The sequence below is a fragment of the Equus caballus genome, chromosome 15 (assembly GCF_041296265.1).
Source record: "Equus caballus isolate H_3958 breed thoroughbred chromosome 15, TB-T2T, whole genome shotgun sequence".
NCBI lineage: Eukaryota > Metazoa > Chordata > Mammalia > Perissodactyla > Equidae > Equus > Equus caballus.
Window position 1 is genome coordinate 34,637,366 of NC_091698.1, and position 288,358 is coordinate 34,925,723.

At 44.2% G+C, this 288,358-nt stretch overlaps 2 protein-coding genes across 3 annotated transcripts; both read right to left on the reverse strand.

The window, feature by feature from the left end:
• Positions 1–5,092: 5,092 nt before the first annotated feature.
• TCF7L1 (transcription factor 7 like 1) lies at positions 5,093–149,380 on the reverse strand. Its single transcript, XM_023618813.2, has 12 exons — positions 148,849–149,380; positions 148,702–148,765; positions 148,336–148,463; positions 23,347–23,430; positions 12,359–12,491; positions 11,206–11,308; positions 10,831–10,914; positions 10,034–10,177; positions 9,160–9,319; positions 8,965–9,072; positions 8,127–8,202; positions 5,093–6,501 (listed from the first exon to the last, which is right to left on the reverse strand). Exons 1-12 carry the CDS (start codon positions 149,092–149,094, stop codon positions 6,068–6,070), a joined length of 1,764 nt encoding a protein of 587 aa, XP_023474581.1. The 5' UTR covers positions 149,095–149,380; the 3' UTR covers positions 5,093–6,067.
• A 65,077-nt stretch (positions 149,381–214,457) lies between these two features.
• Positions 214,458–281,537, reverse strand: KCMF1 (potassium channel modulatory factor 1). 2 transcript variants are annotated; one of them, XM_023618814.2, is made up of 7 exons: positions 281,088–281,537; positions 240,371–240,538; positions 236,547–236,686; positions 225,925–226,026; positions 222,856–223,030; positions 220,693–220,975; positions 214,458–216,566 (listed from the first exon to the last, which is right to left on the reverse strand). In XM_023618814.2, the coding sequence occupies exons 1-7, from the start codon at positions 281,101–281,103 to the stop codon at positions 216,305–216,307; spliced, it is 1,146 nt and encodes a 381-aa protein (XP_023474582.1). In that variant the 5' UTR covers positions 281,104–281,537; the 3' UTR covers positions 214,458–216,304. The 2 variants fall into 2 exon arrangements, with proteins under 2 accessions (XP_023474582.1, XP_070092319.1); XM_070236218.1 differs by lacking the exon at positions 281,088–281,537 and adding an exon at positions 278,417–279,462.
• Between the last annotated feature and the right edge of the window lie 6,821 nt (positions 281,538–288,358).

The window sequence follows — 288,358 nt, forward strand, 5'->3', positions numbered from 1 at the left end:
ATGAGCAGTGCTAGGTCTGCGCCCGGGATCCGAACTGGTGAAACCCCAGGCTGCTAAAGTGGAGTGTGTGAACTTTACCACTTGGCCACAGGGCCAGCCTCCATATCCAGGGTTTTATGTTTTATCTCAACAGTAATGAGAAGCTGTTAAAGAGGTTTAAGTAGAGGAAAGATATAATCAGAGTTGGGAATTTTGAAAGATGGGTCTAGTTGTAGGGTGAAGAATCTACTCATGTCGTGGGGAGAGAAGAGTGGATTTAGGAGTTAATCAGGAGACTGTTGGAATAGTTCAAGTAGGACTAGTATAGGGACAGTGAGGGAAGTGGATGGACTCAAGATAAATTTGGGAGGTCAAACCAACAGGCTTTGGAAATAGATTGGATATGCTCTGTTTTGATCTCCTGCATCCCCACCTAAATATCCACCCAGCCTCTATCATTCTAACTGCCTTTCCACAGGAGAAGGGTGATGGAGAGGAAGGTGTGGACAAGGAGATTTGATGGTGGTGGGGCATAGAGAATGAATTGCTTCTGGTCATGTGTTCAAGATGCCTGAGAGACAGCTAAGTGGAGATGTCAGGGAGGTAGTTGGAAATATGAGCATGGAGTTCCTAAATATAGGAACCATTTTCCTAACTAATTTAAATATTGTTCAAAAATCATAATTTTTAATGGTTTCATAAAAAGTAATTTATGAGCTTATCATAATTTTGTGACAGTTCCCTTATTATTGGAAATCTGGATTATTTTCAGTTTTCTACTGTTAGTAACTATTATTTATTATCAGGTACTGGTTAAGTGCATTTTAAGATGAGACAGATCCTCAAAAAGATTAAGCAACTTGCTTGAGGCCATGCTATTATCTTATCCAACCATTGCTAGCAGTGAGTATACTTAGTCTGCTAATTTGATAAGAGAAAAATAGTTTCTGTTATTCTTTAATATTTATTGCACAAGTAATTCACATGACTTTTAGTAATTTATAAGTATCAATTTCTTCATTATGAAATGGAAATGTGTTGAGAATTAGATAATTCATATAGTGTATTTAACACAGTGTCTAGGAGATAATTAAGGCTCCTCAAAGTTATTGGAAGTCATATGTTCATTATGGAAAAATCAAAAAATAAAGATAAGCCAAAGTAACAACATAAAAATATCCTGTAATCCAGAGCTATTATTATGAATATTTTGTTGGTTCTCCCTTTTTGAGAGGCATCTATGTACATATGATAGATTATTAACTGAAAATAAAGCAAGTTATAAAACCATACATACAATTCTTATCTTGCAGGCCTTTTTATAGCTTTAGCCCCACAACTAGCCATGTCGCTTGTCTTCTGGAACACTATCATCTTCGTGTTTTTCACTGTTTTTTTATTCAGCATCCTTGAGGGATACCAATTGTCATAGAACTGAGTGTTTCTAGAAGGAAAGTGAAATCAACAGTATCAAATAAAGAGCACAGTTGAAGTAAGATAAAAGACTTAGCTATTTCACTAGAGTGGTGAGAGCAAAACCTGGTTGCAGTAGGATAAGTAGTGAATGAAAAGTAAGTAGAAACTACCTTTTTCTGGAAGTTGGGATGTGAAACAGAGGGTTTCTCATATGGCAGAGGATTGAGCTTTTTCATAGACTGAGAGGAAGAACTCATTAGACAGAGTGATCAAGAGTACAAGACAGATACAATAACTGAGGGAGCCAGGTATCAAGAGATGAAGGGCTGTAGTCTAGGGGGGAGTAGAGCGGTTGACCTTGGGTTGAACCAGGGGTTGACCTTGAGACCTGTGGAAAGGCAGTTAGAATGGTAGAGGCTGGGTGGATATTTAGGTAGGCACGTGGGAGATCAAAACAGAGCATTTCAGCTGGCCTCGATTTTCTTGATATTCTAAGAGGCAAGGCAGTCTGAGAGAGAGAAGGTGGGGATTAGAATGGGGACTTGAGAATGGTTGAGAAGAGAATAGTTGTTCAGGGGATTAGGAGATGGAGCCGACAAAGGACAAGTGTAAAGACTGATGAGTGGTAAGGCCTGGCTGATGTTAGGCACCACAAATCTTCTGCGGCACCCATTTCAGTTGCGTGTTTTTTCTCCAGGCAGTGGTTCTACTTGGGATAGGAGTAGAGAAGGCAGATTTTAGCACTAACTAACTAAAAGTGCTAGATTTTAGCACTAACAAGATTGACTCACATCAATTTTGACTTAAGGGAGTGGTGGAAGGTAACTTTAATAAATCTTAAAATTTCCTTGTACCCCTTCGTGATACAACAAACTAGGAAATGAAGAGAACTTCCCCAACCTGAAAGAGGGCATGTACAAAAACTTCACAACTAACGTTATACTTAATGGTAAAAGACTGGATGCTTTCTCCCTAACATAAGAATCGATGATGTCTGCTCTCACCACTTCTATTCAGCTTTGTGCTGGAAGTAGCCAGGATGATTAGACAATAAAAAGAAACAAAAGACCTCCGAATTGGAAAGGAAGAAGTAAAACTCTATTTGCCAATGATATGATCTTGTATATACAAAGTCCTGAGGATTTTCTAAAATTTTATTAGAATGAGTTCAGCAAGGTTGTTAGATGAGATCAAAATACAAAAATGAATTGTATTTCTGTAAATTTGCAATGGAAAATCTCAAAATAGAATCAAGAAACAATTCCATTTACAGTAGTATCAAAAAGAATAAATCCTTAGGGAACAAATTGAACAAAAGAAGTGCAAAACTTGTATTCTGAAAACTATAAAACATTATTGAAAGAAACTGAAGATCTAAATAAATGGAAAGACATCTCATATTCATGGATTGGAAGACAATTTTGTTAAGATGGCTGTGTTCCCTAAATTGATCTACCAACACAATCCTTATTAAAATCCCAGCTGGCTTCTTTGCAGAAATTGACAAGCTGATCCTAAAATTCATATGGAAATGGAAGAGACCCAGAATAGCCAAAACAGGCTTGAAAAAGAACGAAGTTGGAGAACTCACACTTCCCAATTTTAAAATTTACTACAAAGCTACAGTAATTAAGACAGTGTGGTACTGGCATAGATGAGTGGAATAGAATTCAAAGTCCAGAAGTAAGCCTCTGCATCTATGGTCAGTTGATTTTCAACAAATGTGCTAAGACAATTCAATAGGGGAAAAGAATAGTCTTTTCAACAAATGGTACTGGGACAACTTGCTAATAAGCATATGAAATGATGCTTAACATTATTAGTATCTTAGGTAAATGCAAATCAAAATCATGAGATATCACTTCACACCTACTAGGATGGCTCTAATATGAAACCCAGAAATACTGTTGGTGAGGATATGGAGAAGTTGGAACACTCACACACCGCTGCTTGCAATGTAAAATGTTGCAGCTGCTATGGAAAACAGTTTGGCAACTCCCCAAAGTTAAACAGAGAATTACCATATGGCCCAGCAATTGCACTTCTGGGTATATACCCAAAAGAACTGGGACTCAAACATTATACTTATATGCGAATGTTCGTAGCAGTATTATTCACAATAGCCAAAATGTGGAAATAACCCATGTATTCATCAACAGATGAATGGATAAACCAAATGTGGTTTATACACACAATGGAATATTATTCAGCTATAAAAAGGAATGAAATTCTGATACATACTACCATATGGATGAACCTTGAAAACATTAGGATAACTGAAATAAGCCAGAAACAAAAGGACAAATTTATGATTCTACTTATATGAAGTACCCAGAATAGGCTAATTCATAAAGAAAGCAGATTAAGAGTTTCCTAGGGTCTGGGTGGGGACAGGGGGGAGGAAGGGGGAATTAATGTTTAATGAGTACAGAGTTTTGTTTGGGATGACGAAATAGTTCTGGAAATCGACAGTGGTTATGTTGCATGATGTTGTGAATGTACTTAATGCCACTAAATCGGCCACTTAAAAATAGTTAAAATAGTGAATTTTACATTATATATATTTTACCACAATAAAAAAAGTTATATGTATAAGTAGGGTAAAAAACCTGGCAAGTATTCATAAAAAAGGTAAAGGAAGACTAGATTAAAGTATTATATCAAAGCTTTAAAAAAAAAGGAAATGAAATTCTGATACATGCTACAACATGGATGAACTTGGAAAACATGCTAAGTGAAATACGCCAGGCACAAAAGGACAGATGTTTTATGATTCCATTTACATGAAATATTTAGAATAGGCAAATTCGTAGAAATAGAAAGTAGGTTAGAGGTTACCAGCAGCTGGGGGAAAGGGGAAATGAGTTATTGCTTAATAGTTATAGAGATTTCATTTGGGGTGATGAAATGTTTTGGAAATAGACAGTGGTGATGGTTGCACAACATTGTGAATGTAATTAATGCCACTGAATTGTACACTTAAAAGTGGTTAAAATTGCAAATTTTATGTTAAGTATATTTTACCATCATAAAAAACAGGTACTAAGTACTAATACATGCTACAGGTGGATGAACTTTGAAAATATTATGTTGCAAGAAGTCAATGAGAAAGGACCACATAGTGTATGACTCCATTGAAATGAAATGTCCAGAACAGGGAAATCCAGAGACAGAAAGTGGATGACTGGGTTGCCTAGGGCGGGGGGGGGGGGGGGGGGGGAGGAGGAAATGGAGGGTGACTTCTAAAGGGTGTGGGATTTCTTTTTGAGATGAAAACTTTCTCAAATTGTGATGAAGGAAACACAACTCTGAACATACTAAAAACCATTGAATTATACATTTTAAATGTGTGAATTATATGTCATGTGAATTATATCTCAATAAAGCTGCTACTAAAAAAATTAATTGCAGTGCTACATACCATCCAAAGCAAACAAAAGCTGCCCTCACATCTTGGCAATTCTAAGAGGACAAATGAAAATAAAAAGATTCCTCCCTTCCATCTCAGTTGTCAATATTGACAGGTCTGTGTACAGTTGAGGCTGGAAGCTGGGTTGGATTTTTCTAACTGCGTCAAGCATGTTTTATATCCTCCTCCAATAAGTGGTAATCCACGTGTGCATGTCTGCAAAAATCTAGCACAGAGCTGGGTATAGAGCAGGGGGCTTGATTCAACAAAAGGACTAACACACTCAGAAAAGGTCTTGCAACTGCAATTTTATTTCCTTTTGTGAAAATAAACAACTGGGAGTTTAAATTGCTCCCAAAACCTCCCATAAAAACAAAAAGAAATACACACAGAAGAAGCATGTGAGGTGATGGGGTCTTGGGGGAGGGTCTTTAGAACTTTGGCAGATTGTGCTAGCACTGACCCAGGTGACAGGAGCTAGAACCCTGGAGCCAGGTCCTATCTGCCACTCTGGGACTATGAGGGGGAAATCTTGACGGGTAATGGGGTGGAACACAGACTTCTTCACTGAGGAAGTGGCAGGCACCTTGAGTCCCTTTAAATGTGGGGAAGAACCATTTCAGAGGACCTCTTTCCCCTCTGAAAGCTGGAGTCTGGTGGGTTAGGGCCCCCTGAGGGAAAGGGGATGCTGGTGGAGATGAAGCCACCAGGCAAAGGTGGCCTCTCACATGGTGACAGCCTTACACTGGGCAGAGGATGAAAAAGATGAAGGAAAGAAACCACGGAGCTGAGCAAAGGGGAAAACTTGGGTGAAGGAAAAGGGAATGTCCGGGAATGGGATCTAGATGAAGAGGCAACAGGCTAGAAATTGCAGCCATGGCCAACATGCAGACTGGGTCCGGGGGGATGGGGCACGTAGGGGCAATGAGAAGAGGGAGGAGGGCAGAAAGTCAAAGAGGTAGAGAGGAAGGTGCCTTCTGCCCAGGTCCATCCACCACAGCACATTGGGGAGAGTAACACACTACTTTTCAGTTCTCTTTCTTTTAAAGATTTTTTTTTGTTTGTTTTGTTTTGTTTTTTAAAAAAGCCTTAAGATCAGCTACTGGTTACATCTACAAAACGTAAAGTGCTGTTGTTACCAGTCACTTTACAGAACAGTCCAGAGTGGTCAAATATTGACCAATAAAGTTTCTTTTTTTTTTCTCTTCTGAATCATTACTACTCAATGAGTCACTTGACAGCCTGCATAGGTCAGGGGGCAGCTTAGTGGGCAGACTTGGTGACCAAGGAAAGAGGCTGAGCCTGGAGTACTGGGAGGGCCTGGTGGGCATGGAGCGTGGCTGGGAAGGAAGGGGGAGAAGTCAGCAGAGCGGCGGGCACGGACCCGAGGGGGAGGGGCCGGGAGAGGAGCGGGGGCTGGCTGCCCATCTGGCCAGAGGAGGTGGCTGCAGCCTTAGCTGACAAGAAGGCCGCCGAGTGGAGAGCCAGCTGGGCCCGGGTCTCTGGCTTGGTGGTGAGGGAGAGGGGCTGGGCTTGCTCCGAGTGGGTTGCAGCAGGGGCAGCTGGTGAGGCCAAGGCCGCGGAGGGGGTGGCGGGGGAGTCCAGCATGCTGCCGTGGGAAGAGGCAGGGCTGTCACAGGGCTTCTCAGGGGGCAGGTACTGAACACATGGCTTCTTGCTTTTGGAGGCCAGAGCACCTGGGGGGAAAAGACAAGAAAGAGTGAGCAGCCGGCAGCTCTAGGGGAGGCAGAGGCTGCAGAAGAGCCCCGGCTGCACACATCCACTCTGGAAACACAAGGATGCTCACGAGGAGGGAAGGGAGGACCTGAAATGACAAAGACCTATGCAGTATCTGACTGGCGGGAACACAGCTTTGTCTATCACATCATCATCTTCCTTGCCTAAATCTCATCATTTTGGGGATGGACCTCCACTCAATTTGCTTGAAAAATCTTTGGTTTGTGGTACTATCAGAGAGAGTGTAGCACCTGCTAAGCAGCGTGGTATACAGTGGATGTCGCATCATATACTTCTTTTAGTTATATGTACTCAGATGTAGATGAATATACAAATTATACAGATACTCCAAAGAAGGAAGGGAAGGGGAGGAAAGGGGAGGGGAGGGATCAAAGCACTTTCAATGGTACCAGCAGCTCTACACTTGTCCTGGAGTGAGCATGAGACGGCAGTGTGACCGAAATGCTCGTCACAGTGTGAGCATCTCTGTGCCAGGTGTGCTTCTGGTGTAAAAGACACAGTACATATTTTTGGCACAAAGTGGCCCTCAAACCTGAGCAAACTATTTGTTCTGGTGTTCGGCCAAACAAACACTGGAGGAAAACCCAATTCTACTGGACTCACCGATAGGTGGGCTGTCAGTTTCTAATGTGCCACCTTCCTAAGGGAATTTCAAAGAGAATTTTAACTACATTCCATTTTTACCTTAGGCATTGATTTTAATCAGTGAGTAGGACACAACTCAACCGAACTGAAAAGCACCCAGGCTTCCACGTGAGGAAGTGCTGGGATCAAATCCTACCTCCGCCATTTAACAGGCAGAGGGGGGCCGGCCCGGGGGTACAGCAGTTAAGTTCGCACGTTCCGCTTCTGGGTGGCCCAGGGTTCGCCAGTTCGGATCCTGGGTGCGGACATGGCACCGCTTGGCAAAAGCCATGCTGTGGTAGGTGCCCCACGTATAAAGTAGAGGAAGATGGGCATGGATGTTAGCTCAGGGCCAGGCTTCCTCAGCAAAAAGAGGAGGATTGGCAGTAGTTAGCTCAGGGCTAATCTTCCTCAAAAAACAGGCAGAGTGCTGGGGAAAATCCCTTTACTTCTCTGAGCCTCTTTTTTTTTTTAATTAAAGATTGGCACCTGAGCTAACAACTGTTGCCAATCTTCTTTTTTTTTCCCTGCTTTTTCTCCCCAAAGTCCCCCAGTACATAGTTGTATATTCTAGTCATGAGTGCCTCTGGTTGTGCTATGTGGGATGCTGTCTCAGAATGGCCTGATGGGCTGTGCCATGTCCATGCCCAGGATTAGAACCAGCGAGACCTCGGGCCACTAAAGCGGAGCACGCTAATTTAACTACACGGCCACAGGGCCTGCTCCTCTGAGCTTCTTAACTGGTCATCTCTAAAAAGGGGACAATAATAACACCCACCTGAGTATACATGAGGCTCCCATAAGGGAAAAGCCCTGAACACCACAGCTATTATACTATAGCATTGTCACTGTGTCCACCAGAGACCCAGGTACAACACACAGGCAGGGGGAGCTGTGACCCCGGGAAGAAATAAAGGGCGGTGCCCTCCTTAAGACTCACCCTCTGCCTCCTGGACTTGTTGCTGGGACTGTGTCTGCGACAATTGCTTTTCTCTCTTCCTCTTCTTTTTCTTACCCTGAAAAACACAGCCAAAGGAGGAGGTAAGCGGGGACAAAATAACTGGCTTTTTCCAGATTTAACAGGGGGGACACGATACTGCCCGTCTGCTCTTGACCTGGGTGAGGGGGCTGGAGAAGGGGGTGCACTCAGATCACAGCCCCCCAGGAGCCTCGTGAGGAGGCAGCGCGAGCCTTCGGAATGCCGCCCCCTTCCTCATTCAGTTCCTCCCCTCTGACTCGGGGGTCCTGGCCTTCTTGGAAGGCTTCACCCTTTCACTGCCGTTCAGGCTTGTTTCCCCATTTCTCTCCACAGAACAGTGGTCCTTGATATTTTTTGAGGGGTCTTGGGTCCCACTGAAAGTCTAATACAGCTAGGACCCCTCTTACTAGAAAAAAAGCAAATAAGGACATACACACAAAAATCTGCCTCGTTTCAGAGAGTTAGGAGACATGCCGGCTGAGGCTCACGCACTGGCCTGAGCTCCAGGTTAGGAACCCTTGGTGGAGACACTCTTACCACCAGGGCGAGCACACGGCTCACACCGCCCCCTGAATTATGGAATCAAAGGCTGAGTCCCATTCATATGAGACAGCCACAAATTTAAGTCTGTCTCATGACATCAAAACCATGTCCTTGTGGGCCTCCTGAGGACTGAAATGCCTTCCTTATTTCTAGAGAAATATAGACTTCTCCTTGGCCTTAAGAGTCCTCTATAAGTGCAGTCAACTTCCTCCTCCCTCTGGCAGATGCTGCTCTTGGGGTCTGGGCGGGCACTTACATAGTTGTCCCGGGCCGACCAGGTCGGGTAGAGCTGGGAGTGAAGCTGCCGCTCTTTCCGGGCCAGTTCGTAGTACTTGGCCTGTTCTTCTCGGGACAGGTTGTGCCACTGTGGGAGAGAGGGTCAGAGGCGACAAGGGGCTGTGAAGGTGGGCGATGCCAAGCCATGAGCCTGCAGCCTAAGGGCAGATCTTACCTTTCTTCCCAGGATTTGGTTAATGGCTGCGCTTTCCTTCAGGGTGCACTCAGCCACCACCTTGGCCCTCATCTCCTTCATATACAACATGAAGGCGTTAAGAGGCTTCTTCACATGGGGTTTCTTTTCTTCCTCCTTTTTCACCGTGACTGGTGATTTCCTGGAAGTCACAAGGCTGTGGGTTAGCACGTGTCAACTCCCATCCAACTCACCGTCTCTGCCTCTCATGGACGCTGAGGACCACTGCCTCTGAGGAAGGGAGATGAGCTGTGTGGATGCTAATTCCAGCACCTGAGCATCTGCCACAAGTAGTTCCTAACCTCTGAATTCCCTCAGGCTACTTTCTATGAGGGAATAATTTCCTGCAAAGGAGCAGAGGGAGAGAGGCAGGATGTACTGGCCACAGGTGATAAAGAAGAGGGGGGGCAGGGAGCTCTGGGCAGAAACAAGAAGGGGAGTCTCTGGGCCACAGCCACTGACTTTGGCCTTCTTGCCCTTTACGGCATGGTGGACAAAGCACAGGCCTTGGTGCTAGCCTCAGCTCTGCCACCAGTCAGCCACGTGACCTCGAGAAAATTCTCCTTTCTGGGTCTCACATTTTCACATGTATGGGGGTGGGTGGGGGGTGAACAGGGAAGCTAAAAGCCTTCAGCCTCTAAATCCTGATTGTAAAACTTTCCTTAATATGGGAAAAGATAGGCAGTGTTCCCGAGAGGACAGGAACACAGAGACTCAAAGGGAACAGTTCCCAAGGGAGAGGACATGGCTGAGGGAAGCTGCTGGGCTGCCTGCTACATGCCACCAGGAGAGAAAAATAAATGACATCTGCTGCTCAGGGACTGGCCATCCCCTCTCCAGGCTGCCTGTTACTCACGCGCTCACGGCCGGGCTCAGGCTGGGGGGCGCTGGTTCCTGCTTGACGATGGGGGAGACGATGGCGGGGTGGGGAATCCCTGAGGTGGGCAGACCAGGATGGGCCGGAGCCACCATGTGAGGGGAGAACCGACTGGAGACCAGGCTATGGACCAGGTGGAGACAAATAAGAGAGGGTTTCAAATTGAATACTTGTCACCCCACAGAGGACGTGGGTGGCTCCCTGCCTCTAGGGCAGAGGCATGTAAATATCTCTACTGTGGCAGAGTTTGAGGAACGGAAGGCCATTCACTGACCTCACGAGAAGCAGGTTTGGGAAACACCCAACAAACCTCCCCTTCCCTGACAAATATATGGGGTTCCTATGCCTGAGGCTGGAAGCAGGTAGGATGAAAACCACACAAGAAAGTGTAGCAGGGCAGAGGTCGGGGTACACAATGGGAACATAACTGCCTTTGCTGTGGGTTGCGGTTCCTCTGTCATTGGAGGTACCATTGTTAGGAAGAGTTGGCCCCCAACACAGAAATCCCCTCTTACTGTCCCCTCTCCAGACATCATTTCAGGAAAAATTAATCTCCCAGTGTCTGGCTTTGGTGTGATGTACTCAGAATGCTTCAGTGCCACAAAGCCCAAAGTCTTCTCTTAGAGAACCGGGGAGGCAAGGGAGGAAAGGTGGGTGGGTGCCTCCTTGTTTACCGCCGAGAGGAAGCTCTTCAGTGGCGGAAACGCAAGGACTCTAGCAGACCACCATTCCCGGCAATGCCACTTCACGCTCACAGCCCCCGGCCCAGGACTCACCTGGACATTGAGGCATTCATGGCAAGGGCAGGGTAGGGGTGCCGGAAGCCACCAGGAGGAAGGGAGTACATGGGCTGTCCTTGCCTGTAAGGGCCACGAGCAAGGAAATGTGGTCAGTATATTGGCCAAAATGAGAATGCTCAGGAGAGGGGGTTGGGAAGAAAAGAGGAGAACTAAAGAGCAGGAAGTAGGAAGTCGGAGTTGGGAGGAAGCCGCCCAGGGGACAGCAGGGAGGTCTGAGTCCTGGGCTTGGTGAGAGGGCCCGCTGTGGGGAGTGGGCGCCTGTATACAGACCCCCAGGGCGGGCTGGAGGTACAGAAGGCAGCGCTCAGCGTAAGGAAGGAAGGAGGGTAGGAAAGGCTGCAAGTTCCTTACTGTGGGACGAGCCAGCCGAGGGGGTGGGGGATCTGTCCGACAGCTCCGGGAGAGAGTGGGTAATATGGAGACAGCTCCGACGGGTGAGGGGGCCGAGGGATTCCTGCTTCCAAAGAGAGAGGCATCAGAAGTTCCCTGGCCCTACCGTAACACCTTCAAATAGGATCAAACGGGAGGTTCCTCGCCAGTGTCCCTGGTGTTGGGAGGCCCTTTCTTTCATTATCCTTGCTCTCGGGCACCTCCCCAGCTCCGCTGGCCAGTGGGTCAAGGGACACATTCAGCGAAGGCAGGACAGATGCAGCTTCTCTCTGGCTACATGGATCCCATCTCTGTCGGCAGGAGTAACTTCCAGCTGCTTCTACAGGAGTCAGTTTCATTCAAGAGAGGGACAAGCAGTCCTGACTGATGGACCCAAGACGTCCCCCAGTGTCATCAGCTACCTCCCTCTCTAGAACACCTGCCTCATTCATGGAGAAATCAACTGGTTTGCTATTCCACATTTGTCCTCCTTCCTATGTGTAACCTGTGATTTCCCTAAAGAGGGGCTCCAAAAATACATTGATTCATGGCAGCTCTGGGGATCTTATGGACTAAGGCTCCCTGGGATAGACCGTTCTAGTGGGCAAGTGAAAAAAAAAAGCCAAGTCAGCCCTACTGCTTTACAGCTCTGCTCATAAGCCGGGCTAGCCCGATTACTCTATTTGAAAATGTTCAGTTTAGGGCAAAGGTCTCGGTTTAGGGAGGCATGCCTGCAGTCTAGCCGGGCTAGACTTCAAAGTCAATGAAAAAAGAGATTTTTTTCCTTGCAGCTCCTTCTACTCCCAAAGTGTTAAAAGATTCTAAAGTCAAAGAAACAGTGACAGAGCCACACTAAACGCTCACTGTGGAGCCGGGCCCTGGGCACAATCTCATTTAATTTGCTTTCATCCTCACAGTGACCCTATGACGCAGAAGGGACAGACAAGGCACAGAGGAAAAACTGAAAAGGCTAACATGATTGGGCAAGGCTATGGGCTCTGGAGAGCCGGAGACATGATTTGAACCCAGGTCTGCCTGATTGCAGGGCTGTTATGTCCCCAGGCAGAAAAGCCTGCCTCCACCCACCTCTCCCCAGCCCTGCGGCACAGTCCAGGCTGAGCAGCAGCCGACTCACCTGTCTTTGGATCGATCTCTGGGGAGAGGTGGGCTGGAGGAGAGCCAGGGGAGAAGTGGTCGTTGCTGTAGGTGATGAGGGGTGTCAGCGGGTGCATGTGGTGCGGGTGCTGAACAACAGGAACTTTATTTGACTGAAAGACAGAGAGGAAAAGACTAGGGACGGTTGCCAAGAAGATGAAGAGTAAAACCAGCTGTTATTCACTGAGTCAAATATGTGCCAAGTATTTTCCGTGCAACATCCCACTCAGTCCTGAGACGGCGCTTGAGAGAAAGTGGCATCCTACACAGCAGAGAAAGAACCAACAGAATTAGAGCAGGGTTACACCCACCCTCCGACAATCCCTCTTCCAAACAACCCACCACTATTCACCTCATGTATATTTGGCACTAAATGCTCCCGGCTGCTGAATTATAAACCATGCTCTGTGTAATCTCAGGGAGATAAAAGAGCTTCAACATGCACACTTTCCAAATAAACTTCAGAGAGATAGTAGCTCTCAAGTTCAGTCTGAGACTGGGAACAGAGCAGTGGGGAACTGCCATTAGACCTCATATAGCCAGTTGTCACGTTCAGGCTTTACCAACACAATCCAGGAACACTGAAAACACTGTGCTGACATAATCACCACATTTCATTTAAAACACCAGTGAATGTAAGGAGGACCATTATTTTATTTATTTTATTAATTAATTTATTTCTTGAGGAAGATTAGCCCTGAGCCAACATCCGCCACCAATCCTCCTCTTTTTGCTGAGGAAGACTGGCCCTGAGCTAACATCAGTGCCCATCTTCCTCTATTTTATATGTGGGACGCCTGCCACAGCATGGTTTGATAAGCAGTGCATAGGTCCACCCCTGGGATCCGAACCAGTGAACCCTGGGCCACCAAAGCGGAGCGCAGGAACTTAATCGCTATGCAACCAGGCTGTCCCCATTATTTTATATAACTATTATGAAAGAAAAAACATTGGCACGTCATTGGCAAATCCTGACTTCAGAGACGTTAAAATGGGGAAAATTGTGCATCCTATAATTGGTAAACTGAATTGATTTTTAAATTGTTTTAACCTAATCTGACTCAACAGTAAGGATATTTATTATAAAAATAGCTACAATTCAGTGAGTACCTCCACTACCAGCACAGAGCTGGGCATAGTGTCTGGTCCTTATTAGAACCTAGCAAAGAAGCTATGATTATCCTCACTTGAGGGAGGAAGAAACTGAGCTCAGAAAGATTAAGCGACTTACCCAAGGACACAGAGCTAGTAAACGGCAGAATTGGATTCATATCAGCCCTTCTCAGCTCTAACAAACCAGACTGTTTTCTCTTATACCACCTGCCTCACCAAGAGACTAATCAAACATAATCTGTCAGAGAGAAAGGACTGACATAAATTTTTTTGGATAATAAAGTAAATGAGCTACAAGTGGAGAAGAAATTCATTTAAGAAAGAGATTTGTAAAAAGGATGATGATTTGGAGGCAGCCCAAGGACTAGAATTCCAAACTGCTGTCTTCCTGTTTGAATTTTTCATTTCATAGATTCCACGAGCCTGTTTTTCCTTTCATCTGGTACCCACTTGGTGCTCCTAATGCACACTCCGATCTATGTATTTCTTAGGTATCCGTGTGCTGACAGTAGTCGTGCTCCATTTTCAGTAGGCTAAGCAGAGAAGAGAGGCAGAGTATTGGAGCAAGACCCCAAACTCAGGGGTCTTGCTCCCAGACCCACAGACGTGAGGCAGGGAATTCAGACTGTTCCTAGCGACAGCCACTAGGTGGCGCCGGCACACGGCTTGGCCCCGCGGGCTGAAAGGTACAGCACCTCCAACAAGTTTCTATTACTTTCCCCGTGGGTTCATTTGATATTGCATAAACAATTCTAAAATCCTTTTCTTTTTATTGTTTTCATCTGTTCCCTTACTGGCTTTTAGAAATGTCTCCATGTACATGAACATATAGCACAAATAAAATTATAAAAATGTATTTTGAGGTCAGATTTCTAGGAACTTGGTGCATCTAAATGATGCATGGGGTTTCCTAGAAACAACTTTGTCTAAAGGGTGATTTCTAGTATTATAAAAGCAAGAGAATTGTTACTAAAATGATACTAAATGATAAAACAATTACACAAAATGATTAAAATAAAAAAAATACATAAACTCCATGATTTAAAAAAAAAGACTAATAGAAACACACCAAAATGTAAACAGTAGGTATGTTTGAGTGGTGGAACTCTGGGTGATTTTGTTTTTATTATTTCCCTTTCTGTATTTTCCAACTCTAATTATTATCTACTTAGAAAACAGACTTATGACGAACGCAAATTTTCTAAGAAAGAAATACAAGATACATTATTAAGCATTTAGAAAACACAGTCACACCAGCCTAACCCAGGCACTATTATCATTTTGGTGTATCTCCAGTCGTTTAGACTTCTCGTGCATCTGTTTTTTATTTACATTTATATATATATATATTTATATACATTTACATTTATAGCCTTTTTTAATTAAAAAATTAAGAAATTTTTTTTTCAGGTATAAAAATTTTATTGAGGTATAAGTGACAAATAAAATTGTAAGATATTTAAAGTGTGATGATTTGATATATGTATATAGAGCCATCTTAAAATACTGAATAGTATTATGAAATCCTGACTGCCCTCGCGCTGTTGAATTTGGCGTCACCAGAAGCTGGCAAACAGCACTGAACGGTGGCAGAGTTAAGGACAAAGCAAGGAATGCGAGTTACATTTGAAAATGTAGGTATCCTCACTTAAATGCTCTGTGAGTTATTATTGGTTCCCGTTAGGTAGCATCACTGTCCGGAAAATGGACTTGGGAGGTGGTGGGGTCACAGAAAGAGAAAGGAAGGTAACCTTTCCTTGGTCAGTCTGGGAAGACGTGGCCTCTGGGACTGATGAGTGAGAACTGCTGTCTTTGTGGCTGACGCAGGGATCTCCCTGGAGGCTTCAGTCCCAATAAAAGCTCCTGGCTCTTTTCTCTCCTCAGCTGCCCTCAGAAGCAGGATGTCTGCAGCATAAACTCAGCCCAGGGTAGGAATGCTGGGAACCACTCTACCCCTCCCAGCGAATAACCCCAACACAAACAGCATGCACGAGCCGAGGCACAGGGGTTCCCTCAGCAAGGCAGCTGAGCTCGAATTTCCCCAAAGAGCTTCAGTCCTTCTGTCCAATCACACACAGCCATCCTTTCCAAGCTCAAGTGATTCTCGTCTCCTTCAGTCTGTTTCTAGAATTGGTCCAAGCCAAAGTTCTGTAGACTCCTGGCCCCCAACGAAGCAACACATCCTCTCTCCCACTGTTCAGGACTCACTTTCAAGCTCAAAGTGAAGCCAGCGCCACACAGCTCCACCACAGACGGAGCAGCCACCTCCCCACAAGTCATCCCTCCACGGGCCCTGATGCTCTCCTCCAGCTGCTGCTCTCAGCAACTTGTTTGGGGCCCTCAGGAAGCCTTGTGGCTCCTCCTGATCACTCACTATTCTCTTTTCTTCCTGATCCTGATTTCAGAGATCAAAAGCATAAGGGTTTGGAGGTCAAGAAAGATGAGCCTTAACTTTGTGGTATCACTCACAAGGCAGTCGTGGACCAGACAAGGGATTGCCCAGGAAAGACACTCGGAGTTTTCTTGGATCACTAACTGTACCTGATTTTATATACTTAAGAAATCAGTTCTATCCACATTCAGTTGTCTATTTACTGATAGAGGCAACCTTCTCTTTGGGGGCCACAAGTGTTTTCAAGAGACTATGCTTGGGGCTGGCCCCGTGGCCGAGTGGTTAAGTTCACGCGCTCCGCTGCAGGCGGCCCAGTGTTTCGTTGGTTCGAATCCTGGGCGCGGACATGGCACTGCTCATCAAACCACGCTGAGGCAACGTCCCACATGCCACAACTAGAAGGACCCACAACGAAGAATATACAACTATGTACTGGGGGGCTTTGGGGAGAAAAAGGAAAAAAATAAATTCTTAAAAAAAAAAAAAAAGAGACTATGCTTAAACACAGGGCTTGGGGAAAAAGAAACTGGAACTGTTCCTAAAACATCAGCCCACTCACAGCATTGTAATGCCTGGAGAACAGGGATGGGATCTGAAGTGGTCACAGAGGCCAGAAGGGGGCCTGTTCCCCACAAGGCTGGGGTATCTGCTGAGAATGCCCCACTGCAAAACAAAGAGGATTTCCAAGGACTTTCGGGCTCTAGCTGTAACATTCGCTGTTACTCTGATCCTAATGTCAGGGACAGATGATCAGCTGGGGGAAGAGCATTTTGGCAGAAGGAACACCGGTGCAGTGGCCTCGAGGTGGACAGCCCGCTCAGCACATTGGAGGAAGCACAGGAGGCCAGTGGACTGGAGCAGAGAAGAAAACACGGAGATGAGGGGCTATGTTGACGTATTAACAAATACCTTCTCAGCTCCTATCTGGTAAGCAGTGTGCTGCAGGCTATGAAAGCTGTCAAGATCAATCAAGAGCCTGCAGGCCCACAGGAGAGGAGGACTGGAACGTGCTTGAGTTCCTCGTAGCAGTGGTACATTTTTGAGGTCTTCAAATTGGACTTGGCCTAAAATTCCTGGGGTCAAACTTTCCTTATCAAAACTCTCCCTTTTCCACTGTTTGCTGGCACTAAAGATGGCAAAAGAGAACCCTGAGGTTACCTTTATCTTTGTTCCTTTGGTACTGGCCTTTTTTTTCCTTCCTGCATAGATGATTGTAGGAAAAAAAAATTTAACCCTTGCAATTCAAATTATTGCCAGGATGTGTCCAGGTGAAAGGTCAATTTTCATTTATTTTGTAAAATTCAGGTGAGCTCTTTCAATCTATAAATTCAAATTTTTGTTTTTAAAGCCCAGTTTAACTTTCGTCTCTTATTGCCTTTTGTTGTTTTTGTCTCTTCTTCAGGAATACTATTTACAGGTTGTTTTTTAAGTTTCTCTCCTCTATATATCATCTTTTTCATCAGTGTTAGCAATGCAGAGAGCTGACTTGTCACAAGGTCCACTCTGCTCCATACTAAGATTAATGGGCTGGGGGATATGAGTAAGAATTCCAAAACCCCAAACCTCAAGAGCAGAAACTAATAAAAGAAATGATGGAGGCAGATAATCGTCAATGCCTGCCAAAACTAGCGGGTGAGTTTTATGAGAAACAGGACATTTACGAAGCTTCAAAGCCTCTCCCCACAGAGCACTAATTAATTACAAAGGAAAAAGGAGTAACTTCACAGTGGAAACACATGGCAGACATCACCTTAACCAAACGATCAAAGATAACATCGCTAACACTGGGACAAACGGACACGGCAGGCCCGCCGAGGAGGACACGGCGTCAGTGCAGTGGTGTCTTGCCAAACACACACAACCTGGGTCTAACCACGAGGAAACAGCAGACAGATCCAAACTGAGGGACATTCTACAAAATAGCTGGTCTGTACTCAAAAATGTCAAGGTCAGGAAAGACAAAAGCTGAGGAACTCTGCCAGATCAAGGCAGACTAAAGAGATATGACAATTAAATGCAATGTGTGATCCTGGATTGAACTCCGCACCAGGAAAAAACACACAGCTATAATGGACATGATTGGGACGTTTGCCAAAATTTGAATATATATTGTGGGTTACAGAATAATATGAAATGTTAATTACTTGATTCTGATAACTGTATTGCCGTCATTGTAAGATAGTATTTGGTTCCTAGGAAATACATCTAAAGTATTTAAGGGTAAAAGGGCACAATGTCTCCAACTTACCATCAAATTGTTAAACAAAAAAGCTCAACGTGTGTGTGTGTGTGTGTGTGTGTGTGTATGTATGTATGTATACACATAATTATGGGGCGGGGCAACATTTCTGAATCTAAAAGATAAAGAGTATATGGGAGCTCCTTGTATTACTGTTACAATTTTTCTGGAAGCTTAAAATTATATCCCAATAAAAAGTTAAAACTGTGTAATAAGAACTGAAATCAGTATTGAAGGTAGAACAGGGCAGAAACAGACATCATGGAGTTTTTTGGGTCTACACAGGTATATTGGTGAGGAGATGGAGAAACTGTACAACTGTGTATACAGAAACCTCAGGGAATGCTTTTATTTATTTACTTTTTTTTGGTGAGGAAGATTGTCCCTGAGCTAACATGCGTACCAACTTTCCTCTACTTTGTATATGGGACGCCGCCACTGCATGGCCTGGCCTGATGAGTTGTGTGCAGGTCCGTGCACGGGATCCGAACCCGTGAACCCCAGGCCACTGAAGTGGAGTGCTCAGACTTAACCACTATGCCGCTGGACAGCCCCAGTGAATGCTTTTAATTGGGAACTGTCACGCTAAGCAAAGCCAGGCTTCTCTGCTCAGAGGAGGAGCAGTGAGACAGCCACTCCTCAGCAGGAGAGCTTCCAGGCACTGGCTTGACGGTCAGTCATTGGACACGAAGCTCTGCAACTCGCTTCTGAGAGTGGCCCAATGCTTAATGCTAAAACAAGGTGTGCGCTAACATTTAATGAGGCATTTTGGTCATCATCTAGAAAGCCAGTTACAGGTGCATGCACAGACACAGAAAGAGACTGAAATGCTACAGAACAAAATGTTTATGGGTTGTGGGATTACAGGTCTTTTTCTGTGCACTCAGGCATTTTCCCAAGTGATCCACCACACAGCACACGCATTACTTTTATGGTTTCAAAAAAAGATTTAATTAAAAAAAATCCTGCAGCCAGCCCCGTGGCCGAGTGGTTAAGTTCGTGTGCTCTGCTTCGGCGGCCCAAGGTTTTGCGCGCTTGGATTCTGGGCGCAGACATGGTACCGCTCGTCAGGCCATGCTGAGGTGGCACCCCACATAGCACAACCAGAGGCACTCACAACGAGAATATACAACTATATATTGGAGGGCTTTGGGGAGGAAAAAAAAAAAGATTGGCAACAGTTGTTAGCTCAGGTGCCAATCTTAAAAAGAAAGAACGTCCTGAATGAGGATTCCCAGAAGAGGGATTGGATGCAGGGGGAGAGAGGGGTTTAGAAAGGGTATCATCCTTTCCCCAGACCATTTATTCTTCCATTCATTCAACAAATACCCCTGAGTACCTACTCTGTGCCAGGCATGATGACAGGTGCTGAGTAAATAAAAATGAATAAAACAGATGGCAATTCCTATCTTTGCACTGGTTATATTCTGGAAGTGCATGCATTTGTCTTGTGTGGGTGGGCATAGGGCTCCAGGGAGAGAGTGGAGGGAAAGACAGAGGCCAGGTACAGGGGGCCACGGTGAGGGGTCTGGATACAAGTCTACATGCGAGGAGACTGCAGTGATCAGACATTAGGAATAGTTACATGTAAAATACCACTGTTACTGAGATTTTAGAGCTTGTTTTGAAGGCACAAAATCCAAGCAGTAATAACTCGTAACTCCATCCCCACCCGGGCTCCGTTGCGGCTTGTTTATACACATTTCCTTGATGGGCAGCTTCGACGTGACTCACTAAATCTCTGCAAGTATGCAGGCTGTTTCCTTCATTTGCTCTTCTGCCAGGGAAAACCTCATCTTAAAATATTTTGCTCGTAATTATAAAAGAAATTTCATAATCAAGTGTTTTCATTTTTTTAATAAAAAAGCCTACGTGCAAACCTTCGTGACTCCTCCTGGTCACCTACAAGCCCTGCTTACACCTCTAACGTGGAGAAACCAGCAGCCAGCAAACTGGGATGTCTCCAGCAACTCCTTCCCTTTTGCCTCTGATTTGCATTTAGGGCAATGATTCTCAATTCTGGCTGCCCCCTAGAATCTCCTAGGGAGCTTAAAAAACTTAACATACCAGCCCCACCCGAGACCAATTAAATCACATCCTTGGGAAATGAGAGCTAAATTCTATAGGCTCATTATCTCTGTTACCTTTGCAATCTGTCCATTTGATCTGGCCTAATTCAGGCCCTCATCAACTCTTAGTCTGCTAATTAAAACCGTATTTTAATTGTTCTTTCCTTCTCTTAATAATAGTAGTAAGCTAACAGTTATTGAAGGCTTACTTTGTGCTAGGCACAATTCTAAACTCATTACAATGCACTGGGCTCATTTTCTCACAACTCTGAGGTCAAGTCCTCTTCTAAGTCCCTTTTTACTGATGAGGAAATCGAGGTAAAGAGAGATGAGGTGATATGCCTAAAGCTGTACAAATGGCAAGAGGCGGAGCTGGGATTCAAACCCACGGCATTATGCAGCCTCCAGCACACCTATCACATCCATCGTCCTCCCCGGGCCTCGTAGGTTTGACGCCTACACACGCGTCTCAGAAGCTGGAAGGAATGAGATGCTCTGACTAGAAAAGTGGGTGGTCTTCTCCCAATCTGTAGAACTTCAAGTTAATGTTAAGGTTTTCTCCCATAAATATTCCTTAAGCTTTTTGAGGCCTGTTTCTGCTTTTCTATATTAGAATACAGAGAATGATAATAGACAATTTACTAGACAACTATCCATTTTGCCATCTACAATGCAATATATCAACTATTCATGCTTGTCCACTCTCAGACGATGATGGGCCAGTACCCGCAGAGCACACACTGGCGATGGTTGGATGTTTGTTTGGCAGTTGGAGCTATGAGTCTAGAACTTTGCTGAGAGTTTGGAAATTCTGTATACTTTTATGTCGCTTACACTGAGATATTAAGTGAGGATGAGTAGCTCATTTATTTGAGGAAAAGATTCTAGAAAGAAAAAGGAAGCTTAGAGAGGGCAAATAACTGATACTGTGTATTAATACAGTCTCCCCAAGCTGATGAAAGGAGGATTACAGGAAGCAAAAGGTTGCAATACTGTCAGCTATCACCTGTGTCGAGAAAAGGTAGGGGAAGTGACTAGATTTAGGTATGAGATGGCAATTGGAGAGCTGAGCCAGGTGGCAATGGATTGGCAGAATAAACGATTCAGGGACGGAGGTGGAACGGCTAGCTCTTGTGTGAGAAGTTGTGCAGTAAACAGAAGGAAAATAGGATAACGTTCATGGGAGGAGGAGGGCTGGGTACAGGCTTTTTATTTTATTGTTCAGAGATGGATTACTCTGTGCAACAGGAAGGATGGGAAACTCAGACACCTGTGTTAGTTTTAAAGGGCACTCACTGCCTCTAAAAGTAGATGGAGAGTTGAGATAATATGCAGAGAGACAATATGTGGGGGGCAGAGAGGAGAAAGGACCCTGCCATCTTGGGGTCTGCTGGAGTGGGCTGGGGGATGCCATAGGTTGGGTGAGGGGGTGAGCAAAAATTTGAAAAAGTTAAGGAGAGACAGCTGTGCCAGGAGGGGACAAGCCAGGTTTGTGGCAGGGTGGACATGGGATGCCATGTCCTCCACCGTGACTCACTCACACCACTAGAGGGCGCCTGTACCTCGCGCTCGGCCACCCCAGATGGGAATCTGGAGGGCCAGAGGCACTACCCCAACCTATTCCTGGGGTGTTTGTTCACTGGGCTGCTCATATCTTGGTGACGAGCCACAGAACCTCTCAGGGGCAGCCTGCGCTGGATGGCTGGCCCTGCCGCTCACTGCTCCCCACACAGTCACTGGTCCTTCCTAGAGACTGTGAAACAGCAATCCCTGCCTGTCTCCCCAGGGGACAGCTGTGACGATCATCTGAGAACTACACATGACATTGCTCTGTCTACCAATGGGCTCTGCCCCTGAGGCTGGTCTCATGATTACTGGAAATCATGTGGCTCATCGTGCCATTATTTACCTTTCTATGTATCCCTTCTTTCTCCTCAACTAGACTCTAAGCTTTTGAAGAAAAAGGACTATCTGGGTATCTTAAAATGTCCTGAATGAGATGAAATATGTCTGGGATTTGCTTTAAAACCAGCCAGTATGGTGAGTGGGAGGAGTGTGGGTGAAGGGAACAGTTGAAATTTTCTGTAATCAAGTTTTTAAAAGTATCCTGTATGCCCAGGCCTCCTTGTCTGTAAAATGGATAGGTCGTGCAGGCTGGGGTTGCTTCTAGCTGCTTCTTCTATGATTCTGAGTCACCATACAGTGGGTATCACCAGTTAGCTGCAGAGTGCATGGGGCTTAAGGCAAGGGTTGCCCCAAGCTCTTAAGAAAAATCCATGAGGGGCCGGCTCCGCGGCTGAGTGGTTAAGTTCGCGCGCTCCGCTGTGGCGGCCCAGGGTTCGGATCCCGGGCGCGGACATGGCACCACTCGTCAGGCCACGTTGAGGCGGCGTCCCATATGCCACAACTAGAAGGACCTGCAACTAAGATATACAACTATGTACCAGGGGGGATGTGGGGAGATAAAGCAGAAAAAAAAAAAAAAAAGATTGGCCACAGTTGTTAGCTCAGGTGCCAATCTTTCTTTAAGAAAAGAAAAAAAAAAAAAGAAAAATCCACGAAAGGGGAATGCAAGGTCCCAGGTCTCTTAGCTGCTTTTGATTTCAGTCTGTTGCAAGCCCTAAGGCAGTGAGACCTGCTTGGACCGCATTGCTCCTGTCCCCCAGGACCATCCAGACCTTCCTCTGCAGCCCGTATTACCGCAGGGCTGAGCAAGAGAGCCTTGGCTGCCCCGAGGGGTTTTCGTTTGCACGTGTTTTAATAAATTCTCTCCTATAACATCCTGTACAGAAGAACCTCTTCAACTGTCACCTTGCAGCTACAAGGCAGGAGCAGAAGCAATACTGAACGAGCTCCAACAGGAGGGAAAGGAAAACACCGCTGCCCAAGTGGAGGGGGCAGAGGGATTCTGACAGCAGCGGGACCAGGGTTACCGGCTCGGGTCGGGGCGTCCCTTCCAATCACAGCATCCCAGGTGTACATGTGTTGAGGTAGAAGGGGTAGGGAACCCCTGACCCTCAGCTCTTCCTCGATTGTGCTCACACATCTGAGGTAACACCTCTAGACCCCACAGCTTCAGGAGGTGGAGGGGAGACAGTAACATGCAATGAGGGGACTGAGCGTCCCTTTGGCACTTTAAGGAGAAACAGACTTACCAAGTGTGCTGGGGATGGTGACCTGGTGTCCTTGACTGTGGCGCTGGAGGGGACATCAAGGAGGGGCCATTTCATCTGCAGGTACTGCACAGGGGACAGAAAGCACAAAGCAGCTGGTCAGATGAGGCCTCGTGCGCCCCGAGTGAGCAGAGGAGGAGCTGTGCAGCTGGGCTACTGGCGGTTCAGGGAGGCGATTCATTTTAACGGTGCACACTCCTGCCCGGGTCAATGTCCAAATGACGATCACAGGACAGTATACATTGATAACCACCACCAGTGCCACCAGCCCCCTCCATCATTCTCAGGGGATGCAGACGACAGCACAACTGACCAAAGTAGTCAAAGAACCTATCGCTGAGGGTCAAGTCCTCCCCGCTCGAGTCACGGGACAAGCAGGCTCATCAAGGGAGCAAAGGCTCGCAGATGGTGACCCCGCCCCATTCATGTCCATCTCTTACAGCATCACACACAAAGCTCCCTAAGAAACAGCCTCTCCAGAAGGATCTGGTGAATGAATGAATAAAAACCATCTGCCTGACACTTGTAGGGTCATGGGTAAGATCTGTTCATACTCAAGATGCTGAACTTCACTTCATTACAGCGTTTCTCAACCTTGAAATGATTATCTGGTACCTTACCCTCTCTCGTGTATTACTGCAGAAAATCCAAACCAAACAGTCAATCACACACAGAGACACACACACGACACATATTTTCCTTAAACGAAAAGCCTCTCCTCAAGCCCGGCATGGCACAGACTTTGGCAAGAGCCTGGAATGGAGTGAGTGGAGAGGCAGTAAGGGGCACTGGGTGAGCCCGCCTGCGCTCTGGAGTTGAGTGTTCATGCGTTTAGGTTCTCAGTCTGTCAGTGTAGGCTGTGTGAACCTAGACAAGTGTCTTAACAACTCTGAGTCTCAGTTTCTTCATCTGTAAGGCAAGGCTATTATCACCAACTTTACAGGTTGTTAAAAGAATCAGGGACAATGTCAAGGTCTGAACACAGTCCCTCCCACTTGGGAGACATTTGATAAATGGCAGCTCTTATTTTCATAAGCAAACCATTAGTCTTTTGCCAGGCACAAAAACACATGTGTTGTCTTAGGGTCAACACTGATATGGTGCTTCTGGGCTGCAGACCAGCTATGCAGCCTCTTTGCATAACTCTTGAGGCTACTTGGAAAACTAAAGCTCTAATAGGAAGTGGTGGTTCCAGGAGGAGTTTCACAGAGAGACAGAAATAAGTCTTTGAATCGTCCCTTGCCTTCATCATCAATTTCGGGGGGGGAAAAAATAATGATTTGGCCTTGAGCTATGTGCATGGGATCAGGGAGGTATGGTGGGCAGTGCCCCAGAAGGGCCCCTTGCCTTCAACCACAAAAACTGACTGAGACGGCAGGCGCTGGGCTTTCCAAAAGGTGTCTAGAAGCAGAAATAACCACACAGGGACACATCTACCAAGGACCAGTGAGTGGCACAGACAGCAGGTGGGCTGGGCCAAGCAGGCCTGGCTGCAGGGGGGCTTGTGGGATGTGGGTATGAAAGGGGGCGCTGGGGGCCCTGTGAATAAAGATAGTCTTTCCACTCTGGCCCCTCTGGTACCCTCCCCCACCCCTTATACTGAGTCTCACTTCTGATACTATCTTCTTCTTCCCTTCCCACCCCCACCCATCTCCTTCACTCCTCAGAGCCTACACTTCCTGGATGAACTAACAGGATCGAAATGCCTTTGGCAAGTTAAAAGCATTGGACAAATATCGACATCATTAGTTAAAAGTCATTTCCTCAGTGAATAACAATATTTGGGCCACACTGGCAGTTTTCAAAGCATTTTCACACACATAACCCAGTTTAATCTTCACAACGAACCCGGTGATGACAAGTAGGGGTGACTGTCCCAAATTATCAGATGAGCTAATGGAAGTCAACACAGGGTAAATGACTTGCCCAACTTTACATTGGGAGCTGGAGCTGAGGTCTCGACTTCCAATCTCACACTTTTTACTACAAGATGAGTCATAAAGCTTTTCACAGCACCACCTTTGTGAACACCCCACCGCGCTCTGCTTTGCTCTGATGGGTTTCTCTCTCCTCTGTCTCACACAGGGCTGGCCACCCAGAAGCCGAATGAATACATGCATGTCAATATTCTCCTGTAGGGACACCTGAGGTGGCCACAGCTCACACATCAGTGCTAAACACCACGCTCGTTTCTCCAGAAGCAACAACATCAACATCTGTTTTTTTTTTTTTTTTTTTTTAAAGTTGAACCACAATCACAAGTATCAAGAGAAGTGTCCCAAAGAAGTATCCACTCCCCCAACATTAAACACAGTAGAAGGGTTCCTAAAATCCATCAGCTCTACCAGCATCTGGCTCCCTATTTAGAATCACAAAGACACACACTGAACACTCTTGATTCCTGTTGGCTTACCAGAGGTGTTCTCAAATCATATGTGGTGGCCCAAAGGAATCTATCTGAACCCTAGTTTGGGACAACGCTGGAGTTTGGGTCTCAGAGAATACTGTCAGCTGAACTTACGGGTTGGTAGGCACAGCAGGCGTGAAGGATCTAGAGCAGTCAGATCAACGCTGGTACTACTGACGTTCTGGGCCAGATAATCCTTTGTTGTGAGGTCTGTCCTGTGCATTGCAGGATATTTAGCAGCATCCCTGGCCTCTACCTACTAAGCGCCAGTAGCCCCCACCCTCCTGCCCAGTTGTGATAACCAAAAATGTCTCCAAACTTTGTCACATGTCTCCTCGAGGGGCAAATTGCCCTCTTGATGAGAACCACTGCTCTAGTGGTTGAGGAGCTGGTACCCAATATACTATGAGTTGCCTGAGGGTCTGTCTGCCTTGGTACTGGGCCTATTAAGGTACAAATATACGTAGAAACACACACACACTCACAGTAAGGGCTTTTAGAAATAACTACTATTTGGGGCTGTCTATCACGTGCTTGGCATTTTATCTACCTACCAAGATGTCTGAACTTCTGGTGGGAGGAGACCACACTGGCCTCTTCTCCCCTTAGGGTTCACTCTCACCGACTGTAACTGAGACCTGGAAGCTTGAAAGGTGGGTGAAAATCTTTAGCCCTGCCCACCACTGAAGGTGGGCACCTTACAGATATGTCAGGCAGGTGGGGAGAGGTGGTTCTGGGAACAGTGTCCATTTCACCCAGGACCCTTCCTGCTCCAGCCACTCCTGGGTGTGTGTGTGTGTGTGTGAGAGAGAGAGAGAGAGAGAGAGAAAGAAAGAGAGAGAGGGAGAGAGGGAGAGAGAGAGATTCATTCTGGGAGGTAGGGAAATGGAGGAGTGTCACCTCCCCCTTTCTACTTTTCTGCTTTTGTAAGATTTTGAAACAAGTGATGAGGGTAGGGGTGGGAGAAGACCTATAAAATGTTCGAGCCTCCTGCAGCTTCGCTAGGGAGTATCTCTGGATTGCAATTCTGAGGAAAGGAGCATTCTAAAGGGACAGCTGAGCTTCCCAGAACAAAGAACTGGGCAGAAGGAGCCAGCAACGCCCTTGTAATCCTCTCCCACCTCAGCAGCAGAAATTTGGAGGTGGCTGGGCAGTTCTGAATTCCTACGTCAGGCCTAGCTCAACGTTCAGTGGAAATAAAGCTCTTCTGGGCTGCACTTCTCATGTGAGGCCAGCCCCACGATCACCCCAGGGCTAATCATTCATTGGTGGGAGCATGTCCTCTGGGATTAAGCATGTATGGCTGAGCCGAGACTCTTTGCACAATAATGGTATGCGGGTAAATTAAAACTGCTGGTTTCTCCAAGCCCAGTCTAGGCTCCATCCAATTGGCCACAACTGGCTCCCGACTAGTGTATCATGGTCAGGCTGAAGTGCATAATGAAGATGGTCCAGCTACCTCCCTCCTGGAGGATGCTCTTTGGAATGGAAAACATCAGACCTGTGTGGCATCAATGCAACTGATGGCCAAGCAACAGCAATGGCTACCACTTATAGGATGCCATCTGTGGGATAAGTACTTCTGATACTCAAAAAACAGAAACAGACCCAAATGGCAAGTGCTACCACCCTCGATTTACATATGCTGCTTAATATGCTCCTGTGTGTTGTGACTCTGAGACAGGACACCAATTCTTCCCAAATCCGGGAAACTCTTTTTGGGGGACTGGAATTCCATGGATCACACCTGGGGAAATTCTGCTCTTGTGGTTCACAGTTAAGTAGAATGAGGCTGTGGTTTAGAATCTGTCTTTACCTTGTTAAAAAACGATGATTCTGTTCCTATTTTTAAATCGTTTTCACTGGAACAGTTGCTGAATTCTCTCAGCATCTACTAAAACGGTCAGGTGGCTTCTCTTATCTGCCTCAGTCATGAGCTGCATACACAGTGATGGATTTTTGGACACTAAAGCACCCTTGCATCCCCAGGTGAACCCTACTGGGTCATGGCCTGTTTGTTCTTATACTATACTGCGGAACGCTAACCATGAGTGTTTTAAGATTTTTACTCCTGCGTTCCTAAGTAAGAGTGGACAAAAGTTTTCTTTTTCTGTGACATCTTTATCAAGTGTTGCTCTCTGTGTTATTTTGGCTTTATTATTTATAAGTAGTGCTGCTCCTCTTCTCCTTAATGTTCTGGGCCCCTTTCGGCACCTTGGGCGCCCCCCCCCCCCAGTGCCCTCCTTGGGGTGATCGCTTGGCCAGGTGGGCTGTTTCCGCTGGACTCGCGTCTGGAAGGGTTTCTCTGAGGGGTGCTCTCACCAGAGAGCTGGAGCCCCCCTTCCTGCAGGGAGGCGGAGCACTGGGCCCACAGAATCCCCGCTCAGCTCGAAGACTGTGCAGCAGATTAATTGCAGCTGTGCCCTGGAATTTCCCCAACATACAAATCTTCATGATGTAAAACAGCTGGGAGGAAATCCCAGCATGCCCCGTACAGAGGCAGAACTGCCAATGAGCTATGGAGATTAACCCTCCACCTTCCAGAAGGTAAGGAAGAGCCCCTCCCCCAGCCATGCCTGCCTATTCCAAGCTTGCTTTGGTGTGGACAGGACTCTACAGGCCTCTTGGGAACGCCCACATTCTCCCCATTCACACGTTCTCACAGAAAACTCAGGCAAGAGGCAAAGTTTCATGTGACAGAATCCACAGCGGTGCTCCCAGAAGGGGCGCACTATGGCTGGAAGCAAGGATCTCCCAGCGCTTCCCAGGTGAGAACACCCCACACCACAGAATCCCCTCTGCTTCTTCTTCTTGCGGGGAGGGGCAGGCCTGGTGCAGAAAGAAAGGGCCCTTTTCTCTAGATTTCCTGTCTCGTGGATTTGTGTTTAGCCAGACGAAACTTACCAGTTTAGGTGACCAGTCTTTTCTGCCTCTGTGGTCCCCCGTGGTAAACAGACTCTGGGACCCCAGAGCCAGGGCCCCTTCAACAGAGAAGATGGCTCTCCCAGACTTAACTCTCAGGAGACCTTATGGTGCATGCAGCCACCCAGGAAAACAGGCTAGAAACCCAAACCCCGCCCTCAGATAGCCGTCCACCACACAGCGAAAAGGACATTGAACAAAATGCTCTCCACTTCCTTTTAAAGATTTTTTTTTTCCTTTGTTGAGGAAGATTAGCCCTGATCTAACATCTGTGCCCATCTTCCTCCACTTTATATGGGGGTAGCCACCACACATGGCTGACGAGTAGCGTAGGTCCGTACCGGGAATCTGAACCCACGAACCCGGCCTGCTGAAACAGAGCACACCGACCTTAACCACTATGCCATGGGGGCCGGCCCCAAAGATGACTTAAAATGTAGAATTGTATTACAAATGAAAAATGTGAAAAAAAGATCAGTTTCTCCTTACTTTCCATTCTGTCACAACTGGGGGTGTAATCGTTTCTCATCAGGACTACCGCAATGGCCTCCAAACTCTACAAGAGTTTAGCCTTCTAAAAACTAACCTATCAGATCTCTTTCCAGCTTAAAATCCTTCCTTGGTTGGCTGCTGAGGGTCGAGAGATAAAGCCCCTAAACTCAGCAGCAATCCAAGGCCAATCTATTTTGGCTTCAACCCTCATGGCTTCCCCTTACACCCCCACACTAGCTGCACTAAAGTAATTACCATGCTCACAAGGTGCCATACTGCTCAGCTAGTCCCTGGCCTGGTGTATCCTTTACTCTTGGGAAACTGTAAGCCCCTCTTTAAGACCTAGCCCCAAGGTCACCTTCCTGGACGAGCCTTCTGCAGCTTCCCACAACAGTCAGTCACTCTCACCTCTGTGCCCCAGCTGTGCTTGGTGTTCCCATGGCACTCAGCATGCTGTGTTGTCCATTTGCAAATTGTGCCTGTCCTTTGGACTGTAAGCTCCTCAAGGGTCACGTCCACACCCCAAATTCCTTGCCCAGAAGCCAGGGCTCATGATGCATCCAGACCCTGTCCCACCTTGCGCTTAAGCACTTTATAAGCCCCAGTTTCCACATGTGGAGCACTGGGTTGTCTAGCCTCTTCCTAAATCCTTTAGAGACATGGAACGTACGTGACGGGGCCTCTTTCACTCCTGAGCAATTGGTTCTCACATTAATTGGCTTAGTATTGCCGAGAATGTGTACCTGCAGCTTGGAGGCTGTGATACCCAACCTGCTGGCTACTGGAGGCCTGTTTAAGACCCTCTATCTTCAATCAGAAATGGACATAAGTGGGTCTAAATTTGAAAGTTTATCGATATTAAGCAAGGAACTCATTAGGAAACAGAAAAGCTTTCCCAAGTGGGAATAAATGTTTAGTTTCCAGAAGTCACTGAAGAAGAAGAAATGAAAGTAGTAAGAGATGGATTCCAAACATGATGGATTAAACAAAGTTCCAGAAGTATAAAAAATAAGGTTCACACACCCCTTATTTTCTTTTCTAAAGATGGGTACTTTCTGCATCTGCTTAGTTTTATGGATGGCACTCAATCCCAAACATAGTTACCCTCTGTGATTGACACAAGTATAGACGGTTGGGTTTCTTCTTGAGGTTTTGTCGATAGGTGAGTTGTTACAAATAAATCCAAAATGTCCTAAAGTAAGCTACTTTTCAACGTAATATGACATATAAATTTCCTTGCAAAAGTAATTTAGAAACTTTTTTTTTTTTGTAGTGTTTTAAACCAGTGAAATGGCTTTTTTCTCTTAGGCACCTGTCACAGCATTTAGTCGACAAATATTTTTGGAGCCCCTCCTACGCATGGGGGGCAGAGGGGCTCCAAAAATATTTCATGACTGAATAGTAAACTCAAAAATAGAGTGGATTGGTGAGGTTTCAGTTTTCCCATGAACACCTATTCCCTGCCCCTTTCCCCAAATAATTCCCTTTCTTTCCTGGATGGCCTGACACAATTCTCTTCCTCTCCCAACTCAAAGAATCTGGCAATCTGCCTACCAGACTTGACCAAGGTTGGTTTTTAAAAACTGGCTCCCCCTAGAGGTCAGGTTCTGGTGGTGGAAGGACAGCATGCGAGGTGGGAGACCAGGCCTCCAGGCTCTAACCTCTCTGGGCTCAATCATCTCACCTTTACAATGGGGATGTTTTACTTTATTGGCTTGAAGGCAGGGACCTGGACCAGATGGCCTCCTATGCAAAAAGTTGAATGCAGCTGTTTTTCTAAACCACAGTGGGTTGCTGGGAGTGGAGACTGTGTTGGGGCGCTCAATAAATACAGAATCAAGAGTCCTAGCTGATCCCCACTTACAAGCGGTGTAGCCGAGGAAGTTACCTCATCTTTCAGAACTTCTGCTTTCCTACCTGTAACATGGGAATAACAGCACCTACTACCTGGCAGAGTTTTTAAATTTCGCGTGGCAGTCACTTGGGCAAGGACCAGGCAGGGTGCTGGGTGAGCTCTTAGGAAATAAGCGTTTCGACACTAAAATGCAAAGCTACTTTTGTTCAATGAACCTATCACCTGCACTTTACTCAGGGACAGGGAAGAGCTAACTAACACAGAGTTTGGCCACTCCCTCATCTCTGGGTGCTTCGTGGGGAGACAGGTCCCGTTCAGAAGTGTGCTGGTAAATGTTTAATAATTGGCTCTCTGAGCAAAAACAAAAACACAGACCCCGATTTGTAGCATTTGCTGGGACCCACAGTGTAAATGTTCCCACCATGGCTGATTTCAAGCTCCCATGCTGAGTCCCTGACAGCAGGGCTGGGAAGAGATGCTAACGATCGGCTGGGTAGCAGCTGGCTCCGGCACGCCACTGTGGGCGGGCAGGAGCTCAGGGGGTCTCAGGTCTGCCCTGACTTGCTGGGACTGTTGGCTCCATTCACAGACGGCCGGACGGCTGACACATCTGGTCCTTGGCTGAAGAGGGTCCAAGGTCTTCATGCAGAGCCGGACACTTGGCCAGCCAGGTCTTCCTGGCAGCTGGGTGCTCTTTTCAGAAAGCAGAGAAACTCTGCCGCCAGGGCACTGAGCATGGCCACTCAGTGGTAAGGGGACCTCCGGGGCAGAGACCTGGACTTTCAAGAAAAGTCAAAGTTAAACTGCTTTTGGGTCCTCATTTCCGAAGCCTAGAACTCCAGGCCTCCTGAGTGAGTCCTCTGTCACCCCTGCAATGGCTGTGGTCTTGGGTTTGCTGGGCCCAGGAAGCTTCTGTGCTCACACCATAGAGAAACTTCTTCACAGGAGCTGCCCAGCGACGCCTCACCCTCATTTCCCTGAGCTGAACCCTACCTGACGCCTCCTCCTCTCTCTTGTCCTGGCCATGCCTAGTGTATACTGACAGCACTCCCCTCCCCTCAGATACGATCCTGGCCCCATGGTGGTCTCTGCCCTGTTCTGGGGCCTATACATATGCCCCCCATGCCATTCTGCTCGCCATCTTGTTCATCTGGCAACATGTTAGCGCTGATTCCACATCAGTACAGAGAGAGCTGCCTCATTCTGTGTAACGCCCCATATGCACGGAGGCGCCATAATCTACTCAATGGTCCCATGTTCACAGACACGTAGGCGCTTCCCAGTCTTTTGCTGCCACAAATATCCCTGAACACTCATCATTTTGCTCATGTGTGAATACAGCTGTCGGATACATTTCCAGCTGGGAGGGGAATTGCTAGGTCAAAAGTATGCACACTTATGTTTTGAAAAGTATTACCAAATACCTCAGTCTATATCGCTACCAGCAACATATGAGAGAGCTGATTTCCCCACACCCCTGCCCACACAGTGTTATCAAACTCATTGATCTTTGCCAAACGGTCAGGTGAAAATCAATAGCTCACTGTAGTTTCAATGCGCATTTCTCTTGTTGTCAGTGAGGCTGAGAATTGTCATAGGTACAAGTAGTGATTTCAAGGATAGTGAAAAGATGTGTGTGGCCAAGAGGAAGTGGGTTTATAATCTGCCGGGGGGCAGCAGCGGGGAGGGAATGAGCCCCAAGTCGGCAGGTGTCAAGGCAGGCCTGGGGAGACAGACAGGGAGGGCTCTCTGGGGACCCTCACAGTTCACGAAGGACTGTGCAAGCTCTGCTGCATCTGATCTTCCTTAGATGGAAGCAGGGCAGATCTGACGGGGGCTGAAGGCAGAGTCTGTGAGGAGGAGGCGGAGGGTCAGGAAGCCGCTGCTGGTGGCTGGGTGAACAGGGAAGCCGGTGCACAGCCACTCTTTCTTGTCCTCCCTCCTTCCCTTCCCAGTTCTGTACACAGGCTGCTTTCACTTCCTCACCACCTTCCCATGTGGTCCTCAGCACTCAATAGTCTTCCTTCTGTTCCAGCCACTCTACTGTCTCTGTTACTGGAAGGCCACTGATGACTTTAGAAAGAAAATAAAAGAGATTGGCCTTTTATCTGCCAAATCCTATGGGCATCTCTCAGGCCTCATCTCATTTGGCATCTCAGGGAAAACACATTTCCTACCTGGATGCCCTCTCCTCCTTGTCCCCTGTGGTTTCAGGTTCGGTGTTCCCTCTGGTCGATCTACATTTATTGACCTGAAGAACTGTCTGGGACAAACTATTCAGTGAAGAAAGCCAGTTACAGAACCTGGAAGGACAGCCACCAAAATGTTACCACTGGGTTTGAGCATTTCAGGCAATTTTCTTACTTTCTTCTTTGTGCTTTTCTTATTCCTTTGAAATTTTTTACAATAACTATGTATTGTATTGTCACAATAGTAAGCAGAGCCATCACAATTAACCCAATCTGTGCCTTCAGTTTCCCCAACTAGAAACCTCAAAACCCACCTTAATGTCTTTAGTGGCTTCCCCTACCCGCGGTTGGCCACCAAGTTCTGTGAATTCTAGGCATCTTTCTAGAGCCTAGGGATTCAGGCCCTCCCTATTTCATGGCTGGGCCACTGCAGCAGCCTTCTGTCTGCATCTGGTCTCTTGGCTCGGCTTCAGTGTCTGCTCCAGACTCTGCCCAGGAGGCACTTGAGGGTAGCAACCCAGTTTGAAAGGGGTGGGTGTGGGCTGCAGGTCAGTTTGCCCCAGACTGAAAAAACGTCTGCCGTCCTTATCAAAGAACAGGGTGGTAGAGAGAGATTCAGCGGTCCCAAATCCTCTTCCATAGTGTCACCACTGCTTCTGTCTCCCTCCCCATGTCTTCCAGGCCACCCTTCGCTTGCCCCTAGAAATATCTTTCTAAAACATAAAACTATGCTATTTAAAGCTAGCAGGTGGCTTCCCATTCTTACAGAATTGCCTACTTACAGAATGGACCAAGACGCAGCAAAAGCTCTGTACAGAGCAGTTCACAAACGTGCAGGGGGCACCTCCTATAAAAGGTGGCTGTTCATGTGCATGACATGCCACGAGGCAGGTGGTTGAAGTGCATAAATAACTAGAATATAAGTCAGCAAATGACAGGTTCAGAGAAAACAGGGATCACAGTAGGCAGGATTCTCAGGGAAAAACTGGAAGACTTCATGCAGGAGGTGGCATCTGAGCTGGGTGATGCAGGCAAGATACACTTCTGCAGTTGTTTACTTTTGAAAGCATTTTACATTAATTATCTCATCCGATCTTACTGATCCCTAGATATAGATAAAACAGATATTATCACCCTCATTTTGAAAATGGGAAAACTGAGCTTACTGGAAGCTTCTGGATTTACCCAAGGTCATGAACTAGTGATGTTCCAGTTGGCACAAGAATACAGGGCTTTGGACTTTTATGGTATGACTCAAAGGGTACAAGGGCATGCTTTTTTGTCTTATAGAAGCTTCAGTCTCATCTTGGAATTTTGGGATAGCAAATACAGGGCACAAGTGCTGCCCCTACCCCCACCCCAGGTGCCCATGGCAGACATTGCTAACAGATCATGGCATTCTTCCCTATTAATGCTGAGTAAGACCTCAGAATCCTCAATCCGGTATACTACGCAGCCCCTAACAGTTGGTTAAGATTGATTCGTGAAGTGCAGTCTATTTATTCTCTGATTTAAGCCTGAAGGTAGATACGGATGTTCTTGCTGAGAAGGGGGGTAGGGGGTGAGGCCAGGCCTCACGAGCATTTCTCTCCTGGCTGGCACAATGAGGAACTAAATCCCTGGACAGAGGTGAAGGAGCCACAAAGAATGTGACTAGACAGCAAAAACAGTAATGATTTGCAGAAAGCCCATTGACCAAAAGCAGGCCTGGGAATTCTGAAGTTTATGGATTTTCCCCTGTGGGAGGAGAAGCTGGAAAGCATCCCAGGTATTGAGGAGAAAGGAAGCAGGATCTGTGTATAATCAATGGGGAACAGGAAGTGCTTATCTTGCGCCAGTAAAATACACAACACAAAAGAACACCAGGCGGCCTGGAGCTGCCTCCCAGCACGCGGAGCTCCAAGAACCCTTCTCCATCGCTCCCGCAGGCCCCGCGGCTGGCCAAAGTCAACAACTCCTGGGCACCAGGAAATGGGAAACGTCTGAGGAGGTCCCTCAATAAGTGGGCAGTTTGGGGAGAGATCTCTGACCCCTCAGGCAAGAGAGGATGCTGAGAATAAGGCCACACCAGCTACCTCTGCGCAGGGTCACCGTGCCTGATAAAGGAGCCTGAAGTATAGGTTCTTGCACCCTACCTATCTTCATGTGCGTGCAAATGTGTACACGGGTGGGTCAGTCACTTAAAGGGAACAACAAAAATGATTCTGCACTCATACTGAAGGAGGGCCCAGGAAATTAGGATAGGATGGTGGAAAGGCTAAGAAATTAACATTTATTGTGAGTATACTGTATGTAGCTACTTCATACACATTATCACACAGCAAACCCATCACGCCGCCTCCTCCCCACTTCATGAAAGGGGCTTGCACCTCATTCCCAATTCCCATCTCAAGTCTATTAAATAACATCTCCTATTTTTTAGTATTTAAACTATTCATTTTAATAAGCATTAAAATACATACGTGTTAGATATATAAAAGGAAGACTTTGATTTCTTGGACAGTTGCTTACAATAAAGCTCTGTTTTTAAAAAGTGCGGAAAAGTGAGTCAATGCAAAGAAAAATGTTAATGGTATATGTGCTCTGTGGCAAAGATTATCCAAATAAGTGACATTTGAGAAACATTGCTGTAGAATCACATGTTTATGGCCATCCAGAGGTTACAGCAAATTATAAGGGTGTCCTAGGAACTGGAGGAAGAGATTCTGCACGCAAACCCCAACGTCAACATGTCCCAAGACACATCACTGTTTTCTTCCCAAATGCTTCTCACCCAGACCCATCATCCTCTCACATACCCCCAAGGGAAAACCTCAGAACTCTTTCCCTCCACCCTCTCCCTCACTGTTGGCTGGCCAGCCAGTCACTAAGTCCTGTCCATTGGCTGCCACAGTATTTTTCCCATCGCTACTACCCCCGACCTTGCGATGGCTTCCTAACCTCTCCTTGCTTCAGCTCAGCCCAGCCCCTCCTCCAGGTCATTCACACACTTTGCTGCCCCACTGATGTCCCTGCTCATAGCCAGGCTCATAGATCCTCCCTCATCTCCCCTTAAGCTTCTTGGGCACAGGAACCAAAACTTATTTGTCCCTTGGGTACCGAGAGCCCGTGACACAGCACCATTTGAGAGAGGTGCTTGATGACTGGTGCAGGGTGTTTCAGAGTCAACTGAATTAGAGACACAAGTGCTTCTCCCTCTAAGTGTTGCTTCCCAGGCAGCTCTAGGTGGAAATGCACCCAAAGGCCAAAGGCAATGAGGGGCCATGCTCCTGGGGTTGTCCTAGAGTGAGAGCAGTGAGAGCCACAGCCTTTGGGGAAGGTAATGGATAGCACAACTGGGTCTGTCTAGTGCCAACAGGCAGTCAACCAGCCGATGAAGACTCCATTTACTTAACACAATTAAGACTGATCAAATCAAACAAACATTCACTGATATCATATCTGCTTCCAACTATTTTTATATTTTCCCCTATAGTTTGCATATTGATTATAAAAAATAACCTGATATATACTAGCTCTTCTATAGCAGGGGGCCATGACACTGGGACTGTGCTGCTCAATCCTGTTTGGGATATAGCATTTCTGAAATTCATGTTCTATCTGATGTTAGTATCATTTCAGCTAAGCAGATAAATAGGTACAAAAGCCAAGGACAACAAGCTGTCTGCATAGAAGAGTAAACAGATTTTTTTTTCTTGAGGAAGATTCACCCTGAGCTAATATCCACTGCCAATCTTCCTCTTTTCATATGTGAGCTGCCACCACAGCATGGCCACTGACAGAGGAGTGGTGTAGGTCCGCACCCAGGAACTGAACCCAGGCTGCCAAAGCAGGGCATGCCGAACTTAACCACTAGGCCACAGGGCTGGCCCTAAACAGATTCTTTTAAAGATAACATTTACTGATTAGTTATCTTGTGCCAGGCACTGTACCAAGCTATTTCCATCTGTTATTTCATTGAACCCTCACAGCCTTATATGTTGATGCTATTATAATCCCCATTTAACAGAAGAAGAGATGAAGGTCCAGAGAGGTTAAGTAACATGTCCAAGTCCTACCTCATCCCAAATGCCACTCTCGTAATCCTTCCATTATGCTAGTGCTAGAAGAGAAACTTCCAGACTACTCCTCCAGCCCATCTGGCATTTCTCAGATACAGGCATCAGGCCACTGGCAGAGCTGGGATGAGAACAATGCAGGCGCCCTGGTCCCCAGTTACAGAAGAGCTAGGATGGATCAGGTTATTTTTGTAACCAACATATAAACTATAGGGGAAAAGATAGAAATAATTGGAAGGGAATGAAATATTACCCTAAGCAAATCAATATTGTGAATGCCAATCAGCAGAAGTCATATAATACACAAAAAAGGAATAATTGTATCATTCAAGATTTCATTATGGAGAAACCGGAAGACCTTCTAAGTGTGATCAATGGCTCCACAATGCCCCCTGGTGTTCCCAGGCACACACCGGAAGTAGGCTAGGACGGCTAGTGGGAACAAAAGCCCTGGATAAGGATATATGCCATATTGAAAACCACACCAGGGAAAGGCCCAAATCCCAGAGGCAGTGACCCAGCGGGTCAGACAACAGAGATCCCTTAGGACTGGGCACTTACCCAACCAAAGGAAACCAAAGGAAAATCTCTGGGCTCCACTTCCATTTGTTTGCAGAATTTGAGATAAAGAAGTTATGAACTCAGTAAAGAGTTAATACTTTTAGTCTGTCAAATTGGCAAAGGTTTTCCTCCTCTTTAATTACCATGGGCACTTTTTCATACCCTGTTGGTGGGAGAGTAAATTAGCAAACCTTTCTTGTGCAATCTGGAGGCATGTATCAGGTCTTCCAAAGGCTTAGCACCCTAGGAATGTATCCTAAGGAAATAATTAAGGATGTGAGCAAAATATAGCTGCAGGATTGCTCACTGAAGAGCTGTTTATAATAGCCAAAAGATATTAAGTACATTATGCTACAATTATGATATCTGAATTAATGAAGTAGGCGAACATTTACAGACATGGAAAGGCATTTACTGTATACTGCTAAGTGAAAAAGCAGGATACAAAATATGTGTAAAGTCCCACTTTTGTGAGACATCTATCTTTATCTATGTGTTGAAGAGAGATCGAGAAGGATATACACCAAGAAGTGAGCTGAACTTAATCTCTGGATGACAAGATTATGGGTGTTTTTTATTTCTCCTTTTGGCTAAATATATATTGCTTGTAAATGTAAAAAAAATATATGCAACGGGGGGGTGGTGGCCCCATGGGGTAGTGGTTAAGTCTGGTGCACTTTGCTTCCACAGCCTGGGTTCATGGGTTCGGATCCTGGGTGCAGACCTACAGCACTTGCCAAGCCATGTTGTGGTAGTGACCCACATGTAAAATAGAGGAAGCTTGGCAACAGATGTTAGCTCAGAGCGAATCTTCCTCACCAATAATAATAATAACAACAATAATAATAAAAAAAGTATATATGCAATGGGAAATACTTTTCTTTCCCCCAAGATTGGCACCTGAGCCAACATCTGTTGCCCATCTTCCTCTCTTTTTTTTCTTCTCCCCAAAGCACCCCCAGTACACAGTTGTATATTCTGGTTGTGAGTGCCTCTGGTTGCGCTATGTGGGATGCTGCCCCAGTGTGGCCTGACAAGCGGGGCCACGTCCGCGCACACAGGATCCGAATGCACAAAACTCTGATCTGCTGAAGTGGAGAGAGCAAACCCAACCATTTGGCCACGGGGCCAGCCCCAAGGGAAACACTTTCTAATTAGAAATTTTAAAGACAGATTAAAAAAAATCATTAGTAAAGTCTATACTAAATCTCCAGTCTCTCATTTCTAGACTTCTGTGTGCTGGTATCCTGCCCCTGACCACGCTCCCCAACCATCCCCATTAGGGCCTGGAAAAGGGTGATCTCAGCCACTTGGGAGTCACTGCTGGTCCCTGAGCAAGACACACTGGGCCAGCAGTGCTGCAGTCGCCAGCTGCACACGCCCTTCCTCAGCTGAGGAAGGGGCCACTCCACAGTCCCTGCCCTTTGACATTCTCCTCCAGCTCCTCCCTGCCCAACTGAACACAGATGGGTGCTCCCAAGGGGGAAAGTTTGGGTGCCATTTTGACCAGAGGGGAAGGCCCTAGAGATAACCCATTTGGATGGAGCTCAGACCTCACTGGGCATCACAGCTGCTTGGAAGAGCTTTGAAAACACTGATTCCTGTCCTCCATCCCCATTATGATCCAACTGTTCTAGGGTAGGGCTTACACATCCACTTTTTTTAAAGCTCCCCAAGTGATGCTAATGTGAGCTCAGAGTTGTCCCCAGATGCTAATAAGCCCTTCCCCCCAATAACTTTCTGCAGTTTCTACCCACTGTTTGGGCTTCTTGTTCAAAGATGATCTCCTTGGATATATGGCCCTGTCCCTTTTACATTTTTATCTCCCAGAGCAAGCACCTACCCACCTACCCATTAAACATTTTTCAGTGCTACTATACGGCAGGTACCATGGTCTTGCCCCTGCCTAAATCCTTGACAAGAATACTGTCTTTATTTTAGAGAAATGATTACATGGATAAGGCTCAAAGTGGAAGTTTCTGGTAAATATGGAGAATCCACAACCCAAGAGGAGCCTTTGCGGGTCTCATAAATTAACCACTGGGAGGGTGGACAGGAAACGCCTGCACCATGATCCCTGCTGGTGTTACTGGACAAATTCACCATCACAACCAGTATTCCTTTAACATTCCTAATGGCATTAGCACATTACATGCCTTACTTCTGGGTTGGGAGAGGGGCTGCAATGCTTTCCCTACCCTCTCCAACCAAATGAGGGCTTGGTCTTTATGGAATTTCAAGCATCTGGGCTAGGCTAGTTGGGGTGGGGTGGGGGTACATTTCAGAGCACAGAAACCCTAAAAACATTTCTCGAATCTCATGTCAAGTGACCTGGTAGCACACCAACTCTAGGCGCAGTCTGTGCAAGAGCCTGGTTTCAGAACTTAACTTTCACAAGCAGCTGTTTGGGGAGTGGGACTGCGTAGTGATCAAGCCTTGTTCAGAGCCTGCATCTGATGACCCCAAGATCCGCCATCTCTGCCACTTCCTTCCTGAAGCCCTTGTTCCTATCTACCGACTCCGAAAGGCGATCACTGATTCCAGTGACAACTCCATCTCTGTGTCCCAGGATCTATGATGCATACAGAATCAGACGGGCTCATCTGAACGCTTTTTTGTAAGTTCACTGGCCAAGTTCTGTATTTGATCATCTTGATTCTCTAGGTTGCAGTCTTAAATGCCCTACACTACTAATCAACTCCTTGAGGTCAGAGGTACTCACTCAGAGTCACTCAAACACGTGCTGAATTAAACTCAAGAGTCATGCTGGGAAGGGGTCATGAATTTCTTCCTCCTCCATTTCCACCCTCCCCCCACCTCCCACAAGGAAGGAAAATCAGTACAATTGGCCAGAGTCCCACAGCTGGGTGGACCCCTGTGCTGCTGCCATGTTTCCCTCATAGTCTTTTTACGAAAACCAAAAACACCCACCGTTGTCCCTTCCATTCCTTCTGATGCCTCGGCCCACTGCAATCTGGCTTCTACAAGATTGTTCTTGCTGAGGTTACTGCTGACCTCCTAACGACTAAATTCAATGTCATTTTTCAGGTCTCTTCCCTAAGAAGCCCCTCAGCTTCTGGGACACCCCTCTCACCTGGGTTTCCACTTACCCTCTCCTACCACTCCGTGGTGTCTTGGTCTACCCCTGGAATGCTGGTGTTCTCAAATCTCCCTATGTCGTCTCGTCCAGACCCAGGCTGGTCAGTACCCACTCGGTGATCACTCTCATCTCTGGGGCTGGCCCCAACCTCTCTCCTGAACCCCTCACCCTTCATTTCCAACTGCCTCCTCTACCCCTTGCCACAGGCAGCTCAATTCCACACATACTCATCCAAACCCAGCACTGATCCAGTTTCCTAATGTCCTACAAACCAGGACTCTCTGGAAAGTAATGGGGAATGTTTCTAACAATTACACCAGACGTGATGGTTAATTTTATGTGTCAACTTGATTGGACCCTGGGGTGCCCAGATATTTGGTCCACATTATTCTGGGTTTCTGTGAGGGTATTTGCGGATGAGATTAACATCTGGATCGGTACACTAAGCAAAGCAGAGTGCCCTCTGTAACGCAGGTGGGACTCATCCAATCAGTTGAAGACCAGAATAGAATAAAAAGGCTGACCCCTTCCTGAGTAAGAGACAATTCTTCCTGCCTGATGACCTTTGAACTGGGACGATGGCTTTTTTTCTGCCTTTGGACTCAAATTGAAACATCAGCTCTTCCTAAATCTGGAGCCTATCAGCCTTCGGATAGAAACCACAACATTGCCTCTCCTGGTTCTTGGGTCTTTGGCCTCAGACTGGAATTAAACCATCAGCTCTCCTGGGTCGCCAGGTTGTTGACTCACCCTGCAGATCCTGGGACTTACCAGCCTCCATAATTGCATGTACACACACATACGCATACAACCCCTACTGGTTCTGTTTCTCTGGAGAACCCTAACACAACTGATGTAAACCAGGACATATGGTCACCCTGACTATTGGACTAATTGTACTACTGTATTGATAACTTTGTCTTCCTCCTCTGGGATATCTCTCCAATCATTCTCCCTCCTTGATTCTCCTCATCATTGCCCTGGACCTCTGCAAAGACTCCTCATTTACATCCTGCCAGCAGCCCTTCCCCAGGCCAGCCCATCCTGCATGCTACTGACTGTGCCACGGGCTTGCTGAGAGCCCTGGTGGCTCCCCGATGCCTGTGGAATAAAACCTGCCTGCTTGTGGGCATTAAGGCCCCGGCCTACGCTTCCCATCTCCAGCCACCCGCCCCCAGCCTCCAACAACACTCTCCAACCCTGTTCTAGCCACCCACATTACTCCGTTCTCTTGAGTGTTTCACTGTTCATGCCCCCAAGCTTTTTGGCAAAAGGCTGCCATACTTTTGTCAGGAGCTGGACACTATCCTGGGCACCTTTGGTCAGGGGCCCAAGTGCCAGCGAGGGGCTCCTGAGGGCCTCAGCTCTCCCCAGTGGCATTTGGAGGAAGCGTAGCCAGCACAATGTAGATGTGAGAGTGAGAGAGACAGGGGCCCTTCTTCTACAGCAGACAAACCTCGCAGTGGCCTGTTTTTTCTGGAGTTCAAGTTTAGGGTGAGGGTAGGCTATCTGAAGCCCAGCAGTAGCAAATACCTAGTGTTTTTCTCCAGCTCCCTGCCCTCAGGTGAAATGCACCCTCGGTCACTGGGTAGTAATCCAAAGGGAGTCTGCTAGAGGACTTACTTGAGGATGGCAATGGCACCAACTGCATGGACCACAACCCTGCTCTTGCTCCCTAATTGCTTTCAAGGTTCCCAAGGGACCCTATAGTTGCCAGGTACCCCATGGACATAATGGCACATTCTTCTGCAGTTTGTTCTCTTCCCTTTTTGCAGTATCTTTGGGGAAAAAAATCCTTCTGGGAGACTTTGAACTAGTCCCCGATGATAGTGCCTGGAACCACCTACATCTTTACTCTGGATTTGAGGCATTCAACTTCTTCCAAGCCGCAGTCTCTGAACCCTGCAGACTCCTTTCTCCCTTACTCCACTTGGCTCGTCAGAGAACCAAGAGATTTCTTCAGGAGAGGAAGCCCTGAGCCGACATCATATTCTTTTTAGCTTCAACAACATCTGCTTCTACTCGCTCTGATTGCTTAGGCTGGCTTTTGGTTGCAGCTAATGCACATCTTCCTGTCCTTACAACCTCTGTCAAGACACGTGGGTGCCAATGGAATCATATATGGCCCCCACTTCACAATGTCCTCTCCCACACCATCAGGGACACCCTTCCCAGGGACATAGGGCAGACCTTTCAGCAGGCTGGCTCCGTGGGTCTGGTGCTCAGGTGCCTCATAATCAGAAACCCACTGAAAATACCCTTTCCTTTAATGCCTGTATAGAGAGTGGCCACAGGAGTGAGGAATCCAGCTTTGGCCTGCATGGCTCATCTCAATAGAAACCGAATGCCCACACGTATAGGCCTGTGGGCCTTCTGGTACCATAGTTAACTTTTATGGTGGATTTTAGGGCCTTAAATAATTCTACTAATATGATTAAAAGTAAATTTTATAGCTTTGGCTTTGTAATACACACACACACCCCTCAACAATAATTCCCTAAGTAGTTGAAAACTACGACGATGCTCGAGTATACACTTAACTATTGCACAGTAACTGCAAACCACAAAGACACTAATCAGAGACGGCAGAAAGGATCTCAGAAGACGTGTACAAGACCCGTCACAAATAAATACGACGGAGGGTGAGCAAATGCTTAGTGATTATAATAAAACTCCCAAATCCCAGCAGAACTATTTCTCCCTCCTAGAGTTGAGGACCACTGTTTTGGAATTTTGCCACTTGGAAGTGCCCGTTCTATCTAGAAAGGGCAGAGGTGATACTGAGCATCCTAAAGGCAGGAGGGATTATTATTATTTTTTTTTACTTTTGTATCTGTGGTATAGATCACAGTACAATATTCAACACACGTCTGTTAATTGACCACTGAAACATCTTTCAAACAGGGGTTAACAAATGGGCGGGCCCTAATCTGAACTCCACAAGCAAGATTTCTTTAAATGATCGATCAGAAACGTCAATGTCTCTTCTTCAGTTTAAATTCCAGCCTTCCTACATATCAAATGGGGGTGCAACACTGCCTTTTGCACACGGCTGTGCTGCGGATTCAATGAGGAAGTGCACAAGAGGTGCTGGTTCCTTGTAAGCATTTGATAGCCATTATCATCATTTCTTCTGGTTGATTTTATCATAACACTGTGGACACAGCAGTGTTTGCCTTAATGAATGAGGGTGAGTTACAAGGTCTGCCCTCCAGGGATGTCTTAGTTCCAGGAAGTGGAGAAGTGGGATAATCCTGCAGTTTGGTGCAAGCTCCCCAAGAGGTCTCCTGGGGGTGCACTGCCCCTCTCTGAGGCGCCCCCTCACACGTACACAATGTCTGGTGTCCCCGCCAGTGCTCAGGAACGTTCTTGGCCAATCCAGCCCTCCCTTTCTTTTCCTCATTCAACATCGCGGTATTTCACAGCTCTCCACCAGCATTTATTGTCCATTGTTCAGAAAAAATGAATCAAGACATGACTTGAGGCTTGAATTCAACTTAAAAAATTGTGTGGCTCTAAGGGTCTCCATCCAAGTTTTTCCCAAAAGATTATTCTCCAAGGAAAAAAGAAAACAAAATGGCTAAGTCTCAAAAATTTTCAGTCTCCATTATCCCACGGCTCTCTTTACCCCTTGAGACACAATTTTCAATAGTAAACTGGGCTGAAGTTGGAGGGCAAGGCCTAGAGAAGCTGTTTAATTCCTACCACCAAAGACAAACTCGGATTCTTTCACAATTTCCCCTCGGGCTGGCCCTCTGCTTTACAGGGCCAAACCACTGAAAGAATAAATGAATGCAAAAAATTTGCCTCACAGCAGCGAACACAAAGATTTTCTACAGATACAAATTCCCAAGCAAACTCACCCCAAAGATAATAAAAACGAGGGTTAGGTTTATTGGGCTTGTTAAAGGCCGACTGCCTGATTTTCTTTAGGGTCTGAATATGTTTACATGGCGGGGGGGGCGCCCTGACACAACAGTTTGAGAAAATCAACATAGGCCCACAGAAGGCTAATTAGTCTGAAGGGAGCTCACCCTCTCATTCCACAAATACTCACTGTGCATCTACCGTGCTCCATCACTCTGGAGGTGATGTGGGGGACAGAAAGATAGTGTGGCTTGGGAGGTGGCCTCAGCCCAGAAGGGAAGACAGGATTTGTGTCCCAAGTGATAAATGCCACAGAGTGTGTGAGTGAGTAGTAAAGGCTAGTAGGACCTGACCTAGACTTTGCAGAATGGAGAATCCAGGTTGCCACCTGGACAATTTACACAGAGCAGGGCTCTATTCTAGAACAAACGTACTAAATAAGGAAAGGTTCTGAACGAAAAGGATCTAGGACAATGTTTTCCTAAAAACAACAATGGAGAGGGTCTCAGAGGTCAGTGGGTGTAACTGGGGGAAGGAGGGGCACATAGGCAGGCCCACCCCTAAGATCTGTGGGGCCCAGGACAGGCGTATAGATGAAAGCCCATATATGACACATTTAAAAGTTATAACTCCAACCAGCAAACTATTAAATATAGTCTATTCTCCTACCTTGACAAACATACCTTCCCAATGATACGAAAAGGCGAGGTTCAAATTTCGAGTTCCTAGACTTCTGAGTTTTGGATTAGAATGCGGTGGTGGTGGGAAAGCCTGACTCGGCATCCCCTCCTTTCTCTTCCATCCCAGTTCCATCCTGCACTACGAGGTCTCAGGACCACACATGAGAAAACCCCAGACACCTCAGCCCCAGGTAAGAAAACAGCTCCTTGACTCCCCTCAACCTAGGGGTGTGCATACCAGGGGCTCAGTCCACACCCAGGAGAATGGACCTGAGGAAGAGACCAGCAGTGGCCCTGGAGTCTCAGAATCCTATTCCTTGGCTCCTGGGCCATGGATGCCCTACTCTGTGGGAAAGGCAGGGGCTGAGGGTGGCAGAGCAGACCCTCTAAAGTGGGGGCCCAATGCAGGGGCCTCTTCTGCTCGGGTCTAAGGGTGACATTTCACATAGAGAAGGGTTTGCGATGCCAGACTGTGAGACACAGTGTCGTGTGGTTTTGGTTATGATGATGCTGAAGGCGAACCTTTATCCCAGATAATGAATACAACAACATTAGTTTCCACTTAATCCTCTCATCAAGCCTATGAGTTCAGTATTGCTGTTATTTCCATTTCACATATGAGGAAACTAAGATTAGAGAGATTTTAATTTACTCAAGGCCACACAGCTAGGGGTGGTGGAGCCAGGATTTGAATGTTATACTGAGTCTCGTGGCCTAAAAACACTCAGAGGAAATCATTTCCTGATCCTGAATGATGGAATCAGAGCCAGAAGGAACCATGAAATTCATTATGTCTGACCCTCCCGCGTGGATTTGCTGGTGGGCAGCACAGAGGAGGAATCCAGAGTCCCGCCTGCTGGGCCATCCCCGCTGTGCGGTGGGCACAGGCTCCCCCGGGGGATCAAGGAAGCCACTGGGGTGGGCAAGCAGCCCGGGCTGCCCAGCAGGCGTGTGTGGCCCGCAGCCGGCCCCATGACCCTCCGTGGGCTGGGAAGGTGACCTCACTCCAAGCGGGGCCCTGGAGTTCTTCCCTAAAACTGCTGCCTTTGATGTTTTCTCTGAATCCCGAGAGCAAAGTGGCAGCGGGGAAGCCCCAGAATCTGGCCACTGTGCCGCTTCATTCCGTTTCCAAACATCGGCGTGGGCGCTCAGAGATGCCCAGGGCCGGGCCAAGAAGGAGGATTTTTTCTTTCTGTTTTTAAAATTGATTTTTAAAAGCTTTGTAAACTAAGGTTTAAAATTTATATAGCTAAGTGCACAAACCCTGTGTACAGCTCGATGAATTTTTAACATGTACATATTATGCAATCACCACTGAGGCCAACATAGAAAACGTTTAAAAAATTGATGGCAAATTGCAGAAGGAATACACGAACATATTCTCCTTGTAAAGCACTAACACACGACATGTAAGCGGACCCCCCTTTGACCCCCCTCCCAGCATCCCCCATACACACACAAGGCCCCACTGTTATAATTCAGTGTGTCCGGAAGCGGGGGCTTCCCCCCTCAGCATCCCCAGGCCTTCAGGCAGCAAAGCAGCCTGACCAAACAGGTTTGGGGTCTTTCTCCTTGAACACTCTCTTCTGCTCACCTACCCCCATCCAATTCCTGCAACAGATAAGACAGCCTGTGGATTCGCCCCCAGGACTGCCCGGCCACCTCACTGAACTGCCCCCTGCAGTGTGGGGTTCCTTGAGGGCCACGGGGAGCTCTCCCCATCCCCTCACTTAAATAAGACTAACTTGGACCCTCTAAAGTTTAGCTGCCACAAACAAAGAGCGGCCTCTGGGCTGCCTGGGCTGCTGGGCCTACGGGAGGTAGAGGGGACTGGGGGCAGGCCTGAGCCAGAAACTGCCCGAACTGGTTGCATTCCAGCAAGATTAGCACAAGGCCCAGGCCTGCTCCTGAGCCCACCCCTCCCTCCTCTCCTGGACCATGAATAGGATTTTTAACTATTTCCCTCCTACTTGCTGTCCAGCTTCACACGCTGACAACGCTCCCTGCTGTTTGCACATTAACCTCCCATTTGCCAGGCAGCTTCTGAGGGGCTGCGGATTAACACCCACCAACCCAGACAATGGTCTCTGGGGAGGGATGCAAAGGGCTCAGACAAAGGCTCCAGAGGCCAGGCCCAGTCAATCACTGTGCAGTAACTACTCCCCACACAGGCAGGGGCTCCCAGGCCCTGTCCCACGTGGAACTAGTGAGGGCAGGGTGTGCTCTCATTACCAGGGCCTAAGGAACTGGGAAATTACCCCTGCCTGGTCCAGTCGGGATGTTCTGGCCTTGCGATGACTGAGTTCAGGCCAGAAAGGAACCCCCCACTCCTCGGAGAGGCCTGCAGGGACCAGAGACGAAAAGCACTGGGATGAGGAGCCCTCAGGCAAGCCTGGCAGACCCAGCCCACCGTGTATAGCTTTTCTCCTTACTCCTGGAAAACCTGAGTTCCCAGCGGATACAGCAGGAAGCAGGTGCCTGGACCCCTGCGCTGAGGCTCCCAGGGAAAGCTGCCTGTTCTCTCGGCAGGCCCCAACTGTGGCAACTGTAGACATCACTCCACGTCAATGCCCTTTCTTACTCTCCTGAGTGCAGGTGTGCCCACATATGCACGAACTTGGCAGCAAGTCAGAGTGAGGGAAAGGAAAGAGAACCAGAATGCTAAGTGGGGGAATGGTTCTTAAATGTCCAGAGACTAGTGGCTTCTCAGCCCCAGCAGCATGATAAAGGCCTGGCATTAGTATTTAAAAAAATCTCCTCCAGGTGATTCCAATGCAACCTGGTCCTACCTTTGCCTCTCAAAGCAAATGTTCATATGAATCAGTCTGGGATCTTATGAAAATGCAGATTCTGGGTCAAGAGGTCTGGGGTGGGGCAGGCGATGCTGCGTCTCTAACAAGCTCCCATGTGATGCTGGCTGGGGACCACCCTTTGTGTACGAGGCGCTAAGACTGAGCACGTTCCTCAGGAGACTGAGCCCTCTGTATACTCCAAGCAGTAGTCTGGCTTCAGTTTCAACCCTTCTCTCAAGGAGCCAGTCCTAGCTGTGCACAGCTCTGTTGGAGTCCTTCCTTACCTTGAGACAACCCCCGCGCCCCCAATGACAATCTAAAGACCCTCTTCTCTTAACCTGGAAGTTCCAGGCCCTCCTGAGAAAAGCTTGTGGCTTCAGCTCCTGTTTTCCTGCATGCATGTGCTTCCTTGTTCTGTTCATAGTACTAATACGGGGCAGAGGGTGGCTGGGGGCGGGGCGCCGAGTAGAAGGCTATTGGGGGTAGGGGTGGGAATAGAGCCCCCAACGGAAACAGAAACCAGAGTTCCAGCCCTGGGGCAGTTAACATACAAGAAACTTAAGGACAATTAAAAAGCAACAACCACAATTTATACGGTTTACACAGGCAAAACTCATTAGTGTGGGTCGGGGTGCTGGCGTTTATCTTTACTGGGCAAACCCCTTCTTTACAGATAGTACAAATTAATTGCAAACAAGACTGCAATGGGGATATTTAAAAGGCTGTGAAACAATCTTTGAGCCCCCAGCCCCCATGCAGGCAACAGCACCACTGACCTGCAATGGACACACACAGGCCCTCGCTCAGGGAGCCCTCGGCCAGCCTGGCTCCCATTCCCGGTGAAGTTCAGATGCAGTAAACCTGTACTCCTCTGGAGAGGTTTTACAATTCAGAAGCCTCCCTAATTCACACTGACATCCGCCCCACATCTGAATTAACTGTGTTTCCAGGCAGTGCCACCGGGGCGCCCCTGTATCCCGCCAGCAGAATCACTTCGTGCTGACTGCTGCAGAGCAAATTTGAGGGGGGCTTATGGTTTGCAGTGGCAGCCAGGCTACAAATGATTATCCCAAATGAAACGATGTAAGAGCAACCTCAAATAAAGCACTCATCCCGCTGCCCCGCGCTCGCGCTCAGCACTCTCGGCCCTTCCACCCGCTCCAGGCCATGCGCCCTTCACTGGGCTCCTTGCAGCGACAGGGGCCTGGAGCTTCTAAAGGCTAAACTGTCCCCAAACCCAAGGGCTCCTGCTGTCACTCCCGGCGCCCCTGCAAGGTCACAGACCATAGTGGGGTCTGGCCAAGGTGGGACTGATTCCTGGCCGCGCTCCTTATCATTGTGCTACCTTGGTCTAAAGTTATCTTTTCTGAGCCTCAGTTCCCACTTATTCAAAAGGTATTCGTAAAACTCAGTTCATAACATTGTGTTGAGGTTTAACTGAGTTAATGTTTAGCAAGGATGGGGCCTGAACTAGGTAAGCTCTTATAATGGTCATAAAAAAAGGAACTGTTTTTTAAGGTAGGGGAGATGGTCTAAGGCCCCTCCTTCTCTGAGGCTCCAAAGCACATCATTCTTCTCTTGAGACACTGAGCTTTCTCCGCCTTGAGGTCAGTTCAGCTACTAGTCTTGTTGCCCCTAGAGAGACGCAGATAGAAAGTACAAGGTCACGTGCATAAGGTCACGGTCTCACTCATCTTTGAACCTCCTGTGATGCTCAACCCAATGCTTGCAATCAGTAGGAACCTGGTATTTGTTGCACCGATTTTCCAGCATGAACCAGCCAAAGGACAAAGCACGGATGCCATAACCAGGTAGCTCCAGTGGCCGCACAGACCAGACCTCCCTCCCACCACAAGCAGGTTCTGTTTCTGTCCTGAGGAACAACAGTAAAACAGGAATTGCACTTCTGGTGCCAAACTCTTCACGGAAATGACCACCAACACCCTACTTTTTAAAATCAAACAGCAAACGATAGTCTGCCAGGCAAGGAGTAATCACAAACCTCTGGTTTCAGAGGCCTTCCGATGCTTCTTCGGAAACAAGGAGCCCCAACGTAGACTCAACGGGACACAGGCTCGGAGTGCATTGTTCAACAGTCTTATTGCTCTGTCCATACATCCTACCTTGTTTTTACGGAAACGGGTCACAAGGTCAGGGGCCACCTTCTTCCAGGTCATGACATGCTTTGGTTGGATAGTAACGATCTCTTTTGGGGGTGGTGTGGGTCTAATTTTAGGCCTTCTGAGAAATGGCTGTGTTGTTTTCCCCAGGCTTAGTTTCCCATAGTAGGCAACAAAGATCAAGTTTTTAGGTTTTCTGAGGTTTTAAAATCAGAAAGCGCTTGTCTCCTTGAGCTATCATCTATTCAGCTCTAGAAATTGCAGCCGGTCCTTTTGGACCCAAGAAGGGTGAGACTAGCTCTGAGGAAAGCTTCCTCGTGGCGCTGGATACTAGAGGCCGAGGAGGGGCTGGGGTGGGTTTGGGCAGAGGCCCAGGGGCTTGGGCAAGCTTGTGGTGCAGGTTGCTCAGGAACCACATGCTCATCGTGTGCAGACATTTCTGGAACTCTTCTTCAGAAATAGGCTGTAAGGAGCAGTCACTCACTCTATTATACACACATTCTTTCTTCCTCCTCTTGGCTCTGTTTTGCTGCTCCCTTCCGGGAGCCAGGGACTCCCCAAACTCTCCCAGGGCAGAGCAGTGCTGGGCAGGGACCTCTTTTGGAGGGGTCGTGCCGAGGGGTCACACTGAGGCTTGGATCGGCGTATAACAGGAAGCAGACTGGTAGCACACAATCATTTTGTGTTGTCTGCCTGGAGAGCTGGTTGCATACTATAATGAGGATGTAACAGCCTGCCACAGTGTGTGTGAATTATCTAGAAGTCCTGCAGCTGCCAATTCAGGCCCACAGCTATGGCTTCAATAGAAAGACCAAGTGTTTCTTAGTTGAGAACCACTGGGAACCAGAGGCACAGGTAACCTATGGGGGTGGGGGCAAAGGACCAGCCTGGGCTTCCTGCTTCCCTGGGTGATCACTCATTCCTTCAGTTCTTTCTGCTATACCACCTCCTTCCAGCCCTCATCTCTCCCCTCCCCTCTCTCCTCAGTACACACATAGCACATGACATCTCCAGCGGGGAAACTTCTAAAATTTCTCCTAACCACGATCTCAACTAGAATGAGAAACTGTCAGCTAGTTTAAGGGGCAAGTAGAATGTGGCTTCTTATCGTGACATTTTCTGGATCAGATGGCAGTCACAGGGAACAATCAAGAAGCAGAGGGTTGCACGAGTGATCCTAGAGATGAAGGGCGAGTATCTAATATAAGGCTGTTGTCTGATCCTCTCCCTGGTAGCGCCTACGTCCAGCTAGTCCTGCATGAGGTGCTGAGAGAAGTAAAGAGCATCAGGCTGGGGCCAGGGACTTGGGTTCCATCAACTCTGCCCAGATTAGCAGTGTGACCTTAGGCAGGTCCCTCCCCTCGTAGAGCACAGCTGCTAGAAAAAGCCTTTATTGAAACAAACGTATTAAGCACCCACTGTTTACACTATATACTGGGCACAATAAAAGGCACAGGCTTTTTATTTTTTCCCCACAAGCCTTCTCTTTGTGTGTGATGAGAACAGTGCTGGTTATCACTCTAGACAATAAAATTGCCGGAAATGGGTCATTAAGTGGGGCAATGACCTACCCACTTGTTACAGTAACCTATTCTTGGTCATTCCAAAACATTATTCAGACAGCACAATAAATTGCTTGATTTTTCTTTCCACTCCTAAATTGTTAAATTAGACCCAAACCTCAAAACATACAAACCACATAAACCTCCCAAATACAAAGTAAGAGCCTGATACTAACATCTGTTTCACTCCTGCACAGGGGCTGGTGGGGCTCTCGCCCCCTACTGGTGGCCTCCGGCCGTGTTCTCCTAGCATTTGGCCCTAACTCTTAGCTGCTATTTAGAATAATGCTGTTAATTACTTCTTTACCACCTTCTTGCAGCTCACACTCAACATTAAGCATCCTCCAGAGATTCTAGTTTTTGCTTTCCTCTTCTTAAGCGGCTCCGAAAGGTCTCTCAAAGGTAATTTATCTGTCCCCAAGATGTGTCTAATTCTCTGCATTCACAGCTTCCCTTGGAGGGGACAGCACAGCTTGGGGGCTTTTAATATACACAAAGAACAAAATACGGTAATACAAAGTCATACAGGCTTATTAAAAATCCAACTTTTGAACTAGGCTATGTTTAAGATCTTATCAATGAGTGCTTTTTAAAAAGGCCAAATTACTAATTCACATGTGCGGTGGCGGGGGAAGACCAGGGGTGGTGGTAGCCTTATGGCTTCTGTCTATCACAGATGCCTCCCAGGAGTGTACTGGAGCCAGCTGGCACTGGTTTATTCACATCTCTTCCTAATTCCGTGTTCAGTGCTGCCATGTTGGTAGCTTGAAATCAGTCATGGTGGGAGTATCTACTCCACGGAAAATGACAAAACCTACAAATGAGCCCACGCCCCCAAGAGCTGGTTGTTAAACCTCTACCAGCACATCACTGCCTGTAACCCATTCTCCACAGCCCCACTCCTTTACTTTCTATCATTAATTTAGAAGCAGCATCTACTGAGCATACAGTATCGCATTAGGCACTGGAACCCACAGACAAGTTGAATAAGCTCATACTACAGTCATGTGTTGCACAATGATGTTTCAGTCAACAATGGACTGAATATATAACGGTGGTCCCATAACATTAGTACCATGCAGCCTAGGCGTGTAGTAGGCTATATACCATGTAAGTTTGCAGAAGTACACTCTAGGATGTTCAGACAACGACAAAATCACCTAATGACTCATTTCTGAGAAGTACACTCTAGGATGTTCACACAACGACGAAATCACCTAAAGACGCATTTCTGAGAACATATTTCTATCGTTCGGCGACACATGACTGTATAGAAAAAATAATGCTGATGGACCCACAAAAACAACAGTTAACTTGCTCTGTGTCCAGCACGGCCATAAATCTCTGCATGTGCAAACTCACTCAATCCTCACCACACTGTGGGTATAGAACCATTATCACCTCATTCCCCCAGAGCCCATGGGTTTTCTACTGCCGGAGGAGAAGGCCTGGGTGGAGGCCCATGTGCAGAAAACCCACCAGAGCTGGGAGTCAAGAGCAAATGACTTATGGAGGCTTTGGGCCAGGAAGGGTTCTTGGAGGTGACAAAAATTATCTAAGCTCTGAAAAAGGCTCCAGAGACCCCAGGAAAGACAGCTGAGCAGCAGTTCTGATCAGCTTGAGAAGAGGGGTTTTTGCATACAACAGGCCCCTTGTAACAAACCCCTCTTCTCCTGGCACACTTGGTCAAGCCAGGGAAACCCCTTCCACTTCTGGAGGAGAGAAAAGGAAGGAGGCACAGTGTGCGATTATGAGAGAACAAATACATCCTTAGATTCTCACAGCTGAACACCCAGGGAAAAACCCAACCCTGAAACTATCAAGAACCCGGGTATCACCAGAGCAAATATCCCACAGTTCTCTGCCCACCCTCACAAGGGTAACTGCACAAGAAACAGGGCCCACGCCATCATGGGACAGTGAGGAGCCACCTTTTCCAAGCAGTTGTGGTGGCGGCAGCAGCTGGTTCTCCTGCTGGGTTCCCAGCTGGAAATTCCAGGGGGAACCACTTTCTGCCTGCAGCATCCAAAGAAACTGCAATTAGTGGATAACAAAAATTAAATTTCTTAGTGCATCTTCACAGGATGAAAATAGCCATATCCTGCGAAACAATTGGACATTAGGCTGGGCCTTTCCTTATGACATTTAGGAGAGACAGAAAACCAAGTCCACTCCCCTTTTCCCTACTTCTTACTAGTTTTTTTTTTTTTTCACCCAGGGAATGAGTCAAGTCAGTCAACAAGTATTTATGGAGCGCCCACAGGATTGCAGAGTCTGGGAGGAGACGCCAGTTGCTGGAAGAAGCCCAGGACAGCTCTCACTTGAGACAGTAAAAGGAAATGTCAATCCTCAGGCCAGGTCTAAACAGGGCAGTAAAGAAGCAACTGCCACCCTGGCTGGATTTATTCTGGACCGATCACTCGCTTCTGGTGATCGTGAGGCCAAAGTGGGCGGATCTGCCACGATCGTGCACATTTTTGGAAAAATACAAGCACAATGCTAACAATCGCGATGGTTTTAGGGGTGGGGACTGGGGGTTGGCTGAGATGCTCTTCTGCCCCCAACTCCCAAATGGCCCCACAACAATCAAACTTAGTTAAACAAATGTTGTCAGATGTTCACCATTTTCCCCTCTGCAAATGTAAATGTGTGTGAGCTGGAGGGGAGAGGCTAGGAAAATCTAGGGCCAATGGAAACAGCCTTCTGGGGGCCTGACCCTCTAGTTTGGAAATTGGGTCGTATGCACTTGGCTACAGAGCCCTGCTACTCCAAAGGTGCTCTGTGGACCAGCAGCATCAGCACCACCTGGGATTATGTCAGAAATGCAGAGTCTCAGGTCCACCCAGCCCTACTGAAGCAGACTCTGCAGTTCAGCAAGCTCCTCAGCTGATTCCCACGTACAGGCAAGTGTGAAAAGCACCAGTCCAGATAACCAGGCAACTGTTGGTTATTAAACCCCACAGATCCCCCAAAGTCACATTTGGGGAACACTTGTCCTCCATACTGCAGGGGGTCAGTTAGCAGGCTCCCCGGAGTTTTTGTTTACAAAAAGCAAATATTAGTAAAGCCTGAAAGAGCTGTAACTATATAAGGACCCCTGACTTAAAAATAAGTCACCTGGAAGGAGGTTGGTCAATTGCACGTTTGTTTAATCAACATAGGAAGATGCATTCTTGGAGCCACAAGGCATCCTTTCACTGCTACGTTACACTCAACTAACAGTGCATGCTGGCCTAGATTCTCTTCTGTTTTAAATATCCAAGTATGTTTTAATAACCTGTATGGTTACAATTAGGGTCAGCGCATCTGGGGAAGTCACCGCAAACTCCCACACATAAATATGGTGATTTTAATAACAAATAACACGTTTGGAGACTAGTATATAAGTATGCAGGCGGAGGGAGCCACTGAAGATGTCAATTTGCATGTTCACAAAGGGATAGGCTCCAGCTGCAACATTAATGCTTAATTCTACAGAGCCATAGGACACATGAACAACCTCACCGTGGGCATGTTCTAAATTTAAAGCTGATTTCCAAACCCTCACAATGTTGGCTAGAACTTAAATTTAGCTGCTTGAGAAGGAGACTGGGTTATATTTTATTTTTCTGTGATTCCTGAATTAGTGCAAAGAGGAAAGGTCCATTTGTTTAAGTTTTGCAAGTTAAATACAAGTATCTGAATATTTTGATACAAAGTTTCTCAAAATATTCACTTTGGCACGGAAAAAAATGGTCTAACTGGAAGAGATTTCTTCTTAGGTACTGGAATTTCAGGACGAGGTTCTAGCTTAGCTGTTGCTTTCTGGCCTCCTAGACTTGTTTTCAGTGTTAAGTAAAATGTGAAAACTGTATCAACCTTTAAGAAGATAAATCTTCTGAAATAGGATGTATAGGAGTGAACGTATGTGTGTGTAGGTGTGGGAGAGGCTATTAACAATAGTGGTCATATTACTATACTATAGCAATATACTATAATATACTCCTTATACTGCAATATATGCAACATGTAATATATTATAACAACAGGTAGGCTGTGAATTTGGACGTCTTTGGGGAAACAAGGTCCTGGGAAGCTTTGCCACTTTATCAGTTTCTCCAGGAATATGGAATCCATTGGACTGCTCACAGCACGTACACTTGCTCAAACATCTACAGAAAGACAGAGGGGCCTCCTGGAGGGATGCAAACCCAGTACGGCAGACAAGCAAAACTCAGTAATAGCATAAGCAATTGTTTCCGTTATAAAGGAAATAGCTATCAAATCCTCCCCCTCAAATGGCATATACCTCATTGAAAGTTGCTGGCATTCACACACTTTACAGAGAATGGGTGGGTAGCCAGGAGCCATGGTGACAGCAGCTATAGGGTAACATTCTGGTCTTACAAGTGACCAAGAAGGACGCAAGGTTGTTAGTCATGCCCATTTACCAAACAGATGTGGGTCAAACCCTTTCTGGGGGTGCATGTATCCAATAATTACTAAAGGGCATGATTTCACGGGAAAAGAGAAAAATGTCTTGAGAATCAAATACTTGGGAGTCCTTAGGCTTGCAATTCTGCTGAATCCTTGGTCCATCTGTTATTAATAAATGCCGGTGGCAATATCCGTGAATACACTTGTCAAAGGGGCTACTTCCTCCCCCCCCCCCCCCCCCCCCCCCGCCAGCAACGGCCAGATGTGGAAATCAGGAGACCTGAGTTGAGAGTCTGGCTCTGCCAGGGGCAAATCCGCCACCTCAATAAGCCTCAGCGCATAGTCTATTAAATAGGAATGATTATACCAGTTTCACTTAAGTCTTAGAAGTATTTTGAGGAACAAATGAGATCAAGGATATGAGTCCTTAGGGGGAACAGTCAGTCAATAACCCAAGCATATGTGATACATCTGGGACATCCGGGGGCAAGGCTGGGTGTGCTGGGGGGTGAGCTTCCTTCTTCACCGTCAGAAAAGGCACATGACACTCCTCATAGTACTTCCCCCTCCCAGGCCCCTAGACAAGCTTTTACATTTTAACACATTTAGAATTCATTAAGCAATTAAATCCATTTTGTTCTAATTGAGTTTCCTTTGAGGGCAGCTTAAGGTTCCTCTAAGCCTGTGAAGCTTAGGAGTAACTGGAAGCTGAAACTCCACCCCCAGCCACTTGTGTTGGGATGTCTATCATCAATTTTCTTCCAATGCACCATTTGAGCTTTCTGATGGCTTTGTTACATCTGGAGGCCAGAACCAAGCCAGCCTCCACCAGCAGCAGCAGCAGCAATAAATAACACCATTGCATCGAGCCAGCAGTGTAGATGGTCTTGCCCTAAGCCACTAGCCAGAAGGAACACCTGACTGCCACTCAGACGGAGACCTTCTCGTACACTCGATAACCAAAGACAGCGCCGCCCTGCCAGGAGGGGCATGGCCGCCCTCCAACAGCTTCTACCTGACAAACTCCCTTCACTGTATGGACAACTGGTTCACTTAAAGAGGCCCTGGAGCTCGAAGATTCGCCACTGTGGTTCCTCATTGCCCACATGGGGCTCTTTGCTTGCCCTGTGGCCAGCCAGAAGTCTTTTCAGTCACACACCTCATCTAAGGTGGTAGAGGGTAATGGCGACTGAGGCCTGACTTCCGCCCTCCACTCTGAGGAGGGATCCCTTAAGTCCCATGCTCGTCAGTCAGTCTGGGGCCATAGTCAACCTCAGCCCTGTTCACGGCGGGAACCTGACACAGATCCACTGATTACGCCAATCTCCCTGGATCAGGGAGTCCAGCAATGCCTCAGATTTTAAGGAGGAGCCTTCTTTTCCAGGATCTGCCTTGATTTCCCATTCTGGAATCTGTCCTGCTACCTGGCAGAGTGCCAAGTCCATCTTGGGAATTCCACAGCAATAGCTCTCGAGGACAGTGATGACCTCTACTTGCAAACCCTCTCCTTACTTGGCCCTTCAGTGGCACCTGACTCAGGTGATGCCTCCCTCTTCCTTCATACTCTCTCTTCCTGGCTTCAGGGACTCCGTACCCTCCAGGTTCTCCTCCCACCTCTCTGGCAGCTCCTTCACCAGTTCTTGCTCTTCTCTCCAATGTGTGAAAGCTGCAGTGCCCTTGACCTCTTTTTTCTCAGCCCTCATCCCCCAGGGATCTCCTCCAGTCTCATGGCTTTAGGTACCTTCGATGTGCCGATGACTCTAAAGTCTCTTCAGACTTCTTCCCTGAAATCTAGACTCAGTTACCTCACGGTCCATCACTACCCCTGCTGGATATCAAAAAGCAGCTCAAATGCACTGTGTCCTACATGATGGGTTATTTCCTTGCCAAATCTGTTTATCCCAGTCTTCCCCATTTCAGTTAATGGTGCTTCCATCCTTCCCGTCGCTCAGGAGATGTTCTTGACTCTTTTCTTCATCTTGCACCCCATCAGCAAATCCTGCCAATTCTCCTTGAAAACAGATCCAGAATTGGACAACTTTTCCTGCCCCCATTCCACCTGCTGCCATCCAAACGACACTGACCCCCTAACTTCTTTCAATTTTCTACCTTTGCCCCGCTTCAGTCTATTTTTATCACAGCAGCCTTAGAGCTGGTTAAAACGTAGATCAGGTCATGTCACCTCTGTGCTCAAACCCTCCAATACGCCCCATCTTACTCACAGTAGAAACACCCAAGTCCTCACTATGCTCTACAAGGCCCCCTGACTGGCTCCTGTTCTCTGTCGGACTGCACCTCCTTCAATGCCTGCCCCCTTGCCCTGCTACTCTGCTCCAGCCACACTGGTTCCTTTGCTTCCTCCCACAAGCCAGGATGATTGTGTCCGAGGACCTTTGCACTTGCTGTTCCCTCTGCCTGGAAGGCTTTTCCCCCATGTATCTAGACAGTCAGCTCCCTTTGGTCTTTACTGCAAAGTCACCTCCCAGTGAGGCCTTCCAGGGGCTCCAGGGAGTGCTGTTCACATTGTGCTCCATGATTGGCAGGGGTCTGTCTCTGAAGGCCAATCCCGCTAGCCTGTGTGCTCCATGAGAACAGGGAGCCGTGTGTCTTGTGTATGAGGATGTGTACATTTGGCTCCTCATACGGTACAGAGCACACAGACTGGGTGCTCGGTGTGACTCTCCTGAATGAGTAAGTGGACCCAACACTGCCTCGCCTTTCACACTAGCAAGAATCCTGCCCTCAGAGCCTGAGACCTGTGCCTTGGGCCTGCCGCTTTGGCCAGATAGCTCTCCTCTCCCGTCCTCACACCCCAGCCATCTCCCCTGCTCTCCCTCCTTCCCTTTCCTTGCTGAGCTTCCAGCATCTCCTATGCTATTCAGACACAGACCATGGTTTCACTGGAGAAATGGGTTCTCTCTCCATTCAGTTTCAAAAAACCAAATCCCCTGTGAATAATCCATAAACACAGCTTCCCCATGTAGAGTCACTGGGCACGTTCCCAATCCCTTTCTCCTCAAAACCAGGACAGGTGGGCCCTAAGTCACATAATGCCTCCTGAGGAGTAAGGCACCACGTGGCCCTTTAGGAACTAAGACAAAGTGTGGGAGCCCCATCTGAGTCGTTGAAAAGCCTCCATTCAGCTTCCCCATTCCGGGCAGGAAGCATGCCCACTGATTATAGATAAACTGCGAAAATAAGCTGCGGGTGGAAAAACTGGAGCTGCGTGCATCCCTATTCTGCACATGTCATCCAAGATACATGAGGTTCAACCAGAAGCCAATTCAAGCTCCTTATTGTTGAAGAACGACTGTGTGCTGATACTCGCTGTGTTGAGCTCTACGGGATAGTAGGAGGCTCCACCTCCAGAGGTGTATCATCTAAATGGGGAAAGGGAAGAAAAACACGCCCTTTCATTCAAGAGTTTTTAAAAAAGGGCAGCAGCATACCAGGAAATTCTGAAGCAAACTAGCAGCTCTAGCAAGAGAGAGGCAGAGAAACAGAGAGAGAAGTGTCAGGGGAGACACTTCTTGAAGGAGACAGAAAACTAGAGATATGCAAAGAGAAGAAATGGAAGGAAGCACCACACCCCACACGGAAGGGGAGAGGCCTGCGCAGAAGGGGGGCTGCAAGCTGGAGGCTCAAGGGAAAATGTCTTCAAGTGCGACAAGGGGGACTAGAGCTGGCCTTCATGCTTCCCATCGACACGCTGCTCATGACACATGGCAACGCCGAGCCCCATTCTTGGAGAGGGAGGAAGGCTGTGGACAAACCTGAGCGATGCTCCCTGGAGTAAAAGTGGACACGGAGCGCGGTGCAGCTTCCGAGGTCCAGAGAGATGGTGTCGGGCTATTGTTAGAATGGCCGTGGTCAGGTTTGGATGAGAAAGTTAAGCTGACAGAAACTCAAGGCAACATAGGACCATTCCTTCTGTTACTTGAGGCATCCCACAAGAAAAGAAGGAAAAGAAATCCTCAAGTGCCATGTGTTCAGAAATGCACAAGTGTGGCTTTGGCCGGATACTGGCACTTTCCTGGGCTGGGGCTTTATCTGACACGGGTTCTACGTTGGCAGTTGGCAGCCCAGGGCCAGCAGGAAGGCCCCGGGGACGCCAGCAGCCATAAGGTCTCCAGCCTCATGGCACCCGTGGAAGAATTATGGGATCATAAATGTCAGAGATGGAAGAGACCCGCTGGGTGGCATCTAAGTCCCCCTCCCCCTGGGTCCCGTAGGCAAATGTTTGGTTTGAGTTGAAGTGAGCCAGACAGTGGAAGGAGTTCTCATCAGCTTCTTAAAGCTAGATGTGTTCAGACTCCGGGTAATTCAAAAACTTCCCTCGCCGTAAAAAAGTAAGCAAGCAAAAAGAAACCTGAAAGGAATATTTACGGAAAAACAGAAACAAGCTATTCCTAGACCCATGTCGTTGTCCAAGTCCTAAAGCACAAATAGAGTCCTAACAGAAAGGTTAGTTAAAATACTAAAAATAAACAGTGGCTGTATTTAATTTCTTTTTTAAAGTTTCTAAGGGAGCCAATAAAATAAAAATATACCTGGGGCCTGAATTATCTCACATGAACAAGGACTGCTTAAAAACGCATCCAGTCCTCTGGTCCAAAGAATGGGAAGAGCACCCTCCCTACTGTTCCTCCTCCTCGAGACACGATCAGTGAGTCAATCAACAAACTTCTGTTGAGTGCTATCATGTAGAAAGCACCGGGGACAGGGCACTCAGAGAGTCAGGTGAGAAAACCCTAGTGCTCCAACTTCTGTTCCCACACTGAAAAAGAAAGACTAAAAAATGCTGAGCTCCGAAAGACATGCTGTTTAAACATGTTGAAAAGGAAGACAAACCCTTTAAAAGGGTGACCTTGGGCGTGCCCTTCCCAATCGAGTTAAATGTCACTGCTCTGAGAACTTGTACTTTCAGATTTCCTGATTTTGCAGAATCCAAAGCTAGCATAACGAATTTAAACACTCCAGCTTCCTTCCTTTCTCCATTTCCTTAAAAACAAAAACAAAAGGCACAGATTTAATATTTCCATTAAAATACAACTTTTAACAAAAAGCATCCCACTTTTACTGTTACCATGGTTTGGGGAAAAAATACATTCCTCGTTCTCTCTTTTTTTTCTTCTCTAAGATTACTTTTTCAAATTTCAGTGAGACATTAAATTCTGCCCCCGCATAACTGAGTCCATAGGATCTGCACTATTTTTGGCAATTTATGGTTTTAATTGCCGATGTGTGCGCCTCAGTTATCTCTCTTGCTTGTAACTCGGCAACTGTTAGCATCAGGAGGGAAATTCCCACAGGAGCCCTTCCACTCCGCTGGTTTCCCCATCCACACCTTCTGGGATGACAGCCTAAGGTTTATAATCTGCTGAATCTCCATCACATCCTCCCACTTCCTTTCTTTGTCTTCACAACAGCCTGGTGAGGGAGGTGCACGGACATTATCGTCCCCATTGTGTCAACGAGGAAACGAAGGTTCCCAGAGCCACCCCATGCAGCACAGGGGCTACTGGCCACATGCGGCTTCTGAGCTCTTGAAACGGCGTGGTGTACGTGTAAAACACGCATCAAAAACATGGTACGACAGAAAGAAGCGCCTCAGGAATAAATTTTTTCTATTGATTACAGGTTGAAATGGCGATATCGTTGATAAATTGGGTTAAACAAAATATATTATTAAAACTAATTTACTTGTTTCCTTTTTATTCTTTTTTAAGGTGGCTACTGGAACATTTTAAATTACCTCCATGGCTCACGTTGTATTTTTACGGGACAGTGTTGCCCTAGAGGGATTGATGTCAAGTCATCGAGCGAGCGGGCCAGGGGCAGAGCGAGGCTAAATCTGCTGCTCCTACTGCGTTTGGGGGACACAGAGTTCGCTTGAGGAACTTGGGGGAGCTTCGCACACATATGAGAAATGGTCTGCAGTGTGCCCAGGAAGGAGGGGAAGGATGCCGCCTGTCCGTCCGTGTCCATGGCAGGGCTCCAACCCTCACAGCAGCAGGAGGAAGATGGTACAGGGACCCCAGGGAGGGTCGGGCCCCCACTGTCTGCCTGGGGAGGAGCCTGCACAGGGATGACAGGGAGACCTCAGCCTGGTAGGCAGATACAGCAAAGGACTTGGGGTGCACCTACCTCCAAAACAGGTATCCCCATGGACCCAGCTCCTGTCCTTTCCTTCCATCCCTTTTCTACACATTAGTTGGAGAATCATTTTTAAAATCATATCAGATGAAGTCCCCCCCAACCCCAGCTTAAAACCCTCCAACCAATTCCACTGCACTCAGAATAAAACCCAAACTCTACAGTTTGATCTGGCCTCCACCCTTCTCTGTAATTCCATTTCCTACTCCCGCCCCCACCCCATGGCCTTTTAAACTCTTCCCTCTTCCCCGGGACACCCTCCTCCTGGACCTCCTCAGCACTGGTTCCTTGTCACTTCCATCTCAACTTTCCTATCTCCTCCTCAACATCCTCCCGGGCAGCCCAGTCTAAAGCAGCTCCTCAAACACTGCCACCGCATCCCGTTTCCGTGGTCTGCACAGCACCTCATTACCGTCTGGTTGTGGTTTATTTGTTCGCTGTCTGTCTACCCCCAGTAGAATGTGGCGTCCCGGAGGGTGGAGACCTGGCCTGTCTCAGATCCTAAAACAGTGGCTGGCTCACAGAAGGAATCCATAAATTAGTAGTGAATGAAGAATGAGTGAAGGAACCACCTGTAGTGGCCCCCGGGGGTGCATGATGACCAGGTCCCTTCGCCATGTGGTATGTACTCGGTAAGATGCTGCATTTAATCCCCCGCTCTAAGGGCTGCCATCATTATCCGCATTTCAGAGCCTAGTGAGGGCTGAGGTTCAGTCTGGAACCCAGCTCCGAAGTAGTGCTCCTCCCTCCATGGTCACAGTTTCTGGTCCTCTGGCTCCGGCCCTCCCCTGGTCCCTGGGAGACACGCCCCAACCAGAGCTCCTTGGCCGTCTCCTGCGGCAAGCCTCCCGCCATGCTTACCTCGCCACTCTGCCCCTTCCTCCCACACCCCTCACAGGACACACAGGGCAGAGGACTGGAGCCATGTTTGTGCTGGCCTTTCTTCCCCTCTGCCTTATGGACTCTGTGAATAGGGCCCATGTCCTATTACTGAATCTCCACCCACCTTGCCTGCTGCCACAACTGAGTCATGAAGGAGAGGCTTTCCTCATGTTGACCCTGAGGGTGCAGAGCCTCTCCTGGGTAGAAGACTCTCTCATCCGGAATGCCACCACCTTCGCTGGCATGCCCGCATCCCCGCATCCCCTTCCTCTCACATCACTTTCCTCTCACTCCATTTTCCTTCAGCCAAGTAGGCCTAGGCCGTTCACACTTTTCACCACTCGCCATCACTCCTCCTTTAGTGAAAGTGTGTCCTCCGTATGTGGAAAACCTGGGAGCCTGTGCACAGCCGCTTGATGCCTCCCACTCCTGCCTGCCCCGCCCCCACCCTGCTCAGTGTCCTCCCAGGGCCCCCAAGGAGGCCCCTTGATTGGGCAGCCCCTGCACAGCATCCCCCCTCCCCCATTATCCTTAGCTTCGGGCTGTCTCCCCCTGGACTGTTTACACAGCTGCAGAATGAAGGGACGCTCATTTCTCCCCTCCCCAAGCCCAGGGTTAATAGATGTGTATTTCCGGCTCCCCACAACTTGGGGCAATGGGAATGCTGCCCCAACCCAATCTCCTGTAAATAGTCCAGCGCTGATAATGGCACTTTCTGGGGATTGGAAAAGCATGTTGAACCACTTACAGTAAATGAGCTCGTGAACGCCTACGCAGGCTGCACATAGCCCTTCTGCAGCCCAAGACAGGAGCAGCTGTTGCACGCCGCATAAACCCCATTAAGTAGGCAACTAAAGGGTGGCCACATTGCAGACCTCCAGGTGACCAGGGTTCCAACCTGGGACAATTATGATGGGCATCCTTGGTTTGAGTTACTGTAGAATCCAAGGCTTGACCAAGAATTATGGTAGTTGCAGGAAACTGAAAAAACAAAGAGCCCTACTAGACAAATTGTCCAGTTCTGACAAATATCTTTGAATCACAACTAAAGACCCACCCTGAAAGTATTTGGGGCCTCTCCAGTCCTAAGAGGTGCCCCAAATGGTCTCCTCGACCATAGTCCAGGCCAGATGGGAAATCGAATAGGACACATCCAGAACGCACCAGTCATGGGCCTCTAATAGTGATGGCGATCTCCCAGCTACTGTGGATCACACCAGATCAGAGGACTAATAAAAGGACTCAAGACAGTGACTTGAGGTCTGAAGAATACAATACAGGATGAAACCAATGCTCTGACCCCCATGGTGGTCGACAGGGTTGGGCAACAAGCTACTAAGAATACGTCCCCTGCAGTCCCTCCTCATCCCCCTCGCTCTGCAATTCCTGGAAAGTCATGGAACTTCTGAGGCTTTTGTCTCTAAAGGAGGAATCATTACTTTGCATTCTGACTTTCTCCAGGAACTCAGACTGGGGCTCTTGTTACCTCTCCCTCCAGGATGACACACTGTCAGAGGAATAAAATACATACGACACCCGCCCCGGTCTTCGTACTATAGGAAACAAGAGTTACTTCCCTTTTCATTCACAGAATGGAAAATTTTCCTTTTCAAGGGATTATCTCACTTGTCTTACGGGGTGGCCCCAGCTAGAAACCTGACAGGCCCAGCACCTGCCTCTCCAGCTTTCCCCTGGAACACTCACTCCTACACTCTCGTCCCCAGGGACACGCCACCACATGCACACGATCCCATGATCACAGAAAGTGCCACAGGGACTAAAATATTTGCCGACACAGACAGGGCCTGGGGTTGCTAAAGCCATCTTGGCTGACGGGCAAGGTCGTGTGTGGCCAAGTTTTTGATTTTATCACCAAAAAGGTACAGTTTACCCTTGCCCTTGAGATTGTGGAGAGCCTTCAGCCACATCTTCTCACGGAGCTGCACACGGGTTCTGGGTTGCAGGTCGAGCATTAGCTACATTGTACAGATGAGGAATTGTGCCACGGTCACACCACAGTGACTCCCAGTACAGGGGCCTGCCCCTTAGGGACTACACTCCCCACCATCTCCAGAGTATGACGACAAACCAGTCCTGCCACACATGGCTGAGTTCTGCATCGAAGGAGAAGGAAAAGGCTTGGGGGAGAATAGAGGAGGACAGGCAGAATCTATAATTCAATTAAACTCATAATATCCAAGTGCTTTGGACTAATATTGGTGTGTTATTTCTACTTAGTGTGGACCCAGGCCTAAACTAAGGGAAAAACGAAAACAACTTTGACAGCCATTTCCTTGCCTTCTTTCTCCACCCAAGAGGCACCAGTGGTTAACAGTATGGTGGCAACAAGTGGGTCAAAGGTCAGCCCTCAGCCAGCATTGGTTTCCATGGAGACGGGGCCTATTCATCCAGCACACAGAGCCTCTTCACAGCCACTTACACACAATTGAGCTATTACTGAGAGCCCAGGAGAGCTGTGTCTGGAGCACAGTGCACTAGACGGGGCAGGGTTTAATAGAGCTGATTAAATGGTAGTTGGGGAATTATCCCAGAGCAGGATTTGGGAATGCCCGTCAGCAACAAGATAAATCCCCAAGCCCCATCCCTTTCCCAACACTCCTCCCTTGTGCTAGGATAATGCCAGTGTCTACACACTCGTGCTCACCTCACCTTTCTTCCCACGTGTCCAAAGTTGAGAGGACAAAACCTGCTTTGAGATTTCTAGACTTTTGGCATCTTCGCTATTTCTCAGCATTGCTGTATTTTTGTGATTTAGAAAGATAGCAACCCAAAGACAAAGAATGAAAATTTAAGTAGGTAATCTGCTTCAGGCATAAAGTAAATTCCAGTGGATGGGGAATGTGGTTCAAAACCAGTACTTCTTAGAGGTGAGAAATTCTTTGGCATTTCTTTGGAAATTCTTGAGATCTTTTTTTTGAAAGAATGGGGACATTCCCTCAAAAGATGCATTGCCCTCTGTAATTTACCAGGTGGAGATTCTACCAAAATTCTCACAGCCTTTTAATCAGAGTAGAACAATGGAGGTGAAAAGTAAAACTACTGAAAAAGCAAAAGCCTTGTGAAAAGATTATTTTCTCATACAAAATCTTTAGGTGAATGTTTTGTACATAACCACCCCAAACTGGAAACAATCCAAATGCCCTTCCACAGGGCAATGGCTAAGCAAGCACCAGCTCATCCACACAATGGAATACTACTCAGCAATGAAAAGGAACTACTGATACATGCAGCAACATGGATAAACCTCACATGCACTTTACTAAGTGAATGAAGCCAGACTCAAAAGGCTACACACTGTATGACTCCACTTACACGTCATTCCGGAAAAGGCCAGAGTTTGGGACTGACTACAGGGAAGGGTTGACTACAAGAGGCCACCCAGAGGTATCTGGGGGGAATGGACTTGCTCTGTGTCATGACTGTGGTGGTACAATTTGTCAAAACCCACAGCACTGTGTTCCACAAAGAGTGAATTTTATCATATATATATATTTAAAAAATTCTCTGAATTTAGTCCTTTACAGAACAAGTAAGGAAACAGTGTGCTGACTCTTCAATCCAGGATAAAACAATAAAGAATCCACTTTGTCCCCAAACTATACCTGCCAAGCTCCAGGTGCAGCCCATTCCTTTTAATCCCTATTGCTGTTCTCTCTGACCAGGTTGGGGTAAACATGAATATATACTCAAGAACTGAAGCACTGGATGGATAATGATAACCACTCTCATCACAACCAGGTTTGGTGGAGAACATCAATAGTTGCATTTTTTGAGGCCGTGCTCTTTCTGAGAATGCTATGGGAAGAAAAAACAATAGTAGAGGAAATATTCCTAAAGGAGTAGGAAGAAAAAAAAGTGGAAAGAAGGGAGAAAGAATGATCCCAACTGGGTTCGTGCCTATACGCTGAACAGGGTGAGCAAAGTCAAGGTGTTCATGCAAAGGGTCAACACAATCTCATAGGTCATCCAAGTCATCCAGACTCAGAGGATGAGATAGACTGACAACTACCCATATCCCTGGAATGTCAGCTTCACCAGGACACTCATATCACTACTGTGGCCCCAGTGTCCAGAACAACATGGGCCTGAAGCAAGTGCACAATCAGTATTTGTTAAATAACGAGTAAGTCTGAGGGGACGCTCAGAGGAGAAACTCTGTTTAAAGAGAAATGGAGAAGAAATACATGGAGGATTTATACAGATCATTTGGTCAGGCTGAGGATTATCGAGTGTTCTACATGTTGGGAAGCAAAGTTCACGGGAGCCTTGACTCTCCAGCTCTGAGCTGCTCAGCCTAGACCTGGCTGCCATGCTGGATGACCTAGGAGGCTCCCTGGTTAGACCTGGGGGGAACACAATGAAGATCTCAAAGAATCTCAACAGAGTGACAATGATAGATGACAGCTAACATTTCAGTTGTCTTACAATGTCCAGGCACTGTTCTAAGTACTTTACTAACATTAACTCAATCCTCACAATGACCATCTGAGGTGGGGGCTGTTAAGAGTCTCATTTTACAGATGAGAAAACCGAGGCACAGGGAAGCTATCTGACTAGCCCAGGGTGGTATCTGAACCTGCCTTGACCAGAGAGTCTGCACGCCTAACCCCTACACTATTTTGGAAAAATGGATAAACCCAGGAAGACAAAGATTATGAATTCCTACATCCATTGACATCACGACCAAGGGTGGGAAAGGGCCTGGAAGGGGGATATGGCTGAACTGACAGCTACACATGTGACTATGACTTTGGGGAAGTCAGTTCTGCACCGTGGGTACCTGAAAAAGGAAGCTGTTTCAATGGCTGATGTCCTCCACGGTACCAAGGGAATGGCGTTCTGGTCTTGGATATACCCTCCAGGTGGTCCAGAGCGGAGCAGGAGGACAAGGACTTTGAACAACGATGTTGTCTGGGGCCGGTCAGTGTGAAGAGAAGACAACACAAGGAGGCTGTCTTCTGAAAAGTGCAAGGCTATCACGTGGACAAGCAGGAATTCAATTTGCTCTGGGTTGCCCCCATCACCGCAGGTGTCCATGCAGAGGCCAGGCAACAAATTGTTGGACCAGATAGCCCTGTGATCTCAGCCAATGATTAATTATTCTCAGATGCGAAGTGATTCTCAGGTCTCCAAGAGCAATTTGGGAATGGAAAAGCCCAGTTCCAACTCAAAGAAGAAGTACAAACAAAGCTGCTGGGAGGAAGCATCAGACAGCCGAGGAGAGATGCTCACGTGTGGCTGAGTCAGGACTGCAAGCCTGCAGCCCAGGGCATCCTAAAGGACTATCAGAGTTGGCGGCAGGAGCCGTTCCTTCTGGCTGGTTTAGCAACCTCAACCATCAGCAAGATTCCAGCAGATGATTCAAAGGATTTTGAACGTGCCCTATAATGTTTCTGGGAACACTTATATGTTCTTCCCCTAAACAGAGCATCAATCCTGAGGGAACCAAGATTTCAAAAGTCAAGGGATTTATCCAAACAGACTAAGATTTGAAACGCTTAAGACATTTGTTCCTTTATGAAAACTAACAGCAAATTAAGAGGCATATCCACCCATCCTCTCAGGCTTTTCCTCTGGCAACACAATCAAGTGAACTACAGACTGTGTAGGACCTGGGAAAACAGCAACAACTTGAAGTTATTACTTTTTTTCTTTTTTTAAAGGACTTGTAATCCTACTGGTTCTGCCCCACAGAATGCCATGTAGGGGTGCAGGAGAAACAGGTATTCTCTACGGTAGCCCCAGTATAGGCTGGTTCAGCCCACTGCAAGGAAATTTGGCAATATGAACAGCTGGAAAATGTCCCTAGCATTTCTCTCAATGAGCCATGTCTGGGAATCTACTCTAGAGTAATACTCCTGAATTCAGAAAAAGCTTTATACATAAAAGACACGCACTGCACTATGCTTTAGGAGAGTAAAATACCAGAAAAACCCTAGTTTCTAAAAATAGGAGAATCATTAAGTGTGTCAACTGGAAACACCACCATGGCAAAAAGTGATGTGAAAAATGCAAGACACCAAAGTCTACCTTAGCATGAAGACACCGATGTTTGAAGAGAGAGACAAGTACGTAACTTACAGACCAGAAAAAAAGTCTGGCAGAAATTGGCCCAATGCATTTAAATGGTGATATTTGGGTGCCAGGATTACCAAGTGATGTTAAAAAAAAAAATCTTCCCCCAATCTCCAAGTTTTGTTTAATAAACGTGCTTCTTTCGCCCTTTCTCTCTCTTCCAGTAGCTCAGTTAACACAAGGAAATATTCCCTCTCTACATGAGTTCCCCTCTGTGTGAATCATCCCATCTCCTTTTAAGAATGTATGGCCACATGTAAACATGCATGCACATGTTAATATCTGTCTCTTTCTTCTTCTTTTTTTATTAACAAAATTGGGATTCTAATCATACTTTTCCCAATAGCTCCTCAGTTTCCTTCAAAGTAAGATCCTAATTTCTAAGAACTCTGTTACCTCGGCAGCCCATATTTCAACATCTCTTTCCTTGCTTCCCCTGACTAAATCCAAACCATTCTGAACTCTTTGGGGACCTCAAATCAAGTCACATACCTTGAAGGGGCGCCCAATCCCCTCCTCCCCTCCCCTCCTTCAAGGCTCCACCAGGAGCCAGGCTGCATTCCACCCTAGCCAGGCTGCCCTTCCCCAGCACTAGGTCCTTACCTGCAAGTGAACACTAACTCATCTCCCCCGACTTGAAATGTCGTCCTTCCGGGATGGGACCCTATCTTTTTTTAATATCTCAGTCCCTAAGACATTGCCAGATTGCTAGGAACTGCTCAATGATTATTAGTTGAATGAAAAACAAATGCCCAAACATCAACAGTTTATGACTGACTTTAAAACCAATCACATATCAAATACTTACCAAGAAACTTCTCAATAAAGACAAATTCCAAGAACCCAAAGAGCTTAAAATGACATGTATGCATTCAAAGACGTGGCAAACACTGGTGGTTCCTGTCAAAATGGTGGAAATAAGGACTAAAAGGAAAGTTTTTCCTAAAGCTAGAGTTCTACAATTTAAAGGACTGCCCTTTCCTCTGGGATGAGTTTATTCTCTTTTTTTTTTAAATGAAATTCTGGAGATAGTAGAGGGTAATTGTTTCTATTAATATCCTTACTTGGTAAAAATACAAGCTGTCATTGTTCTGCCAACATCTCCCTACCCAAGTTTCCTGAAACCTGAATGGTCCAGGAAACCCAGAAATGGGGTCCAGGTGGCAAGTGCTCTAGTAGTTTCTGGGAAGAGCAGATCCCCACTGCCTGAGGGGGGCGTTCTTTTACTGAGTCTGGAGGGTGGGTTTGATTTTGTAAGCAGAGAGGAGACCAAATCAGTGACAAGAGCTAACAGTGCAAAGTGATGGGGCAACAGGAGAAGTCCAAGGATGTTTAGTAGGCGAGTTTTTGGAGAGAGTTCTTATAAGGTAGATGCTGGAGAATCAGCAAAACAGCTTGGAAGTGAAAATTAAGCACTAACTTACTCTGGAGACCTAGTGCTTATCTTGTCCCAGGCACCTTCTGTATGTTTTTTCCACATCTGACTATCTCAAAGCCCCCATTTTGCAGAGAGGGGTAAAAAAGCAGCAAGGGTGCTGTTGGAACCCAGGCTCACGGTCCACCTCCCCAACCTTTCTACTCAATGCCCTAGAAGTGAGACCTGCTTTCATTCTATGGTCAGTGAGGATGCTTAGGAGGTTTGTGAGCAGGACAGTGATGTGAAGAGAGTGGTGCATTAGGAGGTGTACAAACAATGGAGGTAACAGAAAAAGGAAAGCTGGAGTCGGGGCACCACTGCAGTGAGCCAGGCTTGATGTGTCCTCTGGGGGTGGCTCTGCGACTGGAGGACAGTTTCAGAGAATCAGAGGACCTGGAGTTTGAAGGGTGATTATGGAGCATGAGGGAAAGAGGAGCTGAAGACAGCAAACTTGGGTGGTCAGGAGAATGAGAACTATGGTAGGATAGAGAAGTTGGGAGGGGACACTTTGATAGTCATAGATTCCGCCAAAATATGGAAGTGGTGCTGACATAAAGAAGGGCAGCGGAGCACAGTGGTTAAGAACCTGGATTCTAGGTTTTCCCCTGTTCAAATCCTGGCCTTGCCACTTACTAATGGGTTTAACTTTAGACAAGCAATTTACCTGTGCCTGGGTTTCATCAAGTGTAAAGTACGGATAAAGAACAGCACATGCCCCATAGGGGGTGGTTTAAGGACAAAAGGACTCCTTAGTCGTAAAGGCTTAGAAAGTGTGTGCCCCACAGTGTTAAATTGCAGTCTCCCACACTTTGCTGTCAACGGTCGCTGGTGTACTTTGCCCTGGGCTCTGCCTCCTTCGCCCTCCTTACACTCTTGGCACACCCAACTCCAGGTTACCTGGGGGAGCCCACAGCCACACATCGGCTTCTGGGAGACCCTTCTCCTGCAGCTCTCCTGACCGGGCCTTCGCCTGCTGGGTTACTGCTCCTGCTGGGTCCTGCTCAAACACTCAACTATCTGGCAAACACTTCCACTCCTCTCTTGGATTCTTCCAGGTGAATAAAAGATGAAATATTTAAAACTTTTTATTTTGGAAATTTTCAAACAAGAGTAGAGAGAAGAATATAATGAACCTGGTTAAGATCAGTTCACAGCCAATCTCGGTTCATTTACTCCCATCCACTCCATGCCCTCTCCGCCCTGAGCCCCAAAGTGCTGTGACGCAGATCCCAAATGTCATAGTATTTCGTTGGTAAGTATTTCACTGTGTATCCCTAGAAGACAGGAATTTTTAAAATTCCTGTAAAATGGTTATGAAGTTTTAAAAATTTAACAATAATTCTCTAATATTATGAACTATTTAGTTAATGCTTTTATATTTTCCTGATTGTCTTATAAATGATTTTTCCCTCTACAGTTTATTTCAAACAGGATCCAAAGGTGATGCATACATTGGTATAGGTCAATATATGCCTCTTTTTTTAGCTTTTAATCTTTTTGAGCCTTTGAATCTTGAGGAGGGCTCTCATCTCACTTTCCCTCTTTCTTCCTCTCCCTCTCTCTCTCTCTGTATTATTCGTAGAAGAAACCAAGTTATTGGTCCTGCAGAGTTTTCAACAGTCTGGATTTTGCTAACCACATCCTCCTGGTGTCATCTAACATGTTCCTTTAAACCAATAATTAGATCTAGAGGCTTGATCAAATTCAGGTTTAGTTTTATTTTATTTGGGGGAAAGGGAACAAGACTACTTCTTCATTTATTAGCTGGGATACTCCTGTACAGAAAAACTTTCCCGATTACTATTTGGTGGGCCAGACACAGATAGCATATAGCACAGGCAGGACAAACAGCTGATCCTTTCCCTTTATCAGGTTTAAAATAATGCCTTAGCTCCCTGTTGTTCTCCAAAGAAGTCCAGAGTTGTTGCTTGTTTGAGTTTGTTTTTCAGAGTCATCATGAACTGAAGGATTTAAATCAATATGATGACATTGATGCTCAAATGATTTCAACTTTTCCCTCTTATTCAGGTTGGCTCCTGGGTCCTTTTAACTTAGGGGTCCTAGTACCTGAGTCCCTAACAGTAGACCCGTGGACCCGAGTCTCTAATGGTCTTGGACAGCTCTCACACTTTCTTATATAACAATTACTCCGGGCTCGCCTTGTACAACAAATCACCTGTTTCCCCTAGAAGCTTTACTTTAAGTGGGAAATGGTATTAAGAGAACACAACTTGAGCACTAGAGCTGGTCATTGCTACTGAGATGATTGTTTGTAGGCCTTTACAGTGGAGAGAGTTAGAAAAGATATATTCTCTTTATATATGAAAATATGTTACGAGTTTATATTGGTCCTTCCAATTTGCATTCAGGACTACAAGATTTTTTTCTCAGCCTCACTGATCTTCCAACTGTACCACCTCCTTCCTCCCACATTGAAAATCCTTGTTCTCAGTGTCATCAACATAATTACTCATTCACTCCCTTCACAATACATACACAACAGACTTAGAATAATACCACCACCACCGACAAAACGACAACATGGTTAATGAAAATAGTTTAGCATTTTTGGGGGGAGCACTTCTTTTGGTCCTTATGTTATATCCCACTAGGGATATACAAATAATTGTGTTTGTACAACTGGGTTCTGCCTAGGTCTCCTGACTTCCAGTCTGGTTCTGTCCTTGGGACTTATGCTTGTCCAGTCTTTAGCTAGAGGTGTGACATCCTGCCTACTCTTGGCCAGTTCCAACCCAGAGCTGGACCTGGTACAAACCAGAGAAGAGGCCCAAACCACAACAGACACTTGACCTCAGACTTTGCTCCTCTAGGAACCCCGCATTCTCAGACAGGCTTGCATCTGGCTTGGGATAAAGCCTGTGTGCCTTGCCTTTATGACAGTGATTTGGGTGGATGGCTGGTCCCTGTGAGGCCCAGGCCTATGGCTGACTGGTTTCCCTGCTATCCTGTTTACTCCCATCTTGCTCCGGGAACCTCTGACATCCCAGCATGCTATGAGGCGACGCCTAGGTAGGCAACTGACAGGTGTCTATCGGAGAGATGGAGGTGTTCCACAATCCTTTCAGCACCAAAATACTTTCTAATAATAACTTTTAATTTAAAATGGAACGAAATCATTTACCTACTTCTCTGTACTTTAAAAAATTTTTATTTTTTTAGTTATGGAACTATCTATAAATAAAACTATATAAACATATTAAAAAAGTAGAGAAAATAACCAGAAACATTAATATACCCATTACCCATATTGAATAATTTAACATTATCCTATAGTGATCTCAGAGCTCTCCCCCTGCCTTTTTTTTTAAAGATTTTATTTTTCCCTTTTTCTCCCAAAGCCCCCTAGTACATAGTTGTGTATTTTTAGTTGCGGCTCCTTCTAGTTGTGGCATGTGGGATGCCGTCTCAGCATGGCTTGACGGGCAGTGCCATGTCCACACCCAGGATTCAAACTGGCGAAACCCTGGGCCGCTGAAGCAGAGCGCAAACTTAACCGCTCAGCCACGGCCCCATCCCCTGCCTTTTTAAAAAAAGAAATAAAGTGGGCTGGCCCTGTGGCTAAGTCGTTGGGTTCGCGCACTCTGCTTTGGCGGCCTGGGGTTCACCAGTTCAGATCCTGGGTGTGGACCTACACACTGCTCATCAAGCCGTGGTGTGGAGGCATCCCACATAGAGGAACTAGAATGACTTACAACTAGGATATACAACAATGCACTGGGGCTTTGGGGAGAAGGAAAAAAAAAAAGAGGAAGACTGGCAACAGATGTTAGCTTAGGGCCAATCTTCCTCAAAAAAGAAAGAAAGAAAGAAAGTGTTACTGATGCGGCTAAAGTACCCAACCTCAGCCATCCACTTCCTCAACTTTTCCCAAAGTCACTATTGCCCAAGCCTCTGCATGTTTCTACATTTTCATTATGTATGTATTATCCACAATTCACAGATTCAATCTGGGTTTTCCTCCAACGTTTTATTTTGAAAAACTCCAAATTTACAGGAAAGTTGTAGGTGATGTGCGATGAAAACCCACCTGTCCTTCAACCACATTCACCACCATTAACATGTCCCCAAGTTTCCTTTACGTTTACCTCCCTCCCTACATTTGTGTATACATGCACACACACTTTTATTTTGCTGAACCATCTGAAAGTAATTTGTAGACATGACACCTCACCCTCCAAATACTTCAGCATGAGTCTCCTAAGCACCAGGACATTCTCCTACATGACCACAATACAATTAGCACTCTCTAGGGTGTTTTAAACATTCATATAAATGGCGCCACGTTTTAGGTATTCTTTAGCAACTGCCTTTTTCCGATCAACATTTTGGAATTTATTCATGTTAATATACATAGATCTAGTTAATTCACTGTATTCTACTATGACTGTATTGATTGACTTATCTATTTATTTTATATATTGATGGCTTCATACACTGTCTCAGTTTTTGCTACTGCATACAATGCAGCAATGGTTATTCTTGTTCACGTCCCTTGTGTCGCATGTAAGAGATTTGCTGGGTCCTAAGATGTGCACATCTTCAATTTTACTAGATAGTGCCAAATCATTCCTGAAAGTAAGCATACTGATTTAAGCTATATTTATTAACATTTATTAATAAATATAGTTGAAGGACATTTAGTAACCTATATCCTTGCCAATACCTGTATTCTCAGACTTTAATATTTGCCGTTTCATTGTTGTTTTAATTAGCATTTCCCTGATTCTGCTTCTTTCTTTAAACAGAAGGCAAAGGACAATTTCATTTTCTCTGAAAATTCTCTATCACCATCATGACCCTCCATTACAAAGTAGCCTTCTGTATTATTACTTCACATCTTTCCCTTTGCCTAGATAGTCAGCTGTCACCAAATCTGAGATGACCAGGCATCTGATAGCCACATAGTGTTCCTAAAACAAGTCAGTAATCCTGGGGAAAGGTCCAAGGACCCCTCCCATAGAAGAAAGAGCAAGAACTATAGTAAAGGACAATGTGACCAGTTTTTCAGTGGAACAAGGGCCTATTTTAACTAAACATTTCCTAGTTCTTGATTTTAATATAGATAATTGAAACCATTAGAAGTATAATAAACTCCCAACTCTGGGAACTAGCAAAAATGGCCAAGACAGAAGTCAGAGAGCTCATTGCCTCCCCTCAAGAGACAGGTGTGCTGAGCCCCGAGGTGGTCACCTGCCAGGGAGAGGAAGTCAGGAGGGGACGGGGCGGAAAGAAGAGATGGGCAGAGGGCGTGTGGTGATGGGAAAGACACCCAGCTGGAAGTCAGTCCTGGCTGCTGGTTCCAGCTCATTATCCTGGTCTGTAAAAGGAGATAAACTAGATGGCTTAAAATTTTTGTTCTTTCAACTCAAACATTTAACGGTTCTATAATCTCATAAAAGTCTATGAAAAATTCATTTTACTTCAGGTCTACACAAAACTGGGCTTCATAAAGCTGATCCTGAGTCATCGAAAACAAAATGAAATGAAACAAAACGATTCTATCTTCATTATTTTAAAAGTTAGAAAAGACTAGGATGCATTTAGAATATTTCCACCAAAATCGGCTAAAGTTAATTTTAGTGTTTTCAAAAGAGAGCATTTATCTGGAAAACCAAATTTCTTAACGGATAAAAGACATATACACGAAATTTTTACCCCATAAATACACAGTGAACACCTCTTGGGTACTCTTCTAGGCATGGGGAGAGAAGAACACCATTTCTGATCCCAAGGAATTCATGATCTAATGGAGGAGACAAACAAGAAAACAATTGTTTTAATATAAAGTGATTGGTGCTAATTTAATGCTAGTACAGGGTACTGGGGACAGGGGTATAGAAGCTAATCATGATCAAGAATAGAAAGTTCACTGGCTTGTTTGGTCAAGTCATTTATGAACATTTACCACTGAGTAAAAATGCGTATAATACAATATGCTTGTCCTAAGTTGAAGACGTCAGTGTCGGGATGCGGTTAGGGCTGGAGGTGTCTACACCATGCATCATGCTCGACACCCGTACAATTCACCTTCTGAATGGAAGACAATTAGGCTTTGAAGAAGTCTGGCAAATCACGGCATTCTAGGGACAATGGGGTCGTTAAGAAGAAAGCAACTCTCTCCCCTCCCCACGGGGCTTCCAGTCACTGGCATGGACGGAAGGCTAGTGGGACCCCGGCCACTTCTAGGACTGCTGCTTGGTGTTCTCCTGCAAGGCTCCCCTCAAACACCTCCTTGCAAGGGCTTCCCCTCACTCACTGGGGCTTGAGCTGCTCCTTTCTCAAGTCTTCTAGGTGACGTTTTACTCTGCTTATCAGCCATTTGTCACACATATTGTAGGGACTGGTTTTCCTGTTTGTTTCCTTACATGTTAAGCTCCTGAGGGCTGGGACCCTAACAAATTGGTAACCACAGAAGGTGTTTGGTAATTGTTCAATGGATGGACGGATGCATGCACACCAGGCATTCTTCCAAGGCAGGCAGGCAGGCAGGCAGGCAGGCAGGGAAGGGGTTGATAATGTTGGTCTGATTACTTTCACAACATGTACACATTCGAGAAGCAAAAGAAAGCATGGAAAATGTTTGTGGGCTGGTTATGTTTGTTTTCTTTTGTTTTATTTTCTGAGGCAAAACGAAGAGGGTAGGATGAACTGAGTTAACATCACTAACCACTCACTGAAAGTTGTTTGGAATCCATCGTTTCCGAAAACTCCAAGCACAGCAGGGCGTGAGGTTCCCAGATGGCAAGTGGGCTGTCGGGTCTTCACGGGCAACGGAAATGGGCAAATTGCATTTTGCACAGTCACATACCTTCTCAACAGTTCCCAACTATTATTTCCCTGCACCAGTCAAGTAACTCAGGGGTGGGAGTGGGGGTAGATAAAAGATGCCTAGAGCCAGGGTGAGGGGAAGGCTGGGCAGAGAGGGCCCAAACTTGCCGCAACTTTGTTAACTTTCTTTCATCCCTTTTGAATAAAATCGGCATTCCTTTTCTCGGAGAAGGACAGCCCTGCTCCCCACCTAACACAGCCCTGAATGTGGTGGACAAGCTGTCCCCCAAGCCAAGCTCTGCAAGGAAGCTGAACCCAGGCCAGTGTTAGCAAAAGGAGAGAAAGGAAGATTGTCCCCCTTGCCCAGCTCAAACATCTCATTCTCTTCCTAGGCCTCAAAACCCTAATTCGACCACAAAAACCTGGCCTCTGGTGTTTCTGTTATGAGTATCGGATTCCTTCGGCTGAACTTGGCTGTTCACTGCCTGAACAAATTACATTAACAATACAGAGAAATGTATACAGGGCCCTAAAAACACTGCTGAGCAGGGACCAAAACAAAGACGGTGGTGTCCTAGCAACAAACCTCACCCCCCCCAACCCAGCAGCCTCGGGCCCTGCCAGGGATTGTAAGCCATTGAGCTCCTCTCTTCTCTGCAAACAATTAGGGACAGAGAAGTCACAATTACAGATGGGATTTACAGCCAGAGGAGCAATCTATAAATCATGGAGCTCCCACCCCCAGCCATTCCCAGCCAGATAATCAGAGCCAGATGTTCGCCACAGCTGCTTCAACGTGGGTACACTGTTGTCCAACTCAGCCACGCTCCTACTCTGAGAACCAGCAGAGGCTCCAGCCAAAGCATGCTGCCAAGCTAGAGGGGGCCTCTGCACCCTGGAGCCGGCCCAACTGTATGAAAAGTTGGGTGGAGTGGGGACTGTTTGTTTGAGCAACTGCAGAGGTGCAAGGCACTATCACTGGTGAGCACCCTGGCTCCTGGAGTTCCACCGAACCCTGCACAATTTAGTGATGGTGGTGACAACGACAATCAGCAGTGGCAGCAGCATCATTAACATTCACTGATCACTTGTGAAATCCTAAGCACAGAGCTGAGCAGCTTATAGGCACTCCCTCGATGAAGCACACTCCTAAGAGATCATTCAATTCACGGAAGAAGAAGCTGAGCCTTAGATGGGGCAACAGTTTCTAAAAGGTCCCAGTGCTAGTAAGTGGCAGAGCGACAATCCAAAGCTGGGTCAGCTTGACCTTGATGCCCGAATAATCTCGTTGAATTGTGGAGTGATGGGGAGACTGATTCAGGATGGGGAGCTGGCAGTTTGCAAATCACTCTCCTGACCGTCAAACTTGGAAGAGACAGTTTGTTACTTTATTTCTCCATAGGTGGCGGGCATTTTAAATTTCTGGACTGAAGCAAGTCAGATTTTTAGGACCCAGGATCATGAAACAGCAAACTTCAAGCATGGTAAAAGCTAGGATATTCAGATGTTGCCAAGGTGTTTTTCTTCACAGACCTCCTTTTTATGCACATTTTAATTTTTTTACTTATTTATTGATATATAACATACATACAGTAATATGCACATATCTTAAATGTACAGCTCAATTTTTACATATGTATAAACCCACACGTAACCACCACCAGATCAACTATGGAACATTCTAGAACCCATTCTAGAAGGTTCTCGAATATCCCCTCCCAGTCAATATTTTCTCCTGCCCCCAAGGTAGCCACTATTCTAACCTTTATCACCATAGATAGTTTTGCTTGTTTTTGAGCAAATGGAATCACACAGTGTGTCTTTGGTGTAAAGATGTGTCCTTGGTGTAAATGTATGTCTTTTTTGCAGTTTTGGTTCTTCTCACGGTCAAACCAAGGCTCCCAATTCAAAACTACCAACAATGAAAACCTGAGATAACACACTTAAGTCCCGTCTGCTACCCCAGTTTTGCAAGACTGTTCCATGACCCTTTCTTCCCAGGACCCTGTTCATCATGCCTAAGACGCCCTGTCCTCAAGGGGTGGACAAGCCCCTGGCCATTTGTCTCCGAGCGCTGCCTGGTAACTGAATCTGGTAGTAACAAGCTGTGTTTACCCCACTTGTCACCCTTCATCCTTGACCTGCTGACAGCCACCATGTTTCACTCCTCAGGAAGGGCAGCAGGGCAGGGAGGATGTGGCTGACTCTCTTCAGAGGAGGAGGAAGATTAAAGGGGCTGGAATGTCTGGGCTCCAACTGCTCTCCAGGTTCGGGCTGCTGAGGCAAATCGCTCCCGCGTCGTCCCTCACCCCTCTTACCACCCTGGGAGGTCCTCGGTGAGAGCACCCCATCCAGGCTGGAGAAGGCCACCCACTCGCCATCCACGCACAGTGGGACCCCCTGTTGAGTGGGGTCTTTCACTCAGCAATCTGAGCAGAAAAGCTGTATAAGGTGGGGGGTGTGCTGGGCTTGCAAGAAATGTCAGTTGAGATGATACAAAAAGGCCAGCACAGCAGAAAGAGATTCTGAGAAGAGTGCCACTCCTGGGTGCTGGGAGGTGCAGGACTCTCTTTTCTTGGCTTTCTCCCCACAGTCCGGACCTCCCGCTAAAGCACAGCGCTGCTCACCTTAACTCCTTGGCACAGCCCCAAACTCACTTCCCTGGGTGGTTATTTTTAGCTGCACTGAGCACCTGTTTGTTTCCATGACTGTTTTAAAATTCTAAACCTGTTGGCATATTATGACACAGGACACTTCCAAAGGATCTAATGCTACCAGCCGGAAGTGGCAGGTCCTTAGGAATTCATACTCTCATCAAGTATTTATGGCTAACATATAAATACAGTGACCCTATCTTCCAAATAAAACATCGGGGCATGGGATTCCACACAGGCTATTTTTGGGTCTTACTTCTAGATGTGAGAGACAATTGAAGAGGTGCCAGTGGATGTGGAAATAGTAGAATTATAGCATATTCTTGATTTGCAGGGATAATGTGATTTTTATCTGTGATGGGGACTACTGGAAAATTTCAGAACTTGAAATTGACATAGACACAGGCCACTCCCAAGTACAGCATTTCGAAGCCCAATGCAGTCTTCCATCATTGCTTCCCAGGTCCAAAAACAAGCTGGGATCCTTTCATACACCCAGCCCGAAAAGCCCTCCCCTGCCCCTGGCACATGGGGAAACGAGAGGCTTCTCCTTCCTTCTCTTTGTTCTCCCATTCAAGGCATTTTCTGGGCTTCCCTTGGGTCACCGCCTCTCCACAGTCTGAGCCTATGCACCTCCCTTTTGCTCCACCACCTACCCACCCCCAACTTCCAGGACTCCTCCATTCAAACAGATTCTCTTCTGCTGGGGGATAAGTTTTGTCCTGTTGTAGTCCGGAGGGGTTTCTAAAGGTCAGTCTATTTCCTAATCCTGTAAGTGACACCAGAGGGTCTTTTGACTCTTCTCATCACTCTGTTTGCACCCCACAGTGACCCCAACCACACCCTGCTCAGCGGGTTAGCGGGTTAACGCTGCTGTCCCGAGGAAGGGGGTGCATGCCCAGCCTGGGAGCAGGCACATCCTTGCTCAGGGGCTGAAGATACTGAGGTGCACCTAGGCCCAAACTTATCTGCAACGCCCGTGGAAACAGGCGAGAAAACTCTCAGCAGTGATGAAAAGACAACTGTGTGTGCTGTGTGCACTTTCCTACCTCCAAGCTTTACTCTTGCTGCTCCGTCTGCCTGCTGTTCTCTCCTCCCTCTCCCAGTTCAGGCTCAAATCAAAAGACAACTCCTTGAAAAACACCTTCAAGACCCTAGACTGCGATGAGCCTTCCTTCCTTCCTTGGAACCACAGGTCAAACACGTGAATGCTTCCCAGGGCCAGGCAGAGAGTAGTCAGGACAATAATAGCAGCCACAATAATAACTACCAGGTGCTTCCTATGAGGCGGGCCCTGTGCCCAAGCCTTTTACATGGACTAACCCATTAAGTCTCCACAACAAGCCTATGATGTAGGCACTGTCACTGCCCAGATGTACAGAGAGGTCACGTAACCTGCTCAAGGTCATGCCCGCTGATAAGTGGTGTGGCCAGAGTTTGAATCCAGCTCCACTCTCAGCCCCAACACGCCCGGCTCTGCAGGAGGGGTGGGCACAGTCCATTGGAGGGCAGCCGCTGACTGTTATGCAAGAATTTGAGCTCAGCCTTGTTATCCCTCTGATTTTTCAAGAGAAGCTGGAAGTCTAGATTATTAAATGACCTTTGTTACCTTTGTTAACTTTGTAAAATCACTGTTCCAGCCCCGAACCACATCTGAAAGGAGACTGGGCCAGTGGACACAGGTCATGCCTGCTCTGAACAATACACCCTGCACCTGTCCAGGCACTGCTGTGTGGGGTCTCCCCTTCCGGGACCTGAAATTATGATTTAATGTTTGTGGTTTCAGAAAGCCTTTCTTCCCTAAATTACAAGCTAAGTGAGGACAGGAAGCAGCTCTTACAATTCATCATGTGCTTTGAAATCCTTCACAGCCTCTTGCCCTCCCGAGAAGAACCGGGGACAGACCTACCTTCACAGAGACTCTACTATGCGCCAGTGCTATTGTTCCAGACCCTTCCATGGATCAGCTCATTGAATCCTCACAATGACCTACTGAAGTCGGTAACACTGACTGGCTTTTTCTCTTTAAATGAATGAAGATCGTGAAGTTCAGAGGGGTTAAGTCTCTCACCTAAAGGCACGGACTTGCATGGCAGCATCGTGTGCGCTCCTTTCAGCCCATGGAACAGTCGTAAATAATTGTTGATGTGCTCTATCTCGGTGGTTCCAGGCACGGAAATCAATTCCTAAATTAATCAATGAGGGGACTGTTTGTGTTTGAAAGGCTCTCAGTAAAGGCCCTTGGATCCCTGAATCCCTAAATTCTCAGAGCTCTCAGGGCCATGTCGTCTGCCATGAAGGCTGAACACTGCTCCAGAGATAAAGGCTTATTCAGCAAGGTTTACTAAACCCCTACTTTGGGGAGGCCATCCTCAACACGAAAAGCAAAGCTGTTGCGGGGAATAGACTCATTATGCTGTGTGCAAGACGCGGAACAGTTGGGTGGAACCCTGTGTGGACTCCTGGGCTCGACTACTCCTGAATTATGTGACCCTTGGCCAGTGTCCTTGCTTCTCCACACTTGAGTTTCTCTACCTATAAAATGGGGATGATGAGGATGGTACTAATAGTGGTCACTACCTCACAAGGCTGTCATGAGGATTAAATTAATTAAAATACATGTTTAGAACTACATCTGGCCCACGGCAAGCACTCCAGAAGTCGTGTTATCATTTAGAACCCCAAGTCAATGCATCTTTTGTCATCCTCCATGGAAGGAGAGGTCCTAACAGACAAGGACAAGAGTCAGGCACAACCTGGATGAACCCAGCCCTCCCCACGGTCATCTGACGCTTCCTCCGATGAATCTCGGCTAGGCGTCACTGTTTGCAGTGGTTTTTCACTTGATCCTTTCCGGTTTTCCAGGTAGACAATCTGCAAACAGGGAACGTTTTTCCTCTTCTTTTCCAATCTTTATTGTCTTGGCTATTGCGCCAATGCCAACCCCTTTTTCCCTTCCTAGCCCTTTGCACTTGCCGTTTGCTGAAAGGAAAAGGCCCATCCATCTTGTCTTCCTGGCAATGACCCTGAGGCATGGCTAGAGATGCCTGCCACGGGGCGAAACTGTAGGGTTCCAGCGAGAGGCCGCAGCTATGCTGGGCCCAAGGCCTCCCCAGCAGGGCAGGCAGCTCCCAGGAGAAGGTGGAATGGAGCTGGCGGTGCTCAGTGTGTGCTGGGAAGGGGGTGGGCAGAGGGGAGCCTCTAGGAGGCAAGGGGAGAGGCAGAGCTGAGGTCACTACAAGGAGCCGGGGATGGTCATATTGCCGGGAAGGTCCTCCAAGAAGCCTGGGACTCAGGAAGCACTGTTGAAATCAACCCTGACCTGTGAAGAATGTGTCCTGTCGTCATGGGCACGACCTAGGACAGGCCCTTCGAGATCCTCCCCTTCTCCAGGGTTTAGGGATACGGAGATCCAAATGCCGTATTCTTACTAAGAGACACTCATGTCTCAAACGGCGCTCCCTTCAAAGAAGGGAAACAGTTTCCGGATTCATTAACATTCTGATTTCCCTGTCTGCAAACACCCTAGGTGTGCTAAATTAGACTCCCTGGGACTGAGCATATTGGACACACTTTTGGGGAAAAATCGTCTCACTATTTGGAAATGCAACAGTTGCAGCAGCAGGTGTGCAGAGACGCTGCTTCTCATTACCTAACCTCCATGTCAGCCCCGGGAGACGGCACTTCGGTCTCAAGGCTGCCCCTTCTGCTCCCTGGGATGACCCAGGAACGTGCACTTCAAACAAGCACCGGAAATGATTCTGAAGCAGAGGTCTGTGGACCACACTTTGAGAGTCACTGCCATGAGGGTTCTGCAGGTTTGATGCCGCTGAGCATCCTCCCTGTCGTTCCCCACTCCTTCCTCTCACCCAAGGGGCCTCTCTGGACATTCAGAGTTCGAGCAGCTCCCTTTAGGAGCACAGGCTATGGGCAGACCACAGCAAAGGAAGCAGGCCTGCCAGCCGCCTCTGGCACTGCACCCCCCCCCCCAACTATAGAGGATGGAAGGGGTTGCAGAACATCCAACTAAGCTCCCTCCTCTCAGTCGTGTACCCAAATAGGACGAGCACCACTGACCTCACGTGTACCTGTGGTCACAGCCTTGAGCAAAGGAAGGTAGAGATGTCACTTGGGTTTCCACACCTTTGTGGGCCCCACATTGGAGGCCCCAATCACCCTCCTCCTTTGGGCTGCTGCCTAGGGATTTACCTCCTTATTCACGCACTAGGCCATTCCCGGGTGGCTTGCCTGCTATCTGAACTTGATGCATACACTCATCTGTTCCACTTGGAGAAAGCTCTCATAACTAGACCACCCTGTTCTAATGTGGCACCTTTCAGATTAAGAGAAATATCTCATCCTGTTATTCAATAACTCCTGTAAAATTCTATAAAAGATGTGGAGGAAAAGCAAACCAATGACGTACAAATGGGGCTGAACCTAACAAGCCCAGAATATTTTGAAAAATAATCTTATTCTTATTAATTTCACATTGACTTCCAAGGGAAAGAAGAAAAAAATTCAATGTTTTATGATCTGTCACTTCCTCAAGATAATAAAAAGTGAAGTGAGGATACACAAAGGGCCAGTCTTGCCAGCCTAGTGGCTACGTTCAGCACGCTTCACTTTGGCAGCCCGGGTTTGGTTCCCAGGTGTGGACCTACACCACTTGTCTGTCAGTGGCCATGCTGTTGCAGTGGCTCACATACAAGAAGAGGAAGATCGGCAACAGATGTTAGCTCAGGGCGAATCTTCCTCAGCGAAAAAAAGGATTCAAAAAATGTAGCCCATAAACATCTTTTTTTTTTTTTCTTCCTGGAATTGTTCCTTCCACAAAAAGGCAGCTCCTCTCATTCCAGAGGCTCTCCCTCCACTGGACTTTGAGTAGTCAGCTCCAGATGTGTGGCAAAAACTAAAACGGCCTGTGTGACAAGATCAACACATACCTAGAAATCACATTGAAAATATGGAATGGTAAGAATTTAGCTTTTCTGCCATGAATTAGATATGGCTCGCTCCCTCCCTTCCTTCAGGTCTCTGCTCAAACACCACCTCTGCAAGGCCTTTCTTGACACCCACACACAACAGCATCCTGACTTTTACTTTCTATACGCCTTGCTCTGCTTTATTTTCTTCATCACCACCTGATACACTGTATATTTGCTCATTGACTCTCCTCCCAACCAGAAAGTAAGCAACTTGAGAGCTGACATTTTATTCATTCCTATATGTCCAGTACCCTGAAAGTGTCTGCCATGCCAATGTACTCAACTATTTCTTCAGTGAAGGAACCCATCCATCTGCCCATCAGTCCAGCAATCCACCCAAATATCTATCCACCATTTAGTAAATGCCAACCATAATCTAGACAGCGTGGTGAATGTTCTGTAATGGGTGAAGAGAACAGACAAGGATGGTTTCTGCTCTTGGAAGGATAGATACCAGGCAGATGTGTATACACAAAATACAAAGCTATGTTTGAGATTATTGCCTAAAAAAATTGGGCAGGATGCTATGAGAAAGAAAGAGGCAGGATCTATTTAAGATTAGGGGGTCAATGAAGTTCTCTTGAAGAAGTGACATTTAAGCTGAGGCCTGGAGGCTGAGAGAGGGTTACCCAGACAGCAGGCAGTAACCCGGAACTGAATCAGTGACAATCAAGCATCAACTCTGTTTACAAGATTTATAGAAGCACGGAACAGACAGCTTGAAATGTTTGTTCCCACACCAACTATAGAAGGGTACTAAAATTAATTATTAAAATATGGGATGAAAACCCTATTTGTTTCTGCATTAATGAAGATGCTTCTTAAATGTCTGAGAAAAGCTTGGCATGAGAAATAAATGTAGCTAAAACGTTTTTTGGTGATAGAACCCCAGCCTTCACATCGTCGTGCAGAATGGTGTTTCCAGCTAGACCATGGGGTCAACATTCACAGTCAGGGGACTGAATTTAACATACATTGCCTTAAAGACAAATCCTCAGAAGCCTGGATTCTCTTTTTCACAAGAACATTATATCTCATATAAGTTTCCTTGGTTTATTTTCTCCTCCTAAAATTACAATACATGCAACAACTTTACGTTGCATAAAATAAATGAGGATCTCCTTATGGAACTCTAAGCTCTTTGAAGCATTATCACCCTAACTGTCTTCTATCAGAATATTAACTTGGCATAAAACTGCTAACCCCTTGACACATTCTGTGGTCACACAGCCCCACAGGGCCAAGGAGGACTGCAGAACCTGTCTGGTCAAAAACCAATGCAAAAGGTCTCAGGAATAAAAGGGCCACCAACAAGGCAAGGTCAGTGTTGTGTGGGTGGAAGAACGGCCACCAACTTCCCCACAAGTTGGATGCAATCCCAATGAACAGTCACAAGGACTGCCCTCAGGCCATGCGTCCTCACTGTCCACCACGGGCACTGCCCCAAGCCCCTTCAGGCAGGATACAGGAGCCCAAGAAGAGGGAGTTAATGCCCCCAGGGGGCTGTACCTTTACTGAGAACTGTCTTTGTTAATAATAAAAGGTTAGCTGTGAATTACAGATGGACATCATACCAGGAAAAGAGCTGCCTGTCAGTCGTTGGTAATTGGGCTCTGAAGAAAGCATCCAAGTAGATGACAGTCCTTATTAGTGACTTATCAACCCTCAGGATCCTACTCAAGTGGCAACATGTAATTTTTACATCGTGTCCACTGTTTTGAAAATGCATAGGAATGGAGAGAACCACTTGGAAATTATTATACGAACAAAGTAGAATAGAGGATATGAGCTGACAAGCACCCCTGCCTGCTGCCCCCAGTCTCCTATTAATCTATCAAAGGCCCCAGAGGGCAAATGCACGCAACAATCTACCCGCACGTGAACCATCACTTGAAGACTCGAAATACACAACCTTCAGTTGACAGAGGTCTGACAGAGGCGCAGGAAAACGGGGCTTTTATTCCCAGCCTCACCTGCCTCCCTCAGCTCCAGGCCAGCTCTGTGCTGAGAGGGAAATAGTGATAGTAACTACCTGTCAGGGTTTTAAAAGAAATTTCTTTTAAAAAATATTTTTTGGGCCGGCCCAGTGGCGCAGTGCTTAAGTTCTCACATTCCACTTCAGCGGCCTGGGGTTCGCTGGTTTGGATCCCAGGTGTGGACATGGCACCGCTTGACAAGCCATGCTGTGGTAGGCGTCCCACATACAAATTAGAGGAAGATAGGCACGGATGTTAGCTCAGGGCCAGTCTTCCTCAGCAAAAAGAGGAGGATTGGCGGCAGATGTTAGCTCAGGGCTAATCTCCCCCCCTAAAAAAATTTTTATTGTTTTTCAATTTACAAAAGCAATATATATTCATTATTTTAAAACACCCAAAACATTACTCAAATTTAGAAAATGAAAAGTTCTCCTAATCCCATTCCACGTCCAGTTAAGTTTTCTATGCACAGTTTAAAGAAAAAAACCTAAGTAACACTTTTTACAAAGATTTTTTTCTGCTTATAAAGAAAACCAAAAAATGAAGTATAATCGCTACCCACTGAATTAGTTTAAATAAAAAACAAAGTCCGTCAGGGTATGGAAAGAATACTGTCAATGGAAGCGTAGTTTCCATTCACACTTCCACTTACAGAAAGGCTTTTTTTGGATGGCATTTTGGCAGAATTAATTAAAATTTAAAATGCACACATACCATCAGACCCAGTAAATCTGCTATTTGGAATCTATGCTAGAGAAAGACTAACTTGTAGACCCACAGAGACATCTACAAGGATTTTTTACATTAAAAAAAATAATTTTTTTGAGGAAGATTAGTCCTGAGCTAACATCTGCTGCCAATCCTCCTCTTTTTTGCTGAGGAAGACTGGCTCTGAGCTAACATCCGTGCCCATCTTTCTCTACTTTATACGTAGGATGCCTACCACAGCATGGCTTGACAAGCAGTGCGTAGGTCCGCACCTGGGATCTGAACCGGTGAACCCTGGACCCCCAAAGCAGAACATGCGAACTTAACCACTGAACCACTGCGCTGGCCACTCAAGGATTTCTTTTCTTAATGTCTATCAATATGGGAATGGTTACAAGGTAATTTCTACTATGGAATGTAACACTAAGCTAAGAGGAATGAGGTGGACCTGCGTGTACGGATCTGGAAAGGTCTCTGAGATACACTCTTAAGTAGAAAAACAAAACAAAACAAAAAAAGTTACTCAATATGAATAGTATGATCCTCTTTGAGTTAAAAAATACACAAAATAAAATATAGTAGTTGTATATGTACATGTTCAAACTAGCCTGGAAGGACATATACCACACAGTTACGAGAGTGGAGTGGCTAGGCAGAGAGCGGAAGGGGAGGGTCAAGATAGAATTTCATTTTATTTGTATTATTTGAATGTTTTACTACAATTATCTTGCATTCCTCTAGTAAGTGTAAAATGAATGTAAAAGAACATCTTGAATTCAACTGATGTATTTGAATACACTATGAGGTCAGGATCTCCCCCATCCCCGCTCTAAACCATCCCTTCCTCTATGTATGCGTGAACCTGAGTTCTCCTATGTTCCTTTGGTCTATTACTGCATCCTTACCACTTGCTGTGATTTTATAAGATGCTTTAGCATCTTTTTCAAAACTTTTAAAAGCGCCTCTTAATTATTTTTATCTCCTAAAATTTTAATGCATTTGGAATTTATTTCTTCATGATATAAGTCTCCTTTAGTTCAAGTCTGATGTATCTGTAATGTAAACTTGCATTTCAACTACTCTTGGCTATGTATCTACTCAAGAATTAATATCTTTAAAAAGAGGATACTGAGTTAGCATTTCATCTGTGGTAAGGACATGCAGTGTTCTGGTCATTTTAGTTTAATCTGGTCTTACGATACACATAATACCTCAGAGATAAGTTCTAGCTTTCCTATTAGAAATGCTATTAAAATTCACTGAACATGGAGAATACATCTAAGGTTTCACAGGAGTCAGGAAGTATCTGAGGTTTCTATAGGACCCTAGGGCTAGTATTTGCCCCTCAACTGAAACCAAGCAGTACATCAAGGTCCTCATCATTACAATAAGGAGGCTGGGGCCCTGAACTCCCATGGCGGGCTCTTCTATCCTAAGATTACCAAATTATCTTGCACAGAATGAAGCTGGACCCCTAACTTTTTGGATGATGAAACCCACTTCATACTATATACAAAAATTAACTCAAAATTGACCAAAGACTTCGAATGGAAGAGCTAAAGCTTCTATAAAACTCTTAGAAGAAAGCATAGGCATAAATTTTCATAACCTAGGATTAGGCAATGGTTTCTTAGATACATATAAAGCATAAGAGACAAAAGAAAAAATAGATAAATTGGAGTTCATCAATGTTTAAAACTTCTGTATCTCAAAGGATGCTACCAAGAAAGTAAAAAGACAACCCACAGAATGGGGGAAAATATTTGCAAATCATATTATCTCATAAGGATCTAGTATCCAGAATACATGATAACTCTTACAACTTAACAATAAAAAGACAACCCAATATAAAAAGGTCAAGTTTGAACAGACATTTCTCTAAAGAAGACATACCAGTGGCCAACAAGCACATAAAAAGATGCTGAACAGCATTAACCATCAGGAAAATGCAAATCAAAACCACAATGAGATACCACTTCACACCCACTAAGACATCTATAATCAAAAGGACAGACAATAACAAGTGTTGGTGAGGATGTAGAGAAGTTGGAATCCTCATACACTGCTAGTGATGTGTAAAAAATGGTAGACCCACTTTGGAAAACACACTGGCAGTTCCTGAAATGTTTAAACATAGAGTTACCATATGACCTAGCAATTCCACTCCCAAGTATACATTCAAGATAATTGAAAACGTCCTCACATTGTGGACATGAATGTTCATAACTGCACTATTTACGATAGCCAAAGACAGGAAATAAACCAAATGTCCATCAACTGATGAGTGGATAAACCAAATGTGATATATTCATACAACGGAACATTAGCCATGAAAAGGATTGTGTACTGATTCACAGTGCAATATGAATAAACCTTATTAGCCGTATGCTAAGTGAAAGCAGCCAATCAAAAAGGCCACATGTTGTGTGATTCCGTTTACACGAAAAGTCCAGACTACACAACTCCATGGAGATAGAAAGTAGGTAAGTGGTTGCCAGAAGTCACAGGGAGGAGATAAGGCAGAATAACTACTAATGGGTTAGGGTTTCTTTTTGGAGTGATGAAATTGCTCTGGAATTAGATAACAGTGATGGTTGTACAATTCTGTGAATATACGGAAACCATTGAATTGTTCACTTTAATAAAAGGGTGAATTTTATTATATGTAAATTATATCTCGATAAAATAAATAGGATATATTTTTAAGCTATTAAAGAAATGAAAGAAAAAAATTCTCTCACACAATATTTCTGGAAACAAGCCTGAATCTTTCCATCTAACGGGCATATACCCCCAAATCATTCCCAATCCTGCCTGCCCATTAGAGTCACTTGGGGAACTTTTAAAAACACACAGATGCTGGGACCTCCTTCCCAGGGACTATGATTTAATTGGTCTGGGGTGGGGCTTGGGGACGAGTGTTTTTCAAAAGCTCCCAGTTGGTTCTAATGTGCAGCCAGAAATGAGAACCGCTGCCCTAGAATTTGAGCTTTTAAGAGTCTCTGGTGTTGGTTTAGATATCTGCTATTTTATCCTTTGTCATAAACATGAGACAAACAAAATTTTAAACGGCTCAAAGTTTCTGGCCGTTAGAACTGGAATTTTATTTTACAGTCTCTTCCACATTTTTTTTTAAAAAAGATCAGCAGGTTGCCATTTTATAGACAGAGAATCTGAAGTACAAAATGGCTAAGACACACACTGAGGTCACCGTGGTGAGTTGGGGTGGGGATCAAATTACGATTTAGTCCTTAGGAACCTAACTTACTTCTTTCTCTTGTTACTCCAATTGAACCATTGGGACCATCCTCTCAGCAGGAGAGGTGAGGACAGGCAGTGCCCTGTCAGGGGCAGAAAGGCTGGATGGAGTCTCAGTCTGGGAAAACTGCCAACTCTGAAGTCCACTATCTTCATCTTCTGACTTGGTAAAATGGGACCCCCCAACATGGTCTCCCCCAGCAACAAACCTGTTTTCCTTACAGGGCTGGGAAGAGGAGTTTATTTCACCTTCTCATCTCAGGAAAGCTACCCCAAAGTGCTCATTTATCTGGAACACTGCTTGTCTGATTTTCGTTTTCCCATAAACTGGTGAAATCCACGTCGGGTCTGCATTAGGCTCCACGTTCATTTTGGAGCCCCAGAGCTGTTTCCAATTGGCAAAATCATGGCCAGTGCATGTTGTTCATTAGTATATTTGTGAGAGGCTGTCTGGGCCCCAACCCAGCCCCTGCCTGTGGGAAATTCTTCCCAGATCAGAGGACCTACCAGGTCCCTAGGACCAGAAACGAGGGAGCTACCTACACCTCTCCCTCGGCTCCTGCTCAGCACTCCTTCTCTGTACTCGAAAGGAACAGACGCAGACGGCGGTTTTTCGGTTCTGGTTTTGTTGAGTAATCTCTCAATGTTTTTTATGCAGTTCCCTGGCTCCTCCATCCCACTTTCTCTCTCACTCAGCTGTTTTATAAGCTGAATTCTAATCTGGGTTTCTTCACAATGTCGCCTTTGACTAAAAGCTAATAAAACCCCTAACGGGAAATTCAGGAGTAACGGAGATGCCACGTGACTGTAACCTAAGTTTGTTGGTCAACTTGATTTGGTTTCCAAGCTGGTACACCATCTGGGGGCTTCAGCCCACACCCCCGCCGCCCCCCTTCGTAGCAATAAAGACGGTCTTTGTCTTTTCTCGCACTGAACGTGGGGCCTGAACCTTTCTGAGGAGTCCTGCAGACAGACCTAGAAAGCTCCAGGACCACTGCACTCCCCTCTCTATGTCTGCTACCTTGCCCAGTGCTCTGGGCAGAGGCACCCAGCTCAGCTCATCGAAGCAGCCGCCTCTACAAGAGCCAGGCAGGCTCCTAGGCAAGCAGAGCTCTGCCCGCCACCTGCCACCGAACCAGGCAGGAGTCACCATGTTGGCCACTGTGCACCACTGGGAAGCTGCTCGAACTCTCAGGGAGGAAACCTTGTTGTTAACGAGCATGCAAATCCTCAACACAAAAGTCAGATAAACCAATGAGAAGAACAAAGGCGTTTTACTGCATCCTGAAATCCGTGGCTATGGTTGAGAACCGTCTTCTATCAGCCACATCATCTAGTAATTTACTGCTGAAGTTTGTTTTTAATTGCAGAGAACTGAGAACAATCTTGATTTCCACAGATAAGTGGTAGCGAATGCTAACAGGCTTTTAGGAGACTGCCTTTTGATGTTAGGATGGTCTTTAGTTAAATCAGTGTTTCTCGGCCTTTCTTTCATTACTGTCCCCTGTCAGGAGCTTTAGTAGACATTTCTGCCTAATTATGCTTTCCTTGCTCCATGAAATCTTGATACCACAGATAGAGTGTGTATCTGTTTATGACTGAGTGACCCTTTGAAGGGCCATGTGCCATTGTCATAGCTTGATTTTTTTTACCCCCATGGGCACAATACCAATTCAGTTGAGAATGCATGAGTTCAAGTGATCCAAATCTTGAAATAGTGGTAGAAAATTTTTGTTTCAAAGTAGAACCATTCAAATAATATTTGAAACAACAATGGAAAATTCTTACACGGTAATTATCATTTGTCAGACACTGTTCTAATCACTTTACCTATATTTTTATTTGTTTAAGCCTTTAAGATAATACTATTATTATTATCCTCATTTAAAAGATGAAGAAAATGAGGCACAGAGAGGTCAGATGACTTGCCCAAGACCACACAGGTGGCACATGGCAGAGCTGGGCATCAAACCCAGGCTCCACACCCTGAACCACTAGGCAAGACTCGCTTCCCTCACTACTGAACAACTGCTCGCTTCCTTATCATGAATATAAAAATCAAGCAAGATGCACCCAAAATGTGCACTGAGCCTGAAACCACCCACCATGAGACAGATCGACAAGGCGACACATCACACATTAGGGAACTCGCTACCGAGCTATGAAAACACCCAGGCCAAACCCGCCAAGGGCATGTACGAGCATCTGGATAACGGCATGAGAGGAGACTACGCATGCCTGAATATCTAACAAAACTGGTGCTCGGCTACAAGCCTCCTAACCAATACCACATTTACAAGAAATTCCAATACAGACAAAATGGCAGGGGACTTACTGGCCCCAGTGTGAGCCACCCTGGCAGCTCCAGTTAGCACACCAGTGGTCTCCAGTATGTTGAAATGTGGGCTATTTAGATCAGGCATGTGTTATTTTGGTTGCACATTTTTACTTGGCATAAACAAAATAATTAAAAAAAAAAGATCAAGTCCAACATTTGAGAAACTCCTAAAGCACTGGACTGATAGTAGAGAATTTGAAAGTACCCAGTGACTCTCCAGGGCTCACTGGTCTGAGAGTGCTGCCCGCACAAGCTGGGACAGCCCCAATCCAGCCTCCTGCGAGGTCCCAGCACCCAGTCCTGTGGCAGCACGCGCCCCCCTCCGCCCCTTCTGACCTTCCAGTCCATGTCCCTCAGCCTCACCCTCGCCTCCCACCAAGGACCCATGTGTGGCCCCCATTCAATCTGAGTCTGGGGGCCAGGACCCAGGCAGCACTGGCTCTCAAGCTCCCCGGGTGATTCCAATGTGCGGCGGGCTTGAGAGCTACAGTTCTAGTCCTACTTGTCTGCATTTTCAGAAGGCAACCCCGACTCTGAGCAAGATTGTGTCCAAGCCCCTCACTTGCACCTGAAACATATGCCACTTTTATGTCTGTTCTTATTCCTCGCCACTCTCAGAGAAGGGAGTTCTCTTGACTTTCCACCTGTACTTGTGCTCCTGTTCACTGCTGCTTTCTTCCCATTCATTCATCTCTATCTAGTGAATGCCTACTATGCACTAGCAACTGGAGAATCAAAACTGGTAAATACATAATCACATGCTGTTGTAGCATTACGAAGGAAAAAACACAAGGGGCCCAATCTAGTGTGGGGATGGGTGAGTGGAAATTATCTAAGTGAGGAGTGAGGGTAACAACATTCTAAGCAGAGCAAACCCCCCAAGCAGGAGACCTAGAGATGGCAGAGTTGGACAACCTGAAAGCAGGCCCATGAGGCCAGGGGGCACGAGGAGGCTGAGGAGGAGGCGGGGGCTGAGGAAGACGCAGGGGCCCCCTCCGCGGAGAAGCTTGCTTCCCCTCTCCATCCAGGCAGGCGGCAGTGAATCACTGTGGTTAGGGGATGGGCTGGGACTTGGTTTCCTGTCTGTAAATTAGGAATAATCATAACCCCTACCCCCGACGGGGTGCTGATGACATGCAGCCATCCTCTAGAAGCAGTGGTTCTTGACCCTGTCTACACATTGGAATCACCTGGAGCCTTACAAAGTCCTGATGCCTGGGTCCCACCACCATGCCTGGGCTGGCCATCCTGACTGTCAAAGCTCCCACGTGATTCTAATGTGTAGCCAAGGCGAGAACCACTGCCACAGAGCAGGGGCAGAAGGCGGGCACAAGGGACATGCTCAAAAAAATGAGCTGTTAGCATTAGTGGCGTCCCTGGGCCTCCCTCCCGCCTGCCTTTAAAAATGCTCAAGCTCCCAATCGAAATCATCTCTTAGCCTTTCAACCACCATTCCCGTGCAGATGACTTTTGTGATAAAACTACAAAAACTGCTTAACAGTCAAATTCATAGAGACACAAAGTAGAAAGGGAGTCGCCACAGGGAGGGAAGAATGGGGAGTTTTCATTTAATAGGGACAGAATTTCAGTTTGGGAAGAAAAAAATGTCCTGCAGATGGATGGCGGTGATGGTCGCACAACAATGTGAATGTACTTAACTGAATCATACACTTGAGAATGGTTAAGACGGTAAATTTCATGTTATGTGTATTTTACCAAAATTTTTAAAAAACTGCTAAAATACTGTTTATTTATATTCGAAATGTCTTTCAATGTCCACAGAATATGAGAAGGAATGTTAACTTGAAAAATGACCAAAAGAATATATTTACACTTTTCCATTTCTAAGAATCTATCCAACAGAAATGCATTTGTGTAAAGGTATATGTACACACATGTTCAGTGGGTCATGCTGCAATAGAGCAAAAGCATAAAGAACCTAAGAGTTCATTACCAGGAGACTGGTTAAATAAGTCAAGGACCATCTTGAGAATACTGTGCAACCATGAAAAAGAATGAGATGGTCAGTCTCTGCGGGCTCAAGAGACACTGGTCCCCTGGCTTCTGAACTCCTCTCCCGTATACAGGAATCCCTGCCCCCTTTATGAGTCCTGGTGGGAGGCAGGTCCACCTCCCACTCTGGATGCAGTAAATGCCAGCAACAGCAATGGCAGCAGTGTCCTCACCATTCTGGTTTTGTGGCACAATTATGGCTGTGGTCTGGGCTGCTGCCTTATTTCCACAGTTTGAGTCCACAGCCTTCCCTGATGTCCTTTAAAGAAACTCCGTTTCTGCTGCTATCAGTCAGCTGATATCAATTGTCGGCAACTAAGAACTCAATTGATAAAAATATTCAGAGTAGGACTCCTTTTATGGTTTTTAAAAAATAACATCAGTCCTTATATGTTAATAGATAATGAGAGCTAATATTTCTTGAGGGCCTACTATGTGTCAGGCACTGTTCTAAGCTCCTTTCTTGTACCAACTCATTTAGTCTTTGCAACAACCCTATTAGGTCTGTACTATTAATCTCATTTTACAGATGAGAAAATGGAGGCAGTGAATTTCACTGGCAATGCCCTTAAAGTCTGCCCACATCATTTCCCCAGAGTAGACTCTCCCTTTTGGTGGAAAGGTTCCACCATGTTCAGGGGCCACTTCTGTCTCACTTTACTCACCTTCTTCTCCTGTCTTTGCTCTGATGGTCTTCATCCCTCCCCTCACCGGGGCCACGGTCCTGGGCTCCCCACCTCCATCCTTTCACACTAAACCCCCCCCCCCCCCCCCCCCCCCCCCCCCCGGGCTACCACACAGAAGGACACGTCCTTCCAGAAACAATGCCTTGATCACAAGTCTATTGCTGAATTACTCTGACACCCAAGTGCTGTTATTCTGCACGAGCCCTAACCACACAAGGGTGTTTTCTTTTTAACTTTTTATTTTGAAATAATTTCAGACCTACAGAAGAGTTACAAGAACGGTAAAAATGAACTTCCTCCACCTTAATATACCTCAAATGTTAACATTTAATTTAACTTATCCTTCTCTCTCTGCATATAGTCTTCTCTGAAGCATTTGAGACTAAGCTGCCCACAAGATCTTTACCTCTAAATACCTCAGTGTGTATTTCCTAAAAAAGACATTCTCTTATATTACCAGTTTAATTACCTCATCAGGAAATTAACGTTGATTCAATACTATCATCCAATCTACAGACTTTATTCAAATGTTGCCAACTGTCCCAAAAATGTCCTTTAGAGCAAGAAAAAAACCCAGAACAAACTCATGGTCCAGGATCCAATCCAGGCTGATTAGATTGAACTTGCCAGCTTCTAGACGTGCCTGACACTTTCGATGCCCCTCTATGGAAAGGGCCCTGGGTGGAGAATTGCCACCATCCGTCCAGACTGGACAAGTCACTTTCCTCTCTGGGCTCCAGCCTCCATCACTCGTGAGGATAAAAGGACAGAGAACCGACGGCCATTTAGCCCCACTGCTCCATACATTGAAGGTGACCCACCAGTGGGATCAGAATGACCGCAGCCACCTTCAGCTTCCCCTAGGCTTAGACACGATTCACTCAACTGAAAAGATAGAAGCTAATTTTACTGAGTGGTTGCTAGGTGTCAGAGCTCTACACATTGTCCACCTCTCAGCTCATCTAAGCCCCACAGCCTCCACTGTTATCCCATTTTGCAGATGAAGAAACAGCTTGAGTAATCTGCTCAAGGTCTTTCCAATGCTTAAATTCAGGATTAGAAATGAGGAGGGAAGAAAACACACCTTGTCACTCGCAGTCCGACCAATCTCATCCAGGCTGAACTAGGTCCCTACATCAGAGGGAAGCAGATGTTCCAAACAGAGACCACCGAGGCGGCAGCGGCCCACACAGCTGCACGGCGCTGGAAAACACTGGTCACATGCAGCACAAAGTCCCCAGGAACAGGAGAAAGAGATGCTTGGACCACAGCGAAAACAAAACTACACCAAGCTCCATGCTGCACAACGCTTTATCTTGGTGCCCTGGAGCTGAATTTTTGTCTCCTCCCTACGAAGACCTTTTTCTCTATGGAGCTGAATATGAAGTCTCGCCTGTTTGTAGAAGGTGGCCACAATCAATGAAGAAATCAACTTCTAAATGCACTAAACAGAAGAGTACTGAGCACACACTATGCATTGAGTGCTGACAGACCTTATGAGGGGCAGCTAGCGCATTTCACAGCCAGGTGCCATGACCTGCCCCGGGCTGAGCTGGCACTGGACCCAGGTCTTGCAATCTCGTGCACTGCCTAACCCTTACAGGAGAAGCCACTGGGGCCAGCTGTTTTGAAGCCAGCATCATGTTAAGCAGATCCACATCCCTCCATTAGCCATGGAGCAAATCAACACCTTCCTCGGGAGGAAAGTCCATGCACTTGTCCCAAAGGGTTCGTGACCACCTCCCCAGGTTATGTGACACGCAGGAAAGCTCTTCCCTTCCTGTCCTCAGCACAGATGCCGCCGCCACTCTGGCTGCTGGCAGTTTGAAAAGTGTTTCTATGTCTGCGTGTTACGTTTCCCCAACTAAGTTGTGAGGTTCTTAAAGACGTAAGATGACTACTTTCTGAATGCCGTGGCCCTAATAAAGGTGTGTCTTTTCTTCCTTTTTTCTTAACACTTAAACATGAGGTAGAAATTATGACGATTACTGGGCTCAGTGTAGCAGCCCTCACCTTAGCCCCTTGGAGCCTGAGGCCTCGTTTCCACTAGGACTCTGCCACTCATCTTGGGAAGTCACTTAATATTTCTGAGCCTCAGTTATTCCATCTGTAAATGGAAATAATCTTTCCTACCTTCAAGTGCCTAAAGCACTTATAATGTGTGCATGTATATATTTGACAAATGTGTGTGTATGTGTATATAATAGCTGAATGGCTTACGTCAAATAAAGTATTCCATACAAACCACTTAGCCCAGGAAAACTACTAAGTGGAAAATTCTACTATTTCTTCTGCTTCCACTGTGACTGCTGCTGATGTGATCATCAAACACAATTTTGTAAAGCTGGGGAACACAAAGGCTGCTTGGCATTTTGGCCTGTGCCTTTCATTCCCCCGGTGTTTTCAGCACAGCATGGTCCTAGGGTGCCTGAGCCACAGCGAAGACACAAGCCAGAGGTTTTGTGGGTATTGGCTGCCAAGTGGCACGAGCCACGGGGAGTCAATCAAGTCCGTGCTCCCAAATCCACATCTACCACCAACTGGTTCCAAGTCAGCCCAAGGTACTGTTCCTTCCTGCAAAGCGGCCTGAGGCTGACCTCCACAGAGGCCCTGGGGCGCTCCTTACATAGCTTTCAAATTCCAGATGCAGGTCCAAGGCGGCCAAAAGGCCCTTCTTCATGGCTACTTCCCACCTTGAAACGTCTTTTGTCCCTCCAGGGTCTCAAACTGTGTGGTCCTCTCAAACATGAGGCGATGCCAGTTCTTTCAGCAGGTTGCCCACATGCCCAGGGCAGAGCACACTGTAGCCTCTTCAAAGAACAGCAGAGAACTTCCACATCAGTGCACCCTGGGCCTGCGCGGAAGGAGCACCAACCTAGTCCACTCGTTCAATAAGCATTTCTTTTTGCTGAGGAAGACTGGCCCTGAGCTAACATCCATGCCCATCCTCCCTCTACTTTATATGTAGGACGCCTACCACAGCATGGTGTGCCAAGCAGTGCCATGTCTGCACCCGGGATCCGAACCAGTGAACCCCAGGCCACCAAAGCCGAACATGTGCACTTAACCACTGTGCCACCAGGCCGGCCCCACAACAAGCATTTCTTGAGTGCCACAGGTATGTAGACTTATGAAGATAAAAAGGACAAGGTCTCCATTCGTAAACAGGGGATCAGATGGGTGGTACCCAAGGATAAAAGCTGAAGGTCAGAGCCAAAGATAAGCTCAAGCAGGCCCGAGCTTGCACATTCCTCCTTCACTGCAAGGTATTCCCACCCCGCCCTGCCAGAGCCCCAAGTGCAGAGAATGAATGAGCCCCCAGTGGCCGTCCAGCATAACCCTCTGGGCTCACTCCTGGGCTCACTCTGCCGAACAATCGGGGGCTTCTGGAGGCAGGCGGGGCAGGCGCATTCTCCGGTGCGGGCCCGCAGCGCCCTTCTAAGCTGATTGTGTCCAGGCGGCCGGGGTCTCCGAGGCGCATGAATGCCCTTGAATGGGCCCATTCAGGCTGATGGACAGGAGCTGAAAGCTGCACACACACAAAAGCCACTGGGCAGCCGGGAGGGCTCCAGCCCCAGGGTTTGCCCAAGGGAAGGGAGGCCACTACACCACAAAGAGCAGTGTGAAGACTTCTCTTGAGGTTTTCAATGGCATCCTCTGGGCGCCAGCCCTCCCCTACCTCAGAGGGGTAACAGCAGCAGAGGATGGCACGACGTGGAAAAGGCTCAGAGGGGCAGAGGCAGAAATGAAAATCCAACAAACAGCAAATAAACAGAATACCCTTTTCTGTCACAGCAAGATGGGGCTCCGGGCCAGGAGCCGAAGGGCTCCGCCCTGTGCCTATCTCTACATTGGTTAGCCCTGCATTCCTGACACCCACAGCGACCTTTAAGGACTCCAGCTGACCTGAGATTGTTTAACATGTCACCAAGAAAAATGATCTCAAAAGGACACAGCCAATATTTAAATGAGGACTAGAGAGAGACATGGTCCCATTCTTGTGTCACTCACTTGGTGTTTTCCAGGAAAAAGAAATAATCTCTGAAACGACATTCATATTTTTAAATAGGACCAGGAAGTGGAGAACCACCCACCTGGAATTCTTTTAATTGCTCCAAGGGGAGGGCAGGCGCGGCTGGCGGAGCAGAGCCATTGTTTACACTGTTGCACACACATATTTTAAGCTCACAGTCAGGTGGCTACTCTGGAAAGCATGATTCTCAGCGCCCGAGATCACATTACTTCAGAAACAACCCCCCAAAAATATAATTAAAGATAGTTCCTCCTCATATGCAATACTGTAATGAGCAATTAAAATTAAATTAGCTTGTCATAATAAAAAAGATGGATTACGTTCTCAGGATTCTCGACCCAGATTAGTAATTCACGGGGAGAAGGGAGAAGTCTGTGACTGCGCAGCAGTTTTACTAAGGAAATATTAAATGTTCAGACCAATTCTGTGAAGAGATCAGGGTAACAGCAAGATAGATATGCACCCTGGCACAATTATTAGTTATGTTTACATTTGTTTTATTTTCTAAATAATGGAATAATTCAAACATATAAAAAAAGGACAGAGAAAAACAAACACCAATAAATGCGTCATCCCAAATTCACAGATGTTAACATTTTGTCACATTTCCTACAAGACCTGGTTTTTTGTGTTTGTTTTTGTTTTTTCGGTGAGGAAGACTGGCCCTGAGCTAACTTCTGTTGCCACTCTTCCTCTTTTTGCTTCAGGAAGATTGTCACTAAGCTAACAGCTGTGCCAATCTTCCTCTATTTTCTATGTGGACGCCACCACAGCATGGCTTGCTGAGTTGTGTTCAGGTCCGTGCCCAGGATCCAAACTTGCAAACCCTGGGCTGCCAAAGCGGACCGTGTGAACTTAACCACTATGCCACCGGGCCCGGCCCCAGGTCTTGTTTTTTTTAAAGAAATAAAATGTCATGGCACCAAAAGAAGCCACTTGCCTTCTTTTTACAGGCTTGCCATTATTGATGCAACATGAAGGGTCTATAATAATGTTCTGTGTTTTTTTTTAACTTTTTGTTTTGAAATAATTATAGATTCACAGGAAATCGAAAAGAAATGAATAGCAAGGTCCCAATGCACTCTTCACCCAGCCTCCCCCAAGGTGAACGTCTTGCATAGAATAACTATAGTACAATATCAAAACCAGGACAGTGACACTGGCACAATCCAGAGCTTATTCAGATTTTACTAGTTTATAAGCATGTGTGCGTGTGGGTGTGTGTAGGTGTCTATGTATTTTTATCACATGTGTAGCTTTGTGCAAACACCACAATCAAGATACTAAACTGTATACCATCCGCACAAGACTCTCTTGTCATGCTACCCCTTTATAAAGACACCAATCACCTACTCCATCCCTAACCCCTGACAATCACTAATCTGCTCCCCATCTCTATGATATTATTAGTTCAAGAATGTTATATAAACAGAATAGTGCAGCATCTAGCCTTTGGAGATTGGCTTTTTTTACTCAGTATATATTTCCTTGAAGCTCATCCATGTTGTTGTGTTTATTGATAATTTGTTCCTTTTTACTGCTGAGTAGTATTCTGTGATACTCAGATGTACCACAGTTTGCTCAACCATTCACCATCCAAGGACATCTGGGTAGTTTCCAGTTTGTGGCTATTTTGTATAACGGTGCTGTGAACATTCACGTATAAGTTTTTTTGTGAACATAAGAGAAAGGCCCTAAAAGAGCTCAAATAATTTTGAAAAAGAATAAAGGAATCTCTCTTCCCAAAGTTAAGGTTTATTATATAGCTAGAGTATATGGGATAGCAAGGTACTGTTAGAGGGATAGACACATAGATCAACGGAACAGAATAGAGAACCCACAAATAGCTCCACGCAAATATGCCCAGGTGATTTTCAATAACAGTGCAGTGAATTCAACAGTGAAGGTGTAGCCCTTTCACCAAAGGGTGCTGGAGCGATTGGACCTCCACAAGAAAAAAAAAAAAATCAACATCAACTTCAATGTCACACCTTATACAAAAAGTAACTCAAAATGGATCACAAATAGAATATAAAACTTTTAGGAAAAGCATGGAGATACGTGAGTTCTGTAATTCACAGAACACCAAGAAGAGCCTCTTAACACATCTTCTCCTCTGATCTGTCCCAGATGACTGAAATTCCACTATTAGACAGTCATACCTTTGGCTTAAAGGTTCATCCAGAAAATTCCTTTGGGAGAGATAAGATATGAGCTTTAAATCTTGGGGTGAATCAGATCAAGAACTCTCCAGCTGACAGCTGAGAGGAGGCTCTAGAAGGAAGTAAGATGAAAAGGATACTAGGCACTTGGAAGAAAAAGGAGGGTGAAAAGGAGTCAGAGGAAAAAGACGATGTTCTGACAAGTTCTACTACTTGACAATGCCAAGGTCAATTCTTCCAAAATCTCTTTCTGGTTCAGCACCATTGGTGGGGGTGATGCCGATGCATTTTCACCAAACTACACCAACCCAACATGAGCAGACATTCATATAAGGTATCCAACCAACTTATATGCAAAGAAAAGGAGAGTGTAGATAGGTATAAGAGGATGGGGGAGCATTGGTGTTTCCTCATTAGTATAGTCCAAATCTAGCTCAAAACGAAAAATTTGTATTCCAAACAGGGTAACAGTATGGAAGGTGTTTTTATTACCTATCTAGTATTTTCCTTCCTGAGTTTATCATTTCTTTCACGTGGGTGTTTCACAGAACTACTCAGGCAAATGCCTTTTTGCAGATTCGTTCTTGGAGTAATCTAGTCATAGATACATTGGGCATATTACCAACTTCCAAAGAATCAAAAACAATCAAGTGCTTTTAACCCTAAAACTCTGTAGAAACAAAATTTTCATCTATGCTAATTCAGAAGGCATGATGGAAGCCATATGATTGTGTAATCCTATTTACCAAACCATAAATGTGTGTCATATAATGAGGACCAAGCATCATGGAAACAACAGGAATGAAAAATTTAAATCCAGTAAGCGTGGTCCCATGAGATCTACGGCTGCCATGGCTGCTTTTCCCATCCACACGGGAAGAGTGTTCAGAGAGGAGGCATCAAGTCTCCACGGCACCCCCTGAGGGCAGGGAGGAGTCACAGCAACTTAGAGTAAGCCCTCAGCTTTCCCATGTCACTTGGAAGGCGCGCTGAAAACATTTCCCCTGTATTCTCTGCTGACTGGGAGCTAAACCCTTACCTCCTGGCTAGGCTGCTCAGAGGATATGACCCTCGAATTAAAAGGAGACCGGCAAAGCATACAAATAGACCAGGAGGCAGGGCCTCAACCACACATACAACGAGGGCCCTCCCAGTTCTGACAATCTACCTTTCTACCTGCTGGTCGTAAAAACCCATCACAGGCCATGAGCTGCCACAACCTTAGCCACTAAAGGTGGCTCCTCAGGCAGAGACACAATCATTCTCACCCAAGGCAGCCTCCTGAGAAAACTCACAAGCACAGATGGGACAACCCTCTCCAGAACTGAGGCCAGTCTGAGCCAAGCAAGCTTCTGTGAGGTGCCCTGGCTGCCGTGAGGTGACGTGTGGGGGCTCTAACGTGTGACTCCTGCTCCAGACTGGGCAACGAACTTGGCCTTTCTGTGCCTCACTGGCCTCATCTGTAAGACGCTGTGATGTGGATTCACGAGTCAGTACACAGGCCTGGCAGAGGGGGCCCTCAGAATGGGCTGGTTATTAGGATTTCGCTTATCATTCTTTGTGCTGTTTTCCCAGGCATCTCTCAGTCCCTGCCCAGGCAGTCGCATTCTTAAGGAATGTGAAATTCTTCATCCAGGGCTGTGAACGCTCCTGAACACCAGAACAAGCTCCAGATGTGGAGTCAGAAAACTGAGACACAGGCAGAACCTGACACTCAACTTCACTGTGACACCCTGGGGCAGGCCCTTGACCTCTCTGAGATGGTCAGAGTCTTTGCCTTGCAGAGGTGCTGTGAGGGTCAGAAGGGAGCACTCACATGAGCGCCCTCACACCTAGCCATAACCGGAGCTCCTGGGCTGAATCAAAGAGCAAAGGCCTGACTTCCCAACAAGGGCCGGCCCAGGTAGAACAGCACAGGCCTGGGCACTCAAACAGAGGGAGGCACAGTCACTGAGAGCCTGCCTTGCCCGTCCCACCTCCTTACTCAAGAGCAGGGAACAACAGTGGGGCCACCCTCTCAGTCCAAGCATAGTGACATCCATTGGGAGAGGGTTCAAGTGCTGCGGCCTTGTCCTCACACTCGGCAAAGATGGGCCAAGAGAGGGGTGGGCTGACGAAGACCATCCTCCACTGGGCTCTCCAGGTAAGGAAGCTGGCTTCCAACCTTCACACTCTGACTGCTGGAGTTGTGGGGAAGCCTCTTCACAAGCACCATCAGGAAGACGTCAGAACTATCAAGGACTGCAGACCTTTTTCCTCCAAGCTAGCTCATAAATTTGCCCCTTGTCCCTCTCACTCCCTTCCAACACCCAATCTGGGCACTCGCCACCAAACTTCTGAACCTATCTCCAGGTCACCTTCACCCTGGAAGATCCCGCAATCCTCAGCCAGACTCCACTTCCCAGAACATTGCCTCTGCCGGGCCTGGTCCAGCCCCTCAACCTGGCTGTCCAGACCTGCTCAGGCCATTCCTCAGGCCCTCTCCTTCGTGCCCCACCCTCAGTGCCCATCTGCTGACTGGAATGCCTCACCCTCCTTTTCTCCCCTAGCTTCATTGAGATGTAATTGACATGCAATGTTGTGTAAGTTTAAGGTTTACAATGTGATCATTTGATGCATGCACATATTGTGAAACCCTCCCCTCCTTCTATCCAGCCAGATCCGTCTGGCCTTCATAGCTTGGAAAAAGTTGTTCCAGATTTCTAGCCCACACATACACTTCATTTTTTTCTAGTACAATTCTCTCCCAAAGACATCGCCTTAGCATGGAATCTGGCAATCTTCACGTGAACAGTCTCGGCACCATGCAAGGCAGTAGTACACTGTGCTTTCAGACTGCCACAGTGGTTCAAAAGTTCTCCTCTTGCACCCCAAGTCTACGACCCCCCTCATCCCCCTCCATGCCATCTAACTCCCACTTAGCTCCAGTTCTCCCCCTGGAACGACATGTTACATCAACTCTCTTCCCACAACCACAGCCTGACTTTACCAAGGTCATGATGGCCGACATGCACAATCACCTTCCATCTCCTCCTGGCCAAGGCCTCCCACAGACCCCTCACTATTATCTGTTTGTCTGCATCCTGCTGAAACTGAGGCTCCCAGAACTAAGCTTATAGCTCCAGCAGTGGGCTGAGCAGTAGAGTTGTGGGGGCCATTCTCTACCTTGAGCTGGGCTCTCTAATTCAACCACTGGCCAAGACACTTGCCATCCTCACTGAGCCCTCACTTAGTTGTTTGAGTCGCTTTGGCCTCTACAACTAGATAAGTTCATTGAGAATGGCCTGGAGTCCTGTTCTCTGGCATCCTCGGGAGCGCTGGGCACAGGTAGACATACAACAGTCACCTGCTGATTCACTCACTAATTTTACCCCAAATCGAGCCAAAACTAAATGACATGCCTATTCAACACGGCTAAGAGTCACCTCCTGCCTTATACGAACGAGGAGGTTACAGGCTTCGAGATCATCCGGCAACAAAGATGAAGGAAGACGCCGCGAAGAACTGGGAACATCCCAAATAAAGTCCATCATGTACAACAAATCTCTGACAACTGTGTGCAGCCTTCCTCCCTGGGCCTGAGTAGAAAGGCTGGACTAGGGAAACCAGACCACATCCTCAGAACTCGAGTCCAAATGACTCAGATGTGCACCAGCACGGTGCGACAAGCTGGAAATTCCATCATGAGCTCCATCAAGGTTCTGTCTTGAAAGGCACAAGTACCATGAGTAAACGCCAATCTTGTTGACTTTCTCCACACATTTGAAATGCACTCTGAAATGAAGTATTTCAGGCAGAGATCAAGTACAATCAGGATCTGTGCTGCCCTTTTTAATTGTGGTGGAGACAATGCCACTTTATTTTCCTCCAGGGCCCACAGGGACTACATTTCTCAGGCTCTCTTGGAGTTAAGTGGAGCCACTGTAACTGACTGCTGCTCTCTCTCATCCCTCATCTCCTGGCTGGATGCAGAGGCTTCAGTGGAGAAAGACGAAGATTGGAGCAGTGGTTTTCAAAGTTCGGTCCCTGGACCAGCAGCAGCAGGTGCAACTTGTTAGAAATGCAAACTCTTGGCCCTACCACTGTGGGCATGGGGCTCAGCAATCTGTTTTAATAAGCCGTCGGGTGATTCAGATACACACTCAAAGTGGGGAACCACTGCTCCAGAAGACGGCAGAGCTCTGGGTCCCTGAATGGATGGAGCAGCGCTACAGACTTGCACTAGAGATAGGAATCAACTTGTATTGTGTTAAGCCATTTGGGGAGTTATTTTGTAAAGCAGATATTCTGTCCCAACTAAAATAATAATCATCACCAGCCTTCAAGTCTATTACTCCTTAGGGCCATTTCCCACCTGGGGTTTCCCAATGCCAGTGGTTGGCAGGGCAAACTCTCTGGAGAGCAGCGAGCTGGGGTTATTTTATCTGGGCACAGGAACCTTTCTACCCACTCATTCATTCGTTCACAGTCTGGTTGGTATGTTAACAATGGGGGAAGCGGAAGTCACTGCTGGGCCAGGATCAGATAGCAGCCAGCTGCTGGTGTTAACACATTCCTGCTGCCTTGCAACCCTCCTGCCTGCCACAAGCTGCCTGGCACCCCACACCAGCACCTGCCTGCTTGTCAGTTAAGGGCATCCAGAGCCCGCATCTGGGCCCTAATTCACAGAGAATATCAGGGACCCTGTGCCTGCAGCCCCTGTAGGCCAGCAGCTGTGGCTGCAGAACAAACCAGGACCCAGGCTGTCTTGAGAGGCCTGGCTGTCCAGCTTTCCATCTGTGGCACACAAGCTCAGTTTTGAGGGCCTTGTCTCTCCTTGCCATCTTTCCCTTTCCTCTCCAAACAAAACCCCACTTATTCCTCTAGGTCTCCCCCACATCCTGCCTCTTCCACAAGCCCACTCCCTTTTCCTGTGTCCTTGGGCACGCCATCTGAGACTCTCAGTGTGGCCTTAGACATCACTGGGCCCGCCCCATGCAGTTTAACTGCTTTATACAAAGTTCTGTGTCTCCCCATTAAAACACAGTTCCTGAGGGTGGGGGCTGTGTTTTGCATGCCCTCCACATACACCTAGCCTTGGCACTGGACACAGAGCACTCATTAAATTAGCAAATGCTTGCTTAGTGATTGATGAACGAGGTACCTGGGAGAACAGCTACACCCAGGTGGGCACCCTGACGATACCGTACATACACCCACAGGGCCAATGAACCTAGATCTGAGATGCAGAGACACAGACCAGTCTCCTTTGCTGAGACTTTGGTCGCAGACGTTCTCCTGCAAGCAGAGTGCCCTTCCATCTCCTCTGGCCAGCCTCTTGCTCCCCTATGATTATTCAATCACCAAAAAAGACAGCTTCCCCTTGGCTCCAGGAACTGCTTGGGGTTCCCCTACTGCACTGAACTCCCTCCCCACCACATAGTCTTTTTTTTCCAGGGGCTATTTATTCCCTTTGCTGCTATCCCCAGCAAGCAGGGCCTGGGCCCAGCACAGAAGTACACTCTCTCTGGGAGCCCCTCACACCTCCTTCTACCTTCCAAAGCAGGGCCTCTCCTGGGCAATTCTACAGGATGTGGCTTACTTACACTGAGGGTCTGGTCACACACCAACCGGGACAAGGAATGCATCCCCGCCCCCGAGGTATGCTTGCCACTCCTGTTAGGCAGGTGTGCTCACCAGGTGACCCTCCCCACCACCCCGCTCACTGTACCTCTCTCTTTTGCAAGTCTCTTCCCCAGTCCCCCAAAAGAAGCCCCGAGCCAGGTGGGGCCACAGGGTAGCATGCCTCGGAAATTTATGAAACCTGAAACCACCAACTACCCTCTCTGTCTGTCCATCAGGAGAAACAGTTGACCGCCCCAGTCAAGCAGCAGCTATTCCACAAGCCCGCAGAAAGTGAGCCTGAGCAAGCCAGGACGTGGGGCTGGGGCTGGAATCACGTGCTTCAGACCTGCAAGTGGAGGCAGTCTCACTACCTGTTATCTGCTGGCCGTGCGACGTCAAGCAAGTCACGAAACCTCGCAACATCTCAGTATCCTCACCTGCAAAACAGGGCTAATAAGGCTAATGGGCACTAACCTTCTAGGGCTGCTACAAAGATTGCGTGAGGAAATAAACAGAGACACTTGGAACTGCGCCTGGAGCATAGGAAACACTCCACAGGGGTCAGCGCTTACTCTCAGTATGGTTATTATTTCCTCAAGCCTCAATTTAGGAGGTCACTGACCTCTGAAGAACGTGAAAGGCAAAGAGGAGAGATGACTGTGAACCAGAAGATAGAGGCCAAGAGGGAGCTCATGACCACAGAACCCTCCAGAACCCACGACTTCCATGGAAGAGCATCTGGAAAATTTCACGATTATGATGCTGGACGGAGCTGAATCTTGTTGAGTCCTTCACCCAGGAGCTGAGTCAACCAGTAAGTGACTAAGCTGGCAATGATGACCACATATTTAGAAACCATTTAATTAAACATTCATTTCAATTGTGCAGAGTTCTTTATTTTGAAAAAAAAAAAAGTGTATATGTGTGTGTGTATATATATTCACATATACAGTCAAGTGCTGCGTAATGACGTTTGGGTCAATGATAGACCACATTTATGACAGTGGTCCCCTAAGATTAGCACCATACAGCCTAGATGTGTAGTAGGCTGTACCATCTAGGTTTGTGTAAGTGCACTTCATGATGTTCACAGAACAATGAAATCACCTAATGATGCATTTCTCAGAATGTATCCCCACTGTTAGGCAATGCATGACTGTATATTCATAGATATATATATATATATATATTTTGAGCTTGCAAACATTTTTCACTGATAAGCACCAGGGAGGGCACCTAGATGCTAAAGAATGTTACAGTCAGACAGAAGCCCAAAGGACCTCTCTCCTTTGTGGGGACAGAAAGGAGAGGGTTTCAAGGAAGACCTATTGAATGGGGCAGCCTATGTGAGGGGCTGGCTAGAAAGGTTAGTGGCATCTAGCATAGAACCCACCACATCATCAGTGGGCAACAAAAACATGAGACTTATGCAGCAGAAAAAGCAGAGGAGTGATCCAGGCTGAGTTAACAATGTGAGCAAAGGCTGGGTGGAGAATGCATGTGGTGTGTTTAAAGAGCAGGAAGGATCCGGGCTGGGCACACTGTGGATGACTCGGAAGAAGGCAGTAGGAGAGATTGGGGCAATTATGTTGGCAAATGTCAGCACATGGACTCAGCAAACATTTGTTGAGCTTCTCCTGTGTGGCAGGCACTGAGATCCAGTGGTGAACATGCCGGGCAGGGGGTCCCTGCTATGTAGGGTGGACGTTCTCCTAGGGATGCTGGGCAGACCAGTTGCCTGAGCCCAGTACAGATTCCTGGGCCCATCCCCCAAAGATGCTGATTCAGCAGGTCTGGGCAACCCCAAGCCACTGAATATTTTTAAAGCATCCCACATAATTCTGATACACATTTGGAAAACACTCATTTGGACCCACCTAACTCTCAGGAGAGCCTGAATCTCAATGACATTCCTCCCTGAACTAGAATCCCTTCCTAGAAGGAGGGCTCACCACCTCCCATGCAAATTCTTTGCAGACTATCAAGTGTGCCACAAAAAAAAAAAGCTATTCTTATCGTTGATGCTGGGCTAATATCCCACCTTTGGACAGATCTGACCTGTGACTCATTCTTCCTTATAAAGAGCTGAATTTGCACCCTGTGACCGCCTTCAACTGTCTGAGGCCCAGTTCTCATCCCCTCCCTCTTCTTGCCCTTCAGAGTTCAACAAAGCACCTTCTCCTCTGGTAAGGTTTGGACCCCATGGCAGCCGGACCATCCCACCACGAGCAAGCTCTAGTTGCCTAGGTCCCTTTTAAAGTCTGAGTCACAGCACTGACCCCAGGTCATCTGATGGGACAAGAGAACTCTGGTGCAGTCGTCCTAGGCCCAGACCTTGTTCCCCTCTGTGTGGGTTTCAGTTTCCCTCCTTAAGAGAGGCAAGACAGACTTTGGGAAGCTCCCATGTTCTCTGTTAAAATGACATATTGGATCCCAAGGATGAGGAACATTGAATTTCTGCTTACTCGAAACAAAACTAAAAAGCCCATTTATTGTCTTCAGCAAAGTTTTTCAAGCCTCAACTCATTTGGGAACCTCATCCTGCAAACCTGGCTGTCAGGAGTGTGGGCCTGCCCTTGCAAGGGTTATCATCTCAGAAAGCTCTGAGGGACCCCAGAACCAGCACCCTCAGAACCGGACATTAGAGGCTCCCCAGGTCTCGTCAGCTGTCTTCCCAATGAGGGTCAGCTGCTCGGAATGGGGCCTTTCTTAGCCAGGCTCGGAGAAATCTGCTCTGTATGACCGGGCTCTTCTCCAGGGCTTTCTCCCACCACTCCGTGACATAGCCTCTTCCTCCCACTTCTCCAGTATCCTCCTCCTCCTCCATAATTGGGGCCAGAGCCACAGGTCCTCTCGTTGTGGGCTATCCTCTGGCCAACTTGTCCTCTGGTTCAGCTTGTTGAATGCACTCCCTTCAGCAGGTGGAACACCCAGAAGCTATCAGGATTGTCAAGGCCCTCCCAATCATCCACGTTCTGACTCTGGCCAGAAAGGATAAGCCCAAATAGGAAAGCTCTGATGCCAAGGCCATGAGAAGCCATGGCCTTTCTCATGGGCCACGAGAAGCCATCAAGGGTTTTGCACTCCCCAGGGAATTGAGGAGCAGCCTGGGCTCAGCAGGTGCTAGGATGGTGATGTGGTGGTGGCAGGAAGGGCAGGTTGAGAAGGGAAGGAATTGGAGACTGGCTAGAAACTATTGCAATAGTCTAGATAAGAAATTCGAGAGGAAGCTAAGGAGGTGACAGAGGCATGAACACAGTGATCCTGAGGAAGTGGGGAGTCACTGGTTGTGAGGGCCAAGAGAGAAGGCAGTGTGGACAACTGAGAGGATTCACCAGGATGGGGATTCATGGCACATTTGCAGGGAGATGATAACAAGCTGGGTCTGGCCACAATGAAGCTGAGTCAGCCAAGGGTCAGGCAAGCAGACACAGGCAACCAGGCTCTTGGCTAACATACATGTTACCCCAATGTTAACCAAAAAGAGCACTTAGAAGACCAGAAGACTGGGGGCTCAACACTGGATTCCCAGCCCCACATCTCTCTTTCTCTCCCCCAAAGGAGGCTCTTCGACCCCCTCCCCAGTTGGTGCCCCTCTGCCCCTCGTGGCCCACTCGGCCTTGGAGCTGTTCCGGGGCGTTGCTGAGCTGCACCCTGAGCAGTGACATCCTTCACAGGAGAGCAAGACTCCCCCACACACTCAAAACCATTAAAAATTAACTCCAGAGGTCTTCCAGAGCTAAACAAAGTCAGGGAAAATTGTTTAGAAGAACAGAGCATTAACTGTCTTTTTTTTCATTCAGCATCTAACAATAGCTATGACTCAAGAGAAAGGTTGTATTTCTTTCAAAAAAGGATAAGAAATCTTTTTTTATGCACTTACCATGGAAAATGCTTAGCTCGTCAAATTCCATATGCTAAAAAGAACTAAACTAACACTTCAGTGGGGCCCCCTCCAAACCAGCTCACTCAGCCCCATTCTAATCCTACACTGGCAGGTAATGGAAGGGTTCAGCCTGGGGGGAGAAGGGAAGGGTGTGGGCAGAGCCAGGGGGCGGGCGGTTCAGTTCTGGGACTTAGCCAAAGTCTCTTGACTACTCTATGCTGAAAAGAAAAGAAAAGCCCTTTTAGACAGTGGCTCTCCACCACACTTACTGTGTTGGTTTTGGGAGGTGAAGCTGGGAGCAAAGGCCCAACTCTGAGAGATGCCCTAGTATAGAGGTTCTCAAAGTGCGGCCTCAGGAGCACCACTGGAGAACTTGTTATAAACGCAAATTCTCAGGCCCCACCCCAGACCTCGTGAATCAGAATCTCAGGGCGTGGAGCCCAGCCCCGTGTGTTAATAGGCTCTGCAGGTGATTCTCATGCTTTTGAGAACCATTACTCCAGCACCGAGGCTTGTGTTTCTTTCCAAGGAAAACCAGAAACTGTTCTGCACCCAACTGGTAGGAAACAAATCCCAGGTGTTCCCAATTTCATTCAAAAGGTCAACATCATTTTGAGTTCAAGGTGAGTGGCTCTATTGATTTTAAAGTGGCAGTAAAGGCAACTACTCTCTTTTTGCTGTTACGGAGCCAAAGACGACAAGGCCTGCAGAGCACGGGGGGCTTTGGAGGGAACGCAGCTCAATGGTGTCTGAGTAACATCAGCTCAACCTGCCAGGACCCCTTCCCGTCCCAGCAGGGGGCTCTGAAAGGCCCCACCCCAGCTGGGGGCCACTTGCACCTCGGGTTACCCAGCCCCTTTCTCCTCCTATCCACCCGCTTCTTGACTGTCTCCTCCACCCAAACTTCACTCACCCACAACAGGCTGCGGCCAACAGACCCAGACCCCCACAGGGCCAGCTGAGGCTCCGCAGTGACCCCTATATTGAGACACCTAAGACAATAGTGTTTAAAAATGCCCTCCTGACTGCCTGTCTCCCCAGCTCTCAAAGTTCGGACAGAATGAGCCTGAGCCGAGCCAGGACTTCAGGGAGGCCACGCCAAACTCTTATTCTAGTGACTCAACTAGGCTTCAATTTCCCATCTATAAAATGAACAAATAACTATCTAGTAAAGTGCTCTTTAAATGTCAGCATTCCTGGCCTGGAGAGAATAAGCCCTCTGGGAGGGTGGGTGGAAGCATCTAGATGCTGGGATTCCAGCACCCACCGGCCCTCCTAACACAGCTGCCCCTTCTCTCTCAATCCCCTCACCACAGCCCCTTCTGGAATCTTGAGTGCATAGCAGGAGCTCAATAAATGGAGTGACCTGAGGGGAGAGAGGTGGAAGGAAAGAGACGTGTGAATGGATGACTCAGGGAAGGGCAGAATTGATCAGTGATGGTATTTGAGGGGGAAGGAAATTGCTAAAACAAAACAGTGTTTACTACCATGAAAGGACGCCAAACAGTAACCAGCTAACAGGAAACACAGGAAATTCTGAGAAGTATGTAAAAAGGGCACTGTTTTCTTTTTTCTTCTAAAAGATTAAAACAGTTCAAAACCTTACTCCTTTCCTCTGTAAAGAACCCACTGTCCTACGTGTGGAGAAGTTCCTGGGGGCACCAGAATGTGGTCCTACCTCACACTGCTTCGTTTCCCTTCCCCCCACAGGTCCCCTGCTTTCTTTCAGGCGTAAGGACCCATGACATCACTGATCTGCTCTCCAGTCAGTGTCCCTGGTTAATAAATGGTTCTGTCTGTTTCACAGAATCAGGCACACCCATCCCAAGGCTTATTGTAGCCCCAAGATGTTTGTGTTCTTTAGTCTTCATCTTACAATGCCTAAAACTGTGGGGGAAATTATTACACAGTGAATGAAGAAACCACCAAAACTTTGTATATGTACTCTGATTATAACTACATAATACAGATTCACCAGAATAAAGACAAGGGAATATTCAAATGAAAACAGGCTTGTTAGGCGATGAGATTACCATCTTTTTTCTTATATAACGTGGAAGATATTGACTTTACACTTTAAAAACTTTTTGAAATATACAGTAAAGATATCAGGCTTCCAGGATCCATTGATCTTCCTTTGGAACACGTCACTTGCAGAGAGCCATTATTTTGCCAGGATGGTGAGGAGTGAGACGGGCACAGCCCATTGAGGACCACTTACCCCAAGACATCAAGGCCTGATAGCCAGGGACATGGAGGAGGATGAAACTAACCCCGGGGGACTCCAGAGTGAGGAATGGGGGAGAAGACAATAGCTGCATGAAAGGAAGAAATTTCTCCCCCAAGTGGAGCTGTCCAACATCAGAAGTAACTGCCAGGCCCTGGTCTGACCACGGAGATGTGTGGGAAGGAAGGTATTAGTAATCATCTACCTGTAGGAACCCGTGGGCTCATGTGCTTCCAGATCTCAGTTCTTCCCACGATGTGCTGCAAGGTAAAGATGCAGGGGAGGAGCGGAGCCTCAAAGCCAGATCTGCCAGGGCCTGGATGGCTACACCAGAGCTTCCAAACAACTGACACCTCTTGGCCTCACAATGAGCCAGGGTATGCCGAGGCAACCAGGAAGAACCTACTCCCAGAGCCTCCGGGGTTGGCTGCCTCCAGCCTCTTTGCTCACCCCAGTATGCATTTTACACCCTTGCACGAGGGGGACAGGTTGAGAGTGTCTCTCACCACAGCAAAGAGGAGGAGATGGCTTCCTACAACAGCCAGGAAACATTTCATTGGAAGGCAGTCTGTCTTCATTGGAACTGTCCCATCTAGCCATCCAATCTCTAACTCCGACTTTAAGAGATCGGGGCTGGCACGGTGGCACAGCAGTTAAATGCACATGTTCCACTTCGGCGGCCCGGGGTCACCAGTTTGGATCCCGGGTGCGGACATGGCACTGCTTGGCACGCCATGCTGTGGTAGGCGTCCCACATATAAAGTAGAGGAAGATAGGCACGGATGTTAGCTCAGGGCCAGCCTTCCTCAGCAAAAAGAGGAGGATTGACAGCAGTTAGCTCAGGGCTAATCTTCCTCAAAAAAAAAAAAAAAAGAGATCTATCTGATCATCTCTCCTTTTCTTCAAGAACAACAGCTCCCCCCAAAAAAGACTAACCTAACCTAAACATGCCTGGTAACAGTAAGACAGGGAGATGAGCCAACCAAAATGAAATGCTGAGGGCCCACACTGAGATACTCAAAAGTACTCAGTCACGCTTCCACATCCTGGCTCATGTTACAGCCAACTTTTGTTTACCGGGCCTACAGATTCTCTTCCTGCCCTTCCCAGCTTCCTATTTTAATTTTCTTCTTTCTCTGTTCCCTATTATCTCAGCAGACAATGAACACAGACAACAGAGAAGCAGTGAAAACATTCAACTCAGTTACCTGCTAATGTCGATTACCTGATCCATCTGGAAAGCAGAGAATGATAAGTTGACAAAGAATGGGGCAGACCTCATTGTTATCGATTTGGTTATCTCAAGTCACACCCCCATCCCACTCCCAATCCTAACTGTGCATGCTCAAGTCTGTGACCAGTAGGGAAGGGAACAGGAGTTATCACAGGTCCCACCGAATGGTGGCCAGGCACTGGCTGCTCTTCCGTGGAATTTACAGATGGGCATGGCCAGAAAGAAAATCCATAGTTTAAGTTTTGACCAAAATTCTGGTTACTCTTCAGCTCGTCCAGCCGTGCATTTTCAGGAATTAACAAAGGGAGGTTAAAGTAGGATTCAAAATGATTTAAACCTGATCTCCCCTCCAAAGACCATTGTACGGCTGAGCAGGTGCCTCCATTCACACCCTCCACCCTCTCCAGTTACATGGCAAAGGGCTCAGAACTCCCACACACCAAACCAGTCAGCATTCATGGGGAGCCCACAGTGAACGGCACCGGGCGGGCCGGGGACAAGGACATTATAAGATGTTGTCTGTGTCCTATTACAGTTATGGTTTGGCTGAGGTCATAAGGCAAGACAACAACATCAAAGAAACCAAACCACACATATAAACAAGGAAACATGCACTTAAACACAGGTAACAGTTTGCGGTAGTAATGTCAAAAAGGCCTGAGGAACGGGCCTGAGATCAGGGCCCTGAGGAGGCGAGGCAGGCATGGGCAGAGACCTGAAGTGGCTGTGGAAGAAGTCCAGGATGCCCAGCAGGGAGAGCATATCTGGGGAAAGCTGGAGGCCCTCGAGCAGACTGTGAAGAAACCAGCTGGGCAGGAGTGCAGATTAGAGGGAAGTAGAGGCGGCCGCTGAGTTCAGATTTGACTCACAGGTCAAAGAAGAACCTGACACATTGCACACCAGTGCAGCAGGGCCGCAGAAGTGGGAAAGGTCCACATTCCGAGTGGACAACAACCAGCTGGATGAGATGTCTGCACCTTCACAGATCCTCACACCCACCTGGGAGGTGGCAACATCACTTCCACTTCAGGAGTGAGGAAACCCCATTAGCATCAAGCCTTTCATTACATTTCAAAATGGCTCAGTGGTAGCCAAAAAGGAGAAAGAACCCAAATGTTCATCAATGGATGAATGGATAAACAAAATGTGGCAGCCATACAATGGAATACTATTCAGCCATAAAAAAGGAATGAAGTATTGATACATGCCACACCACGGATGAACCTTGAAAACATTACACCACGTGAAAGAAGCCAGTCACGACAACCACACACTGCATGATTCCATTTGTATGAAATATCCAGAACATAGAGAAAGAAAGTAGATTAGAGTTTGCCAAGAGTTGGCAGGAGGGGAGAATAGAGAGTGACTGCTTATAAGGTAATGAAAATGTCCTAAATTTAGATAGTGGTGATGGTTGCACAACTCTGTGAGCGTACCAAAAACTACTGAACTGTGCCCTTTAAAAGGATGAATTTTAGAATGAGAATTATATCTCAGAAAAGCTGTTATTTAAAAAACTGGCTTGATGGGAATGTTTCTAAATATATTTGCTGTTCCCCTATCTTCATATACAGGGTATATTTGATTCAACTTAACCTTTATTAATAATTCAAGGTCATCGTTTTAATGATCAATCAATGGGCGCCATGTGCTGTAATTAAAATGACGTGCCCCCACAGAAGTGCTTCTCAATCTCCCGGCATGGTGCCCGTTTTTTGTTTCTGCCTCCTGCCTCCAATGCTCACTGTCAGGCTGTCAGGCAACACCTAACGGCTGTCAGGACGCCTCCTCCCCTGCCCCTCAGCTGCGCAGCGCAGGTCCGTGCTTGTGGCAGTGCTCAGGAGGAACAGTTTGAATCAGGCCCCTGGGTGGGGGCCCTCTGCTGAGACCAGCAGAAAGAGGTGGGGAGGAGATAACTTTGTTATCTTCATTTTCCTTTTGAAAGGAAGATTTATTTGACAAGTTTAATTGGAAACAAGGTTTGTGTGGGGAAAGTAAGCAAATTTGGATCTTTTCAAATACTGCTGCCACTCATCTATTATGAAAATTGTTTATCAGGCACCTACTGTGTGCCCAGCACTGTTCAGGTGCCAAGACACTGTAGTGAACAAGCCGTCTGGGGCTGACATTCTAGTGAGTGGAGATGGATGATGACAAATGATGGTGGTCAGCGCTATGGAGTAAGATAAAGCCAGGCAGGGGGATAAAGAGGGCTGGGTGTGGATAAACAGGGTGGTCAGGTAAGGCCTCACTAAGGAGGGGACAATTAAACTAAAGGAGACGAGGGGAGGGAGTGAGCCGTGCAGTTATAGGAAAGAATGTTCTGAATGAAAGGAGCACAGAACATGTGCAAAGGCCCTGAGACAAGAGAGTGCCAGGAGTATGGATCGAACAAAGGAGATGAGAGAGCGGAGGCCAGGGGCTCATGGGGACGTCAGCTCAGGTTGGAAGGACTCTGGTTTCTACCCTGAGTGAGAAAGAAGAAGTGACAATTACCTCATTATTACCTCAATGTCCCCTCATTTCCAGAGCATTATCTGGGGCCTGTCATACAACTCTAGTGGATACACTTAGCTGGACACACAGCTGAGTGTGACCTGGGGCAGGAAGTACCACGGGGGTCTCATGTGGATCCGTGACTGGGATCTGCCTTCTGGAGGCAACATCAAGGAGACATTTCGAACAGGCCTTGAGAGATAGCACCGCCCATCTCATGGGATGGTCTGGAGAGCACACAGGAGCAGCGAAGACTCTCCCCAAGGTGCCACCAGGACTCAGGAAGTAATAAAGGATGTGTTTTAGAGCAGGAAGTGGGAGGAGGGAGACGGGGACGGTTATCCCATCGGATAAAAACAGCAGCTACTGAGTACCAGAGACACTCGACATGTGTGGCCTCTGTGCTTTACAGCCATCTGGCAAAGGTGATGCTACAATCCCCATTCTACAGACAAGACAGAGACTTGGAAAGGACAAATGACTCGGGCAAAGCTGCAAAACTAGGAGACGGGAGATGCTCGCCTCCAAGCCCAGGCCAGCCTCCCTTCATGGCTCTATCAGTCCAGTCACATGGAATTGCTGATCATCAACTGTTTTTGAACTACTCTGGGCTGTTTCATATGGACTCTATGGAGAGGCCTGGCACGCCCAATATTTACCCACAACAGAAGCTCTGAAGGTTCCTGACGGAGGCCGAATTTCTCATTGACGTCTACTGTCAGGCCTGTGAGTCGGGAGCACACAGCACAAGATTTTCCAGCCTGGCTGTCATCGCATCATCCTAGGAGTCCTTTATGGATTCCCAGTCCTGGCCTATCTGGATCAGAATATCCAGGGGTGAAGTCCAGGGATCTGCATTTTAAAACAGAATCCCCGCTTCCCAGCCAGTGCCCCACGTCATTCCCACGCAATCCTTCCCACGAGAAGTCTGAAAAACCAACTGCCTCGCCATTCTTTTGGCAAGTGGAAACAAACTAATTTCAAGGTCTTCCTAGGCAGGAAAATGCAAGGGAATTCTCTGTCCGCAGGCTGTCTGCACATCCTCCTGTTGAGGCTCCAGTCAAGGAAGACAACCTTCACGCCTACTGCGTGCTGGATTCCCGGGCAGGCGGGAAAAACTACTTTTCAAAACTCCACTGTAGGTGAGTTATCTGGGCACCATTTTTCTTTCCTGAGACATTTGGTACTAAGATCAGTCTGCTCCAATTAGCAGACAGGGAGGTAGGAAGAATCAGAGGGAACTCTCTCATCCTTCACAATAAGGGAAGGATAGCAGCAGGAATGCCGTGGCAAAAGTAGGCAAGGAGGAGCTAATTGGAAATGCTGGCTTGTTTTAGAACAGGGTTTGATGGCAGCCAGGAACAACCCACAATTTGGCACCCCAAACCATGAGCATCGTTATTTGCGCCTTAATTTTTTTATCTCTCAATTTCCTTTATTGCTCAATTTTCTTTTGATAAATATATATATATGACTTCCCCCCACAATGACTTAATTCCATAGTCACAGACTGTTCAGTTTGTCGAAAATGCTAGACTTGATGCTTTGAAAATGAGGCCCACCTATGGAACACGTAGTCTCTGTCCAACCCCAAGAAGACCCAGCAGAGTCAACTCAGCTCCTCTCTCCACACCAAAGGGAAGGTGGTGCAGACATCTCCACTCACCGGGCTGAGGGAGCCCTTTCAGAGTGTTAGCAAACTATTGGCCCTTGGGATCTCACCTTCCTCCCTCTGAAATACTCATCTTTCAAGTCTACCTTGTCATGCTCTAGACTCTAGTTTGCAAAAAGCAGGTTTCAGCTACCTCAACTTTTAATTACGAGAAAATATTTGGGGTTTTTTCCCAATTCTGATCCTTCACAGTTATCTCAAAATGAGTTTAACTGACCATCTCACACTCAAGTAAAACCTAACCATCCACTAAAATATCCTGATTGTCAGTCCCTTGCATTCCAGGCTAATGACTACGAAACAGGGAGCCTCTAATTATAAATTCCAGTGTGCTCTGGAAGAGCCTGCAGAGTGAGGACCCAGACCAGAGCTGTCTGGCACTGCATGATGGGAGGTGGCTGTATCCATCACTCAGCAAGTACGGGTGGAACATGTACGTGGCCGCAGTGGGTGGCCAAAGTGGACAAAATATATAGCACAGGGTCCTTGCCCTCCCCCTGGTTAGGGAGACAAGGCCTACATATGAAAACAATCAAGGAACAACACAATATGCTTCATCTTGTTCACTAATCACATATAGATGAGTAACATATAGAAGTTAGAAGACAATACCATTATATAACAAACCAATTGTGTTCACTTGTGAGCTACATAGGAGAAAATGTGACAGCAGGCGACTGGAGTTCAGGTCATCAAAGCCAGTGCTGTTAGAATAGAGACAGAACGTTGTGGGGTGGAGTCTGGAAGGGAAGAAGAAGCACATAAGTATAGGGAATGAGTAGGGTTTGAGACTGACGAATGACGGGACTGATGAGAAGTAAGGTTGATCCGACTGGGTGAGGTCAGAAGTGGAAAGCCTTGCAAATTAGGGAGGGAAGTTTAGGCTTGGTGTGTGGAGTGAAAGGGAGCAACTGCTGCCTTCCTGAAATGAAGGTACAAGACGATGGTGTTTTGGAAGATGGAATCGATACTAACGGGCAGGGTGAGCTGAATAAAGGAAATGGAGGGAGGACATTATCTCAACCCGATTTCTGTCCTGGGATGGTGGCAGCCTAGGCCCTCCTGCCACAACTTCAGTTTCAAAAATTGTATTTACAAATGGATTTGAGGCCCTCCTCTGATGACCTGCCTGGGGTTGCAGCTCCTAGGTTCTGTCTAAACCCCAGCTTTGCCAGCCAGCGGATGGTGCTTGCACCTGACAGCACCGAGGCTCCCCCAGTTCCCTGACACCGTGCTGGCCTGTGTTCACGGAGCCCCCTCGGGGACTCTGTTGGGCCTGCCTGTCTCCCTCCCCCCTCAACTTCAGACTAGTGTCCCAGCACTTGCCCTTGGGAGCTGGTCTTGCACCATTCACTATACATTCCTGGAATCAACCAGGAGAAAACGGGGCAGAAGCGTGTCTGCAGGTGTGTAGCAGGCTATTATCTCCGACTATAAAGGTTAAGTACCTAGTCAAAAAACTAAACCAAAAAAACTGGAAAAACTAGCAAACAAAAAATAAAAATAGATACACATACACCAGCCTCCCCAAATGCCTAAAACCATGAACCCCAGACGTGGTAAGCACTGCTATCCTGTACGGTTGGAGAACGGAGTGTTCCACTTAATCAGATGTCCCGGCTAACTGGGAGGTGCCAAAGACACAACAAACCCAAGACCGGCTTTGGGGAAAAAAATCACCACCTTAGTTTCGAGTGTGCTCTGGGATTTCTATCAAGTATCTTCCCTTCTACCATGTTACTGGACCTCACAACAGCACGGGCAGCAGAGCAACTATCATTCTCATCCCGCCTCTAGAAACGATGCCCAACAGAGTGGGTACTCAGCACAGTACCCAGTCAGTCCAGAGGTGCGGGGACGGATGGGCAGGGCCCCTGGGTACCTCCATGCCCACCAAGCTACAAACTTTCCTGCCCACCCACCACCCACATCTGCCCAGGCCCAGCCGGGGCATCTCTATTCCCTACCTGTCCCCTCATCCCCTAAGAGGCCTGGAGCCCTTCTCTGAACCCTGGTTTCTGTCCTGGTTCTCTGCCTCTCTCTTGATTTACATCCCCTCACTAGCCCTGGACATAGGATGCTGTGCCCACAGAGCACAAGTACCACTGCCACCTAAGACCCCTGCTGCAGGGGTCCACGTCCAGACTGGACCTTATACCTGGCAACCACATCCAGCACTGGAGTCCAAATGCTACACAGGCCTCTGGACACATAAATCACCACCTCCAGCCCTGAGGCTGATGGACAGTGCTCTGAATTACAGAACAACTCATAATAATCCACGATACTATGTGCCTCACAACCAAGTGTAAAAAATACGTTCTGTAAACAGCTGTGTATCGTGATTGTGGTGGTGGCTACACAAATCTCTACATGGGATAAAAGTGCATAGAACTGTACAAGTGAAGGCATGTAAAAAGTGGGGAGAACGGAATAAGACTTGTAATCTAGTTAACAGTAATGTACCAATGTCAACGTCCTGGTTTTGATATTGAACTTGAGCTATGTAAGATGTCACCATTGGGGGAACCGTTAGAAGAACTCCCAGGATTCTTATGCACTATTTTTTGCAGCTACCTGTGATTCTAATTATTTCAAGAGAAAGGTAACAAATGAAAAACCCTCATAAACCTAATCATCCACAATCAGATCATTTTCACACCGACCAGGGCCTTGTGAGCTGGCACCACTAGCATTTTTCCAGGGCTCCTGGAACTGGTCCTCTGAGGCTAGCTTTCTTCTCCAACACAGGCATCTCAGGCACTGGTGCAAGGCTTACACATCCCCAGAGTGACCAAGAAGAGCACGTCTCAGTGGAGCACGTCTCAGCGCATTTGGCTCTGGGAGGAGGAGGTGGTTATTTAGCTAAAAGCCCCTGTCAGCCCCACTAACTAGAAACTAGTCAGAGACAGGGACCAGCTTCCCCAAGCAGGACCCAACAGGACTGGAGGGCGGATTTAAGGCTGGGCTTGTCCTAAAATGTCTACCTAATCCTTGACATCTTTGAAAGAAGACGAGTCCAAGTCCATGTGAGTACACGTGCACATACATACACGCACGTGCACACATGGCTTAGCCACAAGGAGCCAAAAACAAGTTACAAATATTAACTAAGTCAGTGACTGCCAAGACTGCAATCTAGAATTATCTCCATTTAAAGGATTTACTCAGCCACTGGGGACAGGAAGAGGTTACAAACACAAACCAAGGCTTCCCAACCTCTTCAGTGCCCCAGGCCCTCTTGGCAGCCTGGGGAAGCCAGTAGACGTCCCTCAGAATTGCATTACATGCACAAACTAAATACACAGCATTGCAAAGGAAACCAACTACAGTAAAACGCCATTGTCGAAATATTTTTAAGTTTTTGCTATGGTAATATATAACATATTAAATAGGACCCAGCGGTGCACCTCATAACCAAGGTGGTTTGAAGTAGTGGTGAGAATGACAATACTTGAAGACATATACAATGACCCTAACATATGGTAAAAAAAAAAAAAAAGAAATCCGGCAATTCCTATTAGTGGCAGCCACAGGTATCGCTAATATCATTCTGGTCTGTTGTCTCTATTCATAATCGAAGGAAAAGCAAAATTTCACTTAGTGAAAATAGAATGTAATTTTTTCTCCATCTAAGTTTTTGGAGCCTCTCCAAATCCGTCTGTGGGTAGACTCGTGTTAAGACCCTCTGGAGCGAGCTGCTGATACAGAACTTCCACGGGAATGGAACACCGCTTCCTCTCCACACCCCTGTGGCTCCCTCACCTGTTTACCAATGATAATGTATGTACATTCCAAAGAAGTCCCATCACCCCACGGGGGCCCTCGAATCCAGAGAGTTTTCACACATCCGCTCAAACTGATGTTTCAGATCAGCACAGCCTCCAGCCTTTATCTCGGGCAGGGGAGGCCCACCCCTCGCAGCTCACCTCTCCTTTCAGCCTCTCAGCTGCTCCTGCAGCTGTGAGGAAATTAGAGGAATTATATCCAGCTCTGGGGGGAGACTAAATGTAAACCATCGTCCTCCAAGTGTACCCAGAACCAGGGAAAACAGATGTCAGTCCGTCAGCAAGTTAGCACTAAATGCTGACAAGCCACCAGTCCCGGGCTCTGTGCTACGTGACCTGAAGGTGGGAGTGGGTGGAAAGAAAAAATATGTGGCTCTACGCATTAAAAGCTCCAGTTAAGATGGAAAGCTCGGATGATATTAGTTATAGGTTGAATTTTATGTCCCCTAAAAAAGATTGTCAGAGTCCAAATCCCTAGTACCTCAGAATGTGACCTTATTTAGAGACAGGGCCTTTACAAAGGGAATCAAGATAAAATGAGGTCATTACAGTGGGTCCTTATCCATCCAGTATGACTGGTGTCCTTATAAAAGGGGGAAATTTGGACACAGACACACACAGAGGGAAGACAACGTGAAGAGACGCAGGGAGAAGACAGCCATCCAGAAGCCAAGGAGAGAGCCCTGGAACAGACCCTTCCCTCACAGCCCTCGGAAGGAACCAACCCTGCCCACACCTTGATTTCACACTAGTCTCCAGAAGCGTGAGACGGTAAATTTCTGTCGTGTGAGCCAACCAGTTTGTGGAACTTCGTTATGGCAGCCCTAGCAAATTAATACAATATTCATAGTCAAATATACAGTCTGAAAAAAGGAGGTCTTCATTCAGAGCCCGTGACACCCTGTCTCCTTCTGTTTGTTACTAATCAGTTTGAAATTAGATTCTGTTCAGAGTCTGCTTCTGGTCTCGGGCGGGAGGGATGGTTCAAGGCCAAGTGTGCTGGATGACAGGACTGGACAGTGGAGGGGCTGAGGGATCCAGGGGTGCACTGTTGGCAACTCTACCACCAGCCCTTGGACTTTCTTGGGGGGGCATCACCTCACCAGGCAGGGATCTTTTTAATCCTTTCATTCAAATATTCAGCAAGGCGCTTTGGCCCAGGGCAGTGGTTCACAAACTCTGCTGCATATTAGAAGCCCCTGGGGAGCTTTAAGAAAATTCCACCCAAGCCTGAGCCCCACCCCAGACCAGCTGAATCAAAATCTCTGGGTGGAGGCTGGGCAGGAGCATTCTGTAAAAGCTCCCCAGATGATTCTAATGTGCAGCCAGGGTTGAGAGCCACCAGACCCTGTGACCTTTGAGGGCCTTGCCTCCTCAGACTTCGGCAAGAGTGCATTTTCTGTTTATCTTAGTGGTTCTCAGGAGTGTGCTAGGGGCTGCCCTGGGTCTGGTTTCCTACAGGTCCAATCTTTCAGCCTTTATTGGGTATGAGTGGATGAGTAATTCTGACGAAGAGGGGGATGGTGGCAAAGAAGGGAGGGAGTTAAAAATGCCTTTTGCCTTTTCATTAAAACATCAGTTCCGTAAGTTTTGGTTACAAAGCTCCTACATGCAGGGAACTTAAAGATGAACCAGAAACAAATACCTAGACCTCCAGAAGCTCACAGGCTCATTCCAGAAACAAACTGACAGCTGTTAAACTGAGGAATACCACAACTGAGGGACATGTAGGAGCAGGGAGGCAAGTCACCCCCACGCCCAAGGCAACAGAGGGTGACCCCAGAGATGATCTTAAAGGAGAAACAAGAATGTCTTCTGTGAAGACAAAACAGCACGGGAAGGCTGATCCATGATGGACTGAAATAGTTTTGTTCAGCTAGAAACAGAGGACACAATACGTCTGCAGAGACCAAGAAAACATGCGAACCACTGCTCTGTGAATCTGGTATTTAACAAGGAGGGGTGGCCTGGTTTGGGTAAGGCAGAGACCGACTTCGCTGTTCTCTAACCTTCCAGCCGGGACTGGCTTCTGCCTGTATCTGTACAGCAGCCCCCAGACCCCAGGGCTGCCAGAAGCAGGGGGTTTCAACCCTAACCATGCACCAACCTTTAAAAGGGAGCTTTTAGTAAATACGCGTTCCAGGGCCCCACCACCTAGAGATTCTGCGCGCAGGAGTCAGGCGCGTGTATTTTCAAAAAAACCCAGGCTCCAGGGAATTCTGATGGCCAGTAATTCTCAACCTTTGGGACACCTCATGGCTTTGATCTCCAAACCTCTATTTCTGAGGGCAATCCACCAGGCCTGTGGTCCACCATGGCTTGCCTTGCTGGGCCCGCCCAGTTAGATCCTTGGCCTCTGTCTCGCATGTGGGACTGCTACCCCGGCTCCCAGTCCAGGCTCAAGCTGACCACTGGGAGCCCGAGTTCTCCCTGTCAGGACCCAGCCAGGCCCAGCCCTCTTTCCAGCTCTGGCTCCTGCTCTCCGGCCAGGGTCCTGGCACCAACCTGGCCAGGGGCTGCCCCAAGTGCAGGCCACACCACAAGCGAATCACCACAAACCCTCAGCCCATAGTGTGGAAACTTGTTCTCACCCTTTCACATGGACTGAACACAGACAAAGGTACAAAGAGGGACTTCTTTTATGTCCCGCCTGCTTCACATGTCAACTTGGTTCCCCAGGCTGAAGACCACCACCACAGAGGGTATTCATTCTCTGCACACAGAGGTCATTCCCTTCCTCTTAAGTCAACCATGCGCTATCAGGAGGCAGGAGCGGCAAGTCCTGGGCCGAAGGGAGAGCTCGGGGCTCAGGGCACCAGGCCCACCCACCCACATTCAGGGCCCCTCCCTCTCAGCTCAGAACCCAGCTTCTCCTCACCTTCAGGGAACTACAGACCGACTTCTGTTCCCCTCTCACAAGGGCCAATCACTTCAAGTTCTGGCACCGAAAACCAAGCGCCCAAATCACCTTTTATAGACTTTATTTACCCTAAAAAAAATACCCTGAGTTCATTCACGCCTTCAAACCACGGGAGAATCTGAAAATTTACCAGGAAATTGGGCAACGGCAACTTATCCTGGAGACTCCAGAGTCAACACTTCATTAAACGAGAAAAATCTCTTTCATGAGTCAAAGCTGTTACAGTACTCAGGAGGACACGGCCAGGGGAAGCAGATTTTTTTCTCACAGGAAAGTGGATGGTAGGTAAATCCCTAGTTAGAAGGACATGGCATATTCCCCAAAGCCAGCCCAGTAAGGGCATTCACACAGCTGGGCGCTGGTGGAGCACGTCTATGGACCCAATCCTTCCACACCGGCACGGGGAGCCCAGATAGACCTCGACAAGCACCCCTTGTCTTACTCCAATTAAACAGGAGAGATTTGTGGGTTTTCACTGACATTTGCAAATGATCTTCTGGAACAAAATTAAGCCCCTTAACTTTTTTTTTAAGATACACCAAGACTTCAAAAATAAAAGATGGGCTCAAATGCACTGACAAGAGTTTCCTGTGTGCTTTTTTTCAACTCCTCTTCCTCCCTTGGGCAATCTCCAGGTTAGGGTTATTATTACACACCACATTCCTTTAAACTTAGAATTCATCTGTTTCTTCCTATAACACATAATTCTGAAGCACTGGGACAAGAGAAGCATTCTTACGTGAGTGGAAAAACAGGGATGAAATAGGTAAAAAATGTTGAACGGTAGACACGCCGAGAGCTGGGTGTGGAAGATGAACGCTGGGTTCATGCTGACTCGCTGGTACTGAAGGAGCGCTGAGGCAGGTGTCAGAGCTCTACACAGGGAGAAAAGGAGGCAAAGGAAGGCGGGAGGCCTTCGGGAGAGCGGACTTGATTTTCATGTTTTTATCTTACAGCAGATACCAATGCAATGCCTGAGGAGATGCACAGTGTGGCCAACAAACCTTTGGGGAGAGTGCTGGAGGACAGAGCAGAGGCTGCCAGGGACAGAGGGGGAGGGAGCACATGCTCAAGAGGGGCAGCACGAGGGGTCTGCAAGGATTTGGACTATGATGGTGGTACATGAATCTATATGCCAAAACTGTACATGAAAAAGTCCATTTTCATTCATGTTAATTTTTTTTTAATTTGAAAAGAAATCAACAATAAAGCCTAGGTAGAGGGAGAAAAGTGTTGGCTGGAGATAGCACACACAGTTAAGAGCATTCCCCCCTCATGTGACAGTGTCCCAGGGCTCCACATGGGCAGGTGCGGATGCTCACCAATGCTCTCCTCTGGCCGGTGAGCTCTGAAACCCAGAACCAAGTGACCATCAGGCAGAGTGCCTGGGGAGGAGTGAGGAGACAACAGGGAAGCAACAGAGACACTTCGGGAGGAAGCCGGGCCCCCTCAGCAGCAGATGGAGAAAGTGAGCAAAGAAGGACTTTGTGAGGGGCAGAAGGAAACTGGCGGGGCAGGAGGAGGCTGCCAGGGCGGCATGGCGGGCAGGATATCGGTCCAGGACCAGGCCGGCTGTGAGGGGGCCTTGAAGAGCAGATGTCACACTTCTCCCTAAGCATCCTCCCCTTTGTTGAGGTTTCCATGGGCCTTGGGCCAAAAAGGCCTGAATAGGGTCTTTAACTTCTTCAGGGCTTCTCTCGTCTCTGATGTCAAAGGTCTCCCTCTGATACCCAAATCCGGGCAGAGGGCAGGCAGTGATGGGGAAAGCAGTAGGAACGGGCAAACCTATCTCCCTTCACACCCCACCAGGTCTTCCAAGGCGCAGGCAGCTCTATGTGCCCTTCTTGGTCTCCAGGGTTCTTTCTGGGAGGACATCACTGGGCAGGCAGACAATGACCGCAGGCAAGGAGTGAAGAGAAGCCAAAGGCAGGGCAGGCGTCTGCCGAACCGGTTCCTGAGTCGCCTGGAGCAGTCAACAGCTAAACATACCGAGGCTGCAGATCGAGCCTACAAGGGGCAAAGCGCATCTCTTTGGGCCACAAAAGGGGTGCAGACCAGGTTCCTGAGGGTTGGTGGTTGGTCCAGGGTGTGCAGGGAGTCAGAGCAGCTCCAGGAGAAGGCCAAGCTCCAGGGCTGCCCCGAGACCACTGGAAAGGACCACGAGGCTAGAAGAAGCTGCAGAGGCTGCAGAAAAGCCAGGAAGAGTTTCCTGTCTTGAGCGCCAGTCTCTCTCGTTCCAGGAATCCCCTTTTCCTGAAGCTAGAGCCTGCTGCTATTTATTTACACAAGGCTGAACCCCACCTTCCAGGCGCTGCAAAGCTCTCCTCCACCACAAAGCCCGATTGTGCTTTCACATCCTCACAGCCAACTCCGAGACAGAAACTTGCCTGAGGGAAGACAATTTGTACCAGAGATGGAAACACCTCGGATTTAAAGGCGCGGTTCTTCAATAAGGGAGATCTTTGTTCGGGTGAGAACCGCCTTCCGAGGAATGACAGAAAGGCACGGCGGGGGTTCTGGCCTGTCGTGGTGCCAGGAGGCCCCTCAGCAGGTGAGCTGTGGCTATCTGGTTTGGGACCTTCTCCAAAGAACCAGCCTCACCGCAGGCCTGACTGGGAGATAAATTAGCATGGTATTCTGCTCAATTATCCACTTACAGAGGCATCACAGTATTTTATTAGAGCAGGACACGCAGAAGAAAGATACATCGATAGTAGACACCCCCAGAATTTTTTTTTTTCCAAAAGGAGACAGGAAACATTATCATCCTCTAAAATTAATCTAGCCTAAACTATAGTGTTTTCGTCAATTCAAACACAACGGTTTTTCTCAGGACTTGCAATGCAGGCTTTCTCTCTGCCCCCAAACCTCTCTCAGCAAAAGGTTTGGTCAGACACTATTTTTCAACAGGCTCACATCTCCCTACAACAAAATACAGCTAAAAAGTGCTGAAAGACTATGGAAAACAATATGGAGATTCCTCAAAAAATTAAAAATAGAACTACCATACGACCCAGCTATCGCACTACTGGGTATCTATCCAGAGAGCTTGAAGTCAGCAATTCCAAAAGACCTATGCACCCCAATGTTCATTGCAGCATTATTTACAACAGCCAAGACATGGAAGCAACCTAAGTGCCCATCAACAGACGAATGGATAAAGAAGACGTGGTACATATATACAATGGAATACTACTCAGCTGCAAAACAGAACAAAATCATTCCATTTGCAATAACACGGATGGACCTTGAGGCGATTATGTTAAGTGAAATAAGCCAGTTAGAGAAGGACAGTCTCTGTATGACTCCACTCATATGAGGAATTTAAAAACGTGGACAAAGAGAACAGATTAGTGGCTACCAGGGGAAAGGTGGGGTGGGGGGTGGGCACAAAGGGTGAAGTGGTGCACCTACAACACGCCTGACAAACATTAATGTACAAGTCAAATTTCACAAGATTGTAACCTATCATTAACTCAATAAAAATAAATAAATAAATAAAAATAAAAATAAAAAAAATAAAAAGTGCTGAAAGAGCCCGCAGGAAAGTTTGGGCCTCACAGCTCCAGGCAGGTCTCAGCTTCACACAGAGCCATGTCGATGGTCTCCTGGACACCAAACCCAAAAGGACAGAGGGGTCCACACAGAGGGGAATGGACTGCCTATGTTCCAAAGCGCCCGTGCCACATGGGACAAGGAAGCAAAATGAAGTTTGTTCATTGGTCGGTTCCTCGCGTTTGGCTGCAGGAGCCCAAGTCCCCGATTAGGCTGAGGAAGGTTCTGGGCCCGTGTCACTGGGCTCCCCCACCTCCCGCCAGCTCTCCCAGCTGCTGCCCCTGCTTACACGGCTGTATGGCTGGTTCCTCGTTTATACTTGGGAGTATTCCCCACGTTCCCTCCATCCCAGGGAATGCCTGCTTTCCTCTCAGTCCTCCGTGCAACATTCTGACAGAGTTCCCCAGCCTCTCTCCATCCCAGAAGTCCCCTCGAAAGCCAAGCCCACCATCTGCACAAATGATGAGTAATTGCCACTAACTGCCTCCCACCTCCTATTAATCAAGACCTCCCCTGAGTAGGGAAGGAGGGAGAAAAGAGGGGAAGACAGGAGAGCCTGTTGGGGTCTCTCCTGTCCTACCCCGCCCAGCTACCCCTGGGCCCATGCAGGCCAATTTGCCACCATCATTCCTGTTCTCCACCCAGAGGCCTCCTCAGCAAGTGCTGCAGACCCACAGAGGGCTGTGGGACTGAAAACTCTGCAGGTTCTATAGCTCAGGGCTTCTTGGAGACAAAATTCAGGCATTACTGACCATTTCCAAAGTGGAGCCTCAGAATGCAACTACTGGAAGGAACCCCACAGGTCACTCAATTCAGCATCTTCACTGTATAGGCCATGTCCCTCAAGCTCACATGAGCCGTCAGCATGGCCAAGTGGGAGGTGGCACTGTGTGGTAGCAGCTGGGCAAACCTGGGTTCTAAGCCTGTCTCTGCCCTGGACTGGTGAGTAGCCTCAGGCAAGATCTTGACCTCTCTGAACCATGATTTCCTCTATAGTAAAGCAGGAATAACCACAGTCCCCACCTACAGGGTCATTCTGAGAATTAAAGAGTTGGTGTATGCAATTAATCCTCTGGGACACAGAGAACACTCAAAGAATGAAATTGCTTTGTTTTTTTTAATATATATATTTTTTAAGATTTTATTTTTTTTCCTTTTTCTCCCCAAAGCCCCCCAAGTACATAGTTGTATATTCTTCGTTGTGGGTCCTTCTAGTTACGGCATGTGGGATGCTACCTCAGTGTGGCTTGATGAGCAGTGCCATGTCCGCGCCCAGGATTCGAACCAACGAAACACTGGGCCGCCTGCAGTGGAGCGCATGAACTTAATCACTCGGCCACGGGGCCAGCCCTGAAATTGTTATCAGTGCCAAAAGGACTGTTCAGACGGAAGAGAAACTCAGGGACCAGTCCTGCTGTGTTTCTCACTAGCTCCAGGAAGTTGGGAACTCTCTTTGCCTCTTTGGAACTCAGTTTCCTCAACTGTAACTAAGAGCCAACTAGTATCTCCAAGGTCGCTTCTTTAAAAAAATATATATATGTGTGTGTATATATACACATACATACATACACATATATATATTCACATGTATGGATATAATGTGTGTCTGTGCACCAGGGTTCCCCAACCTCAGCACTATGGACAATTGGGCAAGACAACTTTTTGTTGTGAGGGACCATCCTGTGCATTTTAAGATGTTCAGCAAAAGCCCTGGCCTCTATTCACTAGATGCTAGGAGCACCCCCCGCAAGTCATAACAACCAAAAATGTCTCCAGACATTGCCAAACGTCCCCTTGGGGGCAAAACTGCCCCGACTTGAGAACTAGTCATGTATATACACAGGCACGCACATGCACACACAAACAGAATAATACGATGCACACTGGGACGGAGTGGAGAGGTAAGCAGAGTGAGAGGAACTGTATTTCCGTGTACAGAGCCCCTACAACGCGCTCATGGAAACTTGATGGGGATCGAGACTACAAACACACACAGTACTTTTGAGCTTCTTTACATCTGTAAAATGGTGACTGTGCTCGTAAAGGCTGCCTGCAGACTGCATTTGGCTTATACATACAGAGTCCATTTAGTGCGTAAACTCGCCAGCCAAGCTCCCCAGCTCTAGGCAAGAATGTACTCAGCTCAGCCTTGCGGGGAGAACACAGGGGGACTCTGCGTGTTTCCTCCCGACCCCTCACCTAGAGCACGCCTGACGACAGGAAGCCGCCCTGGGGCAGCAGGCCGGTGCGGGTCATGCCTAAGGAAGAGGGCATTTTGCCAAATGTGTGATGCTCTTTGACTTGATGCACTAGCGGCTTTGACTAAGCTTCTATCTTCCCAGTTTAGAATAAGACTTGTGCACACTGACACAAGACCACAGGTACATACCTCCCCACCTTGCTAATTTAAGTGAAAATGAGGAGTATTCATAAAGATGGAACACAAAGGTAAGGTGGAGGAAAGGAGGCAAATGTCTGCTTTAAAGAGAGGTCTGTTTACCCCGAGTGAGTTCTGTTTATCCTGAACTCTCTACCTCATTATGACTTCTTTAACATTTGTCTTTAATTTAGCCAAGATCATAATTTTCACTGAGGACCACAGAGGAGCCAAACTTGAACTAGAAAACCAAGCTGGGCCTTTTGTTCTGGCTGCGTTAATTAGTGTACAAACGGGCATCTGATTCCTCTCTCCCCCAGCAGTCTGAAACACTAGTTCCTATTTATCTAACTAACAACGTTAGGATGGGCTGCAGCCAGGCCTGTGGGTAACGGGGCCCTGAAGACAGGTATCAGGAAATTAAGGTTCTAATCCTGGCTGACTCACTGTGCTCCACTGAGACAAGTTATTCCAAGCACTGAGCCTCATCCTTAAATATATTGAGTTCCCTGCTAGCTGGATGCACTAAATTGTACTTAATGTAGCAGATCTACAGAATTCTAGTTATTCACACCGAAAATGAAGTACCAAGAGGAGAGAGGTCTCACAGACCAACCTACGGTTCCCAAGGTGGGTTTTGTGGAGCACTAGTCCATGAGATGCTACTTGGAAATAAAGGGTTCCACGGGTCCTTCTTCACTCACCTAACAAATGTTTATTGAGGGCCTTCTATATGCCTGGTGCTGAGAATATAACAGAGAACAAAACCCTCCCCTTGCCTTCTTCAGCAAGTTTAGGATCCAGGGGAGACAGAATGTGTATCAAATATTATTAGGCCACACATTTACAAACAGTGAAATGTGCTCAATCATAGGGAGCTGAGAATTTGCAACAGGGAACCACATCCAAGGCTGGGAGGCAGGGAGCGTGAGGTAAGAGTTCCGCGCAAAGTACAGGGCATGGGGTGAAGGTACTATTCCAAACACAAGGAGAGCCTCAGTCAAATAAGCCCAAAGAATCTTGCATAATACACTCCCCTCTGAGAGATTCATGGTGCACAATGCATATTAAGGCCCCGAGAAGTCCGCAGAAATGAAGCCCAGCATGTCCTACCTATCTACATCCCAAGGATGTTACTCTGGGAAAGGCTGATAGAGGCACTATTGTTCTCAGAGCCTATAGGAAACTTCGGTACAAAACAAAAGCTCTTGTTCGTATAACTGGAAAACTATCATGTGTCTCTCGGAACAGCCAAAGTACCTTGGAGTTGCTAATGTAATTCTCAAGTATTTTCCTTGGCACAGGCCTATAAAAACACATGGCTTCCACAACTACTAACATACCTCAGCATCACAGATGTAGGAGTCCACAGCTACAAAGCAGTGGGCCAGATTCAAAGTTCGACCTCCAGCACAAACATCTGCTTTATTTTTAAAAGGATGTACAGTCTCAATACTGGGATGAATTGAGAAAACTTTTATAAAAAGTAAGATAAAAATGGTCAACCACCAACGATGAACTGATCAAAGATTATACCCTAAAAGACACCAGAAGTGAACAATGATTTCCCTTGTCAGCCTACAAATGCCCAGGAGCAAGACAAGTTTCTGCTGTTTATTTTATTACATACTATGCATAAAAAAGAGGGAAATGTAAATAAATAATAACAAATATTCACGCATGTGCAGATTTTGTGTGCAAGGCACTGTGCTGGGGTGACAGTAATCAAAGGGGAAATACAACAGCCAGGAAACATGATAAGCCATAGCCTTAAGAATATGGATTCTGGAAAATTAGAAACCCCAAAATTGACTATAACTAAGTGCCTAAGGAATGGTGCAGTGTAGACACTAAATTTTACAGGGTCCAGGGAGGTCCTGAGAACCCAGGACCACTAAAGCTGATGATGAGTTTACCTTATCAAAGCCCTTACTCTGTGCCAGGCATTGTCAACATGCTGGTATACAATCTTATTTAATCTTTGCAATGAGTATGTAGGTCCCAGGAATATGTCAACATATGGCCTGGGCCTCAGCATTCAATGGTAATCTGTTATTCAGCTTTGGCTTCAATCTTCAGATAGGCCTGAACTTCTCCCTGATCAATGATCATGGAGTCACATAGATGACCAACATGTCTAATTCGTGTAACAATGTGAGAATAAGGAAATAAAGCACATTTGGATTCGCTGTCATTATCCAAACATGCCCTTTTGAAAATAGGGATGCAGGGACTGGCCCGGAGGCGCAGTGGTTAAGTGCGCACGTTCTGCTTCGGTGGCCCAGGGTTCGCCGGTTCGGATCCTGGGTACGGACATGGCACCACTTGGCACGCCATGCTGTGGTAGGCATCCCACATGTAAAGTAGAGGAAGATGGGCACGGATGTTAGCTCAGGGCCAGTCTTCCTCAGCAAAAAGAGGAGGATTGGCAGCAGTTAGCTCAGGGCTAATCTTCCTCAAAAAAAAAAAAAGAAAGAAAGAAAATAGGGATGCATTCTGCATGTAACTTGAGGGGAAATCTCCTTATGAGCTGTTGAAATGCTATCAGTTAGCAGAAGTACCTACATATATTTTTTATTGAAAGAATAAAATATAAGCATGAAAGATATTAATTTTACATAGAAAGCAATTATAATATACAACTACAATTATTAAATAAATAGGATTAACAGCACTACTAATATTAAGAGTATATTTAAAAAGAGAACATTATATACTTTTAGAGCAAATAAGTGTTTATTAAATGTTCTTAAATTACAATAGGCATATTATATTCTACTTCTACACTCTATAGAATTGCTTGGTGCATTCATTAACAGTAAACAGAGTAACATTTAGGAACTGTATATGCACTCTTAGCATTCAGACTTTGGTCTCTAAGTGGCATATTTCACTAAAAGGAACCAGAGCTCCTTCTAGAAATGGCTGGCTCCGGGTCTGGGACAGGAAATGCACAAGATGAGCCTGGAACATCCTGCCATACCAGGCAGCAGGGAAGCATCAAAGACCACTAGGATTGTGTCAAAAGGACTCAGGAGCCAAACTGAAGAGGCTCCCACTGGCTAAAGATGGGGCAATTTGAATATTGATAAGGATAATAATTGTAAATGGATTGAAATACATCAATATTTGTATTGGTCACCTTTGCAGGGCAATAGGAAGCCAAGTGAAAAGCGGTAAACAAAGGGAAAGGATCAGCGTTCAAATTGCTTTTCCCATCCGTTCTAGAGCAGAGGTCAGCAAATTTTTTTGGTAAAGGGCCAGATCTTTTCAGCTCTGTAGGCCACATATGGGCCTCATCACAACTACTCAGCTCAGCCCTTGTGGTGCAAAAGCAGCCACAGACAACAGGCAAATGAACATCGCTGTGTTCTAATAAAACTTTATTTAAAAAAATAAGGGGGTTGGGTTTTACCCGTGGACCTTAGTCTGCCAACCTCTGGTCTAAGGTAACCAATAGTGAACGAGGGATAGTTTCTCTTTCTGAAAATATTACAGCTAATGGAGGAAGAATGAATGAGACAAATAGACTATCACCATTTTGAAACTGCTAATGAAGTAACAGAGTGAGTGATGATCATCAGTGGCTGCTAACATCAGAGAGAGACAGCCAGACCTTAAGCGTCACGTGATGTATCTATTAAAGAGTCATGCAAAAATAAATTTAAAAGGAAAGAGAAAGAGAGAACCTTGAAACTTGATCAAGAATCTAAAGCCAGCTAACAATTTTCAAGAACTACAGAGGACAGAAAAACATGTTAAAGGACATCATTAGGTTGCATTTAACAAAATCCAGACTGTGAGAAAATTCACAGGAATCACATAAAAATCTAACTAGGAGGTTCTTTACATCCTATTTAGAATGCAGAGCAGAATGTCAACTTTGCTACCTCAATATTTCACAAGATTTCAAAATCATGTACCATAATTTCTTGATAAATCATCTTTGATCCAGACATAATAAAGACTATAAAAACTATGAAAAGAAGAAATCGTTATAAAAAAAATGAGGGACCAAAACTATCTTTGTTTCTTCATCGTATTTAGTATTCACAAATATACTACAGAGCATCACAGAAACAATCTAGCAACTTATAGAACTGAGAAATTATTGTTTCCGCAACTACAATGTCAAACTTTAAGAATGTGACCATCAATTTGACCACTACCACAGTAATAACTGTTTCTGGCAAGAAACATCAATGGATAATAAAACCAGGGGGTGAAAAGTTTGATGAGAAATCTGACATTTACATAGTCACAAAGTATCTCCCCATAATATACTTATTAATTACAAAGAAAAAAATAGTAACTTTCTTGGAGAAACTTGGCAGACATAATTTTAACTAAGAGATCAAAATTAACATCACCTGTAATGAGAAAAATAGATCGCACCTCCTCATGAGAAGCATTGGGAAGGACGCCGTTATCAACTATGCATGTTCTTGCCCAAAATATACAACCTAAAAGTACTCATCAAGGAATATCAGAAAAAAAGCAGAATTTAAGGTCCTTCAACAAAGTAAACGGCTTGTAATCTTCAAAAGTCAAGAACACAAGAGACACAAACCCACGAAAGAACTGTTCTATACTGAAGGAGACTAAAGAGACATGACTTGGACACATGATCTTGGACTCATCCTGGAACCTCCCCCCTAAATTTTTTTTAATGTTTTCTTTTGCTACAAAAGACAGTAGGAAAACAATTGGTAAAATCTGAATAAGGTCTGTAGTTGAGACAATAGGACTAGTTCCATGTTAATTTCCTGATTTTGATAACTAATTGTGGTGAATGTCCTTGGTTTTATCTAGGAGTAAAGAGACATTGTGTCTGCAACTTACAGTCATGCATCACTTACCAAAGGGGACAAGTTCTGAGACATGCATCATTATGTAATTTCGTCATCATGCAAATATCATAGAGTGTACTTACACAAACCTAGATGGTATAGCTTACTACACACCCATGCTAAACGGTACTAATCTTATGGGACCACTGTCGTATATGTGGTCCATTGTTGACCAAAAGGTCGTTATGGGGTGCATGACTATATTCATGCACTTACAAGAATGTGGGCCTGGTCAGGAGTAGGAAGTGGGCAATAGACCAAGTCAACAGATGCACATAACAATTATATATTGTGGTATCTAAGGAACCAAGTTTACCACCTCAAGATGTCAGGAAAAAAACAAGGGAAATTGGAGGGGAAAAAATAGATTAAACGGAGCTGCAGGGCACAGAAAAGCAAAGAAGGATTAAGATAGCAATGAACACCATCTCTCAAACTGTGCAGCCACTAAGGTTCTGACTTGTACGCCAGGCAGCAGCAGTGATTAAAAGTACCTCCTAAGGGAAAGGGCTGGAAATGCCACAGAAAAGAATGAGTGCAGAGATGTTACTCATTACTCATCTGTTCCTTGTACACACCATTTCTTTTTATCTTGCTCCAAATGACATATTCACATTAACTTAGCTGTCATCTTTCAGTATAGGGAAACTGTAGCATCATGGCTAGAATAACAACGGCTCTACCACATCTGGAGAGATGACTTGGGGCCCCTCACTTACTCTCTCAGTCTCAGCTTCCTCATGGATAAAACAGAGATTATAATAGCAGACGTTCAAGTGTTCAAAGTGGTAACAGTTGTGAATGGTGTGATATAGTGCTCTGGAACACTGCAGGTGCCTCCAGGGCTGTTTTTTTTTAAATACTGATGTTTAAATATTCATGATATCAACATTCAGCAAGTGTCTATGAATCACTCATCATGGGTCAGGCATTATAGTTTAATAAAGAAGCATTCTGAGGTGCATTTTCTCCGCAGCACTGCTTTCTGCCGGACTTGTCGTGCATCTCTCTGATAGTGGAGAGAGTAAAGCTCCAGTGAGTGCAACTGCGCCCAGTCCTGTTCCATCATTCATAAATGTTTGATCGTGGGCAAGTCCACGGTCTCCCTGAGCTTGGGCTCCTCCCCAGTGGGGTGGGCTGGATGGTCCCTTCCAGCTCAGAGGGCTACAGGGCACCCATGCAGAGTCCTTGCCTGAGAATCTCAGGGAGGAACACCCAATCCAGCCCAGAAGGTATGTGTTATAAAGCCAACTGATGTTAGTGACTCTGATATATCCTTTTTGGAATTTATAGAGAAGAGTGTAGTCCCAAACATCAGAAATTGCTACTGCCAACAAATATGGACATGTGAATTGATCAGCTTTTCACACCACTCATTCTTGCTTCTTTTGTTTTTCTTCTTTATCATCAGATCCATCTACTTCTTAATCACAGTTACTCTCTCTCCTATTTACACCTTTCTGTTTTTCCACACATTTTCTGTGGACATTCCTACAAATAACAGTCCCATTCACTTTATGAGGTTAAGACATTTATCCCACTAAGATTTAGTGCCTTGCAATACCCAGATCTCCAGGAAGGCTTAGCTGGGACCAAGTACCTCCCCAACTTCTATCAACTATCCTCAGAAGCCCCTCTTATTTTTTTTTCCCTGCTTTTTCTCCCCAGATCTCCCCAGTACACAGTTGTATATTTTAATTGTGGGTCCTTCTAGTTGCGGCATGTGGGAAGCCGCCTCAGCGTGGCCTGACGAGTGGTGCCATGTGCACACCCAGGATGCGAACCAGCGAAGCCCTGGGCCGTCGAAGCAGAGCACACGAACTCAACCACTCGGCCACGGATCCGGCCGCCAGAAGCCCCTCTCATTAATCTTTCCACCACTACATTGTTTTCAGAAAGAGACTACCTGGAAGATAATTTGGGATGTGAAGGAAAAAAGCACTGAATTACCTGATTCCTAATTTCAAACCATCTTACACACACACACACACACACACAGAAAAGGATGGGGACTAATACATTCTCTGCAATTCCCAAAATAATTATCTGCGTAAATGCTTAGTATTTATTTTCTTTCTTCTTCTCCCCAAAGCCCCCCAGTACATAGGCGTATATTCTAGTTGTTGGTCCTTCTAGTTGCGGCATGTGGGATGCCACCTCAGCATGGCCTGATGAGCAATGCCACGTCCACACCCAGGAACCAAACCAGTGAAACCCTGGGCCACCAAAGCGGAGCGTGTGAACTTAACCACTCGGCCACGCGGCTGGCCCCTAGTATTTTTTTCTTTAATAGTCAACTTACTGAAATAGTTATAGATGACTGGGACTGATTTTTAACTTACAGAGAACTTAAATAAAAAGCAACAAATTTAAAAAATATTTTATAAAACGAACAATAGGGAAATAATATCTGCACATGCGGTTCACCAGAGCTTGGTTTGTTAACCAAACTATGTTGTAATCCAAATTGCAGGGGTATTGAGCAAGTTCCCTCCTCCCGCCGTCTTCCACACCAAAGACACACGTGTGTATCCTTCCAGCTCCCCCGAATTGGATAAGGGAGAACAGTCCCAAAGTTCAAAAAAGTTCAAATGTTGGTAGCCAACCACTTTTTCCTCTGAAAGAGGGTAACGTGGTGGTGAAGTTCCTGGGGCCGCCCACTAAAGGTTATTTAACCCCTCTGGACCACAGTACCGGCGGAACAACTTAAACCACAGCCACTCACTCACTCATACAACTGTTTACTTGGGAAGGTACATGCCCAGGTCCAATTTGTAAAATCGGAACAAATCTACCCACCCTCCACCCCAACTGATAACTCACATCAGGATTGGTAAACTGAGACACAAAGGTCAGCTGCCCTTCTCCCAAGAGGTGGAGGAGCTGGTTCTACCAGGCATGTGTGTAAAGTTACAAGGGAGGAATGGTAGAACCCAGACTTTGGACTCACGAATCTCTGCACTGTTAATTACCAGTAGTGTGACCTTGAACAAGATGCTTGACCTCTACAAGTCTGTCTGCACAGCAGCAAAATGGGAATGACAAGTATCTGCTTCCTAGCAGGTCAGCAGCTATGAAAAATATTAAGGTTTTAACAGCCATTGCCAAGTGCTTTCCTTTTTTTTTTTTTTTTTTTTTGAGGAAGATTAGCCCTGAGCTAACTGCTGCCAATCCTCCTCTTTTCACTGAGGAAGACCAGCCCTGAGCTAACATCTGTGCCCATCCTCCTCTACTTTATATGTGGGACGCCTACCACAGCATGGCTTGCCACGCGGTGCCATGTCCGCACCCAGGATCTGAACCAGCGAACCCCAGGCCACCGAAGCGGAACGTGCGCACTTAACCACTGCGCCACCGGGCCGGCCCCGCCAAGTGCTTTCCAAATGGGCTGGGGCTATTTACACCTTTCAAGAACAGCAAATGAAAGCACTCACTTTACCATACATTTGCCAGCACTGAAAAGTCTTATTAAGACAAAATCTTTAATTTGGTGGGTCAAAAAATGATTCTTGTCTTTACTGGCATTTTTTGACTACCTGGGAGGTTGAACATTTCACATATTTGGTAATCATTCCTAGTTTCTTCTTCTGTGAATTTTTCCTTTATACTTATTTCATGTTTATTTTCTATAATCAGGGTGAACACTTGTTCCTCCCCTTGAATGAACCAGATTTCTAAAAGGCTCTGACATCATGTGAGAGTGTGAGTATGAGCTCATGTCCTGTCCTGAGGACTCCAGGTCCTTAGAGTTATCACCCCTATCACTTCCACAAAAATTCCTGAAAAGGGCCATGTTTAGGAAAACATTTTTATGATTTTTATTTTCAAACTTGAAGTATATTTCTAAACTAAATGTTCATTTTCCCATGCAAATCTCTACACTATACACATAACGAAAAGGGAAGATTTAGGAGTCTGAAATTTATTTTAGAACCTTAAAGGTATCCGTCAATTGAGGGAACTCAGAGCATCTCTGTCACCTTATGTGTCTCAGAAGGAAACTGCACAGAGTTGTTCACTGGGCAGCACACACCGTAGACAAAAAAGGCAAGTCCCTTCCTTCCTAAATCCCAAGGTTTTGGAAACTGCATTTATTTCATTGTTCCCTAAATCCAATCCAGTTTGGGAGAAGATAATAAAGCGTGGGACATATAAAAATCTCCTGCAAAAGTACATTATTAGGTTAGCCAATTTGAGGCAGTATTCTACTTGTTTTTAAGCAGTCAGTCCTTTCCCATCCCCAATTACTTATCACACCCCAACACCTGTCCCTGACTGCAAATGAGTATAATTTTGATTCCCATCTCCATCCTCCTTCAAAATTAGCCAGCTCCAGACAATAAGAAAAGGAAAAATTTCCCAAGTGTGTCATATCTTTCGATCAATGCACACACATTTCATTATTTAACACACAGCTAAAAGGTTCCCAACATTTTCAGCTTTATAACGGGGTGCAGAGGAAGGGGCTGTAGTCTCCCTACCACCAGCAAGATTCCAGGACCCCTGCCCCAGCCAACCTGCCCTTGGTTTTACTGAGAATCTCAAAGCCATCTAGCTATCCAATGCACTCCCTACTCAACTTCTGTCAACTCCACCTCTGCATTTTTCTACATCTCCATCTTCAACTCTTGGGCTTAGTCTGCAGAATTGGGAGAACACCACCTGTTGTCAGGCATCTCCATCAATGAAGACCGTCTTCTTCCTGAAGTTCTCAGTGTCAGCTCCTCTTCCTCCTATCTTCTCCCCCATTCATCTTCCACTCTATCCTCCTGCCCCTACAAACAAGTTCCCACTCCAGCATCCTAAGTATACTCTCTCCAAAGCCTGCAGCTCTTCCCTTCCCACTTCTTGCCACAGCCAATTGCCTTAAATGGGTTGTCCAGAGTCTGGCTTTCCAACATCTTCCAGGTTACGGGAGACGGGAAGTGAAATGTGTAAGATACACAGGGTTAGAGAGAGGAGGCTGCTCGCAACTGCGGGAGTCTGATCTGGGGTTCTGGCTGAAGAGTGAGGGATGGGCCACACCCTGGGACCAGGCCACAGCACTGTGCCTTGGCACCAGATTGGGAAGCCCTAAGCTACTGTCTCTGCCTCCCTATCTTTATCATCACCATATGCCTGGAATACTTCTCTCCATGGGCACCAAAAACTTCTTAAGCTGAATCCCCAAAGCTCCTCTCAACCCCGCGATCTTCTCGTCCCCTCTCTCTGTGGCATCTGACACTGAGGACACCCCTCCTCTTTTTTTCCCTCCAGCTTCCATGTGGTTGCAGTACCTAAGCTCTCCTACCTTGGCAAGTGCCCCTTTCCACCCTCTTTCAGTGACTTCTTCCTCTGCTCTGAGCATGCTCTCCCTTTCTTCTCTTGCTCCCCACATCACCCAGTTGCTGCGGTTTCCAAATCCCCTCAATATCCCCTCAAACCCGATGTGTCTCCAATGAAACTCAGCAGTTCCTCCAAGTGAGAGCCTCTCACAGAACACGGGGGCTCTGTCATTGCCAAAACATTCAGCGAGCATCTGCCCAGCACTGGGGAGGGAAGGACAGCAGGCCAGGATCCCACCTGCAAGAATTCACCTGAGCCCAGATCACCCAGGCTCAGACACCAGGAGTTACTTGTCACATCAGCCACTCTCTGCCTCTGGCACCACCTTTCCCTGCACCAATTCAAGCGACCATCCAGTCCCTCCCATCCTCTCCTTCCTTTCCTTGTGGATGCTCTTAAGCCCTTTTCCCCTCACCCCTGGACTCCCGTGAGTCTCCTAAGCATTCTAGCTCCTTCCAGGTCCTCTCCCGCCAAAAACTATTATCCTTCTAAGCACATGTACAAGTCACATCACTTCCCAGCATAACTTGCGACGGCTCTCTACTGCTTCTTGAATAGGACCAGATTCCTGCCCTGGCACTCAAGGCGCGGTGCCTGATCCTTCCAGGCAAATGGAAGGAATTACCCCAGATAGCCCCGAACTTTTCCTTCCTCCATGCCTTTGCTCTCCCTGAGCTGGCTTCTACCTCAAGACAAGCTGGGAAGGAGGACTTCCACTTTTCATCTAAATACCTCTGGACTGTTTAAATTTTTTATAATTAACAAAAATTACTTTGAATTAAAGAATGAATGAGTTTAGGGACTAGTTTAAAACAACTTCCTCCATCTGCCTTTCTTGAGCATGCCAGCCCAGAACAATTCTCCTATTCTCTTTGTTCTGAAAATTCTTCTGTGGCCTTCGCTGACTCTCAGCATAGACTTCCCATTATAGTCGTTTGTGCTAATATTACTTCTCCCCAACTCAATTTTTAAGTCCTTTAAGGTAAGGCTGTGTCTAATTCATCCTTTCTCCCACAGTCCCTCAGCCATTGCCCATGATACCTCCTCAATAAATATCAGATGAGGTCGAGGAGTTACGACTTAATCTTAAGGATGCCAATCTGAATTTCCCCAGTGTAGCAAGTAAAAGTTGACTCTAAATTGCAATCTAAGTAGGATCTTGGCATTATAGATTTTCCAACTAGTTAATCATTTCAATTCTTTCTTACGCCACAGTTTTTTTTTTTGTTTTTTTTTTTTTAAGATTTTATTTTTTCCTTTTTCTCCCCAACGCCCCCCCGTACATAGTTGTGCATTCTTCATTGTGGGTCCTTCTAGTTGTGGCATGTGGGACGCTGCCTCAGCGTGGTTTGATGAGCAGTGCCATGTCCGCGCCCAGGATTCGAACCAACGAAACACTGGGCCGCCTGCAGCGGAGCGCGCGAACTTAACCACTCGGCCACGGGGCGAGCCCCATTACGCCACAGTTTTTTGCGTAACTTTGCACACCAGTGTAAAGACTGGAACACTTGCTATTAAAGGCTAGATTTGTGTGTGTGTGTGCTAGCCTACTTTCTCCTCAAGAACCCCTAGAAGAGAAATCAATGAAGAATGAGACCTACTTACAACCTTCCAAAATTATAACAAAGCAAGCAGGTATTCCCTGCTAGACCCACCCACCCAAAGCAGAAAGACTGACAGGGTTTGAGTCCTTCCACCGAGTTTGTCGCCAGCTGTCACCCAGCAATCCAAGCGCCAAAACTTCAGTAACGCAGGCAGGGCCCTCAAAAAAGTTCATTCCATGTGAAAAGCCCTCATTAAACCCTGAGTTATATTTAGAAAAAAATGGAACAGAAGTTATATTTAGATGAAACGGCTGAAAAGAATTTTACCAAAAGCAGCATGTTTATACTGATCTTCCAGAAGAAAAGGTTTTACTGAGTTTTACATACAACTCCTAAAAACAGAAAACTTCTCGACACGTACACAAAGATCTCTGCTCGGGTTCCTTTGCGTCAGGAAGAAAACAGGAGGGCCCAGGACATCGGCAAGACTGCCCAGGGGAAGCACAGACACAAAGGACTTAAAAACAAGCACATATGTGGAGGAGAGAACAATTTCATACAGAAATGTGAGTCGAGATGGTCTGAGAAAGGTGGAGCAACTGGTGCTGGAGTTGCACAACAGCCGCTCTTAAAGTTATAAAGTGGGGGCCAGCCCGGTGGCGCAACGGTTAAGTTCACACGTTCTGCTTCTCAGCGGCCTGGGGTTCACCGGTTCGAATCCCGGGTGTGCATGGCACCGCTTGTCAAGCCATGCTGTGGTAGGCGTCCCACATAGAAAGTAGAGGAAGATGGGCATGGATGTGAGCTCAGGGCCAGTCTTCCTGAGCCAAAAAGAGGAGGACTGGCAGTAGTTAGCTCAGGGCTAATCTTCCTCAAAAAAAAAGAAAGTTATAAAGTGGATGCAAAAACTACAGATTTCCTCAGCAACCCTACCCAGAGGTGTTCTTTTCCAAAATGCCATTATAGCACTCAAACTGTGGGCGCAGTCAAACTACTCTATATCACTTTAAAGCTAGCTCGCTGAACCACAGGCAGCATTTTCTTTTTGGCTCTTGGTAGTCAAACTATTTTTGCCATCCACTTTCTTCCGTGTTGACTTACATTTTCCCAAGAACATTCTAGTCAACAGCACCGGGGTGGTTTAGTAAACTTGTGAAGCCTTTTCATGAACGAATGTATAATTTCGGGGTGACTATTTGAAGGAGTGAAAGATGGTCTGTGGCAGCTATGCCTCTCTTCCTAGGCCACAGGGTCCCCAGGGCTCCAGATGAGAATGAATCATGGCTCGGAGGCTTGGCACACACCCCAGGTTAAGGGGACCTCTTCTCTAAAGAGCCTCAGGAAGAGGCCACTTCCCAGTCTCCCAGCCAAACCAGAGTGGAGGGCAAAGGGAATGCATGGGGAGGAGGCGGCCGGGCTGCAGGACTGGCCAGCCCCCAGTTGTCCCAGCAGGAATTAGGCCAGTGGGTGACCGTGTTGCAGTCCTGCTCCTTGCTATTCCTAGGGTCAATTAACACCCTGAAAACTCTATAGCCAATCCCCACTTTTGCTTCTGGCTTCGTATTTCCAGAAAGTGTTAGAGCAGCAGAGAACAGAGGTCACCCAACTTTATACCACTTATAGGCCTTACAGAGCAAAGCCTAAGGTTGTGAAATTTAGAGGTGAAACCAAAAAATACCTAGGATGCCGAGAGAGATCAGATCATATATTCCAGGTATCTCCCCCACCTTTCAACTACCTCCCTCCCCCTTCCTCTACTCCACATCTATCTACACTCATTTGACCAGGCTGGGACTGCCCAACACAGGACCACTTTGTCTGCACCTATAGTTTGCAACAATCACATTAATTACATTAATATAATCACGCAGATGAAAACCTTCATCTCAACCTATAGTCCAGACAATCAAGTGCTTAAGGGTTTCTTCACTTGCTTTCCTGACAGCCCGCGGTGCCCAAGGCTAGGGGCAAATTAGCAGGTTCCACTGAGCCAATATAACCGCAGGAAACTTCCCCAGCACATCAATGAACTTTGTAACCAGGCAGGCCTGGACACAATGATAGGCAAAAAAGGGCATAGAAACAACGGGGGAAATGAACTGACTTCTGCAAACGCAATTCACCACAGAGACAAGACGTAGGTATGAAAGTGGGACAGGACATACTAAGTCCCTTAGGAAGGGTCTAGAGCGAGAGAGTGTGTCCTTGGAGGAGGCTCAAGAGGAGGATGGCAACATGGGCCAGGGCAGGGAACAGCCACAGGGATGAGCAGGGACAGTCACACATACAGAGAGGAAAGGTCAGCTTCCAAAGGAGGGCTCCAAAAATCCCACAGAGGTCTGGACTTAGTAATTAGGAATCCCCGGTACCAGCAAGAATCAGCCTTTTGAAGTCCTTCGGCAAAAGAACATGCAAGATAGTAGAAGGAAGGAAGGGTGTAGAAGAGGACAGAAGGAAGGAAGGAAGGAAGGGACTGACACAAACAGAAAATCTGTCCCGCTGGGCTCTTCCCCAGGGGGCAGAAGACGAAGACAGGCAGTTGGCAGAGTCGCCATTCACAGAGTAAGAATCAAAATGCCCTAATGAGAAGTAGGTAAGTGGAAGGAATAGCCTGCTTCAGAGAAAGTTGCTCAAAATAGGGACATTTCTCGTGACTTTATCTGCACCAGGACTTAGACCCGTCTGACTCACAGATGTTAATGCCTCCCAGACTCCTCTTTTCAGACATCCAAAGGAAAAATGGAAAAACGAGACTTTAGAAGCATAACCCTCTCACACACAAAATTACAGGAACGCCACCATAACTTTCAGAACGGAGCAACATCTGCCTACACGGAAGGAATCAGTGAAAATGTGAACAAAGTTGCTGCAGCTTGTTTTGCTCAACTTTTACTAGCACCTGTTTTCATATGAATGAGAAAAAGTAACAGCCAGATACCCCCACAACCAGCTTATGTTCAGGAATTCCTGGGATGCTCCAAAGCAGGCTCAAACCCACAGGGTCTTCCCTGCTTGAAAGGTGAGGGCTGTGTGGTGCTGCACCCCTCTCGGTTGGTCAGAGCCCCCAACCTCCACCCCCACGTCCCAGCTGGCCAGGAGAACACCCCTACTGAACCCACAGCAGACGCCTCCGCTCTCCACCGACCGCTGCACCAGGACAGCAGGGTTCGCATTCAGCACCGAGGGTGTCTCAGGCGGCCCTTTCATTCTGACCATTATTTAAGGGCAGCTTGAGCCCAAAGTGAATTCGTCGGGCCCGGTTCCTAAGGCGCCAACACCTCTTGCCTCGGAATCAAGAACGAACTGGCGGGCACTGGAAGCTGGGCGGGAAGCAAAGAGAACCACTACCGCGCGCGTGGCGCCCAAGCCGCAGCGCGCAAGAGCCTGGCACACAGTAGGCAGGCGCTCACCCGAGGTCTGCCATCGGACCTAGCACCTGGGCTGGGGGCCCTGGGGTGGGGTGGCGGCTCCGGGAACACAAAAGCCTCGCCAGCCCCGGGCTGCGCCCCTCGCGATGCGGGGGGCGGGGGTTTAGAGCCAGGGAGGGGACGAAGGAATCCGCCCTCATTTGCACGTCGTCTGGGGCCGGGTCAATTTGCTTAATCACGGCTCTAAATGCCAGCGCGCAGCACACAATGCGCGCCCATTAACAGGTTTAAAGTGTCGCAGCGCTCGCTTTAAATGAGAAAAGCCGGCAACAAAGGGGGAAAAAGCCAAGTTCCTCAACTTGAAGAATGCCTCGGGTCGCTCTCGAAATCATCTCGGCGAGTTTAAAATCCCGAGCTCCACGAAAAGTTGAGGCCCCCGCGCGAAGGCTGGGGGTGGGAAAGGGGGGCGTGAATAACCCGCCACGAATACTGGGTTTCTTAGGAACCAACTCGCAGCCGCCCAGTGAAACCGGAGTCGGGGCACCGTCGCCAACCCAGCTCCCCCGGCCCACTGCCCAATTGCCAGGGAAAGCTGACCGATTTCCAGGAAGGAAAGACCCTCCCCCCCCCCGCCCCCAAAAGCCGGCACAAATCCAACTTTTCCTTTAGTGCGAGCAAAGAATTTTGGAGGTCAAGGAAGACCCCGGATGGACCCTAAAGCCTCTCTCGAGCAAAAGAGGAGAATTTAAAGTAACTTTACTTTCATCCACGCACTGGCCAGCGCAGCCTAACGCTCGGCCGCCACAAAATAGCTCAACTCCGCAAACAAGTTCTGCCCAGGATCCTCACGGGACGGCCCCATCCCCCACCCATCGCCGAGCCTGGGGGCGCATCCAACAGGCCCCGGCCTCCCACCCGCCCCGGCGCCACCCGACAGGCACTCACCGTGCGCGCTCCTCCGGGAGACAGGGGTCCATTGGGGAGGTACGGGCTGCTCAGGTCCGGGATCATCAGGAAAGGGTACCCAGGGTAGGGGGGACCCTTAAAGAACGCGCCGTCCTGGGGCCTTCTCACTGCGGGCAAGACCAAGCGGGGGGTGAGGCCCGGAACCCCGGGACAGCGCCGCGGCAGGGGACCCGAGGCGGGAAGCGGGGACCCGAGCGCCCCCCACGCGCGCCCCCGGACGGCTGCGGCCGAAAGGGGCGGAGAGCAGGGCACCGCCGCGGGGGCGACAAGAACCGTGGGCGGCCCGAGCCCAGGCGCCGAGCGCAGCGGGGCCCGCGAGTGGGGGCTGCCCCGGCCCGCACGTACCTTCGGCGAAATAGTCCCGCGGCTTCTGGAAAGCGTCCCGGGCGGGCTGCGGGCGCCTCTCCGCCTGCGGAGGAGACACAAAGGCGAGGGCGGGTGAGCGAGCGCGGGGCCGGGGTCCCCCGGGGGCGGCCGCGGGCGCCTCCTCACCTCCGAGTCCGAGCTGCTGCTCTGGTTCTCCGACTCGTTGACCAGGGACGACTTGACCTCGTCCAGGTCCCGCTGCGCCGAGGCGCTGTCGCTGCTCGGCTCCTGCTCCTCGCCCCCCTCGTCCTGGAAGGGGATCAGCTCGTCGTTCGCCCCGAGGTCGTCCCCTCCGCCGGCCGCCCCGGCGCCCGAGCCGCCACCGCCGCCGCCTCCCCCGCCGCCGCCGCCGCCGCCGCCGAGCTGGGGCATGGTGGGGCCGCGGGCCGGGGCCGCCGCTCCCGGAGCCCCTGGCCACCCGCGCCCGGCCCGGCCCGGCGCCCCTCCCTCCCGCTCGCCCGCCCGCCCGGCCGCTCCGCTCTCCGCCGCGGCGGCCGCAGCAACAAAGTTTGACAGGGCGTGGCCCGGCGGGAAGCGGGCCCGGCGGGCCGGGCCGGGGCGGGGGCGGCTCGGCTCGGGCCCCTCCGGCAGCGCCGAGCCCAGCGCTCCCCAACTCGCCGCCGCCGCCGCCGCCTGCTCCGCCGGGGCGTCCCAGCGCCTGGCCCGCCGGGGAGGGGCGAGCGGGGAAGGAAGGAGGGACCGCCGGGCTGGGCAGGGGGGCCGGAGGGAGGAGCCCCGGCTGCAAGCTGACACCCGCGCGCCTCGCGGAACCGGGAGAGCTCCGGCGCGCACACACTCGCATTCACACTCGCACGCCGCTCGCTCACACCTTCCGGGGGCCGCGCCTCCCCGCAGCGCGCGCCGCCCTCGCCCGCAAACTCGCCCTCGCCCTCTCCGCAGCGCCGCACCCCGCACCCGCGCGACCTTCCCCCCTCCCTCGAGCGGACGGCTGCAGTCCCGCCCCCACCGCTAGGCATCTCCTAACTTTCTTCCAAAGAACCCCCAGAACTCCGCAGCGGTTCCACACCCCCTCCCACCGTATCCGCGCGCTGGCGGGCCGCACTGCCCCCTGCGGGAAAGCCTCGGACACGCAGACCGGCCGGGGACACTCTCGCTGCCTGGAGTTCCTCGGAGCGCGGGATCCCTCCTGGCCTGGTAGTCCTCGCCCGATGCACCGGGCAGAGGATTAGGGAAATTGATGCCACCCCGGAATATGCCGGACAGCTTTCCGCTCCTCTGTGCTGTGGGGTTCCATCGTGTCCCCCGCGCTAGTCCATGTTTTCGACCTCGTTCAGAGTCACCGTCCGCTGAAATCCCAAAGATCACCTTCTCCCATAATTCCGGACTAGGTCCTTGATCGAATAACTCTTGGTCTTGGGTTCACAAAGGATTCGCATTTGGTTCGTTGCGAAGGAAAATTGTCTGCTCAGTGACCTCTGAAGCCGTTCGCAAAGCTGCCTCGGTAGCCAATGAGCATATGAAAAGTACACAACCAGCCTCATGCCTGAAGAAATGCCTGTTATATTCACATTGATAGCCTCCCTCTCCAAGTTTGAAAAAGTGGATCTTGTGTCATCCACACTGGGGACCCATTATTGAGAGCATCCCTTTTCAAAGCAGCCTGGAAGGCAGTATGGCAGTATGGGAATAACTAAAACTATTTGAAACACAATCGGCAGAGTTTTCTCCAGCGATCCCCCCACACAGGGACAAAGTCATAGATACAAGGAAGTTCAAAGCAGCAGGGAGGTTGGCAAAATGAGTCGGGTTCTTTCTCACAGTGAGAGTAGGCAGCAACCAGCTCTCCAGAATGAGGCCCCTGCACGTGTGGATCCTTGTGATTTTGGAGAAACATCCTAAAATGAAAGACAGTATATATGGTGCTCACACTTTCATTTTTGTTTTAAAAAATTAAATACGGATATTTGTTCCTGCATAGAAAAATGTCTGAGAAGATGCACACCAAATTAATGTCAATAAATAATTCTGGGAGAGAGCATAGGCAAGAGAAGGACAGTTTTGCTTTCTACTGACTACATATTTTATTGTTTACACAAGCAGATATGCCTGATTTGTTTTTTTTACACAATTGATACATGAATACAGTCTCATAAAACTTTTTCAGACAACATAGATGTTATCAAGTAGTATCCTGAGTAAAAAGTAAAAATTCTTCTTTTCCCGCACCTCCCTCCAGTTAACCAGTGTTACTAGTTTGGTGTATATCCTTCCAGATATTTTCCTAGGCAGCTATGTACACATGTAAACACATATACAAATATTCAGATTTACTTTGATGTGAATAGAATTCTACTGTTCATGTTATTTGCATATTTCATTTTTATACTTTTTTAAAAGTTAGAAGGTTTTTTCCTGTGGTCTGTAAACATATGAAAAACAAATTGTATTGGTTTCCCACAGTTGCTGTAACAAATCACCCCAAACTTCGTGGCTTGAAACACCAGACATGCATTCTCTCACTGTTCTGGAGGCCGGAAGTCCGGAATGAGTTTCACTAAATCAAAATCAAGGTGTCGGCAGGCCCGTATTCCCTCCTGAGGCTCTAGGAAGAGTATATTCCTTGCCTCTTCCAGCTTCTGGTCGCTGCCGGTGTTCCTTGCAATCTCATCACTTCGGTTTCTGCCTCTGTGGTCACATCACCTTCTCCTTTGTCTTTGTCAAATCTCTCTCTCTGCTTGCTTCTTATAAGGAAGAACACTTGTGATGTCATCTAGGGTCCACCCAGATAATCTTGGATAATCTCCCTACTCAAGATTCTTAACTTAATCACATCTACAAAGACCGCTTTTCCATATAAGGTAAGATTCACAGGTCCTGGGGATGCGTATGAGGATATATCGTTGGGAGAGAGCCATTATCAGCCTACCACACCTATCATCCTCGAAGAAATGCAAATTGAAACAGCATAAAGGTAACATTTTTTATCCATCAGATTGGCAAAGGTAGAAAAGAATAGCAACACCAGTATTGGCCCCTGTGCTAAGAAACATACAGCTGGGCGTGCTGTTGTGTAACATTTGTGAAGGGAGTTTGGCAATACCTATGAAAACCTTTAAAAGTGTAAAGCTGGGGCCGGCCCCGTGGCGCAGCAGTTAAGTTTGCACGTTCTGCTTCTCAGCCGCCCAGGGTTCGCCGGTTCAGATCCTGGGTGGGGACATGGCAATGCTTAGCAAAAGCCATGCTGTGGTAGGCTTCCCACCTATGAAGTAGGGGAAGATGGACATGGATGTTAGCTCAGGGCCAGTCTCCCTCAGCAAAAAGAGGAGGATTGGCAATAGTTAGCTCAGGGCTAATCTTCCTCAAAAAAAAAAGTGTAAACCCTTTGACTCATCCTTGCACTTATAGTATTTTATACTAAGGAAATAACCGGATACACAAGCAAACCCCCGCAGAAGTGAGTTCATCACAGTAAAAAGCTGGAAACAATCTCGTTGTCCCTAAATAGGGAATTGTCAAATAAAATCATGGTGCATTCGTCCAATGGAATGCTATGACATTGTGGAAATATATTTGTCAATGTGGAAAGAAGCTCATGATAGTGAGTGAAAGTAGCAGATTAAAATTAATATATATAGACTTCTGCATCCCATTATAATGGAGTGTTGATGTCAGATTGACTTTTCCATCAAAAACAACTATAAATGCTGGAAAAAATACCAAAATAAAACATCAACAACAAAACCCAGCTGATTTGAAGGAATAGGGATCAACCAAATCAGCCAGGACTTAGGGAGTCCAGATACCAAAGAGAAGGGAAGTTCATTGAAGTGAGTTTATATTTCCTACTGTTTTATCCCATCAGAGCATTTGGTAATTTGCAGCACCAGGCATATAAGCCAAAAAAAAGCAACTATCTAGAGCAGGCAAACTATAGCCTGCTGCCTGTTTTTGTAGGGCCCCTAAGCTAAGAATGTTTTTTACATTTTTAAATTGTCCCCCCCCCAAATCAAAGAAGGATAATAGTTTATGACGTGAAAATTATGTGAAATTCACATTTCAGTGTGGATAAATAAAGTTTTGTGGGAACACAGCCATACGCGTTAGTTTGCATATTGCCTACAGCTGCTTCACACTGGAATGTCAGGGTTTAGTAGCTGCAACAAAGACTGTATGTGGTGCTCTCATCGCTTCATACCGCTGCTCACAACACTACCAACTGTAGTGATGCAGTGTTGCAAGTGCCATATATATCACTGTACCATGACATTTTATTCTATTTTTTTTTTAAGATTTTATTTTTTTTCCTTTTTCTCCCCAAAGCACCCCAAGTACATAGTTGTATATTCTTCCTTCTGGGTCCTTCCAGTTGTGGCATGTGGGACGCCGCCTCAGCGTGACCCGATGAGCAGCGCCATGTCCGCACCCAGGACTCGAAGCAACGAAACACTGGGCCACCTGCAGCAGAACGTGCGAACTTAACCACTTGGCCACGGGGCCAGCCCCTTATTCTATTTTTTTTATTGTCAGATGCAGATGATCATATCAGAACAAGAAAAAAAAAGTGGACTATGAATGTTGTGCTTCTAAGGCATAGTGGAGTGTGGATGATTTTATTATCAAATTAGATGGTAAAGCATTTTGTTTATTATGCAACAACACTGGCTATACTAAAAGAGTATATGTCAACATTAAAAGATTAAGCACTCACTACAGTTTTCCCAACTAAGAGGAAAGGAACGGTAAGAAAAATGAGAAAGTTGAAAACAGAATATTTTATCACAGAAAAATTTCTTGATAAAGTAAGTTTCTTAGTCATTTGTTAGTCAAGCAAAGAAAGCTATTACCAATGAGGAGTTAATTAAATTGCATTGATTTCAGTAGCCCCAAAAGAGTGTCTAGAGAAAATAAACTTTCGTAGGACTATTAGCCTTTTAGTATTGGGTAAAGGGTCGAGGACATTGGGAACAACGTCAATAATCAGAAAACAAGCCAAATGATTTCAAGTGGTTCTCCATGGCTCTTGATGAATTGACATATGTTGAACATGTTATTTGATTACTGTTTATTCAGAGTCAACGACAAATCTGAAGTGACTAAAGAACTAGCTTTCATGAATACTCTGCATGGAACAACTACAAGCAAGAATATTTCCAAGGAAATTGAGAAAACACTAATTTAGTAGAATCTGAAGTGGAATCTGCTAAGATGTATTATAATTGATAGAGGTAAAAATATGTGTGGCAGAAAAAGGCTTACTTGGACAAATTTACAAAGCGTGTGGAAAAGCAAAGTGTTTATAGCCTGTGGTATTCATTATATTATTCATCAGTAAGTACTTTGCAGAAAATATTTGAATCTATTTCATGTTATTAAACCAGTAGTATTGATGGTGAACTTTATTCGCTCTTGTGGACTTGACCGTCATCACTTTTGTGAATTTTTGTCAGAAACAGAAGCTGAATATTCTTTTTTTTTCCTCCCCAAATCCCCCCAGTACATAGTTGTATATTTTAGTTGTGGGTCCTTCTAGTTGTGGCATGTGGGATGTCAACTCAACATGGCCTGACAAGCAGGGCCATGTCCACGCCCAGGATATGAACTGGCGAAACCCTGGGCCACTGTAGCAGAGCACACGACCTTAACCACTCAGCCACGGGGCTGGCCTCAGAAGCTGAATATTCTGACTTGCCCTACCATATAGCAGTTTAACAGTTACCAGTGCTAAAATTTTATTGTGATTTTTTTGAGCTCAGGACTAGAATTGAAATTTATCTAAATAAGAACAACTGCTCTCAACCACTATTATCAAAGCCATACACTTGCTTAGAGCTTTTACTGCAGACTTGATAATGGTACTTAATGAATTAACCTAAAGTTAAAAAGCAAAAAAGCCCTTATATGTGAAATTTACACTGCAGTAAAGTCATCTTGATGACAACTAATGTTTGAATCACAAGTACTGTTGAGCTGCTTTGAAAACATTCCATGCTGTCAGAAGTTAAAACAAGAAGTGAGATCTGGGGCCGGCCCCATGGCCAAGGTTAAGTTCGCGCACTCCGCTTCGGCAGCCCAGGGTTTTGCCGGTTCGGATCCTGGGCACGGACATGGCACCGCTCACCAGGCCATGTTGAGGTGGCAGCCCACATGCCACAATTAGAAGGACATACAACTAAAATATACAACTATATACTGAGGGGATTTGGCGAGGAAAAAGCAATTAAAAGAAAAGAAAGGAAGATTGGCAATAGTTGTTAGCTCAGGTGCAAACCTTTAAAAACAAAACAAAAAGGAAGTGAGATCTTCATTCCCACAGAAACTTGCAATGGATATGACACCATATATACAAGCAGCAAAGGAAAAAAGTGCACAAACTAACCATCACCAAAATTAAAATTTTTGTGCTTTTAAGGACCCTATCAAGAAAGTGAAAAGACAACTCACAGAATAGGAGCAAATTCTCTTTTTTTGAGGAATATTAGCCCTGAGCTAACATCTGCCACCAATCCTCCTCTTTTTTTGCTGAGGAAGATTGGCCCTGAACTAACATACATGTCCATCCTCCTCTACTTTATATGTGGGACACCTGCCACAGCGTGGCTTGACAAGTGGTGCATAGGCCTGCACCCGGGATCTGAACCGGTGAACCCTGGGCTACCAAAGTGGAGCATGTGAACTTAACTGCTCTGCCACCTGGTTGGCCCCGAATAGGATGAAATTTTTACAAATCATTTATGTGATAATAGACTTCTATCTAGAATATATAAAGAAAAAATACAACTCAATAATAAAAAGACAATGACCCAATTTAAAAATTAGCAAATTAGCCATTTCTCCAAAGCAGATAAAAAAATGGCCAGAAAGCACATGAAAAGTTATTACACATTGTTATCTATCAGAGATGGCAAATCAAAACCACAATGAGATACCACTTCACATACAGTAGGATGCCTATTAAAAAGATAATAACAAGTGTTGGTGAGAATGTGGAGAAAGTGGAACCCTCATGCATTGCTGGTGGCAATGTAAAACAATGCACCCACTTTAGAAAACAGTCTGGCAGTTCGTCATGTGGTTAAACATGGAGTTACCATGTGATCCAGCAATTCCACTTCTAGATATACATCCTAGAGAGTTGAAAAGATATGTCTACATATATATGACGTAACATAGTCACAAGAAGACAAAGGTCATGCAAGCATTATTAAAATTCTGTCTACCACAATCAGTCAGTAGAAAATATCCCATATTGAAGCACAGAGAGATGAAAGGGAGAAAAACCCAAAAGAGTGTGTAAGAGCCATGAACAAAGTGAAAGTGTCTAGTTTATGTTTAGTTAGAATCCAGAAAAAGAGAGATAAAGTGGGGCAGAAAGAATATCTGAAGAGATTCCAGCTGGGGATTTTTCAACGTTGACTAAAAATATCGAGACTCAGATTCCAGAAGTTCTACAGATGCCAGGAGATAAAAACAAACAAAACAAAATGAAAACACAATCAGACACATCACAGTCAAACTGCTGAAATCCAAAGACAAAAAGGAAATCTTAAAAACAACCAGAGAAAAAAAGACTCAAAATAGGAATTTCAGCTAACTTTTCAAGGGAAACAATGGAAGCCAGAAAGCAATGGAATGGCATCTTTAAGTGTTGAGAAAACCCCTGCCAAACTAGAATATGATATTCAGTGAAAATGAAGGCTGAAATGAAGGTGTAGGCTAAATGAAGGCAACTACAGACAAAAAGGAACTCAGAATTTACTGCCAGCAGACCTCCCCTGGAAGGAAGATGAAGGAGAGTTCTTTAGGCAGAAGGAGAATGATCCCAAGTAAGGATATGGTAAAACAGGAAGTAATGAAGGGCACCAAAATAGGCTAAAGAAAGCTGGTTAATTACACTAACATTAGACAAAGTAGACTTTAATTTTTTTTGAGGAAGATTAGCCCTAAACTAACATCCACTGCCAATCCTCCTCTTTTTGCTGAGGAAGCCTGGCCCTGAGCTAACATCCATGCCCATCTTCCTCTACTTTATATGTGGGACGCCTACCACAGCATGGCTTGCCAAGCGGTGCCATGTCCACACCCGGGATCCAAACTGGTGAACGCCGGGCTGCCAAAGTGGAACGTGTTCCCTCAACTGCTGCACCACTGGGCTGGCCCTGACAAGTAGACTTTAAAATAAGAGTATTACTAGGGATCAAGGAGACATTTCATAATCATAGAAGAGAAAGATATAATAATTCAAAATTTGAATTTGCCTGATAATATAGCTTCAAAATATAGGCAGAAGAAAAAAAGAACTAAAGGAGAAATAGACAAAACTACAAACACAGCTGGCAATTTTAACGTACTTCTTTCTGTAACTGATAGACTAAGCCACAAAAACATCATTAAGGGTATAGAGGACTTCACCAGTGCAATTAACAAACTTGACTGCAGACTGTACGTGCTTTCTAGGTGCACATGGAAATTTCAAAGAATCACCATGCAAAATATATTCTTTGACCACAGTGAAGATAAGCTAATAAACAATTTTAAAAGGGAAAAAGAAAATTTGAAAGTCTCCAAATGTTTGAAAATTAGACAATATATTTTCAAATAAAGAAGGTATACTATAGTAATGAAAGGGGAACATCAGACATTAAACATATTAACATTTAAAAAGTAAAAAGATATTATGACCAACTGTGCTAATAAATTTGGAAATTTAAATAAACAGACAAATTCCTTGAAAAACTCCATTTACCAAAACTGACATAAGAATTAAAAAATCTGGGGCTGGCCTTGTGGCCAAGTGGTTAAGTTCATGAGCTCTGCTTCGGTGGCCCAGGCTTTTGCCAGTTTGAATCCTAGGTGTGGACATGGCACTGCTTATCAAGTGATGCTGAGATGGCGTCCCACATGCTACAAGTGGAAGGACTCACAACTAAAAAAAATACACGACTACGTACCAGGGGGCTTTGGGGGCAAAAAGGAAAAAAATAAAACCTTTAAAAAAAAGGAATTAAAAAATCTGAATAGTTCTATTACTATTAAAGAAATAATTTAAAATTTTCCGTCAATATAAACTCTAAGCCCAGATGGCTTCACTAATTCTTTCAAACTTTTAAGGAAAAAATAACATGGTCTGTTATGGATTGAATTGTGTACCCCAAAAAGGATCTGTTTGAAGTCCTAACTCCCAGTATCTCAGAATGTGACCTTATTTGGAAATAGGGTCATTGCCGATGTAATTAGTTACAGATGAGGTCATACTAGAGTGGGATGGGCCCCTAATCCAATATGACTTGGGTCCTCATAGGAGGACGGTCATATGAAGACACAGACACATCGAATGCCATGTGAAGATGAAGGCAGAGATTGGAGTGATGTATCTACAAGCCAAGGAACACCAAGGATTGCTGGTCATCACTGGAAGCTAGGAGGGAGGTGTATTAGTCAGGGTTCTCCAGAGAAAGAGAACCAATAGGAATATAAAGATAGATATAGACAGATGATAGATAGATAGATAGATTAGAGAGAGAGATTGATTGATTATGAGGAATTGACTTATATGATTATGGAGGCTGAGAAGTCCCGGGATCTGCCATCTAGAAGCAGGAGACCCAGGAAAGCCAGTGGTGTAATTCCAACCCAAGCCTGAAGGCTGGAGAACCAGCGGGGCTGATGGAGTAAGTCCCAGTCTGAGGGCAGGAGAAGACCAATGTCCCAGCTCAGGCAGGTGGGCTAGAAAGGAACATCCTCCCTTCCTCTGAGTTTTGTTCTATTCGGGCCCTCAATGGGTTGGAATATGCCCACCCACGCTGGGGAGGGAATCTGCTTTACTGAGTCCACCAATTAAAATGCTGATCTTTCCAGAAACACCCTCACAGACACACCCAGAAATAATGTTTAATCTGGGCGCCCTGTGGCCCAGTCAAGTTGACGCACAAAATTAACCACAAGAGGCACGGAACAGGTTCTCCCCCACAGCCCTCAGGAGGAACTAACCCTACCGACACCTTGATTTTGGACCGCTACCCTCCAGAACTGTGAAAGAATACATTTCTGTATTAGGAAATCACTTAATACATTACTTAATAAATTTCTTAATACATTATTGCCTTAAGCCGCCCAGTTTGTAATACTTTGTCAGGGCAGCCCTAGGGTACTAATACACAATCGCACATAAACTCTTCCAGAGAACAGAAGAAACAGGAATACTCACCATCTCATTTTACGAGATCAGCATAATCTTGACACTACAACTAACAAAGACATTATTTTAAAAAGTTAGAAGTAAATCTTTGTCATTATCATAGATGCAAAGATTCAAAATAAACTATACACTTAATACAGTTAATACATAAAGAAGGTAATACCTCATAATCAGTTGGATTTATTCCAGGAACACGAAGTTCGTTTATCATTAAAAGTTTCAGGTGCCTGCCCAGTGGTGTAGTGATTAAGTTTGCATGTTCCACTTCGGCAGCCCAGGGTTGGCCAGCCTGGATCCCGGGTGTAGACCTATGCACCACTTATCAAGCCATGCTTTGGCAGGTGTCGCACATATAAAAACAGAGGAAGATGGGCACAGATATTAGCTCAGGGCCAACTTTCCTCAGCAAAAAGAGGAGGATTGGCAGCAGATGTTAGCTCGGGGCTAATCTTCCTCTGGGGAAAAAGAAAATTTCAATAAAAATAATTTATCACAATTACAGAAAAAACATATGATCATCTCAATAGATATTAAAAAGTATTTTATAAAATTCAACAGTTGCGTATGATTTTTTTGAAAAAAGCTCTTAGCAAGCTAGAAGTATAAAAGAACTTCCTTATAAGATAAAGGCTATCAATCAAAAATATTTACAGCAAGCATCACGCTTAATGGTGAAATATTGGGAGCTCTCCCTTTGAGACTGGGTATGAGAAAAGGATGGCTGCTAATCTTACTTCTATTCAGCATCGTAACAGGAGATCCTGGTCTAAGCAATAAGGCAAGCAAAAGAATTAAAAGGTTGGAATTGGAAGGGAAGAAATAAAATGATCATTATTCTCAAGCATTATTCTGCATGTAGGACATTTAAAAAGAATTTATAGATAAACTATTAGAACTAGTAAGTGAAATTAGGAAGACCACTAAATATAAGGTCAATACAACAAAAATCAATTGTGTTTCTACATGCTAGCAATAAATAATGAGAAAACAAAAGAAAAGGTAACACTTAGAGAGCAGCAAAATATCTCAAATACCTAGAGATAAGTTGAACAAAAGATGTACAAGTCCGTATGCAAAAAACTAAAAAATAGCACTCATAGAAATTAAAGAAGACCTCAACTAAAAAGAAAAGGTGGGAATATTCTAGTTTCATCGACTGGAAGACTTAACATAAAAACGTTAATCCTTCCCAAATTGATCTATAGATTCGATATAAAGACAATAAAAAATTCCAGAAGATTTTTTCTTATGAAAATTGACAACTTGATTCTACACTTGATATGTGTGTTAATCATGTTTTTTGTGTTCTGAATTTCATGATGCTTTGACATCTTGGGGGCCTTGCTAACCCATGAGAGACTGCCTTTCCCAGGGCTGGCTAATTCCTTGAGATAGCAAATGACTCCCCAGGGAAGGAGACTTTCATATGCAAAGCAACAAATCCAAAGTCCATGCCCTCCAACTACCTCCTTTCCGGCTCTCACCAGGCTCTTATACTCTAGGCCAATGTTCCCCTGCACTAATCACCCCAGGGCCAGGGACCAGAAAACTCGAGACAGCCCCTACACTCCAGAGCCTGCTGAAATTATTCAAACCAGCCAATCCCAAACCTGCTTAGCCTGATTACCCTGCCTCACTCATTCCTTCCCGTGAAAACCACAGTAAAGGCTCTTGCCCGTGCTTTCTCCTTGCTCCTTCTGCCTTCTAAGCAAGTCTGGCCCTTCTTCACGTGGCCCTGTGTGGCACTCCATGCCCCCTCCTCTTGGGAATTGTGAGTAACAAATTATCTTTTCAAAGGAAATTGTCTCCTGATCCGTTGGCGTCCCTATACCTCACTAATAATAAAATCTGCATTTTAAAACAATATGGCACTTAAAAAGGCTAAAAATAGCATAGAGGATCTTAAAGAACAAAGTCAAAGGACTTGCCTTGACAGATGTCAAGACGTTGTACATCTATAACGTGTTATTGGTGCTATCTTAGACAAATAAACTAAGGAAAAAATCTAGAGACAGACCTACACTTATGTTTATTATTTTTGATAAAGGTGCCATTGCAATGAAAGGGGAAAGGATGACACTGGCAGCCATACATATGGAGGAAAGGTTCTTGACCTCTAATTCAAACCACACACAAAAATAGATTTCAGATGGAGTATAGATTTAAACTTCAAGTAAAACAATAAAGCTTCTAGAACATAATAGAAGGGAATATTTTCATGACTTTAGTGTAAGCAAAGATTTCTTAAATAGGACCCAAAAGCACCAACTATAAAGAGAAAGAATGATAAACTGGATTATATTAAACTTAAGAATTTCTGTTCCTCACATAACATAAGAATTTCTTTCTCATTAGTAGAGTGAAGTGACAAGCCATAGGATAGAAGAAAATATTCACATCACACAAAGCTGACAAGATACTCGTATCCGGATTATATAAAAAACTCATACAAATCCATAAGAAAAAAACTAGACAACTCAAGAGAAAAATAGGCAAAAGACTTGAAGAGTACTTCATAAAAGAGTATATCCAAATAACCAAGAAGCATTTGAAAAGGTAATCAAAAAAATTAGTTATCAGGGAAATATAAATTAAAACCATAATGAGTTACTAATATACACCCACCAGAATGGCTCAAGTTATTAAAATATACATTGGCAACATCAGGCACCGTCAAGAATGTGGAGCAATAGAACTATTGTCCACTGCTGGTGGGAGTGTAAATTGGTATGACCGTTTTGGAAAACTCACTGGCAGTATCTACGGAAGCTGAACAAATGCATATCCCATGACCCAGCAATTATATTCTCAGGTATATACTCAATATCTACTCAAGATATATTCCTAGGTACATACTCAAGTGAGTGAGCACTCTAAGACATGGAGAACAACATTCTAGCAGCATTATCTGTGTTAGCCAGAAAATGTGAAACAACCCAAACATCCATCAACAAAAGAATGGGTACAAAAATTGTGGTACGTTCATATGATACAATGTTATACAGTAATTCAAAAAAGAAAAAAAAGCTACCGCTACATGCAATGACATGGATGAATCTCACAAAAATAAAGTTAAGCAAAAGAAGCCAGATCTAAGAGTACGTATTGTATGATTCTGTTTTTATGAAGTTCAAAAACAGGCAAAACTCATCTCTAATGACAGGTATCCGAATCAAGACTACTTTTCAGGAAAGGTAACAACTGGGAAGAGCATGAAGCTTGTTCTTAATGTTCTAAATCTTCATCTGGGTAGTGGTTACACAGATGTGTTCAGTTTATGAAAATTCATCCAGCTGTACACAACACTTTTTGCACTTTTGTGAATGAATGTTTGACTTTAATAGAAACTTACTTAAAAAAAAGAACTCCCTTCCTTACCTGTAACCTGAAGTCTCCTCCTGGTTTTATAATTGTCAGTGATATATAGTTCTTTCAGTCATCTTTGGCTTAAAACCTCAGAACGTTCTAGATGATTCTTCTTTCCTCAGTATGCAAGTTCTCTTGAACTTTGCTTATAAATTTTCTTAGAGCCCCAGATGCTTCCCTTCAATCCATTCCCATTGGCCCACTCTACTTCAGATCAAGCCAAAACAACTACATTGCCCCTTAACTAGTTCCCTCTCTCTTGTCGCTCCTGGCCAATCTATCCTGAATGTCAACTTGGTTTATGATTTGGCCCTGGAGACAGTGTGTACATACGTGAAAATATAATCCACAGTTCAAGACAGTGTATTAGTAAATGGAAATCAGTGATACAGACAAGGGGACAGGAGTCGAGAAGAACCAGAGCAGGTGCTCAGTAAATTCCCCCCACTACAATGTATGTTCCACGAGGACGGTGGTGTCGTGTTTTGTCCATTGATGTGTTTCCAGTGCTTCCTAGCACACTACCTGGCACTCTAGCACTTTCCTCTAATCACAGCTTAAAAAGTATTCCACTATCGGGCTTGCCCTGTGGCCTAGTGGTTAAGCTCAGCATGCTCTGCTTTGGTGGCCTGGGTTCAGTTCCTGGGTGCAGACCTATACCACTTGTCAACAGCCACGCTGTGGCAGCAACCCACATACAAAATAGAGGAAGATCGGCACAGATGTTAGCTCAGGGACAATCTTCCTCAAGCAAAAAAAAAAAAAAAGGAGGAAGATTGGCAATGGATGTTTGTCTAGGGCAAATCTTCCTCAGCAAAAAAAAAAAAAAAAAAAAAGTATTCCAGTATCTTGTAGTGGAGCACACTTGATTTTGATAAAGGGAGTTAACTTTTGCTGCCAAGAGCCCTATGATTAACCAAATACTGGTATAAAGTTTCCAATCCCATTTCTTGTCATCTTTTGGTTTTTAAAATATTATTAAGCCATTTTTGTTTTTCCAAATTATGAAAGGAATATTGGCCACATAAAAAATAAATTTGAAGCAATATGCACCAAACAGGCAGCAGTGCTGTTTTCTGCAGATGAGCTAAGAGGGGACTTTTTACCTTCTACATTTCATATGTGCGTGTGTGTATAAATATACACATATATAATTCATAAGCGAAATATATGTATTGAAAAATTTTGTGCTTTTTGTAGAAAATGGATGATTCCCAAAAGGCTGAAAGAAGAATGAAAGATAAAAGGATCCAAAAGCATGTTGCAGAATTGGTCTGGGCAAGACATATTTGCTATGGCTGGCATTGCACTCCACAGTTTCCATCACACACATTGCTGGCCCTAAACTTTAGCTGGTGCTGCTGCCCTGCTCCCCAGGAGAGCTCCACCAGGCTGCAGCCACCAGTGTGCCGAAGAGCATGTGCTGTGGTTTTGTTTCTTGTAGCTGTAACTCCTGATTCAAAGTCCAAAGTGGATACGTCTGTTTGTCAAAGGTCAAGTGGTATATCCTGAATCATAATGCAAGGGAGATGGGGAGAGCAAAGGCGACGGACAAAAGCAGTCTTAGGTCAGGCTCCCAGGAAACATATTCTGAGAAGGAGATTTGTGTGCAGTGTAGTGAGGAATGGTCTCAGGAGCAACCTGTGTAAAGAAGTGAAGGAGGCAGGGTTGGGTTAGATGGAAAAGTTGAACTGCAAAGCAGTTGCATCAGGGTACTCGGTCGATCCCACAGGGAGCCCTGGAACAGGAACTGTGCCTTTAGACTTGCCCAAATTCAGGCAAGGGACCAACTTTTCTACTCCTACTGGTCATCGAATGTGGCTTGCCACCAGAGCGGGCACACAATCTTGGGCAAGGCGGCTCTCTGGCTCAGAGCAATTTCTGGAGAAAGATTCAGCTGGCAGCCAATACTCTTGGCAGCTGAGGAAATGGGGCTCTCAGTCCCAAAGAGAGAAGGCTGCGTGGCGCACCACAGCGCCCTCTACAGTTCGTCCCTTGGACCACTGGGACCTGCTTCCTTTGTAGTCAGTTCCCTCCATCTGGGAACAGCTCCAGGGTTTGGAATGATCACCCCTCCAGGAAAAACTTTTGAGAGAAAGGTTAGTGGGACAAACTACAGCCCCCACTGCTTCAGGTGGTCTTCAGCCACAATCTCCCTCCTCCAATACACATTCCAGTCCAAATTCTAGATTTCTCTCATCTTCAATCTAGATGGCTTACATGGTGGGTGACCCAGACCCTCATTACTGTGTGGTCTGGGGCCATGGTCACCATACTTTGCTTAGACTGTGGCTGCGTCCCTTGTGCATTTACCATAAATATTGGGCAGGGAGTACCAAGAGATTTTTAGTGAATCATTGGGTGCAAAATGCATTCCTTCCTACCCCTATTAACTAACAGCAACCACATCTCCTTCTGATGATCATGATCAATTAATTACCCATGATGGAATGGTTATTCCTTTCCTGCTAGCCTCTCGGCGCAAGGAGCCCAAAGTAACTAGGCAGTAGCTGTGGGAAATTTTTACTATGTCCCCTGGTGGAAGCATTCCTCTCTGGATACCAGGATCTCTAGGACTTAAAATTGAGGGGATGGGAAGCTCATATTCCCCAAGTGGTCCAATGGAAGTGATAGTAAGTGAGGCTACTCCTACTTACATTCCTTGGTTTCTAAACTTATGTACTTTGTCTATTGTTGACATAATGCCATATAATGGTCATTGATTTAGGGTATATATTGCATCCTGGAAGGTGATGTTCCATTCTTGTTGAATAATATCTCTACGCTCATCCCTCAGCTACACCTTCAAAAGGCTATTCCATCACTTTAGTAGTCCAGAAGCTTCTTAGTGGTGTGGTATATGATAGGACCTGTGAATCCCATTATCATGTGGCCATTGCCATACTTCCCTTGGTGTAAGTTGGGTTTCTTGGTCAGTGTTGATGTTATGCAGGATGCCCTACTGATAGATCACTCTGTAAGTCCTCAGATAGGGTGTTGCCCAAGAGACTACAGGCAGAAAAACAAGATTATGTCTAGAACATGTGTTAATTCCAGCTAAGATGAAGCAATGCCTCTTCCAGATGGGCCCAATAATCAGCTTGGCACGAAGTGGCTGGTTGGTGTCCTTGAGGCATGGCATTATATCAGGGACACAGTATTGGCCTCTGCTGCTGGCAGATTGGCCATTGCACAGCAATAACAGCTGGCTCAGCCTCGGTGGTGGGAGATCACACTTTTGGGTCCATTCGTAGCCTCCAACTCTGTTACAGTGACTATTCCATTCCTGAGCTGACTGTGCCAGCACTGGGGTGGGTGATAACAGAGACTGGCTGCCATCAAATGGCTGAGCCATTCTGTCAATTTGGTTGCCTAGTGGCTATTTTGTGGATGGATGCTCTCATGCGGTCATTGAAATGCAGTACAAAGGTATTCACACTTTTCCCCCACTTTCTTAGGTCCATCAATACCAGGAGTTCGCAAACTAAAGCCCACAGGCCAAATTCCCCCTCTGCCTGTTTTGTAAATAAAGTTTCATGGGAACAAAGTCATGCTCAATTATTTACATATTGTCTATGGCTGCTTTGGCACTACAACGGCAATGTTGAGTAGTTGCAACAGCAACCATATGGCCTGTAAGGCCAAAATATTTTCTCTAACCCTTTACAGAAAATGTTTGCAGACTCTTGATCAACATGCTTCTTTCCAATACCTCCTTGTCCCCAGTCTCCCAATCTTTTTACTTTCAGGTCCTTGGTCAATTCAGCCATTTGTCACTGCCTTCAAGTCTGTATATTTTTACCTTGGGCCACTTCTCTTTCTACACAAAGTAGATGACCAGATATACCACCCAAAGCTCTGACCACTGGGAGGATTTCCCCCCAACACTCTTTCAGGGTCACCCCTGAGCAAGACAGTACTGGATCAGCAGCCCACTTGGGTGACACCTCATATCGAGGCAATTTATCTAAGAATGAACCTTGGCCTTTTCCTCTGCCATCAGCTAGTAATCCCAGGAAGAGTCATGACTGCAACAGTGGAGGATGACACGGGGTCTAGGTCACTTGCTTGTGTAGCTTACTTTGGTCTCCGGCCCTACTTGATATGTACTGCTTCAATTTTGCAATGGATTGCTGCTGGGCTCACTCAACCTTAGACTTGGTTCGTCTGAGAGAAACCAGCTTATGATAGGCAGTTCTGACCACATGGTCACTTGATGTCCCATAGTCAGATGTTCCATCTCTATCATGGCCCAGGAGCATGCCAGGAGCTGTCTATGGAACGACATATAGTTGTCTTGGGCTTGTCATGCAGTCCTCACAGGTCTTTATTCACCATAGAAACCTCTAAAATCACAAAGTCTCCTGGATTACATGGCCCACATGGCAGTGTCGCTTGTAATGCCGCATGAACCAGTTGCAAAGTCTTTTCTTGCTCTGGGCTCCACTCAAAGTTGTCAGCCTCCCATATGACCCAATAAATAGGTCAGAGCAGTTGTCCCCAGTATGAAATGTATCTTTGGAACTGAAAGAGGCCATCAAATATTGTGCTGCCTTCTCAGTGGATCCCTTAACACTTTAATAATGTGGTGGGCCTCAGAATCTTCCTAGGATTTATCTCCCATTCTCTGGAGAGCATGTATCTTACCAAAGCTCCAACATACCTGATACTTCCTGCTTATGTGGTCTGATTAACATGTTGTTATTGACATAATGGACCACTGTGGTGTTCTTCGGGATGTTCAGATAGTCCAGATCTATTTGGACTACATTATGATGGTGTGCTGGATTTAAAATATGTCCACAAACTCTTGGGGCTGACCCGGTGGCACAGTGATTGAGTTCGTGCACTCTGCTTTGGCAGCCTGGGATTTGCTGGTTCAGATCCTGGGCACAGACCTACACAGCACTTGTCAAGCCATGTTATGGCAGCATCCCTCATATAAAATAGAGGAAGATGGGCATGGATGTTAGCTCAGGGACAATCTTCCTCAAGCAAAAACAAGAAGATTGGCAACAGATGTTAGCTCAGGGCCAATCTTCCTCACCAGAAAAAAAAAAAAATATATATATATATATATATATATTTACAAATTCTTTGATATTCCTTGCTTCAAGAGCAGAAGCTGTCCCAAGATGAGTAGGGTAAAACCTTGGACGTCACGGAAGCCACTGTGGCCCTGGAGAAGAACCTGCACTAGGCCCTTTGAAATCTTTGTGCCCTGGGTTCTGCCCACATAGACCCCATCTCTGTGACCTCCTGAGAAGCCAATTCCTAGATGAGGAGGTGAAAGTCATCAAGAAGATGGATGACCATGAGTAACCTCAGTAGGCTGGCTGGCCTGCAGTTTGAGTGGGCAAGTATCTTTTCGAAAGGCTCACCTTCATGGACCGCTAGGAGCCTCCGGAGCCCAGCAGCCTTTGAGGGGCCCCCGCACACCCTCTGGTGTCAGGGTTTCTACCTGAGATTCTCTCCGCTGCCACGAGGCACCTCTCCCAAGCAGTGGACCGATAGAAACAATAAAGCTTTTTGCAGCAAAACCTCCCACAAAACTCCTGTCTTTATTTGTAGGTAATATAATTGTTCAGTTGAAACACCCAAAAGAGTTGAAGGGAAATCTATCACAAGTGATAAGAAAATTTAGTAAAGTAACGTGAGATAAAATCAACATGTAGAAATCAATAGCCTTCATGTATACAAACAGTAAGCAATTAGAAGATTTAAAGAAAGAGAAGATTCAGTTAAAATAGCAAAATTAAAATATGTGGTGTAGACCTAAAGAAAATGTGCAAAACCTATATGAGTAAAGACTTTGAAACACACATGAAAGACCCAAAAGCGAGCTTGAACAAATGGAAAGATGTAACATGTTCTTGGATAGGAAGACTCAATATCATAAAGAGGTCTATTCTCCCTAAGTTAAGTGATATATTAATCATGATCTCAATGGAAATTACCATCGAGTTTTGATTGTTTGTTCTGTAGAGCTGAAGAAATTTATTGTACGAAGTTTATTCTTCCCAAAAGAAGAATAAACAAGCAAGAATAGCTAGAAAGATTCCTTAAGAAAGAGAAGTACGGACAGGCTAGCCTTCTAAGACATTAAGATGTTGTAAAGTCTCTATAATTCAAATGATGGAGAAGTGACACGTGAACAGACAGAGAGACCAAAGGAATTGAATAGAAAATCCAGAAATAGACCTAAGTGCAAAAGGAAATCTGGCATACAAGAAAGGTTGTATCTCAAATCAGTGTGGAAGGACAAACTTTTAAATAAACGGTATTGAGACAACTGTGTATCCAAATGGAGAAAAGATAACACGAGATTCATTCTTCTCATCTTACCAGAATAAGTGATAAATAAGTAAGAGAACTAAATTTGAAAAATTAAAGTATATAATACTAGAAGGAAACCTGAGTGCATTTCCATATAATCAGGGAGTGGGGAGAATATTCATAATTTTACAAATCAGAAGAAACAGAAGAAAAGATTGATAACTTTTACTACAGAGATATAAATATGCTTTTGCAGGAGAGAGAGGTTGAGAGAGAGAGCACCAGAAATTTTCAAAAGACAGATTGCCAAACTTGGAAAAGGTATTTACAACTTTTATCACAAAGGGTTAACACTCCTAATATATAAAGTGCTCCCGATTTTTAAAATGAGAAAAATATATGAACATAGATAGATAGTAGAAAAAGAAATGCAAATGGCGAAGATGCTCGATCTTTTTCATAGTAAGGAAAGTGGATATTAAAATTACTCTGAGATAACATTTCTGCCCTATCAGATTGGCAAAAATCCAAAAGTTTGACAACACACTCTGATGGTGAGATGTAGGGAGTCAGGCTCTCTCACGTGTTGCTCATTGCTCGTGGAATGCAAAGTGATACAATCTTTATGGAAGGCAATTTGGCAATGTCTGGCAAAATTAAATACGCATATATCCTTTGATTTATCAATCTTGCTTCTAGGAATCTATCCCAAAGACGCAGAAGTAAAACTATGAAATGGCATACAAACAAGGAGTTCATTGCAGCACCATTGGTAATAAACAAAGGACTGTAAACAATGCAAGGGTCCATCAATAAGGGACTGGTTGAATGTCACCTCTGCCATGGAGTACTATATAGATGCAAAAAGCAATGAGAAGACTTCCTATTGCTATGGACTGAATTGGGTCCCCTCAAAATTCATATGTTGAAGTCCCAGCCCCCAATGTGATGGAGATGAGCACTTTGGGAGGTAATTAGGTTCAGGTGAGGTCACGAGAGTGGAGCTCCCATGATGGGGTTAGTGCCCATATAAGAAGAGACATCAGAGAGTTTACTCTCTCCCCTGCCACATAGGGACACAGTGAGCAGGTGGCCTTCTACAAGGCAGGAAGAGAGCTCTCACCAGAAACTGACCATGCTGGCACCTTGATCTTGGAGTTCCAGCCTCCAGCACTGGGAGAAAATTAACTTCTGTTGTATAAGCCACCCGGTCTATGGTATTTTCTTATGGCAGCCTGGGCTGCCTGAGATTCCCATCTACCTCTAAGGAATGATTCCAGGATATATTGCTACATGGAAAAAAGCAAGGTACAGAACAGTGTAGAGTATGCTATTCTTTGAGTAAGAAAAGTTTGGGGATATGAATATACAAATGTATTTGCTGATATTTTCATAAAGAAAAAATGAAAGCGTCGTTACCCACAGAGCAATCTTTCCCAATCTTTTTACTCCAGAGGAACTCTAGAAATGATTGTGAGGTGTCAGGGAACTCCTGCATAAAAATTACACCTATACCTCATGATACATTAGCGTGGTTAGTAAATGTAGATATAACCATCCAATAATAATCAACAATGCTCTTTCGAGTTGAGAATGTTATTTTTTTCCCGTGGAGTATGCATTTTGCTTAACCTAATAACACACTTTTTTGGTGTGGTTCCTCCAGTCCTCAAAGGATATCAACTCCAATGCAAGTCACTAGTGTAAGTAAAGAAACCTTCAGCCTTTTATTTCCTACTTGATTATTTTACATTATCCAAGAAGATCTGAAGTCTCATAAATTTCAACAATCATAAGACATTAATGAGGTGTGATATGTGGTATATGTGTTTCTTCCCCCATTGAAAACTAAAAATGACTTTTTAGCTAAACTCTCAAGAGAAAAATAAAAAGTAGTTAAGCTTAGTTTACCTTTCCTGAAATTAATTGATTTCCTTTCTTTTTACTTTTTTTTTTTTTTGCCAAGGAAGATTAGCCTTAAGCTAACATCTGTGTCAATATTCCTCTATTTTCCATGTGGGTTGCTGCCATAGCATGGCTGACAAGTGGTATAAGCCCACACCCAGGATCTGAACCTGCAAACCCAGGCTGCTGAAGCAGAGCACACCAAACTTAAGCACTATGTCAAGGGGCTGGCCCTCATTTCTACAAAATTTTTAAACAGTTTTGAGATGTAATTCATATACCATGCAATTCACCCATTGCACATGTACGATCAGTGGTCTTTAGTATAGTCACAGATGTGTGACTATCACCACAGTCAATTTTAAAATATTTTTATCATCTCAAAAAGGAATACCATACCCTTTAGCTATGGCCACCTTCTCCCCCATCCACCCCAGCCCAAGCCAACCACTAGTCTCCTAAAAATGGTATCATATACTACGTGGCCTTTTATGACTGGCTTCCTTTCACTTAGCATAACGTTCTAGGGTTCATGCATGTTGTAGCACATATTAGTACTTCATTCCTTCTTAGGGCCTAATAATATTCCATTGTATTGCTAAGCGACATTTTGTTCATAGATTCATGAGTTGACAGACATTTGGATTGTTTTTACCTTTTGGCTATTATGAGTAACGATGCTATTCACATACAAGTTTTTATGTGGACATATGTATTAAATTCTCTTCGGTATATAGCTAAGAGTGGAATCGCTGAACCATATGTTAGCTTTATGTTTAGTCATTTGAGAGAGTGCCAGACTGTCTTCCAAAGTGGCTGCACCATTTTACATTACCCCCAGCAGTGTATGAGGGTTCCGGTTTGTCCACATCCTCACTAACATTTGTTATCTGTCTTTTTGATTATACCCATACTAGTGGGTGTGAAATAGTTTCTCATAGTATTGATTTGCATTTCCCTGATGACTAATGAGGTTGAGCATATTTTCATGTGCTTCTTGGCCATTTCGATATCTTTTTCAGAAAAATATTTATTTTTCTTAAATTGTGGTATAATACATATAACATAAAACTTATCATCTTAATAATTTTCAGTGTACAGTTCTGTAGTGTTAATTACACTCACGTTGTTGTTTTTTGCCCATTTTTAAATTTGGTTACTTGTATTTCATCATTGAGTTGAGCTGTAGGAGTTCTTTATATGTCCTATTATACAAATCCCTTATTAGATATATGATTTGCAAATATTTTCTCCCATTCTGTTGGTTATCTTTTTACTTTCTTGATAGTGTCCTTTGAAGCACAAAAATTTGAAATTTGGATGAAGGCTAATTTACCTATTTTTTCTTTTGTTGCTTGTGCTTTTAGTGTCATAGTTAAGAATCCATTTCCAAATCCAAGGTAATAAATATCTACTCCTATGTTTTATTCCAAGCCTTTAATAGTTTTAACTCTTCCGTTTAGATCCTTGATCCTATTTGAGTTACTTTTTGTCTATGGTGTGAGGTAAGGTACCAACTTCACTCTTTTGCATGGTAGCTGTCCAGCTGCCCCAGTGTCATTTGTGGAAAAGACAATTCTTTCCCTATTGAATGATCTTGGCACCTTTGTCAAAACTCAGTTGAATATAGACACATAGTTTTATTTCTGAACTCTCAGTTCTAGTCCATTGATCAATATGTCTATCCTTATGCCACTACCACTCTGTCTTGATTACCATTGCTTTGTAGTAAGTTTTGAAATCAGGAAGTGTAGGTCTTCCAACTCTGTTCTTCTTTTTCAAGGTTGTTGTTGCTACTCTGGGTCCCTTTCAATTCCAAATGAATTTTAGAATCATCTTTTCAATTTCCACAAAGAAGTCAGCTGGGATTTTGATAGAGATTGCATTTAACCTGCAGATCAATTTGGGGAGTATCATTATTTTAATAATCTTAAGTCTTCTGATCCATGATATGTGATGTCTTTGTTTTTATTCAGCTCTCTTTAGTTTCTTTCAACAATATTTTGTAGTTTTCAGAGTATAAATGTGCTGCTTTTGTTAAACGTATTCCCAGGATTTTATTCTTTTTGATGCTGTTGAAAATGGAATGGTTTTCTTAATTTCATTTTCAGATTATTTATCAAAAATGTATAGAAATACTGATCTTTGTATGTTGACCTTGTGTCCTGCAACCTTGCTGAAGTTGTTTATTAGTTCTAATAGTTTTTAGTGGATTCCTTAAGATTTTCTATATACAAGGTCTTCAAATCAAGGTAGTTTTACTTCTTTTTCATCTGGATGCCTTTTATTACACCTTCTTGCCTAACTGCCCTGGTTAGATCCTCCAGTACAATGTTGAATACAATTGGTGAGAGCAAACATCCTTGTCTTGTTCTTGATTTTAGGGGGAAAGAATCCAGTCTTTCACCATTAAGTAAGATATTAACTGTGGGGTTTTTGTAGATACCTTTTATCAGGTTGGGAAGATTCCCTTCTGTTCATAGTTTAAATGTTTTTATCATGAAAGGGTGTTGGAATTTGTCAGGTGCTTTTCCTGCATCTATTGAGATGATCATGTGGGTTTTGTCCTTTGTTTTATTGATATGGTATATTATATTAGTTGATTTTCATATGTTGAACCAACCTTGCATTCCTGGGATAAATCACACTTGGTCATTGTGTATAAACAATGATTTTATATATTTTTATATATTGCTGAATATTAATATTTTTATATGATAAAATTTATATAATTTTATATATTGCTGAGTTTGGTTCATTAGTATTTTATTATGGATATTTGTGTTTATATTCATAAGGGATATTGGTCTGTAGTTTTCTTTTCTTGTGATGTCTTTGTCTGGCTTGGTATCAGGGTAATACTGGCTTGTAATATGAGTTAGGAAGTGTTCCGTCTCTTCTGTTTTTTTTGAAGAGTTTGAGATGGGTTGGTGTTAATTCTTCAAATACTTGGTAGAATTCAACAATAAAACCATCTTGTTCTGGGCTTTTCTTTGTTGGAAGTTTTAAAATTACTGACTCAATCTGTTGTTATAAATTTATTCAGATTTTCTGTTTCTTTTTTAGTCTATTTTGGCAGTTTCTGTCTATCTAGGAATTTTTCTATAGCATGTAGGTTATCCAGTTTGTTGGGATACAATTGTTAGTGGTATTCTCTTATAATCCTTTTATCTCTGTAAGGTTGTTAGTAATGTCCCCTCTTTCATTTCTGATTTTGGTAATTTGAGTCTTCTCCTTTTTCCTTGCTCAGTCTAGCTAAATGTTTGTCAATTTTGTTGATCTTTTCAAAGAATCAATTTTTGATTTTGTTGATTTTCTGTAGTTTTAAAAATTCTGTATTTCATTTATCTCCATTCCAATCTTTGTTAATTTCTTCCTTCCGTTTGCTTTGGATTTAGTTTGAACTTCTCTTTCTAGTTTATAAGATGGAAGATTAAGTTTTTAATTTGAGATCTTTCTTTTTTTTAAGGTAGGCATTTACAGCTATGAATTTCTCTCTAAGCACTGCATCTCATAAGTCTTGGTGTGTTGTGTCTTTGTTTTCATTCATCTCAAAGTATTTTCTAATTTTCCTTTTCATTTCTTCTTTGACTCAATTGTTATTAGGACTGTATTGTTTAATTTCCACATATTTGTGAGTGTCCCAAGTTTCTTTCTGTTATTGATTTTTAATTTTGTTTCATTGTGGTTGGAGAACATACTTTGCATTATTTCTATCCTTTTAAATTTACCGAGGTTTGTGTTATGGTCTAGCATATGGTCTATCTTGAGAAAATTCCATGAGCACTGGAGAAGAAGTTCTATTCTGTGGTGGTCAGGTGGAGTGTTCTGCAGATGTCTTTTAAATACAGTTGGTTTTGTAGTGCTGTTCAAATCTTCTATTTCTTTGTTGATCTTCTGTGTAGTTCTTCTACCCATTATTGAAAATGGAGTATTGAAGTCTCCAACTATTATTGTTGAATTGTCTATACAATTCTGTCATTTTTTGTTTCATGTTTTTCGGAGCTCCATTGTTAGCTGTGTATGTGTTCACAATTGCTATATCTTCTTAATGGATTGTGCAACAGCTCTTTGCAGAAGAAAAAGTGGTCTTGAATTCCACTATTATTTACACATATCACAAATGTTAAGGTGTGACATTTATTGGTGAAATCTGTTGACCCATCAGCCTGGATAGAGATGTTGATGATTTTAGTGTATTACAGAAACTTCTTTGGCATTGTGTGACATATCATCAATGCAGTGCCTCATTGTACTTTGGGGGGACAGAATCTTTCTATACTCTCACAGTGAATCTTGTTTTAGAGTTCAGTGAACTCTAATTGTACATCTGGCTTTACTAGGTTCTCACCAACTGTACGACATTTTCTTTCCTGGGCAATAAGTCCTGCTACTAAATAATCTGATTCCTGAGTCTTTTTACTGTTTGTGACTTTCTTTTGTTTTTTTTTTTTTTACTTCTTTTTGTGTGTGAGAGGAAGATTGGCCCTGAGCTAACATCTTTTGCCAATCTTCCTCTTTTTGCTTGAGGAAGATTGTCACTGAGCTAACATCTGTGCCAGTTTTCCTCTCTTTTATGTGGGATGCTGCCACAGCATGGCTTGATGAGTGGTGCTAGGTCCACACCTGGGATCTGAACCTGAGAACCCTGGGCCACCAAAGCCAAGTACGCAAACTTAACCACTTTGCCACCCAGTCAGCCCCTGTTTGTGACTTTTGTTTTTAAAGATTGACACCTGAGCTAACTGTTGCCAATCTTCTTCTTTTTTTTCTTCCTCTTCTTCTCCCCGAAGCCCCCCAGGACATAGTTGTATATTCTGGTTGTGAGTGCCTCTGGTTGTACTATGTGGGATGCTGCCTCAGCATGGCCTGATGGGCTGTGCCATGTCCACGCCTAGGAGCCAAACCAGCGAAACCCTGGGCCGCCAAAGAGGAGCACATGAACCCAACAACTTGGCCATGGGGCCAGTCCCTGTTTGTGACTTTTAAAAATGAGAACTTTACCCTCTTTGGAGATTCCAGTAGCCACTTACAATAATTAGGCCCTTTACTTGTCAAATGGCTGTTATTCCTAGTTAAGTGTCTTTCAATTTTGTTGGAGCCTCCTATAGACTGAAGCTTTGTTTCCCCTCAAAATTCATATGTTAAATCCTAATACCCAATGTGATGGTATTTGGAGGTGGGGCCTTTGGGAGGTGATTAGGTCATGAGGGTGGAGTCCTCAAGAATGGGATTAGTGCCCTTGTAAAAAGACCCTTCCCCTTCTCCTATTTGAGGACACAGCGAAAAGACAGCTGTCTATGAACCAGGAGGCAGGTTCTCACCAGACACTGAATCTGCTGGTGCCTTGATCTTATTTCCCAGCCTCCAGAACTGTAAGAAATAAATTTCTGCTGTTTATAAGTCTCTCAGTGTATAGTATTCTGTTATAGCCCAAATGGACTAAGACAGAGCCATTGCTGAATATGTAAGTCGTTAACCACAGACTATGCACAAAGGAACGGAACAACTCAAGTTACCAGCCCATGTAAAACCTTTTCACAAATATATTTCATTATAAAGATGAACTTTTTCAGGTCCATTGTCCTCTAGTGCATTGAAATGACTCAGAAGACTGAAAATATTCACCATTAACTTGATCCAAAATGTCTGTAAACCTAGGGCTAGAATCTTCCTTTTATTTTTCACACTACGTCTTCAAAAATCCCTGGATTGGGGGCCGGTCCCATGGCTGAGTGGTTAAAGTCCCACGCACTCCCCTTCGGCAGCCCAGATTCATGGGTTTGGATCCTGGGTGAAGACCTATTCCATTATCAACCATGCTGTGGAGGCATCCCACATACAAAGCAGAGGAAGATTGGTACAGATTTTAGTTCAGGGCTAGCCTTCCTCAAGCAAGAAAAAGAAGAGGATTGGCAATCGATATTAGCTCAGGGAAAATCTTCCTCACGCACACACACAAAACAAACCCCACTGGACTGGACTGTCAAACATATTTGTAAAACACAAATGCTAGTGCTAATATGATATAAACCATAAGGATATATTAAACATCCACATGAGAAAATTGAAAAAATAATGAATGTGTCATGATACACATCACTTTTAACATATGCAGTACACATTTTGCAATATTTACAACAACTGCAAAATGACAGGGGTGAACAGCTAAGTTGTACTACTAAAAGTTCCTTCTTCAGAATGAATTTTCCCCTTTTATAGTCTGTTAAGCTGGTAATGCTTGTTCACCCTATGAGTAAGATGGCAGTGTGTTAGGGGAAGTGGGGAAGGCAATCTGAGTGGGAGAGTGTGTTGCTTTACAATATGTCCACAAATTTTTTGACACTTTTCCCTTCAAAAGATGGAACCCAATTCCCTTCCCCTTAGGTGTGAGCTATTCTTATCTATTCTTAGATTCACTTAATGAATAGCATATGGTAGAAACGTAAGTATGTGATGTTCAAGATTGAGACATAAAGGGCGTTGTGGCTTCTTCCTTGCTCTCTCTCTTAGATCACACCCTCTGGGGGAAACTAGCAGCCACCTTGTTAGGATACTCAAGCAGCCTTTTTAAGAGTCCTACATAAAGAAGAACGAACGCCTCCTTCCAATAGGAAAGTGAGGGAGCCATCTTGGAGGTGGATCTTCCAGCCCCTGTCAAGCCTTTAGATGACTGAATCCTAGGCTGACATCTTGACTACAACCTCACGAGAGACCCTAAGCCAGAACCACCTACCTAAGCTGACCCACAGAAACTGTGACATGATAAATATTGATTGTAAATTTTGGAGTAATTGGTTAATCAGCAATAGGTAGCAAATACAGATTGGGACTGACATCATCAGCTTACCACCCTTCTCCCCATACAATAAAGAGCTTAATTTTTCTTTTTTTTTTTTTTTGAGGACGATTAGCCCTGAGCTAACATCTGCTGCCAATCCTCCTCTTTTTGCTGAGGAAGCCTGGCCCTGAGCTAACATCCATGCCCACTTTCCTCTACTTTATATGTGGGATGCCTACCACAGCATGGCTTGCCAAGCGGTACCATGTCTGCACCCGGGATCCATACTGGTGAACCCTGGGCCGCTGAAGCAGAAAGTGCGCACTTAACCACTGAGCCACCGGGCTGGCCCCCAGAGCTCACTCTTTATCAGCAGACACCCCTATCTTCTGTCAAAACTGAGAACAGACTCAGCCAAATGAGCTCAGTATTTCCGTGCACTGCCAATAATGCCTCATTGACCAAAGCAACTCACGTGGCCAAGCCCAGATCCAAAGGGAGGAGAAATGGACTCCACCTCCTGAGGAGAAGCTGCAAGGTCATATGGCAAAAGGGCGTGCACACAGGAATGAGAGTAATTTGTGACCTTTCAAAGAAATCTACCAAAAGCAGAGACATCTTATTGGGTCAGAAAGCACAGAAGCTGTCAAAGACTAATGGAGTCATTTCAAAAGGACACAGGAGACAACCGGAAGGGGCTTCCACCAACCTAAGATGAGATGACTGGAATTTGCTTTAAAATACTCTAGAAAAAACACAGCTGGGGTAGGGAGAGATGAAACAAGATTGGCAGAAAGTTGAGAATAGTTGAGGCTGAGTGATGGACACGTGAAGATTCGTTTTACTAGTCTCTCTACTTTTGGTGTATTTGAAACTTTCCTTAATAAGAATTTTTAAAAAGTTATATATATTCAAGATAAGAAACTCAGAAAACACAGAAATAATAAAAATGTAAAATTATTGGTTAATCCCACCACTCAGAGATCCGAACGGTAACATCGGACTGTTCTTCAAGGCTGTTGCTATTCATATTTGCAAACCCTGGCCTCTCCAGCGTTGCTCAGGAGTGTCATTAACCATCGTTACATGACCACAGCCTTCGGCTCCTCACCAGGGAGCCACACCTCAGGGTTACCCATGGAAGAAGCAACTTGCTTGCAAATTGGCACCTGCAATTTGGTGGCTCTGTCCTTGGCACTGTGATTTGGGGGCACATGTCTGAAACCAGTGTTTTTGCCCTGACTCAGGATCTTACTTGGGCAGCTCCCTTCTGGCCTTCACACAGGTCTCTCCTTGAACATGTTTAGCTGCCCATCTCTGCACAGTCACCAGGCCCTCAAACCCACGAAGGGAACTATGAGTACGGCATAAACCTCTATTTGAATTCGGCCTGTCTGAAACACACCCTACACATTTGGAGAGACTCTCTCCCCTGCTTTTTATATTATTGGGTAACAAGAAGACTGAACTTTTGCTTAATTTATGTGGATTTGTTTTGCAAACTTTACCAAATCGGGATCATCTCTATTTTTTCAATTTACATATTTTGGAAATATTTTCGTGTGCCACGAAATATACTTTATAATGTGATTTTTAGTGATGATATAATTTTCTGAAGAATACGTGTTATGCATTCAAATTATTTTCCACAGCGTTTTTCACAGCTCTAAATAATGCTGCAATGAACAAACCTTCCATTACCTGTTCATTTCCTCAGAATACGGTCCTAGAAATGGCATTACTGAAGCAAGGCATCCGAACAATTTGAAACTCCCCATATGCATGTCTGTAATATTTTAAAATGTTGTCAGTGTGTTATGTGAAAAATGGTATATCCCTTTCATTTGCTTTTGTTTGATTACAAGTGAAACTGAAGAAGCCTTTTAATGATTTGGGGCAAAGGTCAGGAGATATTAAGGGAAAAAAGGTCGTAGAGCTCTCTCTCTTGAAGGACAGTACCTTTAATGTGCGCCACATCTGATGTAGCAGTCAGTGGGTGTGAGTGGCACAGCACTGGAGCCAGATAGATGGGTCTATCTGGGCAGGTTTCTGGCCCATTTCTTCACCTGTAAGAATGGGGTCATAGGAGCACTTATCTCCTGTGTCCTGAGGTGATCTCACCAGGTAATCCATGGAGGGTTCAGTTTTTTCCTGCCCTGGAGTAAAATCTCAGCACGTCACCATCAGGGCTGTGACATGTTCGGACATTTGGAAATATTCCAAAATGTTAACAGATATTATCACTGGATGCTAGTATTGTGTGCGATTCCTTTTTCTTACCTTGTTCTGTATTGTTGAAGTTTTTATAATGATCACGTGTTACTTTAATGAATTCAAAAGACTTTATTAAAGATGTTTTTTAAAACGCAGCACCTCCCAGCTGGGAAGCCCTCATTCCCCAAGGTTTGCAAACGTTTCAGCACTAAGCAGCACCCCCAGACAGCTGACCCCGCACCCCACCCACAGCTGCCTGTCCAATGGTGTCTCTGAAGGCTGCGAGGATCAGCGTCTCGGGGCTGCCTGCCAGGTGCACAGCTGTGACCCCTCACAGCTTGAGCCGCTCTCGCCATGGCAAATTGAGGGCCCGCCTGGCCAGGGAGAGGGTCCTGCTGGAGTTGAGCAGAGATGAGGGAGCCAAGAACTGCTGTGGTAGCCCCAGCCCATCCGGTCCCACCATCTGTGCCTCTGGCCTGGCAATCCCCAACAGGCTTTGGATTATTTTTAGAACTGACAGAGGCCTTCAAGATCACCTAGCCTGTGGTTCAGCCTAGGCTGCACATGAGAATCATTCAGGAAGCATCTTAAAGCAGACGGACGCTCCGGCTGCACTCCAGACCTATTAGATCAGAATCTCCAGAAGTGGATCTAGCCACTGGCAGGTGATTGTGACACGCGGACGGAGTCAAGAGCCACTGAGTCCGAGCTCTACATTTCATAATTGAAGAAGCTGAGGCCTGGAGGCCAAGCAGCGTCACATGGAGCATTGTAGGACTTGAACACACACCTCAGCTGGTAATACAGCAGGAATCACGTAGTCCTCCCTCATACATTGAGAGGGCCGGATCTTTACAAAGATTTCCTCAGATTTCATCTGAGTTAGTCCACATAACATGGAATGACGAAGGCAGGTAGATATCATCTCTGTTTTGAAGACCAAGAAACAGAACCAAAAGGATAAAGTGAATTGCGAATCTGAGATAGAGCCAGAACTATAATCGGACTTAATTCCCAGGACACCCAGAGGTAGGACGCCTTCCAAGGAGAGCACTCAGGTGAGAATGCCTTGGAAGGCTTGCATTCCTGAGCCCTGCCCTGGACCCACCGTATCAGCACATCTGGGTGTGGGAGAGAGTACGTGCAGTCTTTAGAAACTCCTCAGGGGGATTATAATAGACACTAAGGGTCATTGCAAGTGCCTCCACTACAGTGACCTGGGGCTAAACAGCAACAGTATATGCCTATTTAAACTTTAATTTTAATTGTGTGCGAGGGGACTTCTAAGTTCAGGTTGGCTGAGCTGAAGAAAACCTCAAAGAAATTGCAATCAATATTCTCAGAGCGAGACGATCCTACATTCACTAAGCAAGAACAGGATGATATTTAATTTTAGAAAGGAATGACAACATGGAAAAATAAAAGGCCATGGAGATATGCTTACAAAATTCTGAGTGACAGTGCATTTTAACCCAAGAGCTCATTCCATGCCTAGCCAAACGATCAACTAAATGTACATGAAACATCAAGACGTCTTCAGACTTTCAACGTAAAAAATGAACCAACCAGCAAACAAGCACACAAAAGAATGTGCCCTTTCTCAAAAAGCTACTTTGCATCACACCTAGAAACCAACCAGTTAGATGGGAGTAAGAGGACAGAGGCCATTTTTTGACTTTTTAAACTATGTGCATATATGACTTTGATTAAAAAAAAAATTCTATAGCTTCCAAAGGTAATTCCAAAAGTGTTTGACCCAATAGCATCATTGCCTGGCTAACTTTCAGAAAAGAAAAAAGATATTTGTAGCATAGATACCCAATTAAAGATTTGCAGGGAGAATATATAAAGAACTCCTATAGATAAACAAGAGGGGTGGGAGGAGACCCGAATCCAAAAGGAAAATGGGCAAAAGATATAAACAAGAATCCGTGAATGGCTCACAAATGTATGAAAAGTTTCTTACTAGAAATCAGGGAGATACAAATTAAAAGCACAATAAGATACCATTTCATTTTTTTCCCTTTCCATCTTTTTAAAACAATAACTTTTTAAATTGTTTGCCTTCCTATTCTATGTTTTCCTTTTGCTAGTATGAAGGTCATATATGTGTTTTTTGGTCTTTTAGTAGCCACCCTTGAAAATTCACCAGCCATACTTAAGAAAGCCTAAAGTTAGTATCTTAACAGTTCTTCTGAAAAAAAAATCTAATGATCTTGTGTAATTGTTCAATATTTGAGTTCTGTGGTTTTCAACACTACAAATTAGGCATTATTACTATTATTATTATTATTATACAGAGCTTGTTCAGATTTCCTGCATATTTATTTGCACAGCCAATGACTAGCAACCAATGGTGGGAGGGGTGGAACATAAGCCCAGCATCAAGATGGGGTAACTTTGAAGTGCGATTTGTGTTCCGGGGCTCCCTGTGGGATTAGTCTGATGTTAGACCTCAGCTGAAACTCCCTTTGCCTCTCCCATCCTATCTTTCTTCCCTTATTTCCTTACAGGTGTCTCCCTTAAGAGCATCACCTCAGCAAATCACTTGCACAAGAACCCCATCACAGGCTCTGTTCTGAGGGATTCTGACCCAAGATAGCATCCTCAAGAAGTTCCTTTTGTATAGGCCTATTATATATGACTCTCCCCATTTTCACCTGAAACTTTTGATTTCCTCCTTCATTTTGAAAGGTAGCTTTTCAAGGTACGTGATTTTAAATTGACATCTATTTTCTTCTTAGTGCTTTAAAGAGATCATTTCAGATAGGCACATGAAAAGATGTTCAATATCATTAATCACTGGGAAAATGCAAATCAAAATCACAAAGATATACCACTTCTCACCCACTAGGATGGCTATAACTAAATAGATGGACGATAACAAGTGTTGGAAAGGATGTGGAGTAACTGGATCCATCACACATTGCTAGTGGGAATGTAAAATGGGGCAGCTATTTTGGAAAACAGTGTGGCCATTCATCAAAAATTTCAACAAAGAGTTATCACGTGACTCAGGAATTCCACTTCTTGATATAGATCCAAGAGAAATTAAAACATACATCCACACACAAACTTGTACATGAATGTTCATAGTAGCATTATTCATAATAGCCCAAAAGTGGAAACAACTTAAAATTCTGTCAATTGATGAATGAATAAACAAAATGTGGTATATCCACACAATGGAATCTTATTCAGCAAAAAAAGAAATGAAGTATTGATACATGCTACAACATGGATGAACCTTGAAAACAGACTAACAGAAAGAAGCCAGGCACAAAGACCACTTGTTGTATGATTCCATTTATACGAAATGTTAAGAATGGGCAAATCTATAGATACAGAAAGCAGACTGGTAATTGCTTAGGGCTGGGTAAGAAGAGGGGGAGAATGAGGAGTGACAGCTAATGAGTACGGGGTTCCTTTTAGGGAGGATGAAAATGTTCCAAAATTGATTATGTTGATAGTTGCACAACTCTGTGAATATACTAAAAACATCAAATTGTGTACTTTAAATGGGTGAATCATATGGCATGTAAATTATATTTCAATAAAGCTATCTTTAAAAAGTTATCAATCCAGCGATCAAATTCCTTGGTATTTACCCAAATGAATTGAAAACGTATGTCCACACGAATGCAAACTGGTGCAGTCACTATGGAAAACAGTATGGAGACTCCTTGCAAAACTGAAAATAGAAATACCATATGACCCAGCTATCCCACTACTGAGCGTCAAACAACTTGAAATCAACAATCCAAAGTAACATATGCACCCCTATGTCCATTGCAGCACTATTCACAATAGCCGAGACATGGAAGCAACCCAAGTGCCCATCAACTGATGATTGGATAAAGATATGGTATATATAGACAATGGAATATTACTCAGCCATAAAAAAGACAAAATCATCCCATTTGCAGCAACATGGATGGACCTGGAGGGTATTATGCTAAGCGAAATAAGCCAGACTGAGAAAGACAAACACCATATGACTTCACTTATATGCAGAATATAAACAAGCATATGGACAAAGAAAATAGTTCAGTGGTTACCAGGGGAAGGGGGTAGGGGGTGGGCCTGGGGTGAAGGGGGGCACATATATAGTGACGGACAACAAGTAATGTACAACTGAAATTTCACAATGATGTAAACTATAATGAATGTCAATTAAAAAATAAAAATAAATAAATAAAATAAAATATAGTTTAATAATTTGTTTTAAAAGACAAACAAGTCCACATGAAAACCTGCACAAGAATATTCATAGCAACTTTATTTATAATTGCCAAAACTTGGAAGCAACTAAGATGTCCTTCAGTAGGTGAACGGATAAACTGTGGCACATCGAGACAACAGAATATTATTCAGTGCAAAAAGGAAATGAGCCATTAAGCTGTGAAAAGACATGGGGGAAACTTAAATGGATTTTACTAAGTGACAGAAGCCAGTCTAAAAGGCCACATACTGTATGATTCTAGAAAAGTTAATTCTAGAGACAGTAGAAAGATCAGCGATTGCCAGGGGTTAGGGAGGAGAGAGGGATGAACAGGTGAGCACAAGGATGTTCAGGACAGTGAAAATATTCTCTACGATGTTGTGGTGATGGGTATGCATCTCTATACGTTTGTCAAAATCAACAGAATGTCCAACACCAAGAATGAACTCTAATGTAAACTAGGGACTTTGGGTGGTAATGATGCGTGAATGTAGGTTCATCGATTGTAATAAATGTACCACTCTGGTGCATGTGGGGGTGTATGGGAACTCTGCACTTTCTCCTCAGTCATGACAGTGAACCTAAAACTGCTCTAAAAATAAAATCTATTTTTTTAAAAAAAGAAATGAAAAAAAGTGACAGTCACCTGTATTAAAAAAAAAAAAAAAAAGGTATTATTTCACTGTCTTCTGGCTTCCATAATTGCTACAAGAAGGCTACACTGGTCTAATTGCAATTTCTTTGCTGGTGACCTGACTTTTTTCTGTCTTTTAAAAAATCTCTATCTTAGGTGTTCTGCAGTTTCACTGTACTGTGTCTAGGTGTCAACTGTTTCTTATTTATCTTGTTTCCTGCAGCTGTGGATCTATGGACGTGGTCTATCCTCAGTACTAGAAATTTCTCAGCCATTATCTCTTCAAAGATGCTCTCTTTCATCCTTTCTATCCTCTCCTGGAGTTCTGAGAGGAAGATGCTGGACCTTCTCATCCTATCCTTCTTGACTTGCAACTTTCTTTTCTTATTCTCCATCTTCTTGCCTCTCTCTCTTTCCATTCCAGATAATTTTTCTCTTCATCTCTATATAATCTCTGTTTGACCCTTCCATTAAATTTTTTCTCTTTTAGTTTTGAGATAATTGTAGATTCACATGCAATTTTAAGAAATAATATAGAAAGATCTCAAATACATTTGACCCAGTTTCCTCCAATGATCACATCTTGCAAAACTGTACTGCAGTATCATAACCAGGATACTGGTATTGATACAGTCAAGATACAGAATTTGTCCACCACATAAGGGCTCAGGTTGCCATTTTGTACTCACATCCACTTACCTCCTACCTCTGCCCTCTCCTTAATCCTTGGCAATCACTAATCTGTTCCCTATTTCTATAATTTTGTCATTTTAAGAATTTTATATAAATGGGGGCCGGATCTGTGGCCGATTGGTTAAGTTCACATGCTCTGCTTTGGTGGCCCACGGTTTCGCTAGTTCGGATCCTGGGTGCAGACATGGCACTGCTCATCAGGCCATGCTGAGGTGGTGTCCCACATGCCACAACTAGAAGGACCCATAACTAAAGTGTACAACTATGTACTGGGGGATTTGGGGAGAAAAAGCAAAAAAAGGAAAAAAGAAGTTTGGCGAAAGTTGTTAGCTCAGGTGCCAATCTTAAAAAAAAAAAAGATTATTATATAAATGGAACCATGCTTTTTTGTTGAATTCTATTTGCTAATATTTGTTAAGGATTTTTACATCTTTATTCATGAGGGAGATTGGTCTGGCTGTTGAGTTTTTATTTCAACAATTATCTTTTTAATTTCTTTTTTTTCTCCCCAAAGCCCAGTACATAGTTGTATATCCTAGTTGCAAGTCATTCTAGTTCTTCTATGTGAGACCTCACCACAGCATGGCTTGATGAGTGGTGCTAGGTCCACGCCCAGGATCTCAACCTGTGAAACCCTGGGCCACCATAGTGGAGTATGTGAAATTAACCACTCAGCCATGCAGCCAGCACCCTATCTTTTTACCTTCTAAACATTTGATTTAGTTTGCTTTAAACTTCTTTGTTATTGACTGTCTCTGTTGCCTTCTTATTTTTGTGTTCCTATTTTGTTTGTTTTTTTTTTTTCATAATAAGGGATTGTGAGCTCACATTTGGCTTATCTTAATCTAGGAGAATCCCAAGGGCTTACACTGGGGATGATTTCCACCAAGCAGAGTTTGCATTTCCTTCTGCTGGGGCCAGAGAGGACCCACCTCCTGGGGTCACCTCAGCCCCCTTTGCACTATTCCCATCAGAGTCTCATCTCTGCCCTTCGGCTGCTGGCCCAAGGCTCACTCTCCTGACTGCGGGGCTTCTGTCAGTATTTACTGTCCAGGCAACTGCCTCTCAGGACTGTTCCCCTTTGAAGATTTCTCTCTGTCTCCTGCAAATCCAGCACAGCAATACAGACAATGGTTTTGTTTTTGTTTTTGTGGGAGATCCTCTAAGAACATCTAGTTCACGACAGTGCTAGCAACAGAATGAGATTCCCATTCACATCTATCAGAATGGCAAACACTTCAATGCCCAACACTTCAAGCATTGAGGACATGAGCAAGTTAGCCCCTTGTGCATTGCTGGTTGGAGCATAAATTGGGACAACTACTTTGAGGGTCTAGTTGTTATTATCCAGAAAAATTTAAGACGTACGTATCCTACATTCCACTCCTGGTACATGCTCTAGTTAAACTCTCCCACACATGTCCTAATAGACATGTACAAGAATATTCATCATGAGTTTATAAAGTGAGTTTATAAAAGAACTCATTGAAAACAGGCTCAATGTTTATTAGGAGCATACATTGTGGTATATTTATACAATGGAATACTATGCAGCAAAGGAAAAGAATAAATCAGAGCTATGTGTATTAATATGGATAAATCTCACAAACAATGTGAGCAAAAAATGCAAGCTGCAAAAAATATATATAATATGATTGTCTGCATAAATATTAAAACACGTGAAACAACAGTAAATATGACTTAGGAATGCATCCATACATAGTAAGACTGTGAAGAAATGCGTAATAGCAATCAACACCAAACTCAGAACAGTAGTTTCCTGTAAAGAGAAGAGTAGGGATATAAATGGGGAGGGGACCCAGGGGCTTCAACTCAATTAATGCTGCTTTATTTCCTAAACTGGGTGATGAGTACATGGTTATTCACTATATTATTCTTTGTATCTTGTCATAAGTCTTGCCTCGTCATCTAGCCAGGTTACTACCTCTGAGTACCTCTAATGGAGTGAACCCCAGAGTCACCAGTAGAAATGAGATTAAGTTCAGTCAGGAAGAAGGTGCATTGTGAGAAAAGAAGACAGCTGAGGTCCACTAACATCTCTAAAGACTGAAAAGGTAAATACTTGGCAAATATGGTATTTACAAATCTACAGGAGAAAAGAATTTCAAGAATGCTTATGTAGTAGGCAGCTTCTGCAAGGGCTCCCAAGGATCCCCATCTCCTGGGATTCATATCCTTGAGTAACAACATCCTGTTGAGCATGGGCTAAACACAGTCACTTGATTCTAACAAAGAATATGTGATGGGATATCACTTCCCAGCTTAGGTTACTAAAGAATATGACTTCCGTCTTGCTTGAATTCTCTCTTTCTTTTGCTCATCTCCTGGCTTGCTCTAATGAAGGAAGCTGCCATCTTGTGAGTTGTTCTATGGAGAGGCCTACATGACAAGGAACTGGGGGTGGCTGCCAGCCAACAACCAGGGATGAACCAAGGTCTCAGTCCAACAGCCCATGAGGAACTGAACCCTGTGAACAGCTGTGTGAGTAAGCTTGGAAGTGGATCCTTCCTTAATCAAGCCTTCAAATGAGACCATAACCCCGGCCAACACCCTGATTACAGCCTGTGATAGACCCTGAGCCAGGGAACTCAGCTCGCGTTCATGACCCACTGAGACTATGAGGTAATAAATGTTGTTGTTTTAAGCCATTAAGTTTTGGGGTGATTCATTATGCAGCGATAGATAACCAATATAGATTTTGGTACCTGGAAATGAGGGGCTGCTGTAACAAATACCAAAAGGTATGGGAGTGGCTTTGGGACCAAGTGGTGAGGAAAGGCCGGAAAGATTTTGAGGAGCATATTAGAAAAAGCCTAAATTGCCTTGAACATGCTGTTAGCAGAAATCTGGAGGCTTCGAGGAGGCTGCCAGTGAAAGCTCAAAAGGAAATGAGGAAAACATTATCAGAAACTAGAGGAAGGGGGAAGGGGGAGTTGTTATATAATGGCAGAAATTGTCATTTGCAGTTATGTAGAAGGTAGAACATGTGCCTAATGAACTTGGTGATCTAGCTGAAGAGATTTCCAAACAATGTGTTGAAGATGCCTCCTGGTTTCTTCTTGCTACTTAGAGTAAAATTCCAGAGGAGAAAGACAAATTGAAGGAAGATTATTAAACAAAAAGGAGCCAAGACTTGATGGTTTTGAAAGTTCTCAATCTCTCTAGATGGCAAACTATGCTAAAATTAGGAAATGACTTCTGAGCACTGTTAGAAAACGATGATCTGGGGATAAAGGCAAAGGTGTGATTCTACAACCTTTCATTAAGACCTCAGAAAGATCAAAGAATCAGAGCATTATTCAGTCACATAAAAAACCCTTTCAAGAGATTAAGAGTGTCCCTCCCAGATACTGTCCAATCAAGCAATAGGGCCTCTAGGACGTTTAAGAGCACAGCCTCCCAGCAGGAGCCCAAGGTAGCAAAGGGCTAATCTTAAAGAGATCTGTGGGAATTTCGTTGAATGGAATGAACCCCAGTGAGATTCACAGAAGACCCACAAAATTTTTGAGAAAACTAAATAAGCAGAAACACTGCCAGTTTGGACTGAAAGGGGCAGAGATGTAAAAAATGAAAAAAAAGATTGTTGGACTTCCAAACTTTTACTGGAAGGAAGCAGGCTGAGAAAACTGTTCAGGTGCAAACACCCATTACCTTCATGATAAAGGAAGGATGGGCTCAGAGGCAGAACCAAGAGCCCATAGGGTGCAGCCAAAAATCATGGAGAACTATTCCCAGGCCTTGAAACCTAATCAAGGAACTTGGAACATCTAGCCAACTGCATTTCAGAATTTCTGTGGACCAATGATTTCCTTTGCCTGTCATTTGTTGATTTTTGTACAGGAATGTCTACAGCAGTTATCTTATGTCCATCCCACCATTGTACGTTGAGGGAGGCAAATATTTCCTCTCTTTAGTTTCACAAATCCACAGACAGAGAGGAACCATATTTAGAGCTAGAACTACACCTGGGGAGCTTCATTCACACCTGGACCTGATTTAGATGATGCAATTCTGAACTTTGAGCTGATGCCATAATGGGAAGAGATGGCTGGGGGTGGAGGGGGTGGGGAAGGGAGCTTGGGAAGGAACGAATGTATTTTGCATGTGACAGGGACATGAATCTCTGGGGGCCAGAAGGTGGACTATGATTGGCAGCTTCTAAGAGGGCCCTCAGTGATCCCCTCCCCTGGTATTCACATCTTCTGTAATCCTCTCTCTTTGAATGTGGGCTGCTGGACTTGACCCTTCCTGAAACCAAGAGCACTTAAGCCAGGCGCTATAGACCTGGATGGGGTGGTTCCATGTGTGGCCCTGCAGCAGCAGGTTCCCTGAGAAGGGTGAAGACAGAGAAGACCGTGACATCTCCAGGTGGCCCCGGAGCCCCTGCTCTGCTCTGGTTCTCCTCCAGGCTCTCTGCCTACAGCTTCATGCCTCCACCCAGGTTCTCTTTGCTCACCCTGTGAGAGCACTATCTGATCTGTCCTTAGCCCACAAGGTTTATGCTGTCTCCCAGAAACCTCACACTCAGCAGGGGCCCTGAAGAGGAAAGCAGTCTTGGTCTTCTTGGGAGTGTGAGGGAAGGAAAACAGTCCGATTGTGCAGGGGCCCTAGCTCTCCTCGGAGCCCAGGATCCTTATCCTCTGGGGTAGGAGGAGGCGCTTGCCCGTCTGCAACATTGCCCGTCCTTAGTCACCACCCTCCTAGCCAGACCTGCTGCTGCTGTGCCTGGCATCTGTCCTCATCAGCCTCTTCCTAAAATGAAGGTTGTGCTGGGAGCCGGGGTGATTGACAGCTGGAGCTCCTTTGGGGCTCATTAAGGGAAGCCAGGTGGGAGACCTAGGAGAGCTCACCCTCCTCTGCCAACCCCAGATGCAGGCAGTGGGCTGGGAGCAGGGGGAGAGGGGTCGAATCCTCCCGGGCTGGATGTCCTCCGCATCCTGCCAGCTCAAGGCCCAGCTGTGCCCACTGCTGAGGGTGAGGCTCCTCTCCGGAACGCCCAGCAGGTGGCCTGGAATATTCATAAGTGCCAAAGCTTCCCATCCCTGGGCCTGTGGGTCTCCTCAGACCCCTGGCACATGCCCGTCACTGCCTTCCATTCTAAAGACCCCACGAGCCGCTGTGCACCACTCCCAACGCTCCCTCCTCCCCATCCAAATCCTCTTCTCCACTTTCCCAGCCTTGTGATGCGCTGGGCCTGGTTGTCATCATTTTGGTTTCCTAAAACAATCTCCAAAGAGCTGCATATAATATCTAGTGTTAAAAAGTCAACGTATACTCTATATTTACCTCTCTCTGTCTGAACATGGGCTAATTTTCCTTTTCCATTTTTACCCTTTTACATTGTTCAAATATTTTTATATCTCTTTAATTACTTTCCAAACCAGGAAAAACAATAGATATTTCCAATTTGGAAGGGATAAAAGGCCCTTCATTCCTCTCCTGGTGATCAAGAGCAAGGACTCTGTAGCCAGACTGACAATATTTGAATCCCTGTCCTGGGTGACCTTGGGCAAGATACTTAGCCTCTCTGTGTTTTAGAGTTCTCATGTGTGAAACGGAATTAATAATCATTCTTCTCTCAGAGGGTTGTTGTGAAGATTAAATGAGTTATACAGATAAAGTGCTTGCTGATACATAGTAAGTCCTAAATAAACATTTGTTAAACAAAAATTTAAAATTCAGCCCGGCTGCCGGTGAAAGGCAGGTAAGTCACAGGGTCCAGTGGCTCCCCGCTCTGCCCTTGCTCTCATCTCTCCCTACCCACTTCCGGCCCCCTCTCCCCAGGGTCCAGATGTCAGAATTTGTGCTAGTTTTGGTTACTGCTCCAAGCTGTAGCTGTTGGCCCAGGACACTGCCCCACCACCAGCCCCTGGCAGGCCCTGTGTGCCTTCAGCTGCCTCTAGCCTCTGCCTGTGAACTCCTCCCTGAGGACCATCAGGGCCTGTGGACAGGTCACTCACACCCCAGCTGCCCTCCCGTCTGACTTCCTAACGTCACTGAATCCCTCCCTCTACCTCCTGGGCCACCTTGGGGCCCTAAGATTGTCCTGTCCTCAAACCCTAACTGCAACTGCCTGGTCCTCCCACAGCACCACGCCAGGCCTTCTGCCCAACCAGCTGCACTGACCCCTCACCATGGGGCACGGTCTAGGGCCAAGCCCAGCCTCCCCCCAGCCTCCCTGCCTTGCTGCGTGTGAAGGCCACCCCTCCCGGACAGCGAAGCCTGTGGTTCCCTCCTGAGGCTCCAAACTCTGGCATAACCGTTTCTCAGTCCCACCCTGCTTCTCCTGGGACAGAGGTGAACTTGAGGATTCAGTCAATACTCGGCTGTGGCTGAAGGATCTGCCTCCAAGCTCCCTCAAGTAGTCGTCTCCAGGCTGTGGGACTCAGGGTCTCAGTTCTTCACTGGCTGTTGGCTAGAGGCCTACGTAGTTCTTTGCCACAGGGACCCCTCCGCAGTGCAGTTCACAATGAGGAAACTGGTTTTCCTTAGAGCAAGCAAGTGGGAGAGTCAGAGGGAGCCCCCAGGATGGAACTCAGCATTGTTTTGTAATCCGTGATACAATAAGAAATATATATTTGGTCTTCATCCCTGGTTCCTGACACAGAGCTCCTAAACTCTGGGAATTTCCTGAGTGACAGGAGAGAAGGGAGCATCTTTTGTTTTAATGAGGCAACTCTTGGTGGACCCCTAGATAGCTTCAGAATGGGGGCTAGTGACCAGAAAGAACAAGGCATGATTATGGGCTAAAACTTGCAGCCCCACCCCCTACCTCCAACCTCTAGGGGAGGGAAAGGGGTTGGAGATTGAGTTAATCACCATACCCAAAGATTTCATCAATCGTGCTTACATAATGAACCTCCATAAAAACCACTAAATGACAGAATTCAGAGAGCTCCCAAGTAGGTAAACACATTGAGGTGCTGGGGAGGTGGCACACCCAGAGAAGGCCCTCCACCACACCTTGCCCTATGTATCTCCTCCATCTGGCTGTTCCTGAGTTGTATCCTTTATAATAAGTCAGTAATAGTAAGCAAAGTGTTTTCCTGAGTCCTGTGAATCGTTCTAGCAAATTATCGAACCTAATAAGGGGGTCATGGGAACCCCTGATTTATAGCGGGTTTGTCAGCAGTATAGGTGGCATCTGGGGCCAGGGGGTGGGGGTTAGTCTTGTGGGACTGAGCCCATAACCTGTAGGGTCTGAATAAACTCTGGGTAGTTAGTGTCAGAACTGAATTGCATTATAGGATACTCAGTTGGTGTCAGAACTGGTTGTTGGTGTGGAAAGAACTCACACATTTGGTGTCAGAAGTATTGTTAGTAGAAACGGTTCATAACTTAATCTTGGTTAGCAAAGAAAAGAAATAAAAGGCACAGAGCCTGGGGGCTGGCCCTGTGGCCAAGTGGTTAAGTTCGCACACTCTGCTTGGGCGGCTTAGGGTTTCGCTGGTTCGAATCCTGGGTGCAGACATGGCACCGCTTGTCAGGCCATGCTGAGGCGGTGTCCCACATGCCACAACTAGAAGGACCCAGAACCAAAAATACACAACTATGTATCAGGGGGCTTTGGGAGAAAAAGGAAAAATAAAATCTTAAAAAAAAAAAAAAGGCACAGAGCCTGGAAAAGAAAAAATAAAACTGTTCCTATTGTCAGATGATGTGATTGTCTATATAGAAAATCCCAAGGTTTTTACAAAAGAAACTCCTTGAACTGATAATTGAATTTAGTAAGGTCATGGGATACAAGGCCAAAACACACAAAACCACATATTTCTACAGGGTAACAGTGCACAAGTTTAAACCAACATTAAAAAAATTAAATATCATTTATAACAGTCAAAAAATGAAATACTTAGGTATATATCTAGCAATATATGCACAAGATCTGTATGCTGAAAACTACAACACTCTGATCAGATTTATCGAAGAAAACCTAAATAAATGGAGAAACATACCATGTTCATGAATTGGCAAACTTAATAAAGATGCTAATCCTCCCTAAATTCATTAAACTCAATTACAATAAAAGTCCCAGCAGGATTTTTATAAACATAGACAAGATGATTCCAAAATTGACATGGAAACCAGAGAATAGCTAACACGATCTTGAAAAAGAAGAATAAAATTGAATTACACTACAGTAAAGCTACAGTAATCAAGACAATGTGCTATTGGTGAAAGTTTAGATAAGCAGTTCAACTAAATGGGATAGAAAGTTCAGAAACTGATCCACAGAAATAAGGAGACTTGATTTTTGACATTGGCGCAAAAGCAATTCAAAGGAGGAAGGATAATCTTTTCAACAGATGATATTGGAATAATTCTATATCCATATAAAAAAATAAATTTCAACTTAAACTTCACATCTTATTTGTTAAATTGAGTCAAAATCAATTACAGTAATGTGCCACATAATGATGTGTTGACCAATGATGGACCGCATATATGACGGTAGTCCCATAAGATGAGTACCATAGAGCCTAGATATATAGCAGGTTGTACCACCTCGGTTAGTGTAAGTACACTCTACGATGTTCACACAACAATGAAATCGCTTAACCACACATTTCTCAGGACGTATCCTTGTTGGTAAGTGATGCATGACTGTATAGCAGCAACATTAAAAATTCTGTGCATCGAAAGACACTATCAAGAGAGTGAAAAGACAACTTACAGAATGGGAGAAAATACAGGTACACATGACAGGGGATTAATATGCAAAAGACATAAAAAAACTACAACCAAACAACAAAAACACAACCTAATTTAAAAATGCACAAAGGACTTAAATAGACATCTTTCCAAAGAAGATATACAGATGGTCACATAAAAAGATACTCAATAATGTTAGTCATTAGGGAAATGCAAATCAATCCCACAATGAGATAACTTCACATCCCTTAGGATAACCATTATTTAACAAAAAATAGAAAGTAACAAGTGTTGGTGAAGATATGGAAAAAGCCTGGTGCACTGCTGCTTCAAACGTAAAATCATGCAGCTGCTGTGGAAAACAGTATGGCGCTTTCTCATAAGTTAAGCATAGAATTACCACTTCTAAGTATACACCTCCTTGAAAGTAGAGACTCAAACAGATACTTGCACACCAAATGTTCACAGTAGCATTATTGACAACAGCCAAAAGGTGGCAACAATCTAAATGTTCATCAACAGGTTAATGGATAAACAAAATGTGGCTTATTCACACAATGGAGTATTATTCAGCCTTAAAAAGGAATAAAACTCAGATACATGGGTAAACCTTGAAAATGTTATGCTAAGTGAAGTAAGCCAGACACAAAAAGACAAACATTATATGATTCCACTTATACCAGGTATCTAGAATAGGCAAATTCATAAGGACAGAAAATATAATAGAGGTCACCAGGGGCTGAGGGGAGGAGAGAATAGGATGTGACTGTCTAATGGACACAGAGCTCTACTCGGAATGATGAAAAAGTTCTGGAACTGGACAGTGGTGATGACTGCACAACATCGTGACTGTACTTAAAACCACTGAGTTGTAAACTTAAAAATAGTTAAAATGGTAAATTTTACGTTAGGTATATACACACACGTATATACATATACACATTTTTCTCAAGTGCACCTGGATCATTCTCCTGGATAGATCATATGTTAGGCTACAAAGGAAGTCTTAATAAATTTGAAAAGATTGAAATCATACAAAATATCTTTTCTGAAGACAATGAGTAAAATTAGGACTCAATCATAGAAGGAAAACTAGAAAAGCTACGAATGTATGGAAATTAAATAATACCCTCTTAAACCACTAACGGTTTAAAAAAGACATCCCAAAGGAAATTTCAAAATTTCTTAGAGAAGAATGAAAATGTAAACATAACACCTCAAAACTTATGGGATGCAGCAAAAGCAGGACTTAGAAGGAAATTTATAGCAGTAAACAACTACTTTAAAAAAGAAAGTCGATCTCAAACCAATACCCTAACCACAAAGAACCAGAAAAAGAAGAGCAAACTACACCCAAAGCTAGCATAAGGAAGGAAATAAGAAAGATTAGAGCAAAGATGAATGAAATAGAGAAGAGAAAACAATCGAGAAAACCACAGAAACCAAAAGCTGGTTCTTTAAAAGATGAACAAAATTGACAAACTTTTAGCTAGACTGAAAAAGAGTAAGGCAAAGATCAGAATAACAAAAAAGATAGATTGAATCAGTAATCAAAACTTCCAAACAAATTAAATCCAGGACCAGATGGCTTCACTTCTGAGTTCTACCAAAGATTTAAAGAAAAATTAACACCAGTCCGTCTCAAACTCTTGTGAAAAATAGAAAAGGAAACAATTCTTAACTCACCTTGTGAGACCATCATTACCCTGATAGAAAGCATGTCAAAGACACCACTGAAAAATAAAACTACAGACCAATATCCCTTATGAACATAACTGCAGAAATTCTCAACAAAATACTAGCAATCTAATCCCATAGTACATCAGAACACCATGGCTAAGTTGGATTTATCCCAGGAATGCAATGGTGGTTTAGCATAAGAAAATCAATGTAATACACTACATTAATTGTTTTCACAACATTGTGAATGTACTAAAGGCCACTGAATTGAACACTTTCAAATGGTTAATTTTATGTTATGTGAATTTAAACTCAATAAAAAATTAATTGTATAGTTCTTGGATAGTGTAATACAATTTGGTGGTAAAACAAATTTGATTATAGATAGAAATGTATAAAGTTAAACTATACAAGTTTTAGAAGAAAACATAGGAGAAAATCTTCATGACTGGGATTAGGCAAAGAATTCTTAGCCATGACACCACAAGCAAGAAACATAAAAGGAAAAAAATTGAACTTCATTGAAATTAAAAACTTTTGCTCTGTGAAAGACACCATTAAGAAAATGACAAGATAAGCTACAGACTGGGAAAAATTATTTTCACATCACATATGTGATAAAGACTCATATCCAGAATATATAAAGAACTCAACTCAACAAAAAGACAAACAACCCACTTAAACATGGGTAAAGGAGTGATGTCAGCACTGTGGCAGAATGAGTTGTTCCCTTCGTCTCCCCCCTCTAAGCTACAGCCAGTAGGACATCCATTGACCAAACTAGGACTCTATGTACAGCACATCAGAAGGCCTGAGAGATCCATACTTTTTCACTTCCAAAGGTGGGTGGACTGGATCTCCAGGAGGCAGTGGAACTAGGGGAGCAGCCCCCTTCCCCTCACCCAGCGGTGGCAATCCAAAATGCAGATACCCCCGGCAGTGGTGCCCTGATCTAAGGTCTTGACAGGTACACCAGTGCTGCAGACCAGAGGCTCCAGGAGCCCCAATGACACTTGTGGCTTAGCGCCTGCTCCTCCCCAAGCAGTGGTGGTCGGGGCCCACAACCTGATGCTTCAGGAGACACAGCAGTGCTGGCAACCCAACTCCCCCTGCCCCACTGCACCACTGGTCTTTCCAGCAGCAGTGGCAGCATCCAAACGTAGATACCAGCGGCCAGGGTGGTGGCATCCTGATCTGAGGTTTCAAAATGCACACCAGCACCAGAGACAAAAGAGGCGGCTGCAGGAGCAGTGGCAGTGCTCACAACTTGGCACCTGCCTCCCCCAGCAGTGGCAGATGGCACTGGTGACCTGAGGCTTCAGGAGCCACAGCAGTACCCATGACCCAGCCTCCAGTGGTGGCACCCCCAAAACTGGCCCTACCAGCAGTGGGTGCTGCATACAAGATCCCAGGCCCCTGGCAGCAGCAGCAACACCCAGCACCCCTGCAGTTTTGCTGTCAGCACCTCCAGATAACCTGAGAGCAGCAGCACAGGTGGTGCATGTGGCAGCAGCACTTGAGTCTGTTGAGAGCCTATGGAGGGCTAGTGGGGGGAACAAGAGACCCAGGTGACCCTGGAAGCAGCAGAGGTGCTTGCAGCCTGGTGACCTTGATGGCGACATCCATGACTGCAGGAACATTGTTAGCAGCAAGGCATCAGCAACCTCAGAGGCACAAGCAGCACAAGAGGGCACTGATGATGACTCTGGCAGAGGCAGCGGAGTATGGAAAGGTCAGACTCTCAAGTGCAACCAGAAGCAGCTCAGAGCCAAAGTAACAAAAGCCTTACTCAAATAAGAAAGTTGTTTGGGCCAGCCCCATGGCCAAGTGGTTAAGTTTGCATGCTCCGCTTTGCTGGCCCAGGATTTTGCCAGTTGAGATCCTGGGCGTGGACATGGCACCACTTGTTAGGCCATACTGGGGCAGCATCCCACATGCCACAACTGGAAGGACCCACAACTAAAATATACAACTATGTACTGGGGGGATTTGGGCAGAAAAAAAAAAAAAAGAAGATTGGCAACAGTTGTTAGCTCAGGTGCCAGTCTTTAAAAAAGAAAAGAAAAGGAAAGAAAAGAAAGGTGTTTACTACCACAAATGCACTGGCAGGGGAACAACGCATCACACACCATGAAGAACTACAGTAACACCGTAGCACAGAAAGAAAATGACAGCTCCTCAGAAACCAAACTTTAAGTCACAGAAGATTGCTATCTAACTGACAGAGAATTCAAAATAGCTGCCATGAAGAAACTCAACAAGTTACAAGAAAACTCAGAAAGACAGTTTAATGAGCTAAGGAATGAAATTAATGAACAGAAGAAGTACTTCACCAAAGAGATTGAAACTCTAAAAAAGCCCCCAAAAGCAGAAATTCTGAAGATGAAGAACACAATTAATGAGATGAAAAATAAGATAGAGAGGCTGGCCCTGTGGCCGAATGGTTAAGTTCATGCACTCTACTTTGGTGGCCCAGGGTTTTGCTGGCTTGGATCCTGGGTGCAGACATGGCACCACTCATCAGGCCATGCTGAGGCGGCATCCCACACGCCGCAACTAGAAGGACCCATGACTAAAAGTACATGACAATGTACTGGGGGGCTTTGGGGAGAAAAAGGAAAAATAAAACCTTAAAAGATAAATAAACAAAATAAAATAAAAAGCATTGAAAATAAAGCATACCACATGGAAGAGAGAATTAGTGAGCTCAAAGATAGAAATCTAGAAATGATTCAGATGGAAGAGGCAAGAGAACTAGGATTTTTAAAAATTGAAAATCTATGAGAAATATCTGACTCAGTTAGGAAAAGCAACATAAGGATAATGGGCATCCCAGAAGGGAGAGAGAGGGAGAAAAGGAGCAGAGAGCTTATTTAAAGAAATAATAGCTGAGAACTTCCCAAACCCGGGGAAAGAACTGGATATACAAGTACATGAAGCTAATAGAATTTCTAATTATCTCAATGCAAAAAGACCTTCTCCAAGGCACATTATATTAAAAATTGTCGAAAGTCAATGACAAAGAAAGAATATTAAGGGCAGCCAGGGAGAAGAAAATAACCTACAAAGGAACCCTCATCAGGCTATTAGTGGATTTCTCATCAGAAACTCTACAGGATAGGAGAGAATGGAATGATATATTCAAAATATTGAAAGATAAATCTATTAGCCAAGAATAATCTATCCAGCAAAGTTATCCTTCAGATATGAAGGAAAAATAAAGATTTTCCCAATCAAACAAAAGCTGAAGGAGGTCATTGCCACTAGACTTGCCCTACCAGAAATGTTGAAAGGAGCCCTCCTATCTGAAACAAAAAAGCAGAGGTATACAAAGCTTTGAGTAAGTTGATGCTAGACAGACAGAATCAGAAAATTGCAACTCTATATCAGAATAGGTTAGTAAATACTCAATTATAACAGAAAGGCTAAAGGGAAAGAAAGTGTCAAAAATAACTGTAACCCCTTTGGTTTGGTAACAAACTCACAATACAAAAAAGGATAATTTGTGACAACAAAGATATAGAAAGAGAAGAGGAAAAGGAAGGAACCTGCATAGGCAAATGGAGATAAGAGTCTATCAGCAAAAAAGGGGCTATCTCATGTATGAGATCTTTTTTACAAACCTCATGGTAACCACAAAACCAAAAATCAGAGCAGAGTCACAAAACATAAAAATAGAGAAAATTGAGAAACACATCACAGAAAATCACCAAACTGAAATGGCAGACAGACAGAAATACAAGATAAAAAGAAAAATGGAAATATAGAACTACCAGAAAACAAAAGACAAAATGGCAATATTAAGCCCTCATACATCAATAATCACTCTAAATGTAAGTGGATTGAATTGACCAATCAAAAGATAAAGTGGCTGGATGGATTAAAAAACAAAACCCAACAATATGCTGCCTCCAGGAGACCTGTCTCAGCACAAAAGACAGACATGGGCTCAGAGTGAAAGGATAGAAGATGATACTCCAAGCAAATGGCAACCAAAAGGAAGTGAGTGTAGCCATACTTATGTCAGACAAAATAGACTTTAAGTCAAAAAAGATAACAAGAGACAAAGATGGACACTATATAATGATAAAAGGGACATTCCACCAAGAAGATATAACACTTACTAATATACATGCACCTAACATACAAGCACCAAAATATATAAAGCAATCGTTAACAGATCTAAAGGGAGAAATTGACAGCAACATAATAATAGTAAAGCATTTAAAATTCCACAACATCAACAGATGGATCATCCAGACAGAAAGTCAACAAGGACACAATGGCCTTAAATGAAACAATAGACCAGATGGACTTAATAGATATATAGAGAAAATTCCATCCAAAAGCAGTGGAATACACATTTTTCTCAAGTGCACATGAAACATTCTCAAAGATAGACCATATGCTGGGGAAAAAAGCAAGCCTCAATAAATTTAAGAAGGTTGAAGCCATTTCAAGCATGTTTTCCAACTACAAACCACCTATAAGAAGAAAACTGGAAAAGTCACAAATATGTAGAGGCTAAACAACATGCTACTGAATAACTATTGGATCAATGAAGAAATCAAAGGAGAAATAAAAAAATACCTGGAGACAAATGAAAATAAAAACACAACATACCAAAACTTATGGGATGCAGCAAAAGTAGTACTAAGAGGAGAGTTTATAGCAATACAGGTCTACCTTGAGAAACAATAAAAATCTCAAATAAACAATCTAACACTCTGTCTAAAAGAACTAGAAAAGAAAATTAAAGCCCAAAGTCAGTAGAAGGAAGGAAATAATAAAAATCAGAGCAAAAATAAATGAAATAAAGACAAAAAAGACAATAGAAAGGATCAATGAAACTAAGAGATGATTCTTTGGAGAGATAAACAAAATTGACAAACCTTTAGTTAGACTCACTAAGAAAAAAAGAGGGAAGGCTCAAATAAATAAAATCAGAAATGAAAGAGGAGAAATTACAACAGATACCACAGAAATACAAAGGATTGTAAGAGAATATGATGAAAAATTATACACCAACAAGTTGGATAACCTAGAAGAAATGGATAAATTCTTAGAATCATACAACCTTCCAAAACGGAGTCAAGAAGAAATAGGAAATCTGAATAGACCAGTCTCAAGTAAAGATATTGAAACAGTAATCAAAAGCCTCCCAAAAAACAAAAGTCTTGGATGAGATGGCTTCTCTGGTGAATTCTACAAAACATTCAAAGACATTAAATACCTATCTTTGTCAAACTCTTCCAAAAAATTGAAGAGGATGGGAAGCTTCCTAATTCATTTTACAAGGTCAACATTATCCTGATATGAAAACCAGACAAAGACAACACAAAAATGGAAATTACAGACCAATATCACTGATGAAAATAGATCCAAAAATCCTCAATGAAATATTAGCAAATCGAATACAATACAGTAAAAGGATCATTCATAGACCACAATCAAGTGGGATTTATTCCAGGGAAGCAGGGATGGTTCAATATCAACAAACCAATCAATGTGATACACCACATTAACAAAATGAAGAATAAAAAAATCATATGATCATCTCAATAGATGCAGAGAAAGCATTTGACAAGACTCAACATCCATTTATGATAAAAACTCTCAATAAAATGGTATAGAAGGAAAGTACCTCAGCATAACAAAGGCCATATGTGACAAACCCACAGCCAACATCATACTCCGTGGTGAAAAACTTAAAGCTATTTGTCTAAGAACAGGAACAAGACAAGGATGCCCACTCCCACCACTCTTATTCAACAAGTTCAACATAGTGTGGGAAGTCCTAACCAGAGCAATTAGGCAAGAAAAAGAAATAAAAGGGATCCAAATTGGAAAGGAAGAACTAAAACTGTCACTATTTGCAGATGACATGATTCTATATACAGAAAACCCTAGAGAATCCACAAAAAAACTATTAGAAATAATTAGCAAATACAGTAAAGTTGCAGGGTACAAAATCAACATACAAAAATCAGCCACATTTCTATACACTAGCAACAGACTAGCAGAAAGAAATCAAGAATACAATCCCATTTACAGTTGCAACAAAAAGAATAAACTATCTAGGAATAAATTTAACCAAGGAGGTGAAAGACATATATACACTAAAATTTATAAGACATTATTGAAAGAAATTTAAGAAGACATAAAGAAATGGGAAGATAGTCTGTGCTCATGGATTGGAAGAATAAACATAGTTAAAATGTCTATATTACCTAAAGCAATCTACAGATTCAATGCAATGCCAATCAGAATCCCAATGACATTGTCCATAGAAATAGAACAAAGAATCCTAAAATTTACGTGGAACAAAAGGCTCTGAATAGCCAAAGCAATCCTGAGAAAAAAGAACAAAGCTGGAGATATCACACTCCCTGATTTCAAAATATTCTATAAAGCTGTAGGAACCAAAACAGCCTGGTGCTGGCAGAATAACAGACACACAGATCAATGGAACAGAACTGAGAGTCCAGAAATAAACTCACACATCTATGGACGGCTAATTCTTGACAAAGGAGCCAAGAATATACAACAGAGAAAAGAAATTCTCTTCAATAAAAACCTGGACAGCCACATGCAAAAGAATGAAAGTAGACCACTATCTTACACCATGCACAAAAATTAACTCAAAAGGGATCAAAGACTTGAATGTAAGACCTGAAACCATAAAGCTCCTAGAAGAAAACATAGGCAATATGCTCTTTGACATTGGTCTTAGAAATATCTTTTTGACTATCATGTCTCCTAAGGCAAGAGAAACAGAAAAAATAAGCAAATGGGACTACATCAGACTAAAAAGCTTCCGCATGGCAAAGGAAACCATCAACAAAACAAAAAGACAACCCACCAACTGGAAGAAAATATTTGCAAATCATATATCCTATAAGGGGTTAATATCCAAAATATATAAAGAACTCATACAACTCAACAACAAAAGACCAAACGACCCACTCAAAAAATGGGCAGAGGGTATGAACAGACATTTTTCCAAAGAAGATATACAGATGGCCAACAGGCACGTGAAAAGATGTTCAACACCACTAATTATTAGCAAAATGCAAATCAAAACTACGATGAGATAAATTTAAAAAATAAATAAATAAATAAAAACTACGATGAGATATCACCTCACACTCATCAGAATGGCTATTATTAAAAAGATGAAAAGCAATAAATATTGCAGAGGATGTGGAGAAAAGGGAACCCTCATACACTGCTGGTGGGAATGGAAACTGGTGCAGCTGCTATGGAAAACAGTATGGAGATTTCTCAAAAAACTAAAAATAGAAATACCATACAACCCAGCTATTCCACTTCCGGGTATTTATCTGAAGAACATGAAAACACTAATTTGAAAAGGTATATGCACCCTTATGTTCATTGCAGCATTATGCATAGTAGCCAAGACTTGGAAACCACCTAAGTGCCCCTCAAATATGAATGGATAAAGAAAATGTGGTATACATATATATGCACAATGGAATACTACTCAGCCATAAAACAGATGAAATCATGCCACTTGCAACAACATGGATGAACCTCGAGGGTATTACACTAAGTGAAATAAGTCAGACAGAGAAAGACAAGTACCATATGACTTCACTCATGTGGAAGATAAACAAACACATATATACAGAGAACAGATGGGTACTTACCAGAGGGGGAGGGGGAAATGGGTAAAGGGGCACATATGTACGGTGATGGATGGAAACTAGACTTTTGGTGGTGAACATGAGGCAGTCTATACAGAAGTCAAAATATGATGATATGCATCTGAAATTTATCTAATGTAATAAACCAACGTAGCCTTAATAAAATAAATTAAAATGAAGAAAAAATATGGGTAAAATAGAAAAAAGAAGATACGAAAATGGCTAACAAGCAAATGAAAGAAGCTCAATATCATTACTCGATTTGGAAAAGCAAATTCAAGCCACACTGAGACATAGAAACACACCCATTCAACCGGCTGTGAATAAAAGAACTGTGGGGATTAAGCCAACTGTCAGGTCTGTCTATTCTGAAGACATATTGGAGGTCTGGAGGGAGATGACCGCTGAGTAGCACAAGCCTCAATGGACTTACTCAGAACTGGGCTTCGGCCAGAATTCCACTTAATTGCCATTTGTTACCTGGCCCCTATATGCTCCCATTCTAACAAGGGGCCACGCATACTCTTTGAGTCTCGGGTTATCAAAGTCAACTAGGAGTATGTGTCCAACTGTCCTCAAAATGTTTAGGCATTTTCCTCTTCCCAATGCCCAATTACCCAAGTGGACAGCCATAGGTCCCTTTGGGAGAAGGCCAGAAAGAATCATTACCATGTTTAGTTGCCATGTGTGCAGGGTCCTTCCTCAGGGAGTTCCAGCCTCTTCTTCAATCATTGGGTTCTGGGTTTGAAAACTGGGTCAGTGTAGAAGCTAGGCAAGGCGGTGAGGCTTTTTATTGGAGCAACTGCTCTCAGCTTCATCATCATCATCTTTGATTTTTTTTGAAGGTTCAATTTGAATAGTACCGTTCCTGGCTAACCAGCTCTTTTGCCTGTGGTCTTGCCAAGTTCTATTAACCATCTCCATAACTCTCTTCTGTTGTGACCCCATCGGCTGCCACTCCAACCTTGCTGCTCACTGTGATAATTGCACCCCCTTGGCTTCCAGCAGTGAAGCACTGTCACCTGTGGCTATTGCTTTGGAGTCCTATCCAGCCTGTTGCTGAGTGAGCCTTGCAGAGGAGGAAACCAGTTCCATGAGAGTAAATAACTTCCTCAGCTCACACAGCCAGTAAATGATGGAGGCAGCTTTGATCCCAGGCGGTTTGGCCCCAGGCACCACACTTTTACCCAATTCCCACTACTGCCTGGGAAACCTGTCAAATAAAACGTTGAAACGGACACCTTGGAGGCCTCCAAGTCGCTGACGGTTGGGCAAGGGGTTGCCTGTCCGTTTCATGTTGATCCACTGCCCCCACGTGGTCATATCCTGAACTTCACCTTCGTTTGTTCCCGAACCACCTCACCCCGCTGGGAAACACACGCCCGCTGGCCACAGATAGCACTGCTTGACCTGATGTCACTCTCCTGGGCCTCAGTCCCATCCTTTCTAAAATGGGGCCAGGACAGTGAATTGAATGAAATGATGAAATGAAATAATGTAACTAAATTCCTGGCTCAAACTAAGGGCCCAGTGAACATTAGCCATGGTGCCACAACGCTCAGTTCCTTTCTCTCTCAAATAGAGGAGGGACAGTCACCTTCACACCTTTGGTGCAATGAGTGACCTGCACAGGCTGGGAATGGGGTGTTCCACGCGAGGCCACTGTCTTTTCAAGGCTCCTTGAGAAATGCTTTGCCTGACTGGCTTGGTTCTTGCTGGCTTGACTCAGATCGCAATTGAGTAGAAGGTACAGAAGTCGATGACGGGAGGCCTGGCTCGGATCCCTGATTTTGAGTCTCAGGAGAAGTTCCTCACCAGACAATGCTCTACTACTCTTAAAGCTGGAAGGACACACTTCACCACGGTTGGGGTCACGGAAGTGTGTATTTTCCCCAAATTTCTCCTCCCTGGACCAGTTGGAGGCTCCTAGGCGTGAGACTGCCAGGTACCTTTCATGGACACATTTCTCCTCATCGACACAGTCAGCCTGTGAGGAAGCCATTAGTCCCTCGGGTCTCACAGAGCAGGAGAGTGAGGCTTGGGGTTAAGGAGTTGCTCCAACTCCCCCCGCAGGCCTGGGCCTGTGCTGGGATTCAGTCCCAGATCTGGGGCTTCCCAGGCTTGGCCCCATGTCACTAGAATAGGGCCTTCCTGCCTCTTTGTCAACATGGAACCCATTCACGATGGCTGATCACCAGCCTCCAAGACCAAAAAGAGGGACCCACCACTGCCTACACACCCCCATCACCGCCAAGGGGACCCCTTCTCTCACAAACACAAGCAGAAACTTTTCAGGATCCGCTGCCTCTCGTCCCCAGGAATTAACCAAGCGTGTCCACCTTGAGGATGCAAGAGGCAGCTGGAAGATCAGGGCGGTAGTTGAAGAAGGCCTAGGTGAGATGTCATGACGCAGCTGTTCCTGTTGAGTGACAGCCTCCAACCTTTGGAAACTGCAGTGGCAATTTTGGAGGCATTGTTCAAATACAGTCCTGCGTCACATAACATTTCAGTCAATGAGAGACTGCATCTACGATGGCGGCCTCGTAAAATTAGAGTACCATCTAGGTTTGTGTAAGTACCCTCTGTGACGTCTGCACAACAACACAATTGTCTAATGACGCAGTTCTCAGAACGTGTCCCCATCATTAAGCAACACATGACTGTAGAGTGTAAAGGCCACGAGTTTGACTTCTAATCCCGAGGTAGAAATTCATGTGCATTCCTAGTCCAGTGTTTCTGAAAGTCGCTAAGTGGCTTTAAGTGACCTACTCAAACATTTTCCTAAGGGTGACTGTCGGTCTAAATGTCCCCTGAGAGACTTCTCTGAGTTCTTGACTCCCCTGAATCTGTTGTAATAAAGATCAGGCAGAAACGTTGAAGAGGTCAGAAAAGAACATTAGAAGAACAAATCATCTTGTGTTTTCCAGAAAAGTCCTAATTTTTATTTACTGTCACATTGGATATCATGCCAGGTGGTTTTTACTTTGTCTGATTTGAGTCGGACCACCTGGGTCAGGATCTTGGCTCCGGCAGTGGTGGGACCTGGAAAAATCTATTTCATCTCTGCGTCTTAGTGTCAAACATTCCTGACACAGCAGTGTGGTGGCCAACAGGGCTGTCAGGGTCACCACTCAGCGGCTGGGCTGGCCATCCACACCTCCACAGACAGGGCTGTGAGGAAACCTTGAACCCACATGGATTTGCAGAGGACGTTACATACACAGACAGCAAAAGCAAAGTCAGTTTCTTGCGTCCCTAGTCCCACAAGATGACACCGAGCTGGAGGTGCAGGTCACGGATGTCACGGGAAGTGGGCCACTCTGCTGTGCAGAAGCCAACTCTCCGCTCTAGCCAAGCAGTGTTATGGACGTATGCAGGGGCCTGCAAACCCATCCCCGTGGAAGCGGGGGAGACGGGTGGAAAGTGCTGCACTAAACGGAGGCTCAGGAGATGGATGAGGAATGGCTCGCAGCGGGCTCCTGAGAGGGGGGAGGCAGCGGGGAGACGGCCTCCCAGCCCCGCTCACATGCTGCTTTCCCCGGACAGGTCAGCCCCGCCTGTGTGGAGACGGGCAAGGCTGCTGGCACCATGCCAGAGCTGCTTGTCTGCACTTGGTTTCGTCGTCTGTAAGACGGGGAGAATAAGAATAGCTAACACAGGTGTATATATATATATTTTTGAGATAAAGTCCACATAAAAATCACCATTTTAAAGTGTTCCATTCAGCGGTTTTTAGTATATTCATAGCATTGTGCAACCATCACTACTCCCTAATTCTGGAACATTTTCATCAGTCCAAAAAGAAATCCTGTATCCATTAGCAGTCACTCTCCACTCTCCGCTTCCCAGCCCCTGGCCATCGCTAATCCACTTTCTGTCTCTGTGGATTTGTCTGTTCTGGTCATTTCATCTAAATGGAATCATACAATACGCGGGCTTTCGCGTCTGGCTTCTTTCATTTGTGTAATGTTTTCAAGGCCCAGCCAAGTTGTAGCACGGATCGGCACTTTATTCCTCTTTACGGCCAAATGATAGTCCATTGCATGGATGTATCACGTTTTGTTTATCCATTCGTCATTTGAAGGAATGACGGTTGAAGGACATTTGGGTTGCTTCCACTCTTTGGCCATTATGAGTAACGCTGCTACGAACATTCGTGTCTGAATTTTTGTGTGAACATCTGTTTTTAATACTCTTGGGTATCTACCTAGGAGTGGAATTGCTGGGTCATATGGTAACTCTATTTTTAATTTTTTGAGGGCCTGCCAAGCCCTTTTCCACAGCGACTATTTTCTATGGTATGCACTTTTAAAATCATAGATAGCCTTAACAGAGCCTGGCCCACAATAGTCATTCTTTCATCCCATAAATATTTATGGAACACCTACTGTGGGCCAAACATTATTGTAGACATAGGGACATAGTGGTGAATAACTGAAAGTTGACATCCGTGTGTGTGTGTGTATGTGTGTGTATGTTTGTGTATGTGTGTGCATGGGGGTGAGTCAGCTGGTGATATGGGGAAGGGGCCTAGGGAATTCTTGGTGGGCACGAGCCAGCCCATTTTTAATTGGATGGTCAGGGAAGGCCTCACTGACAAAAAGAAGGAGGTGAGGGGAGATGGAGCGGCCAAGAAAAGGGAACTGCAAAGGCTAAAGTCCCAATGCTGTGGCATGCCAGAGGGACAGCCAGGTGGCCAGGAAACAGAGAGTAGCAGGGGATGCACACAGAGAAGTAACAAGAACCACATCCTGCAGGGCCCCAGGGCCACGCTGAGAACCTGGCCTTCACCGGCAGAGAGACGGTGAGCCACTGGAGGGCCTTGAGGCTTGTAGTGACGGGATCTTACCGATTTCTGACTAGATGCCCAGCTGCTGTGTTGAGAAGAGACCGGGAAGACACAGGGCTGCCGGTTGGGAGACTATGGCAATGATCCTGGCAGGAGAGGATGGTGGCCCAGGGCCAGCAGTGGAGATGGTGAGAGGGGTCAGTTCCTGGATAAGTTTTGCTGACTAAGTGGATGTGAAGCACAAGGAAGAAAGGAGTAGAAAATGGCCCCAACAGATTCTGGCCTAAGCAACTGAAAGGAAAGCCATGCTATTTAGTGAGTGGGGGACATCTTTGCTTGGTTCACTGTAGACCCCCAAGTTCCTAGAACAGTGCCTGGCACTTAGTAGGGCTCAACAAATCAACTGAATAAATGAGAAGGTGGCAGGATCCATGGTCAGTCCTCCGTCAATGTTTATTCTATGCTACCTCTGGTCGCCTGCCCTAGGGTGATACTCCCTCCTGCCAATCTCAAACTCTTCAGATAAAGACTCTTGAGTTTTTGTGTTTTCCCCTAGGTTACTGATTCTGATGGAGATTTTTGCCAGAACCTCTTAGAAGTGTTTGAAGGAGGGCAGCCTAATCAAATGTATGGACTGCCTTTGCATAGACGCTTGTGCTCTGCCTCCGGGAGTCTGCTCCCGAGCTGTGTTCTCTGCCTTCTGAGCCACCGCCTATCATTAGCTGAATGGTTACTTTGCACCAGGCAGTGTATTAACACATTATTTAATACTACTATTAGCTCCATTCAGTAGTGAGGAAATAGGCACACTGTTTAATTAAGGTTAATGAACTTGCCCAAGATCACACAGCAAGTGGTGGATCTAGAAGTGAAACCCATGTCTCCGCTTATAGCCCCTGCACTCCATCCGGGCTGGAGAGTCACTTGTCAGGACTGTTTCTGTGGGAACTCCTGCATTCAGAGGGCAGCTGGACCTTTCCAACTCCAAGCTTTAATTCCAAAGGTCCGTTCTCCAGGTTTTTTGTAAACTTCACCTTTAACTCAACTTGATTTCAAGCCCCATCACCCACCCTTGATTAAAAGTGTGCCTTGCTTAATCCTCGCCATGAATTTCAAATTCTAATCTTTGATCAAGGAGGATCACCGCATTCCCTCTTTCTCTCTCAGGCCAAGCAACATCAGTAATCCAGAGAATTCTACTTTCAAACTCCTGTCCAGAACTGACTGACCAGTTATCTCCCAGGATTTACCTCCTGGTCCAGGCATGACTTGAGTACTTGTGAGATGGGAGAGGGAACCTCAAGACGATGAGCTGAACTGTAATTTCTAATACTACTGAACATTTATACCCACTTTTATCAGTAATTATCATTAATTGTGTCTTTCCAACCACTTCTTCCCATCAACCTTATTCCATTCTTTTTCCTGACCACCATCTGTTATGGCTGGCTACAGAACTTACAAACGTCTAAAACCTGAGCATTTTCCAAATACTTCCTCAAATACTGACCTCAATTCTATTTGAAATGCCCTGTAACAATGTCTACGATGTCTACCTTAGAACAGTATAAGACGACGTGAAAAGCAGCGTTTGTTGCATCCTTAGGAAATCTTAGCCAATCCTTGGCTGCCAGACCCCAGCAGCACTGAAGGCAGTTTGAAATAGAATGAGGTGAAGAGTGCCTGGCACCAGGGCCACTGGACAAGCCAAGCGCTTTCGTGAAAGTCTACAAGCTGGGTGTTGGTTTAATCAGGGGGCCCTGTTTGCTCTCTGTAACCATAGAATGGTGAACAATTGGGAAAAAACACTACAAAGAATTAAAAGGCTCACTGAAATAGGCTAAAAGTTTTCTTAAAAGATACACTCCTGGGTCCTGCCCGGTGGTGTAGTGGTTAAGTTCACGTGCTACGCCTCGGTGGCCCCGGGTTCGAGGGTTTGGATCAGCAACAATCTTCCTCAAGCAAAAAGAGGAAGATTGGCAACAGACGTTAGCTCAAGGCCAATCTTCCTCACACAAAAAAAGAAAAAAAGGATACACTCCGCCCTCCTTCCCAGAGACCCCACTTTATAGTCTCAAACTGCAGACCCCTAGGCTCAAGTGAAAGGCTCCTGCTCTGTCTAGATGCTAAAAGTTTCACCAGTCACTTTGAACCCTCCTATTCACTAGAGGCAGCTGTGTGTTCAAAAAGGGGAAACCAATAACAACCAAAAAGCCAAGAGGGACCCTGAAGAGGAAAAAAAAAGATAAACAGCAAGCCTTGTCCCCTCTCTTGTCCCACGTGGGTGGGACTCATGTCTATGCAGATGAAGTTCTAAGGGCTCCTTCCCCCTTCCTTCTATGTAGTCTTATTTGTCCTGTGAAGCTGTGAGTAGAGTAAGTATTCCCAAGTTCTGTTCTGGACTGAGGGCAGAGGCCACACCTTCACCTCTCAGGCTCGGCACACTCTTAGTGGTCATCCCAAATGCCACCGGCAACGGGACTTAGGGTAACCTGGGTGGGTCCTGAAAATTCTGTAGGCAAATGGAGCTACAACTTCAGATGTCACTAAAAGCATTAGTGAAGTGTACACAGATGGAAGACAGAACAGGAGAGGCAGTGTGGTGGGAGGGGGGCGCGCGCTAAAGGAGAAATAAGATATTCACGGGCGTTTAAAACTAGAAATTCCCTGTAGAATGGCTAAGACCCCGGCCCCACAGAGTCCCAGTCCGTTGTTGAGCATTACTTACATCTTAGGATGGTACAACACAGCCACTGAGGCCAAGCTCCATTACCCCCATGAATGAAATGGGAAGTGAGGTGTGTAATACAGTTTGTTTATATATGTACCCAAGAATGTATTCAAATCAGAAAACACAGCTAAGCTTGGTGGCCAAGTGATGTTATAAAAGATAATCTCTATAAGGGTTCGGTGTACATTAGTCTAGGAGTCTGTTACAATGTCTATGTCAAACTACTACTATACAGCCAGTGTGATGTGTGCTATTTTCCAAGGTAAGCTTTAATTTCAAGTGGTCAGCTAACATGGCGGTTGCCGTCTGATTGTGCGCCCCCCCCCCCCCCCCCAGTGAAGCTACCACAAGCCCTCTTGCAATTCAGCACGCTTTTCTAATTAGCATACTGCATATCAAAAAACGAATTTTTCTTGGTAAAACTAGTGGCTTGTTAATTGTCTGAGAGGCTTTCACAGACAAGATTAAAGGCTGTCATGACTGGCCAGGACAGTTTACGTGACTAAGGTGTAGGGGTCCGTGGACTCTTCAGCCCCTAGGGAGAGCAGCTGAGGCCTGCGCCCGAGCTGGTCCGGTCCACTTGCCGATTTAGGAGTATTACAGAATCTTACCTTAGGGATATTGTTGCTTCTACCTCAAGTAAACCTTTTTTAAAGGGTGTGGTGAGAAAATTTAAAAGGGGAGCACTGGGACTTTATCCAGCTTACAGAATAGGGTATACCAACTCTTTTTGTACCAGTTTTGCTATTAAAGGCAGACTGATGTTTTACGTGTAAGGCAGAATTCTAGGCACTCTCACTCAAATCGGGTAGCAAGATCTGAAGGTGTAGCTCACGCACCCGATTGGACTGGTCACCTGATCTACCAAATGCAACAGGCTTGGTGACCTTTGAAAACACTCCCAACTGGGTAAGGGAGAAAGGCTCTTAGAATTCTCTTACGGGGAGTGTTACAAACCATGCTTAGTGTTAGACCAAAGCTGTGCACCTCCTGGGAGCTCAGAAAGCACATATGAATGACAGAGAACAGGGCTGATGGTGGCTTACGTAGACTGAGGAGTCAGCAAGCCACAGGCCACATCCACTGTCTACAAACAGCGTACAGACTAGGTTCCTGGTGGTTAGTAAAGGATTAGTAAAGACCTCTTAGACTACAAGAGAAAAAGCATCGTCTAGAGCTGGGAAAGCAGCCCCAGAGCGGCTTGTGCACACACGGCCCACAGGGGTTTGCAAATAACGTGTGCACATTCATCAAAGTCTGTACACCATGGAAAGTGATCAGGGATACACAGTCATACTTGCGAGTTTCTTTTGAATTGAACGATGTCTTTTAGTAGTTGCTGTAAAGTTGTACTGACTTTATAAAACCTGAGGACTTAAGGGGAGCATCGTATTCTTGTAATTTGAGGAACTTCACCAAGCCACTACCCACTTGACTAAAATGCCACGTGGATTTTAGGTTCAGGGCCAGCTTCTCTGAGAGATGAATAATCTTTCAAATTTGAATCTGCTAACCAAGCTGAGGAAGTGGCAACAAACGTCTTCATGCGAGGCTCGCTGCAGGGTCCCTTAAAGAAGGAACTCCCCAAGCTCCTGTATTTGTTCATAGAACAATTATTTGAGAGAGAGGGGCTGAAAACCCAGAAGAACCAAGAATTAATGAGTACTAAGCTGAAACAAAGACAAAACATTGCTTAAGCAAGGCTGAATTTGAGGGGGATAAGGAATTTGATTTTTATGCTCTTCTGAAAAAGTCACTTGAATGTGGCTTTGGAATACTGTGATAACTTATTCAGATAAGGCCATGTTTAAAGCCACAGAATTTCACATTGTCGCAAATGACCAGAAAGCCTGCAAACAGCTGCTCCATCTTGCATTCCATGCCTAACCTCTCCCCACTCCAACCTGGAGACAGGGCTTCAGTCACCACGTCCGAGGGAGAAAACTGTTTTGGTTTTAAAGTGTCTAGTGGAGCTTGAGAAAGAGCATGGAAAAGCATGACCTCTGTGCCGGCATTAACATCAACTTTGGCATATAATTCTGGGAAAATTTCATACCTAGTGTCTTATTACTGCGTGAAATCAATTTTATATGTGCTTCCAAAACTGCATGCAAATAATATAGGCACAATAGGTATCTCAGATACAGTCAACGCTGCTGTGGGGCTTCCCCCGGCAAACCAACACACTTGTTGAAGAACTTTCGGCACCCACTCTTGCTCCACCTGGAGCTGCTTTACACTCCCGCTTCACAGGGCTCTAACCAGATGGACCTCCACCCACAGCAGACTCGCTCGTTTTCCACGGGTCCCTGTGCAGTTGTGGGGATCCCATTCAGGAGACCCTTTTTCTCCAACCACCTCCTTCCGCTACCCTTCCTCTTGATCACCTCCCCTTTCCTTATTTGCCCTTAAACAGAGCTACAAACTAGTGAAGTTTGTGCTGATCCCGAGAGCTGGGGAGTAAAAGATACAAGGGAAGCGGACTACTTGCTGTTAGGGGCCACCAACTCTTTGGGCCCCTTACCTGTGCTTTGTTTTTAATTGTGGTCCACAGACCAGACAAAATACAATAGGCTTAGTGACCACTGCAAATCTCTTTGTATGTTATTGAAAATTCAAATACTGAGAGGGGAAAAAAACTGGAGAAGGGGAGGATAACGGGATGGATTCTTTGTGTTACTTCTGTTATTCTAATCATGTAATGTGCTCTCCTAAACTACATTTCTTTGGGAGAGGGGTTCCCTCTTCTTTTACCTGCATCTAGTCATAAATGAAATAAGAATCCACTACTCTCTAACAAACCTAGGCTGCTTTTTTTTTTAAATAACAATACAATCTAAACACAAATCCGAGTATTTCATGTAGCCAACCTTAGAAATTACATCTGGTGACTGTGCTCAATAAAAGCACAGCTATTTCTATTTGTTCAAAGAGGTGAAATATTTTAGAAAACTAAATGAAAAACATCCGAGGAAGTCATGAGGTAGATTCTACCATTTCAGTCAAATTCCAAATTCCATTTGTTCTCTGTGGTGATTAAATATCCAGGAATGTGATGCTCATGGATACCCCACACCCTCTGCGATTCGTACACTGCATTCCATAAATCTCACAGAAATAGAAGCAAATAGAGTTTCAAACACTCTCTGTAGGTTTTCCTCTTCACTGTAAATTTTTTTGGGTTCTCTCTGAGTCATGACATTAAACTTCTCCCAGAACACCCTGAGCAGACAGATTTAAATTATTTCTGAACAGGAAGTGGAGGCAAGCACTGCAGAACTTACAAACTTACACCCTACACGCTCAGAACTCAAACCAAACAGACAAAGACCTCTCGAAACTCAGATCTGGTTCTTAGACTTTTGAAGGCGTAGCCAAAGTAAACAATGGCGTCTCCATTTTGTCTCCTCCACATCAGTCTTAGCAATTATTTTTATTCAATAATATGATGTTAACTCAGAAACTAAAGACAAAGGACACAAGAATTTGAAGGGCTTAAATATATTTTTTATATTGATAGTCTGTGTCTTTCTACCCTAAAATAATACATTATTATCGATTACATACAGGATGAGGTGAGGTATCTGTAAATATCTGGTAAAAAATAATTAATATACAGTATTCTACATGAGATGGAATCTGACGAACCTTCAGGTCTTCTGAGGTCTTAAATCGATCATCTAAATCAAACTGCCCTGAATGGACTTACAGTTGTTCCCTCGAACCACGTTAAAAAAGGATGGATCTCACATTTTCCCAGAACTTGTGCAGAAAAGGGAAAAGACATAATCGGTAATTTCTATTTCTCACATCCAAAGTAATGCATTCATACAAAATCAGGAACTCCAAGTTTAGCATAAAAAGAAAAAAAAATTACTGGATTAGAGAGAGAAAATCTCTGAATAGCAGTTAGGCTAATTTACCAACACCAAAGAAATTCAAGTGGTCAACAGTCTTGAAAATGCTTTATTGAAATGTGTGACTTATGTGCAGAAGATGTGTTTGAAAAGACCACAGCTTGAAAACTGGTTTTTGAAACGTCTCAACAACCAATTGAAAAAAAAGAAAATCCCAATGGACTGGGCTTCTAGTATCACCAGAAGCGTGGTGTGAAGTTTTCCTTTAAACCATTTTCCATCACAGAAACTAAAGAAAACAAAGCTATTATATCTGGAAATTGTTGGAGTCTGAAGTTTCAGAGGAGGAGAAGCAACAGTTTTTTAGACGTGTGGGGTGACTTCTTTTTTGGTTACATTTGGATGAACATGGACTTCACAGTTCTCGGAAGAACACCGGAGGGCGTTCAAGTCTGTATGCTTGTCGTATTGAAGAAACGGAGAAACACAGACGGGAAAGGAAAAGGATGACGGGAGAAAGAGAGGAGACTGAGAAGAGGGCTCAGAGAAGCGAGCACTGGAACAAGACATGATTAGGTTAAGTCTAGTTATAAATTTATCAGAAGCTGTGCGCACCTTTTTCAAAAGTCCTAAATTTACATTCCAAAAACTGCCCCCAACCCCCAAACCCGCTGTCCCTGCCTTGGAGCTATCATGAAAGTCTATGCACAGAAACTGGAACAGGAAATAAAAAATACCCCGGCCCCTCCAAACCCCAAAACAAACCCCAGAAAGCTGTACATGTTTTACACATAGGATTAATAATATAGGCATAGAGGTGGCATGATTCAATTAAAAGGCTTTACTTTTTATGCCAGAAAAAACCCAATAAATAAAAGGTGCTAAAGTTAGCATTAAGAATTTGGTTGTAATATATTGACAAAATCTGGGAAAGCAAACCCTCAAAGCTTCCCCGATACTGATCTGTCTCAGCAAACTATGAAGCAGATACATAAATAACGCAAAGTATGATTGAGAAGGTGAGATTTTCAAAAACAAAGACAACATAATTCAGGTTAACTTTGTTGAACAGTGAATAAATGAAATTCATCTACACCTGAATAAAACATATTTAACAATTGAAAAAATTTTAAACAACCACAGAAAGTAAAAACTTTAAACAAATACGAACAGGATTTGTTTCAGGGCACACAAGCACCCTGCAGCAGGTCCCAACAGTAGCTGTACTGGTGTGTCTTCCACAGACGAGTTAGAGACAGGCTGAGCGCCCAAGGGCAAGATGACTAACAGGGCGACAGGACAGTCACACAGGGCGGAGCACGACACCCGGCTACGACCCCCAGATTCCACTGCAGAGCTGGCTTTGTGCGTAGGAGGCACACAAAGAAAGGTGATTCAGGCAGACATTATTCAAAAGCTACCTCGTCACGTAACTCTTTTGCCGTGTAACCATTGAATAATGTTTGGGAAAGCTTTGGGCTTTTATTTTTGTTTAAGTTTTACTCCTTGTATTTAATTTTTTAAATAACAAGGTCACTAAAACTCATGCACGCTGCAAAAAACCTCATGCAGTAGTTAAGGTAAACCATCCAAGCAGTTTTTATTCATTAATATTCATAAATACACACAGCAGCTTCATTAGAGATTTCAATTTTCCTCTTCAGTTTGAATGTGGAGTATTAGGAGAGCCTTTTGCATGTCAAGGTACAGGAAGCAGAGATCACCCCTGCACTGCTACCTACATTTACCTGCTAGAAGTAAAAATTAGTTAAGTGGAAATGATTATCATATATATTTTCTCTCTTCCTTTTGAATGTACACAATGTAACAAGAGTGACAGACCTGAAATTACAATCACCAAACAAACCCAAGATAGTTGTTGTCCACTTTCATTGGCAAATACAGCACAGAGGACATTGTCTGCGAATTGGGATGTCATCAAAGAGGAGGTGGTGGAGGCTCATTTCCTTTATTACTCTCTTTTAAATTTAGGTTTTCTAAAGCAACATCTAAAGGCATAATATCTACACAGCCCATAGCACCAAAATCTGCCATCTCCCCCCGTTCATCCTCGTCTGAGGACGAGCTCTCTTCGCGCACTAAAGTGGACAGAAGGAGCTCTTGGACAAACAGGCTGCGGTCTGCGCGCTCACTTTCCATGGACTGGCGCTCTGTTTCAGACATTTTAGGATCATTCAACCTGTGTAAGGTAAAAAGAAAGATCTTATTGGTAAAAAGTCAGTGAACAATGGCATGTTCAATTTCTACAATGTCCTACACTGTACAGGCTTCACAGGTGGCTAAATTCAGAATCTGAGACACATTATTGGAACAGCTTGCTCTAATTTATCACCTTAATTATGTTGAGAAGAATTCCCTAGACTTGTAGCAATACTATTACCCTGAGGTGCAAATCTATGCTTTAATTAGATTCAACGAGAAAAAAGACATTTAGACTTCTCAAACTCCTTCCAGAGAACTGTGGTGAAAATTTTTCTAAGGAAAACAAAATTTCTTTTTTTTTTTTTTTTGAGGAAGATTAGCCCTGAGCTAACTGCTGCCAATCCTCTCTTCCTTTTTTTTTTCCCTGAGGAAGACTGGCCCTGAGCTAACATCCATGCCTATCTTCCTCTACTTTATATGTGGGATGCCTACCACAGCATGGCATGCCAAGCGGTGCCATGTCCGCACCTGGGATCCGAACCGGCGAACCCCGGGCCACCAAGGTGGAACGTGTGCACTTAACCACTGCGCACTGGGCCGGACCCGGAAAACAAAATTTCTAACAGGTAGTATGCTTGAGGAAGTAGTGACTTCCTTAACCAGAATTTCACCTGTGGGTAGTAAAGAGGAAAGTAGCAACCCCAGTCACAAAAACACTGTAGTGACTAGAATATTCGACTGAAAGAAATCCTAAAAGTTCCCTTGACTTTTCTCTAAAGTTCCCTTCCTTTCCATCTAATTCTTCCTGAAATGAAGATATGTCCAGAAGCCCAAAAAGGCAAGAACACACACACACACACACACACTCACTCCTACATTTCCCCTACCAAGGACTGTGTGGCGGGGCCAGCGTGAGGTTAACGGCGTGGCATGCTCCTCTGACACATGCGCTTGTAAGATCTGCACTGCGTTGGGGAAGTTGGTTCATCTGCATGGAGACTGGCAGTTGTTAAGAGTCGAATTCTTGTTACTAACTTGTTAAAGGACTTAAGCAAACTTCTGCTTAGTTTCAGTTTTGATTTTATTTCTCTATATTTTTAGTGGTAAAGAAAGGGAAACTAGCTGGCACACGGGAGTCAGGAAAAGTAACAAAACAGGGAGAAGATGGTGACAGTGAAAGGAGGCCCAGCAGGTATGGACGCCAGGTGCTTCCCCCAGAGAACCAGGTGCACATAGAGCCCACGATCCTCGACCAACCGGCACCTGCTCTGCTGCCCTGTCTGTGCTGGAGGCCCAGGGGTATCCCGAAGCAACAAGGAGGATACGTCCTGAGCACTTACTAGGGCCAGGCTCTGTTCTAAGTGCTTTCAACTCGTATGAGTTAGGTCCTATTATTATCAATATCTTACAGGAAGAGAAAACGGAAGCAGAGGTTAAGTAACATGTTCAAAATCCCATAGCTATCAAGTTCAAAGTCACTGAATGACTAGATCTATGGCTCAGAAAACAAATTAAAAAGATCTAAACTTCAGAACTTAAAGAAAGCAAAAGAATCTGGAAGGTAATTACAAAAAGCCATTAAATCCGCATTGAAAGGAAATGACTGATGACACGGTGAAAAGCAAATGAAGAATATCACAAGAGAGTATCTACTGGAATAGGAGACTGAGCAATAGGCTACACATTCTCAATCAAAACTATAAAGGTGCGAAGAACTGCAAGGCACTCCACGCCCTTAGCTTTGAAAAAGACTCTGGTAAAGAAAAAAACCTAAGGTCAAACCTATTCCAGAAAGATAAAGGATGTACGGAAGACAAGATGGGAAGCAGGCAAACTAGAAACATACGGGCTGAGATCCCTGACCCCTTGGAGAGCATGTAATTCCAATATTACTGTTTTTAGGAAAGAAATGAGAACATGAGAAAATGTTCCATTCCTGAGGGGTTGATAAAATCTGGTTAGACTTCCTGATGGGTCAAATTTCATTTGGGATCTAGAAGTAACTGCAAAGTTTGTAAGGATCTTCAAATTGGGGTTAGCAAAACTAGCTGGCTCCACTACCAAAAGACTGGAATCTGGCAGAGGTGCTGAAACAATCACTTTTTTAAAGGTTAACCATTTTGGACTCCAAAGAAACTGCGTGCCCATCCTCCATGTTCCAGGGCAACATGGATATGGCTAGGAACCACTCCTGGTCAGAGACCAAAGGGAAGCCTCAAGCCCTATGCACAGCCCATAACAGCAGTGAGACCAGAGCCCAGGATTTCCCCGGGAAACACCGCAGCCGCTCTCCTTGCCTTGAAGATTCACAACGCACTTTAATATATTTAAAGTTCTGAAAAGCCCAAGAATCAATTGTTTATTTTTGTTATTAGTTTTACCCAAACTTACTCATTAGGGCAGAAACTGAATATATAAAGTTCAGGGAATATTTTTGGGGAAATATTGCCTTAGGTAAATCATATGAGTCTGGAGCAAATGATAGAATGAAAGTTGTGGAAAGTGGTCGGCAAATTGTGAGGGACTATATGATGTATAATGTGAGATGACAGAAGGGGTCCTTCAAGAATCAGAGAACCCTTCAAGACAAGCAGAAGCCAAGGAAAGCACTCAGAGGCTACCCATGCCATGCCCTGTGAGCTGGGTGTCTAGTGTAGAATAACCAGAGAAAAATCCCAGATCAAGCCCACTGAGTTTGGGGGGGAGGGGGGACAGGGCAGGGTGGGAGGATATCTTTTCCAAAGGGCAGTGGCAGGACATTCAATCCACCCACAGGTCGGTGAACTCTCGGTGGACACACACTGGCAGTCTCCTTTTGAGGCAGGAACCTAGACCCAGCAAGTCCTAGGCCTGCTGTTGGTCGGCCCGTGACAGCAGGGTGGATCCACCCTCGGCTGTGCGATTTCTTATGCTGAAGCAACATTTTCTGGTAATAACCAGCACAGTTACTGACTTTGCAGAGATAATCCAAAGGTAATTCCCTACTTGAAACTTCCTCCTTAGATCCGTAACAAATGATAATAACGGGTACCATCAATTGGGCCTTTACCATATGTCAGATACTGAGCCAGACCATACACACAGTAGTAATTCCATTTAATCCTCAAAATAATTCTGTCACGAGGCAAGATTCAAAGGATAGTGATGATACAATTGGGGTTTGGAGAAGTGAAGTCACTTGCCTAAGGTCCAAACTAGTAAGTGGCAAAGCTGGGATTCTAGACAGGGACCCTGTCTGCAGGGGTTCCCTAACATTTTTTATCCTGCATTCACAATACGTTATTTACAATTACACATATGTACCACTGTACTAACAGAGATATTCAAAAGTATGAGATAAAAGAAATATATACAGAAATGAAAATATTTTTTTCAAACATCCAGTTGCTATACACACTGCATTGTGGAAATAACTGACATAGTACACTAATTTTCTTCTTCTGCCTATGAGGTTCTGGCAGAGGAATATATTCAATTGTTAACAGCAGTTTCAGAAGCAAATAAGCTCTACTCCATCCAGCAGAGCTTTTTCCTGTGTGTACTGAATATTATTCAGACCATGGTAAACTATTTTTAAAAATAGTTACTTTTGTGTGCCAACCGTAAGAATTTAAATCCTGCTTCTTCAGAAATTCTTAGAGAAACCACCACTGCATTATGAAAATCCTTTCTTATACCTTTTATATTTCACAGCAGACTGAAATTGGCAATGAAAAGAAAACAATGTTAATTATGATAATAAATGTATCTAATATGACCCATATATGTAACGATATGGTGTTTACGTTTTATGGGGAAGAGAAACTCATATCAGATGATGATATATCCGTTAGAACAAGACCACTAGCATTCCCACTTTATCTAAAATAACTTTTTTAGATAACTAAATAACTAAAATAGTCTATTTCGTTATTTAAACTATTTATTTAAACCACTTAGTTTAAATAACTAAAATAGTTTACCTAAAATAACTATTATTTTTCCTATTCCTCGGGAAATACTGAATATGCAGTTTTGATTAGAGATATGTGAGTTTTAACAGTTTGATCAAAGGCAGAGACTTTAAGAACAGAGAAGCACAAAAGAGAAAAGATCATTTCAAACTGCACAGTGCTAATAAAACATTACTTCTCAAACAAAAATTGTATTAATATATGCACTACCTTGTTAAAAGGAACTGGGAATTCTGGATAGTCTGCTGACTGCTCTCTGTGTTAGCTGTGTTTGTTGTTGCTGTGGACTGTGTGATTGTAGTGGTGACACTGCTTGTGTTAGTACGCCGGGTGGTGTTGCGCGCGGTCTCCAGTTGTTGCCGTGCCGCCTGGGCGTGCTGCCGTTCGAGCTGCAGCTGCATCTGCAGTTGTTGTAACTGAGAAGCGGAAGGGCCAGAAGAATTAAGCTGTCCTCCTGCAGAACGTCTCACTCCCGATAACTGAGATAAAAGCTCTGCCAATGGAAAGGAAGACGATTAATGTCGACAAAGTACCGAGCAAGAGAAAACGCTACAGATCACTGTTTTACTGGAGGAACATCGAAAAGGATCAACAGGCTGGTACTCCTGACAACACAGAGTCTCAGCTTGGAGCTCACTATGTTTTACAATGCCTCCTGGAGGTAAGCACTGTTGTGTATAGGGAATGCAAGTATATATGAAAGTTAACCCACATACTATTATTTTTGTTTTAAGCAAAACATAATAGAGATTGTTTTTTAAATTATTTGCTTAATGGACTACTTTAGTTATATTTTCTCTTAGTATTTTAGGAGATTAAAGTGGTTCATCTACTGGTCCAATCATCATATAAGCCCTCTCAACATGAGCTCCACGAAACCAGGGATCAAGTCTACTGTTGACAGCATACCCAGCTCTTCGGACAGAACCTGACAAGAAGCAGGCACTCAAACACTGGCTGGCTGACTGAAGGAATGATTAGAATGCAACCTAAGAGACCCAGATCACGTCTAACTGTGACCCTCGCACATTCGCCTCTGCCGTCTCTCTCTGGTGCTTGCTGGTCCTGTCGTTTGAAAGTACCACTGGCGACACCCAGTAAGGCTGACTGGCTCCACACTGTACAGCCTATTTAGTGGCTTGTTCCCATCCAGACGCTCTTGTTTCAATAAGGCCGTACTCATCAAGAGCAATGTGGACCTGTGTCGCTGCCTTCTCATCAGGGAGGGGCAAATGCTGCTCACCATTAAAACTCATTGACAAGGTATGTTTCTGTTTTCTTGCTCCCTGTTGCTTTATTGCAGGGGTTCTTAGACCATTCTGTCATATAGTCAATCACTAAATAAACTAATTTTCAGTGACAGAGAAAATAGAAATAATGGAGAAAATTCCTCAATTTTGCATTTTGCTCCTAGAAATTACTTTAACTTTTAGAGCCACAGGAAAATATTCCCTTTGGATGAAGAATATTTTTTTAAATCAGCAAAACTCCATTTATTGGGCTTATTACACATCCAAATGTCCAAAGCACATTTGGAATTATGATTTCACACTGTCTCTCTCACATTTTAAAGAACACTTTATGAGTAGAAGCACTCCTAGTTTCTATCACAAGATTCACACTCAGCAGTGTTCCAGGGTGCTTTGCAAGGCGCACTACGGCTTCCAGGGACACGTTCCACCACGTGCACACGTTTCAGAACTTGTACAGGCTCTGCAGAGCCTTACCGCCTGTGTGCGCTTGGTGTGTCTCTCAGATTCTCAGGCTATGGTGATTTTTGACAATTTGTTTTGACTCCCGACCCTTGTGCTCTGCTGCCAATTTCCCAGGTTGGCCACGCATTAGACCCAATGACTCAGTTACGAACTACATGTTCAGATGTTGTTGTTTTTTAGTAGGATTTTCCAAGCTATTAAAACATGTACTTATCAGTATGTTCCACAGCAATTTAGTTCAAAAATCAAAGCAAGGACAGAGAAATTCCTGCTTTACTTTCTTCCACAAGAAGAGCTTAATTCTTTAGTCATCAATTAATTTTCTTATCTGTGTACTTATAGAGGTTGAATCATGGAATTGTGGGAGTCTTTCAATACTGAAATCTTTTATGATTGTCTGGGGTTTCATCGGAGGCCACAAATAGAACACAAAGCCATTTATTATTATCTTACGCCTCTAAGTACCTAAAGAAACGCCAGAATAATATGAACTACTTTATGTTGTCTAGTTTTAAATATTTTATACTTATAAAATATTTGGGAACTTTGTGAAGGACAGAGGAGCATGATAAGAGACTAAGAACACAAACCCCGCAAAAACATTTTAAAGGAGCCGCCCTCCCCTGCCATTTCCTGTCTTAACGTGAAACTAACTCACCAGCTATAGGATCCATGGCTTCCCTATTGCTTGGAGAATATGAACTCTGAGAAGAAGAAAGTCCACCAGTAGAACTGCTAGTAAAGTGCATGTTTGATCTACGAGCACGAGGACCTCCTAATCCCCGGCCAGGGTGAAACATTCTACGTACATGTCGAACGCCACTCGATTCATCATAACTCCAAAGTTAAGAAAAGGACCCGAGTATTTCACAGCAAGAAAAAAGACACTTGAGCCCTGGCTACATAGACATGCAGATTTTCTAAATTTTCACCATTTTAGAACAGCATATGTAATTTAGAATGCAAATATCATGACCATGATGGCTATTAACTCTAAAAAAGACATTTAAATATAAAGCAATGTGTGAAAGCGTGTATATATTATATGTGTGTGTGTTTTCAAAGGGAAAAACAGTTTCTCCAGGGAGGAAGAGATGTCTTCCTGGGCTCCCTCCACACTAACCAGTGTAAGTGTGCCAGGCGACGTAGAAGGAGGTGCCTGGTCAGAGACCTGGGTGAGATAGTCCCTTACCCTAATCCCAGCACTGGATTTCCTAAATGTTTATATCTCAGGAACCACAATTAATATGCATCATTTTTTTTTATCTGGGGAGAAGTGTGCTAATATATAAGGTAACCAAATCTCAATTATCATATATAATGAGAAAGCAACAGTTCAGATAATTTAAATTCAGGAGTAAAAGACTCCTTTTGGCTATTTTAATCTCTGTCTTCAAGTTCTTTTTCAATGCTGCTGCTAAGCAGAAAACTAGATTTAAATGTCTTATGGAAGTGGACACATAGAATAACATCGCATTTATTAAGAAGTCAAACTTGCAGCAGCCTCAACCATCTTACACGGCTGAGTGCGAGTCAGACTGAAGAAGAGCCCAAGCAGCAAACAGCAGCCAAAACTCATGAAGACAGCCTTGTATGCCCACACAGGCAAAACGTGTGTGTGGGAAAAGCCAGATATTGTGGGAAAAGAGACTATTCTTTCAAAGCAGCAAAAAGAACAGCTATATAAGATTAATTTTTTTGCTGGCTTCCCAGTGTTTTAGCAGATGGTCATTTAGGGACAGAGTGAGCAGCTCCATGGAGCCCTCAGGCGCCACCATAACGCGCATTGTTTCACTGTGGTTCTCTCGATGATGGCCTGGGCTCTACAGAAAGTGATGTTATGATCATTATATTTTGTTTTTAAAAAGTAGCTGGGTGTAAAGTACACTTTAGGAAGAGTTCCATCAAAATAGCAAAAAAAAAAGTTCTGGCACTTAAGAGGCTGGGAGAAACCACTCCCTCGTGTCAAACACATAAAGTCGCCACATAGTAGCACTTGAAGAACCTGAAAAATTAGTATGTTTTCAGGATAACTGCTATGCCAACATTTTGTTTTCTAGAACTTAATGGTAATACTCGCTAGGAATCTAGAATGTAACATACCCTTTCTCTTATTATTACATTTTGCATAATTTCATGTCTTGCTAACCAGAAACTCTTACAAACATCTCACAAAAACGGATGTAGATGATGTGGGACATTCTATTGAATGGATACCAATTTCACTAGAGGCCCTTGAACTCGCTGAAAAAGTTCAGGATATAAGCTTGGTTTTAAATTTTTTGCTTAGCTTCTCCATGAAGATGGAGAGAAGCATGGATCAAGCATAACCCTTCTGGGTATCGTTAGAGGATTCTTTTATACAAAATGCAAAGTGACTTCAAAGGCTTAAGTGTTCTTGGTCCATTTGGGTTTTCTTATTCTCCAAAAAAAATTCACGGCTTTCTTTATTTTGCTTTCAGTGTCGCCTGCACTGAGGAGAGAGGAAGAGTAAGCAGTCTCCTCAGCTCACTGACACTCATTTCTTAGGTTGGTTCCCTATCTTTATCTTTCCATTAGTTTCCACTTAGCTTCCCCTAACTGTACAGGGCCATATTTCCAATTAGAAAAATAGGAACTGTGAGCAAGGGATGGGAGCCGTAGGATAAGAAAACCACCAAACCAGTTTCTTCGTCAATAGGTTGAATTATGATTGCCAGGAGGCAATCAAAAGAATCAGAAGAAAATCTGGCAGACAGAAAAGTTTTGATAAGCTCTTGAATTACTTCAACCTGCAATGAAACTGAAACCTTTACACAAGAACAAAACCCTAAGTTAATAGGTGATAGTTTTAGAAAACAATTCATAACCTGAAACCAGAAACACTGAGTTTACAGAATTAATTGCTCTGGTGGGCCAGTAATTTCCTGGAGATTACAAGGAACACTGCTAGGAACTGTTGGTAGATAGGCTTAGGACAGGAATTTAGAGCTGGACCTCACGCTGTCCGTCTCAGAGACTGGGCAGGAAACAGGTCTCTCTGGAGAAGGTCAAGGGAAAGGAGCCCCAAGATGCATACCTGCCCACCATCCCGGCACATCCTACCCACAACAGGGTAAGGCAATAGAGAAAGGGAGAGGAAGCAAATAAATCCTCCTTATATTTAATTAACTAGACTTTAATTTGCGTTAGCACTTTTCCTCTTCTGTATGAAAACACCATCCTGAAGACTTACAATCTGGTCAGATTATCTTTAAAATATCTGATTGAAGGGGTCGGCCCCGTGGCTGAGTGGTTAAGTTCATGTGCTCCGCTGTGGCCGCCCAAGGTTTAGCTGGTTCGGATCCTGGGCGCAGACATGGTACTGCTCATCAGGCCATGCTGAGGCGGCGTCCCATATGCCACAACTAGAAGGACCCATGACTAAAAATATACAACTATGTACCAGGGGGGCTTTGGGGAGAAAAAGGAAAAATAAAATCTTAAAAAAAAAAATCGGATTGTAATGAACTAAAGATCATGCACAAGTCAACTTTCACTTAAAGAGTATGGTTCACATAACAGTCAAAGTCTATAAAAAGAGAAATAAGAAACTACACCTCAACACTGAGTCACTTTTAGAGAAAGGTCAAATAAATTCAAATAATTTGGAGATTAGTTTTTCTCTTTGGGGATATCATGCTTAAAAATAATCAAAACGACAAACGTTATAAACAACTCTTTCCCTTGTTGCCTCTTAAAAGGATATTAAGTCTCTAGGGGCTCTGTGTTCAAGTGTAAGGTGAGCTGCAAAGTCGTCCGTGACATGATTAGGATCGCCTCCAGGTAATGCCGCACATATTGGACAAATCTGAAAAGAAAGTAAAGAAAGCAGAGTTAATAGGTGAACAGCGAACAAAGATTTTTCTGGATGAGTATTTTACTATAAATTTTACTATTACCAGGTTTTAACCAGGCAAAAACAAGGTAGATCCTGAATTAGTGAAAAGTCCTGGAGGCCTGAATAAGAACCACAGCACATCAATGCTGTTACCACTAAAAGAGACACTCTCTCAGGTCAGACACAGCAGTTCCAGACAGACAGGTCAAACTTGAGCTCTGGCAAAACTCAGAAAGTCAGCCTGGCTGACTCGTTAGCATGGTCTAGCAAAACAGTTTCCATAAAAAAATTTTTAAACGTGCTATTTATATTTAGTACACATTCACATCTAAGTCCAGTCTTGAATGAATGAGACATAAGGTTCCCGGAGTAAGCCAGACCTGAGGGCCAGTCTCCGAATACGACAGCAGAGCTCTTAGTAAAATGCAACTGCACAAACTTACATACTTTGAATGTGACACCATAAGACAGATAATGATTACTGATAACATGCAAATGTGCTCTATCAATTCATGGATGGGACTTCTAAGGGGAAGGCAGGGAGAGTGGGAGTCCATTTTTAGAACCTTATTTCCCAGAAGGATAGGAAGTGGGACGGAAGCTTGTGATCAGGTCAAGGCCAAAGAGCGGAAGGCCAATTTCCCTGTGGGCTTTAGGGCAAGGGATAGAAGGAAAAAGTAGGAATAAAACAGTGTGTACGCAAGCAGAGCTCAGAGGGCGCTTGAGTTGGGAATGTGGTTTCTGAAACAGTTGTTTCAACAGAAGTGGTGAAATAGGGGGCAAGAGAGGGGAAGGATAGAAAGAATGAGGAACTTCCAGAGAAAAGGTCCATTCTCTTCCAGAAACTCAAACGGGCAGAGATGGTCTAAGAGTGGTAGCCAAGCCTTGAAGTACGAAGAATTTCAGTCTTAAAGAACAGAGCTAAGAGAAACAGTGTGATGCACAGGAGCACAACCAAAGGGAGCCCCAGGAAATGTCCAGGTAGTTTTAGGCTTGTTCCTCTCTGGGGATGAGAGAGTTGAGGACAGCATATGTGATTCGCCTTACCAAGACATGTGCCATTATCTAAATTCTTTAACCTGGAGTAAAATTCGGGCAGTCAGTTGACCTTTTTGCCTGCTTACAGCAGAGTGGGAGAAGAGAGTGGCACTGAGACAAGGAGGCAGGGGAAAGGCGAGACTTAGCAGGACAATGCTGGGGTAGTAAGGGGGAAGACAAACTCCTCTTATTCCTAGAGCCTCAGCAAACACAACTCCCATCTTCTAATGACTAGAGAGCAGAAGTCCCCTGGAGTTTGATTTGATACCAGTTCCTTATATGCCCAGTCAGCTCGTCTGATTATCTGCCTCAGGACTCTGAGAAATGCTCAAAAAACCCTAAAGATGCCCATAAGAAATAACATTTAAGCATGACAGTGTGCAAAAGAACTAGGGAGGCCACAGCAGAATGAGCTCATGAGGCAAATGAGAGAAAGTAGTAGATAGACATGCATGTGCCTTTCTTAGAAGATGTAAGAAGGGTGGTCACACATTTTTTTCTGTTAGAGAGAAAAGCAATGGTACCCGTTCACAAGTTTACAGATTATCAACTCTCTCTTTCCTAGGAATTTGTAGCATTCCTGTGCTGTGACATTGCATGGCAGTGTCTGATACACCTATTTTACTTTTTGTGTGTTTCTGTCTTGCCTACCTAGATTAACTCTTTGAGAAATGCAGGACAGTGTGATTTATTTCTTGTTTGGTGACCAGACTTGCTTAAAACAAAAAGACCAACAAGGTTTGGAGAAGCAGAAACTAACTCCAGTTATTTAAAAATAAAGCCAGCTTAGATATTTTGGAGAGTCTCCATTTTGTAACAATGAACAGGTGCTGGACTATGTACAGTATTATTACAATATCATAAGACTGCATGTATAAGATTTTTAGATGCATGAGAAACATTTCCCTTTTGAGAATATCTGTCCAAAAGCTGTGATTTCTCTACATCGTCTTCTACTTTTACTTTTTATTGACACCAAATGTTTGATGCATTTCTCTGGCAACCATGTTCTTATACAGGGCAGCACAACTTCTTCGTAATTTCTACCCCCTTTTTTCCCCACACTCACCCACAGAATCATTATGATTAGGTTCTTCCTGTTTCTAAAGAACTACAGAATCACTCAAACCCTACCCTCCTTCCCTTCCCAAACGACAGCCTCGGTGGCATGATGCTGGAAAAAGTAATGACATTTCTCTGTACAGGTGCCAAAAGGTTTCTTTATTGTCTACCAAACCAAGTGGACAAAGATTCTGGTTTTAAAGGTTCTCTATTATCCGGCATACTCAGCTGGCTGATTCAATTTTATTTTCTACTATCTCCCACAACAATCAATACCTTCCCATTCCCTCTACTAGGTTCTTTCTCAACACTGTGTCTTGGTTCATGTTACTCTTCCCTCTGAATAATGCCATTCTCTTCCCATTCTGTCCACTTTTTGAAATCATACCCAGTTTTCAAGGTCTACCTCAAATCACAAAGCCCTCCCTGACTGCTTCCAGCATTCTTCTCCAATTGCGTCAAATGAGCTAGTCTGGTCTTTAGACGTGCTATACAGACTATGTGGGTAGAAGGCATGTTTTAAATTTGTTATCATACTGACAGCCATTGTGCCTTACTCCAAGAATCTGACAACTTCAGGAAGCAATACCTCGCACGTCACATGTTAAATGTAATGTTCTTGGTTAAACTTGGAGAGATACATTCAGAAGTTATGAATATTGGTCTCATGAAAGACATGTTTCCCTTTCCAAGCTGTCCTTAATAACTGACCAAGGAATGATCTAGAACAGCATTTCTTCTGACGCTACCCTTCCCAGGGCAATACTACATGCATTATATTTTAATCCTTATACTTAAAAAAAAAAAAAAAGACATTCTATGGAGCTAACGACTACTAATGCTAATTGACAACTTTAGGTTTTTGGATGACATGCCCAATTAAAGTAGTTTATCTTAGGGCCTGGCCCTGTGGCCGAGTGGTTAAGTTTGTGCGCTCCACTGCAGGCGGCCCAGTGTTTTGTTGGTTTGAATCCTGGGCACGGACATGGCACTGCTCATCAAACCACGCTGAGGCAGCGTCCCACATACCGCAACTAGAAGGACCCACAACGAATATACAACTATGTACTGGGGGGCTTTGGGGAGAAAAAGGAAAAAAATAAAATCTTCAAAAAAAAAAAAGCAGTTTATCTTATAAAACCTGCAGATATAACACTGCATATTAGAGTTTTGCTTTGAGTACATACATATAGCACTAGTGGAAAATCTATGTTGCATGGTCAATACACTCCTTTGGGCCTTCTAGAACCATCTAAATTGTAGTTACTTGCACCTTAGCCAACCATTTTGCCAAGATATAGGTCTTTTCAAGATTTGAGCGAGCACACTATTCAACTCAATTACAATCTAAATTTCTGTTGTTGCAGTGAAATCTTGAAATTATAATTAAGTATGAGTTACTTCATATTGAATTTACATTTCTCCCCAGTTCCATTCTCCCCATCTTAATGCTTGGGTTGGAACTGTCACCTGCTTCTAAAGATCAGCATTTAGAATGTCAGAGAGTTTTTGTTATATACAAAAAGTTTTAATTTTCCCTACATTTTTATACACGATTTAAAAGTTCTAAATAGTTGAGTTTGGGTTTTAAACATGTTTCTTGGACAGAAATTTAAATTACATATGTACACCGATGTACTGGGAATTCAGAAACCTGAAAAACTACAACTGAGCCACAAAGAAAAATAACTCCAAAGGAGTCAGAGCTCTCCTATTCCCCTATCCCGTCCACAGTGCAGTCCAGATACAAGCACTTATGCTCACCTGGAAGAAAACTCCCGATGGAATCTCTACTTTTTCTATCTCCCTGGGATAAGCTATATATTTTACTTGTAGACTTGAGAAAGAAAAGAAAATGGGAAGCTCTTACTGCTTAATGGTGTCAATAAGAACCTGAAAGCTGCAGAGGGAAGAGGCAGGGAGGCAGTGCCCAAAAGCCAGCGACAATTTTAGTAAAGAATCAGGAATGAACTCGACCTAAACTAGTGGGTTTATGTTGTTTATGAAGAGTTTAAATTAGAGTCTGGCGATGACAAAAACTTTCGTATGTTTCTCTTCTCAAGGGTATAGCCAGTTTAAGTGAGGCCAAGTTTGGAAGAGCTTCCTAGAAAAAATGACATCATCTATGAATAACGAGGTGGACATCTTCAAATAATTTTCTTAACCAGTTTTTAAAAAAATCTGAGGGGCAGGGCAGGAAAAGAAAGGGTGTTAGGAGGACAAGAGACTAGGCTGAAAAGTGCTTGAAGAACTTCTGAGCTACCTTATAATTCGCCAGCAGTTGCCAGAGAGCTCCCATCTTTAATTTATACCACCCTCCCTACAAATCTTCCTGCAAACACTGCAAAACACTTCTATGCGCTGACTTGAAATTAGCTGTCTGGACACTGAACTGGATAAATAAGTACTTCACAGGACAAAGAAGAAACCAGATCAGTGGCCAGAGAAGAAAAAAATTCAAACCGAATGGCTCTAACACCTGCTCCTATCTTACCACCTAGCGTTCTCCCCATTCTGAAAACGGCCTGTTCACCTTCCCTGGTGGGATTTTAATTCAACACAGAGGCAAGTAAAGAGCGATGAAAACCCTACCCAGAGATAACAACATACTCTCCAATAGCAGGCACGGACACCTTCCTGGAAAAGCTACTATGATCTGATTTTTCACAATAGTTGAAGTGATTCCCCTCTTGGTTTTCATACCATCTTAAGGAGCTAATTTATAGAAATATCTTAAAAAATATCATGACACATACATATAAGATTGTCCTAGAACAAATCTGGAATTCCCAAAGTGTCTCCTATCATTTCCTTCCCTGCCATCAATTCAAAAACCTTCTGCTGGGATACTAATGGCTGTATCACCCTTAAGAGGAAAATGAAAAGTGCCACTATCTAATTTTAAACAAGTAAATGTGCTCAAAATAACTATTATTAAGAAATATGCAAAGATAACCAAGTATGAAAGACAGAAAAAAGTGATTTATAAAATAAAAAGTATTTTAAGTCAAAAGTAATAAAAAGCACAAATGGTAAAAGTACCAAATCCTAATCCTCTGTAATCTGTCTAGCTAAATGCAGTTGAGTAGCGACAATATGGTTGCCTATAGCAACTATATTTTTCAAATCCTACCTATTTCTCCACTATTACTAAGTACAATATTGTTATTGGATTACAGATAAGCAGATAGCATAGAACTGCACTCTTTGATAAAGAAGAATGCAAGCAGGGGCCGGCCCCATGGCTGAGGGGTTAAGTTCGTGTGCTCTGTTTTGGTGGCCCAGAGTTTCGCCAGTTTGGATCCTGGGCATGGGCATGGCACTGCTTATCAGGCCATGCTGAGGCGGCATCCCACATGCCACAAATAGAAGGACCCACAACTAAAAATGCACAACTATGTACTGGGGGGCTTTGGGGAGAAAAAGGAAAAATAAAATCTTTATTCATTTATTTTTGGAGGAAGATCAGCCCTGAGCTAACATCCGTGCTCATCTTCCTCTATTTTATGTGGGACGCCTACCACAGCATGGCTTGCCAAGTGGTGCCATGTCCACACCTGGGATCCGAACCGGGGAACCCTAGGTCACCAAAGCGGAACATGCAAACTCAATGACTGTGCCACTGGGCCAGCCACTAAAATCTTTAAAAAAAAAATAAAAAAGAAGAAGAAGAAGAATGCAAGCAGTAACAGTTAATCAAAGCCTATTTTTTCTTTTAATGTCTATTTGGCTTTTAAACACTTACCTTTCTTGATTACCTGATTATAAGAGTAAATAGATAATTTTATAATATTTAAGAAAGTGTACAAGATTAGATGAGAAGATTTACAAAAATTGTGGTTTATTCCACTATTATTGCTCCTAATGAGGAAATATACGTGTTGGAAAGTTAGGTCTATATATCTACACATTGAATTGAAATGGTCTTTCAATGAGATACGGATATATTGATGGTCAAGATTTAAAAGTCCTATAGACAATTTAAAAAATGTCACCTCCCACACCCTTTCATGCATAAATCATATTTGTCATGTTATTTTGATTTATAGTATATTTGATTTAATACTTACCTCCTGTTTAATTTAGAGATCAAATGCATCTAATTGTTTATAGACAAATGCCACAGAGATGACAATAATTTCTATTCTGTGCTCTATGGCTCCCTTTAATTGACACTGCAACAGATATTTAAATATTAAATAAATTATCAGCTAAAACTGATTATTCTGAATAATTTAAAAAAGAAGATTTAAAAGTCCTTTCACGTCATCATTTTTCTCTTTAAGAATTATTATTCCAGGGGCCGGCCCCGTGGCTGAGCGGTTAAGTTCACGTGCTCTGCTTCGGTGGCCCAGGGTTTCACCAGTTCAATTCGTGGGTGCAGATATGGCACCACTCATCAAGCCATGCTGAGGCGGTGTCCCACATGCCACAACTAGAAAGATCTATGACTAAAAATACACAACTATGTACCGGAGGGCTTTGGGAGAAAAAGGAAAAAAAAAAAAGAATTATTATTCCAAATAAAGTTGTCTAAAGTCAGACTGTGGAAAATTTCTAAAATCATTCATTCTTCTTGATTTTTATTTCTTATCAAATTACTATAATTGCGACATAACACAACCATGCTATTTCAAAATTAAACTCAATTTGTTACAAACACATCCAAGTCTTCAATAAAAAGGGAGGAAATAAAGAAATGTATCACTAACATATATAAAGATCACCTAAAAGTTGGAGATGCCCTAATCCCTTTCCTGGAGAGTAACGAAAACAAAGAGTAAATGATTACAGGAAATCCAGAAAGCAGGGTTCCGAGCAGTGAACCATCAGAGGACTGCCACAACGATCAGGGCATTATAACGCGTGTTTCTAGAAGTGAGCGGAACACGTTGGTGAACCAAAAGTGCCTTTACCTTTTAAGTATAATGTTCTTTGTATAAATTGCAAGCGATTTACTAAACAAAGAACTGAAAGATTAATTACACATCATTAATTAATGGTAAAGGCACGTTTCACTTAAAAACAACAACAGAAAACCCTGAAGACTTTCTAACTAGCTGTAGTACAAGTCAGCTCATATGTAAGATTTAAGAAAAATTCCACTGGAGCCACTCTTAATGCCCTTTTATGCTCAAAGAAAAGTTCCCCCGGTGTTTCTTCCACAGTCCTAACCCTTCCTCGATAGATCCTTCATATTTGCAATCCCGCTGGACCTCTACTTCTCACTTATACTACCAGGTTGATGGCCTTTTGACAATTACACACTGTGTTACTTTCCCTCTTAATTCTTCCCACAGCCAAAATCCATTTAGTCGTCCCAATCTCCCAATCTCATGATAACTACAAGGGTTTTTAAGAACTTCTGTTTAATTTCAAAACCACACTGTTTATCATATTTGGTGTTTACATAAAGAGACTATACTCAATCCGCTTTTTAAATTCTTAACTAGTAATCACCTTCACTTTGCATTCTATGTCAGATGGTGTTTTTTACAGTATCTGGTTTTGAAGGGTCCTCCACACTCTCAAAATCAAAAGCCTCTTGAGGAATCTTAAATTAATCTTAGATTGGGGCCTTGGAGTCCTTAGGTGAAAAGAGTCTGAAAAATATAGATAAAAACTACGAAGTTGCTTTAAAAATTAACCTTCAGTAGACTTTCTTACTAGCTATGTCAGGTATCAGTAAAACGTTTACTAGTGGTGACAGTATTATCTGCAGTGATATAGCCTCTCGCTCCTAAATGTTCCAAAGGGATGCTGGTTAGAGGAGAGAGATCCTTAAGTCCTACAAGAAAGTACAAGCTAGTGGTCTAGAGGACATGTGCAGGAAACACAGGGCAAGGCAAGATAGTAAATTGAGCATCTAGAAAGAAAAATGTAAAAAGGAATAGAAAAGGAGATATAGTCAGTTGTTCTGTGACTATAACCCCACACCAAAATGAGCTGAGTTATTCTTGAACTCCAGAATTCCAAATGTTTGATTAACCATAACTCTGGCAAAACATAGTAGGAGTGGGGGTGGCAGTGAAAGGGCACACGTGGTAATATCATCTGGGCATTTACATATAACTGTTAACAGAGCTGATAAAACATGCTTCATATATATAGAGAGAAGCATTCAAAATATTTAACAAGTGGTATGGCACCCTTCAGAATGGACACTAGTCAGTGAGTCATAGGGAGTGCACCTGATGAACGCCAGCCCTGGATCCAGGACATGACTCACATGGTTTGAAGAAGAAACCTGCACCTTCATACCAGATTCTCGTCTGCTTGCCATTTCTCACTGTGAAATGTCTGGGTGTTCTATGGGTGGGAACAGAGGGAGATGCAGTGCTCACACAAAGACTAAGAGTGAGGAGGGGGAGAAATCCTTAAAAATACCACAAATACCAATATGAAAAACAGGACAGCCACTGCCCTGAGCTATGTACTGAAAGCCTGGGAACTTAATGAAGGGGCATAACTGCACACAACTTAGGAGAGACAGATCACAAAACCATTTGCAGATGGTGAGGAGTTCATTCTCAAACTGTGTATCAGGTATAGAGGTGCATAAACAAATTCTAAGTATTTACTTTCAGGAAAAGAATAAAGGCCAGGTTGCCAGGGGTGGGTTCTTATTTTAAAAAAGGACTAATTAGCTTTTCATTCATGGAAAGGACTTAAATTTCCACTCGATCTTCCAGTTTGGGATATGGAAAACTGAGTAGTTGTCCACAGTGGGGTGATCAAAGTACTACACTAAGGCCAATTGGCAAATAATGATTTTAAGAATGCCTAATTTATAATTAGGGAAACCCCTCCCTAATGTACCTAGGTAAATAGAGTACCCAAACTTAACAGAAATGAAATCAAAGAGAAATTATTCCAAATTTTCCACAACAATCAGGATGGAGATGCAATCAGGATGGAGATGCAATCAAGTCAGCATTCTTCATAGCGGTATGTGGGAGTGGACCAAAAGGAAGCAAAGTCCTCTCTACAGAATAACAGGAATGTAGTAAGGACAGCAGTAAAATGCGACAACAGTGTTCTGAAGCCTCCCCAAGATGTACGATAGGAACATTTCTGAGCTGTTAGACAGTAAAATTGGGCTTAAGGACTACATAATGTAAATCTACCAGTTTGAACTATAAATCTTATAACAACTTTAAGCATCAAACTAGCAGTGTAAGTGGGAATGAATATGAATCTGTATTACTCACAGCTGTACCAGCACAACTGTAGTGGAGACAGAATAGAAAAGTGATTAAGTAGGGACACTACAACCCAGAGGGACTCTGGCTGAGTTCACATACCCGGCTCTGCCCCTTTCTAGCTATATGTCCCTGCACACACTACTTTATTTCTCTTGAGTTTCAGTTAATTTTTTTTAGTACACTTAGACACTTACTAGTTGATGCAATGTGCAGCTGCTTGTGCCAAAATTCTCCAAATTCCATAACTACAGTTCAATCTCTCATCTCACTTTATCTGTTACCACCTATGGTAAAGGTTTGGGAAGGAACTCTTTTGGGTACACTTTATCATTTCTTGAAGTTAGAAGTATGCTGACTCAGACGTCAAGTAAAATACCCAAAAACACTTCAAGGCAAGGCGTGTATTATTCTGAGTCCTTGGCATTTAGCCACTGAAAAAGATCAGGGTAGGAGGAACTTCCATGGACCTCAGAGCTTTGACCTATGAAGCAAGAGATTTGATCTGATGAAAACTAAGTAAGGTCAGTGAATATTACAATGAAATACGACAATAGATTGTTACTTAATAAATGACCAAGATCTTTAAATTTCCTTGTGAAGGTTTCCTTACAGAATAATTAAGCAGGTAGCAAGAATACTATAAAAAGAGATATGTTGCAGGTTGGGGAGCTTTAAACTTTCCACAATGCATTTACTGAAGGGATCCTGAATTTGGTTAAGATTGCAGATTTTAGAACAGGGCAAGAAAGCCTCCTGTGGACAAATGAGGGGCACACATACAGACTCCTAGGATGTGTAGAATTTGTTGTTAAAAGATAACTTTAGGGGGCTGGCCTGGCTGCATAGTGGTTAAGCTCGTGTGCTCTGAACCTGGGTGTGGACCTACACATTGCTCATCAAGGCATGCTATGGTGGCATCCCATGTACAAAAAATAGAGGAAGACTGGCACAGACGTTAGCTCAATGACATCTTCCTCAAGCAAAAAGAGGAAGATTGGCAACAGACATTAGCTCAGGGCCAATCTTCCTCACCAAAAGGAAAAAAAGAAAAAGAAGATACTTTCAATGATTATTAAGCAAACAGTATCAGTACACTTAGCAGGAGGTAGATGATACTGACCTAGATTTATGTTAGAAATAATGAACTTTACAACATCATTTTATTCACAAGGCTACTTCACTTACCACTTCTGTTGATGTTTCTGCGTGTTCAGAAGTAACGTGTTCTTGAAGAGATGTCTCCGTATAGCCCATTTTTCCACAATAGGGACAAGTAAAAGACTGTGGCTGCTCTACAGAGAAAGCTTCCCCACCATAGTACAAATCTGAAAAATAAAGTGGAATTCTATTGAGAAATATTATGATTTTTTTAAATATATAAAAATGTAATCCTATGATAAAATAATGTAAAAAAAAAAAAAAAAAGTGCCCCTGAAATCTCCACCAGCAACCTCACTCTGTCAAGGAGTGCTCAGCTGCCTCTCTGTTTACATCTGAAACAGCCTTGTTCTCCCAGCGACTCCACGAAACCCTCCAAAATTCCTGCTCCATATTGTTACCATAGCCTTAAGAGAAATGCAAAACAAACAGCTTTTTATCCTTTCACTTAATTTGGAAGTAGTTCTTATTTCACATCTGGTCCTAATTTTATTGTAATTTGTTTTTTCTTTATCTCTGTATATACTGTGGCAATGCCAGTGTCAACACAACGAATCAGCAGGGTATATCACATACGAGAACATAAGTGCTCAGAGGGAAAGAACAGATGACCATGATCAATTTGCCAACTTTGAGATGCAGCTATCTGTCAATACAAGACACTATTCTTACAGCAGGAAAGGCCCTAAACATTCAGCTCCTGTCAATGCTGACTTGAATGGGGTCCTCCCATAACACATTCTGCCCAACTTGGTTACTGAAGAACGACCAATTAGTGAGAGTCTGTGGGAATAATTTATTTACCTCATTAGTACATCTCAGGGAATAAGTCTATTTTTCTCCATTAGGAGCACAAAAGGAAATGCAACTGAAAGTTCATTTAGTATGTTATACCCCTTACTACAAAAAATTAGCTCATTACTTAACATGAAACAAATGTCTAATTTAAGAGGATATGATCAATTTTGTGAGAAGAGAAAATGGAAGGATGTGTTCACTATGTGATAGATTTGTTCACATTCATTTTTAGGGAGGTTTAAACTTAACTATCTTAATATTTAAATATCTTAAATATTTACCCAGTACATATATTGACCATTTATTATGTGTATAACACTTGCTAGATAGATTTGGGGAAGGTGGGGATAAATATATAAAAAAGAATAGAACTCCTCATTTGATAAAGGGCATCTACAAAAAACCCATAGCTAACACCATACTTACTGGTAAAAAAAGTGGATGCTTTCTCCCTAAGACCAGAAATAAGACAACAATGTCCACTTTTGCCTTTTCTATTCAATATTTTACTGGGGAGATCTAACCAGAGTAAATAGGTAAGAAAATGAAACGAAAGGCACCCAGATGGAAAGGAAGAAGTAAAACTCTCTCTATTAGCAGATGACGTGACCTTGTATAGAGAAAATCCTAAAGAATATACTAATAAACTATTAGAACTAATAAACAAGTACAGCAACATCACAGGATACAATATCTATATACAAAAACCAACTGTTTTTCTATACACTTGCAGTGAACAATCCAAAAATTACATTAAAAAATTCTATTTACAATAGCAAAAAGAACAAAATATTTTAGAATACATTTAATCATAAAAGTGTAAAACTTTATCCTCTGATAACTACAAAATTACAGACAACCTAAATATATGGAAAGACATCCCATGTTCATGGATTGGCAGACTTAATATTGTTACTCTCCAAATTGATCTAAAGATTCAAAACAATCCCTGTCAAAACCCCAGGTGGCTTCTTTGCAGAAATTTGACAAGCTGATCCTAAAATTCACACAGAAACTCAAGAGATCTAGAATACCCAAAACAAACTTGAAAAAGAACAAAGTTGGAAGACTCACACTTCTTGATTTCAAAGCTTACTACAAAGCCACAGTAATCAAGACAGTGTGGTACTGGCATAAAGATGGACATATAAATCAGTGGAATAGACTGAGAGCCCAGAAATAAATGCTCACATTTATAGTCAACTGACCTTTCTTTTTTAACAACTTTACGGAGTTACCCTTTTTTTTAAAAAAAAGATTTCATTTTTTCCTTTTTTTCCCCAAAGCCCCCCCAGTACATAGCTGTATATTTTAGTTGTGGGTCCTTCTAGTTGTGGCATGTGGGACGCCGCCTCAGCATGGCCTGACAAGTGGTGCCATGTCCGCGCCCAGGATCCAAACCAGTGAAATCCTGGGCCGCCGAAGCAGAGTGCACGAACTTAACCACTTGGCCACGGGCTGGCCCCTACTGAGTTATCTTTAACATATAAAAATTCTATATATTTATGGTGTACAACTTGATGTTTTGACATACGCATCCACTGTAAAAAGATCACCACAGTTCGAGCTAATTAACATAACCACCACTTCTACATAGTTACCATTATGTGTGTGTACAGTGAGAAGATTTAAGATATATCCTCTTTGAAAATTTCAAGTATGCAATATTGTTAATGTTATGGTCACTAGGCTGTACATTAGATCTCTAGAACTTAATTCATCTTGTGTAACAAAACTTTGTACCCTTTGACCAACATTGCACCCTGGTTAACTGATTTTCATTCAAGATAATTGATTAGGTAAAGAATACCCAATCATTTTCAACAAACGATGCTGGGATAATTGGATATCCATATGCAAAAGAATGAAGCTGGACCTCTACCTCATTCCACAGATAAAAATTAACTCAAAGGGGATCAAAGAAATAAACATAAAAACTATAAAACTCTTAGAAGAAAACATAGGTTTAAATCTTCATCTTGGATTAGACAATGTTTTCTGGATATGACACCAAAAGCACAACAAAAGAAAAAAATAGATAAAATGGACATCACTAAAATTAAAACTTTTGTGCTTCAAAACACACATCAAAAAAATAAAAAGACAATCCACAGAATAGGAGAAAATTTCTGCAAATCATCTATTTGATAAGAAACTTGTATACAGAATATACAAAGAACTATTAAAATTTAGTAATAGGGGCTGGCCCTGTGGCGGAGTGGTTAAGTTCGTGTATTCTGCTTCGGCAGCCCAGGATTTCACTGGTTCGAATCCTGGGCACGGACATGGCGCCACTCATCAGGCCATGCTGAGGCAGCGTCCCACATGCCACCACTAAAAATACACAACTATGTGCTGGGGGTTTTGAGGAGAAAAAGGAAAAATAAAATCTTAAAAAAAAAAATAGTAATAAAAAGATATATTGCCCAGTTAAAAAATGGGCAAAGGATGTGAACTGACATTTCTCTAAAGTAGATATACATACAAATAGCCAATAAGCACGACAAAAGAGGCTCAACATCATTAGCCATCAGAGAAAAGCATATCCAAACCACATGAGATATCACTTCACACTGGCTAGAATGGCTACAACCAAAAGGATAGAGGATAAGTGCCGACGAGGTAAGAAATCATAGTGTGAGACATTTATAGACGAGGTAAGAAATCATAGCGTGAGACATTTATAGCTTTTCTCACGCAGTGACAATGTCTTCTAATCTACTGCAGAAATAATCTGCTTTCTGATAACTAGAGCAAGAACACTTGTGCACTGTTAGCAAGAAGAGTTTCACTTTCTTTTTTACTGAGGCATTCTTCCATTTCATACCCTGTCAGCTGCATATATTGCTGAATGGCTTTCATAAACAAGTAAACTATGATTTAAGAGAAAGAATTACTCAGAATATCAAAGTAAGATTCATTTTACTTTTCAGGAACTTGGAACCTCACGTATGCTACTGGGGATAGTTTTAGAACACTTTCCTTTACTTCTTCACACACATACACAGAAAATTTTAAATGATAATCCATTAAAGCTGTAATTAAATACGTACCAAAATCTACCCTTGTTAATATGCACTGCATTGGGTGGTCAGTTGTATGCCTCGTCGTCGTTGCACCACTTTCATAACAAGATGCACAAAGATCGTAATCGTAGCAAATTAAACACTTATATCTGCGACCTCGAAAATTTCCTTTTAAACATGCATCACAGCTGACACCTATAAAAAAAAATCATTAATTAGCAGTTGTAAAGGGAGACTCTCCATTTCATTTTCATAAAATTTAAGGTGTTTATTTAAGCCCATATTTCCTTTCCAAGCAACCAGAAATGACACAGTAAAATGATACAGGAATTTCCAACAATATGGTGGGTGTGTTACCCTGATCTATACTCCTAGTGAAAATGACTTAAAATGCTTGATAAAATGTAAAAACAACTTTTTAAATGCCTTCATGAGCTAGCAAGGAGGTAAAAACTGAATGAAACAGGAACTGGTAACTGAAATCACTAAAGGGGGCAGGCATTTGCCAAAGCAGGTAAAAATCTGAGCTTAGATTTTCACAGCATCGCAGGACAAAGGACAGAGAGCACAGACCAAGGTTGACCAGAGACGACTTCATAAAGCTGAGACCCTGACATACCCTCAACGTATGGCTGAGCTAGAAATCCTCCCTAGGGGATCACAAAACGTGCCCTGGTGAAATTCCCTCTCCCCCTCATCACAAAGCAACAAGAAACCCTCAAAAGTCCAGCCCTCTTCTAGGTAAACAGCCCAAATTCAGACTACCAAATGGTTCCAAACACCTTGGGTCAATAATTTAGTTTAAAGTGGTCCTAAATTAGTATTGCCACTTAGCATCTGGCAGAAATAAACTTCCAAGGAATGAGAGTTCAAACACAAAATACCCACACAAATAAAGCACCACCAGAAAGAAGTAGCAGAAACAGACAGCAGAATCAGACTGGCAAAGAGTTTATATCAGAATTGTATATCAAACAACAACACTTAGGTTAAAAGAAATAAAAGCTTGAAAGAGGCAACAAACAGATACGAAAATGAATCAAACAACATCTAGATACAAAAACAAATAGATTAACATTTAAAACTCATTGGGCAGGCTTAATAATAGAAAAAGCCTTCTATTTATATGTGATATACTTGTTTACATAGAAAACCCAAATACAGCTAAATTATTAGAATCCAATATTTTAAGCAAGGTTGCTAAATATAAAAAACAATTTAATAAAATATTGTGTTTCTTCACTCCAAAAAAGACAGAAAAATATATCATTAAAAAAGACAATATTTATGATTCCACTTATATGAAGAACTAGTCAGATTCATAGGAAAATAAGTCTAACAGTGATTATTGGGGGCTGGGTGGAAGGAGAAATGGGGAGTATTGTTTAATGGGTACAGGTTTCAGTTTGGGTTAATGGAAAAGTTCTGGAGATGAACAGTGGCGATCGTTGTACCACAACGTGAATGGACTTAATGTCACTGAATTATACATGCATAAACTGACACATGGTATATACGTTTTACCACAATAATAAAATTATGCCAGACTGGCCTGGTGGCATAGTGGTTAAGTTTGTGTGCTAAGCTTCTGCAGTCCGGGCTTTGCAGGTCTGGATCCCAGGCATGGACCTACACACTGCTCATTAAGCCATGCTGTGGTGGCATCCCACATACAAAATAGAGGAAAACTGGCACAGCTGTTAGCTTCTTAGCTCAGCGACAATCTTCCTCAAGCAAAAAGAGGAAGATCGGCAACAGATGTTAGCTCAGGGCCAATCTTCCTCAACACCCCCCCTCCCCCCAAAATTATGCAATTTGCAAGAACATTTTTTTCTTTTTTTTTAAGATTGGCACCTGAGCTAACAACTGTTGCCAATCTTTTTTTTTTTTTTTGCTTTGTCTCCCCAAATCCCCCCAGTACATAGTTGTATATTTTAGTTGTGCGTCCTTCTAGTTGTGGCATGTGGGATGCTGCCTCAGCATGGCCTGACAAGTGGTGCCATGTCTGCGCTCAGGATCCCAACTGAGGAAACCCTGGGCCACCGAAGTGGAGTGCACGAACTTAACTACTCGGCCACAGGTCCGGCCCCTTCAAGAACATTCTTTAAAAGCGCTTGTGGAAAAGTCTAGGCAAAGATGGATAGCCTTTTATGAAGGAAATTAGTAAAAATGTATTCAAAGACATTAAAGGACTTTAAAAATACCAGGTCATGAACTAGAAGGTTCAACATAATAAAATGTCAGTTCTCGCCAAACTGTTCTGTGGAGTCAATACAATTCTAATCAAAATCACAAAAAGAATTTTTTGTGAAACTTGATAAGCTGACTCAAAATTTTATGCAAGTTGCAAAGGGCCCAAAATAGCCAAGATACTCCTGAAGGAAAAACAAGATGGAGGGGTTTGCTTAACATATCAAGAGCTGTTAGAAAGCTACAGTTATTAAGATAGAATGGTACTGGCATAGAGACAAACTGACCTATGGAACAGAATAGAAAGCCCAGAAACAGATGCACACATGTTGAAATCTGTTTTATGACAGCAAGGTCACTAGAGATCAGGGGGAAAAGGAGGGAGTAGACAATAAATGTTGCTAGCACAGGTGATTATCCGCATGTAGGGAAAACAAAATTGGATCTCTTCCCCAGATCCCACACACACAAATCAATTCCAGATGGTTTAAAGACAAACATGAAAGGAAAACAAAAAAAATCTGTGGAAGATAATATAGGAGAATATTTTTAGAATTCAGAGTAGGAAACAATTTCTTAAATCTCACACACACACACACACACACACACACACACGGTCCAAACGATAAAGTAAGAGATAAATTCAACCACATTAAAATTAAGACTTTTCTTCATCTTTTAACATCCTAGAGTGACGGAAAAGATGAGTCCCAGAAACAGGTGATATGTGCAACATACAGGACAGACAAAAGTTTGGTATTCAGAATACAGTAAGAAGTCTCACATAGCAATAAGAAAATGACCACACTCAATAGAAAAATGGGCAAAGACTTCTCTAGGCACTACAAAGAACAAACAAAAATGGCCAATAAATATATGAAAAGATGCTCAATCTCATCAGTCATCAAAGGAGCAAATAAAGTCATCATGAGCTACCATTTTGTATCTACCAATTTGGCAAAAGACTAGAAGTCTGCTACCAAGTGCGAGAGAAGATAAGGAGCAAGAGAAACGCTTCTGCTCTACCAGTGGAAGCATACACCAATACAACCACTTTGAACATTTTGTTCATATTCTAGTCAAGTTAAACATGCAATTTCTATGCCTCTGCAATCTCACTCTTAAATACATTCCCTGGGAAAACTTTTGTCCACGTCCACCAGAATAATGCAGAAAAATGTTCACAGCAGTTTATGCAATTGAAAAAAAAGGCCATTAACAGCCCAAAGGTCCATCAACAGTCCATTATAGAACGAATTAAAAAAGAATGAATCACAGCCACAGGTGAGGACTTCTGAGAATCTCAGATGAGTGAAAGAAAGTCTCAAAGAATACATATAGCATAAAGTTCAAAAACAATATCTAGTTTAGGAAGTCAAATATGTAGTAAAACTACAAAAGGAAAACAAAGGAATGATAAAATTTTGGTCGTCGTTCCCTCTGGAGAGTGTGGAGCCCTCCAGAGGTGGTTCTTTTAGATCTGGCTGAGGGGACCTGTAGTACCATTCTTTTCCTTGTACTTGTTTGACAAATGTTCTCACATATCCACTCAATTTTTTAAAAAGTCCACTCTCCCTCCAATCAAAAAAATAAAAACAAAAAGACAAAGCTGGGATTATAACAACCTGTAGGCTGTCTGTTCAAGGTAGAAAACTAGCACAGTTTTTGGCAGACTGCAGATTCTCAGTAAAAGTTTGTTGAATGAATACATCCTTACTTTAAAAAGAACATGGGATTCCAGTTATCTAAATCTTAATGGCCATGGCTCTCCTAAGGGGTGAGGGTGGGAGTGGTGTCTGGCTTCACCTACAACCCAGCAGGAGTTCAGTATGGGGCTAGCCCCATGGCGGAGTGGTTAAGATCGCACGCTCTGCGTTGGCGGCCCAGAGTTTCGCCGGTTTGGATCCTGGGCACAGACATGGTACGGCTCATCAAGCCATGCTGAGGTGGCGTCCCACATGCCACAACTAAAAGGAATCACAACGGAAAAATATACAACTATGTACTAGGGGGCTTTGGGGAGAAAAAGGAAAAAAAAACCTTAAAAAAAAAGAAATAGATTTAAAAAAGTGTATTAACTATTTTTGATGAAATCATTTATAAAATGTATGTTTTTCTAACTTCTTAAACACTAAAAGACATTTAACAACTTTTATGACTCAAGATCATTATTTCAAACACAAATACATATTTAAGTCATACCATCGATCATTATGTTAGGTAAGTTAGGTTTTCAGCAGGGTTTCTTACAACTTAAGACTCACTTTATAATAATCTATGGCGGCAAGTATGCTATAGAGGATTTTTTTGTGATTAGTGTACTATGAATAAAAATGTTTCATAACATATAGTTTTCCATATAGCCCGCTATCCCTTGTCATTATAATAGTGCTGCCCTTTGATGCTTCTAAACAGTCGTCGTAAGCTTCATAGAAGATCCTAACTTTATAAAGATACCATACCACCTCTGACTTGAAAGCATCTCTAAGTCTCTAAATAAAAGCACAGAAGCGTGTAAAGGCTTTGCCACAGTTTTTCAATAGCAATCCTGTCTTCCCTCGCTCCCACATAGAATTACTAAATCTCATTTAGCTTTCAAAAGAACCCCAGATTTCCCACTCAAAACAGGGGCCCTTCTAAGTATATCTGTCAGAATTCATTTTATAACACAGACTAATGAAATTTGCTCCCTTAGGGTCAAAGATGGGAGCTCCTATCAGAGGGAGTAAGTTAGCTTTTTGCCGCATAGGTCCTTGGCTGACTGACAATAGTGCTTCTACGTGGTACCAGAAGGCTAAAAAATCTGAAACAGAACATATATGTGGCATATGTAAAATCAGCAACTTCTTGATAGGAAGAATGGAGTTGCTTCTGATGAGATAGTAAGATATATTTAAGACATTAAGAATTAAAGTTCCAGGGGGCTGGCCCCGTGGCCGAGTGGTTAAGTTCACGTGCTCCACTGCAGGTGGCCCAGTGTTTCGTCGGTTTGAATCCTGGGCACGGACATGGCACTGCTCATCAAACCACGCTGAGGCAGCATCCCACATGCCACAACTAGAAGGACCCACAATGAAGAATACACAACTATGCACCGGGGGGCTTTGGGGAGAAAAAGGAAAAAATAAAATCTTTAAAAAAAAAAAAAAAAAAAGAATTAAAGTTCCTATAGAAAAGTATCATGTCATAACAGAAACAAGAGTTCAAATATTGTCAAATAAAATGTCACCTTGAGAGGCAAGGCTGGAGAAGGGGAAGAACCGTGTGTTAGACGGCACTGAGAGCTATTAGATTAAAATATATTTAGGTTTCATTTACCCTACACTATATACGAGCTGCAAAAACAGAGTTAACCAAATATTAAAATATGCAACTCATCCTTGAATAATCTAGCTGTAGCATACTGTGTCGTAAATAAGTTCAGACAATCACTAGTTTGTAAAATGGAAACTAGCACAAGCTACGCCATAAAGTTAAGATGGGATATTTGTGACTCCCTATTTGATCGAGTTCACCTGACAAGATAAACAAAAATGCTAGGAAATATAGTTTAACCTAAATGTTGACACTAGCACAGGTTAAACTTAAATGAAAAGGATGGTGTATATCTGACAACTCCCAGCTGTAAAAGGTATATCTACACACATTCATATTCTCAACATTTACCCATGTATTTAGTAGTTCTGTAAAATAAATACATAAAAGCTACTAACTAAAATCAAAGGAAAGAATGCCCTCTAGTGGGAACAGATGTTTAAAAAGCCACCGAAATAATATTTTAAAAGTCTTCTTTTCTTTCTTAATTTTTAAAAATGAAAGAAACAGGTTTGTTTATTTATTTATAGCTTTTTAAAGAGGAAAAACCCAAACGTTGATACAGCTTTTTCTTTTGATTTGAATGAATTTTTAGGTAAGGAATAGAGAGATGGTGGGAAGGAAAGGTCAACAAAAAGGAGATTATCTGTCAAGAAACACAGTGAAAAAGAACGCAACAGGAAGTCGGCCCCACCTGGAATTTGAAGGTCTGGAATTACACAGCACTTGCCACTGACAATATATTTTGACTTCTGGGTGCCACGTAATTTGGGAAGAAGGCCCTCTTGTTACCTCAGTGAAATGTCTAAGTATTATCTCTTGAGGGCCCATGCATCTCTAGTAAGTGTGACTTTTTAAAAAAGAGTGTATGTGTATTATATGTGCTAAACAATAACTTTAATATTGAGAACTGCACTAAAATAACTTTACAATGATAAGGAGAATTCCCAAGAAGAGGCTCTTTGCATTTAGGTGGCTGAAAAATCATGCAACCCCTTGAAGAGTATCTCAGATGAACACAAAAGCAATTAAAGAAATGAACTACAGTAACTTAGTGAAAAGCAGAAGTAGCCAGAATTAAAGAAGATGGTAAAAGGATATTTCCAGGACCAAAACTGCTGGAGGAAGGAATCTAAGCCCAATTTTGTTGTTGTTGTTGTTGATTGGCCCTGAGCTAAGATCTGTTGCCAATCTTCCTTTTTTTTTTTTTCGCTTGAGGAAGATTAGGCCTGAGCTAACATCTGCACCAATCTTCCTCCACTTTACATGTGGGTTGCTGCCACAGCACAGCTGATGAGTGGTGCAGGTCCGTGCCCAAGATCCGAACCTGTGGACCCGGGCTGCTGGAGTGGAGAGCTGAACTTAACCACTATGCCACAGGGCTGGCCTCTAAGACAAATTTTATAATGCTTCACAAGCTAGGAGCCTAGACCAGGAGTAGAAATCTTTCCCTCCTTCTACTAAAGAATCACAGGAAAAATACAATCATGCCTTGCAAAGGTAAAGTAACTCTAGGAGTTTGTTTCTTAATAAATAAATAAATAAATAAGTAACCCCCTACTTAATTATTCTTAGAATTAGGAACAGAACCCCCCAAAATCTATTAAACATACATGTAATTCTATACATGTTTATTTTAAAAAATTTATGCCACGTGGTTAAGGGAGAGATTCAAGAAGAGAAGACTGGGTAGAGAGACCCATAGAAACATATCATTCAAGAGAGATTCCAGGTTCGGAAAAAGAAAGTATATAGTTGGAGGAGGGCAAGATTCAGCAGAGAGAGAATGAGGTGACCGAGAGGAACATCAGAGCAGAGGAAACATGGAGAAGCTTAGGAAGTAGGTTTTGTGGTACGTATGTCCTTCACGCTTAACATACTGGCTTGAAACCATGATACTTACCTGGCAATTTAAAACAACCCTTTCTGCGCTGGGACTCAGCTTTTTTACTTTTACTGTATTGTTTTCAGGTGGAATTCTACAAGTTCAGTGATATGTGATAATAAGGAGCATTTGTCTATCCTTTATTTGTTGAGTATCTACCATGTGTCAGGATACTGCAATGAACAAAAATGGCTGCTACGGATATAGCAGTGAATAAAAATCTTTGCCACACAGAGCTTATACTCTAATGGTATCAGGAGCAACTTCTATCATTATTGTATGCCAGACAACTTACATACGTTACTTTACTAATTTCTGCAACAGAGTCATGAGGTAGTTGGGAAGTGTAATAAAACTACTACTGTGTTTATGGATGATTCAAAGCCAGTTCAATTTGCCCAACAAAGTAGACAGAAAGGCAGGGTTGGACACTATACTGAAGGAGTTCCTTATATACTTTGTTAAAGAGGGAAGTTTAATTTACATCTAAAAGTTTTCAGTGTAGAGAAGTTGGTCTATTTTAGAACAATTGATTGGTTTGCTTGGTTTTAAAGGGCTAGTCTATGCTCTTATTTCATAGAAATGCATCCTTGGCTTGCAAACAGAAACCTATCTTAGTAACAATGGACTTGCTCATGAGTGAGCTTAGGAATAGCCTTTCAGAACCTCTTATCTGGAAATAGAGAAGCTTCTATATTACTCAATCTCTATTATACTCAGCATGATTAGAGCTGTTTTCTGACTCTCACATAAAATGAAGGAAGAGGAGGTGTGTACAGAGTGCCTGGGACAAAGCAGGAATTCGATGAATATCTGTAGAATGAATGAAGTGAATGAAAAGAGAAGGGGACATTTTCCTAGAGTAATTAGATAAGGGCTCAAAAAGAGAGAAAGGGATTAATGTGTGTCTATAATAGACTTCTTGATGTAAGAATGACTGAATGATGAAAGGAGAAAGAAGGGACTGACAACAGGTACTTGTTTCCTACAGGAGGAAAGAAAATTAAGTAGGTAAAAATGCTGCACCAAATACTTTTAGGCATCATCCACCACCCAGGAGAGCTTGGTGGCAAGCTGTAACAAACGACGGGGCTGTTGGTGGGAAACAGGTTTTCATCGGCCATGGTTTTACGTTAACAATTTATATGTAAAAACCAAAAATAAAAATCCAATACGTTCATGAATATCCGCACTTCAGTTTGGTTGCTTCAAACAATGCACACTGCAGACAAACTACTGCTTTGCTCTGAAGACCTCCAGGCAGGTCTACGGGGCAAGGCAGAGAGCTCCAGCCCTCCCAAAAGACAACTGTCTGGAAGACAAAGTGATATTTTTATAAAAATATCTAGTGATTACACGAATATTTTGCAGAGACTTGTAAAGGAGAATACTAACAAAAAATACATCAAATTTCAAACCTGTAAGAGCCAGTCTGAAAAATTAAAACATGTAAAAAGGTATAATATGACATAGGAGAGAGTCTTCCTCAGCTCATCTCTACTCAGCAACACCCCCTCAATAAGTAATTAGTGTTTAACTGACCTTGATACCCCAGGCACTTGGGCTTATACACTGAACTGTAGTTCTTTTACAGATGAATAAACTGAGGCACATAGGCACTAAGTAACTTGCTCCAAAGGTACACAGCCATTTAGTGGCAAACCAGCGATTAAGATGAACGGGTTACCTACTGAAGTATGTCTTTTGACATAAGTAAATCTGTTTTTTCCAGAGAGGATGTCTTTATTTATTTATTTTTAAAGATTGGCCCTGAGCTACCATCGGTTGCCCATCTTCCTCTTTTTGTTTGAGGAAGATTGTCGCTGAGCTAACATCTGTGCCAGTCTTCCTCTATTTTCTATGTAGGACGCCACCACAGCATGGCTTGATCAAGAGAAATATGTAGGTCCATGCCTGGGATCCAAACACAAGAACCCCAGGCCACCGAAGCAGAGTGCACAAACTTAACCACAATGCCACCAGGCCAGCCTCCAAGAATTACTTTTTTGAGGCAGGTGCTTATGGATATTTATTTATTTCCAGAGGTGATAATCAATCAACTACAGCTCTAGCTAAAGCTGCTATTTTCTAAGTTCTTGCTCTAGAGTAGTGTTCTCTCAAACTTTTTGAAAATCCATGCCCTACACTGGTAAATGTTTTAAAACATTACCATTGCCTTTATTTAAAATTTCAGTAAGCTAGAAACATGTCTGGCCTCACTTTCAAATCACAGCAGAATATCAACAGGACTCAAATTTATAATTTTGCATTTTTGGTCTTTTCAAAAATATAAGGAAATCTAGCATACATACATCTTCACAGTGAACAACCTATGACACGACATAATCACACAATGAAGTACTAGAACACTGTGCTCCAATGAACCACCAGACCTACTCATATCAACATGCGTAAGTCTCCACAAAAACAAGTTGTAAAAGGATATACACTGTATGGAACCATTTATGTAAATTTTAAAATACACAACACAATACTTTATAATTGTTTATGCACACACACATATGGGAAAGCATACTGAAATGTGGATAGGAAGGATAAACACCAACTGCAAGAAGTGATGACCTCTGGGAGGTAGAGAGAAAGGGAAGAAAATAGAATGAAATCAAGAAAGGGTATAAAGTGGGATTTGCCTGTATCTGCAAAGCCTTATTTCTTTCTATATGTTTAAAATGTTTCATTAAAAAAAAACAAAAAAACAAACCCAACGTGGACAAACTCCCCATCCCAACTCAACTTGTACAGTAACTTATAAAGTAGTATGGAAGATAGCTTTTGGTGACAGGACAGTTGGTTTTATGTTGAGGGATAAATGGCTAAAATAGTTGACTTAGTGAAACTGGAATAAAACTACCTTTTTTTGGCCCCCAGGTTAGATGCTATATCCCATACTTGTTAATTCCTGCTAAAATATAAACTAGTCACTGAGTTTCAAGCTAAGTGTTCACAGAATGACTTCTCCCAAGCACAGTGTATGATCTGGACATGGTAGACAGCTCACAGGCGATAACGCAGACTATACTACGGGGCACTGACAGCAGGGTCAAGATGCTGTTAAGAGTGCCTTCCCATCACACACTGCGCCAATAAAGGACAAACATTAGTAGGGGACTTCTTGCTTGGAAAGACAGACTACATACACTTGTGAGAGAGAAGAATGTCATTTCAAACAACTAAAGGGTGAAACACACTTAACAGTATTCCCCACCCCAGAACTTCTTGGCCTATGGTTTAAACACTTTTAAACTGATTTTCTACAACCGTTTAAAGGAAAGGGGAAGAAAACTGGAAATCCTCAGTGTACCACAAGATGAATAGGGAGGGAGTAGAAAACATACTGTTTAACGGTATTTGAGCTAGAAATGTCTGCAATGTATATGTGATAAATTACCAGTCAAGTAAGGCACGTGACAGCTTTTTCTATTGTAGTGTAAAAGATTTGTGCTGAAAGAATATTAGGAGACAATTTCACATGAACTTACCTTACACATTACAACATTATTTCAATCAACAAAAATTTCTGAGCACCGACAGTCGCCCTTTAGTGCTTAGAGTTTAATAGGGAAAAGATTAAGTAAACATTAAAATCTAGCATGAAGAGTGAGGACAGAAAACTATGGGAACACTCAACATACAAAAACAATACGAGATGATCTATCCTGGTTGGGAGGATACAACAGAAGCCTACAATTAGCCTCACCCTGACACAGCTCTTCATACCAAGCAGTCCCCGAGGTACCTTCTCTTCAAAACACTGACATACAACTTCAAGTCTGTTTGTTCCACGTTCCCTACACATAGAGCAGTTAGTCTAAATCTACTCTCAGAAACCCACTATATTGTGAAAGACAAGAATTGAGTTGCTTCCTCCTCTTTTCTAGGCTAACCAATTTAAAACATAACAGGTCCGCAAAAATCCTACCGTACAACTGTTACATTACTTTTATGTCTGCCCCAGTTCCTTCACTGATTTTAAACTAAAGGGACCTACAGCAGGCATAAAACTCTGGAGAGGACTAGGAATAATTAACACAAAGTACAGAGAATGCTCTAGCACTGGAAGAGAAGAGGCAGTCTGCTTTAGGAAGTCTACAAGCCTAACTTGAGATGGTAGGTTTGAGGAGATAATGAGACACGCAAGTTGAAAGGTATTGTAAACAGTTGGTTAGGCTGATCTTTGGGACATTGCCTTTGAGAGAGGACATGTCTTAGTATCACTGAGAGTGACATATGATAGTACGAAACAAAGAAGGAAAGAACTACGTCTAAAGATGAAATGAGGAAAATGGACAGTGCTTGCATAGTTTGAAGAAAATCTCTAGGAAATTAAGTTAATTGGTATTCAAATATAAGTATTCACAACTAAAAATGAAACATTATCTTTAATATATATATCTTTCATGTTTCTTCTTCCCTCCATTTATGAACATTGCCAGCCATGATTTTGAGTAATACGACCCTAGTAGGGCACCACCCAGAAAATGCATCCAGGTTGACAATATATCAATAATGTCTTTGAAAGGCAACACTCAAAAGAGCAGTTCATCCACTTAAAAAGAGTATGGCAGTAATTCCAACCTAGAAAAATTCAAGAGCAAACTTTAGACCATGTAAACAAATAACCTTATCAGCAAGGATTCGAATCCTGCCTAACTGCAAAGAGATTGCTTAACTGGTCTTTGCTTTCCTCATCAATTAAAGAGAGGGATAAAAGCTTTAAAAAAAAAAAAAAAAAAAAAAACTGAAAAAAAGGAGGCCAGCCCTGTGGCCGAGTGGTTAAGTTTGCGGCTCCGCTGCGGCAGCCCAGGGTTTCGCCGGTTTGAATCCTGGGCACAGACATGGCACCACTCATCAAGCCATGCTGAGGCGGCATCCCACATGCCACAACTAGAAGGACCCACAACTAAGAATACACAACTATGTACCAGGGAGCTTTGGGGAGAAAAAGGAAAAATAAAATCTTTAAAACAAAAAAAGAGAGGGGAAAAAAGGATATAATAATCTCTATATTGCAGGACTGTCGCAGGCACATAAACATTAATTTATCTTCCCTTCCTTCACATTTCAAGGACATCTGAAGTAAAGTAGGGTGCCGGTTATTACTACTGTTTCTCAGCTCCGAGCCTACCCTTCTATATTCTCTGCAGTGCTGGTCCAGGAGGTGGTTCTCTATCAGGGCCCACTGTGCCCCCCAGGGGATATCTGGCAATGTACAGGAAGACCCAGGGAGGGGGGATGTACTGGCATCAAGTAGGTAGAGGCCAGGGATGTTACTGAACATCCTACAAAGCACTGGACAGCCAACTGGCCCAAAATGTCAATGGTGCTGAGGTTGGGAAACCATGGTCCAGGGTCTGCAAACTCAGTTATTCAGATTCCCCTGGCAGCTGGCTTCTGGTTTATGTAACACCAATGCGAGGCCCTAGAGGGAGAGAGAAAGCATCCCCCAGCAACACAGGGGCTCCAGCACCAGCCTCTTCTGGCATTCTCATCAATAGCCAGCTGCATCCCAGAAGGCCAAGTACCAACTGTGTGGAGATGGGCTGGGGGGATGGAGGGGCCTCCGAACTCTTAAATTCTACTAACTCCATCTTTTCCCTTTTTGCAATGATGAAGTATCTGTATTTGTACTGTCCAATGCAATAGCCACTGGCCATTAAAATGCCTTGTCAGCTAAGAGGGCCTAGAAGCAGTGATGCACCAGTAGTAATGAGCCTACCACGCACCTGGACTTGGCTTCCAAACAGCATCCTCCACTAAAAGGAACCAGAGTTCCTCGCAGAAATGGACATTTCCAGGGGTTGGGGCAGGGGAACTACATGCACCTGTAATACCCAGTTCTAGAATGAATGATCCAGAAAGAATGATGGGTACACGTTAGAAGGACACAGAAGAAACCTTGAAGGGGCTTCCACTGGCCAAATCTGAGACAATTTGAGCATGAAAATAAATAATAAAAAGTAATAGATTATAACCCATTGAATAATGTAAGAATCCATATGTTCGGGGGCCGGCCCCGTGGCCGAGCGGTTAAGTTCGCACGCTCCACTGCGGTGGCCCAGGGTTTCACTGGTTCGAATCCTGGTCACGGACATGGCACCGCTTGTCAGGCCACGTTGAGGTGGCGTCCCACATGCCACAACTAGTAGGACCTGCAACTAAGACATACAACTATGTACGGGGGTGGGGGTGGGGGTGGGGGGGCAGATAAAGCAGGAAAAAAAAAAAAGAATCCATATGTCCATACTGATATAAATGAATAAGTAAATAAATCAAGGAGAAGGAAACAGGAAAAAAATTTTCCTTATGATATATTGACTAGAACTTACATTCCAACTCCTACTTCACCAGCACCGGACCTGCACTGTCCAGTATGGTAGCCACCAGCCACAAATGATTATTTAAATGTAATTTATTAAAATTAAATAAAATTTAAAATTCATTTCCACACTAGCTGCATTTCAAGTGCTCACACGGCTAGTGGCTATTGCACTGGACAACAGTGCACTGGACAGCGGCATTTGAGACTGAGCCATAACTTTGTGAAGACACAGACTAGAACAAATAACAAGGTAAGATCTAATTATGTTCTTTTCTGAAACTCTTAAAATTTAGTATTGGAATTTAAAAAAAGACAATTTCCTAAGAATAGGGAGAATAAAAATAAACAATAGAAACAAAATTTTGGAAGCCAGAAAGTAGGTGGATGAGCTGAGTTAGGAAATTGGAGAAAGCTGAATTTTAGCATGGGTAAAGAGGAAAGCTAAGAAACAACCCAAGTCACAATGCAGATTCAACAAAATGTCCAAGACTGGCAGCAACAGGTATCGCTGGAACTTGGGTTAGGGTGCAGAACTGTTTAGAGATGGAAGATGTAAAAGCTCTTTGAGAAGCAGTTAAGTTTCTAAGCTGCCTCTCTGACATTATACTCCACCTCAAGTGGAAAGGGGAAGTTTATTCATTGAAGAGGGTAAAACAGGGTCTCTGATCTAGGGAACTCAAGGCACTGCTGACGACAGAGTAAAGTGCATACTTTACTGAAAGCAGGAGAGCTGGAGTTAAGTAATTACATTATTTCCAGAAAGAGAAAGAGGAGGGGAGAGAGAGACTAGAACACTAAAGAGAAGAAAACTGGAACACAGTCTAGAAGTTTCAATATCCTGAAAGTAAATGGGGGAGAGGAAATAATCAACAGAATACTTCAAGAAAACTTCCCAGAAAAGAGGATAGGAGTTGCCAGACCGAAAGGACCAACAGAGTACCCAACACAATGGATAAAAGGAGAGCTACCTACCACATTTCAAATGAGCAGGCAGAAAGGAGATTCTATGGGCTTCCAAGAGAGGGGGTGGGGAGAGAGGAGGGAAGGTCACACACAAAAGATAAAAAATCTGATGTTTTCAACGGGAACAAACGCTGGACACTAAAAGGTAATGCACTAATGTCATCAAAGTTCTGAAGGAACGAATTTGCAAATTAAAAGTCTACACTTTGGAAAGTTATTCAAGCATGAGGATACTATAACAACATTTTCAGATGTGTTAAGTTCTTTAAAAAGTTGCTTCCCATGTACCCTTTCTCTAGAAACTACATAAGTATATGTTACCAAAAGAGTGAAAGGAGAGAAAAAAATGGGGAGAAGGAATCCAGGAAACAGGAACTCCAACACAGGAGAGAAGCAATGAAAATCACCAGGAGGATGGTAAAATGAGAACCCCTAGAATGACAGCCATGCAGTAGATGAGGGCAACTAGCTCACATTGCAGCAGTGACACTTGAGAGCCACACATACTCAGTGGTCATCACCCACCACTCCTGAAGCCATAGTATTGTTTGTTTTACACCGTTTTCTGAAGTGTAACACCATTCAGAAAAGTACACAAATCATAAACACACAGTTTGGTTTTCACAAAATAAACATATCCTGTGTAACCAACATCCAGATCAAGTAATGGAACATTACCAGAACCCCGAAAGTCTCCCTCAGGCGCCTTCTAGTAATCACCTGAGTCACTATCCTGACTTCTAACATCCTAGATTAATTTCCCGTTTTGTCTATATACGCACAAATATACATCCAAATCAATACTTGCAGTGCTTTCCCAGTCATTTGCGCACATTCCCAGCTGAGGTCAACCAAGTTGCTGCTCTACTTTCTCGTTTCAGCTCTTATACTGTAGACAACAGTCCTCTCCATGGTCTATATAGTGCCATGTTTTTCACCTTTTGGAGGTGATTTCACTGTTTAAAATGACCCCTACGTGTAGTGCTGTCTAGTGCTCCTAAGCACCACAAGGTTGAGATGTGTCTTACAGAGAAAATATTTGATAAGCTTTGTTTGGTCATTAATTACAGTGCTGCTGGCTGTGAGTTCTATGTTCACGAATCAACAATATATATTAAATAAGGTGTCTTTTGGGGTGGCCCTGCGGCCTAGTGGCTAAGTTTGGTGTGCTCCATGCTCTGCTCTGGCAGCCGGGTTTGGGTCCTGGGCGCAGATCTACACCACTTGTCAGCCATGCTGCGGCAGCAACCTACATGTAAAATGGAGGAAGATTGGCATAGATGTTAGTTCAGGGCAAATCTTTCTCAGCAAAAAATAATAAATAATAAATAAAGTGTCTTTCAACAGAAACACACATAAAACAAGGTTACGCATTGATCTGTTGATGAAAATGTGACCTGAGGCTCACAGGAGCCTAACCCTGAATTTCCCCTAGGAGCAATGGTTCAGAATTGGCTAATTCAGTGTTCATGGCAACTTTACAGAACACAACTACCAAGAATAACAAGAACCAACTAACTACACACAAACACAATCATATAGTATTGTACTTTTTAAGACAGAATGGCACCTGGGGCGTCTGGCCCAGGCTCAGCTGCTTGTCTGGACTTGGCTGGTCATGACCATGTGCTGACGAAGCTCCTGCTCTCCCCTCCAGGAAAGAGGTTCAACTGAGGACCCTCATTGCACCTCACAAGTGTTCTGCTCTGACCTGCTCCTGGGAGCCGGGGGTGGGCCACAGGGAGCAGCCGTCCTCTGACCACGTCTCTGCTGGACATCTACCCTGGTCCAAACAATGGCCCAGCCAAATCCTTCCTCTGTGGTGGCACTGAGTTTTCAAGGTTCAATCGTGACCTCACCCACTGCCTTCTCCAAAGGGTCTCTCAGAAACACTCAGGGATGCTGACAGCAGACGTTGTTCAGCTTATCCAGTCCTAGGAGCTTTCATCCCATAGTGCAAACTGCCCTTTCCTCACACAGCGAGGTGTGAGCTTGCTACTCCATGTTTCCTAACTAAACAACTCGTTGCTGAGATAGGAATAGATATATTGGGGGTGAAACTGTAGAGAAAGGCAAGAGGATGATCAAGATAAGGTCCAGATAGTGATTATGGACATGTCTGTGAGATGGCCTATGTTTTAATATAGATGGATACAAGATCTTTGTTTTATCTTTTTACTCAATATACATAGTTTACACACTCTTCTGAATGCATGACACATTTCCCACACATACATAAAAATACCATTCTCAAAGAAAGGATTGATTGGCTAGCCATAGATCTTAAAAATGACAAATACTGTTTAGTTTTTTTTTCTTTTTAAAGCTATACGCTTCTTACAAGAAACTATAAAAGGATATTTTTATTTCCTCTTACTGGGTGAGGACTTTCTAAGCAATACAGGGAATCTGAAACCATAAATAGTGGGAGGGGAGGAGCACACTGTAAATTTGATAATAGGTAAGGATAAAACTTTAATATTGGCAAAAGATTCCATGAACAAAGTCAAATGACAACAGGGAGAAGTACTTGCAACAAATATAACAAACTATGGGCTCTTAAAAATTAAGAAAAAGATCATCAGAAAAAAGACAAATGGGAAATGAGCTATGAACAGGCATTACTGAAGAGGAAATACGTCATTCAAATATGTCTGTGGTAATAAAAGAAGTATGTCTAAAGCCCTCCACAATTTCCAATGCCATTCATAAAAAGGCCTAATTCAAGACAGACTCCGGAAAATCTTAAAGTAGAAGGTTCAGGCATGACCAATAAAATGAAAGGTAAGCTTACAATTCTGTGAATCACAAGCGGCTTCATTCTTAGGTAAGACTGACCCTCCACCTACCAGCCCTCCTCCAAAACCAATTCCACTGCTCTCATTCTGAAAGAGTTCTAGCTGAGGCACCACCTGCAGTTAGCACATAAGTAAGACCTTCACCCTATGCTAATAACATTTTTTAGCTTCCTCACATAGTTACATACTTGCTACATTTTCATTTCACTTGCCCACTTATCTTGTCCCATGGTAAGGTCCTGTACTTGACCCTATTCCATACAATGTTTTTATTAGTGACTTAGCAAATGACAGAAAACATACTTACAAGTTTCGCATGAAAGAAAGGGTTAAAATATTGGATGACAGAAAAGAAATTCAAAGAGAGGTAAATGGGCGTGCTAAAACAAACAAGATGAATTTTTTTTTTTTAAAGGAAGATTAGCCCTGAGCTAACTACTGCCAGTCCTCCTCTTTTTTTGCTGAGGAAGACTGGCCCTGAGCTAACATCGTGCCCATCTTCCTCTACTTTATACATAGGATGCCTACCACAGCATGGCGTGCCAAGCGGTGGCATGTCCGCACCCGGGATCCGAACCGGCGAACCCCGGGCCGCCGAGAAGCGGAACATGCGCACTTAACCGTTGCGCCACCGAGCCGGCCCCATACAAGATGAATTTTTAAAGGGATTGCCATAAAGTCTTGCCTATGGATTAAACAGCCATTGATGTGATAAAAAATTCTGGATGAATTAACCAAACAGAACTTCAGCTTCAATATTAGGCCAAGATGTGATTCAGTTACTAAAAAAGCCAGCAAATAAACAAACAAGCTTAGGCTACCAACATTAACAGACACACAAGATACATAACTGTAATATTTCCACAACACTGTACTCTTGTCAGACCATACGTGAAGAACTGCATTCAGTTCTGGGTGTCTAGTTTTAATAAGAAACAAATACAGTAGGTGGAGAGAATGGCAAAGGATCTAGAAACTAAGTGAAGAGAAATTACTAAAAGGCAAAACGGGCTATTCAGCAGAAGAGCTGAGAGTAGGTGATGCTGAGGGGATGTGAAAGCTTCAAACTACCACAAAGAAGTAGTACACTTGTTCCCTGGGCAGCTACTAAGGTCAAAACCAGGAGGCACTAAACGCAATGTGGTATCCTGGACTGGATCCTGTAGCAGAAAAGGGACATTAGAGGAAAAACTGATAAAATCTGAATAAGTCTGTAGTTTAGCGAGCAATAACGTACAAATGTCAGTTTCTTGGTTTTGACAAACGTGCCAAGGTAATATGTTAACATTAGGGAAAACTGGGTGAGGAGTATACGGGAGGTCTCTATACTACCTTTGCAACTTTTCCGTAAATCTAAAATTACTACAAAATAAAAGTTCATTAAAAAAAAGCAGAAACGAGGCACATGGTTCAACAAATGATTCTCAAATAGTGTAGTGAGGGCTCTATCAATGCATGGGTTGTGTCAGAGACTAGACAAACTGAAATGTGCTTATGAAAGGATTTCTGTGTATTTTATGGGACACTGGTAGCATCTACATTGGAGGCCAAATGAATTTAGTAGGGCCATCAAATCTATCTTGAAGTCTGAAAGCCAGAATGTAAAGAACAAAGCTAAGTGAAGGGGATCGATCTATCAACACCAGGGAAGTAACAATCATATGGTAATAATGTTGCAATTGGTCCTTCTACTAGTTTTGAGGAGGACCCCAAAGCCTTCTTTAAGTATTTTTCAAACTATAGGTCATGACCCAGTGAAATCAGTTTAGTCACAGTAGCTCTCCACTGTGAGGTACCACTCCCAGGGGGCATTCTGGAACTCTGTGGGGGGTACTTCTGAGTCATCACAATGACTGGGGACCCTACTGGTATTTATTGGGATGCTAGGCATCGGGAAATGCAATAAAGAATTGTCCAGCATCCCAACAAGATTTTCCAAATCTTCCACCAGACATTCAAGTAGGAAATTCAAAACAAAACTTTAACATTATCTAAGTATACTACCAAATTCCATTTCCCCCCCATAAACACAAAATATTTTTTGCAGCTTTAGTAAGCACTTATTTTCCAGTTATGCCCTTATCACGTAAGTTAGGAAAAGACTGCTTTGCTTCATTCAGAACTTTACAAAAGACTGGTTAGCATTTCAGACCTCTAATGACGAAGCGGTTTCTAGTACAGCATACCTGTACCAGATGCTTTTATGGCTGGACCTTTCCAATCGGTAATAGAGACTCCTCTGAACAGATTTATTTCCAAATATTATTGTTAGTAGGGACTTATGAAAGAGGGTTCTTTCCAAATTTTTTAACATTAAAAAATATTTCACATCAAGGTCATCCTATATATAGTTTTTTGTGGTAGAATGATTAGAAATCTATGCTTTGAAAATTAAATATTTTAAAATAATTTTTAAATTTTTTAAAATAATTATTTAATAATTTCAATAATAATAATTTAAAAATAATATTAAATGTTTACTTGGGGGTTGCTATTCTTTTTCTTTTTCACTCTAGTAATGTCCCTCAGTCTACCACATAGCTGTTACTGTTTCTTTTTCTAAGCCATCCTCTCCTCTCCATTGCCTATCAAAGGATATGCTCAGCAGGAGGTTAAGTACTAGAGTCTGAATGCAGGCTGCTAATGGTGGATTCCTCCAGGTTTTCTGTGAGAGTTCCTCACCTCCTTGTCTCATGCCAGGCCATTTCACAGGGAATTATTTGACGCCACACTTATAAATAAGGTCAAACTCATTGGTGAGTATGTGATAGTACTTTTACTTCTCTGTATTAACAGTCTAATTTAATTTGGTATCCCTACATCAAGTAAGATTATTTCCTTCTTTCTCCTATCACATTTCCCCCTCTTTTTAACATTTCCCTTTCTCTTATCATATTTTGTTTCTATTTATTCTAACAGTTTATTTTATTTTTTAAATTTTTAAAAATTTTTTATTTTTTGAGGAAGATTAGCCCTGAGCTAACATCTGCTGCCAATCCTCCTCTTTTTGCTGAGGAAGGCTGGCCCTGAGCTAACATCGGTGCCCATCTTCCTCTACTTTATATGTGGGATGCCTGCCACAGCATAGCTTGTCAAGCGGTGCCATGTCCACACCCGAAATCCAAACTGGAGAACCCCAGGCCGCCAAAGTGGAACGTGCATGCTTAACCGCTGTGCCACCAGGCCGGCCCCTATTCTAACAGTTTTTATTCTAGTATCTACACGTATCTCAGCTCTTAGATTTTCCCATAATTTTTAAAGGGTTTGTCTTCTGAGCTGCTTTGAAATCCAAGTGTATTTGCTGTAAGTAGGTGCAGGTACTCAACTACTTCACTGTTAACATCTAAGGTAGGTGATGACTTTCTGTTGACTATTTCAGGAAAATCAACAGAATGTTAAAATACATGTTACAAAAATAAATGAGGCACTGGGTCTAAAAGCATTGAGAATCACTACTTTAGTGGATCTTAAACAGAATTTCTTGAAAATTGAACAGAATTGGAAACTATTAAGAGTATACTGCAAATAGTTAGGGTACTGTTTCATGAAACTTTTGTTTCCCTCATGTGTGTGTTTTCCAGGTGCTGTAAAAATGTATTTCTTGCTATAAGTCAAGGTCAAATAAGCAAGACACTGCTAAAGTTCTCCCCCAGTAACTGAACAGACCTATGGTCAACAATTCTCCTACAAGGTCCCTCCACTCCCACTCTGGGGCTCTTGGTCTTACTCTGTGATCTATTTTCCACCTCCACATCCTCCTCCTGTCTCTGAAGCGAAAGCTTTCCCCTTCCCTACGTCCCACATATACGCCTTCAAGTTACTCCCTCAATTTCTTTTTTGCCTTTTCTGTCTTAAAAGCAAACAAACAAACAAACAAACAAAATGTGGGTATGGCCAAAGGCCAAAAGTTGGACCTTTTAGGCATAATGAAATCCAGAAGGTGTAAAGAAAAGGCATATGTCTCCAATAAAAGTGACAATCTCTGGAGCAGCCAAGACACCATATACAAGGCAAATGCAACTGGGAAAAAGTCCTATAATATAGAAAAGGTTTAATACTCTGAAGACTGGTAACAATCAGGAAGGAACAAGCAATTCTATGAGGGCAAAAAAGTGAGTACAATAAAAATTTTTAAATGAAAACTAAGTCACACACTTACCCTGTGATCCAGCAATTCTCACTTCTAGGTATACACCTAGCCACTTACTAAATTATCTCATTGTCTAATCATTTTTAAAGAATCTCTTAGGTTTTCTATGTATAAAGTAATATTAGTAGAAAGGGAGATGGTTTTATCTCTTATTTTCAAATGTTTACTTATAGCAGTTGTTTGATTTCCTGTCTTAATATATTCACTTAATTAGTGGTTCTCAAAGAGGGTGATAACTACCTCCGAGAGAGCTTTTCGAAAATACGGCTTTTCGAAAATATGGTTGTTATGGGGCCAGCCCTGTGGCCGAGTGGTTAAGTGTGCTTGCTCTGCTTCGGCAGCCCAGGGTTTCGCCGGTTCAAATCCTGGGCATGGACATGGCACCGCTAGTCAGGCCATGCTGAGGTGGCATCCCACATACCACAACTAGAAGGATCCACAACTAAAAATACACAACTATGTACCAGGGGGCTTTGGGGAGAAAAAGGAAAATAAAAAACCTTTGGGGGGCCCGCTCCGTGGCCAAGTGGTTAAGTTTGCGCGCTCCGCTGCAGCGGCCTAGGGTTCGGATCCTGGGCGCGGACATGGCACTGCTCGTCAGGCCATGTTGAGGCGGCGCATCCCACATCCCACAACTAGAAGGACATGCAACTAAGATATACAATTATGTACAGGGGGGGTTTGGGAAGATAAAGCAGAAGAAAAAAAAAAAAAAGATTGGCAACAGTTGTTAGCCCACGTGCCAATCTAAAAAAAAGAAAAAATCTTTGGAAATACAGTTGTCACAATGACTGGGTGTCACCTTGGCATTTGAGAGATCAATGCCCAGGATTCAGAAACCTGCAATGTGATGGACAATACTACACAATACTTTCACATGACTTTCAAATAACCCAATAAAAAAATCTATTCATAATTATTTGAACTTAGAAACTAACTCAATTTTACATATAGACACTAATTACTTTTGCGTGACTTTAACACACACTGAAATCATCAGTAATAAAACTGTTTGGGTAAATTGTTTAGAACTTGACACTACGAATTGTTTAAAAAGAAACAGCATTGATGGCAACATTGTTTAAGATATGTGAATTGCCAACACAACAGGTCTGTTATGGATTTGCATTTCAAGCTGTCACATTCATGGTGATTCTGCTATAAGTACAAAGTATCTAATCTCTCCATTATTTCCCATAACATAATTATGCCTGAGTATTAAAATCTTGAGAATTATTTTATTATACATTATTTCATTTTATTGTTTTCCTTTAATATTAGAGTATTACAGTGATGTCTTTACAGTATGTGAATAAGAGTTCTTTATAGAAAAACTCCAATGAATAAACACAGGAAAAATGATAAGACTTGGAAAAATCAACATCTTGCAACCACTATGAAACAACAGATCAAGAGAATTTACATCAGTGACTGCCAACGGAGGGAGAGGCTGACATTTGAACCCACGGAGACAATAAGACATAATGGGTTTCTCACTGTGATATAATAAGTATTAGGAAATATTCAGCACCTATGAAATATTCTTACCAAGACAAACAAACATCAAGAATCAAACCTCTAGAACAGAGTATCACTGGAAATAGAGGAAATTAAGTAATATGTTAAAATGACATCATAAAAATGCAAGCCAGAATATGGGAAATGCCATCAAAGAAAGGATCCAGTTTCTTCAACAAATAAATAGCATTTTTTAAAGGGGGAGGTCTGTTATAGTTTAATAGAGATTTTAAAAGAAATACCAATCAAATGTAATATGCAGACCTTGTTTGGATCCTGATTTTAACAAACTAAAGACATTTTTGAGACAACTGGGAAAACTGAACATGCACTAGGTACTAGATAATATTAAAGAATTAATTATTGTATTATTAATTATTGCATCCCTATCAGCTAAATATTGAAATATCTGTGGGTAAAATGATACGCAGATCTGGGATTTGCTTTAAAATATTCAAACCCCAAAATAGGAGGGGGCAGGAAATTGACATAAAAATGGCAAAATGTTGAGGTGTTGAAACTGGGTAATAAAACGGGAGTATATTAACTATGTGTTACTCTCAGTCACTTAAAAAAAAATCTTAGTAGAGAAAAGAGAGATAAGAATCATCTCCCTACTCCTCTCTTTACTCTAGGTTGCCACTAACCCTTGAGTAGCTCACAGAGTGTTGATCCAATCAGTGATGAGTTCCTCTTATATCATCATCCAATACACCTGTCCTGTCCATGAGGACAACGACAGTCTTTGAAACACCCTAATGAAGGAGAGACACTGTCTTTGATGACACTTCGAAATAGCAATTTAGACGTCCAATTAAAAAAAGAGGTAAGGTATGCTTGGACTTGGTATACCCTTGATGGAACCTAATCCCTACTATCTTTCATGTGCATTTTCTCAGCAAACTGTTCTTTTCACTGTTCACAAACCTCCCTTGTGTTTCCTGCCTAGGCCTTCTTATTACACACTCACTTCTGCTGAATGTCTATCTGCTTCTACTCTATCCAGGCAAGTCCCTTCTCCACAAAGCTTGCTCAAATCCCTTCTCCTCAGTCTCCCTGCCTTCATCTGAACACTTAGATTTACAGAATGTCAGAAAAGGAAGAGACTATTCATAGCTCTCACTGTCCTACAATTTTAAGTAGGTAAGCCTTTCAGTATCTCCTATATTTTTATACTTCTTTCACCATTAGAATGCAAATTCCTTGAGGGCAGGGACCACATCTTATATAAGGAAATATACTTTGTATATTGTTAGCACTCATATGTAAAGAATATAGAAGTATGATAAATAGTTGTTTTCTACATCGAAGATGAAAATGATGAAGACGGCTCAAACGAGTGCTTACTATACACTAAGCACAGCTCGAAACATTTTATATACAATAACCATCAACTACAACCACCCTGAGGTTACTAGGCATTATACCCATTTCATGAAATGATGCACAGAGAGATAAACAACTTATTGAGGTCACAGTTAGTAAGTGACCAAGCTGGGGTTTGAACGTAGGCAGTCTGACTCCAAAGTCCCATTCCTAAATTTACTATTCAGTATCTCAGAAAAAACTTGAGTAAATAGGAAAATTTTATCCACTGCAGACGTGTAGCCTTGGAGTGTCTATACACTAATAAGCTTTCTCTGAGCCTGCATTTTTGGGTCACTTCATTCCAGCAGCATACACAATAGAAAATGGGCTGGAATAAGAATCACAGGATCTAAGTTCTAGTCCTGACTGTGATCTCAGTATTATGACTCAGCCTTTCTAGACTGCAACGCTATTTGGGAAAAAAGGGAAGAAAGCTGATTTCCTTCTGGAGCAAAAGGTCTATTATCTATCTTCCTCTTGATTTTATTGGAGAGAAAAGAACTAAAACAAACTAATTCATTAGTCAGCTGCCAAACTGGCCTAATTCCCACAGGGAGCTCTCTGGCCTGGACCGTCTTACCGCAGCACTGGCAGAGGAGACATTGGGGGCTTTCCACTTTTATGCTCCCTCTTTCCTGCTACTTTGGGAAAAAGACAACATTCATGGGCCCCCAAGCAGACATTTACCTAGTAAAAGGTCTAAGGAACTCGAGCCACAATAAAGTGGAGAAAAGGGCAACAATGACATCAAGTTGTGGCTTTCAGATCTATAATGATATTGCTGAGCATGTACATATTCATACTCATTCAACCAAGTGAACTCCAGTTTATTCATCCAAATGGCCTACACTTCTCTACTTGAACAAATTGAACAGACGTCCCTAACCTAACATGTCTGAAACAGAACTCTTGACCTCCACTGCCAAAAATGCTCCTCCCCTCCTCCTGTCTCCCCATCTCAGTAAACAGCCCTCTTCTCATCCACTTGCTTTTGCCTATACTAGACTAGCACTCTACATTCAAAGAATTAAATTCAAATGCCTCCCCACGGCCTATAACGTCCCCTATGATCTGGATCCAGTCTGTCCCCACCTCATCTTCTCTACTTCCCCTCTTTGCCTAGCCAGCTCCAGCTACCCTGTTCCTCAAACGACCTACTCCCAGGGCTTTTATTCATGATGAAGTCTTTGCTTGAGAGGAGTCAGCTCCCCTGAAAGGCCTTCCTGACCACCCTTTTAAAAAGAGCCACACAGACCAGCCATTCACCTTCCATCATATTCCAATCTTATTCCCTCACTCTGCTTTATTTTCTTCAGAATATTTATCACTAACCAAAATTAAATGTTTCTTTTCTGCCCTCCCCCCCGAAGCATAAGCCGTACAATGAGAACCTCCTCTCACCTTTCATTACTCTATGCCCAGTTTCAGTAACAGCGCCTGCATAGAGTATTTGTTGAATGAATGAATTTTCCCAGTCTCAAGGAACTGCCAAGCCCTGTGCTAGGTGCTAAAGATACCTTTAGCTGTTGTCATCTCGCCTTCCCTTCATAGCTAAATCTTTAGCTAGTGTTCCCAACTTCTCAGGTTCATTCAGGATTTAACACACTGCAATCTGGGCTCCAGCCCACTCCTTTAAAAGTGCTCATTAAGTTCCATAACCTCCTCACTGCAACAGCTCCAGCCAATGAACACTTCAGTCCTTATCTTCTTGACCTTTCTGCAGCATACTGACCATATCCTCCTTCCAGAAAATCACCTTCCTAAGTTTCAGTGCCAATCCTCTTCTGGTTCTCCTCCTACTCTCCAGCCTATTCGCATTCACACAGTCTCCTGCTCCTTAAATAAGAGTTCCCAAGGCTTGAAGATCAGTCTCCTCACCTTCTCTCATGTTTTCACCACCACTGAGGAATTGACTCTACTACGTTTTTACCTAAGGCCAGACCTCTTCCTCCTGAATTCCAGACCCACATGCTAAGACTGTGCCTGGATTTCCTTACCTGCATGTCCCTTAGGTACCTCAAATCCAACATGCTAAAAATGGAAGTCACTTCTCTTTCTCCTGCTTCTCACCTTCAACCTCAAAGCCTGCTTCTCTGTCCCAGATACGCATCTCAACGAAGGGCACAGCCCAACTAATCAAGCTTTTCAAAACCCTGAGTTTTCCTAGACTTTTTGTTCTTCCAATCCCTATGCCTGATCAATCACCAAATATGTCTCCTGTTTGTGCCCACTACAGCAGTGACCTCACCTTGTCGTACCTTAGCCGACCCACTCCTCCCTGCAAATCCAGACTTCAGAGCACATCTTTCTAAAACACAAACATCGGATCCCTGGATTAAAATTTCCTAAAACCTTACTCCCCGCTGCCCTACCCTCTTGCCAAGGTTCATCTCCTGGCATGAGTCCCTCCCTTTCTGCTCCAGTAATACTAAATTTCTTATGGTCTCCCTTCAAAGGAAAACTCTTTCTGTTCACGTCTCTCTCCATGGGATACTCTCCCGACACCGCACACCTAGCAATTCAGCAACCACCAGCTCAAATGCATGACTTCTTTTGGGATACCCTCATGAATTTATCTATAAAACTGAGAAGCCTCCCATGTCTCTTCTTTCACTCTACGTTGTAAGGATAAATTTGTTATAGTTCTTACTACACTGTACTATAATCACCGGTCTCCTCTTAGAAGACTGGAACTCTCTTTGTTTTTGTCCCCAGTGCCTGACACAATGTTGTATTCAATACATTAAAGGACTGGATTAAAGCAGGGGTCAGCAAACCTTGGCCCCCGGGCCAAATCTGGATCACCCCGTTTTTATACAGCCTGCTAGCTATGAATAGTTTTTATACTTTTAAATGTTTAGAAAAGAAAATTTTAAAAAGAATACTATTCGGTGATGCCTGAAAGTTATATGGAATTCAAATTTCAATGTCCATAAAGATTGACTGCATCATAGCCATGCTCATCTCTTATGTTTAGTCTTATGGCTGCTTTCATACCGCAAGAGCAGAACGGAGCAATTGCAATTGAGACCAGATGACCTACAAAGCCATATTTGCTATCTAGCCCTGTCCAGAAAAAGTTTGCTGACCTCTGAATGAAATATAAATGAACGTGGGCTTTGATTTCTGACAGAACTTGGTTCAAATCCTAGCTTTACCACTTACTATCTGCATGACTTAGGACAAATAACCTAACCTCTCTGAGACTCAATTTCCTAACTTGTAAAACAAGATAACATATCTTGCTGGGTTGTTTTAAAATTTTACTAAGCCTTTTAATTGAGGTCCCTGCATAGGAATCAGTCTATAAAGTGCCCAGTACAAAGCATAGCTTGATGTTGAGAAGCCAGGCCTAGGTTTGAATTCCAGCTCTATCACAGACTGTGTGACGTTGGGCAATGTATTTAACTTCTCAGTGAATCAATTTCCTCATCTATAAAAACGGGATAATAATATATATCTCACAGGACTGTTGTGAGAATTAAAAGAGTTGATATATGTGAAATGCTGAGCACAGTGCCTGGCAGATAGTAAGTACTCAATAAATATTACTACTAATGTAGCAGATGCTTGGTTAATATTAGTCGTTGCCCCACCCCCCACCACCTCTTCATCTACTCTACCTTCCACCCCTATTCAAAGAAGCCTACATATAAAGAAGTCAATACTTGCAAGACGGGTGGTCAGCAAAGGGTCTTTGTGGCTTCCAAATCACCTCACAATCATAGTTCTCTTAGCTCTGATCCTCCCTTCTCTAGATGCTTTCTTCCTTAGAAATCTAGCCAATGCCCTTGCTTCCATGTAGGTGCTATAAAATTCTTATCTCTAGCCAAGATTTCTCCCTCCTGAGCCCCAGTGCAGTATTTCTCAACTCCTGATTTCTACTTAATGTCAAAACCTGAATATTATTCTTTCCCCATCTTTCCTCCATCTCTCCCCTCCTATGTTCTCTATTTACTGGAAGAACCTGCTATTCTTCCAGCAACCTGGCTGGTCGTCCTGAAATGATACTTTAGTCCTTGCTCTCTCGCAATGAGACTTTATCTCAAGTCATCTTTTTCCTTTTTATTCCTACTTCCATTGACTAATTCAGGTCCTCTTAACTTAGCTCATTCTACCAAAAAGCCTCTAACTGGTTTCCGTGCCACATGCACCAATTCATCCCCACACACTACACCACACTCATCTTCCTAAAACATAACCACTTTTCATCAAGCCCTTTCTCTACTTAAAACTTTTGGTGCACTACCCCTTCTTCCATCCCATAATCTGCATGGAGAAAGGGAAAGACTGACTTTAGCGTGTGGCAATCAAAACACTTCCCTATCTACCTTGCTGCAATCTTCCTTTCTAATCTTATCTCCCATGACAAAAATACCCTCACCTTACATTTATGCAGCACTTTATCTAACTGAGAAAACATTCTTCTCGCACTGGCATTTCATCTCCACAACAACCCTGGGAGAGGGGCTAGACAGGCATTAGCATCCTCCCTTTACAGAAGAGAAAACAGACTTCTAGCACTGAACAGGAGGTCAGAACAAACGGGTCCTTGTCCACCTCCTCCTCAGAATCTCAGGTAAGTCCATCAATCTCTCTAATACCTCACTCCTACCTTGTACATACAGGAATCTTCTGTTCCAGAAACCGGTCTCCTCAGTGTTGTCTGATCCACCTCTCTCCAACACACCTCATGTTTTCTTAGCTTTTTACCTCTTACCATTCTCTTACCTGGTAGACACCCCTATCCTCAACTCTTGTTATGGAAATACAGTAATTCTTCAAATCTTGAGTTTAAGTGCCACCTTTTCGGAAAGGCCTTTTCTGACACCCAAAAAACATTCTATTCCACTTGCCAACACTCCGGAACTTGCAGTAATCGATTTGACACTTCTTGCTCCAGTCATATTACAACTAGTTTATCTTCCATATTTAGGCCCCCCCCACCCCCCAACAAGAGGAAAAATGATTAGAGTTTCCTATTTACCTCACAGTATCTATTATACTACCTTGTACAAAGGACCCGAAAGTTCTGGATTAGACACCCTAGGCCAGAGTTTTTCAAATAGCAAGCTACAACCCATGAGTAGAATGTGAAATCAATCTAGAAGGTCACAACTAGTATTCCTGTTTTTAATGAAACAGAATAGAAAATAGGATACACCTCTCATGGTAAAGAGGAGTACTCTTTTGCGAAACTCTTATTTCTCTACCTATGTATGTAACCAGTGGATCATCATATCAGATACATTTCTTACTATGTGTTATATTTTTTTGAAGTGTGAAAGCTGCTAATGTAGATGACCCAATTTCTAGGCTTAAGGGTTTTACATTCAAACCAAGGAGATACGTGTTCTCCACCAAACCCCACAGCCTTCAAGAAACATCAGCTAAATAGAACACATAGCTCCACAGGGGCTGAGGAAAACAAAGTTAAAGTGATGAGCACAGGGGAAAGTTTGTAAAGAAATGTGTCTTACAGATGTTGGAATGTGCTACAACCCTAGGTATTTAGTTTCCAGCCTCTGCCACTTGTTTAGCCAAAAAGACCCCTCTATAGAAAGAAGAAGGGCTTCTAACACCTATTTCCCAAAGCACTCACAGTTAAGCAGTCCTCACTGCAGCCTGCAATACAAGGGATAAGGGGCCCCCAGCTAGGCCAACTGCATTCCCTACTGCTCTCCCCCTCAATCCCTGACCTCAAGCCACAGTGGCCTTGCTGCTGTTCCTGGAACATTCCAAGTTTCAGGGCCTCTGCACTTGCTGTAACCTAAAGGCATATCCTTCCTCCTTTAAATACCCTTCACTTAATTCAGGTTTTTTCTTTTAATGTCCCATCTTCAGAAAGGCCCTCCCTGACCACTGTATCTAAAGTAGGCCCCCACTCTCTAGTCCCTCAACCTGTTGTATGGCTTTTCATAACTGTCACCTCCTAACAGCATTACATATTTATTCTTTTATGGTCTATCCCAGGGATCCACGAACTTTTCCTGTAAAGAGGCAGAGACTGTAAATATTTTCAACTTTCTCTGTCACAACTACTCAACTCTGCCACTGCAGCACAAAAACAGCTTGGACATTACGTAAATGAGCAGATGTGGCTGTGCTCCAATAAAACTTTATTTACAAAAACAGGTAGCAGGCCAAGTTTGGCCCACAGGCAATATACCCCTGGTATATTCCTTCTAATAGAATGTGTATATTCCTAGGGACAGGAATCTTCTCTGTTTTGTTCACCATGGTATCCCTGTGGGCAGAACAGTGCCTGGCCCCAAATACACATTTAATAAATGTGTGCTGAGTAAATAAAAATAAACAATACTAGTCTGGAGAGGGGAGCTACACTCCTCTCCCACCTCCTTAGGTAAGAATAACATGGTGTTCAAGCAGAATGAGCCCAAGGTCAGCAGCTCCATTTCCACTTGGTTAGTATCAAACCATGAAAAGTGGTCCCTCAACCGTTATGTGCCCAGGTCACCAGCAAAAACCATCTCGCACGTAAATGCCTTTGGTCTTAACTGGGTCCAGGTAGGCGGTTGAGCTTATTCAAACACAGACTGCTGGGTTCCACCCTCAGAAGTTCTGATTCAGTAAGTCTAGGGCAGGGTCCAAGAATCTGCATTTCTAGTAAGTTCCTGGGTGATGCTGATACTGCTGGTTCTGAACCACACTTTGAGAACCACTGGATGAGAGCACTCAAAAGCTATAGTACTAGCTTTTTCATATTGTTATTTAAAAAAAAATTCCAGATGTTTCAGTGATCTGGCAGGAGGGGGCCTGAAAAAGAACAGAACCATCAAGCTGACTGCTCAGTGAAATTTGCTTCAGTAACATAAAGGCAGAAAAACACGAGGTCTTTAATTTTTAACAGACTATCTTCCAAACACTCTATTTTTACTTGCAAATCTAGTTTTAACTGGCTAAAACGATAAGCCAAACAGGTAAAAGAGAGAAATCACCAGTGGGTGGCTAACCTTGATAGGGGGCTAAGTATTAGCTCTACAATCGGTTTCCTTAAACTATTTTACAGAGGACTCATAACCACCTGCTTTTCTATTGTTAGATGCTAAGAGCCATTTTAAGATGGATACAAAGGTCCAACCTCATTACAATGAAATACACCTACAATAAATTACCAAGCCTAGAGGTCACTTTCTTCAAATAATGAAAGGTCTATCATGACCAGAGACAACCAACAACGATCCTCTGAATTCACCAGCATAGAACTTGCAATGGACTGGCAACAATTTTTACAAGTTCTACATTTGTCAACGCAGGAGACTTAAAAATAAGTCCCCAAACCCACACCCTGAAACCATTATTTACTCCTCTAACCTGAACAGCCCACAAAGGAATTAGAATTTATATACATTTGTAGCTGTTTATAAAGTCGGTTTCTATTGCAACGGTTATATGTAGCTAAAGTAGGTTAAAAAATAATTTTAAGATGAGAGAGTAAGGTAAAATCTAGGTTCTTAGGAGAGAAATTGAAGAAGCAGAAATCCAGAATGTTAATAACGGACCACTAAGTAGATGGCAATACTGTATCAAAATATACCTACAAAAAGAGACAGCATCTGCTCAAAAGATGAATTAACAGACTTCCAATGTACAAATCTAAAGATGTTTCTCAGCTAAGATCAAGCATTTTTTTTCTCCCCAAATATACATAGTTGTATATTTTAGGTGTGGGTCCTTCTAGTTGTGGCATGTGGGAAGCCACCTCAGCATGGCCTGATGAGTGGTGCCATGTCCATGCCCAGGACCTGAACCAGCAAAACCCTGAACCCCTAAAGTGGAGCCCGCGAACTTAACCACTCAGTCACGGGGCCAGCCCCTAAGATCAAGCATTTTTGATGAAAATTTAGCATCTGGGCCAGCCTGGTGGCACAGTGGTTAAGTTCTCCCATTCCGATTCGGCGGCCGGGGGTTCGCTGGTTTGGATCCTGGGCATGGACCTATGCACAAGCTATGCTGTGGCAGGCGTCCCACAAATAAAGTAGAGGAAGATGGGCACAGATGTTAGCTCAGGGCCAGCCTTCCTCAGCAAAAAGAGGAGGATAGGCAGCAGTTGTTAGCTCAGGGCTAATCTTCGTAAAAAAAAAAGAAAAAGAAAAAATAGCATCTGATTGAAAATGTGCTAAGTGTAAAATATACACTAGATTTTTACAACTTTGTAAGAAAAAAGTAAAAATATCTCATTAACAATTTTTATGTTGATTACATATTGAAATGTTATTTGTGATATATTGGGTTAAAGTACTAAATTATTAAAATTAATTTCACCTCCTTAATTTTGTTACTGTGGCTACCAGAGAATTTAAAAATTATATGTGGCTTGCATTAGATTTCTATTGGACAATGATGTTCTACCCCAATTCTGCAAGTAGATTTGCTATCTCCTCTTCCTTTCAGTGATTTCTATGAAGCTTGTAGAAAATGATATGGAGCAATGAATGAACATGAAGATATGCAGTATGTCTGACATGGAGTGAAGAGCCTTGATCCTAATATAGGAACGCGACAGGTCAGGTGCTCATCCACTGTCACTTGAGGTTCTAATCACCATTTTTCCTAGAGAAAGAAAGATTAGTCCCATCTTTGCAATCACTATGTATATCCCTATCTATAGCTATACAAGCACACTGCACAGTTTACATTCATTTCAAATTGCAATTAACCATATCAGAATCCCTAGCAGTGTTAATAAGGCTGAACACAAGATCTCTCATTATAAAAACTGCCTGGTTCCCAGCACCCAACCACCCCTAGCTCCCAGCACGTATTTCATTCTTACAGAAAAGAGACACATCTGTAACAACTCCTTTATATAATCCCTGCCCATTTTACTTCAATGTCCTTAACTCCTAATTTAGCAAGCTTCTCATTTGCTTGCACTGCCAGACCTCTACAACCAAAGAGGACACCAAAGGAGAATACTGGTTGAGGAAGAATAACAGAAGGAAGCAGGGTCTAGTTACTCACCCCAAGAGTTACTAGATAACTATTAGGACTTCATAAAAAACTATGCTGAATACAAAAATTAAGTGTTTAATCCTTTGAGCTCTTTTCTCTCTAAGCATCAAAAAGATACCTACAAACCTATGAGGAGTAACCTCCTTAAACATACTTTAACATATGCAGATGTGTGTTCAGACTTTCATAGTCTAAGGACAATATTGTTAAGGAAAGTACTGCACTGCTGGGCAGAATTAGAAGTAATTGTGAAACTTAAATGAAAATAAGCTTAAAAAAGAGCAGGGTGCAAATATTGCCAAAACATTAAAATAATTACATGACTTAATTACCCTGTCATAAAAAATAAACTTCAAGGACTAATTCCAGCACACTGGAAAAGAGCCACAGCCTATGCAACAGGAAAGCATTTAGTTCCCAAACATGTGCTTCAAAAACCCACTGATTATTATCATCCTGCAGCAAGGGTCAACAACTTGTGGCAAGCTCAGGAGACGACTGTGAGTGGTACTTGAGTAGGTAGTCCATAAATTTTCACTGAATGAATGATTGAATGAACCAGAAAACTCACACACACAGTGCAATTTATATGCAGAACCCATGGCCACTTAATCTGAAACCAGAGCCAGAAGTAGACAAAACAGCACCCCGAGTCCAGTCCTAGGCCACGCCCCGAGAAGTCAACTCCCCTGTTATTTTCAGTCTGTAGGTTATTCAGCCCCTCTTACTTTTAAGTTCCAAGTCCTCTTTCCCACAATCTCCCTCCCTCTTAACCAGCTCCCCAGATAAAAACAGAGGAGAGCATTTTCCAGGCTCACCATTTTTCAGACAAGTACTGACATCTCCAACAATCAAATGTTCACTGGGCCTCCCAAAGGCCAGACACTATGCTAGTTGGTAGGGTACAAAGGTAAGTGTAACACTATACCTACCCCTCCGGTAGCTTGTGGGGGGAGGCTGATAAGTAAACAATGACAACATAAAAAATGCCTGGAGAACAAGGCAGGAATGCCTCTGAGGGACCCTTACCTTTGCTGGGTGGGAGAAGAGGGCGAAAGTTTTAAAGGAACAATAAAAGGAAAGAAAAGTCAAAACCAAAAAATAAATTACAGTCGAATACACTTGTGACTGTTCTAACAGCCAACTCATCAAGTTGGCACTCTAAAGTGACTCTCCTAATGAAAATCCTCTTACTACAGAAAAAGTAGAAGTTCGTGACACTGGCACTGAGTACTAGCAAGAGGGAAAAAACCCCCACACAATTTAGCAGGAGATAATGCACAAACCTAATTAGTCATGATGTCAAGAGGCTTCACCCACTTATTGTCTGTCCCTCCTAACTGAAGGTGACTTGACTAACCCCCTCTTGTGATTTCAGGTGGTTTTTCTAGCAGCACTGATAGGTTTGCAGGAATCCATTCATAGTTTCTCCTTGATACCCCTTGTGGCCATTGGCAAAGTCTGCTGGACTGCTGGTTGGCACTGTGGCCATGGAAGAGATAAAGTGACCATGTACACGAACTGGATGGACTCCCACTCTGCTTTGTTATTATTCAGAAAGACAACAACTAAAAATACGATTGACAAACACTGTGGGTGAGCGGAGAGAGAGGTAGTAGGGATGGCACCCTGGAAGCTGCCTAACAAGGCAATTCATCTCTTGCTAGTTTCACAGGACACTGAATTTTCACCTCCTGGTACCAAGCTCTTAGGACATTTCATCAGGCAAGAGAGCTGGTGTTCTGCTTCTGACTCCCTCTGGCTACAGATCATTTCCAAGCTTCATGCCCACCCTGCCTAACTTTCTTCTGCCAACATTCTCCTGGCCTCTGGTCCTTCCCATACCAAGAACACCCTCTCTTTTCTTGACCACTCAACTTCCTTCCTATGAAATCTAGGTAATATGTTCCCTTGGGAAACTGTCTACCTCATCCCATATCTCCAACATGAATCAGGACATGGGTAACATGTAAAACTTACCATATTTAAAAAATGCTCTCATCTGTATACTTCTTAAGGGCTCTTTTCTCAATTTTAAAGAGTAACTTCAGAGACCAAGAAAACTATACTTTATCATTTTAAGGAAATAAAAACATCATGGCTCCTAACACAACACTAAAATTAATACAAAATTAATCTTTTACTAACAAAGATTTTAATTATGCACAGCATGCTACTTTTAACTTTTATGAATATGAAGTGAAGGAAATGTTCCGAGTCCATATTCATGAAAGTAGTCCCACAGAAATATTTACAATGTAATAAAAAACACACTATTTCTAGGATAATCCAATAATACCTTAACCTTCACTAAAAACAACTTTTGGAACCTCCATTGTAACAAAGCAAAACAAAACAAAACAAAACCTCAGCAAATGTATGTGGTAGATGTTATAAAGCTGATGTTTTGAAAATTGTTATGACTCATAAGTGCATGGATTTCTTTTTAAAAATGTTTCAAGCCTAATATGAAAGGATTTGCTTGGGCATTTCTCATCAGAAGTCTCATAAGTTTCTACTGTGAAAAAGTTCTCAATCTTTAAATAAGATTGTTGCTAATATATCTTAAAATTCTAAGACTAAAAGGATTTTTTTCCAAATTGAATTTCCAATTCAAAATGAGAGGAAAGTTATATTTTATTACATTTTAACTTAAACGTGAATGTCAAAATACGGGAAAAATAGGCTTCAAAATCAGCTTTGTATGAAACCATGAAATCAAAGACCCTAGAAATTAAAATATTTACATTCTTATCTATCCTTAATTGAAAGTCAAGGTAAATGTAATTCACGATTTATTGAAATTTAAAAAGTCTTGAGTAAGAATGTCATAATCTTTTAATATATCATAGTTAAAGTAAAATAAACCGTCTGACATGATGGTAAAGATCTTTTCATTGGGAGTCAATTTACTTTGCTACAGGAGGGCAAAAGTCACCACATTAAAATCACACGCTAATTACCAATCCTGGCTTTGCAGTCCCCAAATCCTGAAAACGAAATTATTGTAGTTCACGCAGGGATTATCTGCATGTGTTTTTAGCGTCAGAGAGCATTGTTAGAGAAGAGAAAATTTACATCTACTAACAAAAGTGGTACCATTTCAAAAAATGGTACAACTTTCAAAAACTGGATTAATGGTCTACTTACTTTTGTACTTTTCATTTTGAAAATAAACAGTATCAGATGCTTCTGAGAATAACATGACAATATGATCTACTGTCCATTTATACACTATCATTTTTACATATAAAAGTCTTCTAAAATATAAATTAGGTAAACATAAAGTAAACATAAGGACTCTTTGAAATTTCAAACAATTTTATCCAAAATCAAGAGTAGCCCACAAAAAAGTTAAGAAGGCACTCCAGAAAAAAAGTGTTAGAAATCACAAAAGATTCCCTCTCTGAAGCTCGGCAAAATTAGGAAGAAAAGAGTTGGTAATTATTTTGTCATCAATTTGTTTATCCCTTCCTTATGGCACGTCTCACATGGTGCTATAGAAGCTACAAGCATCTATGGACACATGCATCTTCCCCCCTAGATTTAAGATGAGGAGCTGTGTCTCATTCATTCATCCCCACATTCCTTGGTTCATAACAGTGTCTTATACATAGTAGCAAATGAAAAAAAAAGGTTGAATGATTTAAGGCAATAAATGTATTCCTAACTCCGGGTAATCAATTAGGCTCCAACTTAAGTAAGAACATTCATAATTTCATTTTAGCTAATAAGCACTGAGTAATTTGATATTTTTTTTAATTTGCAAAGCTATTAAATGGATTTTAAGCTCTGAATAACATACTCATATTTTAAATGTATTTAAAAGAAATTACATAGTGAAACATCACAAACATTTCCTCTTACAAAGTAGAAAATGACTGGTTTCGCTGTGTGCAACACAGTACTAGACGGTGTTGGTATGGTGAACTTAGAGTGGCTGGGCACTAAAGTAAAATGTTTGTTAACATGGCAAGAACACTACAAAGTGAATTAAAAGAAGCCCCAGAATTCTGGCTGGAAATTCATAATGGGCAAGCAGGAAAGTACAGTCACTCAAGTCAGAGTCTGGGAAGGTGGCAGCCTGTCTCCCATCCTTGAGAAACAGTTACTTCTATCCCAATCCACGTGGTGCAGCTGTGTAAACTGAGGTACGGAACTGGTTTAGTCCATGGACTTACTCCTCATTACCCAAAGGAAATGATGGAATGAATACCAAGCAGACTGGGCCCCTTCGGGACTCCCAACAATTCCAGTTTCATCAGCTCTCTAAAGCTCTACTTTAGAGCAGAAGTGGCCAAATTATAACCCACGGGCCGAATTCGGCCACCTTCTGTGTTTGTACAGCCTGCAAGCTAAGAATGGTTTTTACATTTTTAAATAGTAAAATGAAGAGTCATATTTCATGACACATGAAAATTATATGAAATTCAAATGTCCGCATCCATAAATAAAGTTTTAATTGGAACACTGCCCTTCTCATTCATTTACAGGTTGTCTATAGCTGCTTTTGCACTACAATGGCAGAGATGACAGAGACCTTGCGGCTCACCAAGCCTACAATATTTACCAGCTGGACTTTTTCAGAAAAAGGATGCTGATCCTCTGGGCTACAGTATTTCTCCATGCTCCTGGTTGCATGTCCTCTCTCAGAGGTAGTCCACTGCTTCACAAGGCAGAGACTCTAAGCTTGACACATGTCCATCTTGGAGCTGTATTGTCCAAAGTTACATCATTACATATAATATAGGGCAACTCATTAAAGTGGGCACAAAGACAAAGTAACAAATTACACCCATACAGAAGGCACTGAAAAGGAAGCACAATTCAAGTACAAAATTACAGGCAGCACAGTTCATATCTTTTAACCAGACTACTACATCCAATTCCGGGTCACACTACGGAAAGGAAACAAGAACCAGAGAGAAGCTGGAGATGGATAGATGATTAACAGAACTCAAAATCAAGTCACTAAAGAAATGCCAAAAGAAATGGGATTAGTTGGCCCAAAGAAGAGAATGGTGAGAAAAGAATCATAACAGTGAGGATGTCAAATTCTACATTTGTTGATAGGTTAAATTCCTACCGACAAAATAATGGCAGCCTGAACTAATATTCCATAAAACGTACATCTAATGAAATAAATGTGATTGTGGAGACTTCCATTCCTGTCTTGGACCACGAACTAGACCCTCAAAAGATAATCACTTGTCAAATAAGGTACTATAAACCTTCAACTGGGGGATTACAGGAATGTTCCTTTTTCAGAAACATCTGGCATTATGTAAGTTACCAGAAAAGGTGTGCTATTACTGTGCTGAGGTTCAGTAATATTCAAGTAACGAAAAGGTAATGGAAATTTCACAACCACATGCCTTTCTACAGGACCAAATAGGGCAAAATGGGCTTAAATTACAGAATTTGTGTTACATTCAAGAATGTTGGCACTGTGGGATTTTAATTACTGTAAAAGATTACTGAGGTTAAAGGAATCTTCCCAGGACACCATTCAATTAGAATACTCAGTCAGAAACTATCTGGATGTTTTCTTGAAGCATGGAGAATGGGTCTCAAACACACTTCTTCCATTGCTATGATTCTGTAATTTTAACTCTCCCAGTTCTTAGATGAGTAAGAGTGCCTGCAGCCATTGCTCACTTTCGTTTTGTCTTCAAGGTGGTCAATGTGCACACAACTACAATCTAAGATAAACTTTAATATCCCAAATTAAAATTTGATTGTAACTTTAATTACAACTTTTTAAATTACAGAGATAAAAAAATGGGAAAACAGGCATAGCTTCCATTTTTTATGAGCCTAAGTACCTTATTATTTCAAAATGTCCAACACTTGTACACAGTAAGAGAACAAAATAAAGTATATTTCCTATTAGGTTTGTGAATCCTTGAACACAAAATGTTCTCTGAGTCAATCTCAACATTGCAATTATTAATGCTAATTCTGAAACTTGCTCTAAATATGCTTTTAATCAATCTGAGTTTTTCAACCTCGAAACTCTAAGATCTGTATTTCCCTAAGAATACCCTTCCAACGGTGTGAAGCACACACTAATCTGACTCACTAAACTTTCTTCACTCCTGCATCACCCATACAGGGCTTTAAAATTACGAGTGCACAATACTTTCAAGCCACTTCTACAATCTTGCCTTAACCTTACCAGGTTAAACTTTTTGCCAAGTCTCTTAATACTTTTTATTTAAGGACGTGTGGTAGTGAAACAAAGAAGACACAACCCACCTCCCCCTTTTCTAAACCATATGGCAGTAAATTGAAGTTAACTTATGTTTCTACCAGCTCAATGCCTATACATAGGCCCTAAACATTTTTCCCTTTGTGCCCCGGGATTGGGCTAGAGCTGTCTGCTTATTTGCAACTGTACCCCAATCATGTTTCTAAATCGCAAAACAATGTCCCAAACGCCCCCTGATCATTAACAGACCTCGCCGCGGTCATTTACCAATACCCGGTTTAGGGAGGTAGTGCACGCAGGTCGAGGGGCCCGCGGCCGGCCGGTCGGCAGCGAGTCCCGCTCCCACCGGGTGACCGAGCAGGGAGTTTGCTCGCCGCGGCCGGGCCGGATCCGCCCCGGGAACTTGGTTACCCGAGCCCAGGGCCGCGCCGAGGCCTAGCCGCGAGGCCAGGGCGGGCTCCGGGCGGCGGGGGCTTCCCGTTCCCCCGCCGCAGAGCATTCCCGCCCGCCCCGCGGTCGCCCGCAGGCAGGGGCACCAGCCGTCGTCTCCCGGCGACCGGACGCGCCCGCCGGGTCCCGGGCCGGCTCCTCTGTCTCCTGCCGCCGCCAGTGGCCCCGCTCGGCGGCCGCGCCGGGCCCTTCCGGGGCGGTAGGAGCGCTAGGCCGCGCCGGGGCCCGCGGCTTCGGGGCCGGCCGGGCGGGCCACGGCGTCCAGTATCAGTCCCGAGGGCCGAGCTCCCGCCGGTAACGGGCCCCGCCGCCTCCCCTCCCCCTCCCCATGACAGTGCAAACCCTCCGGCCGGCCCGGCCGCCCCGCCTCCGGCACCAGGCCCAGCTCAGGGCCGCGGCCGTGGCGGCGGCGGCGCCGCGGCTCTCCGCCCTCGCTCGCTCGCTCTCGGGCCCGGCGCCTCGGGCCGGGCTTGGGCTTGGCGAAGTCGCCGCCGCTTCCCGGCCGCCCTCCGCGGCGCCTGGCCCGGGCGGGGTAGGCCGAGGCCCGGGCGGAGGGGGTGGGGGCGGGGGCTCCTCTCACCTTCATGTCGGGACATCCTAGTTCAGACGGTGGCGGCGCGGCCCCTCCCGGGCTCCGGCTGCAGTGTCCCCCGCGGGGTCCCGGCGCTGCCCGCGCCGGCCGGCCGACTCCCACTCGACTCCCGGGCTCGGCCGCGGGGGCGGGGTGGGCAGGGGAGCGCTCCCGCGGCGGCGGCGGCGGCGGCGGCGGGGAGGCGGCGCGGGGCGGGAATGGGGCCGGGCCTGGCCGGGGCTGAGCTCCTCCAGGAGGCGGGTCCGACGCCGCCGCTCCGCCGGCGCCCGCCGTGACTCGGTCACTCTCGGGCCCGCCGGCTCCCGGCTGCGGCGCCGCGCTCCGCAAATCCCGCTCCTCCCCTCCCCCGGCCCACCCCCCGCCCCTCTCCCCCAGCTCCCGGCCGCCGCCTCCTCCTCCTCCTCTTCCTCCTCCTCCGCCTCCTTCCGCCGCCCGCACGCCGGCCCCGCCTCTCGCCGCCCGCGCCAGGCCCAGCCGCCCGGAGGCCCCGCGGCCGGCGGGCGCGGCGGGGGCGGCGCGGCAGCGGCGGCTGCTTGGGGCGCGGCGCCTGCCCGCGCTCGCCTGCAGGCCGCGGTCGGGGTCCGAGCTCGGGCTCGGCCTGGCCGTCACCGCGCCGCGCGTAGGGAGGAAGAGGAAATGCCCGGCCGCCCGCGCCCGCTGCGCTCCCGGCCGGCCGGCCCGCGTGGCCGACCCCCGCCCCGTCTGCGGCCCGCCGGCGCCCGCGCTGTAGGCGTCCCCGCCGCTGGGCTGGGCTGGGCTGGGCTGGGCTGACCGCGGGCGCCGGGGGCCGCTCGGGGGGCTCCCGCCCTCGCGCGCATGGCCGCCGGCCGACGCGGGGCAGCGAGCGGCCGCCCCGACCCCGAAGAGAGGCCGCAGAGCGCCCGGGACTTGTGTTTGTGTTTCTTTTTGAAGCCGGCAGCCCCGAAGGGACGGGCGGCTGGCCTCCGGTGGTCGCCGGGTGTGGCCCGGCCGGGTGGCGGGCGGTCGGGAGAGGGCGTCGGCGCGGGAGGGCAGCCGGGAGGCGGCGGCGCTCGGCCCCCGGGCCCCCGGCCGGCTCCCCGGGCCCCCTCTCCTGAAGCTCCGCTCCGCCGGCTGGGTGTCCGGCGGGACCCGCGCGGAGTTTGTCCCAGCGCCTTGGCTCCCCGGATTGCACTGCTCTCAAGACTGTTGGGTGGGGGGGTGGCATGTATGTGTGTGTGCCTTTTCTTCGTGCTCGTGAACTTCTTTTCCGTTTTCACCTATCTTTTACATTTTTACCCTCTTCCTCGTTAACTTTGTTTTCAGGCATTATTAATTCAACAGATATTTATTTGTTGAACAGCCCCTTACCAGGGTCAGTGGGTAGCGTGGTTTGGTGGAAATAGATCGCGCTTTGGACTCAAGACAGATCTGCCATGGGATTATGGTTCTGATATCCTCTGTGTGACCTTGGACAAGTTATTTAACCTTGCTGAGCCTCTGTTTCTTTGTCTTGGTTGTCATTTTTCTATATTTGAAGTTGATTTTTTTTTTTTTTTTTTTTTTTTTTGCGTAAAATAGAATGGTGTCCCTAAGCCGAGTCTAGTGAAATTGGATTCCAAGGTGCTGCTTGCTTTGGGGTTACTCTTGATCCTGTCCGCCATTACCAGCTGTGTGACCTGGGGTAATTGACAGCCTCCCTGTGCCTTGACTACTCCATCTTCAAAATGAGCGTGATTACAGATGATAATAACATTGTTAATAATGACAATACTAACAGGCAGATAGGTGTTTAGAGGCTTAAGGGCAAAAACGTATATGAAATATCTAGCACAGGAAACGGTGAAAACAGTTTGTTACCATATTTCAAGAAATAATGATTTTAAGACACTTCCTGACTTCAAAGATATTCAAAAACTCATCTTAAAGTCGAGGAAATAGCTATTCGGTCACTCAGGTCTCCCCAAGGGCTGTATATACTAGTAACTAGTGATAAACTAGATGTCAGCCAAACTAAGGTTTAAACAAACTGGGATTTAAATGAAGACTTTGTCACCAGGAACATTTCCATTGCATGTGTGGAGATTTTGTCTAAATTCAATCCTGCACAGCTGTTGAAGAAAGAGGTCCATTCCGGGCCCTAATTGGGGTTTGGTGGAGTAGAGAGAACCGGACTTCGAACAAGGCCGCTAACATTTACTGAATGCTCTCCTGTGCCCACACCTTTCTAAGCATTCTAAAGCATTGGTGTGTGTGATCCTGGGTACCAAACCCTTAGGAGCCTTGATTTCTTGAGCTGTAAAAGTGAAGACAACACCCCACAGTCTTGTGATGAGTAAATGATGTCTGTAAATATATTAAGTTACAGAGATTAAGGCATTATCAATAATACAGTCAGATAAAATGCTAGAGCAGGTAGGAAGCTGACAAAAATACTGAACTCTAGGAATAAGAACAAGTGTAGAAGTTGAGTTTGTTTTGGTTTGGGGAGTTGTTAGCTAATCCTGTTAAGGAGAGCAAACGTAACTCTGAACATCAAGGAAATATCAGATCTTTGACAATTATTTCCTTGTTTTCAATCAGGCAAAAGTAAGAAAATGAAGAAAGTGACTAAGAATATTTTTTTCCCTGTTTGAATAAGAGTAAGCAGGAATATTACGGTTATTTGGGGTTTTCATGACTGGAGGAAGCATATCTTCAATTCAATTAGAGGTTAGGCCCTTCAGTCTAAAACAACCTGCTTGCTGGCCTACCGTCTGAGAGATTGCACTTCCGAAAACAGGGTTAATTTAACTGCTCATACCAAATTGTCCATACAATGATTTCTATTCTCCAGAAATACTTCCTCCAGTCCTTTCCTCACCCTGCACCTCTTTGAGCTCTCGTTTCTTCCGTGTTCTTGCCTCACCAACCCATTGTCCATACTGTGGTCCAATTATGTTCCTTAAAACAGCTAGTGCCTGTAAACACTAGTGAAATTTGAATAAGCTCTGAAGCTAATTAACTTGTATGTCAGTTTCCTGGCTTTGATATTTTTGTATAGTTTTGTAAGATATTACCATTGGAGAGAGCTGGGAGAAATGTACATGGGCCCTCTCTGCAACTTCCTATGAGTATAATTATTTCAAAGTGAAAAACTATAGGGACAGAAATCAGATCAATAGTTGCTTGCAGCTGAGGGACTGGAGTATGGGGATTGACTACAAAGAACTTTCTGAGGTGATGAGAATTTTTTTTTTTTCCTTCGTCAGGAAGATTGGCCTGGAGCTAACATTTGTTGCCAATCTTCCTCCTCTTTTTTCTTTCTCCCCACTGCCTCAGTACCTAGTTGTATATCCTAGTTGTAGGTCATTCTAGTTCTTCTGTGTGACATGCCACCACAGCACAGCTGATGAATGGTGCACAGGCCCACACCCACGATCCCAACCGGGGAACCCTGGGCTGCTGAAGCAGAGCTTGCAAACTTAACCACTGGGCCACGGGACCAGCCCCTTCTATGTCTTGATTGTGGTGCTGTTTACTGTATACCTAAAATGGTAAATTTTACTTCTATGTAAATTATACCTCAATAGACTTGACTTAAAAAAAGAAAAGGAAGCTCTTGTCACCCCAGCCTCCTCTGGTCTAGAGGGTGAAATTTCACTTCTCACATAAGGCCCAACAATCTTTTCCAGCATAATGGCTTTTTCTTCCTCAGCCAGTGTACCCTTTGCTTTCTTGTACTATATTGATTCCTACCTCTGGGCTTTTGCACATGCTCTTCCCTTTGTTTACAGGGAACACAGGAAATTCAAGCCCAAACTCAAATTCCGTGTACTCTGTCAAGCCTTCCTCGCCTCCCTTAGGCACACCACTGACTTCCTCCTCTGTGCTCACTTAGTCTGTGCTGTAATCTTTAAGGAGTTTTCATCTCTTCCTCAGCCAAACTCCTCCACGGCAGGCACTACATGATCCATTTCTATTTCTGGGATCCAGTAGTGTTGAATGAGTGAATAAATGATTTAAAGCTGGAGGAAAGCTTAAAGTAATCATTCTCAAAATGTAGTCCAGGGTCCTCTGGACGCTTTCAGAAGGTCAGTGAGGTGCTTGGGTTTTTTTACATATTTCAAACAGCACATCTCAGTAGACTGACTGTAGAAGCAGATAAGAGAATCCAGCTGTCTACAATTAAGCCAGTCATTAAAGGTATTTGCAAAAGTAAAACAAACATACACTTCCAAATTTTTTTTGTTTTTAAAAATACATTTTCCTTAAAAATATTTAAGTTCCTAGGAAATGGGTTTATTTAAAAAGATTTTTCTCAGTTTTAATTTCTAATATAAAAAGCATCAGGGGCTGGCCCTGTGGCTGAGTGGTCAAGTTCCGCTTTGGCGGCCCAGGGTTTCCCCAGTTGGGATCCTGGGCACGGACATGGGACTGCTCATCAGGCCACATTGAGTCGGCATCCCACGTGCCACAACTAGAAGGACCCACAACTAGAATATACGACTATGTACTGGGGGGATTTGGGGAGAAAGAAGCAGGAAAAAAAGATCAATAGATACTATACACGCTAGAAAAAGGTCCTTCAATAATTTTTAGGAGGGGCCGACCCCGTGGCCGAGTGGTTAAGTTCGCGCGCAGGCGGCCCAGTGTTTCGTAGGCTCGAATCCTGGGCGCAGACATGGTACCGCTCATCAAGCCACACTGAGGCGGCGTCCCACATGCCACAACTAGAAGGACCCACAACTAAGAATATACAACTATGTACTGGGGGGCTTTGGGGAGAAAAAGGAAAAAAATAAAATCTTTAAAAAAATAATTTAAAAAAGAAAAAAAAATTTTTAGGAGTGTAAAGGGATTCTGAGAACAAAAAGGTTGAGAAGCTCTGCCTTAGAGACTGCTGGAACCCCCTCGTTCACATGAGAAATGAAAATGCTGCTGACGTGAGTAGCGCTCAGGTCTGTGTCGTAGGCCTTGTTATAAGTGCTTTACTGGTGGATGCTATCATATCTTTATTTTACTCAGAAGGCAAGCGAGGCACGGAGAAGGTAATTGACTTGGCCACATAACTAGTCACTGGTAGAGCCCGGATTTGAGCCCCCGTGTGTTCCAGCGGCTCTGCTGCTAACCACTGTTTTGTGCTACCTCCCTGGAGGCCTAGAAAGGGCCAGAAAGGCTCGTGCTATCTGGGTACCTGACTCCTCTCTATTCTCTCCGCCAATCTCAGTCACTATGCAAGAGTCACTGAGGCCTTGAACTTGCTTTACAGTTTTCATTTCAAATTCTGGCACCCTGAGTATATTCAAGCATGGCTTTGCAATGCCTTGATTTCTTCAGCTCTAACCACGTGTGCCTGCACTTCACTCACCCGCTCCCTTCTCGTGACCGCACCCAGAGCTCTAATACACGACTTCCTGTTTTATGGTAACTTCCAATTTTTCCGGTTTTCTTACTCTACCATTAACTCTGTTTTACTTCTTCAGGACCCAATCCCTTGATCTTTCCACTTAGCATTTTGGGGGTTTTTTGACCCCATTCTCTGCCAGACCCAGTGGGTGCCCTGTGGTCAGCTTAAATTCTTCTCATTCATAGCCTTCAACTCTTTAGACCCCTTATTCTCAAGCTGTACCAACTCTACAAACTTCTAACCGTCAATCAGTTGCATGACTCAATTTTCCCCCACCTATATCTGCTTGGGGTGCAGAACACAGTGTGTAGAAATGATGGAAATGTACAAAACCTAGTGGGTCCAACTGTAATTGAACCTCAGTACCTTGTCTTTGATCAGCACCCTCTGCCATTCTCAGATTATTATAAACCCTCACCTCTTGGCTTCAACTGCTTACTCAGCCACGTCCCCAGGAGAGAACCTCACCTTCTAATTCACAGGGAGAGTAAAGTTTAAAAAGCAAGAACTTCTCCCCCTTCCCGCTATGAGCCTCCAAAGGAATCTGCCTGTGTACCCTGCTGCCTCGTGCCCTCCCTCCCATCCCAGAAGAACTGAGATGTCCTTTTCAATCCTCCCTCTGCTTGTGATCCCCCTTCATCCCATCCTGGATCACGCTTCTTCATCACCCCGTTCACATCTCTGCTTCCAACCGCTCAGCCTGTACTGGTTCATTTCCCTTGACCGAAAAACACTCCTTCAACTGTACACTCCCTCTGGTTACTGCCCTGTTGTTTCTTTTCATAGTCAAGCTTCTTGAAGTGCCCCTCCTATGTCTGTGCTCTTCCTGTATCCCCTATAGGGTTGAGCAGAGTGACATCAACCTAGTCAGTCACCCAAAATGAAATCTGACACTCATCTTAGAAGCTCCTCCCATTTATCACCTGTGGCCAGTCAGTCACCAATGGATTTTGCCCCTTAGACATCGACCAGGTTCACCCCGTTCTCTCCATTCCCGTGGCCACCAAACCAGTCCAGGGCATCCTCACTACCAATCATACCCCCTTCTGTTGTCCTTCGTACCGCTTCCAGTTAGCTTTTTTTTCTTTTTCGACTAAATTTTTAAAACCATAAAAGTAATACATGCTCATTGGAGAAATTTTGGAAAATACAGAAAAGCATAAAGAAAAAAAAGTCACTTACAACCTTACCACCCAGAGATGAACATTGTTAAATTTTGATGTTTCCTTCCTAGAGCTATTGTTCAGAGTCGCAGACTGGATCGTATTATTCCTCCACTTAAAGCCCTTTGATGGCTCAACTTCAATGCTCCACTCATATGCCTACCAAGGTTTAAAGTCCTTGCAGGGTCTGCCTCCATTTAGTCCTCCAGCTTGTCTTCTGCCACCTACCATGTGGTCAGTATCAGATGGGCTGCCCTGGCTGCAGTGTGGTCTCCTTTCTTACCTGCCTCAGGGCCTTTGCATTTGATTCTCTGGAATGTCTGCCTGATTCTTCATATAACAAGCTTCACTTAAGGTGGTGTCCTTGGAGAAGACTTACCTGACCACTCTAATATAAGACCCTCCCGCCACTGATTTTTTTTTGAAATCCTGTTTATTTTTTTAATGTTTATTCTCGTGAATTGTTAAAACCATTGCAAAGCAGGATCCCAAGAGCCATAGACTTTTGCCCATTCTGTGACACAGCAATCCCACTTCAATTCATTTAGTCTCTTTAAATCAGGATTGATACGTACAAAGATTTTAGATACAAGGATGTTTATCACAATGTTCTTTTTAATATTTAAAATTGAAGACAACCTAAATAAATGTGGCTTATTCAAACCCAAAGCAGCTAGAAATATATTTGTAGCAGGTTTCGCTAAAAAAGCAGATTTCAAATATATTCTGATCCTTGGGGCCGGCTCAGT

Coding starts and splice junctions, on each gene's coding strand:
- TCF7L1 (XM_023618813.2), bottom strand. CDS start 149,094: ATGCCCCAGCTCGGCGGCGGCGGCGGCGGCGGCGGGGGAGGCGGCGGC. Junction 148,464..148,701: donor GCGGGACTATTTCGCCGAAG/GTACGTGCGGGC, acceptor TCTTGCCCGCAG/TGAGAAGGCCCCAGGACGGC. Junction 10,915..11,205: donor CTCGGCTGGCTCGTCCCACA/GTAAGGAACTTG, acceptor TGGCCCTTACAG/GCAAGGACAGCCCATGTACT.
- KCMF1 (XM_023618814.2), bottom strand. Junction 236,687..240,370: donor ATTAACAAGGGTAGATTTTG/GTACGTATTTAA, acceptor TTTATTTTTCAG/ATTTGTACTATGGTGGGGAA. Junction 226,027..236,546: donor CAGAAACATCAACAGAAGTG/GTAAGTGAAGTA, acceptor CTTTCTTTTCAG/ATTTGTCCAATATGTGCGGC.